Source organism: Mobula hypostoma, chromosome 29, assembly GCF_963921235.1.
Source record: "Mobula hypostoma chromosome 29, sMobHyp1.1, whole genome shotgun sequence".
Lineage (NCBI taxonomy): Eukaryota > Metazoa > Chordata > Chondrichthyes > Myliobatiformes > Myliobatidae > Mobula > Mobula hypostoma.
The window spans coordinates 24,824,742-25,072,563 of record NC_086125.1 but is presented as its reverse complement, the minus strand read 5'-3'; the positions used below and the strand labels follow the sequence as shown (position 1 = coordinate 25,072,563).

Genomic DNA, 247,822 nt, shown 5'->3' with positions numbered 1-247,822 from the left:
GCAAGGCATTAGCTGGTGGTTCAATGACTTCAACACAGCAATTTCTGGAGTATTATGTTAATTGCTAATGTGTTTACCCTTGAATCGTATAATATCAAAGCAAAAGTTCTACCTCCATTACAAAGGTGTTTGAATATTTTGAAGAATATTCGTTAAATTTATGGCTTGTGTAACACTTTTTTAACAAACTAAACTTTATTCATAGTAAAAATATTTACAGGAATAAACTGTTCAATGCCTCTTCATTTTGTACCTTCATAGTCACTGCTTTTGTACTGTTTTATTACCGTGGATAAATGTGAGGTTAACCACTTTGGTGGTAAGAACGGGAAGGCAGATTATTATCTAAATGGAGTCAAGTTAGGAAAAGGGGAAGCACAACAAGATCTAGGTGTTCTTGTACATCAGTCACTGAAAGCAAGCATGCAAGTACAGCAGGCAGTGAAGAAAGCTAATGGTGTGCTGGCCTTCATCACAAGGGGAATTGAGTGTGAGAGCAAACAGGTCCTTCTGCAGCTGTACAGGGCCCTGGTGAGACCACACCTGGAGTACTGTGTGCAGTTTTGGTCTCCAAATTTGAGGAAGGACATTCTTGCTATTGAGGGAGTGCAGCGTAGGTTCACAAGGTTAATTCCCGGGATGATGGGATTGTCATATGTCAAAAGATTGGAGCGACTGGGCTTGTATACTCTGGAATTTAGAAGGCTGAGAGGGGATCTTATTGAAACATATAAGATTATTAAGGGATTGGACACGCTGGAGGCAGGAAGCAGGAAGCACGTTCCTGCTGATGGGTGAGTCCAGAACCAGAGGCCACAGTCTAAGAATAAGGGGTAGACCATTTAGAACAGAGTTGAGGAAAAACTTTTTCACCCAGAGAGTGGTGGATATATGGAATGCTCTGCCCCAGAAGGCTGTGGAGGCCAAGTCTCTGGATGCTTTCCAGAAAGAGATGAATAGAGCTCTTAAAGATAGCGGAATCAAAGGTTATGGGGATAAGGCAGGAACTGGATACTGATAGTGGACGATCAGCCATGATCACAGTGAATGGCGGTGCTGGCTCGAAGGGTCGAATGGCCTACTCCTGCACCTATTGTCTATTGTCTATTGTCAATTGTCTATTACATTCAAATACATCGATAGCACAGCTGCCTCTCATGTGGCACTCTTGGGTGGTACACAACTACAACAATTATGTTTATGTGACACTTGATACCAATGAACATTACAAAAATTACAATTGATCACAGAGTATCGATCCTCCTATTCCCCAAGTCTGTCCCGCAACCAACCATCTTGCCTATCCCATCTAAGAGCACACTGCCCACCCCCACACTCTCCCTTCGAATAAGAACTTTCAACCCCAAGTTGTATTTTCCACCTGTTAGTATGTTAAAGATCAAACCTGCATATTACTTTCTGAAGATTGCTGTCCTATTAGGCTCCTCCCTCTTTATTCAAAGAAGGTTAGATTAACCTGACCATATGCTCTCATCCAATAGGCTTTCAATATGTAATCTCATGTGCACAAGGCTATGGACTTCAGGGTTTATGTGGCTACATGCAAGTCATACAACATTTCCCAACCTTAAAACTATAAAAGAACTTGAACTTAAACCAAGGATTTTCTTAACCCTTTGCTTTCCTGTTGTTTATCCATCCTGCAGAACCTCCAGGGCAGCCTGCTGCATTTACTACTTAATCGGGTAAGGTCCTCACACCAACTTTACACACATCAGATGAAAAAATGTAATCATGCAGATGTATGTATTTTTAGTCACATTGACCAGTGCAATTGCAGTTATTAATGCAAACAACTGTGGGCAGCAAGGGCTCTACAATGGGTAATTAAAACTGCCCAATGCATCACCAGTCTGGCACCAGTCTACCCACCATCAAGGACATACATACAGAAAGGTGCCAGAAAAAAGGCCAATGATATTGTGAAGGTTCCCACTCTTGGCTCGTGGACTGTTTGTCCTTCGCCCATCGGGGAAGAGGCTACGCAGCATCCACGCCAGAACCGCTGGACTCAAAAACAATGACTTCTCCCAAGCCATCAGGCTGATCAACACCTCTACCCATTAACCCACTCCACCACCAGTACATCTGTATCTGCCACTCCTCTCCACAACCCCTCAGCACCTTTCACCCCCTATGTGCTACCATTTTATGTTTACACTCTACACCTCATAACTACACTGACAGTCGCTGTCCTACTGTGTTTTCATTTGCCCTGCTGCTACCTAGAAGAGTTCCTCTTTCCAAGAGTCACTTTGTCACTTTATTATTTCCTGACATTACGTTCAGATACTCCTGCACCAAGCATCACTTTAAGCACATACGATCACTCTATGTATATAAGCTAACCTTTTGTGTTTAGGACCATAATCAACATTTATTTATATATTTTGTTTTATAGGATTTCTTTCATATTTATATTTACTGTGTTTTTTATGTTGATCAGATCTGGAGTAACAATCATTATGTTCCCTTTTATACTCATGCACTGAAATAAACAATCTAGAATCTTGAATTTTGAAGCGATGCACCACTGTTTGTTTTGTGATAAACTTGAATCTTGTATATTGAATATTGAACTTTGGTTCGGTCTCACAACATCTTCTGTACAACATTGATTAACGTGGTTGGAGAATCAGGGTTGAAGGTTGGTCTGTTCCTGATTCTAAGTCTACACAGATCTGTCTACTTTCCCTGTATTGGTTGGATCTGCCAATCAGGGTGCCTGAAACCTAAGCAAAAACAGGTAGGGTTAGGCAGTATCAATATTCAGAAAGGTTATTCGAAGATTCTCTGCATTATTTGTTGTCTTTAGTAACGCTGCCAGCAAGCTTTTGACATTGTTTAACCTTGAACTAGTTCAAGGGCACAAAATTCGAAATCCATTTGTGAAGTGGGGAGGGAGTGGTAGTGAGGAGGGCAAAGTCTGCAGTTAGCCGCACATAAAAGGGCATTTGAGCTTTGCCCTTACAAACAAACACTGTCAGGGCCACGGGAAAAATGAAACGGAATCTGGTGACAGAGCAAGAGACATATCCACAGCATAAACACTGAAGGTTTATCCTCAGCTTGTAGAGACTGGTGTACAGATTTACAGGGGGATGGGTGGGTGTGCCATTAGCTGGTTCAAAGAAAAGAGAAATTGTCCTTTTGTTATTTATAGTTAGTTACAGGCTAACTATTTCCAGGATTTTATATTTACATTTCAGATTCCCAATAGTGCTTTTGATCAAGTATGTTATTTATTTAATTGTTTTGCATAGCTAGCCACCAACTTGCTTTCAGCTCTCTGCATCTTCCTCCCTGTATAGAATTTCATGGAAAAAATAAATTCTTTACATTCCTCAGCAAAACAAGGGCTTCTGGTATGAGCTGCTGGGGTTTGTAATGTGGGCGTTTCAGAGTGATTCACTCCATCAGGCCACTCTTCTTAGCCCAACCCACTTTTCAAGATTTGCGCTTTTTGTAACGTCAAAGCCATTGAGATTCTGCTGATCTGATTCAGGAGGGAGTGGCTTTGTCTTACATCATTACTTAAGCCTCAACAGCGATGGTTAGGTTATCAAGTGTCTCAAGGATCTTAGCATTTTAAAATCGTTCATTTATGTTTTAACATTTATGTCTACAACCTGTAACAACCAATTCCTTTGCACCATGACTTTAGTATTTTCATATTAGTCCTGTTGTAAATTGCATAAGGTTTGATCAGAAGCACTCCAGCAACTGTATTATGAATGAATGGAATTTGGGGTGCATTTGTGAGTAACTTAACATCCACATTCAGTCACAAGCTGCTTAGGAGTTAATCATAAACAATCATCAGGTTTATCTAGTTTTTAACTTCAAGGTTTCTTGCTCTCTCAAGGATGAGAGTGAATCTTTGTACTTTATATTGAAATCATTTAGGTGCCTGCATATTTCATCATCTGGTGTGGGACATTCTGGCTGTTTGTCAACCCCTGTTTAATAATGGTAATATGTTTACATCCATGCTGACCAATCCATCTGAAGACAATTCAAAACTCATCATGGGGATATTTCTGATCACAATTTTACACTACCAGACGTCACAGCCTCATAATACACTTTAGAGCAAAGATCAGGAGGAAATTATTTATCCAGAGAGAAGTGAATCTGTGGAAGTCATTGTCTTAGACAGCTATAGAAGCCAAGTCATTGGGTATATTTAGAGCAGAGGTTGATAGGTTCTTGATTAGTAAAGGTGTTAAAGGTACAGGGAGAAGGCAGGAGAATGGGATTGAAGGGGATAGAATTGCAAATCAGACTCAATGGGCTGAATGGCCAGGTTCTGCTCCTATGTCTTATCTCTAACAAAATAAAATACCCTAACAAAATACTAATAATACTAGTCCAAATGTAAGGGTAAGTAGCACTAATGTGGGGTGGCAAGGTAGCGTAGCAGTTAGTGCGTCACTTTTCAGTGTCAGCGATCATCCATCAGGATTCAATTCCTGTCACTATCTGTAATGAGTTTTGTACGTTCTCCCTGTGACTGAATGGGTTTCCTCCAGGTGCTCCAGTTTCCTCCCACATGCTCAAGATGTATATGTTAGTAAAGGTTAGTAAAATGTGGGCATGCTATGTGGGCACTGGAAGCATGGCACCACGTGGGCTGCCCCCAGCTCAATCCTCGCTGATTTGACTTGAGACAAAACGATGTATTATACAGTACTTTATGCTTCAATGTTTGGAAGTACATGTGACAAAGCTAACCTTTATCTTTCCCATAGGTAGATTGTAAGAAATGTCATGGAGAGGAGAGAGAATTTGAAACGGTTACAATAACATCTCTTTTTCAACACCCTTAATGTGCCCAAAGACCCTTCGAACAAAAATCAACTTTCAATGTCCTTAGAATAAGTTGGTCAATAAGGCAGGGTTGTAAGGAGCATCTTAAAGGAGACAGGAAATGGGAAAATCCATTAGGGTTTACAGAGAGAACTTCAAACATTGAAATGGTGCATCATCCTGGGAGCCACACAAGTGGCAATGGTTTTAAAAATTAAGTTAATTCTATTGCATTTATTGAACATAACTGTTTATTATATTGTATACATATATTTTATAACCAATAAAGTTTATATTTTTAAGTAAAGTAAATTTATGGAGAGAACTTCACAATTTAAAGCCATGGCAGTAGAAGACATGGTCACCAATGATGGAGCAAGTAAACATGGGGATGAACAAGAAGATAGAAACAGAGAAATATTAATATCTCAGAAGATGCCAGGACTAAACATAAAGATCTTAAAGGTCAGCTTACAGTGAAATGTGTCATTTTGCATCAACAACCAATACAGTCTGAGATGTGCTGGGGGCAGCCCACAAGTGTCACCATACTTTCCTAGGCAACATGAAGCTTTATAAGGTATTAATCAGACAACACTTGAAGTATTGTGAGCAGTTTTGGACTCCTTATCTAAGAAATGGTGTGCTGGCATTGGGGAGGGTCCAGAGTTAGTTCATGAGAATGATTCTGAGAATGAAAGAGTTCATGTATGACGAGTGTTTGATGGCTCTGAGCCTATGCTCACTGGAGTTTAGAAAAATGAGGGGAGATTGCATCGAAACTATTGAATATTGAAAGGCCGAGATAGAGTGGATGTGCAGAGAACGTTTCCTATAGTGGGGGAGTCTCGGACCAAAGGGCACAGACTCATAATGGAGGGACATTAAGTTAGCGGATGACACCAAGATATGTGGAGGAATAGGAAGTGTTGAAGAAACAGAAAGGTTGTAGAGAGACTTGGTCAGTTTAGGAGAGTGGGCAAAGAAATGGCAGATGAGATACAATGTTGAGAAATGTACGGTTGTACATTTTGGAAGAAGAAATAATCGGACAGATTATTATTTAGATAGGGAGAAAATTCAAAAATCGGAAGAGCAAAGGGACTTAGGGGTCCTCGTGCAGGATACCCTAAAGATTAACCACCAGGTTGGATCGGCAGTACGAAAAGCGAATGCTATGTTGGCATTCATTTCAAGAGGAACAGTGTATGAGTAAGGAGGTGTTGATGAGGCTCTATGGGGCACTGGTGAGACCTCATTTGGGATACTGTGTGCAGTTTTGGGTCCCCTATCTTAGAAGGGATGTACTGATGTTGGAGAGAGTTCAGAGAAGATTTACGAGGATGATTCCTGGAATGCAGGGGCTAACATATGAGGAGCGTTTGTTGGCTCTTGGACTGTCGTCATCAGAATATAGAAGAATGAGAGGGGATCTCATAGAAACATTTCGAATGTTGAAAGGGTTGGACAGAGTAGATGTGGAAAGGCTGCTTATGATTATGATGATTATGAAGACGCAGTCCTCTTTTATTGTCATTTAGTAATGCATGTGTTAAGAAATGATACAATGTTTCCCTTAGTGGGTGAGTCCAAGACAAGAGGCCACAGTCTTAGAAATAGAGGGTGCCCATTTAAAACAGAGATGAGGAGAAATTTTTTTAGCCAGAGGGTCATGGATTTATGGAACTCATTGCCACATACAGCTGTGGAGGCCCGATCATTGGGAGTGTTTGAGGAGGAGATTGATAGGTATCTAATTAGTCAGGGTATCAAGAGATATGGGGAAAAAGCCGGAAATTGGAACTAGATGGGAGAACAGTTTAGCTCATGGTGGAGTGGCGGAGCAGACTTGATGGGCCAAATGGCCTACTTCTGCTCCTTTGTCTTGTGATCTTGTGACGTCCTTTTAGAACAGATAGGAGGAATTTATTTAGCCAGAGTGCAGTAAATCTGTGGAATTCATTGGCACAGACAGCTTTAGAGGCCAAGTCATTGCATATATTCAAAACAAAGATTGATAAGTCCTTGATTAGTAAGGGTGTCAAAGATTAATGGGAGAAAGCAGGGAAACGGAGTTGAGAATGATAATAAATCAGCAATGATGGAATGGTTTATGGTCTTATGGTCTAACACAGCATGCCCAAGGTTGACTAACTCTAACTTGTATGACTTTGGAATGTGGGGTGAAGCTGGAACACCCAGAGGAAACCCACACATCACAGGGAGAACGTGCAAACTCTATCTCATTGACAGTGGCGGGAAATGAACTTCCGATCACAGGCACTGCAAAGCACTACGCTAACAGCTATATTACCATGGAGAGAAGGAAGAATAAGGATAAGAATTTCACGATGCAGACATTTCTGAGCCAAGGGCTGAGGTACGTCAATGACTGCGAAGCGATTGGGATGGTAGGATTAGAAAATAGAACATAGAACAGTACAGCATGGTACAGGCCCTTTGGCCCAAGATATTGTGCTGAATTTTTAACCTCGACAATTAATCTAACTCTTCCCTCCCACATGGCCCTCAATTTTTTCTTTCATCCATGTGCCTATCCAAAATGTTCCTAATGCATCTGCCTCTACCACCATCCCTGGCAGCACGTTCCACACACCTACCATTCTCTGTGTAAAAAACCCTACCCCTGACATCCCCCCCCAATACTTTATCCAATTACCTTAAAATTATGCCTTCTCATATTAGCCATTTCCACACTGGGAAAAAGGTGGTGGCTATCCACTCTATGATTCTTATCATCTTGTACACCTCTATCCAGTCAAAATGAAAAGTCCTAACTTGCTCAACCTATCCTCATAAGACACGCTCTCTAAACCAGGCACAATCCTGGCCAATCTCCTCTGCACCCTCCCTAAAGCTTCCACACCCTTCCTATAATGAGGTGACTGGAACTGAACACAATACTGCAAGTATGATCTAATTGTGTGGCTATTGCATGCTAGTGGTAGCTATTAGCCAGTTGTGGGGAACTGTTGTGTAGGGATGGTGTTGTAGGAGATGTTGTGGCTGTACTAAAACCAGGGATATTCAACCATAGTCCAATATTAAACCTTGCAGATATTTGATAGACCTTGAAGGCCCAAGAAGTGAGGCACTCATTAAACTGTCCATAGCCATGCCCTGTGTGGTCTCAGCCCCAAGAAGTTGCCTGACCTGTTGAGTTCCTCCAACAAAAGGGATTTGGGAGTTCTCGTACAGGATTCCCTAAAGGGTAATTTGCAGGTTGAATCAGTGGTGAGGAGGGCAAATGCATTGTTAGCATTTGTTTCAAGAGGATTAGAATATAAAAACAAGGATGTAAGGCAGAGGCAATATAAGGCACTGATGAGGCCTCACTTGGGAGTATTGTGAGCAGTTTTGGGCACCTTATTTAAGAAAGGATGTGCTGACATTGGAGAGAGTTCAGAGGAGGTTCACGAAAATGGTTCCAGGAATGACAAGGTCATCATATGAGCAGCAGTTGGAGGCTCTGAGCCTAGACTCGCTTGAATTTGGAAGAATGAGTGGGGGATCTCACTGAAACTCATTGAATGTTGAAAGGCCTAGATAGAGTGGATGTGAAGGGGATGTTTCCTTTGGAGGGGGAGTCTAGGAGTAGAGGGCACAGCCTCAAAATAGAGGGACGTCCATTTTGAACAGAGGTGAGGAGGAATTTCTTTAGCCAGACTGTGGCAAATCTGCGGAATTTGTTGCCACAGGCAATTAAGGCAGAAGTTGATAAGTTCTTGATTAACCAGAACATGAAAGGTTACGGGGAGCAGGAAGGAGAATGGGGTTGAGAGGGGAATGGCAGTGCAGATTTGAGGGGCCAAATGGCCTAGTTCTGCTCCTATATCTTACGGTCTAACATCTTGTGTGTGTTTCTCACAATTATTCCTGACCCTGCATTTACAGTCATAGCGCAGAAACAGGCCTTTCAGCCCAACGTATTTGTACTAACCAACAAGTACCTATCGAAACTAATTCCTTTTAATAGCACTTAGCTCATTGTCTTTATTGCATTAACAATTGAAGTGCATTTTGTTTTTTTTTTAGCAGAGTTAAAAGCTTAACTTACATTGAAATTCTGGTCTGAAATGAGCCGGAAGAGTGATGAAGCGCTGTGGTTCTTCGTTACATGCTGACTTTACGTAATCAACAATTACAGACATTTACTGTAATTCCTTTGCCAACAACAGGAGAGGATCTGACCTCCCCTCATATCCTGCCTGGCATTCAGTGTGAGGGCTCTGGGGAAAAGGAAATTCAGGGGAAAGGGCCGGTATTCGCACTTGGGAGTCAAAAATACTTGGCACTGCTCAATTCCTTGCCATCCCACACCTCCAACACATTTTTAAAAGAACACTTTACAGCAGGCTATAAGAACTCAGAAAAAAGATCGGGAGGGAACTATCATTCTTCCTCTTCCTTGGCAGATGTTTTTGTCTGTATTACAGCAACATTTCAAAGGTGGTGACCACAGATGGAACTAAAATTTCAGGAGAGACTGTGAATTCCCACCTGCTGTTCTTCATCAAGAGACAGCAGGTATTACGGCTCAATGTATCTCTCTCGCCTACTGTGGCAAGGTATGGCAGAACTTGCTGTATTGTTTGAAACTTGATAACTTGCTAATTAAATCATCGCATCCTGCTTTTAACAAAAATCTATTTATATGAATGTTTGAGAGCTTCAGACATCACCAGGCATCGAACGCCAACAAATCATTTCTGAATCATTGTTTTTTTTAATCTGAGTGAAAGTACAAAAGAACGGCAGGAAGCCAATAATTTCTTGCGCTTTTTTTTTACTGCCTTAACTGCACAGTAAGGTAACATCAAGTTGCCTTAAAAACATGAAACAGCTGTCAATCAATGACTGGGGTGGCAATGGCTAATGCGAGGGGACATATTTTAAGATGATTGGAGATAAGTATATGTTAGGTAGTTTTAGTTTTTTAAACGGAGAGGTGAGTGCATGGAACATACTTCTGGGGGAGGTGAGAGAGGGAGATGTATTAGGGACATTTAAGAGACTATTAGATATGCACATGGATAAAATAAAAAGGAAGGGAAGGGTTAGATTGATCTTGGAGTAGGTTAAAAATTTGGCACAACATCATGGGCTAGTACTGTGCTGTACTGTTCTATGTAATATCATGGGCCAAATGGCCGGACTAGTGCTATATGTTGTATGTTCTACAAAATGGAAAGATGTATTGCAGTTCCTCCCTCTGCTCCTCTTAACAGGACCATATGAAATAAGAACAGCAGGGCAGGCTATTTGGTTGTTCCAGCCTATTCTGTTCCACTTATCCCCTCAGTGCACTCTGACCCTCATGCACTGCTCTTCATCACGGGTGTTCAGGTCAATTATGTTCAATTTTTACAATATTTTGCAACTCCCAGACTTCTCCAAGTTCTCTGGAAGAGGGAAAAAAAGCTGACTTTGTAAAAAGCAATTAACAGTGAAGAGAAGGGAATCATATGGAGAACGATTCCTACATGAAGTAGTGAGGGGATGGAGCAGAGGTGTCCAGCCCATTACAATCTCTTCGAACAAGTTATCTAGTTTATCCTTCACTCAAGTCAAGTCATTTTTTATTGTCATTTCAACCATAACTGCTGGTACAGAACATAGTAAAAATGAGACAACGTTTTCCAGCTCCTACACCTTCCCCATTGCCCTCTTATTTAGTTTCCCCAATCAAGCTTTTACTCAATTCACTTCTGAATTTTATTCTTGATTTCATTAGCAGTGGTGACTCATGTTCTAATTCTCTTACCACTGGTAGGAATTCTTCATTGCTTACGTTTCCCATAAGTATTATGAAGCAAGATTATACTCAAAAGTCTACTGGAAGATACTGGTACTGTAGAGCACCGTCAGGAGGCAAACTGTAAAGGTGTAAAGCTGAGGAAATGGATTTATTGTTTTTTAAAAATATTTATTTGAGATACAGTGCAGAACAGGCCCTTCCAGCCCAACAAGCTGCACCACCCAGCAACACCCCCCCCCATTTAACCCCAGCCTAATCACAGGACCATTTACAATGACCAATTTAACCTACCGTCCCTTATGTCCTTGGAGAGTGGGAGGAAACTGCGTCACAAGAAGGATGTACAAACTCCTTACATACTGTGCTGTAAGTGTGTAGGACTCTGATTATATGACTATTCCTCCTCACAAACCTACAACAGTAGTCAGCATAATTTTAGAATTGGTGAATCACCCATTTAAGGCAGATGAGGAGGAAAAAGATTATGAATCTCTGGAATTTTTCTATCATAGAGAGCTTCAGGAGGATGAATCACAGAATATATTCATTGCTAAGGTGCATGGATTTACAGACATACAGGCCTGATAAGTGCTCTGGGGAGCTGAGGCCAAAATCAGATCAGTCTTAATCTTTTTCAAAAGCAGAACAAGTTTGAAGAATTGGCAGCCAACATGTGAGGGATGGAGGTTTTCATATAAATTTCAATTATGCATAATTTAATCCTTTCACACATCGATGGTTCTCTTGAGGATGCCAAACATGGACCAGTTGGGCTAAGGGCTTGTTTCTGTGCTGTGTGACTGTATCTATGACTCTATCTATTTCCATGCTTAGGCCAATGCTGTCCAAAGCCTAGTACCGCCATTGCCATAGCAACACATATTAGCTGACTTCATTTCATCTGATGCAGACAAACAAATCTGTTTTGAAAACAATTTCTCAGGAAGATCAAAGCAGAGATCATCTTTGAGAACAGCCCTGCCGGGAAATGCCCAGACAAGTTTTTATTCTGTTGTGGACACAGCTAATAATTACCAGAGGTCTATGAATGTGTTAGAATCTACACTCAGTGACTACTTTATTAGGTATACCTGTACCCCAACTCGTTAGTGCAAATAACTAAACAACCAATCATTTGACAGTAAGTCAATCTATAAAATCATGCAGGCATGGTCAAGAAGTTAATTTGTTTTTCAGACCAAACATCAGAATGGGGAGGAAATGTGATCTAAGAGACTTTGACCGTGGAATGATTTTTAGTGCCATATGGGGTGGTTTGAGTATGTTATTAACTGCTGATCACCTGGAGATTACAGAGAATGGTACGAGAAACAAAGAAAATCCAGTGAGTGGCAGCTCTGTGGGTGAAAACACCTTGTTAATGAGAGATATCAGGAGGATGGCCAGACTGGATCAAGCTGACAGGAAGGCAACAGTAACTCAGATAACTACGTGTTACAACACTGGTGTGCAGAGGAGCATTTCTGAACAAAACATGGAACCCTGAAGTAAATGAGCTACAATGGTAGAAGAGCACACCGGGTTCCACTCTTGTACCCAGTAAAGTGGCCACTGAGTGTAATAATGAGATATGAGATTTCAGCTGAAACTGAATTTTGGATAATATTCAGAGTACAAATGTTTTTAGCAGTTTGATCTCACCCATATCCATGACCCCACAGCAATGATTGTGTGGCTAGGCACAGCTCAAACACTATTGCTGTTGACACATCTATAGTTGGCAGAATCTCAGATGTTGATGAGGAAGCGTGAGGAGTGAGAATGATCGGCTGGTTGAGCAGTGATGTAACAACCTTGTACTCAATGTCAGTAACACCAAAGAAATGATTGTGGATTTCAAGAAGGGGAAGTCAGGAGAAAATATACCAGTCCACATCAACTGGTCAGCAGTGGAAAGGGCGAGCAGTTTTAATTTCCTGGGAGTCACCATCTATGAAGATCTACCCAGGGCAAAATATTTTGATGCGGTTACAAAAAATGGCACATCAATGACTATATTTCATTTGGAGTTTCATTATGTCACCAAAGACTCTAGCAAATTTCTATAAACGCAAACACGAGGAAATCTACAGATGCTGGAATTTCAAGCACACACATAAAAGTTGCTGGTGAACGCAGCAGGCCAGGCAGCATCTATAGGAAGAGGTACAGTCGATGTTTCGGCCGAGACCCTTCGTCAGGACACAGTGTCCAGATGAAGGGTCTCAGCCTGAAACATCGACTGTACCTCTTCCTAGAGATGCTGCCTGGCCTGCTGTGTTCACCAGCAACTTTTAAGCAAATTTCTATAGCTGTACTATGGAGAGCATTCTGACTGGTTGCATCACAATCTGGTATGGAGGCTCCAATGCACAGGACTGGAAAAAGCTGCAGAGGGTTGTAAACTCAACCAGCTCCATCATAACCACTAGCCTCCCCACCGTCAAATACATCCTCAAAAGGGGGCGCATCCATCATCAAGAACCCGCCCTGTCCAGGACATGCCCTCTTCTCATTACTACCATTGGGGAGGAGGTACAGGAGCCTGAAGACACATACACACTGTTTTATAACCAGCTTCCTCCCCTTCGCCATCAGATTCCTGAGCGGTCCATAAACACTACCTCACTACTTTGTCCTCTCTTTGCACCACTTATTTTATCTTTTTGAAAATATTACTTATCCTAAGTTATAGGTTTAGAAGGATATTAGCCAAAAGTGAGCAAATGGAAGTCAAGGCATAAGTTAGATGGACAGGGGAAGATAATTCATCAGATCTTGATGAAGAGCCTTCGCCCAAAATGTCGACTGTTTATTCCTCTCCATAGACGCTGCCTGAGCTCCTCCAGTATTTTGTGTTAAAGTACTGTTAATTAAAATCATATAATAATGCAATACAAAACAGAACCAAGCCCTTCAACCCATCATGTCTGTACTATCAAGTGCCTGTCTAAACTAAGATACACAGCTTTAAGTTTGTGGGTTTCTATCTCAAGGATCCGTCCTGGACCCAACCCATTGATGCATCATGAAGAGGGCTCACCAGCTGCTCTACTACATTAGGTACTTGAGGAAATTTGGCACGTCACCAGAGTCTAGCCAATTTGTATAGATATACAACTGAGAGCATTCTGACTGGTTGTATCACAGCCTGGCGTGGAGGAATTGCAAGAGACTGTAGAGGGTTGTAGACTCAGCTAATTCCATGATGGGCACAACGCTCCCCACCATCGAGGACATCTTCAAGAGGCAATGACCTAAAAAGACAGCATCGATCTTTATGGACCTTCACCATCTGGGGCATGCCTTCTTCTTGTTACTTCCAACAGGGAGAAAATTCAGGAGCCTGAAGACCCACACTCAGTGATTGAGAAACAGCTTCCAACCCCCCCGTAACATGATTGCTCCATGATCCCACGAACACTACATTAATATTCCTTTTCTGCACTGCTTTGTAATTTATAGTAATTTTATGTCTTTGAACAGTACTGCTGCCACAGAATTTCACATCATCTAAGTCAGTGATAATAAACCTGATTCTGATTCTCAGTGCTTTTTATCAGGCACATCTGAAAACAGTTCAATAGCCTTTGTGGAAGGCAAGTTGTCAAAAGTCCATCAAAAATGCCCAGGCCTATCCTGGGGTTGGAGGCCATTCTGTGCGTGCTTGAGGAGATGGGTGGATGAGAGGATGGGAAAGGGGTTTGTTCTGCTGTTGTCTTGTTTTAGTTCTCCTGCTTTTGTTGTTCTGCTGAACATTATGGGAATGCTATGTTGGTGTTGGAATGTGTGGCGACACTTGGCAACTGCCCCCCAGAAAATCCTCGAGTGTGTTGGTTGTTAATGCAAATGAGACATTTCGCTGTATGTTTCAATGTGTGTTCAATAAGTATTGGTGCGTGACCAAGTGGTTTAGGCGTTCGTCTAGTGATCTGAAGGTCACTAGTTCGAGCCTTGGCTGAGGCAGTGTGTGTGTCCTTGAGCAAGGCACTGAACCACACATTGCTCTGCGATGACACCGGTGCCAAGCTGTATAGGTCTTAATGCCTTTCCCTTTGACAACATCGGTGGCGTGGAGAAGGGAGACCTGCAGCATAGGCAACTGCTGGTCTTCCATACAACCTTTCTGCGCCGTGGAAACCTTCCAAGGCGCAATCCATAGTCTCATGAGACTAACGGATGCCTAAAAAAAATGTGATAAATAAATCTAGAACTGAATCAAAATATCCCATGGTTGGGGCCACAGGTTCTGATGCCCAAGGCCTGTTCCCAGCATAGATCACAATCTGCATCGATGGATGTGCTTCTTACACTTGGAGTATTGTGAACAGTTTTGGACCCCCCTTATCTAAGAAAGAATGTGTTGGCGTTGGAGAGGACCCAGAGGTGGTTCACAGGAATGATAGGCTTAACATACAAGGAGCATTTGATGGCTCCGGGCCTGTACTCACAGGGGTTTAGAAGAATGGTGGGGGCAGGGGGCAAAATCGACCATTGAAAGGCCTAGATAGAATGGACATGGAGAGGATGTATCCTATAGTGGGGAGTGTCGGACCAGAAGGCACCGCCTCAGAATACAAGGATGTCCCTTTAAAACAGAGATGAAGAATTTTTTTAGCCAAAGGATAATGAATCTGTGGAATTTATAGGCCCAGACAGCTGTGGAGGCCAAGTCATTGGGTATATTTAAAGCGGAGGTTGATAGGTTCCTGATTAGTAAGGGCATCAAAGGTTACAGGGAGAATGGGGCTGAGAGGGAAAATAAATCAGCCATGATAGCATGGTGGAGCAGGCTCAATGGGCTGAATGGCCTATTTCTGCTTCTATATCTTATGGAATGTGGCCCCTTCAAGTAAAAAAAAAGGTTAGTCTGAGCAGGCGAATGCCATGTGCAGTGTTTCTGGTCAGTGAGTACCACAGACAAACTAGTCCATAATTGGAACATGAGATAGTCCTCTCTTCACTTATGCTGAAATTATCTCCTTCTTTACAGAGCTCCACTGGGCTCCTTCATCGTTCCAGTTTCTGGAGTGAAGTTTGCAGCCTATCCAGTCTTTGGTATTTATAACCTTCTCGTTTGAGTATCATCCTTGTCAACTCTCTTTACATCTTCTACCTGTCTGTATAATCTTGTTGTAACATCACAAAGAACACTGTGTAAGCAATCCAAGTGAGAACATATGGCCATATAGTGAATAAACTCAGCTATTTTAGATTAGCATCAGCCGCAAATAGGAGCTGGAGACACGCTGCCTGCATGTACTGGCGAATAAAATATTTTTAAAGTGTGTTAGCTATTGTAATTCAGGAATAACAGTAGCCTATTTGCACACAGCAAAATCCCAGAACAGATGGTGCATGATAGTGCTGTGTGTTTTCCACAATACTTTGGTTTTATTTCTGAACATAGAAAATGGCAGCGTCCTGGAACAGAGACCCAGTGTTACAGGTACTTAGTTCCTTAAAAGACGGTGACACAGGTAAATAGATTAGATTTATTTTCACATGTACATTTAAACGTACAGAGAAAATGACCAACACAGTCCAGCCCAAGGATGTGCTGGGGGCAGCCTGCAAGTGTTGCCATGCTTTCAGTGCCATGGACATGACTTACTAACCCTAAGCCATATGTCTATAAAGTGTGAGAGGAAACTGGAGCACTTGGAGGAAACCCAAGCCGTCAATGGGAGAATGGACAAACTTCTTACAGACATCAGTGGGAATTGAACCCCAATCATCTAATTGCTGGTGCTGTGAAGCATTTTGCTGATATGCCCCACGCTGCCCTCGGTAGAGTGGTGAAGAAGGCACCCGCCACACTTGCTTTTGCCGTCAGGACACTGAGTACAGGAGTTGGTTGTTGCAATTGTGCAAGATGCTGGTGAGACCAAACTTGGAGTACTGGGTGCACTTCTAGTTGCCCTGGCTATGGAAAAGATATCTTTAAGCTGAAAAGGGTGAAGGAAAGACTCACAAGAATGTTAGCAGGGGGAGGGGAGTGCTAGAGCAACAAGGAGTGGTTGGGTAGGCCAAAACATTTTTTTCCTGGAGAGCAGGAGGTTGAGGGGTGACCTTACAGAGATATAGACAATAAAATCATGAGGGACATGGATCCATCTAGTCTATGCTGACCAGATCTGCCTAGTCCCACCTATCTGCACCTGGATCATATTCCTCCAAACCAATCCCATCCATGTACTTATCCATGCTAAACTTTGATGTACAATCCTCATCCTTGAATTACAGTTCCTCCATGGTTTCCTCTTCTCCATGTCACAGTAGTACAATATTATTACAGCACCAACGACCCAGATTCAACTCTGCTGCTGCCTATAAGGAGTTTGTATGTTCTCTCCCTGACTGCATGGGTTTCCTCCGGGTCCCTTCCACATTGCAAAGACATATGGGTTAGTAGAGTAATTAGTCACAATTGGAGAGTGCAGGGTCATTGGGCCAAAGGGTCTGATACCGTGCAGTATCTCCGAATAAAAAACTTCCAAACCTTGCACCCTCCAGAATATTTGTGCACTTCCAGTTCTGGTCTCTCGTATATCACTGATTTTAGTTGCTCCATTATTAAAAGCTATACTTCAGGTGACATAATCTTGCCTCTAATTTTTGGTCCTTAAGGACAAAACTCTTTTAAACAGAGTTCTGTTTAATGACTTTCGAAGCCAACAGATGTGCAGAATCAGAAGAAAATGGAAAGAGAGGCAGCAACAACCAAAGCCCGATCTGCTGTCTGGAACTACCTGTCCTGAATGCGGATGAACTTTCAAAGCCAAGATTGGACTCATAAGCCACTTGAGAGCCCATAAGTAGATCTACAGAACGAAGACCATCATCCTCGACCTCGAGGGATAGCCACCACCACGACGTTTAATGACTAATACTGGGGGGCTTAATTTTAAGGTGATTCAAGGAAACTACAAGGGGAATGTCAAAGGTAAGATCTTTTCAGAGTGGTGGGTGCGTGGAATGCCCTGTTGTAGAGGCAAGATCATAAGGGGCAGTTAAGAAACTCTTAGATAGGCACATGCATGAAAGAAAATTTGAGGTTTATGTGAGAGGGAAGGGTTAGGTTGATCTTAGACTAGGTTAAAAGGTTGGCCCAACATTGTGGGCTGAAGGGCCTGTACTGTGCCATTCAAAATTTCAAAAAATGTTAATGTTCTAACATTTTTGGCCAACTGCCCTAATGACTCAATGTTAATCTTTGCTTTTATCACTCCAGTGAAGTGCATTGGGATATTGTACTAAATCAAAATGGGTTGTAATACTGAAGGACATTCTGCATGCATGTACACGCACACACACATGCACATTCACACATAGACTCACACACACACACACACATTCACACGTGCACTCACACACACAATATATAAATCAGACACAGTCAAGTATTTATTTTATTGTAGTCCAGTGATAATGACCGTACAGAATCCCCTTAGAGTCTGCGGAGATGGGTGGTTTTGACCTGTTTTAAGTACAGTACAGTAATGGGAATGAATTCCTACACACATGCTTACACAAGTCACAGTACAATGAGGCAAGGACTGCATGTGACTGACTGCGTTCGCACGGAGAGAGGAAACAAAATAGAACGTCTAGAAAAATCAAGTATTCCCAAATTCATGAGTTTTTGTTCTTTTCCTGGACAGACTTTTCCACGTTGCCATTCCTTGTGCACCAATCGGAAATGTGTCCACTCTGAGTTAGTGTCAAGGTCCCCCAATTCAACCCCATTTGGTTAATTTAATTAATATAACAATTAACCAGATGGCTTATATATTACACAGTGCGGGGAGTCTCAGAGGGAAGTAAAAAGGAAGGAAGAGGAAAGATTTAGATGGCTGGAATTAGCAGCTGTGTCTTGATTTATCATTATTTGCACAATGAATGCTGACTTGGAAAAGACTGTGCCATTAATGCCATTGGGAGCATGACCAGCTTCAACACAGCGAGACACTAAGTTGATAAACCTACATGCCTTCTCTTCTGCTGCTATAAATATGCAAGATTACATCGTATACTAAGAACGTACACTACACTGCTAGCTGGACACAGGTACCAGAACATCGCACAGTCACTTTCAGAGGGATGGACAAGCCCCAGTGTAGATCCCAACACGGAATGTTATCCTGAGATTAATCTTCATCTGTACCGGTTCCTGACCGTTCCTAAAAATGAAGATAGAGTAAGAAAATAAATACAATTCTGAGACAATCCTGGTCACCTCCAGCCTTCGTTGCTTTGGGAAACCCTGCTACATTTTGAAATGGGGGCAACATGTTGATAAGCGATGTTGGTCGGTGTGTGATTGCCCATTCTTTACATGTGGGCCTGGAGGAGCATCAGCAGGCGGGCTCCTGGACCACAGCTCACACGGTGCCTGTTTGGACCAACTGGCAGGACTCTTGTCTCTGAGTCAGAGAAGTCCTGCTCTGGAGCATATAGCTGTCAGTGCTGTAATGATACGAGTACCTTTTTTGATTTATTTAGAGACACAGCATGGAACCAGACCCTTCTAGCCGAACGTGCCCGCAACACCCTACTAACCAGAGCACTTTTGATTTTATTTCCAAACACTGAACACAAAAAATGGTGGGGCTAACCCATACATCTTGACAATATGGGAGGAAAGCAGAGCACCCAGAAGAAACCCACGTGGTCTCAGAGAGAACGTACAAATTCCTAACAGACAGTGAATTGAACCCCAATCACTTGCACTGTAATAGCATTACGCTACCATGCTTACTGGATGAAATGTTAAATTGAGACCTAAACAGTTAAAACTCCTGTGGTTCTACCTCAAAGAACAGAAGGGTCATCTCTGTGCCTTTGCCAAAATTTCCCTCCCAGCCAACATCAATGTGATAGAACATCTGATAATTATTTCTGGTATACAAGCGTTTTGCCCTTACTAAGTCTGTTATTGCAGATCGCAGCACATTTTGTATAAAAGCTTACGAAAACGTGTTAACTATAGCCGGTGAGTTAAGTGACAGGTAATTACAAAGCTACAACCTTTAATACATGAGGCCAACATGGAGGAGGTTACTGGCCGCCCAATACTGGAGTTCCCGTATTAAACTCAACTTGGAATAAGGGAAACTCTGCAATAACGGGCTCAGGTACTGGGTCCCACCTCATCCACTTCCTCCTCCGTGTCATCATCGCTTACAATGGGTTTGGACTTGGAGGTGCGGCTGGAGCGTTTCCGCCCTTTCACTCGGTCCTGACTCTTGTCCTTCCGGCCCAGCTTAATCTTCACTTTCACTGATCGAGCTGCACGTGGCAAGGAGAAACAGGGAGAGGGAGGAGCGAGAGAGAAAGAAATGAAGTCACCACGGATTTACCTCATCATTGGCAGGATACATATGCACTGATCGGAGTTATCAGATGTAGTGACTGCCCAGAGGCCGTTTGGAGGGGTGTGTCTGTGCGTGTCGAGACTGGGAACGCGTGTGTGTGCGTGTCGAGGCTGGGTGCGCGCGCGCGTGTGTATGTGTGTGTCGAGAGTGTGAGAGTGTGAGTGTGTTCATTCTTAATCTATAACTTAGCTCTGTACCTTTGATCCCAGTGAGCTTTCTTGATACCCCAGTTCCCCAAGCTGTTCATTTGCCAGAATACCTTCCTTCAGCTGGTGTGTGTTCTCTCAACTGGAGACTGTCACCCTGACACTGGATCGATTCAGTTCCAATTTCCCTGCAAAGTGAGAGCAGTTGGGGCTATGTAGTGCGGAGAAATTTGTCAGGATATTCTTTCAGTTTTTGGTTCCGTGAACCTATCTCCAGCTGAGAGGGCACCAGACCCCATGGTCCAATTCGCTATCTCTGCTTCGTCTTTCCGCTCACTTCGCCACGCTATTTCACCTCAAGTCATTCTCAGCTGAAGGGCTTTGTCTGGATGTGGAGGTGCTACTGTGCAAGGAAATGGGGCCAGAAGATCTGATCAAAAGCTCCTGAGACAAAGAGGAGCTTGGTCAGGCCACATTTGGAGTATTATGAGCAGATTTGGGCCCCTTTATCTGGCAATGGCGAGGGTCCAGAGAAGGTTTACAAGAATGATCCTGGGAATGAAAGGGTTAATGTATGAGGAGTGTTTGATGGCTCTGGGCCTGTACTCATTGGAATTTAGAAGAATGATAACATCTCATGCAACCTATTGAATATAGAAAGGCCTAGTGGATGCTTCTAATAGTAGGGGAGTCTAGGACCAGAGGGCGCAGCGTCAGAATACAAGGACGTCCCTTTAGAATAAAGATGTGGAGGAATTTATTTAGCCAGAGGATGGCAAATCTGTGGAATTCATTGCCGAAGACAGACATGGAGGCCAAGTCATTGGCTATATTTAAAGGGGAGGCTGATAGATTCTTGAATAGTAATGGCATCAAAGGTTACGGGGAGAAGGCAGTAGAATGGGATTAAGAAGGATAATAAATCAGCCATGATCAAATGGAAGGAACAGACTTGATAGGCCTAATGGCCTAATTCTGCTCTTATGTCATATGATCTAATGGCAGCCAAACACATTCCAAGTCTTACATTCTGACTCCGACCCCTCTTCTTCCTCCTCCTCTCCTTCCTCGCTGTCATCCTCACTGTCCTCTTCCTTTTCGATCTTCTGCCGTACGCTGGTAAAAACGGATTGGAGCACAATGGAATCTTCATAGATCTACAAGGGACAGGAAGTGGACATTATCAGCAGTGGGATAACTAACAAGAGTCAATTATTCAGTAGCATACAATATAGGGTAGAAATATAGAATGTAGATAGGAAAGCTTTACAGAGATTTGGGCTAAAATCTGACAAATGGGAAGAGCTCAGGTAGACAACTTGGTCAGCATGTTTAAGTATGGGCAAAGGGCCTGTTTCCTTGCTGTATAAATTTACACTCAGTTCCCACTTTATTAGGTACACCTGCTTGTTAATACAAGTATCTAATCACTCAATCAGGTGGCAGCAACTCAGTGCATAAAAGCATGCAGACATGGTCAAGAGGTTCAGTTGTTGTTCAGACCAAACATCAGAATGGGGAAGAAATGTGAATCAAGTGACTTTGACCTTTGACCATGAAACCATGGGGTGGTTTGAGTATTTCAGAAACTGCTGATCTCCTGGGATTTTCACGCACAACCATTCTCTATAGAATGATTCTCAGAGAAACAAAAAACATACAACCAGCATCAGTTCTGTGGGCGATAATGCCTCATTTATGAGAGAGGTCAGAGGAGAATGGCCAGACTGTTTCAAGCCTACAGGAAGGCAGCGGTAACTCAAACAACCATGTATTACAACAGTGGTGTGCAGACTAAACGCAAAGCACGTTGAAGCTTGAAGTGGATGGGCTGCAGCAGCAGAAGATCATGGATATATATACTCAGTGGCCACTTTAATAGTTACAGGAGGTACCTAATAAAGTGGCCACTAAGTGTAGTTCACACAAAATGCTGGAGGAACTCAGCAGGCCAGGCAGCATCTATGGAAAAGAGATCTGATCTCTTCGGGCCTAGACCCTTCATCTGGACCGGAAAGGAAGGGGGGGATAAGAAGGTGGGGAGGGGGAGGAGGACAAGATAGAAGATGATAGGTGAACTCAGGTGCGCATGCAAGGTGACCATTGAGTGTAAGTCCATGGTAGTTGTAGCCCATCCACTTGAAGGTTCAACGTGTTGTGTGTTGTTTGAGTCCATATGCCTGAGATGCTGCTGAAAGCAAAATTTTCATTATACATGAATCTCACTGTACTTGTGCACATGACAATAAAGTCAGCTTGATTTGAGTAGAGGATCTCTATAGAACTTTGCTTTGCATGCCATCACATCAGTGCACTGAGGTAGTACAAGGGAACGGAATATAGAACAAAGTGCTATTGTTACAGAGAACGTGCAGTGCAGGGAGACAAAAAGGTGCAAAGTCATGAGGAGGTAGATTGTGAGGTCAATACAAAGAGGTCATGTGTGTGCACGCTGGTCCTCTGCCAGAGCAACTCCCTAGTTCAACCAACCAGCCCTTTCGCTCCACATGGCTCCACATTTTTTTCCATCATATATTTATCCAATTTCCTCTTAAAGACCACCATGTAGCCTGCCTTCACCTTATTCACATGCAATACATTGCAGGTTCCAACCACATACTTTGTCAGAAATCCTTCCTCCCGTCCCTCTTCCTCTTTATATTGTACCTTGTGTTCTCCAATCTGTAAGAAACTATCACAGATTCCCTAATCTCTCCTTTTATCTGCAGCCCCTTATCTCAGGATACTTTTTCATAATTCTTTTCAAGATGTTCTCCATTGCCTTCACAATCTTCCCAAAATGAGAGAACAGAATCAAGCTCAATACTCCACCGAACACTGGATTAGTGCCCCATGAAGTTCAGTTTGACTTCACTGCATTTACACTCTAGAACTCCACTGACTAAGTCCAAACCTATGAATGTCTTGTTGACCACTTTTTCAATCTGAAAGTCAAGTAAGTTTTTTGAAAGTGAAAAAATAAATCTGTAAACCCTGGAAAAAGAGCAGGCAGGTGCTGAAAATATTCAGTAGGCCAGTCAGTGTCTGTGGAGGGAAATGATTCAGGTCAATAACAGGAGTTCTGGAGTTACAGAGTACTAGGATTATTCTGGCAATGGGAGGTTTTTAAAAAAGCTTTGATTAGGAGGTTTAAGGAGAAAGTTGGGCGAATTTGTACAAGACTTGTGAAGGTGGTGAACAACAGCACATCATTGACAAGGACATTACTGGGACTAGAAGCCTTGAGTTATAAACAGGGACTGGAAAATTTGAGACTCTTTATCCCGAAGCGTAGGAGGCTGAGATGTGATCTTATAGAGGCTTATGAAATCATAAGATAAGGTCACAATCTTTTTTCAGTGGTCACAGTCTCCAAGGGTAGAGGAGTCTAAAACTAGAGATTATAGCTTTAAGGTGAAAAGGTGAAAACTTAGAGACCTCAGCGACAGCTTTGTCAGGCAGAAGATGGTCAGTATATGGAATGAGCTGCCAGGGGAAGCTATAGGGGAAGGTATAATTACAACATTTTAAAGGCATTTACACAGGTTTGTATGAAGGTTTAAAGCAGGGGTTCCCAACATTTTTTATGCCATGGACCCCCATCATTAACTGAGGGGTCCGTGGACCCCATGTTGGGAACCTCTGGTTTAAAGGGATATGAGCCAACTGCAGGCAGATGGGACAAGCTCAGCTAGCATGGCTGAGTAGGGCTGAAGGGCCTCATTCCACACTGTATAAATCTATGTTCACATGGATTAAGTAGTTTTATTTTAATTCACTGCCTGATACCATTTAGATATAATTTACGTTTTGTGTTGTCTGAACCGACATGCCTGGGATGCTGTTGCAAGCAAGTTTTTCTTTGTACTGCAGCTCACCGTACTTGTGCATGCGGCAATAAACCGAACGTGATCCTGGGGAAGCAGGCTAGGATGCAGAATGGGGCAAAACAAGTTCAAATCACTGAACAACCTGTTTATAAACTGGATTAAAGAAACTAAACTAGAAAATTCCTGCAAGTGATTGGTAAGTCGCAGCTGCAGTACTGTTTCCAATTTTTGCAATCACACTTTTGGAAAGATTTCAAGGCTGTGGAGATACTGGAGTAGTTCTTGATAGGAGGTCAGTACAGATTAAAACCTGAATTGATCCAAGCTCTAGTATGACCAATTATTCTGCTACCCAGCCTAATCAGAGCTATGAATGTGCCTCCATTCAGCCCAGTAGCCACAGTGCTGGGTTGACATGCAGGTATCTTGCCATTTGAATCCTCAGCCCATTTTAAGCATGATGCAATACATTATTGACACATCATGGGCAAATCGCTCCCCACCAACGGGAGTATTGACAGGAGATGTTGCCTCAGGAAGGCAACATCCATCATCAAGATCCCTACCACCTGGGCCATGGCCTCTTCTCACGTCTACCATCAGACAAGAGGTACAGAAGGCTGAAGTCCCACGCCACCAGCTTGAAGAATAGCCACTTCCCTTCAACCAACTGGCAAAACCCTAATCACTACAGCTTAGCAGCACAATGACCACTCAGCACTAAAATGGAATTTACTTTTGTCTGCTCTAATGTGTTTTTTCTTTTAAACATTGTGTTTATGCTTTTCTTGTGAATGTTCTTTATGTGGTGCTATGTGCCTGTGATGTTGCTGCAGGTAAGTTTTCATTGCACCTGTGTGTACATGGACTTGTGCAGATGAGTTAAAAAATACACGTTAACTGTCCTGTGCTATCACCAGTGGGATCATCAGTTGATCTGCCACCTGTCTTCAGGAGAGTCGGCCGCTTATGATCAAGACTCCCTCGAGGTGGTGGGCCAGCAGTGCTAAAGCACCACCTCCCACTGGTGAGCTTAAAAACTTGGCATCTGCCTCTATCAGAGTTGTTGGCCACTTCCATCCAACAGATAGTCTGCTCTTCAGGTGTCTATGCAACTACTGAAGGGTTTGCAAGATATGTATACACTGTCTGACTATCTGCCCCTCTGGACATACTTGGTCCACACCCATGCTGATCCTTTCTCTGCTGCCTCAGCTACAGCCCTGCTGGTTGACTTGATCTCTCTTCTAGCGAAGCCAATGTCACGCAGCCACTTCTGGAAAGTGAACGCAATAAACCCACGGCAGCCTACTTCGAATGGATAGCATGAGACCTTCCACCCTGTCTGTGCACTCCAATCTTAATTCTGCATACTTGGTTAACTTGTGCTCATGGGCTTCATCAACGTTGTCTTCCCAGGGCACTGTGAGTTCACCAATAACCACTTCTCTACTGGTGTCAGACCATACGATTATATCTGGATGCAATGTTGTGAAAGCTATTTGCTCCGGGAAACTGCCTTTCCCGTCCAGGTCGGCCTTGACACACCAATCATTGGCTGAAGAAAGTATGCTTGATCGTGAGCCTGTGCTGTACACCCTTGACTTGGAGCCTTCTTTCACAAATGATATGCGATGTTCTGTGCAGCATGGGGCATGAGATAAGTTGTGCTGCAGTACTCTCTGCTCAACCGCTTCTGTTACAACTTTGAGAACGTTGTTATGTCTCCAAGTGTACATGCCGTTGGAAAGATTGACTCTGCATGCACTCAAGATATGTTGAAGTGTTCCCTTCTTGCCACAAGCAGCACACCTGTCTGTCTTATCTTCATACCAGGTGCTGAGGTGGGCAGGTGTTGGGAGCAGATCGTACACTGCTCTGCATAAAAAAGAAATGCAGAGCGGTTCCATCTGCCACAGAACATTCCAAGATAGGTGTCGTTGTTCAACACTTTCCCACCGGGTCCAAGCCCCTTGTTTGGCCAGGCCAGCTGTTTTAGTTAACCTCTTCTCCTCTTCTACCTCTCTTATTTCTTGTGTAAATAATAAATTTGACTTTGGCTTTGATGAGTTTGTTCATTTATAAAAAGCCAGTGGCTACCAACCCGGCTTGGACCGATCCATCCTGAAGATCGGAAGTTATTTTCAAAGCCAGGCTGATTTGAATATGATGCACACAGTATTATGCTCCCAGGAGGGGCGTGGAGTAGAGAAGGTTAAGGAGTGATTAGATGTGTTTAAAATTATGAGGGGGTTTGATAGGATGGGAGGAGGGGAACTGTTGCAGGGGGTTCATTCACCAGAATTTGAAGGAATCTGGTAGCAAAGCCACTGGAGATGAGAAGCCCATTACCACACAGTGAGTTGTCACGATCTGAATTCAATGTCTGTAAGAGATGATGAAGTAAATTTTATAGGAAAATTTGATATGTAAATAAAAGGGAAATGTATGTAAGGCGATCGGTAAAGAGGCGGAAGTAAAATTAATTCGCAGAATTCATAGAATCCATGAACACTACCTCACTTTTTGTACTACTTTTTATTTTATATTTCTTCGTGTAACATAATAATCTTGTATGTATTTTACCATAATGCTGCTGCAAAACAACAAATTTCATGAATAATTTAGTGATAATAAACCTGCTTCTGAGCTGGAAAGGTAAAAGAGAGGGGAAGGGCTTGGAGAGTTACAGGCCGAACATGGGCAGCAGGGAGGATGATGTAGTCAGCATGGAACAGTGGGGCCAAAGGGCCTGTATCATGGCTGTAATACTCTGTGATGGTACAGGCACAATGGGCCAAATCACCTTTCTGTAGCCTTCTCTGTTACCTACCAGTGAACCCTCCAGGTTGTACGTCTGTGCGTTCTGACACAGCAGCATCACATCTCTTTCCAGGTCATTGAGGCTGCGATACTTGTGGTTACGGATCCGCTCCTACTGAGAGAAAGGCGGCAGTCAGTTCATTCTCAGCCTGTTCTGCAAATCTCAACCACCCTTCCAGAAAAGTGCGGTGACTCGCCGTCACCCCACGCTGTAAGCACCATATGGTTTTATCAGCTAGGTGAGGCTCACTGGCTCTGAAGTGCATAGGGCTACTCAGCATCAGCAAAGTGTCCCGACTGTGCTCTAAGGAAGGAAGAGCAGCCCGGGCCAGTGCTTTTCCACATCTCATCGCCCAAGCATCAAGGAAGACGCAATGTAGCAGGAGATGACTCTTTAGCTTGGGCCATGGACAGCTGTGGGACAACAAGTGCCCAGTATGCAGTACAGGGAAAGGAAAATCTGATCCTATAAGTGGGTTGGAGATCAGAGATTAGCTTTATTTCTCACACGTATATATCGAAACATACAGTGAAATGCACCGTTTGCGTCAATGACCAACACAGTCCGAGGAGGTGCTGGGGGCAGGTGTTGCCGTGCTACCGGCACCAACATAGCATGCCCACAATTCACTAACCTGTAGGTCTTTGGAATGGGGGAGGGAACTGGAGTACGTAGAGAAAATCCATACAAACTCCTTACAGGTAGTGGTGATACTGAATCTAAGTCACTGGCACTGTGAAGCATTACACTAGCATGAAACATACCACGTGGGGGTTGCACATTTATGAAATATACCAATTGGTATTGTGTCAAATATCATGAGCCTTGGGATATTCTATTGGACTGTCCCATAGATGAATAGATTGGGGCATGGCTTATTTGCCTGAAGCATATACCAATGGGCAGGAGCATGTACTGCACTGGATTGCATGCATTCGACATATACCATTAGCGTGAGGTTGGGTACAAATTTCATGAACTGGACAGAGACTAATTCTGTGTCACTTCACAAGTAGCAGTGCCAGACACTCCAGCACCTGACAGTTTTGGAAACGCCGGCAGGTGTGGCACATTCAGAGGCTGAGGTGGCTGGCCAAAACCTTAAGGCTTTGCACACATTCAGAAAGACAGGCTTGAGCTAGCCCGGCGTGTACCTTGATTTTTCGGAAGTCAACAGGCTTGCGGATGAGCTCGTAATACTCAGGAAGCTCCTTGCGAGATGGAAGTTGGATAAAAACTTCACTGAGCTGTCGGCCAGTACTACTTTAAAAAAGAATAGAGAAGTGTCAATTAATAGCTACTTGCTACACAGAAGGAGAAGAGAGATAAAAAGATCTGGTGTCTGCTGGCTCTGCATTAATTATAATGGCTGAGCAGTGCAATCCCACCCACAGTACAACAAATGGAAGGAGTCTGTAGCAGTAGGAATCAGACCGACTTTGCTGTCTACACTAACTACTGGTGACAGTGAACACTGAATTCATCTTTAACAGGATACAGCGGAGCCGAGAATCATTAAATACTATACCATAAAAAAGAGGCCTTTAAGTCCATCTAGCTGTGCTAGCTCTTTGCCCTTGAAACCCGTCTTCTCCATTTTTGAGTATTTATCCATTTTGCTTTTAAAACTTGCCACCAGATCTACATGTCCACCATTAGGCACATTTACAAGGAGCGCTGCCACAAGAAAGCAGCACCCATCATTAACTCCGACCATACAGGCCATGCTGTCGTCCTGTTACTATATTCCGGAAGGAGGTACAGGAGCTTTAGGTCCCACGCCACCAGGTTCAGGAACATTTAGCACCCTCAACCATCAGGCTCTTGAACCAGCTTGGATAACTTCACTCACCACAATGCTGAACTCATTCCACAATCCGTCAGCTCATTTACAAGGTCTCTTCAAATCACATCCTCAGTGTTATTTATTTACTTATTTTATTTGCACTGATTGTCTTCTTTAGCACATTGGTTGCTTGTCAGTCTTTGTACCTATTCCAAGATCAACCTAATGCTTCCCTCCTGCATAGCCCTCCATTTTTCTATCATTCACATGCCTACCTAAGACTCTCTTAAATGTCTGTAATGTACCTGCCTCTAGCCATAATTTTCTCCAATCACCTTAAAATTATGTCCCCTCATATTAGCTATTAGCACCCTGGGAAAAAAGTCTCTGTTTGTCCATTTGAATTATGCCTCTTATCATCTTGTACACCTCTATCAAATCATCTCTCATCCTCCTTTGCTCCAAAGAGAAAAGTCTTCCTCATAAGACTCAACCCTTCCTCATAAGACATACTCTCTAGCCCAGGTAGCATCCAGGTTAATCTCCTCTGCATCCTCTCTAAAGCTTCCACATCCTTCCTGTAATGTATGAAATGGTACAATTACAAAGTGCTGTGTAGGTAAGCAATAAGGAGTAAGGTTACAACAAAGTAGATTGTGAGGTCCATCTTATCATCTTAGGGAGTCATTCAATAGTCTTATAACAACGACAATGGGGTAGAAGCTGTGCTTGAGCCTGGGTGAACGTGTTTTCAGATTTTTGTATCTTTTTGCTTCATGGGAGAGGGGAGAAGAGAGAATGTCCGGATGGCCGGGTGGGGTAGAGAGATGGAGTTACCTCTTCCCTCCCGATCCCTGTCCTGTGGTCCCTGTGATTCCAGCTGGGAGTGACAGTCGCACCAACTGTGATTCCAGGCACAGTGGAGCAGCTGGTAGAGCCGCTGCCTCACAAAATCAGCTCCGCCAGGTTCAGTACTGACACTGGGTGCTGTCCACGGGGGGTCTGCACGTTCTTCCAGCGACCTCATGGTTCCCACTGCCCCAAGTGCTCCAGCTTTCCAGTAAGAGAACCGGCTGCTTTAAATTGCCCTACGGTGTATGTGAGTGTCAAAATCTGAATGGAATTACAGGAATGTTGGTAGAATATAATGGTATATTATCATAGTCACAGATTCAGTGGGTCAAGGGGCCTGTTTCCATCCTCTTATGACACTACAGAAATTTTCTTGATCAAACGTTCTCCTAGACAAGTACCTGGACATTGCACTAATGTTATGTTGTGTTTACTGTGTCCTATAAGTCATGTATAATTTATGTTAATTTAACTTTATGTCAATTTATATTTAATTATGTATACATTGATAATAAATGTAATTTGAACGAACTCTGTAATGTCTGTGATATACAGTACTGCTGCAAAAAGCCAGTTTTCATGGTGTTTGTACCCTGCGGATGCCCACGACAATGAACTGGAACTTGAACGTGAGAGATTTATAAGGTTATTGCCAGGACTTGAGGACCTGAGTTTTATGGAAAGGTTAAGTAGACCAGGTCTTTATTCCCTACAGTGGAGTGGAGAATGACCGAGATTTGATAGAGATATACAAAATTTGATTTTTTTGTGGAAATGGGACTTGCTTTCGGTGTCTCACTACCAGCCGCTTTTCAACATGCCAAGGACCAGGCCAGGAAGACTAGCACACCTTCAGGGTGCCAGATTTTCGAGGCTCTGAAGGCAGGTGGACTCGAGGCTGATGTCACCGTCTGGTGCATCATGGAAGATGGAAGATTGTAAGTAGCGCGCTGGCTGCTGGCTGTGTGCCCAGACACCCGAGTTCTTTGGGCACAGTGCTTGGAAAAAGCGATGCAACAGACTTTAACACCATAAATTGGTGAGTTGTTTTGTTATGTCTCCCCTCTCACTGTGAAAAGGGGACACTTCTTTTTCCCTTATTCGGGAGAGAGAGCCTGTGGTATGTCGAATTACTGGGTGAATGAGTAGTCTTTGGGGTACTGTAAGTCTGTGTCTTTATTGATGCTTTGCTGCATGCTTGAGTGCTCGGTGGGGGGTGCCGATGCTTTTTTGCTGGTGGGGGAGGGGAGTTGTTGCTTTGCTGCTGATTGTGTATGGGAGGGGGGAGCTGGGTCTTTGGGGTTCTAACATTTAACTGTCATTCATTCTTTGGGGCAATCCTCTGTTTTTGTTGATGTTTGCGAAGAAGAAGAATTTCAGGATGTATATTGTATACATTTCTCTGACATTAAATGTACCTATTGAATTGTGAGGGGTACAGATAGGGTAAATACAAGCAGGTTTCTTTCCTCTGAGGTTGGGTGAGACTAGAACTAGAGGTCATGAGTTAAGGGTGAAGGGTGAAATGTTTTAAGGGGAACCTGGGGAGGGGATCTTCTTCAATCAGAGAGTGGCGAGAGTGTGAAATGAGCTGCCTGCGAAAGTGATGGATTTGGGTTTGATTTCAGCATTTAAAGAGAGACGGATAGGTACATGGATGGAAGGAGTATTGAGAGCTATGGTTCAGGTGCAGGTCAATGGGACTAGGCAGATTAATAGATTGGCATAGACTAGATGGGCCAAAGGGCCTGTTTCTGTGTTATAGCGTTCTATGTTTCTGTAAGATCTAGTGTGATTAAAAGGGAATGCTTGGTGTTCTCCAGAGAGCTGGATAGACACTCCCAATGGCGTAGAAACAACATCTTCCACCGACTAGCTTAACATGGGCCAGTCAGCTACTGATCTTCTTGTCAAACCTCAGTGAAAGCAATACTAATCCTCTCACCAACCAACCACGTGATTATCCTAACTGACTCCATCTACAAGTTCGCAGGTGACACCATTGTGATGGTTAATCTCAAATAATGACGAGTCAGAATACGGGAAAGGGATAGAGACCTTAGTGACACAGAGTCATAACAACAACCTTTCCCTCAATCTCAGCAAAACAAAAGAGCTGGTCGTTGACTTCCGGAAGGGGAGTGGTGCACCTGTTCCTGTCCACATTAAACACATTGTGGTTTGAGAGGGTTGAGAGTTTTAACTTCCTAGGTGTGGACATCATCAATATCCCGTTATGATCCAACCACGTTAATGTCATGGCTATGAAATCTCATCAATGTCTCTACTTCCCCAGAAGGCTAAAGAAATTTGGCATGCCCCTGTTCTTGGTGCACCATAGAAAGCATTCAGTCTGGATGTAAAACGGCCTGGTATGGCAACTGCCCTACCCAAGGCTGCAGAGAGTTGTGGGCACAGCTCAGCACATCACAGGAACCAGCATCCTCGCTATGGGCTCTCTCTAAACTGCTCACTGCCTCAGAAAAGCAGACAGCCCCAGCCCCTGGATCTTCTCTCTTATCCCCTCTCCTTTCAGGCAGAAGATACAGAACCCTAAAGCACCAGCCACAAGAACAGTCTCTATCTCACTGCTATCAGACTCTTGAATGGAACTCTTATACAATCAGATGGACTCTTGGTCTCATAATCTACCTTGATATGATCTTGCACTTTATCGTTTCCCTGCACTGTCCTCTTAAGCTTTTACACTTTATTCTGCAGTGTTATTGTTTTACCGTATTCGACCTCAATGCACTATGTAATGATTTGGTCTGTTTAAAGAGTATTCAGGAGAAGCTTTGCACTGTATCTTGGCACATGTGACAAGCCATTTAACCAATAAACCCCATGTCTCAATCACCAACTCCCTGGAGGCTCTCTGCGTAATCACCCACCCGTCTGTCCCCAACTTTCTGTGATCCTGCCACTACCAAGCCCCGGTTCTCTGCAGTATTGGAATCGGAATTAGTCACACGTACCAAACTACAGTGAAAAGCTTGTCTGGCATATTGCTCACGCAGATGAACTCATTACACATGGCAGTAGGTACGGTACAGCAAGAGCAGCATTGTCGTGTAGCGGCCATGTAGCGTAACACTGTACAGCACCAGCAGCTGCAGCTCAATCCCCGCCAGTGTCTGCTTCGGAGTCTGTATGTTCTCCCGTGATTACATCACTTTCTTTCAGGTGCTCCAGTTCCCTCCCACGTCCCAAAGACATAGGTGGGTTAGGGTTAGTAAGTTGTGGGCATGTTATGTTGGCGCTGGAAGCATGGCAGCCTGCCCCCAGCACATCCTTGGACTGTGTTGGTCATTGCTGCAAACAACACATTTGACTGTATGTTTCGATGTTACGATGTACATGTGACGAATAAAGTTAACCTTTAAAGGCAGTACAAGGTAAAACAACAACAATGCAGCGTGAAGTGTCACAGTTACAGAGACAGTGCAGTGCGGTAGACAATAATAAGGTAAATAGTGAGGTCAGTGGCTTATCTTATTGTACTAGGGAACCATTCAATATTCTTATAATAGTCTGCCCGATGGGAGAGGGCAGATGAGAAAATGTCCAGGGTGGGTTAGGCCTTTGATTATGCTGAGGCAGTAGGTGGAAAGAGTCCATGGAGGGTAAGCAGGTATCTGAGATCTTCTGAGCTGTGTCCACAAAGCTCTGCGATTTCTTGTGGTCTTGGGCACAGCAGTTGCCATACCAAGCCATCCAGACAAGATGCTTTCTACAGTTCATTGATAAAAATTGGTGAGGGTCAAAGGGGACGGCCAAATTTCTTTAGCCTCCTGAGGGAGTAGAGGCATTGATGAGCTTTCTTGGACGTGACACCATCGTGGTTGGACCAGGACAGGCCATTGGTAATGTTTACACCAGAAACTTGAAGCTTTCAATCTTCTGAACCTTAACACAGTTGCTGCAGACAGAGGTGCACGCACCACCCCTATTGCTCAAGTCAATGACCAGCTCTGAGGGAAAAATTGTTGTCATGATACCATGTCACTAAGCTTTCTTGCTGTGTTCTAGCTAATTGTTATTGAGTAACGGAACCAACCCCTGGCTCTACCATTGCCAACCACCCACTGCTGACCTCTGCCTCCATTCCATCACCTGCTGCCCGATGGCCCCAGGACTCCCCGTCACCAACCTGTCCTTGTACTTGATGACGGCGTCCACAGCCTTCTTCATCTTTTTGGTGAGGTTTGGTGGGTTTGGTGACAGTTTCTCGGCCGGCGGCCGGCCCCGCTTCTTCTTCTTCTTCTCGTCGTCGTCCTTGTCCCGGCTGCTGCGTGTGCTGGTGGTCGCCATGACCACCGGAGGGTCCACGTCCCGCTTTCGCTTGCGGGCTTTTTTCTGGCGCACCTCCTCTTCGATCTCCTCCAGATTGCCCTCTTCTATGGCCTGTTGGGAGAGAAAAAGACCACAATGAAACCCATCCTCTGTTGGACCTTATTCAGCCAGTGGAGGCAACAACAAGAGAGAGAGTGCCTGAATTGTGTGTGTGTTCGTGTCTGTTACTTTCTGTGCCTTTCTGGATGTGTCTGTCTTTCATGTGTGTGTGTGTGTGTGTGTGTGTGTGTGCATGTGTCTCTTTGACATTCTACATGCCTGTCTGACATGGGTTTTTGAATATGTATGTGACTTTGTTCTCTATTTGTGTGTGTGTGCCTTTCTTGGATGTGCCTGTGTCTGTCACTTTGTTCTGTGTATCCTTATGTCTGTGTCTTTGACCTTCACTGTGTCTTTCTTTTGTGTGTGTGTGTATTCCTATCTCTCCATCCATGTTGCTCTGTCGTTGTAGTATCAAACCCACAGGTACAGTTGACACCTCACAGTCTGACTCAGCTGGTTTCTCTCGGTATGGCAATATCCTCACCCCATGCAGGCTTTCCCTGGGGTGGGGTGCATGCTTGGCCTGTGATGTACGTGTGTACATGGGCCTGATGATCAGGCTGCATTCCCACGCACTCACACTCCTACCTTGAGCCACTGTTTCTCGGTCAAAGAGTCGCTGTAGTCCACCTCCTTGCGCTGCCGCGATCCCCGCCCAAACATCTTCTCCTCCTCCTCCTCGCACGTCAGCCGCTCCACCTCGGCATCGTCTTTCAAGATCCAGTTTGGAAGTTCGTCTTCCTCCATCAGCCGCGGCTTTCGCTTCGGGTTCCTGGCTTCTTCCCGGCGACGGTCAAGGTCCATCCGCTGAGGGGGACAGAGAACGAGAGGGAGAGTGAGTGTGCGAGAGAGAGAGAAGGGGGGAGAGAGGAAGAGAGAGAGGGGGAGGGGAGAGAGGGGGAGGGGGGAGAGAGAGAGAGAGAGAAAGAGAATGAATGGCAGCACATACCATCATAGAAATGGGACACAGAACTACTCGCGATACTCCATATGCAGTCTGACCAATGTCTTATAAAACCTCAGCATTACATCTTTTTAAAGCAGAGACAAAGAATTGGCAATGGGGAATTGGTTTACTATTGTCACATGTACCGAGGTACAGTGCAAAGCTTTTCTTGCATACTGATCCCATAGAACAGATCCATAACAGAGTGCATTGAAATACAGCAAGGTAGAACAATATAATGGATTCCGGTTACTTGGTCCATTGATTAATCGGGGCTGCCACTTATTTGGAGTAACTCTTAAAGAACAGAAACTAGAACACGAGGAAATCAGCAGATGCTGGAATTTCAAGCAGAACAGAAACTAATTGAGAAGATAGCTGGAACTCCCTTTGTTTATTTGGGACATTATGCTGCTTGGGACAGGAGACCGCTGACGAACAGTTTCTAACCAGTGTCAGTTATGTGAGCTTGTGTGGCCATTACACACTACACTGTGCTTAGAGTGAACAGTTTAAAAATAGCATCAGTTGCGTGTGTGTTTGCGATAAAAAGCAGAGATTTTTGTCACTAATAGTTTCTGATAAATAAGCAGTCAGACAATTTAAAATTGTTTTGGTTATGGCTGTTTCAAGCATTCAGTCTTGGAAATACCAGAAACGGCCAAAGGTGAAAATGAAAATGAAACGATTTCACTATTTCAACAAGTTATGAACTACTAAGAATTTGAAGATATCAGCAGTCATCTTGAATGTTACATTGAAGATGAAGATTTGGAGGATGCAATTGTCGAAAGCATTGGTTGAAGGCAGTCCGTTATCTGCACTAGGCATTTGTGCTAATTTTGTTCAATTACAATCGAAAGAACGTGGTAGTGTGTTGGTTGTCTGTTGTATCCGACAACGAGAGTGAACCCTGTGCAGGAGAGTTTTTACAGTGGAAAAGCCATTGCACTGGAACAGTTCCATTCTCTTAGTCTCAGAAGTTTAGTTCCATTGGTACGAGTAGTCGTCACAAACTGGGGAATTTCTTGGTTGCAGTGGATAACCATGATCTCTTCTGTGCCTTATCATGCTCTTCACTCTACAGGAAGCGTTGCAGAACCGCCTTCTTGGCTGTTGGATCTCACTATTGATCTCATCTGCCAAGTCTGCTGGAGCCGGCTTCACGGGCTGGGACGGGCATTGCCCTATCTCACCGGGGCACGAGGCTCACCGGCTACCTTCACCTCCCCGCCTGTCGAAGTGGTGTATCTGGGGGTGGTCGCTGTCGCATGCAAGCAGCTACTTGGAGCCACAGGTGAGAGCTGAGTGTACAGTGGGGACCGAAGGTGAGTGAGCTGCCCCAGAAAGGACATGACAATCTCCTTCACCGGAGATGCTAGCCCACCCTGGACACCCCTTACACAGCGTCGTACACTGGATGAATTCCTCCATCGATAACCATTAGTAACTATTACACAGTTTTACAGTACTGTAGTAGCTGTTTGGTAGTGTTCTAATCTATTCTGTATTTGTAGTGTTCTAATTTATCCTGTATTCATTTAAATACATGACTTGTTACTCAGTTAAAGGGAAGTTTGTCATTTTTAATACCATTCTAACTATTTCCATGAAACCTTGGCTAATTGGGGTAGTTGCTAAACTGGGTCAGAATGTTTTGGTCCCAATGTGTCCCAATTAACTGGAATCCACTTTCATAGAAACCAGAATAAAGTGTACAGCTACAAAGAAACTACAGCTCAAGTAAGCAACTAGATGCAAGGTACTAGGGAACTATTTAATGGTCTATAACAGTAGGGTAGAAGCTGCCCTTGTGCCTGCTAAGAAGATCTGTGAGGATGCATTTTTAAGTTCAAGATGTGGCTGGCTCCATCCAGATTCAGACATGTAGCACGGGAGTTGTATTATCATGCAGTATCTCTAATAACAGCCCCTCAAGGTCAACAAGCCTGCACTGCCCAATAACACCTATGTGACCTCGTATGTCTTTGGAATGTGGGAGGAAACCCGAGCACCCAGAGGAAACCCACGCGGCCACACGGAGAATATACAGACTCCTTACAGACAGTAACCTGTTTCGCTGTCACTGTAATAGTGTCACGCTAGCGTGAGATAGTGAAGAGGAGACCATGGGTGGGGGGGGGTGGATTTGAATTTAAGGATAGGGATTTTATATCAAAGCTTTACATGGATGGTGTACGATAAATGGAAAAAAATCAAAGGGGAGTTATAGATAAGATTAGCTTTATTTGTCAAATGTACATTGAAACATACAGTGAATTGCGCCACTCATGTCAAATCAAATGAGTGAGGATCGCGGTCGTTGCAAGTGTCGACATGCTTCAGGCGCCAACATAGCATGCCCACAACTCACTAACCCTAACCTGTGCACCTTGGAATGTGGAAGGAAGTTGAAGCACCCAGATGAAACCCACGCAGCCACGAGCGAGAATATATAAACTGCTCACAGACGGTGGCGGGAATTGAACCCCGACCTTCCAATTGTTGCTGCTGTACAGTGATGCTTCTGTGCTGCCCCTAATAAGGCATAAGGCTTCATAACCAATGGAAATTAGCACTGTTTCAGTAGAGAGGAGGGGAAAAGGAGACCAGCAGAAAAGATTAGGAGCCCCAACCCCTCCTTGGTGTGTACCCAACAGTTCTCACCATGAAGAGATCAAATTCCTCTTCGTGTCTGGCTATCATCTGGTTCACCGTCTCATCATCAGGAACCTCGTCTTCCTCCTGCAAGAAAACAGATTCAAGGTGAAAAGCTGGACGACAGCGGGAGGGCTGAGGGCAGAGACACACAGCACCCGGCCTCGCCACAATTGAAATGCTGAGCTCTGCAGCTTTCCCCGCTCTTTAAGAGGTGGTGAGGTATTTTTCGTACTGTACTTGAGGGTGCCCAAGTCGTGAGCTCAAAGCCCTGGACCGCACTGTGACTTCCCAGACCAGGACTGGCCGCTGATGGGAGGCTCATTGAGCGAGGAATGAGCCCGTTCCAGACTTGCTAGGCGAGGACTGGAACTGTCCATCTACAAGTGTCCACAGCACAGCCTTTCGGGGTGGAGTGTACTTGGACACAGAAAAGGAAATCAGGCTACATTTACAACCGCCTCGGCACATTACTAACTACATCCACTATGCGTTTCTTTTGTTGCTATAAATTGGTAATTACGGCAGTAACCAGGTTATCAGAACAGCTTGGCAGGTCACAGGATGGTTTCAAGTGCCTTGTGCCTATTTCCTGGGCAGCAGAGGCTGTGGCATTAGCTAGTGTCTCATCACGGGTACAAAGACAACACGATTAGAATCAGAATTAGGTTTGTTATCACCGATATATGTTGTGAAATGTGTTGTTTTGTGGCGTCAGTACAGTGCAAGACATAGAAAATTACTATAAAATAAAAAATAAATAAGTAAATAGTGCAAATGATGAATAACAAGGTAGGGTTCATGGACTGTTCAGAAAGCTGATGATGGAGGGGAAGAAGCTGTTTTTGATTCATTGAGTTTGGGTTTCCAGGCTTTCCGATGGTGGTGATGTGAAGAGGGCACGTCCCAAATGGTGAGAGTCATGAACCTGGGGCCCAATCTCTCAACCATCTGGTCAATGAGGTGCCTGCATTTACCCACCTGTCTTTCCAACGCTTCAAAAATGTTAAAGGTTCGAAGTATATTTATTACCAAAGTATGTAGTTTAGGTCAGCATACTTAAGATTCATTTTCTTGTAGGCATTTACAGTAGAATAAAGAAATACAATATAATTTATGAAGAACTATGCTGTCCTAGAGAGACTCTAACCTGGACCACACACAGGAAACTGAAGATTGAAACAAAATAAAGATAAACTGCCACTCCCTACAGAGTGATCATTCAGACGTGGAAAACAGCAGCAAGGAACCATGCAGAATAGATGTTTGGTAAACTGCAGCCACGACCCTGACAAGAAACTGAAATCACAAGGCACTCATCGCACTCTAGGCTGGTTTCCAGCTCTCATTTCCAGCCAGACCTTGCATTAAACCCACAGTCCAAAGATGTACTGGGTGGGTTAATTGGTCATTGTCAATTAGCTCATGATTAGGTTAGAGTGAACCCGGGGTTGTCAGTTGCTGCTGGGGTGGTGCCATTAGTAACTATTCCGCACAGTACTTCTCAACAAAAGATAAATAGAAGTCAGCTTTGCCAACAACACAGTGATCACTAGATTGATACTGTCAACAATTTTTGGGAACGTGCTTAACGTTACAGGGAGATCCTCACATGGAGGCTCCAGCTAATACTTCACCAAGCAACCTTTTTACATACTGTTTATTAGGATTCTTCAGTACACGAGTGTGAAGGAGAATGAAATGATTGTTACTCCAGGCCTAATGCAGCTTAAAAATACAATAAGCATAACAATATAATAAATATAAACATAAAAGCAATCCTATATAACACCATGTACAAGTAACTGTTTGAGTACGGCTGCAGAGACATAAGATTAGCTTATATGCATAAAGTGACTGCGTGTAGTGCACGTAAAGCAGACATCCCACCTCTCCCGGAAGTTCCGGGAGTCTCCCGCATATTAATAGTGGCTCCCTGATGCCTGCAAATTATATACAATATCACGGAAATCAATTTTTTTGAGAGCGAGAGCGTGCCATGGCAGAACGTTCCAAAAAAATATAAAACGTATGTCACCCCAGACTAGCCTAAAGTGTACCCCTACCTAATAGGGGTCAAAATAATGACAGTGTTGCTCGCTGCACTGTTTGCAACAGTGACTTTTCTATTGCCCATGATGGGTTAAGACTGTAAAAGACATGTTGAGGTGAGTTTAACAGGTGTCATTCGTTCATTAGCATAGTTAACGTTATTTAAACTAGCCGGCTAGCTGCTAAGGAGCTACTCTATTGCAGACATCCCACCTCTCCCGGAAGTTCCGGGAGTCTCCCGCAAATTGATGGTGCTACCTCCCTGAAATGAGTTTTTGCAGGGTGGGATATCTGCATAAAGTGACATGAGGTACAGGAGTATCATGAAGAGAGCATGGCCTGGATGGTGTGGGCCTTCATAATGGATGCCACTTTCTTGTGTTTCTTTACATCCCTGTGATCATGTAAGCAGTGGAACATATGGCATTCTGTCGCAGAAGTGAGAGGAATCTTATTAACAAGGAATCAAAGAAACAAAACCATTGCTGTATTAAGCAACACACACACACAAAAAATGCTGGAGGAACGCAGCAAGTCAGGCAGCATCTATGGAGGGGAATGAACAGCTGACATTTTGGGTCGAGAACCTTCATTAGGACTGTATTGGTTTTTTTTGTAAGCTCTGCTGTTTTTCCTGTTGAGGTGCAGATGGGGGCTGGATAAAGAGGGTCAGCCCAGGGCCCTCCAGCTCACAGAGGCTGAGACTGGAGTTGGTGGGGGGTAGTTAGCTCTGCCCCTGATGGAATCATTGGCCGAGATGATGAATCCCAGTCTTGAAAGTTCTCAGTACAACTCAGTAGAGATGAAGAATACAACAGCATAGTACAGGCCCTTTGGCCCACGACATTCCACTGACCTTTTAACCCACTCCAAATAACGCGGTTATTCCCAACGGGGCTGCTTACATGTCCTAAAGGGGACAATAGGGGAAATAGAAGTCGTTGGGGGGCATTAAAGATTCTGGGGGGCACGGGGGTGGTAAGCTGCACCCTAACTTGAGGCACAAGACCTGACTGACCGTCAGTGGAGCAGGCCCTTCCAAAAGAAAGGACGAGGCACTGGAACACAGGAAGAACCGAGCACTCGTCATCACAACGTGTCTGAAACTCGGCAAGCTCATGTGACCTTATCAACCAGACAGACATTATTGGAGACGCATAAATTAGCAACAAGGGTGCAACAGATAATGAGTGGTCAAGAATGCCGAAGGTCCAGCACTTCACTCACTGATTACACCAGAAGGTCGTGGCTGGAGCCCGTTGTCCAGAGCCAGACTTTGGATGGGGAACTTTCTTTCTCACTCACTTTAAAAACCCCGGCTTCACTACAAAATGTATTACACTACCGTCTAATGTGTCGAGAGAACGATAAAGTGGGTTTAACATCCAATAATCCAGCAAGTCCGCTAGTCTGGCACTGAAGTCCCAAGGCTGCGGGATTATTGGAGTTTTCCGCACTGGGATCATTGCTTAGATGGAACACCAGATATCAGAATGGGAATGGCAATTGGAATTAAAATGGTATAATGACCTGACTTGGTCCAACCAAGCAGAGTTCACTTCCAAGAAGGCCCACCAGCACCTTTACTTCCTGAGAAAACTAAAATTTGGCCTGTCCCCTAAAACCCTCACTAATTTTTATAGATGCACCGTAGAAAGCATTCTTCTAGGGTGCATCACAACCTGGTATGGAAGTTGTCCTGTCCTAGACGAAAGAAGCTACAGAAGATCGTGAACACGGCACAGCACATCACACAAACCAATCTTCCGTCCTTGGACTCACTTTACACCACGCGCTGTCGGAGCAGTGCTGCCAGGATAATCAAGGACACGGCCCACCCAGCCAGCACACTTTTCGTCCCTCTTCCCTCTGGGAGAAGGCTCAGGAGCTTGAAGACTTGTACGGCCAGATTTGGGAACAGCTTCTTTCCAACTGTGATAAGACTGCTGAACGGATCCTGACCCGGATCTGGGCTGTACCCTCCAAATATCCGGACCTGCCTCTCGGTTTTTTTTGCACGACCTTACCTTCCATTTTTCTATTTTCTATTCATGATTTATAATTTAAATTTTTAATATTTACTATCGATTTGTAATCCAGGGAGCGGGAAGTGCAGAATCGAATATCACTGTGATGATTGTACATTCTAGTATCAATTGTTTGGCGACAATAAAGTATAAAGTACTGGGAAATCTTGCTTGTTGCAGACAGAGTGAAGGCACTCAACAAAGCTGTCCCCCAATCAATGCCAGATCTCAGTGATGTAGAGGAGCCCTCACCAGGAACACTGGACAGCAATGTAGGGGAGGATGCATCGGGAGCACGGGATACAGACGACCCTGACAGACTCACAGATGAAGTTCTGCCTCACCTTAAGTGGTGGTGCGCGAGGGAGGAGGTGAATGGCCAGGTGTAGCACTTCTTCCGCTTGCAGGGGTGAGTGCCAGGAGGGAGGGATGAATGGACAGCGCTATCTCTGCAGAAGGCAGAGAGTGGAATGAGGAGGTAAAGATCTGTTTGGTGGTAGAATCCCATTGGAGGTGGCGGAAGTTGTTTTTGGTGTTAGGATCCCATTGGCTTCTCTCCAGGCCTGATGAAGGTCTCAGCACGAAACATTGATTCTTTATTCCTGTCAACAGATGCTGCCTGACCTGGTGAGTTCCTCCAGCATTTTGAGAGTGTTACTATTTAACAGTGCCATTGCAGTAGCATTTGGTTTAAAAAGAAACATCCAGTAATGTTTCTAACTGCTCTTGATAGAGATCCTCCAGGTCAGAAGCACGTTCACACCATCATACCCGAATGTCTCCCTTCTATTTAGCCATAACCTTGTGAAAACAAGTTCCCTTTGGAAAGTTACTTCAAAGCCTCTTCCAACACATTCTCCAACTGTGCATTCCAGATCACAACAAGTACCTGCTTAGAAACATCTCCATCTCACCCTCCCTCAAGCCCTCTGTAGTGTGACTATGGGAAGGTTGGCAGGCGTGGGACGTGTAGAATCCCCACAGTTCCCCCAACTTGGATCCAAAAATAGATGTAAAATTGGCAGTAAATATGTCCTCGTCTATGACAGCAGGCTCCTGGGTCTTTCAGCTAGCGTGTGTAAAACACCTCTTGGCAAAATATCACATCCACAGCGAGTGCTAACATTATTCCTGCTCTTTAATGATGTGATTTGGGCTCCAAAGGGTTTAAAGGCATATAGTCAAAGATGTACAAATTGAGGAATGCTCTGTCACAGTCCGATGATGAGATGAAGGATATACACAGGTCAGACTACAAACTAGTCTACTTACAGCACGTCCTTCCAATAGTCTTTTCTGTGCTTTAAGTTTCTATGTTGCTCTTAAACACTGTGCTATAATATTTTGTCACTAGAGCACCTCATTAAGTCAATAGCAGCCTGAATGATTCGTTCAGACAATGTATTTCATCTGGATGAACCGTACAAAATGCTGGAGGAACTCAGCAGGTCAGGCAGCATCTATGGAGAGGAATAAACATACAATGCTTCAAGGCCAAGTAGCTTAGTGATTAGCGCGATGCTATTACAGCTCGGGGCGTCGGAGTCTGAGCTAACTGTGAGGAATTTGTGTGTTCTCCCTGTTCTCTGGCTGCTGCAGTTTACTGCTACAGTCCAACAATGTATTGGTCATTGTAAATTATCCTGTGACTAGGTTGGGGTTAAACAGATGGGTGGCTGGGTGATGTGGCTCATTAGGCTGGAAGGGCCTGTTCTGTGCCATATCTTTAAATAGATAAACAAATAGATTCATAAGTAAACCAGTGCCTGATGAAGGGTCTCAGCCTGAAACGCTCACTGTTTATTCCCTTCTTTGGTGCTGCCTGATTTACTGAGTTCCTCTAGCACTTCGTGTGTGTTGCCTTCGATTTCCAGCACCTGCAGAACCTTGTGTTTCCGCCGGTTTTTACTGAGCTGACACACTAAGGTTCCTGATGCACAGAGCTGACACGCTAAGGTTCCTGATGCACAGAGCTGACACGCTAAGGTTCCTGATGCACACAAATCAGGCGAAACTACCAGGCCCCAAATCTGTCAAGCAACCCAAATCTTTTAAAGTTCCTCCCCCGACGACGCCGTCTTGCAGCTGCGCAGCTGTTCCCATGTCACCCATTCCCAGCTCCTCTCGGACCGCGCTGGTGTGCCCTAGAGCGTGGGGGCAGGTGGCATCGATCACTCACACACCATACGGAGCACTCGTACCATTGTATAGATTATTTGCATGAAGATCTGAACGATGTATGGAAAATTCACGTGTCATATAGAGTACTCCCTCCAAGTGGACCACAACTTTGTCATGCCTCAGAGGCTTCAATGACCCAGAGAGCTAAGCTAGCTTTGGCTCTTGGTAGGGTCACTCACACCAAACAGATCAAAGGGTAGAAGCAGAACTAAGAGTGGTAGACCGGTCTTCCACATTTGGGGGTTCAGCTCAGAGCTAACAACCCTGACCGGTAAAACAAAACTGCTACAGAAACAGCAATGAAGAATCCTTCTACATCTGTGTGCAATGATATTCCTGGGACTTGCAGGACTGACAGTAGTGAAAACTGAGAGGAAGCTACTGACATGATGAAGGAAGCCCTGAACACCAACACAGATTGAGGACCTTCAATGCCAGCAGCGTAATGGGCACTCCCCCCATGGAATACTTACGCAATATATAGAGTATCATGTGTTGTATGGAATATCGGCATATCTGCACAATATTCCCTTAGAGGCCACTATTAGGTACAGAAGGTACAGAACACAACGCATTTCTTTGTTATTTTCACACTTTTACAAAATATTCACATACATTTCTCCGATATGTATAATATTTGTCTGATACTCAGAACATCCTTATCCAAATACCATGAAATATGAGATAACTGCATTTTGCATGACAGTTTTGCAATATAAGACATCAATTTGCATTTCTATAAAATACTTAATGATGCAAGATGTCCTAAACATCTTCATGGAGTGTTACCCAAACAAAAACTGCTGCCAAGTTACATGAAGATCGGATGACCATGGATGTTTTAAGGAGCATTTTAAAAAGATGAGATGAGGTTTAGGAAGGTCATTGCAGGACCCAGGCAGCTGTAGAAACGGCTGTCAATGCTAACAATGACTAAATGAAGCAAAAGGAGACGGAAATGAGAGGAATGTAGACATCTTCAGATCTGCGAGGGAAGTTCAGTGCAGGCAGTGACTTGAACACAAAGGTGGAAGGTTGAGGTTCTGCTTAACAGAGAGCGGGTTGAAGTCAGCAAGCACAGGGGTGATGGAGAACTGGATTTGTTAGGACTTAGGACACGGGCAACAGGTTTACAGACAATAGAGAGAGGAAAGCGAGCCAGGAAATAGCCTGGCATGTTTAGATTTTCATTGGAATATTTGGCACGTTGTTTGAAATATTGCCAAAAACATGAAACATCTGCATGAAATGCACTGTATTTGAACTTTGTATGGTTGCTCACATTGCACAGAAAAGTTGCACTTTCATCTGTTTTAAACACAGATCCATCAGTTACTCAGGCTACACACAGTACTCACTTCATCCTGCTCCTCATGTTCCAGAATGGCCTGGAGGAAGGCTCGCCTCTCGTGGCTCGACGACTTCTGGTCGAACATGCCAGCCTGGATGACCTTCTGGTCAACGTTCAGCTTGTACTTGGCTGCCGCGAGGATCTTCTCCTCCACGCTGTTCACGGTGCAGAGCCGCAGAACGCGCACTTCATTCTGCTGCCCGATTCGGTGAGCGCGATCCTGAGCTTGTAAATCCTGAAATGAATCCAAGTCACGGCCAGGTTAGAGTGGCAGGATTTCCCCCTGCTTTCCGCCCCTGTGGAATGTTAAATCTTGGGGCAAGGGTGGTGAACCTCTGCTTGCCCAAGATGGCGCACACAAACATTTTGGTGGCACGCGGCATATAGCGCCAACCGCGATTCCTTAAAGGCCATCCATAATAAAAAGATACATTATAATCTTTCCGCCAAATGAATTGTTACAACCCAAGAGGTGTAAGGTGTTTTCATAGCCCATAATTAGGGGTGGCATGTTTGCAAAGCGCAACACTATTACAATGTCATTGATCTGGGTTAAATTCCGCCACTGTCTGTAAGGAGTTAGTATGTTCTCCCCATGGCTGTGTGGGTTTCCTCCAGCTCCCCCCACATTCAAAAGGTGTATGGGTTAGGGTTAGCGAGTTATGGGCGTGCTACGTAGGCGCCGGAAGCATGGCGGCACTTGCAGGCTGTCGCTCTGATTTGACGCAAACGATGCATTTCACAGTTTGATTTGGTGTACGTGGGACAAATAAGCTAATCTGTTTTATCTTCAAGAGGGTGTATGAGAATTAACAGGGATAAGCAATTTACTGCAGGGAAAGTCTATCAGCAGACAACCAGTATTTATCAGCAGTTAATGAACAACTAGCAACAGGCAGATTAGTTATGTTAATTACTTCCACCTGTTTTCAGAAAGGGACATTAAGCCGTATACAGATAGTGCAGTGTGGGAGGCCAGTGGAGAACTTCCTGTTAGTATTAGTAATTACTGGGCCTCTAAGCCTCCCTCTGCAATTGGATCCTCGACTTCCTAACCAGAAGAACGCAAGCTGTGTGGATTGGTGATAACATATCTTCCTCGCTGACGATCAACACTGGCGCACCTCAGGGGTGTGTGCTTAGCCCACTGCTCTACTCTCTGTATACACATGACTGTGTGGCTAGGCATAGCTCAAATACCATTTATAAATCTGCTGACGACACAACCATTGTTGGTAGAATCTCAGGTGGTGACGAGAGGGCATACAGGAGTGAGATATGCCAACTAGTGGACTGGTGCCATAACAACAACCTGGCAGTTAACGTCAGTAAAACGAAAGAGCTGATTGTGGACTTGAGGAAGGGTAAGATGAAGGAACACATATCAATCCTCATAGAAGGATCAGAAGTGGAGAGAGTGAGAAGCTTCAAGTTCCTGGGTGTCAAGATCTCTGAGGATCTAACCTGGTCCCAACACAATGATGTAGTCATAAAGAAGGCAAGACAGCAGCTATACTTTATTAGGAGTTTGAAGAGATTTGGCATGGCAACAAATACACTCAAAAACTTCTATAGTTGTACTGTGGAGAGTATTCAGACAGGCTGCATCACTGTTTGGTATGGAGGGGCTACTGCACAGGATCGAAAGAAGCTGCAGAAGGTTGTAAATCTAGTCAGCTCCATCTCGGGCACTAGCCTACAAAGTATCCAGGACATCTTTAGGGAGTGGTGTCTCAGAAAGGCAGCGTCCATTATTAAGGACCTCCAGCACCCAGGTCATGCCCTTTTCTCACTGTTACCATCAGGTAGGAGGTACAGAAGCCTGAAGGCACACACTCAGTGATTCAGGAACAGCTTATTCCCTTCTGCCATCCAATTCCTAAACGGACATTGAAGCTTTGGACATTACCTCACTTTTTTTTAATATATATTTCTGTTTTTGCACGTTAAAAAAAATCTATTCAATATACGTAATTCATTTACGTTTATTTATTATGTTTTATTTTATTTATTATTATTTTTTTTTCTCTCTGCTAGATTATGTATTGCATTGAACTGCTACTGCTAGATTAACAAATTTCACATCACATGCCGGTGATAATAAACTTGATTCTGATTCTGAATGGAGCCTGGGGAAGAGAGAGACTGTGATTCCCTGTGTTTTGTAACCTTGGCCCTCCTCCACTGCGGCTGCTACAGGGGGAACAGGTCGGACCATAACCCCCTGCATCATCAATGTTCCAGGCCGCAGGAGGACATGCTGAGGGACACACTGAGGCTCAGTGCGGCTAATGTGAAGCCTTTGAGTGAAGGACCCCAGTGTGGGCTTCTTCTCCTACTGTACCGCGGGGCCGAGTCAGGTGGGGAAGCTCGGCAAACAACGAAGAGTGGATCACACCCAGGGCCCCATGAGTGACAACAGTGCTAGGTAAAAAATGTTAACACACTGAGCGTATTAACTAAAAGAGTTTTGCACCTGTGTTTGATCTTTGGGATTTGTTATTGTGAATAAGATTTCATTTTCAAATAAAAAGCAGGGATAAAGGCACTTGCTGTGGTTATCATCCAGAACCGGGAACACACTTGAGGGTTCAAAGACTACCTTCACCTGTCCAGATTGAGAAGTCTCAGAAGTGTTGACTGTCCCTGCGGTATCTCTGATTTCTTCTAGCATTTTGCTTCAGGCACAAGGCAGTCTGTCCTGCTGAAGGGTCTTGGTCTGAAACGTTGACTGTACTCCTTTCCATAGATATGCTGCCTGGCCTGTGAGTTCCTCCAACATTTTGTGTGCGTTGCTTATCTTGATGGTTTTCAATGACAGAGTTAATTCTTGCTCTAATTACTCTCATTCTGCTTTGTCCAACCTCCCTCCTCAAATAATCTTCCAAGCTTATCACATCCTACCACCCCCATCATCTCCTGTCCCTTCTCTTCACGTAACAATCTCAAAAACTGAGTATCTTCAAAGGTCTCCAAAGCCTTGATCCTCCCTTCTCCAGCCTGGCTTCCTAATTCACAGCCCACTCTTTCTCCATAATCTTCAGCAATGCCTTTAAAACATGACCTCCATAACTCTGCTCATTGAAAGTCTCCTCCAGGCCTCCTGACCATGAGTGTGTGAGGGGCTTCTTTTGCTGCTGTTGTTTTAGTCCTGATGAAGGGTCTCGGCCCAAAACGTCGACCGTACCTCTTCGTAGAGATGCTGCCTGGCCTGCTGCGTTCACCAGCAACTTTGATGTGTGTAGCCTGAATTTCCAGCATCTGCAGAACTCCTCGTGTTTTTGTTACTGTTGTTGCGTTGTTCTGCCAAGCACGGTGGGCACGCTCTGCTGGTGTAAGAGTGTGTGGCAACACTTGCGGGAGCCCCCAGCACTTTCCTAGGTTGTAACGGTTGTTAATGCAAACAACACGTTTCACAGTACGTTTCAATGTACATGCGATAAATGCACCTGAATCTAAGCCGAACCTACCTCCCGTCTGTGTGTGTACAGCAGTAACGTGGTGCCACGACAGGTTCCAGTTTCCTGCTGTTACAGGACCACTCCACAATCACTCACTCACATGAGGGAAGTCTAACTTTTGCCCTACCAGCCGCTAATAAAGGAAGAATGTTTCAATTACGCTCAGTACCCACTTTATTAGGTGTGCCTGCTCGATAATGCAAATATCTAATCAGCCAATCATATGGCAGCAATGCAATGCATAAAAGCATGCAGACATGGTCAAGAGGTTCTGTTGTTGTCCAGAAAACATTAGAACGGGAAAGAAATAAGTGACTTTGACCGTGGAATGATTGTTGTTGATTTGAATATCTTAGAAACTGCTGATCTCCTGGGAGTTTCATGCACAACTGTCTGTAGAATTTACAGAGAACGATGCAAAACTGAAAAAAAAAAACATATAGTGAGCAGCAGTTCTGTGGGCAAAAACACCTTGTAAATGAGAGTGTCAGAGGAGAATGGCCAGACTGGTTCAAGCTGACAGGAAGGTGACAGTAACTCAAATAACCACGTGTTACAACAGTGGTGTGCAGAAGAGCATCTCTAAATGCACAGTACATTGAACCTTGAAGCGGATGAGCCCACACCAAATTCCACTCCTGTGGCCACGTTATTAGGTACAAGAGCTACCTAATAAAGTGTCTCCTGCGTGTAGAGGTCCACCTTATTGTTCCGTCACTAGATCTGGGGAGGGCATGGGCCGGTTAGTTCCTGCAGTCAGTAATTACAGAATCTGACAGCTGTGGAGGTGTCGCTGTGAAACACTCCGAGAACAATCACTTCCAACTGCAGACCTGTCACCTGTGGAGATTTGGTTTCACCATCGCACTTGAACAGAAACAAAAAAATCGCGGCAGGTAGGGATTGCAATTTTTTTTCTGATGCCCTTGGAAAGAAGTTGACTGGATTAAATGGTGCAGTGAGAAGGCTGCTGACAACCCAGCCTTGTGTCCACCCTGCCCCAACATGTCAACTAAACACTCGAGGCACTGCTCATCACTCTATTACTGAGCTTTCTCAGTTAACTCCACACCTCGCCTAACCTATGTATTTACCCCCTAACATCTCTTTCTTGCTAACTGCATGGTGTGGTAGCCTGGTGGTCTGTCCAATGCTCGGCAGCACCAGTGATCCAAGTTCAATACTGCCACTGTCTGTAAGGAGTTTGTACACACTCCCCATTTCCAAGTGGGCTGCCTCCAGGTGCTCCAGTTTCCGAAAGATGTACGGGGCAGGGTTAGTGAGTTGTGGGCACGCTATGTTGGTGCTGGAAGCATGGTGACACTTGCCGGCTGCCCCCAGCACAATCCTCAGTCAGTATGAGTGCATTTCACTCTAACTTTCAATCTACACGTGGCAAATTAGCACCACTTAACATCACACAGGGTTCAGGAAAGTGCTGGAAGGAGAGGTTGGATAAACTTGAGTTGTTTTCTCTGGAGCTGAGGGGAAATCAGATTGAAGTTTTTTAAATTCTAAGGGAGACAGCCAATGTCTCTGTTCCCAAGGTTGGAATGTCTAATACTTGAAGGCATGCATCTAAGGTGAGAAGGGAAAGTACAAAAGGGATGTGCGGCTGAAGAATTTTTACACAGGGTGTCCGGAATGTACTGCCATGGGTTGTTCCAAACTACGTCAACCTATTCCAAAATCAGTCTAATCCTTCTCTTCTAACCAGCCCATAGCCCTCTATCTTCATCCATGTGCCGATCTAAGAGTGTCCTACAAGTCCCTAATGTATCACCCCTGGCAGTACCTTCCTCTGACTTTCCTCCACTCCTTTTAAAGAATCTCATCTGGTATTGGCCATTGCCACCCTGGTTAAAAGATCAAGTTTAAGTTTATTGTCATCTGACTGTACATATATATAACCAAACAAATAACATTTCTCTGAACCACAATACAAGTATTACACACAGAACATAAAACAAATTATTACCACAAATAAGTTAATAAAATACAAAATGAATTTGAATTGCATTGCAGCACAGGCACATAGTAAACAGCTTGTGGGCCTAGTGAAGAGGCCAAGGTGGTGGCAGGGTATTCATTAGTCTCACAGCCTGAGGGAAGAAGCTGTTACCCAGTCTGGCAGTGCTGGTCCTAATGCTCCTGTCCCTCCTTCCAAATGGTAGTGGGTCAAAGAGATTGTGGGATGAGTGGTAGAGGAACCTCAACAAAGCTTGGGCCCTTCATCTACAACGCCCCCAGTAAATGTCACAAATAGCATGGAGGGACACCCTGGTGCCTCTAAGTGGTTCTTACTATCCTCTGTAGGGTTCTGTCGTCTGATGCTTTGTGGTGCGGTAGCTACATAAAGAACCAGCCGACAGGACACTCTCGATGGTGCCCATGTAGAAAGTTGTTAGAATGGGGACAGGGAGCCGAGCATGGCCTCAAGCTCCTCAGTAAGTGTAGACACCACTGTGTCTTCCTGACTACTGAGGAGGCGTTGAGGGTCCAAGTTAAATTATCTGTTAAGAGCACACCAAGGAGCATTGGGCTCTTCATTCTCTCCATGGCAGAGTCATGGATGTACAATGAAGAGTGGTTGACCTGCCCCTTCTTGAAGTCCACAATCACCTCTTTTGTCTTGGCCACGTTGATACTCAGGTTGTTGTCCTTGCACTGTCTGACAAGCCTCTTGACCTCTTCTCTACATGCCAGTTCATTATTGTTGCCGATGAGGCCAACCACCATTGTATCATTAGCAAACTTGATGATATGGCTTGAGCTGAACCTGGCAATGCAGTCGTGAGTCAGTAGCATAAACAGCAGTGGGCTGAGCACACAGCCCGGGGGTGGGGGGGCGGGGAGGGGGGCACTAGTGGTGGAGCTTGAGTTGTTGATTCCAACTCTGACTGACTGGCGTCTTCCCACCGGGAAGTCCAAGATCCCATTGCAGAGAGGAGTGTTGAGTCCCAACGAGAACAGTTCCCCCACCAGCCTCTGAGGGATGACTACATTAAATGCCGAGCTGAAGACAATGAACAATATCATAGCGTACGGGGCACCATTTTCTAGGTGGGACAGGAATTTAAAATTGGCAAAAGATATTGGCTGTCTAACCAGGACAGATACGAACGAGGAATTTAAGAGGCTCTCAGATAGGCATGTGAACGTGCAGAGTACGGAGTATATGGACAATGTGCAAGCAGAAGGAAATGAGGTGTCATCAGCTTAACGGGCCAAAGGGCATGTTCCTGCGCCTTGCGTTCTACAACTGGATAGGGAACGGGCTCATGGTGTTCCTCTTGCTCTCGACTGGCCCCCTCGGGTTTTGATAGCCAGCTCTCTCCACAGAGGGAAGGGACACACAATAGATTCCTGAACAGCTCACCTGGTGTGGGTTCCAGTCACTGTCGAAGATGACCACGGTGTCTGCTGCCTGGAGGTTCAAGCCCAGGCCTCCAGCCCGTGTGCTGAGCAGGAAGATGAAGTAATGGGAGTTGGGTTCATTGAACGTCTTCAGAAGCATGCCGCGGTCCTCGGACTTGGTGGTCCCTGGAATAGGGAGAACAGTCGGTTAGACAGTGCGGGGGGGGGGGGGGAGGCACTGGATGACTGAATCCTAGCCTTCCACCATCTCGTACAGTTATAGGGAGAACAGTCGGTTAGACAGTGCGGGGGGGGGCGGGGGGAGTCACTGGATGACTGAATCCTAGCCTTCCACCATCTCGTACAGTTCAAAGCTCACAGTAAATCTGTTACCAAATTACATATGTGTCACGATATACTACTGAGATTCAATTTCTTGTAGGCATTTACAATAGGACAAAGAAATACAAAAGAATCAATGAAAAACGACACACAAGCACTTACAGACAACCAGTGTTCAAAAGAAAACAATCTGTGCAAGTAAAAAAAAGGGGCAAATAATAAATAAATAAATACTGAAAATATGAGTTGTACAGTCCTTGAAAGTGGGTCTTTTGCTGTGGAACCAGTTCAGTGTTGAGGTGACTGAAGTTATCCACGGAGTCTGGTGGTTGAAGGGTAAAATAATCCCAACTTACAGGGCTGCAGTGGAGCCTCATGGCTGAGCAATTTGCCTCTGGAACTTCATGGTAAAGCCCCACCTTCCACCTGACCCAGTGAGGTGACTTGCGTATGTTACCAAAGAACAAGCTACTGGAGGGAATCAGTGGGTCAGGCAGCATCTGTGGAGGCAGAGGGATAATTGGCATTTCAGGTCAAGACACACTAGTCTAATAAATACCCTGATGAAGGACCCCCACCCAAGATGCAGACCATCCATCTGCCTCCATAGCTGCTGATCTCCTGCAGCGGCTTTTTTTTTTAAAGCTCCAGATTCTAGTATCTGCAGTCACCAGGTTATGTTACCTAACCAGATTCAGAGTATGTCAGTCCAAACCCCACCTTGACAGGTTGAGAGTTTGAGCCCTGTATGAATACAAATGAGCTTAAAAGTGACCGTGCAGAAAGCCCATCTGTTCACCCTTGGAGCTTCCAATGCACAGGATCACAAAGGGCTGCGCCAGTTCCACCACAATCCTCCCACCATTGAGAATATCTTCGAAAGGACTTGCCTCAAGAAGGTGGCATCCATCGCCAAGGAATCTCACCATCTGAGACTTACTCTCGTCACATTACTGCCATCAGGGGGGAGCTGTAGCAGGCTGAAGACCACACTTAACATTTTAGGAGCAGTTTCCTCCCCTCTGCTATCAGGTATCTGAATGGTCAATTTTGCACTATTTATTGATTGATTGTAACCCATAGTATTTTTTATGTCTTGTACTGTACTACAGCCACAAACGAACAAGTTTCACAATATATGTCTATAAGACAATAAAACACAGGAGCAGAATTAGGCCACTTGCCCCGTTGATTCTGCTCTCTCATTCCATCATGACTGATTTATTATCCCTCTCAGCCCCATTCCTCCGTCTTTTCTCTATAACACTTGACACCCTGACTGACCAAGAACCTATTAACCTCCACGTTAAACATATCCAATGACCAGGCCTCCACAGCCATCCATGGCGATGAACTCCACAGATTCTGACTAAAGAACTTCCTTCTCATCTCTGTTCTAGATGGACGTCCCTCTATTCTGTGCCCTCTAGTCCTAGACTCACCCACTAAAGGAAACATCCTCTCCACATCCATTCTATCTAGACCTTTTGAAATTCAAAAGGTTTGGATATTTGATAGATTCTCCCTCATTCTCTCAAACTCCAGCAAGCACAGGTCCAGGGCCATCAACGCACCTTACATTACTGCGAACCTCCTCTGGACTCTCTCCAATCCCAGCATATCTTTTCTGAGATAAAGGACCCAAAACTGCTCACAAAGTCCATTTCGGTCTGACCAATTCCCTGTTTAGAAAATAGTCTATGCTTTTGTTCCTTCTACCAAAGTGCATGATCACACACTTCCATACAACATATTCCACTTACTTGCCCATTCTCCCAATCTGTCCAAGTCCTTCTACAGACTCCTCACTTATTGTGATCATTGCTTTCTAAGGGTTCTTTTACCTTAAGCACCCTAATCAAATGTTTTTCATTACACAATAACCAATCCGGAATTGCCTGTCCCCAGTGGGCTCAACAACAAGCTGTTCTAAAGAGTTACCTTGTAGGCATTCTACAAATTCCCTCTCTTGGGATCCAGCACCTGATTTTCCCAATCTACCTGCATATAGAAATCCCCCATGACTATCGTTACGTTCTCCTTATTGCATGCATACTCTTTTTCCCATTAAAATTTATATCCCACATCTGGCTACTGTTTGGGAGCCTGTATATAACTCCCATCTGGGTCTATTTACCCTTGTAGTTTTTTTAAGTCTACCCATAAGAAATCCACATTTTCTGATCCTATGTCACCTCTTTCTAAGGATTTGATTTCATTTTTTACCAAAGGAAGCCACACCCTCTGCCTACCAGCCTGTCCTTTCAATACAATGTGTATCCTTCCATGTTAAGCTCCCAACTATGATCTCCTTTCAGCCACGACTCAGAGATGCCCACAACGTCACACCTGCCAAACTCTAACTGCCTTACAAGATCATCTACCTTAATTGATATACATATGCATTCAAATATAACACCTTCAGTCCTATACTCATTACCCTTTTCGATTCTTCCCCCCATGATACACATCAACTCATCCCAGTGACCGCAATTTTGCCATATATCATCTGCCTGTCCTTCCTCACACTCTCACTACACATTGCATCAACTTGTATACCAACTGCCCCATCACTTTGGTTCCCATCCTCCATCCAATCTTATTTTAAGTCCTCCCCAGCAGCTCTAGCAAACCTGCCCACAAGGATATTGGACCACCTTGGGTTCAGGTGTAACATGTCCTTTTTGTACAGGTCATACCTCCCCCAGAAGAGATCCCAATGATCCAGAAATCTGAAACCCTGCCCCTGCACCACTTCCTTAGCCACTCATTTATCTATACTATGATCCTATTCCTGCTCTGACCATCACTCGGTAATTAGAACTAATTTTAATTTCGTTTCTCTCTCAGAACCAGCAGGGATGGGAAGTCCACCTAAGATTTGTCCACAAAGTTTCGATTTCAAAAATGATCTTGTGGTGGTGAGGGCCACAAAAAGGCAGATGGCTCCACCTAGTGGTAGGTTAATTGTATGACAGGCCTAGAGGAAAATCTAATACAAGACAGAAAACTATCTGTTCATACAGTCGTGTTTTAAAGGACCATCCATCCCCACCTCAGTTCCTACATCATCTCAAGGCTCCTCCAGCTGCCCAGCTGAATAACCTGCCCAGATTCACAGAGGGTGGTGAAACTCTGGAATTCTTTACCACAGAAGGTGAACCCGAATCCTACAAGAAGTCCATGTATGACCTATGGAAGGCCATTGTGAGAGTGGAAAGACATTCCATGTGAAGGAAGAGACAATCAGATGCATGACTCTTTGGCCAGGTTTTCCGGCCATTACTTCCTGGAAGGTGAAACCTAACGGCAGTGATGTTTTACTCCCCAATGAGCTTAAAGCCTTTTATTCTTTTATTATTATGTTTACCTCATTATTCTTTGCAGTATTTATTTTGCTGATTACAGTAAATTTATGTATTTCCACTGTACTGTTTATTATCAAATAACAAATTTGATATAGATCTGATATTCTGATTCTGGAGTCTAGATCACTGGAAGCATCTAAAGAGGAAGCAGATCAGAGAATTGAGAGCAGTAGAGATCTGAGTGGAGGAGGTAAAGGGTTGAGTAAGATGGAATCTGATACGAGAGGACATTGGGCTCTTTACAGAGGCATTGGGATCCTGAAGGAACGCACGTGCACTGGCACAAAGATCCTTGATGGGTAAGAAAGACCATGCTGTCACAGAGTGAGGGTATTCTATTGGTCTGGCCCCACCCTATCTGTCCCTAATGGGGCAATTATCACCTCAGGATTCTAGCACTGTACTTCTATATATGGTCCATTGTCCTCTCCGATCAGATTCCATCTAGTTCAGCCCTTAGCCTCTTCCACCTTTCACCTCCCAACTTTTCCCATCATTCCCACTTCTTCCCCTCTCCCAACTATCTGCCATCCCCTCTCACCTGTATTCACTAATCATCCTTCCCCGTTCCCCATTTTATTCTGGCTTCTGCCCCACTCCTTTCCAGTCCTATTGAAAGGTTTCAGCCTGAAATCCCTTTTTCCCTTCCATAGATGCTGCCTAACCTTCTGAGTTCCTCCAGCATTTTGTGTGTGTGGCTCTAGATCTCCAGCATTTGCAGAATCCTTTGTGCCTCGTAAGGCTGCTTACCCAGCTGAGCATCACCCATGCATCAATTTGACCTCAGGCCACTGCTCCCATGATCTGAGATGAGGTGGGGGGGGGGGGGTAGTTCTGAGTGAATGGAATTCCACCCATTCCTGTTCCTGGAAGCATAGCCAGGAATTTTTCAGCTCCAAACCTTTTCTAGAGACTGTAGATACTGGAATATGGAAAAAGAAGCAATCTGCTGGATGAAGATAGAAACTCAAGCTGCATCTGTTGGGGGAGTATTGACATTTTGGGTCAAAATCCCACAGCAGTCCGGCACCCAGCTCCCACAGATGCTGCTCGATATCCCATGTCCCTCCAACAGATTGTTTGCTGCTCTTAACTTTTTCTAATTGTATTTTTGCAATAATATCCTGTTTTGAAAAAATGATTTTCAGTAGTCTAATTTATGCATAATTTATACTGTATTGTCTGTATCTCTATGCCTGTGATGCCATTGCAAGCAAGTTCTTCATTGTACCTGTACCTCACCGTACCTATGCACAACAATAACCTTGACTTCATGTTACTACCATCAGGGAGAAGGTACCAGGAGTCTGAAGACACACACACAACATTTTAGGAACAGCTTTTTCCTCCACTGCCATTAGATTTCTGAATGGTCCATAAACCGATTAACACTACCTCAATATTTGTCTTTTGCATTATTTACTTATTTTTATAACTTATAGAAATGCGTCTAAATTTTGCACTGTACTGCTGTCATAAAACAATAAATTTCAGGAAATACCTCAGTTATTAGATACACTTGCTCGTTAATGCAAATATCTAATCAGCCAATCATGTGGCAGCAACTTGGTCTAGAGGTTCAGTTGTTGCTCAGACCAAACATCAGAATGACTTTAACAGTGGAATGATTGCTGGTGCCAGACGGGGTGGTTTGAGTATCTCAGAAACTGCTGATCTCCTGGGATTTTCATACACGACAGTCTCCAGAGTTTAGTCATAGTCATAGCCATACTTTATTAATCCCGGGGGAAACTGGTTTTCATTACAGTTGCTCCATAAATAATAAATAGTAATAGAACCCTAAATAGTTAAATAGTAATATGTAAATTATGCCAGTAAATTATGAAATAAGTCCAGGACCAGCCTATTGGCTCAGGGTGTCTGACTCTCCAAGGGAGGAGTTGTAAAGTTTGATGGCCACAGGCAGGAATGACTTCCTATGACGCTCTGTGATGCATCTCGGTGGAATGAGTCTCTGGCTGAATGTACTCCTGTGCCCACCCAGTACATTATGTAGTGGATGGGAGACATTGACCAAGATGGCATGCAACTTGGACAGCATCCTCTTTTCAGACACCACCGTCAGAGAGTCCAGTTCCATCCCCACAACATCACTGGCCTTATGAATGAGTTTGTTGGTTCTGTTGGTGTCTGCCACCCTCAGCCTGCTGCCCCAGCACACAACAGCAAACATGATCGCACTGGCCACCACAGACTCGTAGAACATCCTCAGCATCAGCCGGCAGATGTTAAAGGACCTCAATCTCCTCAGAAAATAGAGACGGCTCTAACCCTTCTTGTAGACAGCCTCAGTGTTCTTTGACCAGTCCAGTTTATTGTCAATTCGCATCCCCATATATTTGTAATCCTCCACCATGTCCACACTGACCCCCTGGATGGAAACAGGGGTCACCGGTACCTTAGCTCTCCTCAGGTCTACCACCAGCTCCTTAGTCTTTTTCACATTAAGCTGCAGATAATTCTGCTCACACCATGTGACAAAGTTTCCTACCATAGCCCTGTACTCAGCCTCATCTCCCTTGCTGATGCATCCAACTATGGCAGAGTCATCCGAAGTAATACAGATAATACAAATAATTACAGATAATAGTACGAGAAACAAAAAAAAAAATCTATTGAGTAACAGTTCTGCGGGTGAAAACAACTTGTTAAGGACAGAAGTCAGGAGAATGGCCAGACAGTAATGTACAGAGGAGCATCCCTGAATGCACAACACATCAAACCTCGAAGTGGATGGCTACAGCAGCAGAAGACCACGGATGTCCACTCAGTGGCCTTCATTAGGTACAGGAGGTACCCAGTAAAGTGGCCACTGAGCGTATGCTAGTGATAATAAATCTGATTCTCATTCTGGTTTTGGCTTTACCACAGGAAACTCCCTCTGGTGTTCATTGGAGAAAGCAGCAAAGATGGGATAAATACTGCCTCTATCCCTTAACATTCACTTCAGACCAGATAATCATCACGATCACAAAAGTTAAGTGGAGTTTATTGCCATCTGCGATCGAGAATCTCTGGAGACGAAGGCCCCAAATCCTCGGCTTTGCGTATCGCCTGTTGCCGGGGCTGGGGTCAAAGCACTCGGCAGAGATGGTGCTCGGTGCTCGGTGTCGGAGACCTGGTCGGAGGCTCGGACTTTTCGGACGGACTTGGAGTCGGACCGTGGTCGGATGCTTCCGGGATGCTGCATCGGCAAGTTGGCGGCGCTGGAGGTTTACCGTCTGCGTGAGATGATGGGGCTTTCGAGAGACTTTGACACTTTTACTGTGCCATGGTCTGTTCTTATCAAATTACGGTATTGCTTTGCACTGTTGTAACTATATGTTATCATTGTGTGGTTTTTGTTAGTTTTTTAAGTTGGTTTATCATGTGTTTTTCATGATATAATTCTGGAAAAACATTTTTATCATTTCTCAATGCATGCGTTACTAAATGACAATAAAAGGGGACTGTGTGTCCTCATAACCATCATCAAGTACATGTACGCACAATCTTACTTACAGCATCATCACAGGCACACCACATTAGAAGCACAATGTTCCCAAGCAAATAAATATAAACACATCTTTATTAGAAAGAACACAATTAGAACATAACAAAAATACAAGAGGTTCTGCAGATGATGGTAATCTTGTGTAGAACAAAGATATACAGTTGCATCAATGAGAAACTACGCACAAAGACTAACAAGCAACCAATGTGCTGAAGAAGACAAACTGTGCAAATATCAAAAAATGTCCAAATAACAAATAAGTAAAAAAAACAGAGAACATGTGCCGTAGAACCAGGCCAACATATACTACCCTGCGATTCATTTTCTTGCAGTATGTGTTGACATACACTCAGTGGCCACGTTATTAGATACAGGAGTGGGGTCCGCCGTGGTCTTCTGCTGCTATGGCCCACCCCCTTCAATGTTTGACACGTTGTATATTCGGAGACGCTCCATTGCACAATGCTGGTGTAACATGTGGTTATTTCTGTCACCTTGAACCAGACTGGCTATTCTCCTCTAATCTCTCATTAACTAGGTGTTTTTGCCCACAGATCTGCCACTCACTGGATTTTTTTTTTTGTTTTTCACATAACTCTCTGTAAACTCTAGAGACCGTTGTTTGTGAAAATCCCAGGAGATCAGCAGTTTCTGAGGTACTCAAACCATCCCAACTGGCACCAAGAATCATTCCTTGGTCAAAGTCATTTAGATCACATTTCTTCCCCATTCTGATGTTTGAACAACAACTGACCCTTTTGACCGTGTCACATGATTGGCTATTTGCATAACAAACAGGTGAGCAGGTGTACTTATTAAAGTGGCCATCGAGTGTAATCTAAATTTATAATTAATTTATATTAATTAATTTATAATTTATTTACTTTCTTTCTTTTCAAATCTTTTTATTGTTATATACAGAAAAAATAACGAGTACATTGAAGTAACAACACTTACAATGTCTCAAAAAAGACATTATCTTAAAGATTAAAAAAAAAATTTGTGATAACAAAAAAAACCTACTAAGCAGAAAAGTGAGAAAAAAAAGAGAACCCATTAGGTGTACAACCCCGGAGTCATGCGTCATACAAAAAGCTTCTAAAAATAAACCCATGCTGATATGTCTATCCATGGCCTCCTCTACTGTAAAGATGAAGCCACACTCAGGTTGGAGGAACAACACATTATATTCCGTCTGGGTAGCCTCCAACCTGATGGCATGAACATTGACTTCTCTAACTTCCGCTAATGCCCCACCTCCCCCTCGTACCCCATCTGTTATTTATTTATACACACACATTCTTTCTCTCTCTCCTTTTTCTCCCTCTGTCCCTCAGACTATACCCCTTGCCCATCCTCTGGGTTTCCCCCCCCCTTGTCTTTCTCCCCGGACCTCCTGTCCCATGATCCTCTCATATCCCCTTTGCCAATCACCTGTCCAGCTCTTGGCTCCATCCCTCTCCCTCCTGTCTTCTCCTATTATTTTGGATCTCCCCCTCCCCCTCCCACTTTCAAATCTCTTACTAACTCTTCCTTCAGTTAGTCCTGACGAAGGGTCTCGGCCAGAAACGTCGACTGTACCTCTTCCTAGAGATGCTACCTGGCCTGCTGCATTCACCAGCAACTTTGATGTGTGTTGCATCAATTTATTTACTTATATGATAAATTTATTATAATTTATAAGTTTACTTTGGACTTTGACAGTCAGGCTTGTCGATTTCAAACAAACCAGCTCATCCATGGGACAATTGTCCCAATGGAGAAAATAATTCAGCTGTTTAATCAGCACCAAAATTGATCCTACCAGTAGTGTTCCTCTTCAATGGAAAGCTGCCACTTTAGAGGTTTGAGGAGTTTCATGTGATCAGAGGCAGAAGGGGAGCTTAGTTTGGGATGGGAAGAGGTAAAAAAAAAATACCGGCACTCACCATCCAGCCGGAGGTACTTGAAGCTGCGGTATGCAAAGTAGTCTTCCATGATGGTCATCAGTGAAGTCATTTGGCAGAAGAGTAGTACCCTGTGGTTGGTTGCCCGCAACTTGGGGAGAATTCTGTCCAGCAGTTCAAACTTCCCTGAGGCTCGGTATAAATCGGCTCTGTCAGAGAAGAATGAGATCCCCACTCAGTACCAGGCTGGCGATCATGTCGACCCAACACAACGTTACTTCCAAAAGCATTACTACATGCTCCTTAAATAAACACAGAACATACTGAAAACACTCTACAGGTCAGGCAGCATCTATGAAATGTGTTATATTGGAATCCACACAGTATACAGAACAAGGTAGATGATCTTGTAGTGGAGTTAGAGATTGGCAGTGTGATATTGCAGACTTCACTGAGATGTGGCTGAAAGAAGATCATAGTTGAGAGCTTAACATCCAAGGAGACACATTGTATTGAAAGGACAGGCTCTGTTGGTAAAAAATGAAATCAAATCCTTAGAAAGAGATGACATAAGATCAGAAGATGTAGAATCCGTATGGGTAGAGTTAAGAAATTGCAAGGGTAAAAAGATGCTGAGGGGAGTTATATACAGGTCTCCAACAGTAGCCAGATGTAGGATATAAGTTTCAATGGGAAATAGTGAAGGCATGGAATAAGGGCAATATAACAATAGTGATGGGGGATTTTAATATGCAGATTTTAATAATCAGGTTGGTGCTGCATCCCAAAAACAGGAATGTGTACAATGCCTATGAGATGGCTTTTAAGAGCAGCTTGTAGTTGAGTCCATTAGGGGAAAGTTATTTCCGAAATCATTGCTGTGTAATAAACCAGACTTAATTAGGGAGCTTACAGCAAAGAAACCCTTGGGAGATAGCTATCATAATATGATAGAATTCACTCTGCACTTTGAGAGGGAGAAGATAAAGCTAGATGTATCATTATTACAGTGGAGTGAAGGGAGTTACGGAGGCACAAGAGAGGATCTGGCCAAAGTTGATTGGAAGGGAACACTAGCAGGGATGATGGAGGAACAGCAATGGCTGAAGATCTGGGATCAATTCAGAAGGTGCAAGATAAGTACATCCCAAAGATCAATAAATATTCCAAAGGCAGGCTGAGGCAACTGTGCTAACAAGTGAAATCAAAGGCAGCATAAACACAAAATGCAAAAACTAGTGAGAAGTTGGAACATTGGGAAGCTTTTAAAAATCAACAGCAAGCAACTGGAAAAGGAGGGAAAAGATGAAATATGTAGGTAAGCTGGCCCGAAGATATCAAAGAGTATACCAAAAGTTTTTTTCAGATTTATATCAGAATCAGATTTAATATCATCGGCATATGCTGGGAAATTTGTTAACTTAGCGGCAGCAGTATAAAGCAATACACTATAATAGAGTAAAAAAACCTGTGATTTACAGTAAGTATATATTATATAGTTTAATAACTAGCACAAAAAATAGGAAATAAAAAAGAGGTGAAGTACAGTTCATGGATTGAATGTCCATTTAGGAATCAGATGGCAGAGGGGAAGAAGCTGTTCCTGAATCACTGAGTGTGTGCCTTCAGGCTTCTGTACCTCCTACCTGATGATAACAGTGAGAAAAGGGCATGCCCTGGGTGCCGGAGGTCCTTAATAATGGACACTGCCTTTCTGAGACACCGCCCTTGAAGATGTCCAGTGCCCACTAATTGTACAACTCTGCAGCTTAACTTTGATCCTGTGCAGTGGCACCCCCCTCCCCCCATACCAGACGGTGATGCAGCAGTTAGAATGCTCTGCACAGTACATCTGGAAAAAACTTGCGGGTGTTTTTGCTGACAAACCAAATCTCCTCAAACTCCAAATGAAATATAGCTACTGTCTTGCCTTCTTTATAGGAGCATCGATATGTTGGAACCAGGATAGGTCCTCAGAGATCTTGACACCCAGGAACTTGAAACTGCTCACTCCCTCCACTTCTGACCCCTCTATGAGGATTGGTATGTGTTCCCTCATCTTACCCTTTCTGAAGTCCACAGATGTCATAAAGAAAAGAGAGGCAAGAGTGTATATTGGACCACCAGAAAATGACACTGGAGAGGTAATAATGGTGGAGAAAGAAACGGCAGATGAACTTAAAAAGTATTTTGCATTAGTCTTCACTGTAGGAGACTTAGCAGCATGCCAGGAATTTGAGTGTGTCAGGGAGCAGAAGTGAATGTAATTGCTAATTACTAAGGAGAAGGTGTTTGGAAAGCTGAAAGCTCTGAAGGTAGATAAGTCACCTGGATCAGATGGTCTACACCCTAGTTTTCTGAAAGAGGTAGCTGAAGAAACTGAGGAGGCATTAGTAATGATCTTTCCAGAATCACTGGATTCTGGAATGGTTCCAGAGGAGTGAAAAACTACAAATATCGCTCCACTCTTTAAGGAGGGAGGGAGGCAGAAGAAAGGAATTTCTAGGCCAGTTAGCCTGAATTCAGTGGTTGGGAAGACGTTGGAGTCCATTATTAAAGATGAAGTTTTGAGGTACTTGGAGACGCACGATAAAGTAGGCGAAAGTCAGCATGGTTTCCGCATTTGTTGGAATTTTCTGACGAAATAACAGGCAGGATAGATGAATGAGAGCCAGTGCTTGTTGTTTATTTGGCTTTTGTCAAGGTGCTGCATATGAGGCTGCTTAATAAGAGCTCATGGTATTACAGGAAGGATACTAGCATAGACAGAAGATTAGCTTACTGACAGGAGGCAAAGAGTTAGAATAAAGGGGCCTACTCTGGTCAGCTGCTAGTATTCTGCAGGGTTCCGCAACGAATTGGATAACGGATTGATAGCTTTGCGGCCAAGTTTGCAGAAGATACAAAGATGGGTGGGAGGGCAAGTAGTGTTGAGGAAGCAGGGAGTCTGCAGAAGGATTTGGACAGGTTGGAAAAATGGGCAAAGAAGTGGCAGATGGAATATAGTGTAAGGAGGTGTATGGTCATGCACTTTAACAGAAAGGATGCTGCATACACTGTTTCTAAATGATGAAACATTTCAATGATCAGAAGCGTAAAGGGACTTGGGAGTCTGTGCAGGATTCCCTAAAGATTAACTTGCACTTTGAGATGGTGGTAAGGAAGGCAAATGTTAGCATTCATTTTGAGTGAATAGGATTAGAATAAAAAAGCAAGATGTGATGCTGAGGCTTTATAAGGCATTGGTTAGACCACACTTGGAGCAGTTTTGCTCTCCTTATCTAAGAAAAGATGTGCTGGCATTGGAGAGGGTCTAGAAGAGGTTCACGAGAATTATTCTGGGAATGAAAGAGTTAACATGTGAGGAGCATTTGATGGCTCTGGGCCTGTATTCTCTAGAGTTTAAAAGAATAGGGGAGGGGGATTTCATTGAAACCTATTAATACTGAAAGGCCTAAACAGAGTGGATATGGAGGGGATGTTGCCTATAGTGGATAAGTCTAAGGACCAGAAGGCACAGCTTCAGAATAGAGGGACGTTCATTTAGGATGGATGAGAAGAAATTTCTTTTGTCAGAGGGTGGTGAATTTGTGGAATTCATTGCCACGATAGCTATGGAGGCCAAGGCAATGAGTATATTTAAAGCAGAGGTTGATAGGTTCTTGGTTAATCCGGGTGTCAAAGTTTACAGGGAGAAGGCAGAAGAATAGGGTGGAGAGGGGTATAAACCAGTTGGTGGAGTAGACTTGATGGGCTGACTGGCCTAATTCAGGTCGGGTGTCTTATGGAAAGAGAAGTCTATGACTCCTTGACAAACATTCTGAGCATTTTGTCTTGGACCTGAAGTATTTAACTCTGTTTCTCTCTCCATACACGTGCTTTGTATTTCCATCATCCAGGGCGGCAGGGTCGCATTGCGGTTAACACAATGCTTTACAGGGGCAGCTGTAAGATCGGGGTTCAAATCCTGTCACTGCCCGTAAAGAGTTTATGTTCTCACTGTGACCACATGGGTTTCCTCCCAATGCTCCGGTGTCTTCCCACATTCCAAAGACGAATGAGGTAGCGTTAGTTAGTTGTGGGCTTGCTATGTTGTTGCCAGAAGTGTGGCAACACTTGCAAACTGCCCCCAGCACAATCCTCGCTGATTTGATTTGACTCATCTCACTGTCTGTGACATGTACACATCTTAATGTACATGTGATAACTAAAGCTAATCTTTATCTTCATTTTCTGGTTTGATTTTGGATTTCAGTACCTACAATTTTGTTCTGGTAATATAACAGAGAAGCTATCCTTAACTTCTGTCGTGAGATTTGTTGTTTGGGCAACAGTACAGTGCAAATTCATTAAATTATTATAAATTACAAAAATAAATAATACAGAAAAAGGAATAATGTTGTACATGGACAACTCAGGGAAAGAAGCTGCTCCTAAATAATTGATCGCAAACAACAGGAATTCTGCAGATGCTGGAAATTCAAGCAACATACATCAAAGTTGCTGGTGAACGCAGCAGGCCAAGCAGCATCTATAGGAAGAGGCGCAGTCGACGTTTCAGGCCGAGACGAAGGGTCTCGGCCTGAAACGTCGACTGCGCCTCTTCCTATAGATGCTGCTTGGCCTGCTGCGTTCACCAGCAACTTTGATGTATGTTGCCTAAATAATTGATTGTGGGTCTTCAGGCTTCTGTACCTCCTCCTCAATGGTGGTAGTGAAAAATCTGCTCTTACGCACTTAATATCATTAGTTGTCTCAAGGTACATCGCAGGAGTGTTATCAGTCCCCTAATGCAGAGCCTCGACCTGAAATATTGACTATTTCTTTATTCCCACAGATGCTGCTCGACCTGCTGAGTTCCTCCAGCAGTCTTTTTGTACCACCCGGTTAGATTCCGGGCTTCCTTCACCTAAATCCTAAACCAGCATCGATATCCAGGCTCCCCAGCTCTGAGCCATTATTTTCCAGGACTGTCAAGACATGGAAATCTCCCTGCTGTCTGCCATACTGATCCGCCAGAGGTCTCCTGCTTCCCTGTAACTGCAAAGGAAGTTTGTCTTTTGATGCTCGCTTTATAGGGCGAGATTCTGTGCGGCACTCAAAGAGCCACGGGGACACCCCAATTCTGATCACAGTCGTACAGCACAGAAACAGGTCCTTTGCCCCACTGAATCCATGCTGACCATCAGCTACCCATTCCACTAATCCCATTATTTCATTCGCCCCTCATATCAGTCATTCCAATAAATCCTTAGGGAAAACCTCAGATCAGATGCATCATCACAGATTGAGTGTTTGAATCTGTCTTTAATTAGGTCCTGCTAACAGTCTCACGCACACTCAGTCAGAAGATCAGCTGCGATCATTTCTCGAGCTTCATTCATGAAACTTCATCTTACACACTCAGTAGTTGAAATTCAACACAGGCAAGTGAGATTCTAAGTCTGGTCTGGGGAGACATGGTTTACCCAATTCACTGAACACTAAGTCACTCATTTCAAATGGTGACACATGTGGAGACTGGTCTGACTTACCCTTGTACAATGCCTCCAGTAAATCCCAAGTGTTCTGAGAAAGATTCCTGATCAAAAAGACAAAGCGTCAAGAAATGAAAGGAAAAGGACACAGATAATCACGGGAATATTCTGAATTCCCAGAGAATTCCCAGCAGCTATTTAACCAACATCACATTTAGCCAATTACACAGTGATTTCTATCACCTAATGCATGCTCTTTATTTAAATGGCCAATCACAATAGAACATTTCTGGATTCCAGATGAGAGGATCATACATTGCAACAGGGCATTCTAACTACTAGACCTATGCTGACCCTTTTGTAAAGTGAGACACAAGAGACAGCAGATGCTGGAAAGCTGGAGCAACAAACACAAAATGCTGGAGGAACTCAGTGGGTCAGGCAGCATCTGTGGAGGGAAATGGACAGTCAATGTTTTGGGTCGAGAACCAGTTCTGATGAAGGGTCTTGACCCAAAACATCCTATTTATTCTTTGAGCTGTTTGCAGATGAACAGTAGATGAAATTAGGACTCAACACAACCTTAAACTTGTCTCATAAAGGTTAAGCAAGCTAGGGCTTTTCTCTTCAGAGTGAAGGAGGATGAAAGCTGACTTGATAGAGGTGCATAAGATGATAAGATGCATAGACAGAGTGGTCAGTCCAGAGACTTTTTCCCAGGGTGGAAATGGCTAATGCGAAAGGGCATAATTTTAAGGTGATAGGAGGAAAGTACAAGGGGTATGTTAGAGGTTGGTCTTTTACACAGAGAGGGGTGAGTGTGTGGAACATGTTGTCAGGGGTGGTGGTAGAGGCAGAGACATTAGGGACATGTAAGGTCTTAGATAGGCACATGGATGATTGAAAACACAAAATAATCTGCAGATGCTGTGATCAAAGTAACACTTTCAGTACACTGGATGAACTCAGCAGGTCGGGCAGCATCAGTCAGAAACGATGAGTCGACGTTTTGGGCCGGAACCTTTCGTCAGGACTGAAGAATGAAAGATGGGGAAGGATTTGAAGAATGCTTGTAGCTTCAGTTGAAAGACCAGTAATTTGAAAGACAAATGGGTGGGGGAGGGGAAGCATTGACGTCATAGCCCTGAAAACAATGGGTGGTAGAAGAAGGAGGCAGAACTATGAGGGAGGTGATGTGAAATAGGGATAGAGAAAGGGAGGGGGAGGGAATTACCGGAAGTTGGAGAATTCTAAGTTCATACCAAGGGGCTGGAGACTACCTAGACAGTGTATGAGGTGTTGCTCCTCCAACCTGAATTTAGCCTCATCATGGCAGTAGAGGAGGCCATGGATGGACATATCTGAATGGGAATGGGAAGCAGGGTTGAAGTGGGTGATTGAAAAGTTAAGGGCTATGTAGGAGGGAAGGGTTAGCTAGATCGTGGAGTAGATTAAAAGGTCGGTATAACATCATGGGCTGAAGGGAGTGTACTCTGTAGTACAGGAAGAAAAAATGGAGGGCAATGTGGGAGGGAAGCATTAGACGGATCTTGGAGCAGGTAAACAGGTCCACATAAAATTATAGGCCGAAGGGACTGTACTGTGCTGTTCTGTGCTATGTTTTATGGGCAGATGCACAAGCATGTAATCACACACACACACACACACACACACACACACAATCACACACACACACACACAATCACATGCACACACACACACACACACAAACACACACACACGATCACGCACACACACACACAATCACATACACACACACACGCACACACACAATATCTCACACACACACACACACACACACACACACGCACACAGAGTCAGCTAAGCAATCCACAACAATGCACATGTACAATATGTGCACATGTTACCATATACGTACATAAATCAACAAACATGTTCACCTACAAAATTAAACAGACGCAAGTTATAACACACACACACACACCTTTCAGCAAGCGATCAAGAATTGGAAATCCAGTTCTTGTTCCTTAAGCTTGGGGATCGCAGCTTCTCACATCTACCTCTGTAACCACTCACCCCTATCCTTCTGCCTCTCATGGCTCACCTGACTTTGAGAGAAATGTACACTTAAACAGAGCCTGTACAGCGAGAGTACTCAGGTAGGGTGGGGGAGCTTTACAAAGGTGTGGATCAGACTCCATTTGGAATACTGTGAGCAATTTTGGGCCCCGTAGCTAAGGAAAGATCTGCTGGCCCTCGTGGGCCCACAGGGGATTCACAAAAATGATACCGGGTGTGAAAGACTTAACGTACGATGAGTGTTTGATGTTTCTGGGCCTGTACTTGATGAAGTTCATAAGGGTGAGAGGAAACTACTTAATACTGAAAGGCTGAGATAGAGTGGATGTGGAGAGGACATTTCCATAGGAGAGTCTAGGATCTGAGAGCACAGCGTTAGAATAGAAGGATGTTCTTTTTGAACTGAGATGAGGAAGAGGGTGGTAAATCGATTGCGACAGACAGCTTTGAAGGCCAAGTCGTTGGGTGTACTTAAGACAGAAATTGAAAGGCTCTTGATTGATAAGGGAGTTAAGGGTTATGAGGAGGTGGGAGAATGGAATTGAGAAAAATACGTTAAATGATGGCAAAGCAGACTTAAAGGCCTAATTCTGTTGCTATATCTCATGGTTTAAGGAGCAGATGCACTTCACCTTGGTCAACCGCTCTCCCACCTCTCCCATTGTCCAGTGACTCTGGCCCTGTGCCATGTCACCTACCTCAATGTGCTGGAACATGTACGGGTGGTTACAAATCTTCCTCAGCTGCATGATGGTGTTCATCAAAGTCTTCGTGCCACCTTTGCCCTGCAGAGAAGATGCCAAAAAATCTCACAATTAAGTGGCAGAACCTGACCTCAGTGTAACAGAGAGAGAGGTCAAAGGAAAGGTATTCCCATTGAAGGCTGTGTAATCTGCCTGCTTAAAAGGCCAGAATCTTTGTCCTCCAAAAGTTAAAGTCTGCAAACAATATTATTTTTCCTTCACCTTTACTACACCTATGTGGGAAAGCCTCATATAATTTTGTAAACAAACAAACAGCCATTCAGCCCATTTAGTGTACTCGCTGCAACAATGGTCTCCTAATCCCATTCCGAATCTTCTCGCATCTTTCTTATTCCATTTACCCTCAGGCTCTTACACAGTTCAGTTATCTCTGTGTTTCTTGCCCTCCATTGGTTCCTAGTTGCCTCATGCTCCTGTTCTAAGATTTTATTCTCTTTCAAATTCTCCTAAGACTTCTTCACGCTCTACCTTTCCAACCTCCTTCAGTCTTACAAACCTGTGAGAAGGGTTAAATTCCAGCCTCTTGTGAAGCCATGATTATTCACATTACCATTGGCAGCCTTGCCTTCTGCTGCCGAGACCCCCAAGTTCCTGAATTCCATCCCCAAATCCCTCTGGCATCCTCCCCCATCTTCTCCTTTAAGTTTGTCATAAAATCCACCCCCTTCAATCGAGCATCCATTCAAATGCCCTCTAATGCTGTCAAACTAGTGCACGGATGCAAGAAAAATGGAGGGTCATGGGCTGTGTAGGAGGGAAGGGTTTGATCGATCGAGGAGTAGGTTAAAAGGATGGTACGACAACATGGGCTCTGCTGTTCAACAGATCATAGTACAGTACAGGCGTAAGACATAGGAGCAGAATTAGGCCATTCAGCCCATTGTGTCTGCTCCATGGCCTTTCAGCCCATAATGTTCTGCCAACCTTTTAACCAACTCCAAGATAATCTAACGTTTCCCTTCCATATAGTCCTCCATTTTCTATCGTCCATGTCGTCTATAAACTATACATGCTAACATTTTATGGGGTATTTTTCCACACGTTGCTACTGATGGTCAATGATATTATCTTTGTTTCTAATGTCATTCCACAGTTCCTTCCCTCTCTCTCCTAAATCTCTGACTCTTACATCCCGTTGGAATCCTTCAACAGTGGGATGAAGCCTGCTTCCTTTCTCTCAAGCCTAATGCAAGGGAATTTCACACCTCTCTACCATTAAAGGCCAACCAAGCTTGCAAAGCCACATCAAGCTGGGGTAAACCTTCACCAGTTGGAAGTGAACCAACAGGAATCTGAGAGACATTACCAAACAAGTGGGCAGGCCAGGCTGGGAGATAAATGAACTGTAACCATGCGGAAGAGTAATCACAACTAGCCACCACAAGCCTCTGCTCCTGTGAAGGAGACAGTGTCAGTAGTCAACTGGAGGGCTCCCAGACCTTCTTGTCCTTCTCTGAGCCATCGGTCAGCAGCACTCCTTTTGCCTGCATGTGACGGTACAGCACCCTCTGCAGAGCTGACATGTCGCACTTAATGACGTATTCCACCTGTGAGGGGACAAAGCAGCACCTTAACTGTGGGGTGTCAACATGCACCGAAGACCCTCATCCTCCCACCTCCCAATCCCTCCAATGGGAATTGTGCCTTTGGTCAGCTGAGGTCTGGAAGTGAGTATACCCACACAGTACGAGGGTAGGCACAACACCACACCCACAAGACAATGATAAATCATAGAATAGTACAGCACAGTACAGGCCCTTCAGCCCACAATGTTGTGCCGACCTTCAAACCCTGCCTCCCATATAACCCCCCACCTTAAATTCCTCCATATACCTGTCTAGTAGTCTCTTAAATTTCACTAGTGTATCTGCCTCCACCACTGACTCAGGCAGTGCATTCCATGCACCAACCACTCTCTGAGTAAAAAAACCTTCCTCTAATATCCCCCTTGAACTTCCCAGCCCTTACCTTAAAGCCATGTCCTCTTGTATTGAGCAGTGGTGCCCTGGGGAAGAGGCGCTGGCTATCCACTCTATCTATTCCTCTTAATATCTTGTACACCTCTATCATGTCTCCTCTCATCCTCCTTCTCTCCAAAGAGTAAAGCCCTAGCTCCCTTAATCTCTGATCATAATCCATACTCTTTAAACCAGGCAGCATCCTGGTAAATCTCCTCTGTACCCTTTCCAATGCTTCCACATCCTTCCTATAGTGAGGCGACCAGAACTGGACACAGTACTCCAAGAGTGGCCTAACCAGAGTTTTATAGAGCTGCATCATTAGATCGCGACTCTAAAACTCTATCCCTCGACTTATGAAAGCTAACACCCCATAAGCTTTCTTAACTACCCTATCTACCTGTGAGGCAACTTTCAGGGATCTGTGGACATGTACCCCCCGAACCCTCCGCTCCTCCACACTACCAAGTATCCTGCCATTTACTTTCTACTCTGCCTTGGAGTTTGTCCTTCCAAAGTGTACCACCTCACACTTCTCCGGGTTGAACTCCATCTGCCACTTCTCAGCCCACTTCTGCTGAAGACACAGAAGGCTGGATCATAGAATTGCAGACCACAGAAAGAGACCCTTTGGCCCATCCAACCAGGACTAGCAAATTTCTATAGCTGTACCATGGAGAGCATTCTGAGTGGTTGCATCAACATCTGGTATGAAGGCACCATTGCACAGGATTGGAAAAAGCTGCAGAGGGGGCTGTAAATTCAGTCAGCTCCATCATAGACACAAGCCCTCCCATCATCGAGTACACCTTCAAAAGGCAATGCCTCAAAAAAACAGCATCCATTGTTAGGGACCTTCATTGCCCAGTACACGTCCTCCTCTCATTACTACCACCAGGGAGAAGGTATAGCAGCCTGAAGACACACTCAACATTTTAGGAACAGCTTCTTCCCCTCCGCCATCAGATTTCTGAACAGTTCATGAACCTGTGAACACCAGCTCATTATTTCTTTTGCTTTGCACTATTTATTTATTTTTTGTAATTTACGGTCATGTTATGTCTTTTCGTTGTTCTGCTGTGGCACATCAACAAATTTCCTGCCATCTAAGTCACTTATAATAAATGTAACTCTGTCTCAGATTGTTCTATCAAGCACCTACCTTCACTAATCCCTATGCTTCAGGGTTGGGGTCCAATTGCTCACGAGCTAGTCTATTCTCTCAGTGTGGATGAGCGGAGAGTGGAAATGACCCAGTGACACTGCTTTGCAGAGAAGAGGGTCCTTCCTGGCCTCCTGGCCAACATTTCTCTCACAACTAACAGGATTATCTGATCTTGCAGCCTGCATGATTCAGATTCAGGTTAACTTCTTGTCACACAAAGAAATGAAATGAGATGCAATGAAAGTCCTTGCTCACGTGAAGCTGAGTAAACAGAGTACACGGTAATAATACATACAATAAATACCCCTATTATATCTAATTTTTTTTCAACCCTCGGTTATGGACCAAGCCTTTTTGATATGGAAAACGAAAGGTATAACATGTTTTTGTGACTTATTTCTGGATAACTGTTTCATGTCTTTTGAACAGTTATCTAAGAAATTTGATTTGCCTAGATCCCATTTTTTTAGATATTTACAAATAAGAAATTTTTAAAATACTATGTTGCCTACCTTTCCGATCTCATACCCTACCGATATCATCGATAAAATTTTGGTTTAAATCCTCTTCAGAAGGGATGAATAGCATCTACCTATGATATAATTATGAAATGACAGCCAGGTATATCTGATAAAATTAAAAATGAATGGGAAAGGGAACTTCAACTTTGCCTACCTATAGAGAAATGGGATAAAATTTTTCAATTAGTCAGTACTTCCTCTATATATGCTAAACATACATTAATACAATTTAAAGTGCATAGAGCCCATATGTCTAAAGTTAAATTAGCCCGTTTTTATTCCCATATAAACCCTATTTGTGACAGATGTCACTCTGAGGTGGCTTCTTTAACTAATATGTTTTGGTCCTGTCCTCTCTTGGAAAAATATTGGCAAGATATTTTTGATATTATCTCAACAGTTTTATGTTTTGATTTACAACCCTATCCTATTACAGCAATTTTTGGATTGCCAGTGGTAGAACATAGATCTTTGTCTTCTTCGGCCTGTCATTTGATTGCATTTGTTACTTTAATGGCCAGAAGATCTATTTTATTGAACTGGAAGGAGACCAATCCTCCTACTACATTCCAATGGTTTTCCCAAACTATATTATGTTTAAATTTAGAAAAAATTAGAAGTGATATTTTTGCTCCTTCGGTTAAATTTGAAGAAACTTGGAAACCATTCATTCAACATTTCCATATGATGTAATTTGACTTTTCCGAATCCTTCTTATTAACTTAAAATATATGAATAGAGGAGTGGGGTTACGACATTACTGAACGTGTTCGGTTTAAGATATTGGTCCAGCCCTGTTTTGTTCCGTTTGCTTTTTTGGGTTTAGTATTTAGTTCTTCATTTTCCTTTTTTTGGCGGGGGGGGGGTTTCTTTGTATTTTTTTTCTTTTTATTTCTTTTTTTCTTTATGATTAACTACATCATGAATTTGGAAGTCTATTACACCTGTGTTATCTGAAATCTTTTTTGTATATGTTTATTAATAATAAGATTATTCCAATCTCTTTGTATCAACATTGTTATTTTGTTTATAATTTTGGAAAATTAATAAAAGATTTAACAAGAAAGAAAGAAAGAATAAATACAGTGATGAGCTCAAAGCAACAGAACAGTGCAATCTTTGGCAGTGCAAAAGGAAATGCCAAATTGACATAACAGAAGAAGTAGGATTAAGGGTTCAAGATGGCGGCGGGGGATGTAAAGGAGGTGACTGGTTTACAAGTCTGACAGCAATGGGAAGAAGCTGTTCTTGGGTCTGGTTGTCTGACTAGCCTAATTAGCTGATTAACTTTATTGTCACATGTACATTGAAACGTACAGTGAAATGCATTACTTGTGTCGAATCAAATCAGCGAGGACTGTGCTGGGGGTTATGTTTTGATGTTATCCAAGGAGTATTGGCCATTAGTGGTGAGGAGCTCTCTGCAAGGGTTGTGTGGTAATATTCTTCAGGTCAGACCAGCTGTACTGTCGATGTGAGGCTCAGCTACTGTGCCTGTGGTGCACAGCTTAAATTACTGGGCCAATAAGCCAGGAACTGAAACTAACAATCTAGACTTTTGAGTTTAAATCCCATCATAACTGCTGGGGAGTTTCAATTCAGTTAATGATCTAGAATGTGAAAAGAAGTGACGATTGCTGTCAACACACGTCTATAGGACAGAAAATCTGTCATCTTTACTTAGCCTGGCCCATAAGAGATTCCAGACCTACCAATGTGGTGGCGTTTTTCCCCTCTCTTCACTGTCTTGTATAATTTGTGTATGATTTATATTCTGTGTGTAATCTGTAACCTATATGCCTGTGGCTCTTGTAGGCTCCTAAACCAAGACTAATCACTACCTCAAACAGCAACACCACGACTACTTGGCAGTACAATGGATTTCTTCTTGTTCTCATTTGTTCTTTTTTGTAAGAAATTGCTGTGGTGTTGCAATAAAAAAACCTTGCACTCAGCATTAGTAAGACCATAGATTTATTTGTAGGCTTCAGAAAGGGTGAACAATTTCAAGTTCCTGGGCGCCAACATCTCTGAGGATGTATCCTGGGCCTAATATATCGATGCAAATACAAGTAAGACACGACATATGTAATTTACTAAAATAATGTTTTTCTTATGTAACACAATGTACTGCTGCAACATAACAACAAATTTCATGACACGTGCTAGTGATGTTGAACCTGATTCTGAAATGGTCTATAATTTATGTGTTTCTAATGAATATTGTCACATGCCTTTATGCTGCTGCAAGTAAGCTTTTCATTGACAATGAACTCATCTTTGATTGATTGTGTGAAGTTGCTGCAGGAAGTTTTTCCAGAGTACCTGACCCTTCCATGCTTGCAGGTGACAATATACTTGACCAGATTCTTAAATGCTGTCTGGGTAGCATAGTGGTTACTGTAATGCCCAACTACACTAGTGATCGCAACCAGGGTTCAATTCCCGCCACTGTCTGTAAGGAGTTTGTACGTTCTCCCTGTGACCATGCTCCAGTTCCCTCCCACATTCCAAAGTCGTATGGGTTAAGGTTAACGAATTGTGGGCGCACTATGTTGGCACCGGAAAGATGGTGACACTCGCGGGCTGCCCCCAGCACAGTCATCCGACTGTGACGCAAGCCAAGCATTCCAATGTATGTTTCGATATACATATGACAACTAGAGCTATTCTTTCATCTTGGAAATGGACCAGCAAGTGGTCAGTTCAAGGACAACTGGAGGTGGGCAATAAATGTGTGGTATGTCAACGATGTTCACACCTTGAAATAATAATAAGTAAATGAAAATTTGACAGTTGTTTGAAACCCCCAAGATATGTGAGTCTACTTGCCCTTTCCTTTCACCCCAAACCCAATGTAATCACCATTGATCTTTAACCCACGTGTCCACTTCAAACCACCAGAAGAATTCCGTACCTTCTCAGGAAGCTGAGCTTCCACTTCCTTTTTCAATCGCCGTAACAGAAAGGGGCGGAGGACCTTGTGCAAGCGTCGGATGATCAGAATGGTTTCCTCCTCGTTCAAATCCACCTGTTTGGGATGTTAGACACAATGGAGGCAGATTGATTCGGTATTTGGCAAGGGAGGCACATCTCCCTCCCCATTCAAAAGCTTGCATTTACAGAGGGCCTTTCCCAATCTCAGGACATTTCAATTGGCCAATGGATGTGGTCACTGTGCAAAAGCAAGAACATAACGCCTCACTATAGGAAGGGTGTGGAAGCATTGGAAAGGGTATAGAGGAGATTTACCAGGATGCTGCCTGGTTTAGAGAGTATGCATTATGATCAGAGATTAAGGGAGCTAGGGCTTTGCTCTTTGGAGAGAAGGAGGAAGAGAGGAGACATGATAGAGGTATACAAAATATTAAGAGGAATAGATAGAGTGGACAGCCAGTGCCTCTTCCACAGGGCACCACTGCTCAATACAAGAGGACATGGCTTTAAGGTAAGGGGTGGGAAGTTCAAGGGGGATATTAGAGGAAGGTTTTTTACTCAGAGAGTGGTTGGTGCGTGGAATGCACTGCCTGAGTCAGTGGTGGAGGCAGATACACTAGTGAAATTTGAGAGACTACTAGACAGGTATATGGAGAAATTTAAGGTGGGGAGTTATATGGGAGGCAGGGTTTAAGGGTCAGCACAACATAGTGAGCCGAGGGGCCTGTACTGTGCTGTACTATTCTATGTTCTATAAAACATTACAGCACTGTACAAGCCCTTCGGCTCACAATGCTGTGCTGACCTTTTAAGCTACTCCAAAGTCAACCTAACCTTTCCCTCCCACATAACCCTCCACTTTTCCTTCATCAATTCCCTATCTAATAGTCTACTAAATGTCACTGATGTATCTGCCTCTACCACCACTCTGGGAGAACGCTCACACATCCACCACCACTCTCCGTGTAGTAACATTTCCCTGCCAATACTTTCTTCCAATCACCTTAAAATTATGCCTCCTTGTATTTACCATTTCCACCCTGGGCTGCCCACTCTATCAATGCCTGTTAGTATCTTGTACATCTCTATCTCCTCACCCCCTTCACTCCAAGTTCACTCAATCTTTCCTCATGAGTACAGTGAAAGCCAATTTGTGCATAGCATCTCGCAATGTGATGAAAGCCAAATAATCTGCTCTGGTGATGTTGGCAGGAAACGTTGACTGATGGATGAATATTGGTCTGCACACTGGAGACAGTATGTCAGCGCTATAAATGCATGGTTCTCTCCTATCAGCCTCAGCCCCACTCTCCCCAACAGTGCAGCCATCCCTCTGTAACTGAAAGGTCAACTGAGGTTTACGGGATCCAAAGTACCCAATGCAGGCGTTAAAAGCCATACTGCTGTGGACAGGACATGAGAGTCGTACTTACTCCTCCAGCACCTGACAACCCAGCCACCAGCTGACAATGAGAAGATGCACTCTATTCCGAAGCAAAGTCGGGAAGGAACCAGCAATGCCTAAGTGCCCTCCCTCATAAATGGAATTGCATTCCATAGCCCCCCTTTTGGGCTGGAACCCTTCATTAGGACTGGAATGGAAGGGCTGAAGTCAGAAAAAGAAAGTGCGGGAGAGATAAGGAGTACCAGCTGGCGGGTGATAGGTGAGGCCAGGTAGGTGGGTGGGGGAGGGGATGAAGTGAGAAGCTAGAAGGTGATAGGTGGAAGAGGTAAAGGGCTGAAGAAGAAGGAGAGTAGACCATAGGAGAAAGGTAAGGAGAGGCACCAGTAGGAGGCAACAGGCAGGTGAAAAGAAGAGAAGGGGTAATAGGGGAGCTAGAATGGTGGATGGGAAAAGAAGGAAGGAGAAGGAGGAGGAAATATTAGAAGTTAGAGAAATCAATGTAAAGGAAACAATTAAGTGGAGGAAATCAGAAGGTCAGGCAGCATTTATAGAAGGAAAGTGAAAACTGATGTTTTGAGTCAAGAGCCTTCACCTGGACTGTCTCAACTGGAAACATCACCTATCCATTTCCCTCCATAGATGCTGGCTGACCCACTGAGTTTCTCCAGTTCTTTACTTTTTTGGTCCAGAACCAGCATCTGAAGTCTCCTGTATCTCCTGAAGATTTGGAAGAAGAGCCAGTTGGCTGACCACTCCTGCCCCACAATACAACAACTTAATCCGCTCCAGTGCCAGTCCAGTTCCCTTCTCTAAGCACCCAGGCAGCACCCTAGTGTACACATTAGCACAACGCTATTACAGAGCCAGTGACCAGGGATTCAATTCCACCGCTGTCTGTAAGGAGTTTCTACATTGTTCCTGTGACTGCATGGCTTTCCTCTGGGTGCTCCAGTTTCCTTCCACATTCCAAAGACGTATGGATTAGTAGGTTAATTGATAACATGGGCGTAACTGGATGGTGTGACTTTGTGAGGCCAGAAGGGCCTGTATCTCGAAATAAAATAAAATAGAGCAGCGACTGCTTCCTTTTCCACCAACCCCACAAGCAGTGAGTTCTAGTTAATCAGTTCTATCATGCTCCCTTGTATCTGTTGTCTAGAAATGGCCCTTGAGCCACCCACTCAGGGCAATAGCTTTGTCTTTTCCCTCTCTTCTAAACATGAACTTGTCTACCTCCACCAAACTTTCCCCTATACTCCAAGGAGAACAACCCCAGCTTCTTCATTCCAATTCTGGAGCTGAAATCCTTGGCAATGCTTCAGTAGATCTCTTCTGGCCCACTCTAGGATCCTCACATCCTTCCTGAAGAGTGATGGCCAAAAATGCATGAAGGTTTGGTCGGGTGACACAAACCCCGTGCTCAGGCCACCTCCAACCATCCCTCATGGACGTACCTTCTCCCCCGTCATGGCAAAGGGAGCATTGAACCACTGCTCAAATGTGTTGCAGCTTTTGAAAATGGTAGGCAGCAGGAAGTTGAGGAGCGCCCACAGCTCGGGCAGCTTGTTCTGCAGCGGGGTGCCAGTCAGCAGGAGGCGACGTGGAGCCACGTAGTGTGTGTTCAGCACCTGTGTCAGCTTACAGTGATGGTTTTTCATCCGATGACCCTCGTCTACGATCATGTACTTCCAACGGATCTGACAGGAGAAACATGCTGTTAGGGATCCTCCTATTAACCGTATACTTCCCCTTACATTTCACCTCCCAAAGTGCAACACTTTCACATTTGTCCAGGTATTTCCCTCCAGCTGCTATTTCTCTGCCTATATCTAGTCTATATTCTACTATTCTGTTGGGTACTGGATGGGAAGCACAACGGTTTGGGTAATGGATGGGGTGAGCAGTGGGCTGGACAATGGATGGGGTGGGGCAATTGATTTGGTTACAATGGGGAGTGCAGTGGTTTGGGTAATGGATGAAGAAGGACAGTGGGATGGGTACAATGGGGCAGTGGGCTTTGTAAAATGGGGAGGGACAGTGGGTTGGGTGATGGATGGGGAGGGACAATGGGTTGGGTGATGGATGGGGAGGGACAGTGGGTTAGGTAATGGATGGGGAGGGACAGTGGGTTGGGTGATGGATGGGGAGGGACAATGGGTTGGGTGATGGATGGGGAGGGACAATGGGTTGGGTGATGGATGGGGAGGACAATGGGTTGGGTAATGGATGGGGAGGACAATGGGTTGGGTAATGGATGGGGAGGGACAATAGGTTGGCTAATGCATGGGCTGGGAAATTGATTGGATAATGGATTTGGAAAAGAGTAAGGCACCAGAGGCCATAGCTCAAACATTTACAGGTGAACTGGAGAGAGGTAGGGTGTACGAAGATGAACACTGACGAGTGGTTGCAGACGGGTCATATTCTGCATGGAGGTTGGTCACCAGTGGTGAGCCTCAGGGATCTGTTCTGGGACCCCTACTCTTCGTGATTTTTATAAATGACCTGGATGAACAAGTGGAGGGATGGGTTAGTAAATTTGCTGATGATACAAAGGTTGGAGGTGTTGTGGATAGTGTGGAGGGCTGTCAGAGGTTACAGTGGAAGATTGATAGGATCAGAAACTGGGCTGAGAAGTGGCAGATGGAGTTCAACCCAGATAAGTGTGAGGTGGTTCATTTTGGTAGGTCAAATATGATGGCAGAATATAGTATTAATGGTAAGACTCTTGGTAGTGTGGAGGATCAGAGGGATCTTGGGGTCCGAGTCCATAGGACACTCAAAGCTGCTGCACAGGTTGACTCTGTGGTTAAGAAAGCAAATGGTGCATTGGCCTTCATCAACCATGGGTTTGAGTTTAAGAGCCGAGAGGTAATGTTGCAGCTCTATAGGACCCAGGTCAGACCCCACTTGGAGTACTGTGCTCAGTTCTGGTTGCCTCACTATAGGAAGGATGTGGAAACCACAGAAAGGGTGCAGAGGAGATTTACAATGATGTTACCTGGTTTGGAGGGCATGCCTTACGAAAATAGGTTGAGTGAACTCAGCCTTTTCTCCTTGGAGCGATGGAGGATGAGAGGTGACCTGATAGAGGTCTATAAGATGATGAGAGGCATTGATCGTGTGGATAGTCAGAGGCTTTTTCCCAGGGCTGAAATGGCTAGCACAAGAGGGCACAGGTTTAAGGTGCTTGGAAGTAGGTACAGAGGAGATGTCAGGGGTAAGTTTTTTATGCAGAAAGTGGTGAGTGGGTGGAATGGGCTGCTGGCGATGGTGGTGGAGGTGGATACGATAGGGTCTTTTATGAGACTCCTGGACAGGTACATGGAGCTCAGTAAAATAGAGGGCTATGGGTGACCCTAGGGAATTTCTAAGGTCAGGACATGCTCGGCACAGCTTTGTGGACTGAAGGGCCTGTATTATGCTGTAGGTTTTCCACGTTTCTTTGATACCTCAGCACAAATTGGCAGGAGGAGAAGGTGAATACTGGAAATCTTTGTAGGGAGTGAGGAAACTTTTACCTTGGCAAGAACATGCTTGTCCTTGATTATATATTCATAGGTGGTGAGCAAGACATTGAACTTCCCACTTCTGAGGAGTGGAACAAAGGCCCTTCGAGCCGCGGGAGAGCCCTGTGTGGGGGAGGAACAAGAAAGACATCATCTCTGCAGCTCCAGTAATAACCAGTCTGGTTCCAAATGCCTGCACACAGAGTCACAGCTGAACTAGAGGTTACCTTGTAAGAGATGCGTGATACAGACGGAGCCCACTTATCGAACTCATAAGCCCAATTTGAGAGCGTCCTGCAAACATAATCAAGGTCATGATTGGAGTTTTGCATCGCTGTAAAGAACACGTCGCTTCCTGATTGTGCAGCGTGATGGGTTGTGATTACAGAGCAGGAAACACACCTCAGAGGTCAGGTTAGACTGTGCTGATAAAACATGAACGGCCGACATTAGGTCTACCCACGGCTAGAGAGTAAATTGCAATCACTTCCATGATTTCTGACTCATTTTTCCACATTCACTATATAAAGAAATAAAATGTTTCTCTGCTGCTTGTCCCTGGGCCTACGGTGCTTCTCCTTTGCCTTTGAGTCCGTTCCCGCTGCGACAGACCTTACGGATGCAGCAAGATCCCACTGACAGCAAATGAGAGAAATGACCATCTGTTGGCGGGAAGGATGAAGGAGGAACGGAGACACAAGAGGCTGCAGATGCTAGGATCTGGAGCAACACACAAATTCCTCCAGCATCTCGTGTGTTGAGGAAGGAATGTTGACCAAGGAGGATCTCTGGGTCATTACAACATCAGCGGCAATGGATTCTGTGGTTTTGGTTAAACATGTTCTAATAGGTTAAAAGGTTAACACACTCTCCAATTTAATAACCTTTATAGTGAGCTGATTGTAGAGAAAATGTAAACGAGCCTGGTTATCAGGAAATGAAATGGTTCGGAGCAATCCCATAGAATTTACTCTGCATTTTTTTTTTAACCCCAAGAACATATCTGGCTCCGGTCTGTGGAAAACCATGGAATGCTTTGGATAAACCACGTTTTTAATCAGAAGGATGGGAATCATTGCTTTAACGGGGAGTTGTCGAGGTTCTGCAGGATTCTGGTCAACTTTCCTCCCTCAGATCTCCAGGACATAGAGAGGTGAGCAGAGATCTCCTTACGAGAGAGGTACTATGATGAGGAATGGTCCATTGATGCGCTTGTGTTCCATGAGGTATGTGATGAGGGCGATGGTCTGGATGGTCTTCCCCAGGCCCATTTCATCGGCGAGGATCCCGTTCAGGTTGTTGTTGTAGAGCGACACCAGCCACTCCAGACCTTTGACCTGCGTAGCATTCAAGGAGTTACACAGAACGATAATTGTTGATTGGTTTATTATTGTCGCATGTAACCGAGGCACAGTGAAGAACACGCCACCCATACAGAACGTCACAACGTCAGTACATCGAGCTAGTAGAAGGAAAAAGCAATAACACAACAGTGGTCAATGGAGTAGCAGTCCATTCAGCCCAATTGGTCTGTGATGGTGCTTAACACTACCTCAGCAATGGGACGCTATGGAACATGCCTTACACTAAGCTCTTTTTTTGCTCTCTTTTCGTTTATTTTTTTTATAACTTATGCATAAATTAAATTCTGTGTGTCACTCTCTGTAGCTACATTGCTGTGATGCTGCTGCAAGCAGGTTTTTCATTGTAACTCTACGTCACTAATTCTTCTTGGAATCTACATTCCTTGGCCAAATCCCAAATGGTTGTCTGCAGCAGGAGTCTCAGTGATGGGGAGCTAAGGGGGGGCCCACCCACTATGATGCAGTGCATGGGGTGGAAACTAGACATCTCACAGTAAGTTAGTGACAAAAGAGTCATGGAGCCATAGAGGTCTGCAGCCCAGAAACAAGCCCTTCGGCCCATCTAGTACGTGCCGAACTATTATTCTGCCTAGTTCCATTGACCTGCCCTTGGACCATAGCCCTCCATCCATGTACCTATCTAAATTTCTCTTAAATGTTGAAATTGAATCCACATCCAACACTTTTGCTGCAGCTCGTTCCACACGCTCACCACCCTCTGAGTGAAGAAGTTCCTTGTCATGTTTTCCTTAAACATTTCACCTTTCACTCGTAGTCCGTGACCTCTAGTTCTAGTCTCACTCAACCTCAGTGGAAAAAGCCTCTCTTCATTTTCTCATAATTTTGTATAGCCAAGTCAAATCTCCCCTCATTCTCCCCTGCCCTCGGGAATAAACTCCTAACGTATTCAACCCTTCCCTATAACTCAGGACCTCAAGTCCCGGCAACATCCTTGTAAGTTTTTTCTGTGTACCTTCAATCTTGTTGATATCTCTCCTAGGCAACCAGAACTGCACACAATACGCCAAATAAGACCTCACCAATGCCTCATCCAACTTCAACGTAACACCCCATCTCCTGTACACATTACTTTGATTTATGAAGCCAACGTGCCTTCATGAAGCGAAGAGCAGAACCCAGCCGACGCTCCTTTACCTGATACTGTTTCAGTAAACCGTTCACAAGCAGGGTGGACTGAATATCCACCCTCTCAGTCACCGCGTGAGCGACTGAGTAATAGGACTGCAGACCGTGCATGCTGGACAACGGCGCACTGTACTCGTCATCCACGTCCTGCTTGGCATTCCTGCAAGGTGCGATTGGAAGAAGATTAGCCTTGCCTGTCAGCTGTACATTGAAGCATCGAAACATACAGTGGAATGCGTCATTTGCATCAGCAGCCAACACAGTCTGAAGATGTGCTGGGGGTATCTGCAAGTGTCACCACAACTCTTACTAACCCTAACCCGTATGTCTTTGGAATTCGGGAGGAAGCCAGAGCACTCAGAGAAAACCCATGTGGTCATGGGGAGAATGTACAAACTCCTTCCAGACAATTGAACCCCGATTGATTTTACAGCTAGCGTTGAACAGCACTGTGCCAACCTCTATGCTACCGAACTGGCCCGTCACTGTCACAACTCTCCATCTGGTAAAGGAATACTCTCCGGACTGATGATTAGATTTTGTCATCCTCTCTATTCCCCAGAGCAGATCCCACACATTCTGCACCACAGAACAGTTCCCTTCCTCTCAGCCAAAGAAAGCATTATGCTTCATACAGATCTTTATCTCAGTTTGGTTCCAGGACACCACCCCCATTCTGTTCCAGAATCATTTCCCCCATAACGCACTAGAACACTTCTGCTCTAGAACAGCGTGCCCCTATTCTGCCCAGGCTGCTGCACATCTAGCTCCAGATAAGCTTCCTTGCATCATTTCCTGAACATCACAATCTTCCCATAATCTTGGTCCACACTGACGTCCCCCTCGTGTTAGGTCCTTCTGCTCCAGAAGATTCTGCTTATATCCTGCTCCAGAACCCCCACCCTGCACATCATGTTCTAAACAACCCCCCATTCCACTTTGGAAAACCCATTCTTGTACTGCTCTAGAACAGCTCACCTGTTCTGCTCCAATAAATTGCCCACCCATTCACCTCCAGTCAGCTGACACACATTACGCTCCAGAACGTCAGCTGTAATGCTGTTTTAGAGTATATTCCCAACCATTCTGTCCCATACCAGTTGGTTCCCCTTTGTGACCGTGCCAATTCCACTCACAGTGCTCCATCCCAGTCCATACTGTAGCTCCTAATGCTCTACTTACTCTATGATCTGCCTGGCGTCCAGCTCAGACACCTCTTCGCTGTCTGGATCCTGAATTTTCTTCTTCTCCTCGGGGGCAGTAGGTGGTGCTGATGTGGCCGCCTGCTCCTCCTCTTCCTCTTCCTGAACAAGAAACACAGCCACCAATAGATCAGGTACCTGTCCACCATTTTGACCACTTTGCACTAAAATGGACTTTTCTTTTTGCTCTGATTGTGTTCCTTCTTTTAAAAAAATGTTTAGTTTACGTTTTGGTGCTTAATTACACGGCAGCTTAAAAATATCAACACTATTTTTTTAAGTTAGTGATGTCAAAAAGCTGGAGGGAAGATCTGGCCTTGTGAAAACTGGATCAAATGGGTACAACTGCCATTATCAACAAAGAAGAGAAAATCTGCAGGTGCTGGAAATCCAAGCAACGTACACAAAATGCTAGAGGAACTCGGCAGGCCAGGCAGCATCTACGGAAAAGTTAACAGCTGACATTTCGGGCCGAGACCCCCTCAGCTGGACCGGAGGAAAAAAACCACGGGCATTATAATGCTTCCTATAGTCTATGTGCACTGGTCCACTAGGTGTGTGTTATAACGAGGGCTCCTGCTCAATAGGCTTTAGATCATGTGTCTCTTTCTTCTCTGAACTTACCTCTTCCTCTTCCTCAGAGCCAGTGTCTTCACTGTCAGAGCGTGGGGCCACCTCATACCTGCTCGGAAGAAATAAAGAGAAATAATAACAGGTGCAGAAATGAGCTGGGAAAGAGGGGTCAGACAAGGAAGCAGTCCCCTCGGCCACTTGGCCCATGCCAAACAAAATCCCCATCTGAGCTAGTCACATTTGGCCCATATCCCTCTAAAACTTCCCCGTCGAAGTACCTGCCTCAACCACTTACTCGGGCAGACCATTCCATGTACGGACCACACTTTGGGTGAAAATGTTGCCCCTCAGGTTCTGATTAAATCTCTCTACTTGATTCCACAACCCTGGGAAACCCATATAAGATCAACCTTCACTTTCCTAAGCTCCAATGAAAGAAAGTCCCAGCCTTTATCCATAACTCAGTCCCTCGATCCCAGCAACATCCTTGTAAATTTCCTCTGCGCTCTTTGGCAGCTCAGTGGCATCTTTCCTATCACAGGGTGTCCAGAACTAAACACAGTGCTACAGATGTGAGCTTACCAATGTCCCAGCTTCTGTACTCGGTGCCCTGACTGAAGGCCAGTGTGGCCAAAGACTTCGTCACCAGCCTGTCCACCTGCGAGCCACTTTCAGGAAACCAGGTCCCTGTACTCCTCGGTGCCTCTGTTCTATCACCATGTACAGCATTGTAACTGCTGGTATGGAGGGGCCACTGTACAGGCTTGGAAAAGGGTTACAAGCTCAGCCAGCTCCATCGTGGGCACGAGCCTCCCCAGCATCGAGGGGATCTTCATATCGAGGGTATGGAGGGTATTTTGAGATGTTGCCTCAAAAAGGTGGCCTCCATCATTGAGGACCCCCAGCACAAAGGACATGCCCTCTTCTCACTGCTACCATCAGGGAGGATGTACAGGAACCCGAAGACACACGCTCAGTGTTTCAGGAACAGCTTCATCCCTCCATCGTCGGATTTCTGAGCAGACAATGACCCAACCCATCAACACTAACCCATTATATTTTTGATCTAACTGCTCAGGAAATGATCATAATTTATAATTTAAAAAAAAATATTGCACTGTACTGCCGCCACAAAACAAGTTTCACAACATATATTAAATCTGATTGTGATTGTGATTCTACACTGCCCGGGGGGCCTGCTGTGATCTTGCGTACTCACCCAGGGTTCATTTCCAACCAGGCGTCCAGCTGTCCGGCCTTCGGTGCCTCGGCTCCTGACAACATTCGGCCACTCTCCACGTGAATCACCTTCACCGGCAGGTCACTCATCTGGCTTGTCTCATCCAGCAGCTGAGGGCGAGGGACATTTCCCAGTGAGTCAAGCTCGCCGTTTTGCTTCTCCCCCACACCAAGCCCATTGATCCACTCGCCCACCTCAATCCTTCACCCAATTCCTTCTCTCCCTTCCCTACTCACCATGGAGGGAGCACAGTGAGGATTCACCAGAATGGCTGCAGGGAAGGCAGGCTTGTTGTAAGACTGCATGGGCTAGCACTGTTATTTTTAGAGTTAAGTTTGACATCTCATTGAAGTTTAAAATGGTTTGATGGGCTGGAGACAGGGAGATGGTTTAAGAACAAATAAGGGTGGGCCATTTTGGACTGAGATAAGGAGAAACTTCTGCAGTTACTTCCCCCAAGCTCTCAAGCAGATCAACACCTCAACCCGTTAACCCACGCCACCACCTCCCGCCACTACCTACATATCACCCACTGTCATTTAATGTACATACAATCACTCTATGTATAGAATACTTATTTGTACATTGTGTTTTATAGAAATGCTGTTAGATTTTATTTTCTTGACCCTTGAAATCCGACCAAAGTAAAGGTGCTGAACCTTTGGAACACTTTCACATTGGAAGATGGTGGGAGAGCTCGGTATCTGTGTTCACTCAACACCGAGATCAACAGATTTTTTGATGTTACATGGATAAGGGGATAATGCAGGAAAGTGTCACAAAGGTAAGCCAGCCTTGATCTTGATGGATGACAGACTTAGCTCGAAGGGGCCAAATAATCTACTCCTCTCCCTGTTTCTTACATTCCTACATCTCAGAGGAGGAGAATGCTCCTGCTTCTGAGCCTGCCTGTCATTAATTAAAGATAGATAAAGATTAAAGATTAGCTTTATATGTCACATGTACATTGAAACATACTGTGAAATGCAACAGTTGCATCAAATCAAATCATCAAGGATTGAGCTGGGCAGTCTGCAAGTGTTGGCATGCTTCTGGTGCCAACACACTAACCCTAACCCATGAGTCGTTGGGATGAGGGAGGAAACCAGATCAGATCACAGCCTTTATCATAAGAACGTGCTCTTCAGCCCAGAACCGTTTGAAGAACAGATACTTTGGTGAAAGCCTTGTCCACAACATAAGACATCTTGGTCGCAGTCGAAGGTCTAGTCTTCTTACTCAAGGAAAGACACACTGACTTTGGAGTTGGTGCTGAGGAGGTTTACCAAGTTGATTCCAGAGATGAGAGGTTTAATCTATGAGGAGAGTTTGTTGCTGACATCACAAACCCAAATCACTCACCTCACCATCAGGACCGACAGCCGAACCCAAGCCATCCACGTTTTCCTGCTTCTGTAAGTAAAAAGGGTAAAGGTTACGGGAGAAGGCAGGAGAATGAGGTTGAGAAGGATAATAAATCAGCCATGATGGAAAGGCAGACCAGAGTCGATGGGCCGAAGGGCCTGCCTCTGCTGTTATGCCTTATGGTCTTAAAACTACTTCCAGAGGAGGTGAGCCCAAGGCACCTGTACCACTCCACAGATTTGACCAGAAGGCTTACCCTTATCTACAGTATGAGGCATAGGTAGTGTGAGCAGTTAGTCCTATCCCCAGGGCAGGGGAGTCCAAAGCTAGAGAGCTTGGATTTAGGGTGAAAGGGAAACAACTTAAAAGGAACCTGAGGGGCAACTTTTACACACAGAGGGTGGTGAGTATGGGAAAGAGCTATCAGAAAAGACAGGTACAATAGTCTCATGTAAGAAGAGGGTGATAGCTGGTAATTGGGATTCATTGGATGGGCACCATGGTCAGCATGGACTGATTGGGCTGAAAGGCCTGTATCCATGCTGTATTGCTCTCCTATTACTCTCTATTACTCTCAAAGCATCGAGCCAGTATTAAAGGAATGCACGCTCTCTTTTGGGTTTGATGTTGAACGAGACATGGGCCCAAGCTCTCTGGTAGATGTCAAATTAAATCCAAAAATCAAATCAAATCAAGTTTAATTATCATTCAGACCTTACATGGATACCGTCAAATGAGACAGAATTTTTCTGGGGCCAAGGTGCATAACATACATTCAAAATAGTGAGTGAGAAAAAAAAAACTCACATCATTACGCGAGAAAACACATGTAGATTCCACGTCCCTGAGCAGCATGCACATTGATGGTACAGCTCCCGGCAATCCAGCCCGTCAGACACCGGAGGGCACATTGATGGTACAGCTCCCGGCAATCCAGCCCGTCAGACACCGGAGGGCACATTGATGGCGGAGGCCAGCTCCCAGCAATCCAGCCCGTCAGACACCGGAGGGCACATTGATGGCGGAGGCCAGCTCCCAGCCGAGCACAGACTCCATACTACAACGCCTCCAGCTTCGTCTCACCTGGACTGCAGCAGCAGGCGAGCCCGCATGAGGCCTGGTTCTCGTTACATCCAAGGCCACACTGCTGCCTCACCACCAAACAAGGGAAATAGCCCTGCGCCATCTCACATTATGAATGTCCAACAGGGTCTTGTAATTGCAAGAGAAACGTCCAAGACAGTAACTCACAGTTAGACCACATGCTGCTTTCACGCACCAACTCCGATGTCTTTGAGTAGAAGGCAGCAGCACGGTCTGCACACATGTCAACTCCTCAGAACCTTCTCCGACCTGACCACCGGCTTCTCCTTCTCCGACTGAGCACTGGCTTCACCTTCTCCCGGCTCGTCCACCAGCCTCTCCTTCTCCTAGCCGCCTGTCGGCTTCTCCTACTCCTGGACGAGCACCGGCTTACCTTCTCCGACCCAACCACCGGCTTCTCCTTCTCAGACTCGACTGCCAGCTTCTCACCTTGCGTCCCGTCCACCGGCTTCTTATTCTCCGTCCCGTCCGCCGGCTTCTCATCCTCCGTCCCGTCCGCCGGCTTCTCATCCTCCGTCCCGTCCACCGGCTTCTCTTGGCCGTCCAGCGGCTTTTCCTTCTCTGAATCGTCTGCCTGCTGGCCAGCAGCTCTGACCAATGAACAGATCACTGATGCGGTAGACCTCCTGTACCAGTTGTTCTTGGAGTTCAGTATAGTCTTACGATCATAAAAAAACAAATTTTAAAAAGGAAAGTGCACCTTTGGCTGGCCCCCGAGAGGCTGCTGTGTTCAAATCTGGAAGATGTGGGAGATGGCACTACATTGAGGAATAAAGGAATTAGCCTCAGTCCCTTTTAACTAAAGCTTAAAACCCAAACATTTGCTCAATATCTTATGACTGTTGGGTATGATCTTCAAACTGTTCGTTGTATTTCATATATTGCACAGGTAACTATGATTGCCTGGGAGGTGCTTTGGGGCAACCGGTACTTGTGTAAGGAGCATCAGTTCCGAGCTGACGGAACGCACAGGAGCCGTCCACCTCCCCCAGCCCCACTCACGCCAAGGCTCTCGTCTCACCGACCTTCTTCTTCTTTTTCTTCTTCTTCTCCTTCGCTGCCTGTGCTGCTTTGTGCTGTCGGACCAGTTCCGTCAGATTGGCCACGTACTCGTCCGTCTGCTGCAGCAGGTAGGCTAGCCGCCGGTCCTTCTTCTGGTCGATCAGCTTGCGGTAGCCTTCCTCATCCTCTGCCTGTGGAGTGAGGGGGCGAGAGAAGCAGATAGATAGAGGCGGGGGGGGGAGAGAGAGAGAGGGAGGGAGGGAGAGGAGGAGGGAGAGAGGGAGAAAAGAGAGAAATACGGAGGAGAAAAGACCAAAAGGGGAAGAGACAGTGAGAAAGATGACACACACAAAGAGAGAGAGAGAGAGGCAGCAAGGAGAAGAGATAGGGATAGTGTGAGACATAAGGGAGATGTAAAAACCCAGCATAGATATCTTAATAGACAGTCAACGCTAACATAGGTAACATTGGTATCGCAAAAATCGCTCATACATCCATTCCCACATCTATTCTGTCTTACACCTGTACGAAGCTGGATTGTGTGCAGTATTTGATTCACCCCTGGCAGCTGAACAGATTAACACCCCAGGAGGCCAAAGGGGTCATTTCCCTTGACCACAGCTGGTACCCACAGAGGAAGTGTTTGGAGGGGGTGCTAGTGGGATGGGAGGTGCAGGTTGCAACTCACCATGAGCCTTCTCATTCTCTCCTTCTCGATCCGTTCATTCTCCTTCTTCTGCTCGCGCTCGGTGTTGGCGTGGTAGGTAGCCACAGCTTTGGTTAGCTTCTGCATCTTCCCCGTGACCGATCGGTGATATTCCTTGAAGTCCTTTGCATGCTGTAAGATACTGTTGAGGTATTCCTGGGTGCAAGAATGGGCAGATGGGAGGGTGGGGGGGGGGGTCAGTGCATCATTTTGTCATTGGGAATGAGTTGCAAACATAAAAGCAGAACAGTGAGAAAGTATGAACTCCATCAATACTCCATCACATTCCTACAATTCACATTGGATTGGATCGAGAATACCATGCTCTAAAGTTACCTTGTATCAACCAACTTCATGTCACAGTTTGCTGTGGGTGTTCCCTGTGGCATTCACAAATAACAATTCAGGTCAAGTCTGAACTACTGTAATTAGATGTTACAAAAACATCTACAGTCGCATTGTTAAGGACTTGTCCAATTTCTGTTCCATTTTCCTCAGTTCCCAGTGTCTTGTAACCTGTCTCCATAACCCCTTGCACCTCAAACAATCCTCTGAGATTTCAAACTCAAGAGATTCTGCAGATGCTGGCAAATCCAGAGGAACACACATCAAGTGTTGGAGGAACTCTGCAGGTCAGACATTATCTATGGAAGGGAATAAACAGTCAATATTTTGGGCCAAGACCCTTCATCAGAACTGGAAAGGAAAGGAGAGGTGCTTTTTCTCTTCCCTTTCTCCTATGGACCACTCTCCTCTCCTATCAGGTTCCATCTTCAGCCCTTTATCTTTTCTACCTATCACCTCCCAGCTTCTCACTTCATATCCCTCTCCTCCACCTACCCACCCACCTTTTCCCTTAATGGCCTCGCCTGTCACCTGCCAGCTTAAACTCCTAACCCTATCCCCACCTCCTTATTCTGGCTTCTTTACCCTCTCTTTACTTTTCAGTCCTGATGAAGGGTTTCAGACCAGAATATCGACCTTCTATTCCCTTCCACAGATGCTGACTGACCTGCTGAGTTCCTCCAGCCTTCTGTTTGTTGCTCTGAGATCTCTACGCCCCGTAACCTCTTGAACAGCCCTGAATTTTTCCACCACTGTCTGTGGCGTCTTCAGCTTGTGTCCACACTCTGAAGCTTCCTGGAACCTCTGTTTTCCCTCACAACTTTTAAGATTCTTCTTGAATTCCGAAGGCTACATGATGAAATGAAGCGTTTGGAATGTTAACTCTCCCAGTTGTCACAGATGCTGCCTGACTTGCTAAGGTTCTCTAGCACTTTCTCTTTTACATCCATTTCCTTGGCTGCTTGTCTTCACCTGTTCTTGCGAGACTTGGTGTGGAGCGTTTTACAGCATTCCTACAGAGATCCACTGGATGTTCACAGCGTTCTCCCATACGGCAGTTGTTAGGGTAATGTAATTTACAAATCGCTGCCAAGAAACTGAATAAAAATTCACTTTTAGGGAACGTATGTAAGAAAAAAAATAACAGAATGTGAAGGAAACAGCAAACATTGTCAAGGATTCTGTCAGCCTTGATGGAATGGCAGGGCAGATTCGGCGGGCTGAATGGGTTAATTCTGCTTCTATATCGTATGATCTTATGCTTTATGGAAAATCACAATATGGATGATTATCTATGACTGCTTTTTCCTAAAACTCCCTTCTGGAAAGTGCTATAGAGCTATTAAAACAAAACCTTCATGCCATCTTAAAAATTTCCTCTCCCAGGCAGTTAATCTGATCAACCATTCTAGTTAAACTCTCCACACCCCCCCATTACCCCCACCACTGCACTGTGCTGAACTGTAAATACTTTAAACCGCTTTTTATAATACTGTTTACACTGTATGTACATGCTGGTTTTTATTCCTTATCCATACTTTAACCCCAAACTTTATTTTTATATCATACTTTATTCTTTATATTTTTTGAATGTTGTTTTTTTAAATTGCGTGTCGTGCCCTCACCAACACACCACAGCAAAATCCTGATACATGTAAATGTCGTAGTTCCATTCCGTGCCTCGTGGCGCATCGGCCAGCAACCTTGCCTTTTCTTCAGCATTTACCTGGTTTTTACGAGGCCAAGTTGCTAGCTTGACACTCAACCCAGCGCGGATGGAAAACATGCAAGGAGCCGGCCAGATTCGAACCCAGGACCACTCGCCTCGAAACCTAAGGCTGATGCTGCTACATCACCCACCAGCTACATACGTGGCACATAAAGTTGATCCTTGATTTAAAAGCAACCCTTCTGTAACACAAGGTGCCCTGTACGATGTTGAAGGTGCTGTATAAATACTGTGCAGACACCAGAGACTGAAGATGTTGGAACCTGGAGCAAGACTCAAGATGCTGGAGGAACTCAGCAGGGCAGGCAGCATCTGTGGAGGGAAGAGACAGTCGCTCTCCTGGATCGGGACCCTTCGCGCAGGACTGTGCGTTGATGTGTTGAGTTCCGGGGGTCACATTCACCTGGTGTTTCTGTCTCCGCTTCCGCTCTTGCTCGATCTTCTGCTGCTTCTCCAGTTTCTCAGTAATCCGGGCCTCGCGGAGCGACTGCCGCTTGCTGCGCTTGTAGGCTTTGGCATTCAGCGCCGTCTCTAGAGCCGTGTCCCTCCTCATGCACACAACCACCTCCTGTCGGAGCTGAGGAGCAAACAGAGAGGTAGCTCATCAAAAGCAGTCTGAATGATTAAGGTGACATCACCCAGCCCTATACCTGAGTGAGACCAGGAAACATCTTAAACAATATTCTTTCCTCATGTTTGTCATGGTAATGGAAGGGTGAAGGTTGCAACCCAAATGGATCGGGGTAATCACTGGTCCTAATATCCCACTGGCTGCTGGGTATAATCACTGCCCCAGTGGTTGATGCTCATGGAGAGATGCAACACAAAATCATGCTCTGGACATTTTTAACTGATGATTAGGCTGCACTGCCCAACAGAACCTGTGGGCGGCGCTGCTGAGTGAAGGATACGTTGAACCATAAGCTCAGTGTCAACACCATCTGTAACATGAAGGTACTGCAACTAGTGATTTGACTGAACCAAGGTGCAGCTCTTAGGAAATTCTTAATCCTAGCTCACATGACTAATCTATGGAAGATTGTGCACTGATCACCCAGCACGAAGGTGGAATGTGAGAGGAAACTGGGAGGCGAACTTATGGAAGTGTATAAAATCATGAGGGACACAGACAGGGTGAATGCACACAGACTTTTTCTCCAGAGTTGGGGAATCAAGAACCAGAGGCCATAGGTTTAAGGTGAGAGGAGTAAAGCCCAATTTCTACTTCTGCGTCAAATGTATGCTGTAGGTACCATGTACCCTACGCCGTAGGGTGATGCGCACCTCCCCAAAAAAGTAACTCGTCCGTTGCGGCGATGCAGACCGCAACGACTGTGATTGGTCTGCTTGGTAGCATCGCATTTCCTCCTACGCATTTCCGGTTGCTTTTCTCCGCCATGTCTGTACATCGATGCGAAATAAATGGCTGGAGACGATGAACCAAATTGTCAAATCTACCTGCTGACATCCAAAAATAATTGAAATGCATTTCCTCGTCCATGTCTGTCACGAAGAAACTCAACACAGTGGCACAGGAACCCCACCGCCAACTAGCGTTTTGGCGGTGAATTGCAGAGCGATGCAGACACAACTACACATGCTCGCTACGGCGTAGGGCTATGCAAAAGTATAAATCAGGCCTACAGCGTAGCCCTTACGCACAAGTATAAATCAGCCTTAAAGTTTAACAGGGACTTGAAGGGCAACTGTTTTTACACAGAGAATGGTATTTACGTGGATTGATTTGCCAGAGGAAATGATTGAGGCTGGTACAATAGACCACTGGAGATGTACATGGATGGGAAAGGTTTAGAAGGTTATGGGCCAAACAATAGCAAATATTGCTAGTTTAGGTGGGCACCTTGGTCATTATAGACCAGTTGGGCTGAAGGGCCTGTTTCCATTCTGTATGACTCTGTTAGTGGTGTCCACAATCAATTAATTAGAATAAAGAAAGAAAATTCTGGAAATATTCAGCAATTGGTAAATGTGCAGGTGATTGGAGGAAAGTATAGAGGAGATGACAGAGGTAGGTTTTAACACAGAGTAGTGGGTGCCCTGCTGGGAGTGTTGTTAGGGTCAGATACACCAGGGATATTTAAGAGTCTTTGAACGACACACGGATGAAAGAAGAGTGGAGGGCCATGTAGGAAGGAAGGGTTAGATTGATCTCAGAGTAGGTTAAAAGGTCGGCATAACACCGTGGGCCTGTACGGTGCTGTAGTGTCCTGTGTTCTAAAAAGATGAGTAAACAGGGGAAGAGGACACAGTAAACGGAACCGATGGTGATAAAGACATTATTTACACCTCAGGTTATTCTGTTTCTGGAATGTTCTGGCTGATTCCTAGAACACTACAGCACATTATAGGCCGTTTGGCCCACGATGTTGTCCTGACCTTTGGTTTAGTAGGGCGGTGCAGTGTTGTGACGAGCAGTGCTGGTGCCTCATAGTGCCAGTAGCCTGTTTTCAGTCCTGACCTCAGCTGCTGTGGGCCTCTGTGACTGCGTGGGTTTCCCTCAGTGCTCAGGTTCCCTCCCACAAGCTAAAAACATGCTGGTAGGTTCATGGCCGCAGTAAGTAGCCCCTGGTGTATAGGAGTGAGTGGCAGAACATTCATGGGATGGCAAGAGTCAATGTGAATGCAGGGAGAATCAACAGGTCTAGTGTCGTCATGGATATGGAGACCCAAGGGCTGGCCTCTGTACTCTTTGACTATGAATCTATGAATCATCAAGGACTTTCAGAAGGAAATAGGTAACACTGAAAACTGTGGGAGGGCGGGATGTGGGTAAAGTGCAGGGGAATGGGGATAATTAGCCACTGCAAACATGAGGAAATCTGCAGATGCTGGAAATTCAAGCAACACACACAAAAAATGCTGGTGAACGCAGCAGGCCAGGCAGCATCTATGGGAAGAGGCCCTAACGAAGGGTCTCGGCCCGAAACGTCGACTGTACCTCTTCCTATAGATGCTGCCTGGCCTGCTGCGTTCCCCAGAATTTTGTGTGTGTGATAATTAGCCACTGTGTCAATGAGGTAGTTTACCAGCACAATGAACGGAATGGCCTCTAGATGAAAGGTCTGGTCCTGCGGCTTCACGTAGTGTAGTGGTTAGCGCAGATCTTTACAGTACCGGTACTTACTAATAGGGGTTCAATTCCAGTTGTCAGGAGTTCGTATGTTCTACACGTCACCGTATGGGTTTCCTCCTTGTGCTCCAGTTTCCTCCCACATTCCAAAAACATACAGGTTAGGGTTAGTGAGTTGTGGGCATGCTATGTTGGCGCTGGACTGCAGGGTGCCCGGGACAATCATCGCTCACTATGCAGGACATGCCTTCTTCTCATTACTACCTTCAGGGAGGAGTAACAGAAGCCTGAAGGCCCACGTTCATTGTTTTAGGAGCAGCTTCTTCCCTTCTGCCATCAGATTTCTGAACGGCCTGTGAACACACACTACCTCACTATTCCTCTTCTGCAGTATGTATTTAATTTTTGTAACTATAGTAAACTTTAAAGTCTTACACCGAACTGCTGCCACAAAATAACAAATTTCAGAATCAGAATCAAGTTTAATATTACTGGCATACGTCAAGAATTTTGGTTTTTTTGGTGCATACAAGAAATATATATATAAAATAAGTTAATAGAGCTAAAAGAAAGCAAAAATGGTGATAACTGAAAACATATGTCAGTGATAATGAATCTGATTCTGATTCTAAGATGCATTTATGGTTTCAGTGAATGATGGAATAGGTTCATGGGTTCTGTTCCTTTGTTCTCACAGAGTGTGTATGCTCGTCCGCAGAGCATAAAAAAAGGGGAACATTGTTCTGAGGGAGAGAGAGAGAACAACAGCAGGGATGGAGACTGAGCTCGCGTCTTGTGCAGGAAGAGAAAGCTATGAACAGAAACTTTGTGTGTGTGCGTGCAGCAGCAAGCCCGTTGTCATGGCAGTGCTGTTGGGCATGTCTGTGAGTAGCAGGGCAGGGTTCAGCCCACAGCAGGGAGCTGATAGCACGGCCTCTAAAGGCAGCCCAGTCACAGCATTCTGCTTTCAGATTGCACGCGGTTGCATTTATTAACCTTGTCACTTGTAGCCAGCGGAGGCCACGCTGTCGGGGCAGAGCCAAGATGTAAAAGCAGAACTTCCCACTCCAAATACAAACCTGCCTCTGGAAATTAAGGAGTCGCAGAGCCTTCAACTCAATGGTTGCTTTGGTGCGGAGGTCTCCGGCCAGTGAGCCGGGGAGGTTTTCCAGTTCCTGGATCCGATGGGAAATTCGTGCTTGTAACCTGCCGACATAATTGAATGTTAGTGGTGTGAGCCGCGACCAAAGGGTATAAGATATAGGAGCAGAATCAGGTCATTCAGCCCATCGAGTCTCTTCACTCATGACCAGTGTTGTTCTCCCCAACCTCCTCTAGCTGAAAGCCCTGGGAGGCAGCAGCTTGGTCAGGACTTGTCACGGGCACAGCACAGAATTCAGAACACTTATAAACACAAGAGATTCTGCAGATGCTGGAAATCCAGAGAAATACACACAAAATGCTGGGGGAACTCAGCAGGTCAGGGAGCATCCATGAGGAGGTAAAAAACAGTTGACGATTTGGGCTGAGACCGTTGTCCTGATGAACGCTCTCAGCCGGAAACTGCCACTGTTTATTCCTCTCTATTGTTGCTGCCTGACCCCGCTGAGTTCCTCCAGTATTTTGTGTATGTTCCTCAGAACATTTAATTGTACTTTCTGAAGTGTGTCTTAATGGGAGGGCAAAACAGATGGCAGGCGACGACGCTGAGGCCAGCGTCGGTAAACCACGGTGGTGGAGCTGGCCTGAAGCTCCTATTTCCTTGAGTCTTCTTTCACTTGCTGCATTAAAGAGCTGAAAAAGGTCCACGAAAGCTGACATACTGATCAGATTTCTTCATCTTCTTCAGTCCTTTGCCTTTTCTACCCATTACCTTCCAGCTCCTCACCATCCTCTCTCCCCCTCACCTGGCTTCACCTATCACCTTCTAGCTTGTACTCCTTCCCCTCCTCCACCTCCACCTCTTTAATCTGGCTTCTGCCACCTTCGCTTCCAGTCCTGATGAAGGGTCTCAGCCCAAAATGTCCACCGTTTACGCTTTTCCATAAATGCTGCCTGACGTGCTGAGTTCCTCCTGCTCTTCGTGTTTTGCCTCCTGTAACACACCTGTTCATAGATCATCACAGGAACAGCAGACATCCCACCCTGCAAAAACTCCTTTCAGGGAGGTAGCACCATCAATTTGCGGGAGACTCCCGGAACTTCCGGGAGAGGTGGGATGTCTGCAATAGAGTAGCTCCTGAGCAGCTAGCCAGCTAGTTTAAATAACGTTAGCTATACTAATGAACGAATGACACCTGTTAAACTCACCTCAACATGTCTTTTACAGTCTTAACCCACCATGGGCAATAGAAAAGTCACTGTTGCAAACAGCGCAGCGAGCAACACTGTCATTATTTTGACCCCTATTAGGCAGGGGTACACTTTAGGATAGTCTGGGGTGACATACGTTTTATATTTTCTTTTTTTGGAACACTGCCATGGCGTGCTCTCGCGCTCTCTCTCTCTCTCTCTCTTTGTCTCTCATGGTCTCGCTAGCGCTCTCTCACTCTCTCTCTTGCTCTTTCTCTCTCGCTCACACGCTTGCTCTCTCGCTCGCTCTCAAAAAATTGATTTCCGTGATATTGCATATAATTTGCGGGCATCAGGGAGCCACTATTAATATGCGGGAGACTCCCGGAAGTTGCGGGAGAGGTGGGATGTCTGGAACAGAGACAAGTACTTTAATGCACCTAGTTCCTCCAGCGTTTTGTTTTCTTGTGCTTATGGTATACAGGTGTACTGCAGCATTATACCACTGGCAGCAGATGGAGCACTTGGGGCAAAGAGGACAGCCACACACCCTACTCCCCTCCATACTCAACAACATCTAAAGAAAACTTAACATCTTACTAGTCGTCACGAGAGCCTTATTCGTTAAATGTGATCTTTCGCAATACCCTAAAACACTGACATCACATTTAATTTTGATTCTTCTCCAATAACCTGGTCTATGAGGAACTGGGAGAGCTTCAGATGATTGCTCGGAATAGATTAGGGAGTTAAATTAGATTTGATTAAGAGGGTTAAGGTAAAGGAACCCTTAGGAGACAGTGAACATAAGATAGAATTCACCCTGCAGTATGAGAGGGAGAAGCTGAAGTCAGATATATCAGTGTTATAGTGGAGTAAGGAGAATTACAGAGGCTTGAGAGAGAAGCTGGCCAAAGTTGCTTGGAAGGGGACTCTATCAGGAATAACGAAAGAACTGCAATGGGTAGAGTTTCTGGGGTCACTTTGGAAGTCACAGGATAGATACATGCCAAAGATGAAGAAGTATTCTACAGGGAGTATGAGGCAACAAGAGAAGTTAAAGACAGCATAAAAGCAAAAGACAGGGCATATAATTTAGCAAGAAATAGTGGAAAGTTAGAGGATTGGGAGGCTTTCAAAAACCAAAAGAAGGCAGCTAAAAGAGCCATAAGGGGAGAAAAGATGAAATATGAAGGTAGGCCAGCCAATAATATAAAAGAGGGTACCAAAAGCTTTTCAGAAATATAAAGAGTAAAAGAGAGGCAAGAGTGGCTATCTGGAAAAAGATGCTGGAGAGGTAGTAATGAGGGATAAAGAAATGGCAGGTGAACTTAATAAACATTTTGTTGTCAATCTTCACTGTGGATGGCAATAGCAGTATGCCAGAAATTCGAGAGTGTCAGGGGGCAGACGTGAGTGTAGTTGCTATCACTAAGGGGAAACTGCTTGGGAAGCTGAAAGGTCGGAAGGTAGTTAAGTCACTTGGACCAGATGTACTATATCCCAGGGCTCTGAAAGAGATAGCTGAAGAGATGATGGAGGCATTAGTAATGATTTTTCAATAATCACTAGGTTCTGTAATAGTTCCAGAGGACTGGAAAATTGCAAATATCACTCCACTCCCTGAAGAAGGAAGGGAGGTATAAGAAAGAAAATTATAGGTCAGTTAGCCTGATTTCAGTGGTTGGAAGTATGCAAGGATGAAGTTTTGGGATACTTGGAGGCACATGATAAAAGTAGGCCATGGTTTCCTTAAGGGGAAATCTGGCCTGACAAATTGGTTGGAATTCTTTTGAGTAAATAACAGGCAGCTCAGACAAAGGAGAAACAGTGGATATTGTTTACTTGGATCTTCAGACCTTTGACAAGGTGCTACACATGAGACTGCTTAACAAATTAAGAGCCCGTGGGATGACAGGAAAAGATGCTAGCACGGATAGAAAATTGGCTGACTGGCAGGAGGCGAAGAGTGGGAATAAAAAGGGCCTATTCTGGTTGGATGTCGGTATCTAGTGGTGTTCCGCAGGGGTCAGTATTCGGACCGCTGCTTTGCATGTCATATTTCAATTTGGATGATGGAATTCATAGCTTTGTGGCCAAGTTTGCAGACAACTTAAAGATAGGTGAAGGGGCAGGTAGTGTTGAGGAAACAGTAAGTCTGCAGAAGGACATAGACAGATTGGGTGAATGGGCAAAAAAGAGGCAGATAGAATATGGTGTAGGGAAGTGTATAGTCATGCACTTTGGTAGAAAGGATAAAGGCTTGGACTATGTTCTAAATGGGGAAAATTCAAAAATCAGAGGTGCCCTTATGTAGGATTTCCTAAAGGTTACCTTGCAGGTTGAGTAAGGAAGGCAAATGCAATGTTAGCATTCATTTCGAGAGGATTAGAATATAGGAGCGAGGATGTAAGGCTGAGGCCTTATGAGGCATTGGTCAGACCACACTTGGAATGTTGTGAACAGTTTTGGGCCCCTTATCTAATAAAAGATGTGCTGATATTGGAAAGGGTCTAGAGGTGGTTCGCGAGAATGATTCTGTGAATGAAAGAGTTAACATGTGAAGAACATTTAATGGCTCTCGTCCTGTACTCACTGGAATTTAGAAGAACTGGTGGGGGGGGGGGGTCTCATTGAAGCCTACTGGATTCTGAGAGGCCTAGACAGAGCGGGTGTGAAGAGGATGTTCCGATAGTGGGTGAGTCTAGGACCAGAGGGCACAATCTCAGAAAACAGGGACACCCATTTAGAACAGAGATGAAGAGGAATTTCTTAGCCAGAGGAAGGTGAATCTGTGGAATTTATCACCATGGACGGCTGTGGAGACCAAGATATTGAGAATATTTAAAGAGGAGGCTGGTGGGTTCTTGATTAGTCAGGGCATCAAAGGTTACAGGAAGAAGGCAGAAGAATGGGTTTGGGAGGGACAATGAATCAGCCATGATGAAATGGTACAGCAGACTCAATAGGTCTCGAGGTACAATTCTGCTCCTATGTCTTATGGTCTCGGCCTGAAACGTCGACTGTCTATACCCCTCCATAGATGCTGCCCGACCTGCTGAGTTCCTCCAGCATTTTGTGTGTGGTGTTCAGAAAGTAGACTTTGTTAAAGTGAAGAATGGGAAGAGAATTTCAGAGGTTGGTTCCTGGAGATGAAAGCACGGGTGTAGAAAATAAAATGGGTGGTGGTGGACAAGAGACTAAAGCTGACTTCCCGCTGACTCTTCACCACTGCCTGGGGAAATCAGCTAACTTAATCAAAGACACAACCCTCCCCATTCAGTTAGACATAGAACATAGAACAGTACAGCACACGAACAGGCCCTTTGGCCCAAGATGCTGTGCCAAACTAATACCCAATCCCTTTCGCCTGCACACGGTCCACATCCCCTGAACACTCAGGATCCTCTTAAGCATCTCTATTGCATGTAGCTTCGTCACCATCTCTGCCAGCACATTCCAGGCACCACCACTCTCTATGAAAAGAAATTGCTCCACACGTCTCCATTGAACTCTCCCCCTCATACCATAAATACATGCCTGCTAGTGTTATACTTTTCAACCCTGGGAAGAAGATACCAGCTGTCCACCCTATGCCTCTCATAATTTTATGAACCTGGATCAGGTCTCTCTTCAGCTCATACCGCTTCAGGGAAAATAAGCCAAATTTGTCAAGGCACTTGGAAAGGTGCCGAGGTGCTTGGAAGTAGGTACAAGGGGGATGTCCTGAGGTAAATTTTTCACACAGAGAGTGGTGGGTGCAATGGAATGCACTGCTAGCGACGATGGTCGAGGCAGATACATAGATAGATACATGGAGATCGGAAAAACAGTGGGCTATGCAGTAGGGAAATTCTAGGCAGTTTCTGGAGAAGGCTACATGGTCGGCATAACATTGTGGGCCAAAGGGCCTGCAGTGTGCCGTAGATGTCTATGCTCTATGTTAAACGCTTATCAAACGTCCGGCGGATGGAATGCACAGCCCACACAGGTGCTCCTTACCGGTACTCGCGTTCCTGCAGCAGTTCGACTGGGTCCAGCCCTCGTGGCTTCTGAATAGGCGTGATCCGGTTCTGCTTCTGATGGTGTGGCACCATGGGGGGCGGCTGAGCCGGTTGCCCCGGCGACTGCGTCTGGGGTGGCATCACCGGCGAGGCGGCGGGCGGCACGGCAGGCGGAGCGGGGGAGGGTCGGCCGGTGGGCTGAGGTGGGGCAAGCTTCTGAGGGGCAGTGGTTGGAGCGGTGGCATTGGCCATCGGAGCTGGAAAACAAAGATCAGTGTGAAGATCGTGAGGATTCTACCGTCAACCAACACTGCACCGTCCGGTGTCAGTTCCAGCCTGTAACCGTTCACCACCCGCTGATGCTCCAAAATCCTTCTACCGAGCATGGTCTGCATCGAGAGTCAAAGGTCCTCCGCAGCTTGGCTCATGCACGGCCCCTAAATATGACCAAGCATCTGGGAGATCAGCAGTGTGCACTTATTGGCTATTGCAATATCGGCTGGGTGGGAACACACAATTTGCACCTGTATTTCCAACACGAACACCATTCAGGATAAGAGCAGTTCTCAGGAACAGAACCCAGCCCTGACCTGGGGAAGAACCTGCACATAATGTAAGTATTTCCCTTAACATTACTTTCAACTTTTGTGCTTTCCCTAGGTACTTCACCATCAACGCAGAACTTTGGTCCTCATTGTCATGAGGGGGAATTGTGAGGTCAAGAGTGGGGCACTACGATTACATAATGCTTACATAATGAATTCAAATCCCGATGCTGTCTGTAAGGAGTTTGCACGTTTTCCCCGTGACCATGTGGGTTTCCTCCGGGTGCTCTGGTTTCCTCCTACATTCTAAAGATTTACGGGTTAGTAAGTTGTGGGCCTGCTATGTTGGTGCTGGGAGTACGTTGACACTTATGGGCTGCCCCAAGCACACCCTCGGACTGTATTGGCCATTGATGCAAATGATGCATTTCACTGTCTGGTTCGATGTACATGTGACAGATAAAGCTAATCTGATGTGGTATTACTGCAATTTGGGATGTGTGACAGTTAAGTTGAGCCCAGTGCACTCTTGCAAGAAGCGGTATGATATTGAACAAATAGCTCTTGATATCCACTTGATCTATGCCTCTTAGCACCTTGTACACCTTCATCAAATCACCTCTCAACCTCCTCCACTCCAAAGCTCATTCAACCCATCCTCAGAAAATCGCTGTAATCCGGGGAGTGTCTTGGTAAACCTTCCTGCACCTGCACCATTAACTTTGCATTCCTCTTTCCTTTCAAAGGACCCACCCATTGCCTGAGAACTATGAGAACTGAGAACTAATAGTTCAATGTGCTATTCCAGGAGGGCAGTTAAGACTCTACCACCAGCTACATATAGGCCAGGCTAGAAGAGATTAGATTTCCCTTGCTAAAGGGCATCAATAAACCAAGCAGGTTTTTAATGTCAATCTGAAATTTTATCTTTAGATTCATAGAGTCTCGCAACAAGGGAACAGGCCCTTCAGCCCAATTTGTCTATGCTGACCAAGGTGCCCATCGAAGTGCTACTTGTTCGTGTTTGCCTCATGAGTGGGCAAAGAAATGGCAGATGAGATACAACATTGATAAATGTACGGTTGTACATTTTGGAAGAAGAAATAATCGGGCAGATTATTATTTAGATGGGGAGAAAATTCAAAAATCGGAAGTGCAAAGGGACTTGGGGGTCCTCGTGCAGGATACCCTAAAGGTTAACCACCAGGTTGGATCGGCAGTAAGGAAAGTGAATGCTATGTTGGCATTCATTTCAGAGGAATAGTGTATAAGAGTAAGGAGGTGTTGATGAGGCTCTATGGGGCACTGGTGAGACCTCATTTGGAATACTGTGTGCAGTTTTGGGCCCCCTATCTTAGAAAGGATGTACTGATGTTGGAGAGAGTTCAGAGAAGATTTACGAGGATGATTCCTGGAATGCAGGGGCTAACATATGACGAGCATTTGTTGGCTCTTGGACTGTATTCATTAGAATATAGAAGAATGAGAGGGGATCTCATAGAAACATTTCGAATGTTGAAAGGGTTGGACAGAGTAGATGTGGAAAGGTCGTTTCCCTTGGTGGGTGAGTCCAGGACAAGAGGCCATAGTCTTAGAATTAGAGGATACCCAGTTAAAACAGAGATGAGGAGAAATTTTTTTAGCCAGAGGGTCGTGGATTTGTGGAATTCGTTGCCACATACGGCTGTGGAGGCCCGATCATTGAGGGTGTTTAAGGAGGAGATATTGACAGGTATCTAATTAGTCAGGGTATCAAGGGATATGGGGAAAAAGCCGGAAATTGGAACTAGATGGGTGAATAGTTTAGCTCATGGGGGAGCTGCGGAACAGACTTGATGGGCCGAATAGCCTACTTCTGCTCCTTTGTCTTGTGATCTTGTGATGACCCACTATTCTACATTTCTCACTGTTATTAAGTTCCAGAATTAAGTAATTGAATTTAACTTTTCTAGCCACAGTGATGGCACTTGATCTTATGTCTCTAGTCCCAGGCATCACAGCTGATTCTTTCACTGCAGGAAACCGATTTTCTTTAGCTATACAATCAAATCCTCCTGAACTCATCGGATCAGACCACCATTCAACCTTCAGTGCCATGAATAGGTAAGCCAGCTTTATTTAATTAAAGGATGTTCATGAGATTGATCCTGGAAACAAAAGAGTTAATATATGAGGAGCATTTGATGGCTCTGGGCCTATATTCAATGGAGTTTAGAAGAATGAGGAGGTATCTCATTGAAACCCTTTCAATATTGAAAGGCCTAGATAGAGTGGACGTGGAGAGGACATTTCCAATAATAGGGTAGACTTGGACCAAGGGCACAGCCTCAGAATACAAGGACATCCCTATAGAATTAAGATGAGGAGGAATTTCTTTAGCCAAAGGCTGGTAAATCTGTGGAATTCATTACCCCAGGTGGCTATGGAGGCCAAGTCATTGGGTATATTTGAAGTGGAGTGAATAGGTTCTTGATTAGACCATAAGACAAAGGCTGTGAGACGTGGGAGCAGAATTAGGCCATTCAGTTCACTGAACCTGCTCCACATGAGATTAGTAAGGAGTCAATGATCACGGTGAGGAGGCATGAGGTGGATAATAGAGCAGCCTCAATCAACTGGCGGAGTAAACTCAATGGGCTGAAAGGCCTAATTCTGCTTCTGTGTCTGCTGGTCTCATTGTCTAATGGGCTTGAGAGGGATAATAATCAGCCATGATCGAATGGCAAAGCTAATTCTGCTCCGATATCTTATGGCTTTGTAACTCAACTCTATGTAAATGCTCCTGCAACTTCTCCACCTTGTTGCCACATTAAACTTCTTCCACCTTATGAGGTTGAAATCAAACCCATTGCACTTTCTGCTCGTTCCTCAGGAAGAGGACAGCAGAGTGACACAGCCAGTAGACCTCCGCCTCATAGCACCAGAGACCCGGGATCAACCTCAGGTGCTGTCTGTGTGGAGTTTGCACGTTCTCCTCTGGGTGCTTCAGTTTCCTGCCACTTCTCAAACATATGGGTTGAGATTAGCTTTACATGTCCCAAGTATATCAAAACATACTGCAAGACGTAAACTTTGTGTCAAATCTATTCAACAAAATTGTGTTGGGGGGCAGCCTGCAAGTGTCACTATGCTCCCAGTGCCAACATAGCATGCCCACAACTCACTAACCTTGACTGGCACGTCTTTGGAATGTGGGAAGAAACTGGAGCACACAGCCGTGGGGAGAACGTACAAATTCTCACAGACAGTGGCAGCAATTAAACCCCAGATCTTACAGATGCCGCTGTAGCTTAGTTGGCTAATTGGCCTCTGTATATTGTCCCTAGTGCATGGCTCAGTGGCAGAATCTGGGGAGAATACGAAAATGTACGATTAATGTAAATAGGTGGTTGATGGTCAGCATATTCTGGGTGGGTGTTTCTGTGCTTTATGAATCTATCCCTGCATCTAAAACCTAAATCTCCTCTGAGTCCTTCTTCCCAACATTCCCCAGAATACAAGCTTGGGGAATCTCGTGCTTACTGACCTATGACTTTTACGCTCTGGAAGGTCCTGCCCTGTGATCCTTGACATTTTTGCTGGTTTGACTGATTGCCCCAAGGGCCTTACCTTCTGGCCAGGGTTTGGATGGGCCACCAGGAGGCTGGCATTGCATTCCCTGATTGACTACGGCAGATCCAGGAGGCATCATGTTGGATCCTCCCATGCCTATAACAAAGAGGCAAGGAGGAAAGAAGATAGCAGAAGGTGGTCATCATCAAAATGAGTGTAATTGAATAAAGATAACAAATAAACAACAGGAAGTTCAAATGGGTGACCAAGATCTAGGGATAGCTCCTGGCAGGATATGCAAATTGTTCTCCTTCTCCAATGGGTGCAGTTAGTACCATGATGCCAATGAATCACACTCCTATTGGCTGTCAAGAAATTGGCGCTCCTCCTAATCTCCATCCCTGTACAGACAGGCATTTGGGGCTTCCTTGTGACCGCAGAGGAACAGAGACCGGAGGGAAAGTTAATGCTGTAGTGAAACCAGAAGGGGTTCGCCGACCAACTCGTGTTCTAGTGCTTACTATACCAATGCAGTGGTGGTCTAATATGCCAGTGCTCCAAGGGGCAAGGTGCTCATACCCACTGCTGTACCTAGTATCCATTGCTTCAACCCCGTTGTCCCAGCACTGAATAATCCTAATCAATGGCTATGTGTTACAAACGATGTCTAGCCTTTCGAGAAGCAAAAACAAGGTATGAAAGGGGTAGTCTAGCAGCTTAGACTCAGAGCTCTCAGATTTGTGCAGTTATATTTCAGCAGTCATAGTCTTATGGAGGCAGAAGGTACTAAGCCTTAAGACAAGGACTATTATTAGGATGGGAAACAGTTTCTTCCCCCAGGCTGTGAGGTTACTGAACTCCCTGCCAGCACCCAGGACTCATTATGTATGAAGTGCCAGTAGCATTATACTGTTTACTTTTTAACCTGTGTCATAAATGCACCTGATGGTAAATGTCAATCCTCTGGAATATAGTTTATTATTTGTTAAGTTATTTGTGGTAATATTACTTTATGTGTTGTGTGTGTGTTATATGTGTGTCGGTGGGAGGAGAAGATGGCAGCACGCCACGCGTGCGCAGCTCTCCGGTGAAAAATGATATCGTATCTGTTAAATAGGGGCCGTGGACAATTCTGATTTGATGGAGAATGGACGTGAAAACATCTGGAGAAATTTCCGAAACGCCCGTCCGCTGCTGTGGTTACTGTGTGTTCGGGAATCTTTCGGAGGGTAGGCCTCAAAATCCCCGGCCTTGCCTGCTTTTGGCGACCGAGAAGGAGGTCAAATTGTTCGGCAGTACTCAGTACTTGGTGTCGGAGAGCTGATCAGAGCTCGAAGTTTTCGGATGACTCAGAGTCGGATTGTGGTCGGCTTGGCAGGGAGAGTTTTTCTTCCTTCTCCCGTCTGCGTGAAATGTGGGACATTTGAGAAACTTTGAACTTTACTGTGCTCACGGACTTTCTTCATCAAGTTATGGTATTGTTACACTGTTTGTATCTATATGTATAATTATGTGGTTTTGTCAGTTTTTTCAGTCTTGGTTTGTCCTGTGTTTTGTGATATCAAACCGGAGGAAATATTGTAACATTTCTTAATGCATGCATTACTAAATGACAATAAAAGGGGACTACGTGTCTTCATAATCTAATATGTAGTGTGTTGGTCCAGAGGAACATTGTTTTGTTTGGAGATATGCTGTACATTTATACGAGTGAATGACAATAAACTTGAACTTGAACTGCAAGGGGTGAAGAGGAATGCTTGACTGCATAGTATAGAAGGCTATTGGTTCCATTGCTTTGTGGTCAGCACTTTGAAAGAGCTCTCCCACTTGTTCTAGTCTAGGTACCTTTTATTCTCACACTACAGCTCAGTGGAAGGTCCTCCTGGCCCACTGAGCCCGTGCTCCCCACTTAAATCCACGTGACCAGTTAACTGGTAGGTCTTTGGAATGTGGGAGGAAACCAGAGCACCCAGAGGAAATTCACACGGTCACAGGAAGAACGTACAAATTCCTTCCAGGCAATGGCGGGAATTGAACCCGTGTCGATCGTGCTGTAATAGTGTTGTGCTAACTACGATGCAACTGTGCCAGCCAACATTACCTAGTCCTTATGCTATGATTGCATTTACTTCCCTTTTAGGCACCACATTCCACATCAAAACAGCTAACTATGTAAAACATACTCAGTGGCAACCCTATTAATGACGCCGGTACACCCACTTGTCAGTGCAAAAAATCTAATCAGCCAATCATATGGCAGCAACTCAATGCATAAAAGCATGCAGACATGGTCAAGAAGTTCAGCTGTTGTTCAGAACAAACATCAGAATGGAGGAGAAATGTGATCTAAGTGCCTTTGACCATGGCATGATTGTTGGTGTCAGGCAGGGTGATTTGGAGTATCTGAGAAACTGCTGATCTGCTGGGGTTTTCACATACAACAGTCGCTAGAGTATACAGAGGATGGTGCAGGAAACAAAAAGCATCCAGTGAGCAGCAGTTCTCTGGATGAAAATGTCTTGTTAATGAGAGGGAGCAGAGGAAAATGGCCAGACTGATTCAAGCTGACAGGAATAACCATGCATTACAACAGTGGTGTGCAGAAGAGCATCTCTGAATGCACAACACATTGAACCTTAAGGTGGATGGGCTACAGTAGCAGGCAACCATGAATATATACTCATGAAATACCCAATAAAATGACCACTGAGTGTATATTCTCCACAGCTCCCTCTGGTTCCTCAGCCAATTATCCTAAGTCTCTACCCTCCAGGTGCTGACCTTCCTGCCAGTTTAGACAGTTTCTCCTTCCTTACTATATCAAAACCCTTCATTATTTTGTACTGCTGCACCTCTATTCATGGGCCCGGTTAGATTTGTGGCAATCCTAATGGTAAGGGATTTTTAAGACATATGTTACATATGTATGGCATGTAGCGCCAAATATTGTAGATCATTAAATACTTGCGCTGAAGTGCAGCGCTGGTGAGTTGCTAAGACAGGAACACATTTGTCATGCTATACGATCGTAGGCAGCAGGCTGCCTGCTTCTAGCTGGAGCTTAGCCAGCATACCAATGTCAACAGTCATCGACAGCGCGACCCGCCAAGAGATAAAAGAGTCGGGTACCGAGTGGCCTGTTGTAGTTTCCTGGTGTTGGGACCGACGCTGCTCCGGTGGCGGGGGTAGATGGTGGGGGCAGCGATGACATCTGCTGCTGCTGCTGCATTCCAGGCGGGGGTCTCTTCCCCTGGACAGCTAGCTGGAGGTGGTCCGGAATGGGCTGTCCTCTCGCCAGCATCTTGTACGCCATGATCTGTGCCCGCAGCTGGTGCAGCTGCCCCTGGTTGAAAGGCGAGGGTCCTCGGCTTTGCTGTCCCACAGTCTGGGGCTCCCCACCGTCCATGGGAAGGCCGCCTGGCCCAGCGGGCATGGGTGGCCCTGAAGGGGGGCCGTTAGCGGGCACAGGGCTCGGGGCATGCTCTGGACCTCCCAGCGGAGAAGGGTACCCTGAAATGAAAGATGCGTGGCAGGTTACATCTATACCTTCTCCTCCTTAAACAGCAACCATTTACGTTTACTTCACTATTGTTTAACGAACTGAAGCATTTCAGGGGACGTGTTGTCAAACAACACAAGGAGCTGTCAGGAGATGAGTGATCGATCGTTTGGTCAAACAGGTAGCTCTAAACAAAAGACCTGGAGGTTCTTGGTGACATCCTGAAGGAATTATAGACTCAGCCAGCTCTATCAGGGGCTACTGTCCAAGGCAGCCTCAAGAGGCAGTGCCTTAAGAAGGTGGCGTCCATCACCAAGGAGGACCCTCTCCATCTTGGACATGCCCTCGTCGTAATTATCAGGGAGGAAGTACAGCGGCCTGAAAACCCAAACTCAACGATTCAGGAACAGCTTCTTCCCCCCCACCTGAACAATCCACAAACCCATGAATGCTACCTCGATATTCCTCTTATATACTAGTTATTTCTGTAACTTCTAGTCACTTTTATGTCACCCCCTTACTGTTCCAACAAAAAACAAACAGCACTTCATGTAAGTGAGTGATGATAAATCTGATTCTGAGATTAAGATCCAGGCAGATAGAGTTAAGTACTGGTGCCGAAATCAACTGGCTATATCGAAGAGGACAGGAGGATCATTGGGGATTAGTAAGTTACACAGGGAGAGTAGATGGAGGTATGTGGGATACATACTTGTGGGGTGAAAATTTCAAAAGGTGTCAGATTGGCTAACTCCGAACGCTGGAGACACAATACACTGCAGATGCTGGATTCTGGAGTAGCAATCTGCTGCAGGAACTCAGTGTGTCGAGTAGCATCTGTGGGGGGGGAGGGATTGTCGATGTTTTGAGTTGAGACCCTGGAACGTCAATGATTCCTCTCCCCAACAAAGATGCTGCTTAATCTGCCAGTTTTCTCCAAACAATTCCATTGTTTGCTGAATGCAGCACCATGGTGGGGATGTGGAACTTGGAACAGGTTAATTAAAGGGGATTGGAGCTCTCGGCACAGGAAACAAACACTATTGAATCAGGTGGAGTCCAATGCCAACAGTGGCCTCCGCAAGAGCCCGGGGACGTTAAACTGATGGAGTGAAGTCAAAGCCCAGAAGGTGAGAGAGAACAGGATAGTAATTACTAGAGAAATGATGTGCTGCTTTAAATATGAAGCAAATGAGGACTGCACAGAAGCAAATGCTGTACCTTGAGAATGCTGGTCCATTGGACTGGGCGGTGGCCCCATGCCACTGTGTCCGCTTGACCTCATGCCCATGCTTTTCATCTGACCGTAGCGTGGGTCATCGGGCAGCACCTTCTCATGCATTGATTCCATAGCCTGCGAAGAAACGAGACGTTGGAGGCAGCGACCCTTCAACTAGCAGGGAACTGTAGTTGCACAGTTTCTATTATCCATTAATGTCACAGCCTTCTGGTGCTGCGTGGAGCTGGGCTCCCAAGGAAACAGATGCAACAGGACCGAGGAGGCTGGTGGGGTGGGGGAGGAGAGTAAGGAAAGCTTTAATGCTGTTAACCCAGCGAACCCAAATCCGAGCCGTGGCAGGAGCCTCGGGGGTCTCTGTTGTGCAAGCCGACAGTAGGAACAACAGAAATGCGTGCACGTGAGAGGCACGGAAACCAGGCGAGAAGGAGCTACCGGCAGGCTTCCTACTGAAGCAGCCTTTCCTTCACCCTGCAGACACTGATTAGCGCAATGAAATCTGCTTACCACACGTGTTGCAGCTAAAATGTCAAAGTCACCCTCTCAGCCAACAGTGACATCGAGCTACAGAGCGATGAGGAAAAGAACAGAGCCTGAACTTAACTGTTTAACATCGATAAACAAAAAGAAATGCTCGAAGTAACTGAGGAGTCAGGCCAAACAAATAAACTCGCATAAGAAGAGAAGGAACAAAGAGAGAGCTACGGTATATAAATACATTAGAAGATCGGTAGCAGATATGGGTAGTACATAGAGCAAATGATACAACAGGACTTTAGCATAATGTGTTTCAAAGTGTAAGTGAGGGGTGTGGTACATCGGGGTGTTATACCAAAGAGTGCTGTTCATCACGGTGTCACATTAAAAAAAAGCATAGCTAAGGTACTTTACTAAGAGGTTTCATAGATTACATACAGAGACAATATTTGTAAGTAAGGATGCAGCAAAAGTTTGTGCTTTACATATGCAAAGTGACATGGTGCCACACTGTGGATTATACGGGTCAAAAATAGCAAGTCAGGGGTTATAAAGCAGAGGAATTCACAGAGAGGATACAGGGATAAAAATGTGGAATAATTTTAGCTCACACAAAGAGGTAGTAAGTACCATTTTATCTGCCAGCAGCTATCTCTGGTACACTATAATGTCCCATACCTGAGATATTTATGCAGAATGCTGCATACAATTCCAAAAGAGACAATAGACAATAGGTGCAGGAGTAGGCCATTCAGCCCTTCGAGCCAGCACCGCCATTCACTGTGATCATGGCTGATCATTCACAATCAGTATCTAGTTCCTGCCTTATCCCCACAACCTTTGATTCCGCTATCTTTAAGAGCTCTATCCATCTCTTTCTTGAAAGCATCCGGAGACTTGGCCTCCACAGCCTTCTGGGGCAGAGCATTCCATATATCCACCGCTCTCTGGGTGAAAAATGGCCTCAACTCCGTTCTAAATGGCCTACCCCTTATTCTTAAACATATATAAAATGAAACATATTTAATTCTTAGAATCTTGAAATGAAATATATTTGATTTATAGAATCTTGCAGGTATGAAAGAAGCATTTGTCCCATCGTATGTGAACCAGTGTTTAGGAAGAGCTAACAAATTAGTCATATTCTGTCCAGTCTCATATTCCCTGAACTGTTTTCCTTTTTAGAATTCATTCAACTTCCTTTGCAAAGTTCCCCTCAGGTCTGCTTATGCTGAACTTTCAGTCAGTACATTCCAAATCAGAACATTAAAAAAAAACAATATCCATCTGTGTGTTCTTTTTTAACCATTAGGGCCCCATTACTTCTGGAACCTGATTGGCAACGAGAAAAAAAGGGGGTCATGAAATCTATCATAGTCTTCAAAGCTTTTTCCACTCAACATAAGTGGATGGAAACCCACATTGAATCCACGTTAAGGAAATTTCGGGCACTGGTGCACACATGAAGGGAGCACACCTTATTACTGTTGAGGCTTTATAAGGCACTGGTGAGACCCCGCCAGGAGTACTGTGAGCAGTTTTGGGCCCCTTACCTAAGAAAGGATGTGCTGACATTAGAGAGGGTTCAGAGGAGGTGTATGAGAATGATTCTGGGAATAAAAGGGTTACTACATGAGGACCGATTAATGATTCTGGGCTGTGAAGGCCAAGTTGTTGGGTATATTTAAGGGAGAGGTTGACAGATTCTTGATTAATCAGGGTATGAAGGGTTTCAGGGAAAAGGCAGGAAACTGAAGCTGACAGGGAAATGGATCAGTCATGATAAAATGGCAAGAGCAGACTCGATGGGCCAAATGGCCTAACTCTGCTCTAATGGCCTTATGGTCTTACTGCTTTTTGAATAAATATATGGAAAGGAAGCTTCTCACATCATTCCCCCACCCACTTCTCCTTCACCTGATCTCCCCTATCACCTGCCAGGTTTTAGTCCTTTCCCTCCCATTTCTTATTCTGGCTTCTTTCCCCATCCTTTCCGGTACTGACAAAGGTCTCGGCCTGGTGAAGGGTCTTAGCCTGACATATCAACTGTCTATTTCAGTACATAGATGCTGCCTGACCTGCTGAGCTCCTCTAGCATTTTGTGAGTGTTACTCATGAGTATTCTTTTTACGCTTCTAAACACCTTCAGATTATTTCTCAAATACTCTTCACACTTCTGCCACAAAGATTAAAGATTATCGGGTAAACTTCTGCCTGGTTACCTTATGAAGTTGGTGTATGCTCTCTGTTGGGTATCCTCCAGGTGCCTGAGGATTCATGGAATGCCCTGTGGATGGGGGCCCCGGACTTGGTCCCATCATGCTGTGTGCCGATCCAGGTGAGGGACCAGGACTGGGGCCCAGCATTGACCCAGGTGAGGGTCCAGGTCCTGGGGAGGGGCCCGGCCGAGGTGTGCCTCCCATTGGAGGGTCTGGAGTTGACATCTTCCAGCAGCGCTCTTTGACAAATCGCCACCTGCCTTCAAAGAGAAAGATACGCATTACTCACAGCATCCCATCAACCATACTGTGACGCGCAGTATCAGAGTGTCACAGACACAGCGTAACATAGTCACATGGAAACAGACTCTTTGGCCTAACCTATCCATGCCATCCAAGGCAGTCCCTTTTAAAAGTTTAAAGTTCAACATAAATTTATTATCACCATATACAACCCAAAGATTCATTTTCTTGTGAGCATACTCAATAATCCAACAACCACAATAGAATCAATGAAAGACTGTACCAACAGGGTAGACAACCAAAAGGCAACCAACTGTGCAGATACAAAAAGAAATAAAATAATAATAAGTAATAATAATAAATAAATAAGTAATAAATATCGAGAACATGAGATGAAGGCTCCTTGAGAGTGAGCCCATAGGTTGTGGGAACAGGTCAGTGATCAGCGAAGTGAAGATGAGTGGATTTATCCCCTCAGTTCAGGAGCCTGATGGTTGAGGGTAATAACAGTTCCTGACACTGGTGGTGTGAGTCCTGGGGCTCCTGCACCTTCTTCCTGATGGCAGCAGTGAAAAGAAAGCAAGTACTGCGTGGTGGCAGCCCCTGATGATGGATGCTGCTTTCTTGCGACAATGCTCTGTGTAGATGTGCTAAATGGTGGTGAGGATTTTACCAGTGATGGGCTGCATCCACTACTTATTGTGCAAGTTTCCATTCAAGGGCATTGGTGTTTTCATAATAGGCTGTGATTCAGCCAGTCAATATACTTTCCACCACACATCTAATAAATTGGCCAAAGTTATAGATGTCATGCTGAATCTTCGTAAACTCCTAAGAAAATAGAGGTGCTGCTGCGCTTTCTTCTTAATTGTACTTAAGTGCTGAGATCAGGACAGTCCTCCGAAATGATAGCACTGAGGAATTTAAAGCTGCTGACCCTCTCCACCTCTGATCCCCCAATGTGGACTGGCTCATAGATCTCTGGTTTCCTTCTCCTGAAGTTAATAATCAGCTCCTTGGTCTTGCTGACATTGAGTAAGAGGATGCTGTGGCACCACTCAAATTAGATTTTCAGTCTCCCTCCAATATGCTGATTCATCAGCACCTTTGATTTGGCCTACAACAAAGGTGTCATTAGCAAACTTAAATATGGCATTGGAGCTGTGCTTTGCCATACAGTCTTAAGAGTACAATGAGTAGAGCAGGGGGCTAAGCACACTACCTCGTGGTGCACCTGTGCTGATGGAGATTGTGGAGGAGATGGTGTTGCCAATCTGAACAGACGCGGGTCTGCATGTGAGGAAATTGAGGATTCAATTGCACAAGGAGGTATGAGGCCAAGGTCTTGAAGCCTATTGTTTAGTTTTGAGGGGACGATAGCATTGACTGCCGAGCTGTAGTTGATAAGGAGCATCTTTGCTGTCCAGATGTTCCAAAGCTGAGTGAAGATCTAAAGAAATGGCATCTGCTGTGGACCTGTTGTGCCAGTAGCCAAATGGAGTGGATCCAAGTCGCTTCTCAGGCAGGAGTTGATATGTATCCTCACCAACCTCTCAAAACACTTCATCACTGTGGATGTAAGTGCTACAGCATTTGGCCTGAAACCTCTCAACCTTTCCGAAGCATGTACTGATCCAACTGCACTTTAAGTGTTGTTAATGTACCTGTCTCAACCTCTGGCGGCTCATTCCACATACAGACCATTCTCTGTGTAACAAAGTTGCCCCTCAAGTCTTTATTAAACCTCTCCCCTCTCACCATAAACCAATGTCCTCTAGTTCTTAATTCCCTACATGCGGGAAAAAGACAGTGCATTCACCCAATCTATGCCCCTCATAATTTTATACACATCTTTCGGTCTCCTATGCTCTAAGGAGTAGAGTGTAGGAGACTGAGAGGTAGGACGGTCCAACCTCTCCCTATAACTCTGTCCTGAGAGTCCAGAGAACATCTTGTAAATCTGATCTGCACTCCTTCCAGTTCAATAGCATAGTTCCTACAGCAGGGTGACCAAAGCCGAACACCATACTCCAAGTGCAGCCTCGCCAGCATCTTTAATTATTTGGAGATACAGCACGGTAACAGGCAACACACACACCCACTTACACTCCTGCGAACAATTTGCCTGCTAACCTGAGGGTCATGGAATGTGGGAGGCAAACAGGGAAGAAACCCATGCTGTCACAGGGGGAATGTACAAACAGCGGCAGAATTGAACCCAGGTTGCTGGTACTGTAATAGAGTTACACTAACCGCTCCACTGCCATGCCTCCCCATGTCTTGTACAAATCCACCATAACGTCCCAACTCCTATACTCAGTGTCCTTACTGACGAAGGGCAGTGTGCCTTTTGCCTTCTTCAGTGTTCAAATACTGTGAATTAACAGTAATCAACACAGTTCTTACTCAGAGTAACAAATCCAGGAGATTTGCAGCGACACATAAAATCAGGAGGGATTTAGACAAAGTAAATAAAGAAAATTGCTTTCTGTGTCTCAGAGTTCAATAAAAAGAGCTCATAGGTTTTAGATACACTCAGTGGCCATTTTATTAGGTACAGGAGTGGAACCTGGTGTAGTCTTCTGCTGCTGTAGCCCATTCGCTTGTGTTGTGTTCAGAAATGCTCTTCTGCACACCACTGTTGTAATGCCTGGTTATTTGAGCTACTGTCACCTTCCTGCCAGTCTGGCTGCTCTCCTCTGTTCCCTCCCATTAACAAGGTGTTTTCACCCACAGAACAGCCACTCACTGATGTTGTTTGTTTATCGCACTAGTTCTCTGTAACCCCTAGAGACTGTCATACGTGAAAATCCAAGGAGATTAGCCATTTCTGAAAAATACTCGAACCACCTCATTTGACACCAACAATCAATCCATGGTCAAAGTCACCTAGATCACATTTCTTCCCCATTCCCCATTTGGCTCGAAGGGCCGAATGGCCTACTCCTGCACCTATTTTCTATGTTTCTATGTTTCTGATGTTTGGTTTGAACAACTGAACCTGTTGACCATGTCTCCATAGCTTCATGCATTGACTTACTGCCATATGATAGGCCGATTAGATATTTGCATTAAAGAGCAGGTGGAGCTAATAAAAGTGGCCACTGAGTGTACCTGTAAGTAAAAAAATTAAATGAGAGATCTCTTTTTAAGCAAAACATTAAGGTCTGGAATCCACTGGCCCATGGGATTATGCGTATAATGTTGGTAAAAGTGAGGTCATCCACTTTGGAAGGGAAAATAGAAGATTAGCTTCAGATGGCACAATAGTGTAGTGATTAGTCTAACGTTATTACAGCACCATTGACCTGGGTTCATTTCTGCAGCTGTGTGTAAGGAGTTTTGACGTTTTCTCTGTGCCTGATAGACTTCCTCTGTGCGTTCCAGTTTTCTCCCACATTCCAAAGACATAAGGGTTAGTAGGTTAATTGGTCACATTGAGTGGTGTGGTCTCGTTGCGCTGGAGGACCCCGTTACCATGCTTGTATATCCAGCACTCCAGAAATATTCATGACTCTGGCCAAGTTGTTCTGTGCAATTACCACACTGGCATCTACGCAGATGTTTTTAAAAACTGCCTAAGTGTGTTCCATTCACTAATTCAATCTGTTCGAACAGAATTCTTTCAATCCTCAGCAGCAGATGGACATTGCCAGTACCTTCGAGCCACACTTCCTCACCGACGCCCAAGTTATGCTTTGCCTGGACGACTCAACTCTAAAAGCCGAAACAAAGATCTGAGCAGGATTCCAGACGTGAGGTGGGACCAACTGCTCTTGACATCCAAACAGGAACTGACAAATATGGCCTCAAGAATTGGAATTGAAATTGGTTTATTATTGTCACATGTACCAAGATACAGTGAAAAGCTTGTCTTGTATACTGTTCAGACAGATCAAATCATTACACAGTGCACAAAAGCTACGTAGATAACTTCACTCACCTCAACTCAGTTCTGATTCCATAACCTACAGACTCATTTTCAGGGATTCCACAACTCATGGTCTCAATATTATTTATTTTTTTATCTGCTCAGTTTGTCTTCCTGTGCACACTGGTTGTTTGCAGGTCTTTGTTTATGTATAGTTTTCATAAATTCTGTCGTATTTATTTATTTTCATGTAGATGCCTGCCAGAAAATGAATCTCAAGGTAGCTTCTGATGACATACATGTACTTCGATAATCAATTTACTTTGACTTTGACTTTGATTAAAGCCTGTGTTGCATACAGTTCACAGACATCAAATCATTACACAGTGCCTTGGAAAGGGTACAGTGATTTGTGATGGTGCTGGGTTTGCTGACTGCAAAGTTAACTGTAAGGCCTAATCAATACAAATAGCTAGGGGTACCCTCACTAAAGGGACATTGTACTGTAACTACCCAATCTTCGAAGGCTGATTCCCTCCCCTGTTTATCATCCTGGTGAGTTTAGCTGCCAATATCCACTATTTAAGAGGTGGATCCCACCCTCTTTATCAAGGAGGAGAGACTTACAGCTAATGATACGGTTTAAACACAGATCATTTGTTTTCAGTGATACACATTTAAATCCAAACAACATTCTCAAACACATTTAAAACTCACAGATGATTTCTATCTTATAAAAGACTTCCAAAATTCAAACCACTTCTAAAACACAAAGGAATTCAAAAACACAGGTACAATTCCGATAAGCTAAAAAGACAAAAGTTTGAAGTACATTTATTATTAAAGTATGTACTCTATATACCACCTAGAGATTTGTCTCCTTACAGGTCACTTGTGTGACTTCACCCTCATGATAGTTTTTCAGATACCTCTTAACACAATTATTCTAAAAGCTTCTGGAGAAAGATACCCAGGTACTCACAATTAATGCTGTGAAGCTGGCTTCTTCAGTACACGTACCTTTAAACTTATTAATAGATCAGCTACTTATTATGCTAAGTGATTTTCTCCATCTGGTCTGCAAACTTACTTGAACTAAACAACTTGGGCAGTGTTGTCTATTTTAAAACAAGCCAAATTAAACAACCAATTGTTTTATACTGCACCTCTTCAGCAATTAGACCAAGTGTGCTGTCTTTTAAGTTCCAAACAATTACTGCTTGCCATTTACAATAAGAACTGAGAACTGGCTCCTGTTTATGACAAGCAGCTAAAGAAAGAATACTGGTTGGAAGTTTAACTTATTCAAAAACAACAGTTTGATCTTTAGCAGCTCATAGCTGCTGCATTTAGAAAGCTGAGCTTAGCAAAATGACATGTCCCCGGTCCAAAGAGAGCGAATATGCATCACAGATTATAATAGATGTAGTCAGTTGATCTATAAAGATCCACTTGTAATGAGTCACCATGCTCTGGTGCCATTTTGCATCAATTTTCTGATCTTTTTTGTTTCCATATATTGTTCAATATGCATCACCAATCTGTGTTTTGTGCCTTAAAAATTATTGCTTCTGAAGCAAGAGCTACCTCCAAAAAATATAAGTTTGGCCCAGATTGATCAGTGGAGTGAGTCTATTAGAACTTCAATGAAAATGGGAGATGGCCTTAGTTAAACTGAAGTCAAGATCCTGGAGATGGAAGAATGAAGGCCTGGAGACCTGTCTCTGTATGTGGGTAGGTGACAGGGTGGGACAGGGCTTATTTTGTTGCCTGTTGTGTTCTGTGTCATTCTGCCGAACATGGTGGGCAAGCTATGTCAATGCCAAATGGCTGGTGACACTTGCAGGCTGCCCCCCAGCATATCCTTAGGTTGTGTTGGTTGTGCACGCAAGCAACATATTTCACAGTATGTTTCCATATACACGTGATTAATAAATGAATCTGAATGTGTTAACCATCCCATCCCTAGGAAGTCTGTGTGGATGTTCCTTCATGTATTGCCCAAGACAAAACTGTCTTCAGCTGCTTCATTAAAGACCTTCCTTACTCAACGAAGTCAGAAGCAGGAATGCCTACTGTCAATCACACAACGTGCAATTTCATTTGCAATCACAGAGGATCAACATAAGAAACAGAAGGGGTGGGCACTTGGTCCTCTTGCCTGCTCTGCCATACGAAAGATCAAAACTGATCTTTTACCTCAGTGCTACACCTCTGCATTCACTTCTTTAGTCAGCAAGTAATATTCAAAATTTAGTTATACAGCCCTTTGGCCCAGCTCATCAATGCTGACCAAGGTGCTGACCAGAGCTAGTCCCATCTGCTTGAGGTTGGGCTGTATCCCTCTAAATCCTTTCTACCTACGTACCTCTCCCAAATGTCCAACTGATTTCTGTCTTAAATATGTGTACAGTGGATAACTGAGGCACATCGGGACCAGTACATCTTGGCCCAATTAAGTGGCTGCCTCAATTAGCTGAAAGTTTCTTGGAAATAGTTACAAGGCATAACAAAGACAAACTACCATTTAACTGAGTAACAAACTATGCATTTAAATGGAATACAGAACAAATTAGAACACTACCAATACTACTACAATATTATAAAACTGTGTATTAGTTCCTAATAGTAATCGACAGAACAATTAATTGCTGCTGTGTTCTTTTGATTGACTGTAAATGAACAAAATCAGCACAGATACCTAGTGCAGATAATTGCCTTCCTGCATTAAGTCAAAATAAAAAAAAACAAAAATGATCAAAAATCACTGCTTTTTGAATCAGTGTCCATCAGCCCAAATGAATAACTTAACACAAGTAGGTGTAACTGACACTATTCAAAAACTGCTCGCTCTGTAATGTCTAAAGGCTGTTTCGGACATCTCTAAGCCTGAATGCTGAAACCACACTGAGCAAAATAGCTCTGAATTGTCTTACTGCATATTTCTCACCAATGACAAAAATCACTGTTTTTTGAACACGAATACATGCACCTGACGCTATAAAAACTGTTTGCTCTAAGCACGGTGTAGTGCCTGACGGCCACACAAGTGCACATGACTGACACTAGTTAGAAACTGTTCTGCAACAGTCTCCTGTTCCCAATTAGTGACCAGATAAACAAAGGGAAACCCAGCAATTTTCTCAGTTAGTTTTTGATCTTGAAGAAATGTCCCAAATAAGCAGCTGTCCTGATTAACTGAAGACACAATTAACCAGAATCATCTATATTCCGGGAGTGAGCCTCCAGAACCATCTTCGCTACCCTCGTGGAGAAGAAATATCTTCTTGTCACAGTCCTGAATGGCCTGTTCCTCATTTTGACTCTGTGAACCCTAGTTTTCGACAACCTGGCAATGTAAAAATCAACCTCGTGTCCACCTCTCTAGTCCTGTAAGAATTTTCCCATTTAAATGAGATCTCCTCTCAGTCTAATAAACTCTAGATAGTATAGGCCCAATCTATTCTCCAGGGATGAATCTCAGGTATTGGTTTGGTGAGCTATTGCTTATTCTCTGTGTCGCAAGCATATCCTTCCACAAGTGGTGAGAATACACCTGTACATAATGTTCTGAAAGCAATCTTCCCCATGGCCCGGTGCAATAATAGTAAGATGCCTTTGACACGTACACTCAAATCCTCTTGTAATAAAGGCCAACATATCACTTCCCCTCCTAAATATTTTTTTTACCTGCATGTTGACCTTCAGTGATTTATGTACAAGGACATCCAGCTCTCTCTGAATATCAACATTACTCAATCATTATTTTAAAAGAACTAATCCACTTGTCTACTTACGACAACAGTTTTCCACATTATAATTCACCCAGCGCGTCCTCCCTCCTTGCAGAAAGCAGTGGGAGTCAAACCCCAGTTGGTGTTTACTGCAGAGCAACCGCACTAACTGCTCCACTACCACGCTGCCCTCAACAACAACAGATGCAGAATAAAGTGTTACATTTACAGAAAAAGTGCCGTGCGGGTAAACAATAAGGTGCAAGGTCAAAACGAGGGAGATTGTGAAGTCAAGAATTCATCTTATATCGTACTAGTCTTCTAACAGTTGGGTAGAGGCTGTGCCTGAGCCCCGGGGTACGTGCTTGTGGATCTTCTGCCAAAGGGAGACAGGAGTCTTTGATTATGTTGGCTACTTTTCTGAGGCAGTGAGAAGTGTAACTTTCGCAACGCGCACAAAATGCTGGAGGAGCTCAGCAGGCCAGGCAGCATTTATGGAAAAAAAGTACAGTTTACATTTTGGTGAAACCCTTCAGCAGGATCACATCTGCAGATTCTCTTTTGTTTGAGAAGAATAACTTCCCCGTTTGACTTAGCCTGGCTATATCTCTCTGAAGCTTCTCTATATCCTCTGTATCACACTCAATCTCCTCATCCGAGTCCAAATCTAAAGATTAGATTAGATCTTTATTGTCATTGCTGAGGACAATGATATTGCAGTGCTAACCACTCAGTGCAAAACAGCATGTTGGCAATTCAATTACTAAAACGACAACGACTACATTTAAAATAACATCTGAGTTATTTAGAATGACATCTAAGTTACAACTGCATTAAAAACAAACAACTCTAAAATTTTAAAAAAATGGCTGCCCCATTCAAACGTTGCACATGCCCATCTATTGCAGATTGTCCATATTGTTTATGGACTATGGGAGGGTGGGGGTGGGTTGTTCAGTTGCACAGAGCCCTGGGACAAAAGCTGTTTTACAGTCTGGATGTCCATACAGAGATGTTCCTATATCTCCTGTCCCCACAGGAGATTGAACAGGTGATTACTGGGACGGGATCAGTCGAACATGACTTTGTGAGGTTGCTGTAGACATTGTGAGTTGTGTATCTTGCAGCTGTGTGCAGAATTATGTTCTCTGCAGCCCTGACCACTCGTTGAAGTGCTTTTTGGTTGATCTAGTTGAGTGTGCTCTCAATTACATAGTTACCATCAGCTTTTGGGGCAGATTTGCTCTCTAAAAAATTCCCTAAGATAGTATAGGCACGGCTGAGCCTTACCTACTATCAAAAAGATGTTGGTGGTCCAAGAGGGCTCCTCTGTGTTGTTCACTCCCAAGGAGTTAAAGCTGGAGATCTTTTCCAGTGCTACACCATTTATGAGTAGTGAAGCTTGTTCATTCTTTCTTCATTTCCTGAAATTGATAATCGTTTCTTACTTATTGCACCATTCAGACAGTTTCTGCGCCTCCTCTGTATGTTGCTTTGATGTTATTTGTAATTAATCCAATCACCGTGGTGTCATCTACAAGATTGCTGATGGAGTTGGTGGCATAGGCAGGGGCAGAGTCACAGGTGAAAAGAGTGTAAAGGAGAGGCTCAGTATACATCCCTGGGTGCACTGGTGTTCAGGGTCAGGGACGTTAATGAATGCTTGCCCAGCCTGGCTTCCTGGGTGTGATTGGTGAGAAATTTCAGAATTCATTTGCAAATTGTTGCATTGAGTCCCAGATTGCATAGTTTACCAATCAGCATCTGGGGTGTATGGTGCTGCCGGCAGAACTGTAGGCGATAAAAAGCAAAACGACCCGAGAATCAAATCGGAAATCTGACTGGAGCCCTGGATGTACGAATCTTTGCAAGTCTGCTGGGGTAGCCAAAGGCCCAAAGACCGTGTATCAGCGTCCGAATCCAGGTCCAATAGGGGCTGAAGACTGAAGAATACAGAGTGTCACGGGGTTAGAAGACCACGTGTGCGTTGTGGGTGGGAGGGAGGAATGGGATTTGTACAGCTGGCGTTTTGTTGCTTGTTGTGTTCTGTTTTGTTCTGCTGAGCAATGTGGGAGTGCTATGTTGGCAGCAAAATGTGCGGCAACACTTGCACATCCTTAATAATGGATAATGTTGGTTGTTGATCCAAACAATGCATTTCACTATACGCTTTGAAGTACACGTGATAAGTAAGCTTGAATCTTGAGTCCTTGGGAGCCCAGTACTGATCATTGCGGTACCCAGCTAAAAATGAATCGTGCTTTCCTGCTCTCTGTTTTCCATCTATTAACCAATCTATTTCCTTCATTTAATTTGCTCTAATATCTTTTAATGTGGCATCTTGTCAAAGTTTTCTGAATGTCCAATTGCTTCACATCAAAGGTTTTCCAAGTTGCAACCTCAAAGCAGTCCAACAGATTTGTCAAATGTGACTTCTGTAGCATTTCGGAGGGAGACTGGAAACCTGGTTGAGTGGTACCACAACAACAACCTCTCTGTCAACATCAGCCGAACCAAAGAGCTGATTATTGACTGCAGAAGGAAGAAACTAGAGATCAACGACCCAGTTCTCATTAGGGGATCGGAGGTGGAGAGGGTTAGTAACTTTAAATTCCTTGGCGCTATCATTTCAGAGAATCTGTCCTGGAACCAGCAGGTAAATATCATTACAAAGGAGGCATAGCAGTGCCTCTTCTTTCCTAGAAGTTTGCAAGGATTCACCATGGCATCTAAAACTTTGTGACAAACTTCTATAGATGCACAATGGAGAGTATCCTGTCTGGTTGCATCACGGATGGTATGGAAACACAAATGGAAAAGCCTACAAAAAGTGGTGAATACCACCCGGTCCATCACAGGAAAAGGCCTCCCTACCACTGAGCACATCTACATGGAGCGCTATCACAGAAAAACAGCGTCTATCAACAAGCAGACACGAGGAAATCTGCAGATGCTGGAAATTCAAGCAACACACACAAAAAATACTGGTGAACGCAACAGGCCAGGCAGCATCTATAGGAAGAGGTACAGTCGACGTTTCAGGCCGGGACCCTTCATCAGGACTAACTGAAAGAAGAGATAGTAAGAGATTTGAAAGTGGGAGGGGGAGGGAGAGATCCGAAATGACAGGAGGGGAGAGGTGGATCTAAGAGCTGGAAAGTTGATTGGCAAAAGGGATACCAGGCTGGAGAAGGGAGAGGATCATGGGACGGGAAGCCTGAGGAGAAAGAGAAGGGGGGAGGGGAGCCTGGAGGGTGGAGAGCAGGCAAGGAGTTATAGTGAGAGGGACAGAGGGAGAAAAAAGAGAGAGAAAAAAGGGGGGGGAATAAAAAATATATTAAAAAAATATTAAATAAACAAATAAGGGATGGGGTGTGAAGGGGAGGTGGGGCATTAATGGAAGTTAGAGAAGTCAATATTCATGCCATCAGGTTGAAGGCTACCCAGACGGAATATACGGTGTTGTTCCTCCAACCTGAGTGTGGTTTCATCTTTACAGTAGAGGAGGCCGTGGATAGACATATCAGAATGGGACGTGGAATTAAAATGTGTGGCCACTGGGAGATCTTGCTTTCTCTGGCGGACAGAGCATAGGTGGTCAACGAAACGGTCTCCCAGCCTGCACCGGGTCTCGCCAATATATAGCAGGCCGCACCGGGAGCACCGGATGCAGTATATCACCCCAGCCGACTCACAGGTGAAGTGTCGCCTCACCTGGAAGGACTGTCTGGGGCCCTGAATGGTGGTAAGAGAGGAAGTGTAAGGGCATGTGTAGCACTTGTTCTGCTTACAAGGATAAGTGCCGGGATGGAGATTGGTGGGAAGGGATGGGGGGGACGAATGGACAAGGGAGTCGCATAGGGAGCAATCCCTGTGGAAAGCAGAGAAGAGGAGAGGGAAAGATGTTCTTGGTGGTGGGATCCCGTTGGAGGTGGCGGAAGTTACGGAGAATTATATGTTGGACCCGGAAGCTGGTGGGGTGGTAGGTTAGGACAAGGGGAACCCTATCCCTAGTGGGGTGGCGTCAGGGTCCACAACCAATAGACTCATTTTCAAGGACTCTACAATAGTATTCAGTATTTATTCACTTATTTTTGTATTTGCACAGATTGTCTTCTTTTGCACACTGGTTGTTTTTGTGTTTAGTTTTATTCCTTGATTCTATTTTATGTTTTACTTCTTTGTTCTGCTGTGAATGCCTCCAACAGAGTGAATCTCAAGGTAATATATAGTGATGTATAAGTATTTACTTTGAACTTTGAACAATCATAAGTCAATGTTGCCTCTGCCCAACCCTTTACAACTTTTTTTTATGATGGATTGTAGCAATGACCTTAATCCTGATATTGGGCTAACTGCTTTGTTGTTTCAGTTCTGATTCCCGACTTTTAGAAATACTCAGGTTACCTTGCTACCTTCTAACCTGTAGGAACTGTTCCAGGTCCCATGGAATTTTACAGTGCATCCACTATCTCCATGGTACCTTGTTCAAACTCTGTTATAGGTCACCAAGACTTGGGTGAGAATTGCAAGTCTTGGGTGAGAATTGGTTTTCAATCCCATTAATCAATTTCTTTGTTAATGCTATTTCTTCCAGTTCCTCAAGCTCTTTAGTCCTGTTTTCCAGTAGGTTTCTGTGTCTTCTTCCAAATTACAGTGGCATGCAAAAGTTTGGGCACCTCAAGAGATTTGAGCTCTCAGATAACTTTTACCAAGGTCTCAGACCTTAATTAGCTTGTTAGGGCTATGGCTTGTTCACAGTCATGATTAGGAAAGGTCAGGTGATACAAATTTCAAAGCTTTATAAATACCCTGACTCCTCCAACCTTGTCCCAACAATCAGCAGCCATGGGCTCCTCTAAGTAACTGCCTAGCACTCTGAAAATTAAAATACACAAAGTAGGAGAAGGCTATAAGAAGATAGCAAAGCGTTTTCAGGTAGCCGTTTCCTCAGTTCGTAATGTAATTAAGAAATGGCAGTTAACAGGAACGGTGGAGGTCAAGCTGAGGTCTGGAAGACCAAGAAAACTTTCCGAGAGAACTGCTTGTAGGTTGCTAGAAAGGCAAATCAAAACCCCTGTTTGACTGCAAAAGACCTTTAGGAAGATTTAGCAGACTCTGGAGTGGTGGTGCACTGTTCTACTGTGCAGCGACACCTGCACAAATATGACCTTCATGGAAGAGTCATCAGAAGAAAATCTTTCCTGCGTCCTCACCACAAAATTCAGCATCAGAAGTTTGCAAAGGAACATCTAAACAAGCCTGATGCATTTTGGAAACAAGTCCTGTGGACTGATGAAGTTAAAATAGAACTTTTTGGCTGCAATGAGCAAAGGTATGTTTGGAGAAAAAAGGGAGCAGAATTTCATGAAAAGAACACCTCTCCAACTGTTAAGCACGAGGGTGGATCGATCATGCTTTGGGCTTGTGTTGCAGCCAGTGGCACGGGGAACATTTCACTGGTAGAGGGAAGAATGAATTCAATTAAATACCAGCAAATTCTGGAAGCAAACATCACACCGTCTGCAAAAAAGCTGAAGATGAAGAGAGGATGGCTTCTACAACAGGATAATGATCCTAAACACACCTCAAAATCCACAATGGGCTACCTCAAGAGGCGCAAGCTGAAGGTTTTGCCATGGCCCTCACAGTCCCCTGATCTAAACATCATCGAGAATCTGTGGATAGACCTCGAAAGAGCATTGCGTGCAAGACGGCCCAAGAATCTCACAGAACTGGAAGCCTTTTGCAAGGAAGAACGGATGAAAATCCCCCAAACAAGAATTGAAAGACCCTTAGCTGGCTTCAAGCCCTTTTCCTTTTTTGTTATTTTGAAACTGTAAAAGACGGAAATAAAAAAAGCTATCTTGCTTAAAATATTAAAGAAATATGTTTATGCCTTTTGGAAATCAGGTCATCTTTTACTTGCTTAGCTATTCACAGTAACAGAAATTTTGACCGGGGTGCCCAAACTTTTGCATGTCACTGTATTTGTTTAATTCCCCTATAGTTTCCTTATTTTCCGACACTGGCTTTGTGGAGAAGCCAGAAAGTGGTAGTAGATGGTTGCCTCTCTGACTGGATGTCTGTAACTAGTGAAGTACCACAGGGATCAGTGCTGGGTCCATTGCTGTTTGTCATCTTTATCAACAATCGGGATGATAATGTGGTTAAGTGCATCAACAAATTTGCAGATGACACCAAGACTGGGGGTGTAGTGGATAGGGAGGAAGACTACCATGGCTTGCAGCAGGACCTCAACCAGCTGGAAAAATGGGCTGAAAACTGGCAGATGAAATTTAATGCAGAGAAGTGCAAGGTGTTGCAGTTCAGTAGGACCAACCAGGTAGGTTTTACACAGTGAATGGTGGGGCCCGGAGGAGTGCTGTAGAACAAAGGGATCTGGGAATACAGGTCCATAATTCATTGAATGTGGTGTAACAGGTAGAAAGGGTCATAAAGAAAGCTTATAGCACATTGGCCTTCATAAATATTTAAGGGCTGCACTCAGAGTATTGAGTACAGGAGATGGGATGTTATTCTGAAGTTGCTTAAAATGCTGGTGAGGCCTAATTTGGAATATTGTGTGTTGTTTTGGTCACCTACCTACAGGAAAGATGTAAATAAGGTTGAAAGAGTACAGAGAAGATTCACAAAGATGTTGCCAGGTCTGGAGGACCTAAGGTATAAGAGAAGATTGAATAGGTTAGGACTTTATTTTGGGAACGTCAAAGATTAAGAGGAGGTTTGATAAAGGTATACAAAATTATGAGGGGTATAGATATGGTAAATGCAAGCAGACTTTTTCCACTGAGGTTGGGTGGGACTACAACTAGAGGCCATGGATTAAGTGTGAAAGGTAAAACATTTAAGGGGAACACGAGGGGAAACTTTTCACTCATCAGGTCGCGTGACTGTGGAACAAGCTGACAGTGCAAGTGGTACATGCCAGCTCGATTTCAACATTTAAGAGAAGTTTGGATAGGTACAAGGTTGCTAGCGGTATGGAGGGCTATAATTCCAGTGCAGGTCAATGGGAATAGGCAGTTTAAATGGTTCAGCACAGAATAGATAGGCCAAAGGGCCTATTTCTGTGCTGTGCTTTTCTATGACTCTATGACATTTTCCGACTCACGATTGTTTGCCCAGATTCTGCACCAACTCCATCTACAGGTTCAAAGATGACGCCACCATAGTGGGCTGAATCTCAATTAGTAATGAGTTGGAGCACAGCAAGGAGACACGGAGCTAATGGCACGGTGTCATGATGAAAATATTTTCATCGAGGTCAGCATAACAGCTTGTCACTGACTTCAGGAAAGGAGGTGTTCAGGTTGTGAGGTTTGAGAGCTCAAGTTCCTGGGTGTGACTATCTTGACCACAATCAAGAAAGCTCACCAGTGCCTCCACTTCCTCAGGAGACCAAAGAAATCTGGCATGTTCCCATCAACTCTTACCAATTTTTATCGATGCATCATAGAAAGCTTACCTTCTGGATGCATAACGGCTTGGTATAGCAACTGCTCTGCCCGTGACGGCAACAAAAACCCCAGAGAGTTGTGGACAGAGCTCAGTACATCATGGAAAACAGACTCCCCTCCGTGAACTCTGTCTACCCTTCTCACTGCTTTGGTAAAGGAGTGAGCATAATCAAAGACCCATCCACCCCGGACATTCTCTCTCTCCCCATCAGGCAGAAGATCCAAAAGCTAGAAAGCACACACCAGCAGGATCAAGGACAGCTTCCATCCCGCTGTTATAAGACATATACGGACTGAACATCGCAGAAGATGGACCCTTGACCTCGCAATCTATCTCACCATGGCCTTTCAACTTACTGCCTGCCAGACACTGCACTTTCTCTGTAATTGTACATTCTGCATTCTGTTGTATTGGCTTTCCCCTGTACTACCTCAATTCACTGTGTAATGAAATGATCTGTCTTGATAGCATGCAGAACAAAGGTTTTCACTGTACCTCCGTACCTGTGACAATATTAAATCAATTTATCAATTTATAATTCCTCCTATCTATCTGAAAGGGATGTATGTTAACTTCTGGATGTTTCTACATCCACAGAATTTCTTTTGTTTTTTTTTACCGGTTTCTACTCTCCACTTGTGTTTTCCTTATCAAGTTCTTAGTTTCTCTTTACGGACCCGGCTGGTGGCGTAGTGGCATCAGCGTCGGATTTCGGGACGAAAGGTCCCCAGTTCGAATCCAGCCGGCTCCCCTGTACGCTCTCCATCCATACTGGGTTACGAGCTGGTGCTCTCTTTGGAAACTCACCCGGCAGAAGGCACTGCTGTAACTTGCCTCGTACGCGGTTCCCCACTACGTCAGAGAGGCGTGGAGGGAAATTGTCCGCTAACTGGGAGAAACTCCGGATGCAACGGACCTTTCCCTTAGTTTCTCTTTGTGGAATTCTGAACTTCTCCCAATCCTAGAGATTAGAGTAATATTGGAGGTCCACCAAGCTCATTTCTGGAATGAAAGGGCTGCCCTATCAAAAGAGTTGGGTTCTGACTCCACTTACAAGTTTGCAGATGATACGTCCTGCAGTGCGCTGAACCTCAAACAAGACAGAGCACAGGAAGGAGATAGATAACTTAGTAGCATGGTGTCATGACAACAACCTTTTCCTCAATGTCAGCATAAGAGCTTGTCACCAAATTCAGGAAGAGGGATGGTGCACATGCTCATTTTTAGAAGAATAAGGAGTTATCTTATTCTAAAATGCTAAGGAGATTGGCACTGGTATTATTTGTTATTGTCACAGATACCAAGATCCAGTGATAGCCTGTCTTGCATACTGTTTATAGTGCATTGAGGTACAATAAGGTTAAAAAAAAGAACAATGCAGAATAAAATGTAAACACAACTAAAAAAGTTGCGGTGCAGGTAAACAATTAAATGCAAGATCACAATGAGGTAGACTGTAAGGCCAAGAATCCATCTTACCGTACAAAAGGTCTGTTCAAGATTCTGATAACAGCGGGGTAGAAGCTGTCCTCGACCCTGGTGCTACGTGCTTTCAGGCTTTTGTATCTTCTGCCCAATGGAAGAGGGGAAAACAGAGATACAGTGTAGATGTTCAGAGAATTTCACTTGTGTTAGAGTTGAAAATAAGAGGGCATTTACAAAATGAGGGTCTGTTCATTTAAAACTGAGGTGCATAAAATCGTCTCTCAAAGGTAGTAAATCTTTGGAATTCTCTGCCCCGAGAGCGGTGGAGGCCATATCATTAGATACGCTTAAAGAGGACACTGTTAAATATTTGAAAGACCAAGGAACTGAAGATTGTAGGGAACTGACAGAAAAGAGGTGTTGAGCCAGCAAAGATCGGCCAGGATTATATTGCGAACAAGAGAAAATCTGCAGATACAGTACTGGAAATCCAAGCAACACACACAAAACGCTGGGGGAACTCAACAGGCCAGGCAGCATCAATGGGAAAGATTACAGTCGACGTTTCGGGCCGAGACCCTTCGGCAGGACTGGAGAAAAAAAAGCTGAGGAGTAGAATTAAAAGGTGGGAGGAGGGGAGAGAAACACAAGGCGATCGGTGAAATCTGAAAGGGGAGGGATCAAGTAAAGAGCTGGGAAGTTGATTGGTGAAAGAGGTACAGGGCCGTAGAAGGGGGAGTCTGATAGAAGAGGACAGAAGGCCATGGGAGAAAAGGAACACCAGAGGGAGGCAATGGGCGGGCAAGGAGATAAGGTGAGAGAGGGAAAAAGGGATAGGGAATGGTGAAGGAGATGGGGGGACGCATTACCAGAAGTTCATGATATTGATGGAATTGATGTTCATGCCATCAGGCTGGAGGCTACCCAGAAATAGTATAAGGTGTTGTTCCTCCAACCTATGTGTGGCCTCATCACGACAGATCGGAATGGGAAAGAGAACTGGAATTAAAATGGGCAGCCACTGGGAGATCCCGCTTTTTTTTGGCAGACAGAGTAAAGATATAGGTGCTCAGTGAGGCAGTCTCCCAATCTACTTTGGGTTTCACTGATACACAGGAGGCCACAACGGGAACACCGGACACAGTATATGACTCCAACAGACTCACGGGTGAAGTGTTGCCCCACCTGAAAAGACTGTTTGGGGCCCTGAATGGTAGTGAGGGGGGAGGTGTAGCAATTGTTATTGAATGGTGGGGCAGACTTGAGGGGCCTACCCCTGCTCCTATTTTCATGTATCCTATGTTGTTTTATTTTTAAGAGTATTGTAGAACATTTCCTTTGATTTTGTATTATCTTTACATTCACTTATCAGCAATGACTGGAGTACTTTTCCTGTTGTAATTTTTGTGCCTTAAAAGGGATTTATTGACATACCTGTTAATGCAGTTTCCCAGTCTGTCACAGCCACTGGTACCTCACATCTTCGTAGTATGCTTTGTTTAGTTTTAAGACCCTGGTTTCAGATTGAATGAAACTTTGTTCAATTCTGATATAAGATTATTATGATCTCTAAAGGGCCCTTAACGACCAGAATATTAACTAACCCTATCTTTATGCACAGTATAGTAGCTGGCTCTCTTGTTGACTCTTTAACATGCTGATCTAGAAATCTGTCTCTTACATAGCATGTAGCATGTGGGTTATTTGAGTGACTGTTACCTTCCAGTCAGCTTGAACCATTCTCCTCTAACCTCTCTCAAAAACAAGGCATTTTCACCAAACAGAACTGCCACTCACTGGATGTTTCGTTTTTCACCATTCTCTGTAAATTATTGTTGTGCATGAAAATCCCAGGAGATCAGCAGTTTCTGAGATACTCAAACCACCCATCTGGCACCAACAATCATTTCACAGTTGAAGTCACTTACGTCATATTTCTTCCCTGTTCTGATGATTAGTCTGAACAACAACTGAACCTCTTAACCAATCTGAGGAAAGACATCTTTGCCATAGAGGGAGTACAAAGAAGGTTCACCAGATTGATTCCTGGGATGGCAGGTCTTTCATATGAAGAAAGACTGGATGAACTGGGCTTGTACTCGTTGGAATTTAGAAGATTGAGGGGGGATCTGATTGAAACGTATAAGATCCTAAAGGGATTGGACAGGCTAGATGCAGGAAGATTGTTCCCGATGTTGGGGAGGTCTAGAACGAGGGGTCACAGTTTGAGGATAGAGGGGAAGCCTTTTAGGACCGAGGTTAGGAAAAACTTCTTCACACAGAGAGTGGTGAATCTGTGGAATTCTCTGCCACAGCAAACTGTTGAGGCCAGTTCATTAGCTATGTTTAAAAGGAAGTTAGATATGGCCCTTGTGGCTACAGGGGTCAGGGGGTATGGAGGGAAGGCTGGGTTCTGAGTTGGATGATCAGCCATGATCATAATAAATGGCGGTGCAGGCTCGAAGGGCCGAATGGCCTACTCCTGCACCTATTTTCTATGTTTCTATGTTTCTATGTTTGCATGCTTTTATGCATTGAGTTGCTGCAAAGTGACAACCACATTCTAAAATTAATTAGTCGATCAATCAATCAATTAAGACTAGGACCTAAATTAATAAAGTACAATTTATTGTTATGCTGCAGTTTGTGAGACATCGCAGTGTGAAAATTGGCTGCTGAGTTCCATACACTAAAACACTGCCCACACAGATTCACACACGCGTTGACTTTGGGATTTCGTTCAGGTGTGAAAGTTGACACACAAATTCAAACTCTTCTGAGACCTGATCTGAGGAGTGGCTGTTGTGAGATCACACACTGAATATTATCTGCAGCTGGCTGCTCTACAGCTTCATGTCATTCATGGCCTTTCAGGAACATAGGAACCTAGTGTTAGTAAGACAGAGAAACAGGGATAGGCTCGCAACCTTCAAACCTGCTCACCAAGATCAGAGCGGATCTTCACTAACTTTACTCAACAAACTGGACACGACCTATGGACTTAATTTTTAACACTCTACAACTCCTGTCCTCAGTTTGCTTGCTTGATTTTTCTATTTATTTATCTGTCTATCTATCTGTTTGTTTATTTATTCATCTCTATTATTTATCTATTTATTTTGAGGGTGTACAGGGTATCCATGGAGGGATAGCACCACTGGTGAAGGGGCTTACTGTGTCCATCTTGGGGCAGCACACTCACCTTTGGTTCCCACTGGACATTCAGCCCTCACCTACGGTTCCAAGTAACTGTTTGCATTCGACAGCGGCCGCAGCCCGGTACACCACTGCGACAGTCAGGATAAAGCAGGTGAGGGTAGCTGGCAGCCTCACTCCTGGTGGGATAGGGTCATGCTTGTCCTAGCATGCGAAGTTACATCAAGAAGACTGAGCAATGAGATCTGCAGTGAGATCCAGCAGCCAGGAAGGCGGTACTGCAACGCACCTTGGAGAGCAAAGGCATAGAAGACACCCTGGTCATCCACTGCAGCCAATGAAGACCCCAGTTTGTGACGCTTGTTCATACCACTGATGTGGAATTCTGATGTCGGGAGAATGGACCTTCTCTAGTGCAATGGCTTTTCCATTTTAAAAACTATCCTGCATGGGTTTCCTGTCATCGTCGGACATGATGGACAACCACTATTATTATTATCATTATTTTTTAATTTGCACGTTTCGGCTTCTTTTGTGCATTGGCTGCTTGTCTGCTTTTGTGCGTAGTTTTTAATTGATTCTTTTGTATTCTTTGTTCTACTGTGAATGCCTGCAAGAAAACGAATCTCTGGGTACTCCCTGGTGACAAAGATGCACTTTGATGATAAGGATACTTCATACTTTGAACTTTAATCTTTGTTTCAGCTTCAGCTCCTCCTTCCTGCCTGATTCCCACAACCCTTTTTGGCCCGATAATCTGAAAATCTATAACACTGCCTTGACTGTCCGCTGTCAGATCATGTCTTCCATAAATATGTCACAGACTGGATGGTCTAACAGCCACAAATACCTTTTCAGTGCTAGGGCGAAGCAGGAAGGGAATGCACTCTGATGTGGACCTAAATGCACATTCTATTCTCTTGTTATTTTTGTCCTGTTAGCAGAATAATGCTGTTTCATTTGGCTGTATTCATGGGTATTCATGTATGGGTAAGTGACCATTAAATTTGAACTTGAACCTCATAGTTGAATGGCCACTGTTCCAAATAGCAAATGACCAATCAATTAAGACATCAGAGTGAGCAATCAAACGCCCATGGTGGTATAACAACAGGAGAGCTGTACGTGAGTGCACATCCTCCCTCGTCTCATTCACTATAAAATAAACAACAAAAAACTTGGATTTATATAACATCGTTAAAGCAGCAATGCATTCTAGGAATGTAATCAGACAGAAAGCCTGGAGAGGTAGTGAACTGGATTAGTCATTGGCTTCGAGGGAGAAGCCAGGGAGTTGTAGTGGATGGTTGCCTCTCTAGCTGGAGGCCCGTGACTGGTGGAGTGCCGCAGGGATCGGTGCTGAGTCCATTGTTGTTTGTCATCTGTGTCAATGATCTCGATGATAAGGTGGTAAACTGGATCAGTAAATTGGGGGACGTGGTGGGCAGCGAGGAAGGCTAGCAGAGCAGGATCAAGACCTGCTGGAAAAATGGGCTGAAAAATGGCAGATGGAATTTAATGCAGACAAGTGCGAGGTGTTGCACTTCACAAGGACAAACCAGGGTGGGACTTACACGGTGAGTGGTAGAGCACTGAGGAGTGCGGTAGATCAGAGCGATCTGGGGTTAGAGATCCATCGTTCTTCGAAAGTGACATCACAGCTAGAACCCACACCCTCTGCTTTACCTCCCCCCACCCACCAACTCTCCGCTTTCCGAAGGGATCGTTCCATCCCTGATTCCCTTGTCCATTTGGTGTTCCAGAGCTTTCGAGGTGGCCTCCTCTACATTAGTGAGACCAGATGTAAATTGGGGGACAGCTTTGTCAAGCACCTCCGCTCCATCTGCCGAAAGTGGAATTTCCCAATGGCCAACCATTTTTTAATTCCCATGCCCATTCTTCTTCCGGCATGTCAGTCCATGGCTCCTCCTTTGCCACAACGAGGCCACGCCCAGCATGGAGGAGCAACGCGTCATATTCAGTCTAGGTAGCCTCCAACCTGATGCCATGAACATCAATTTCTCCTCCCGGTAATTCTGTTTTCCCCTCCCCCTTCCCTCTTCTTCCATTCTCCATTCTGGCCTCACACCTCTTCTCCTCACCTTGGTGAGACCTAATTTGGAGCATTATTGTGCAGTTCTGGTCACCTACCTCCAGGAAAGATATCAATAAGACTGAAAGAGTGCAGAGAAAACTTACATGGATGTTGCCAGGACTTGAGAACCTTTGTTATAGGGAATTAGTTGAATGAGTAGGGACTTTATTCCCTAGAGCATAGGAGAATGAGGGGACATTTGATAGAGATATACAAAATTATGTGGGTCTAGATAGGGTAAAAAAACAAGCAGGCTTTTTCATTGAGGTTGGGTGAGACTAGAACTAGAGGTCATGAGTTAAGGGTGAAAGGTGAAATGTTTAAGGGGAACATGAAGGGGAACTTCTTCACACAGAGGTTGGAAAGATTGTGGAATGAGCTGCCAACAGAAGTGGTTCACGTTAGAGAAATTTGGATAGGTACATGGATGGGAGGGTTGTGGAGGGATATGGTAAGGGGTATGGTCCGGCAGATTAAGTTCGGCGAGGACTAGATGAGCCGAAGGGCTTGTTTCTATGCTGTAAGGTTCTATGATTCTATGAAGGAAGGAATGTTTTAAATGGTCAAATGAGATAGAAACTGCCTGTATTTGGAAGGTCTATCAACATTTTCTGCGATTTAAAATAATTTGATGGTACACCCAGTGGTTTATCCTCAACGCTATTGTGGAAAATTGGATCTAATTCTGTGACTGTTAGGAGAAGGTAGACGGGCTACTGGTTATACTCAGTGTACTGAAAGCAGGTTGTACATCCAGGGATTGTTACCTTGTTGTGGTGAAGCTTGTGACTTCCTGAGTTCCTGAGAGTGATGCCGGCTGGAGTTTAGCTCCTGGTAGGGTCACCCATGGTGGTACGGTTAAGGGGGACGTTCCAGACAAAGAGCGATCCAACCAGACCTCAACAGTGGAGTTGGCTGAAGATAACACATCACAACATCAGCGAATGCAAAGGAAGGCTGTGATTTTGCACTATTTGCCAGTGGACCCTGACCGTGATCTGCCACAGACTGAGTAGTGGCTGCCTGTGCATCACCGTCCCTGTGTTTAACAAAGTCATACACAGACATCCTCCGTTAAGGGAATACACCCTGACATCCTGGATTAAGTTCCGCGGTGATCAGTCGGTGGTGGAGGGGGCAGGTTTGTGAGGTCTGGAAGCCCCTAGCCATGAGCTGGCACATTGGGTAGTGGATGTTTGATTCAGTCGCTGAGCTCCTGGACTGAGGCAGAAGGAGCCCTTCGGCAGATGCACCCACAACCGAGCAATCCTGTTTAGGATCCACGCTGCACACCCCACTCGGGAAAGGGGCTGGAAAAGGCCTCCTAGAAATAGCCTGCCTCAACCTCCTGACGGGATTACTGCATCCAGAGGAATCACCTGAAACAAAAGGCCTTTGAAGCCTGGAGTTTGTGCACTCTGATAAGTGAGTGCAACCAGTGATTGACAAGAGAGGAAAACTGTGATCATCGCCAGAGAACTGAGGAGATGCTAGATTAACCCAGCCGCTCAGATGAAGGGCAACTGAGGGAGAGAAGGGTGGTTACACCCTCTTCGGGAAAGGGAGGCAGCTGACGAGCCCAGCATCCACGGTGCTGGGTTTGCAATAAAGAACCAGCCAGCCAGTCAACCCTTTGAACTGAACTTCCTGCAAGGGTCAGTGACGACAATCCATTTGGAGCTTGCCAACAATCAGACAGCAACTGTTGTGAGTGCTCATGCACCAACTCTGGACTCACATGAGTACGAAAAAGAGGTCTTCTACACTTGCCTAGATGTGACACCGCCGAACATCCCCAAGGAAGACATGATAATTCTCTTAGGGAACTTCAATGCCAGGGTTGGTCGGGACTTCAACCTTTGGAGGAATACCATAGGAAAGGAAGGCATTGGCAACATCAACTCAAGTGGAGTACTACTTATCATTTATGCTGATCACCACTCTCTTTCACCAGAAAAATAAATTCAAGGCATCTTGGCAGCACCCACGATCATAGTCTAAGCTGGAGAGTGCCATGATGTGAATATCACAAGGGCTATGATTGGGACAGATCATTGCCTGATCTGCCCCACCATATCCACTAGACTCATGAAAAAGAGGAAGGTTCATAAGGAGCAAACCAGGCCAAGACTAAATCTCAAGAGCCTGATTGACTCTGCCACCCAGCAGCATCTGCAGACCTCGTTTAGGGAAAACCTCCAACAGGGATATCTGGAGGATATCAAAGAACACTGGGATCTGCTTAAATCAACGATCCTCAATACCTGTAAAAACATCCCTGGGCTTAAGTCCAGATAACATCAGGATCGGTTTGAAGATAATGACATGGACATAGAACTTATCTCCAAGAAAAAGAAAGCCTTTTGTGCATCGCAGAATGACAACAGCAGCAAGGTCAAAAGAGAAGCGTACTCCAGAGCCAAGGTAAAAGTCCACTGCATGTGGAGGGAGCTAAAGAATTCTTGGTGGACTGAGAAAGTCCTGGAAATCCAGAGACTGGCAGACTCTGATGACACAAGAGACTTATTCAGTGCCTCCAAAGCAGTCCATGGTCCAAGTCACTTTGGATTAAACTCCCTACACTCAAAGGATGGGAAGAACTTCCTAAAGGATAGGAAGGATATCAATGACCAATGGAGACAGCACTTTCAAGAACTTCTTAACCACGACAGCACTGCTGAACCAGAAGTTACTAACCAAATCCTCTAGAAATCTGTGAGAGAACACATGGGGGAAACGTGCCAGTATGGAAGAGGTCCATATGCCACCAGGACCCTGAAAAACAACAAAGCCACTGTTTCTGATGGAATCCCTGCAGAGATCCTTGAGGAAAGTGGAACCTTGCACTCGCACCCCGGCACCACGTACACACCCTGCTCCTGATGGTCGGGGAAAAGGATCAACTACCCTCACAGCTCAGGGATGCACTGACAGTGACCATATTCAAGAAGGGAGTCAAGGCAGATTTTGGTAATTGCAGAGGCATCTCCCTCCTGTCAACAACATACAAAGTACTTGCGTGTATCCTTGTCAACTGACTCCTTCCACTATTTGAAGGAGTACTCTGTGAATCACAGTGTGGTTTCTGACCATCTAGAGGTAGTTCAGACATGATCTTCACAGCATTCCAGTTACAGGAAAAATGCCACAAACAAAGGCAACCCTTGTACTTGGCCTTCATAGATCTGACAAAAACATTTGATACAGTAGACTGCCAAGTTCTTTGGTGTATAATATCAAGACATGGCTGTCCTGACAACCACTTACAAATACTGAGGCTACTGCATTATGGCATATCAGCCACAGTACTCAGCAACAGTGGGGCTGAGTCAGAACCCCTCACTGTCAGTACAGGAGTCGTACAGGGCTGTATCATTGTGCCCAGTTTATTTGCCATCTTTATTGCTGCATCCTTCACATCGCCGGCCAGGACCTGTCACTTATGTACAAAATGGACAACAGGCTTTTCAACCTCAACCAGTTCACGGCCAAGAACAAAGTCATCATCGTCATTATGAAGCTTCAGTATGAGGATGACAGTGATATCAAGCTCACTTTGAAGAAGACATTCATCTCCGAGATGGATAGGTCATGTCATCTGAATGCCTAACTCACATCTCCCCAGACAGATCCTTTACTCCCATTTGAAGGAAAACCAGCATGCGCCTGGTGGGCAAACAAGATGCTTCAACGACAACATCAAAATCAGGCTGACAAAATTCAACATTACATCTAAAAACTGGGAAGGCATTGCACTCAACAGATGCACTCAAGGAGCAGACCTACATGACAGCAACTTCCACTGCGCCTGAGAGAACAGCCGTGAAAGGAGAGAATTAACAACCAAAAGACCCAACCCCTAACCACAGCCACCACTTACTAGTGTCCGCACTGCACCAGAATATGTAGATCCTGGATTGGCCCCTGCAGCCACCCGAGGACTGACGGACAGACATCTCCGTAGGAGAACATCTTACTCAACTCGTGACGGCACTGCTAAAAGCATTCAGTAATCGAGCATTGATCAGGGGAACAAGATGTGTGATAGGACCCCGGGTGGTAATGACTTATTGTGCTGGAATTCTACATCATGGGAAAGAATGGGAAGTGATTTGGTAGACTGGAATTTGGTGATTAGATAAAGTGTGTACTGGTGTGGAGATGGCTGCATACGTTCAGTTTACATCGGAACTGACACACAGTCTACCAGGGCAATATCACTTCAGGCAGCATTTGTTTCTAGTTGACAGTCCTTCTCCATGGGAGGGCAAGGCAAAAAAATCACGGGAAAGATTTCTTTCTCTTTCCCTGCCTCTCTCTCTGCCACTTTATCTCTCTTACTCTCTCCTCCTCTATCCCTCCCTTCCTCCCTCTCTATGACTCTCTCCCTCTTTCCCTCTCTATTTCTCACCCCCTCTCCATCTCTCTCCTTTCTCACTCTCCTCCCTCCCTATCATTCTCTCATTCTCTTCCCCTCTCTCTGTAATCTCTCTCCCATCTATTTTTCTCTTCCTCTCTCCGCAATTTCTTCTCCATCCTTCTCTTTACAGTATCTCTTTCCCCCTCTCTATATCTCTCCCTCACGTTGCCCCTCCCTCTCTCTCCTCTCCCACTGCATAACTGCCTCAATGTAGACCAAACCAATTCAAGTTTCCTCAATATAAAGACTAACTCTCAGAATGGCTGACAGGGCTGTAGAAGTGGGCACCGGTTTTGTGCAGGATGGGGGGAAAGAACAAAGATGCGGCTTCAATGTCACTGTCTATAGAAAGACAAAAACATTTTCATTCTCATTCCTGATCACACTCTCGTTAATTCTGTTAGAAACTGCTGATGCATGGCTACGGTACAAGAGTAATGATATAAGAATAGGAAGTGGTTATTTTGTTAATATACATGGTATTTCAGTTCTTGAATCCTAATTGCTACTTTTATTCAGATCTATTTGTGTCCTTTTTTCCCAAGTAAGAGGCTGGTGAAAGCAGGATTAGGTTAAGAAGTGATGCTTCTTAATGGTCTGTGTCTAGGCTCATAAACAATGAGCACCCATGGATCTTCACCCCATGGAGAGTTGGTCCTTTTGGAGAGGATGTAGCCCAAGGATTTTGATGCCTCTAAGGGTGAACTGTACTGCTGGGATACATTCTCAAGAGTAGAGGGTGAGCATGGATACTATCAGGAATCAGATGTGGCAGGAAGTGTGTGATCTGAGTGACAGTGATATAGTGAGCCACATCAAACTTCTCTCAATTAATTTTAGAGTCATAATGATATATAGCATTGGCCCTGACATCACATACAATGTGTGTGGAGTTTGCAAGTTCTTTGTGAGCGTAAGTTTAGAAGAATGGTTGGGGGATCTCATTGAAATCTATCTAATATTGAAAAGCCTAGGTACAGTAGACTTGGGGAGGATGTTTTCAACTATGGGGGAAAATAGGACATCCCATTAGAACAGAGATGAGGAGGAATTTCTTGGGCTAGAGGATGTTGAATCTGTGAAATTCATTGCCACAGATGGCTGTAGAGACCAAGTTACTGGGCATGTTTAAAGCAGAGGTTGATAGGTTCTTATTTGTAAGAGTGTCAAGGTTACAGGGAAAAGGCAGGAGAATAAGATTGAGAGGGAAAATAAATCAGCCATGATGGAATGGGTCAAGTGGCCTAATTCAGCTCCTGTATCTTAAAATATTGTATGATCTGACTGACCTTGATGTAGCAGGCCACATTATAGCTCCCTGGTAACTTTAGAGTCTTAGAGACACACAACCTGGAAACAGCCCCTTCATTTTCCTATCCAAGTCCACATTGACCATCAGGAACTCATTTACTCCAACACACCTATCCCATTTTTTTAGTCTCCCCACATTCTCATCAACATGAATGGGAAAAGTAGACAGTACATGGCAGGACCCTGAGGAGTACTGATGTATAGAGGGATCTTGGGGTGCAAGTTCATGGTTCCCTGAAAGTGGCAAAGCAGTTCGAAGTTCCAAGTAAATTTATTATCAAAGTACATATATGCCACTGTATACCACCATGAAATTCATTTTCTTGCAGGTATTCACAGTAGAATGAAGAAATAGAATAGAATCAATGAAAAATTACACACAAAGACTAAGAAACAGCCAATATGCAGAAGACAAACTGTGCAAATACAAAAAACAACAAATAATAATAACGAAGTAAGTAAATAAGTAATACAAAGAACTTGTATTGTAGAGCGCACCGGTTGTGCAATCAGTTCAGAGTTGAGGCGAGTGAAGTTATCCACACTGGTACAAGAGCCTGATGCTTGCTGGGTAATAACAGTTCCTGAACCTTGCAGTGTGGGACCTAAGGCTCCTGTACGCCTTTCCTGATGGCAGCAGTGAGAAGACAGCACGACCTAGATGGTGATGGTCCTTGACGATGGATGCTGCTTTCACAAGAAGGCAGGGTGGTAATGAGTGTAAGAGTCAGGAAGTCATGCTCCAGGCATGGAAATTTCCCAAAGCTGGGACCATCGTAGATTTTCTATCTCCGTGGGACATTTTGATCAGGTCAGTCAAAGTGGGAGCTTCCTACGGCAGGGATGTTTAGCAGCAGATACCAGGACAGGAAAGAAAGGGCAAGCAGAAACATAAACTTGAGGAGGAGGGCAACTCGAAATGGTGCAAAGATTTATCGGAGCTGTTTTTATTTAAGAGCTTACATTAACATACATATTTTATAAAGCCATCTACTTGCACCAGTAGTATACTAAACCAAGCTCACTGTATTGTTTCACTCTTAGTGAAAGAGAAACACATACTGAGTGAAGTGTGACTGTGGCTCAGTTAGTAGCACTGTTGTCTTAGATCTGAAGGTTCCAGGTTAAATTGGTAAATAGGTTTATAATTGTCACATAGAACATATAACAGTACAGCACAGCACAGGCCCACAATGTTGTGCTGAACTTTTAACCTACTCTAAGATCAATCTAACCCTTCCCTCCGACATAGTCCTCCATTTTTATTACATCCACTTGCATATATGAGAGTCTCTTAAATGGCCTTAATGTAAGTAAATTTACCTCCATCCCTGGCAGGGCGTCCCATGCACTCAGCCCTCTCTGTACTAAAACCCTACCTCTGACATCCTGCCTATACTTTCCACCAATTATCTTAAAATGATGCCCTCTGCTATCAGCCATTTCTGCCCTTGGAATGTGAGATACAGCGAACAAACTTGTCTTGTGCACTATTCATATAAATCAATTCATTATAACGGTTTATTGAGTTAGTACAGGATAAAACAACAACAGAATACAGAATAAAGGGTTGCAGTTACAGAGAAACTGCAGTCAGGCTGGCAATAAAATGCAAGGTCGAGAATGTGAGGTCAAGAGTCATTCCTTTTGTACTAGGAAAGCATTCAACAGTGGGGTGGAAGTTGTCATTGAACCTGGTGGTACATGCTTTCAGGTTTTGTATCTTCTCCCTGATGGGAGGAGAGATGAGAGAATGTCTAGGGTGGATGGGATCTTCGTTTACGTTTTACCGAGGCAGAAGGAAGTGCAAGGTGGAGGTTTCTGTGATATGCTGCACTGCGTCAGTAACTCTGCAATTTTTTGCAGCCATGGGTGGAGCAGTTGCCAATCTAAGCCGCAATGCATCTAAATAGGATGATGCATCAATAAAAATCCCACTTGAGGGTTGCGGGTTATAATCCATAGAAGAATCCTCTGTCATTGAATGAAAGTGGTCTTTGAGATGAGACATTAAACAGGACCCCTACCTGCCCCCTGACCCTACTGACTTTATTTAGAGAGGAAGGCCACAGCTCACTACCTCCATCAACTGTTACCAAAGGGGGTAAAAGCCTATTTGTGCAGCAAATTCCCAGCAAAGCCATCTTGTGGTACCATAAAATGATCATATGTAGCTACCAATGGCCAAGGCTGCAAGATACTGTAGAGAGTTGTGAATGCAGCCCAATCTATCATGCAAACCAGACTTCCCTCTAGTCCCTCTATTTCCCACTGGCTTGGGAAAGCAACCAAAATAATTATCCAGACATTCTCTCTTCTCCCCCTTCCCCGATGGCCAGAAGTTAACAAAAGCTTGTGAGTATGTATCACAAGGCTCAATAATAGCTCCTAGCCTGTTGTTAGCAGACTCGTTAAAGGTGAACTCTTGATCTCAAAATCTACCTCATTATAGTCCTTGCACTTTGTCTACCAGTACTACAATTTTTTGAAACTGTAAAGGCCAATTTATACTTTTGCGTCAAATCTACGCCGTAGGTACGGCATAGCCGCGTACCCTACGCCGTAGCCTGACGTGCACCTCCCCAAAAATATAACTATGCATCATGGCGACGCAGACCGCAACAACTGCATTGGTCCGCTTGGTAGCATCTCTTGGAGACAATGAACCAAATCGTTAAATCTACCTGCCGGCTTCCAAAAATATTTGAAATGCATTTCCTCGTCCGTGTCTCTAAGCACAGAAAATTCACCCTCCTTCTGCCTCAATCCGTTCAATGGTCGTACACACCATCTCCTCCAACGTCTTCTCTCTTTCCTGCGTTGCAGTAATTTCAATAAAAGTAACTCTTGTTCAACATTTATTAGCTCCAACTCCAACATGATGCGCTCAGTTTCAGTCGCCATTGTTTGGAGTACAGAAAGAAACTCAACACAGTGGCATAGAAACCCCACCGCCAACGAGCGTTTTGGTGGTGAATTGCAGAGCGACGCAGACGCACCAACGCACAAGTATAAACGCTCACAACGGCATAGGCTACGGCGTAGAGCCTACGCAGAAGTATAAACCAGCCTTAACTTTGCATTCTGCTCTGCGCCTACAGATGCACGATAGAGAGCACACTGACTGGATGTATCACCACTTGAAACAGTGACGCTACAGCACAGGACCAGAAAAATCTGCCGACGGTTGTAGACTCAGCCAGCTCCACCACAGGCAACAGCCTCCACACCATCGAGGGCACCTTCAAAAGACGATGCCTCCAGAATGCGGCATCCTCACCATCTGGGATGCATCCACTTCTTGTTACTACCATCAGAGAGGAGGTAGAGGGGCCCATAGACAGGAACAGCATCTTCCCCTCTGCCAACAGATTTCTAAACGGTGCATGAACACAACTTCACCATCCTTCTCTCCTTTTGCAATACTTACTTGATAATTTTATTATTGTAATTTATAATATATTTTATGTACAGCACTGTACTTCTGTACACAAGACAGCAAATTTCACGACATATGTCAGTGATGATAAACCTGATTCTGAATCCTTTTTACCATGTTGATGTACTTTTGTCTGGCATGATCTGTCAGGATGGCATGGAGACAAAAGCTTTTCACTGTATCTCACTCAGCATGTGACAGTAATGAACCGACGCCAACAAAAATGCTGTGTGATCTTTCAAGATACTTCATTGTACACAAGGTCCTTCCAAAATTCGTGGTCCCACATGCAAGTGAAGAAGAATGTGGCTCCCTCACCATGCTTGTAGGTACCCGAGGGAGGAAGAAATAGCAGTGGGAATTTTGAGGTTATACATGAGACTGGAAGGTTGCTCTGCATGACTGTAGGTTCCTTTACCGAGAGGTGAATCAGTTAGCTTCCTAATAACAATTCAATAGCTCTGAATAGAATCACAGCACCACCATGGAAAGTATCCGAGAAGTATCAGGAGATACATTCAAAGCTTTCATCCTCCCTCCCCTACCCACACACCTTGTCCCTCACATATCACCTTCCATCTTGTAATCCTTCCCCTCTTCCCCAGCTTCTTATTCTGGCTTCATCCTCCTTCCTTTCCAGCCCCGATAAAGAGTCTTTGCCCAAAACATCAACTATTTATTCCCCTCCATAGGTGCTGCCTCACCTGCTGAGTTCCTCCAGCATTTTGTGTGTGTTGCTCTACATTCCAAGCCTGCTTACGCAATTACAAACAGGAGCTGAATACAGAACGGCCATCTGCCCGCCTATCATAAAACATAGAATAGTACAGCACAGGGATAGGCCATTCAGGCCATTATCTCTGTACTAGCCATCTAACCAATACAAATTAATCTCATCTGCCTATAGGGAGAAGGCTAGAGAATGGGGTTGAGAGGGAAAATAAATCAGCCGTGATAGAATGGCGAAGCAAATTCAATGGGCTGAATGGCCTATTTCTTTTGGTCTTATTGTATTAAAATAGTCCATATCCCTCCAAGACCTGGCTGTTCATGTGCCTGCATAAATGCTCCTTATACAGGTGGCCCCCGTTTTCCGAACGTTCGCTTTATGACACCTCGCTGTTACGAAAGACCTACATTAGTTACCTGTTTCGCTAACAGAAGGTGTTTTCATCGTTACGAAAAAAGGCAGCGCGTGCCCAAACAGCCAAGCTCCTTCCCCCGAACTGCATTCTAGCCGGCATTGCTTAAACACGTGCTTTATCTCAATTTATTCTGTGTATCCGTTAGCAAGATGAGTTCTAAGGTATCGGAAAAGCCTAAAAGAGCTCATAAGGGTGTTACACTTAGCGTAAAACTAGACATAATTAAGCATTTCGATCGTGGTAAACGAAGTAAGGACATTGCCCACGTGTAGAACTTGCCTGCATCCACCATTTGCACTATTTATACGCAGAGAGAAAGAATTCTGAAAGCTGCCAACGTTACTGTTGGTTCTGCTCGTAGCAAAGTGGTTTCTCTTAGTCGGCATCCAATAATGGATAAAATGGAAAGTCTATTGCTTGAGTGGATTGATGGGTGTACAAAGCGCGGTGTTCCGTTAAGTTTTCTTATACTTAAGGAGAAATCAGTCAGTCTTTTTAATAAGTTGCAGGAAGCACTGGACGATGGTGATGAAAGTGTTGCGAAAGTGGAATTTAACGGTAGTCACGGGTGGTCTGATCGGATTCTGAGGCGAGGACAGCTTCCAATGACTCAGCCTAACACACCATCATCAGTGCGCTCGGCGCTGCCTTCCTGATTCCGGTAAGTGATACTACACTCTACATACATTATTTCTACTTTATATAGGCTGTGTACCTTCATGTGTTATTTGGGATGACTTGGCAGCTTCATAGCTTAAAGGTTACTGGAGAGAATGTTTCTGCTGAGAGTGCTTGCATGAGATTTTCGCTATGGAGAACAGTGTGGCAACGATTGTAGAAAAGTATTTCTACTTTATATAGGCTGTGTATTTACCATATCATTCCTGCTTTTACTATATGTTACTGTTATTTTAGGTTTTATGTGTTATTTGGCATGATTTGGGAGGTTATTTTTTGGGTCTGCGAACGCTCACGAATTTTTCCCATATAAATAAATGGTAATTGCTTCTTCACTTTAGATTAGATTAGATTATGAGGACACACAGTCCTCTTTTATTGTCATTTAGTAATGCATGCATTAAGAAATGATACAATATTCCTCCGGTGTGATATCACAAAAACACAGGACAGACCAAGACTGAAAAAACTAACAAAAACCACGTAATTATAACATATAGTTACAACAGTGCAACAATACCATAACTTGATGAAGAACAGTCCATGGCACAGTAAAAAAAAAGTTCAAAGTCTCTCAAATGTCCCACATCTCACGCAGACGGGAGAAGGAAGAAAACTCTCCCTGCCATGCCCGACCACAGTCCGACTCTGAGTCGTCCGAAAACTTCGAGCTTTGATCAGCCCTCCGACTCCGAGTACCGAGCACCATCTCTATCCAAACGATTTGACCTCAACCTCGGTCGCCAGCAGCAGGCAAAGCCGGGGATTTTGAGGCCTACCCTCCGGAAGATTCTCAATCGCGCAGTAACAGTGGCAGCCAACCGGTGTTTCAGAAATTTCGCCAGATGTTCCTCTGTGCTTTCACGTCTGTCTCCATCAAATAAGAATTGTCCACGGCCCCTATTTAACGGATACGATATCATTTTCACTGGACAGCTGAATGCGCGCGGCGCACTGCCATTTCCTCCCACCTCCGTTACGACATTCCAGCTTTTACAAACCGTTTCACAGGAAAGTGGGGGAAACCTGTACATTGCCATCGTATCTGCTTCTACCACCACCCTGGCAGTACAAGCCAAGCACTGACAGCTCTTTGTGTAAAAAAGTCTTGCTTTGCAACTTTACTCCTCTCACCTTAAATCTATGCTCTCTAGTATTTAGCCTTTCCACACTAGGGAAAAGTCTCTGACTATCTATGCTCCAGAGAAAACAATCAAAATTGTCCAACCTGTCCTGATAGACCAAGGTCTTTTGAGCCTCTACTATTCAGCTGTAGGACCTGTAGGACTCAGGACAGCTCTCTACAAACTAACTGGAGTCAGGGAATGATACAGCGTGGAAACAGGCCCAATGGCTCACCAAGTCTAAACTGACTATTAAGCATCCATTGAAATTAGATTAGATTAGACTAGCTCTACTTAACTCTATTTATCACATGTACTTCAAAACATCAAAAAATACAGTCAATGCACATCAAAGTTGCTGGTGAACGCAGCAGGCCAGGCAACATCTCTAGGAAGAGGTACAGTCGACGTTTCGGGCTGAGACCCTTCGTCAGGACTCTGACAAAAACTCAGACTCTGTAAAAAATACAGTGAAAGGTGTCGACTGTGTCAACAACCAACACAGACTGAGGATACGTTAGGGGCTTCCAGCACCAACATAGCATGCCCACAGTTTATTAACCCTAACCTGAGCTACATCCAAATAACCAATCCGACCATTTTATCCTCCTTACATTCCCCATCACCTCCCTCTAAGATTCTATCCCTCACCTAAATGATAGGGGCACCTTACAGTGGCCAATTAATCTATCAATCCACAATTGTTGGGATATGGCAGGAAAGCTGAGCATCCAGGGAATCCTATTCTGTCACAGAATGAACATGAACTACCTGAGATCAGGACTGAATCTGGATTAATGGAACTACTAGAGGAGAATTGTCCTAAAGGACTCATGTTCTGCAACCACCCTTCCACAAGACATCTCAAAACTTGTTTTAAACATGATATAAGAGATTGAGTAACAGAAGCAGGAGTGGGCCAATTCATGCTTACATCTCTATCAAATAAGATTAAGACAGAATTTTTCCCCTGCACTGACCCCATATCCCTTAATTCTCTCAATATCCAAAACACTATTAGTCTTTGTATTGAACAGTCTCAATGACTGAGCTTGTACAGCTTTCTCAAGTACAGAATTGTCATCTGGGTGAAGAGCTCTCAACTTATCCCGGTACCAAGTGGTTTACCCCTTATTCTGACACTGTGACCACTAGTTCTGGACTTCCAAGCTGGAGACACAAGAGACTGTAAATGATGGAAATGGAAGCAAAAAATTAACTATTTGAGGTCCTCTGTGGGCCAGGCAGCATCTGTGGAGGTGGTATGGACAATCGACATTTCCAGTCCAATTGAGCCTTCATCTGGACTCCACAGCAGGGTAGAGAAAATGAGACACGAGAGACTGCAGTCGCTGGAACCTGGAGCAATAACAAACAAGCAGCTGGGGGAAGGCAGCATCTGTGGAAGAAAATGGACAGTCAATATTACAGATTGAGAGCCTTTATCTGGAGTCATCAGTCTAGATCAGGGGTTCCCAACCGTTTTTATGCCATGGGCCCCTACCACTGACCAAGAGGTCTATGGACTCCAGGTTAGGAACCCCTGGTCTAGATGAAAGGTATTGACCCAGAATATTGACTGTCCATTTCAATCCACAGATGGTGCCTGACCTGCTGAGTTCCTCTTGTGTTTATTTTTGCTCCAGATTCCAGCATCTGCAGTCTCTTCTGCCTCCATTCCTCTATTCTGCCACAGAGTCCAGATGACCCGTAACATTGACTGTCCAATTCCCTTCACAAATGCTGCCTGCCCCATGAAGTTCCACCAGCATCTTGCGTGTTTTGCTTCCTCAGCTAGAGAACTCTATTGTGAGTCCTGATCCGAAACGTTGACTCTTTACTCCTTTCCATAGATGCTGCTTGACCTGCTGAGTTCCTTTTGTGTGTTATTCTGGATTTCCAGCATCTGCAGAATCTCTTATGACTGACCCCTTCCTTTGACATCCTGATCCTCCATTCTTGACATCACAGCTAGGGAAAATTTCAACTCAGCATCTACCCTGTTGTGTAAGATATTTTAATCTCTCAATGAGATAGTCACTGGATTCAGCACCCCCACCCCCCAGCCCCCAACAACTCCTCTGTAAAATTCCATTCAATTAGTAAGTTGTACAGCAGAAATGTCCTCTTCTGTATGCCCTTCTCTCAGGATATTCTTAGCTGTATTCCCGGCTGCAGATTACTAATTTCAAAAAGGGCACCGTGTCACATCTACTGCAGCAGATCGATTCAAAAGATAATTAAACCCTTTCTTCCCTCAGAAAAAAAAAACAAGTGCACTGCTGTGCAAACCATCGCTGGCGGGGAGTTAGTTAACCAGTTTTCTCTCTTCTTTTAAAACTAATTGTTTCACCAATCCAATCACACAGCAAACATCTCAGCTGTCACAGGAAGAGTGGGCTGAGTGTAGTTTAGCTAGTGTGGGCTGACCGAGCTTTGCACTTTCCCAACGGGGACTAAAAATAGTCAGATTACTTTACTGGCTGTGCCTTGTAACGAGCTGCCGTCAGGCGAGAGAATAAATGGGACCCAGAGAGGAGAGAATTTGCCTGTTAAGCACAAATTGGTGGCTGTTCGGATGGAAAATTTAATTAAATGAACCCCAGATTCCACACGACAACGATCACAGTACCAATCTCTATGGGATATTATGGTCACAGACTTCCAGTTAGGAAAACATCCTACCATCATGTCAACATTTGGATGCAATTAGCTGGCTGGATCCCATGTGCCTTAATCTTCTGAACTGGGCTTCCATGTGTGACCCTTACAAAAATCCATTTGGACAAAGCATGTAAATCTGCCTTTCTCAAACTTCTTAGCTACCTCATCAAAAAACTCAACCAAATTAGTGAGATAGGACTGACTGTTCCCGGTCTCAGGTGATGGCTACTTGCCTTATAAAAAGGAACATTAGCTATCCTTATGGGTACACTTGAAGTGGAGGTTCACAGGTTCTTGATTAGTAAGGACGTCAAAGGCTATGGAGGGAAGGCAGGAGACTGGGGGTTCAGAGGGAAAATACATCAACTATGATCAAATGGGCTGAATGGCCTAATTCTGCTCCTAAGTCTTATGGGTTTACTAGTTGGGCTCCTTGCTTTCTTCCAGCAGCTTCTTATTTTTATCCTGATAATTTTAAAATATCTTTACCCATCTTTGTTCCATTTCTATCCATACTCTCTAGCAGGGAGGTGAGGGAAAAGATCAAGCCCCAGTTCCTCAATGAAGGAAATCTGTTGAACAGGCTGGGTCACATTTACATCATTAAAGAAGACTTTAGCAGAAAAATCCAAGCTGACAGTGCAGTGGAGCATGAAGAACGTATTGTGGGAGATAGTATGCTTCAGCTAAGACCATAAGACATAGAAGCAGAATTAGGCCATTTGGCCCATCGTGTCTGCTCCACCTATCAATCAGGACTGATTGATTATCCCTTTCAACCCCAATCTCCCTGTAACCCTTATTAATAAGGAATCTATTAACCTCCACTTAGAGATGAGGAGGAATTTCTTTATGCAGAGGGTGGTGAATCTTTGGACTGCATCGCCACACAATGATTCTACCAAATCATTGGGTATATTTAGAGCAGAGGATGATACATTCTGGATTAGTAAGGGTGTCAAAGGTTGTGGAAAGGTGGCAGGAGAATGGGTTGAGGGGGGAAATAACCAGCCATGATCAAATTGTGGAGGAAACTCGACTTCTACGTCTTATTAACTTATATATACCAAATGACTTGACCTCCACAGCCATCTCTGAACATGACTTCCAAAGATTCACCACCATCTGGCTAAAATTAAACTAGATGATGAAAAAGATCTTAAGGCAATGATCAGAAGAGTAATCCTGGATACCCTGTGCCTTAGTTACACCTCAAGAATCTTCAGGTTATTTTGAATGGCTCTTTCTGGGAGCACATTCCCTAGCCAACAGCTCTGGAGTATAATATACAGCTGGTCTGGAGTCACAAAAGGCACAAGAAGAAATGGAAGTTCCTTTTTGCAACCACTGGATTACAGCCAAATGAACGTGAATTTATCAGGTTTGGGCTCAGCAAAAGATGGGATAAGACGTATACATCTTCTGTGTTTCATTCTTTATTTTGAAAGTTGATAGGTATTTAAGAAGGCGTATGATGTGTTGGCCTTTGTGAGTTGGGGGATTGAGTTCAAAAGTTGCAGTTCTCTAAAACTCTGATCGGACTACATTTGGAGCATTGTTACTGGTTGCCTCATTATAGGAAGGATGTAGAAGCTTTAGAGAGGGTGCAGAGGAGATATACCTTGATGTGATCATAGATAGAGAGCAGGTCTTGAGGACAGGTTCAGCAAAAGCTAGGACTTTTCTCTTTGGAGCAAAGAAGGATGAGGCGGCTTGATAGATGTGTATAAGATGATAAGAGGAAATGAGGCAATCAGTGCAGTCCCTGAAAAAGATGTTTGAAAGTGGTCTACCTGGCAAGACTTTGAAAACTCTGCAGTAACCACATTTGGAGTATTGTGAGCAGTTTTGGGACCATTACCTAAGAAAGGATTATGCTGGCAATGGAGAAGGTCCAGAGGAGATTTGCGAAAGTGATCCCAGGAATGAAAGGATTAATGTATGAGGAGCTCTGGGCCTGTATTCACTGGAGTTTAGAAGAATGGAGGGGGGGGGGTCTCATTGAAACCTATCGAATATTGAAAGAACTAGATAGAGTGGATGTGGAGAGGGTGTTTCCTATAGTGGGAGAGTCTAGGACCAGAAGGCTCAAAATACAAAGACATCTTTGTCCCCTTTAGAACAGAGATGAGGAGGGATTTCTTTAACCAGAGGTTGGTGAATCTGTGGAATTTATTGCCTTAGCCAAGTCATTGGGTGTTTTTAGAGCTTGATTAGTAAGGGTGCTAAAAATTACAGGGAGAAGACTGGAAAATGGAGTTGACAGGAAAAATAAATTAGCCATGATGAAATGGTGGAGCAGACTCAATGGCCCGAATGGCCTAATTCTGCTCCATTCTTATTGCCTTCGTCTAATATTCCAAAAAGTTGTACCCTAGCAGACTCCACCAAGAAACAAATTAGTTTGTAATTTACCCATATGTGGTTTATGTGATCTTGAACATAATATAGACGCTGAAATTGCCAGCGTAACTTCAGAACTTTGGCTGACTTACTGAGCCCATAAGAGTTTTGAGAGATGCTTCTGGGAAACAGTGTTTCAACAAAAGCCCGCCTTTCCAAGCAAACAGAAAAGAAGAAGATAGAAGGATGGAGCTAGAGCTGTTGGGGAAGGTCTAAACTAATTTGGCAAAGGAATGGGAACTGGAGTGATAGGGCTGAGGATGGGGTAGTTGGTATACAAGTCAATACAGTGTGCAGTGAGACCGTGAGGAAGGGCAGGCAAATGGTATATGGCAAAATTGCAATCACTGGGATGCAACATGGGGGCAAAATCAAAAAGGTAGGTGATCTTGTAGCACAGTTAAGAGATTGGCAGGAATGATGTTATGGGAACCTCAGAGTCGCGGCTGGAAGAAGGTCATGGTTGGCAGCTTAACATCCAAGGATAGACATTGTGTCACAAGGGCAGGCAGGCTGGCAGAGGGGTTGGGGTGGCTCTGTTGTTAAAAAAATGAAACCAAATCCTTCAAAAGAGATGACAGAGGACCAAAAGATGTAGAATCCTTGTGAGTGGAGTTAAGAAACTGCAAGGGTAAAAACATCCTTATGGGAGTTATGTACAGGCTCCAAGAAGACCACAACCATGTCATGGTCTGGAGGTTTTCATGCCTCAATGACCTGGAGAGCTATGTTAGCTGGAGTCAGGGTCTTATACTTTGGTTCTTAGTCAGGTCACCCATGCCTAAGAATTCAAAGGGTGGAGGCCAGACCAAGAGTGGTCCACCGGTCTGTTGTGTATTTACTATTTCAGTAATATTGTAAATATATTGTTTGATTAAGCATTCTTTGTTGTTTACATAAAGCATTGCAGGTTATCTGTAAAAGTATCTAAATGTCATTACGCCACAACATACACGTGCGCCTCGCTTAAAGTAAAAATCAAGTTAGACTCGCAGTCTGGACTCTCTGTGTTTTCCATCCAATTAGTTTTATGTTTTGAAGTTACAAAACATAATACAGCCCTCCAGGTTCGGAGGTTCAATTCAGGGCTAACAACCCTAACTGATCAAACAGAACTGTTACGGAAACAGCAATGAACAACCCTTCTACATCTATGTGCGAGTTTTCCTGAGTCTCTACCAGGGACTTGCATGGCTGACAGTAGAGAAAACCAAGAGGAAGCTACTAGCACAATGAAGGAAGCCCTGAACACTGCCAAGATCAAGACCAAAATTGCTTACTGGAATGTATGAACTGGCAGGCTCGCACAAATGACTGCAGAAATGCATTGTTACAGCCTACATATACCGGGTGTCAGTGAAAGCAGATGGACAGGATGTGGCAGACTAAAGGCACAATAGTATCATTGAAGAAAAGTGCATTTTCTACAAACAGCTACAATTGGAGGTAGACATAACACCATCCCATGACATAATCGTCATCAAGCACCAAAGTTACTTCACGAGGTTCATGGGCACACGTGGATGTGGAATGATGAATAACAATGGTGAAAGACTAATGGAATTCTATGCCCGAAACAATCTAGTCATAGGAGGGTTGCTCTTCCCACACCATGAAATCCATAAACCCACCCAATGGACATGACCAGAACCAGATTGACCATTTGATGATCTAAGACACCAGTGTGAGATCTGCTTTCACCATTCAGCTTAAGAACAGACTTCAGGCCTTGCAAGACCTTGACAAGGACGTGTCAGTAAACAAGATCAACACAGTATGGAATCAGATTGCCTCAGTCTTCAAGGAGAACAGCAAGGCTTATATAGGATAAAAAGATGAAAAGAAGAGCAAAGAATAGATACAGCAGGAACATGGACAGCCTTAGAAGGATGGAAAGTTAAGAGGAAAGTGCCAGATGCGAAGTCAACTTGACTTAAGGTGAAACTTCAATTAGCATACACTGAAGCTAACAAGAAGGTGAAGAGACTTGTCAGAAAGGATTAAGAAAGTCTACATGAAGACCTTGCAGTGCAGGCCAAAGAAGCAGTCAACTGAGGTCACCAGGGAAATACGTACAAGATTTCAAAATTGGTATGCGGAAAGTTCCAGACCAGATCCAGTGGTCCAGTAGGAGATACGAACGGTCTACTTTTGACAACTGAGAAAGTGCAAGAAGCACAATGGACAGAGTATTTCTGAGAATTACTGAATAGACCACCACCAAAGGGAGAACTTGACATACACAAAAGGCAGCAGAAGACCTCGACATCAACACAGATCCACGCAAGAAAGCAGAGATTGTTGCTGCGATTAAATCATTAAAGCACAGCAAAGCTCCAGGACATGACAAATTGAATACCGAACTCGTCAAAGCTGAACCAAGAGTTTCAGCAGGCATCCTGCAACCATTGTTGACTGTAATCTGGGAACGGGGACAAATACCCAAGAACTGGACGAAAGGAGCTGTTGTTAGGACCCCCGAGAAAGGAGCACTAAGTGATTGCAACAACAGCTGTACATCACACTTCTGTCAGCGCCCAGCAAGAATCTCGCCAAAGTCATTGTCCAATGGATCACAGATGCTGTTGGTGTGTGCTTGAGGAAGGAGCAAACTGTCTTCAGGAAGAGCAGAGGCTAGGTCAACCAGATCTTCATACTGTGTAACGTGATAGAACAGCGCACAGTAACAGAGACCACTGTATGTAAACTTCATAGACTTTGAAAAGGTTTTTGATCCACAGGAAGTGCATCTAGCGAATTCTCAGATCATATGGGGTCCCTCCTAAAATTCTCCAGCTCCTCTAGAGTTCCTATGCTAACCTCACCTGTACAGTTGGGGGCAGCAACTTGAGCTTTGAAGTCAAGGCAGGAGTCAGGCAAAGCTGTGTGATGTCGGCAACATTGTTTAACCTGAGGCAAACAATGAAAGATAAGTAGAAAGGCATTAGATGGACTCAGTTCTTCGCTTTGGAAGACCTTGACTTTGCAGATGACCTCGCGGGAAGAGAAGATGGCGGCACGCCTGAGCACGCGCAGCCCTCCGGTGAAAAATGATATCGTATCTGTTAAATAGGGGCTGTGGACAATTCTGATTTGATGGAGAATGGACGTGAAAGCACAGAGGAACATCTGGAGAAATTTCTGAAACGCTCGTTCGCTGCTGTCGTTACTGCATGGTCGGGAATCTTTTGGAGGGTAGGCCTCAAAATCCCTGGCCTTGCCTGCTTTTGGCGACCGAGAAGGCGGTCGAATCGTTCAGATAGAGATGGCGCTCAGTACTTGGCGTCGGAGAGCTGATCGGAGGCTCGAAGTTTTCAGATGACTCAGAGTCGGACTGGTCGGCATGGCAGGGAGAGTTTTTCTTTCCTCTCCCATCTGCGTGAGACGTGGGACATTTGAGAGACTTTGAACTTTACTGTGCTCATGGACTTCTTCATCAAGTTATGGTATTGTTACACTGTTTGTGACTATATGTATAATTATGTGGTTTTGTCAGTTTTTTCAATCTTGGTTTGTCCTGTGTTTTGTGATATCACACCGGAGGAAATAATGTATCATTTCTTAATACATGCATTACTAAATGACAAGAGGACTACGTGTCTTCATAATCTAAATTACTATCATATACATGCCAGCACAAGCAAGAGAAAACTCAATGCCTGTGTACCTTTGGTGGACAAGTTGAACTCAGAGTCAATCAGAGAAAAAGTGACACCATGATCCTCAGTGTAGAGTCTCCTCCTTGTGTCAAGGCAACTAACCCAGCACTAGAAGATTCACCCAACTGGGCAGCATCATTCAACTGGCTGGTGGGAGTAAGGGCGACATCCAGAGCAGACTCAGCAAAGCTAGAAATGTCTTCAGATCAAAGTATGGGGATCATCCAAGTACAATGTCCAAACCAAAGTGATGCTCTGTCAGAGTTGTGTTCTGTCCACGCTCTTGTATGAGTCAGAATAATGGCTCATGACAGAGCTTGATCTTTCCAAGCTGTTATCATTTCATACCATGAGCCTCCGAAAGATCCACAGTATCTTATGGCCAAGAAAGATATCCAACCATGCCCTACTCCTTCAGTGTCATCAGGAGGACATGGTCACAATCATTATGAGAAAGTGTTGGAGATGGCTTGAGCATGAGATGAGAAGAGAGGCCAACTCCATCAAGATGGCACTTCACTGGAACCCTGAAGGGCAAAGGAAACGTGGGAAACAGAAGATGTAGAAATAAATACCCTGAATCACATGAGAAGATGGCCAAGGACAGAGAGATGGAGGACCATCGTTGCTGCCCTAAATGCCAGCAGCATAACAGGCAGTAAGTAAGTAAGGGTAAAAAGATCCTAATGGGAGTTTTATACAGGCCTCCAAACAGTAGCCCGGATGTGGGAATTAAACGACAATGGGAGATAGAAAAAGCACATAAAAGGGACAATATTACGATAGAAATGGGGGATTTCTATATGCAGGTAGAGTGGGGACATCAGGTTGGTGCTGGATCCCATGACAGGGAATTTGTGGAGTGCCTATGAGATGGCTTTTTAGAGCAGGGTTTTTTAGGGTTGAGCCCACAGGGGGAAAGGCAGTTCTGGATTGGTTGTTGGGTAATGAACCAGATTTGATAAGGGAGCTTAAGGTAAAGGAACCCTTAGGAAACAATGATCACAATCTGATAAAATTCACCTTGGAGTTTGAGAGGGAGAAGATAAAATCAGACTAGACAGTGTTATAATGGAGTAAAGGAAATTACAGAGATATGAGAAAGGAGCTGGCCAAAGTTGATTGGAAGGAGACACTATCAAGTATAATGGCAGATCAGCAATGGGTAGAGTTTCTGGGGGCAATTCAGAAGGTGCAGGAAAGATTCATCCCAAGATGAGGAAATATTCTAATGGGAGGATGAGGCAACTATGGCTGACAAAGGAAGCCAAAAACAACATAAAAGGAAATTAAAGGGCACACAATATAGCAAAAATTAGTGGGAAGTTAGAGAACTGGGAAATTTTTAAAAAAAATAATAGAAGCCAACTCTAAAAAAACATAAGAAGAGAAAAGCTAGCCAATAATATAAAATAAAATACCAAAAGTGATTTTTTTTCAGATATACAGCATAAAGAGTAAAAAAAGAAGTGAGTGGATATCGAACCACTGATAAATGTCACAGGAGAGGTAGTAATGGGGGAAAAAGAAATGTTGGATGAACTTAATAGTATTTTATGTCAGTCTTCACCGTGGAGGACATTAGCAGAATGCCAGAAATTTGAGTGTGAGGGGGCTGAAGTGAGTGCTATTACTAAGGGGAAAGTGCTGAAGGGTCTGAGGGTAGATAAGTTACCCCAGGGTTTTGAAAGAGGTAGCTTAAGAGATTGTGGAGGCATTAGTAATGATCTTCCAAGAATTACTAGATTCCAGAATGGTTCCTGAGGACTGGAAAATTGCACATGTCACTCCACTCTTTAAGAAGGGAGGGAGGCGGAAGGGAAATTATAGGCCACTTAGCCTGACTTCAGCAGCTGAGAAGATGTTGGAATCCATTATTAAGGATGAGGTTTCAGGGTACTTGGAGGCACATGACAAAAGAGGCTAAAGTCAGCATGGTCTCCTTAAAGGGAAATCTTGCCTGACAAATGTATTGGAATTCTTTGAGGAAATAACAAGCAGCTAGACAAGGGAGAGTCAGTGGATGTTGCTTATTTAAATTTTCACAAGACCTTTGACAAGGCACTGCATATGAGGCTGCCTTAACAAGCGAAGAGCACGTGGTATTGCAGGAAAGATACTAATATAGTTAGGGGATTGGCGACTGGCAGGAGGCAAAGAATAAGAGTAAATGGGGTCACAAACAACAGGAATTCTGCAGATGCTGGAAATTCAAGCAACACACATCAAAGTTGCTGGTGAACGCAGCAGGCCAGGCAGCATCTCTAGGAAGAGGTACAGTCGACGTTTCAGGCCGAGACCCTTCGTCAGGACTAACTGAAGGAAGAGTGAGTAAGGGATTTGAAAGTTGGAGGGGGAGGGGGAGATCCAAAATGATAGGAGAAGACAGGAGGGGGAGGGATGGAGCCAAGAGCTGGACAGGTGATAGGCAAAAGGGATACGAGAGGATCATGGGACAGGAGGTCCGGGAAGAAAGACAAGGGGGGGGACCCAGAGGATGGGCAAGGGGTATATTCAGAGGGACAGAGGGAGAAAAAGGAGAGTGAGAGAAAGAACGTGTGTATAAAAATAAGTAACAGATGGGGTACGAGGGGGAGGTGGGGCATTAGCGGAAGTTAGAGAAATCGATGTTCATGCCATCAGGTTGGAGGTTACCCAGACGGAATATAAGGTGTTGTTCCTCCAACCTGAGTGTGGCTTCATCTTTACAGTAGAGGAGGCCGTGGATAGACATGTCAGAATGGGAATGGGATGTGGAGTTAAAATGTGTGGCCACTGGGAGATCCCGCTTTCTCTGGCAGACAGAGCGTAGGTGTTCAGCAAAGCGGTCTCCCAGTCTGCGTCGGGTCTCGCCAATATATAAAAGGCCACATCGGGAGCACTGGACGCAGTATATCACCCCAGCCGACTCACAGGTGAAATGTCGTCTCACCTGGAAGGACTGTTTGGGGCCCTGAATGGTGGTAAGGGAGGAAGTGTAAGGGCATGTGTAGCACTTGTTCCGCTTACACGGATAAGTGCCAGGAGGGAGATCAGTGGGGAGGGATGGGGGGGACAAATGGACAAGGGAGTCGTGTAGGGAGCAATCCCTGCGGAAAGCAGAGAGGGGGGGAGGGAAAGATGTGCTTAGTGGTGGGATCCCGTTGGAGGTGGTGGAAGTTACGGATAATAATATGTTGGACCCGGAGGCTGGTGGGGTGGTAGGTGAGGACCAGGGGAACCCTATTCCTAGTGGGGTGGCGGGAGGATGGAGTGAGAGCAAATGTACGTGAAATGGGGGAGATGCGTTTAAGAGCAGAGTAGATAGTGGAGGAAGGGAAACCCCTTTCTTTAAAAAAAGGAAAACATCTCCCTCGTCCTAGAATGAAAAGCCTCATCCTGAGAGCAGATGCGGCGGAGACGGAGGAATTGCGAGAAGGGGATGGCATTTTTGCAAGAGACAGGGTGAGAAGAGGAATAGTCCAGATAGCTGTGAGAGTCAGTAGGCTTATAGTAGACATCCATGGATAAGCTGTCTCCAGAGACAGAGACAGAAAGATCTAGAAAGGGGAGGGAGGTGTCGGAAATGGACCAGGTAAACTTGAGGGCAGGGTGGAAGTTGGAGGCAAAGTTAATAAAGTCAACGAGCTCTGCATGCGTGCAGGAAGCAGCGCCAATGCAGTCGTCGATGTAGCGAAGGAAAAGTGGGGGACAGGTACCAGAATAGGCACGGAACATAGATTGTTCCACAAAGCCAACAAAAAGGCAGGCATAGCTTGGACCCATACGGGTGCCCATAGCTACACCTTTAGTTTGGAGGAAGTGGGAGCAGCCAAAGGAGAAATTATTAAGAGTAAGGACTAATTCCGCTAGACGGAGCAGAGTGGTGGTAGAGGGGAACTGATTAGGTCTGGAATCCAAAAAGAAGCGTAGAGCTTTGAAACCTTCCTGATGGGGGATGGAAGTATATAGGGACTGGACATCCATGGTGAAAATAAAGCGGTGGGGGCCAGGGAACTTAAAATCATCGAAAAGTTTAAGAGCGTGAGAAGTGTCACGAACATAGGTCAGAAGGGATTGAACAAGGGGTGATAAAACCGTGTTGAGGTATGCAGAAACGAGTTCGGTCGGGCAGGAGCAAGCTGAGACAATAGGTCAGCCAGGACAGGCAGGTTTGTGGATCTTGGGTAGGAGGTAGAAACAGGAAGTGCGAGGTGTAGGAACTATAAGGTTGGTAACAGTGGATGGGAGATCCCCTGAGCGGATAAAGTGGGTGATGGTGTGGGAGACAATGACCTGGTGCTCCTTAGTGGGGTCACGATCGAGGGGTAAATAAGAGGAGGTATCCGCGAGTTGTCGCTGTGCCTCAAATGGGGTCTTTTCTTGTCGGATGCCGGTGCCGTAGGAGTTGGTAATGGGTCTGCCTCTTTTTACTTATCAGTGATTTGGATGATGGAATTGATGGCTTTGTGGCCAAGTTTACAGAGGATACAACGATAGGTAGGGGGCAGGTAGTGTTGAGGAAGCAGGGAATCTGCAGAAGGACTTGGACAGATTGGGAGAATGTACAAAAATGTGGCAGAAGGAATATAGTGTAGAGAAGTGCATGTCATGCACTTTGGTAGAAGGAATAAAGGGTTAGGGTTAAACTATTATTCTAATAGTCTACACCTTCATTATTACTTAGAGTAATTTCTAAATAGCAGAAATCAGAGGTGGTTAAGAGACTCGGCAGTCCTTGTTAATTTGCAGGTTGGGTCCGTGGTAAGGAAGGCAAAAGCAATGTTAGCATTCATTTCAGGAGGATTAGAATGTAAAAGCAAGGATGTAATGCTGAGGCTTTATAAAGGATTAGTCAGGCCGCACTTGGAGTATTGTGAACTGTTTTGGGCCCCTTAAATAAGAAAAGATGCGCTGGCATTTGAGAGAGTCCAGAGGAGGTTCGTGAGCATGATTCCAGAAATGAAAGGATGGATGCATTCATGAGGAACGTTTGATGGCTCTGGGCCTGTACTCACTGGGGTTTTAGGAGAATGAGCGGGGATAGCATTGAAACCTATCAAATATTGAAAGGCCTAGACAGAGTCGACAGGGAGAGTATGTTTCCATTAGTGAGAGAGACTAGGACAAAGGGCATAGTCTCAGAATATAAGCATGTTCCTTTAGAACAGAGATGAGGAGGATTTTCTTTATCTAGAGGATGGTGAAACTGAAGAATTCATTGCCATGGATGGCTGTGGAGGCCAAGTCGCTAAGTAATCTAAAGAGTAGGTCGATAGGTTCTTGATTGGTTAGGGCATCAAAGGTTACAGGGAGAAGGCAGGAGAATGGTTTTGTGAGGGGTAGTAAATCAGCCACGATGGAATGGCAGAGAAGATTCGATAGGCCAAATGGCCTACCCTGCTCCGATGTATTATGGTCTTATGGGAAGAAAGCAAAATTCCCACAATGATTGCTTCATTGCTCTGGGAAAGCTGGTAATGAGTGAGAATTAATAGGCAAAGGAGGGGAGTGGGTGACATCATAGCGTAGGCAGACATGACCAGACCACAATATTCTGACTCATGTGAACCTTCACAAGGGAATTCAACCATGTATTTCAGGCTACTTCAGATGATCCACTCCATCCTCATAATAAACAATCGGGCAGAATTTTCACTGGGAAAAGGTTGTCAGAGAACTGCTGGAAGCAGCGTTAGCACCACATTGTCAGTTTTCAAGTGGTTACAGCAACAAACTGAGACATGCCCCTCCTCCTCCCGGAAATCCTCCCCATGGCTCCCACCACTGGAGACGTATTTGTGAAGAGATATGTATTTAGAGTAACATTTGCTATGTGAAAAGGACAGGAACGTAGAGGTCTTGCACTAACTTCTCTAACATTAAATACTACAGTCTCTGATATTTTCAGAATTAACTAAAATGTGATGTCTGCATAGAAGACGGACTGGTGGCAATTTAAACAAAGAGAACCAACATATTTTGAGTAAAAAGATTCAAACTGTAACCAATAGGTGTGAAGTGTTGATTGAGGAGGGAATGTTGGCTGGGGCACTAAGGGAGCTTCTGAATAGCCTCATGTTTCACTCAACAGTCAGCGTGGCACAGTAGAGTAGCAGTAAGTGCAGCCGTTTTACAGCGCTGGCGATCGCCGATTGGCTTCCCGCCACTGCTCGTAACGAGCTTGTACAAACTAATCTCTCTTAATGCAATAGTCACAGAGACATGTAGCACAGATTCAAAGTACATTTATTTTTGAAGTATGTATGCAGTATACAGCCCTCAGATTCATCTTCTCACAGACACAAAACAAAGAAACACCACGGAACCTGTCCAAAGAAAGTGTCAAACACCAAGCGTGCAAAAAAAAACCAAATCGTGCAAACAGCAAAAGAAGAGCAAGAGGTACAAATATAACATCAAACCACAGAGTCACTGAAACAGTTCAGTTCAGTTCAATTTAGCATTGTGTCATTCACTGACTGCAGACCGCACAGCCTGTCCACCTAAACAAAATCACACAAAATAGCAATAAAACAAGGATAACATGAACTACAGAGTCTAATCCACAAACTGCATTGATTAAACCTTGTCCAAGACCCAAGACTCTTACAGGATTGAGCGAGAGGGGGACAGAGACTGCCCCTTCTGTGTGAACCATCACCCACCTACAAATCCCATTTCCCTTTCTCAGATTCTACCGCTCACACTGAGAGTAATTAACAGTGACTGACAGCACCCAAGCTCAGAACTGAACCCCCTTCCTTTCCAGTCCTGATGAAAGGTCTCAGACTGTTTATTCCCCTCCTTTGATGCTGCCTGATTTACTGAGCATCTCTATCAGCTGTGGCCTTGTTCCACTCACTAACATATATAGTGGTCAAATTCTGAACAGGAATCCAAAACCTTACCCTTATTATTTGTTTCACCATCGTGCTAACATAAGGAGAGATGCAGACTTTAACACAATGGGACAGGTGCACAAGTACATTGAACTCAACTCAGGTGTTATAAGTGGGGAGTTAACTCTCTGTAGCGTGGCAGAGTTATTTGCAATAGTGCCCTCAGCAATTAATTCAATATGGATCTCTGAACTAAATATGTTCAGATCCAAGTTCAGAGTTATTTATCAGATGTACATCGAAACGTACCATGAATTGTGTCGTTTGCATCAACAACCAACATGTGCAGGGACAGCCGACACATGTCACCACACATTCTGGCGCCAACATAGCATGCTCACAAGGACTTATTACGGCTTCATATCCTTGTACGGCTTCCCCAGACACAAACTGTTTGCCTGCAGGCCTGTTTGTCTCGGTTTCTCATCTCAACATCTGTCAGGTGTTAATTGTCATCTAGCTCGGAAAGGCGTGACCACGCTGAGAGAAAAGATCCTCAGCCCTCCTCATGCTCTGAACTTCCTGCATTTCAGAGACAAAGAACCACTTTCAAAGTGGAGTCACTGCTTTTAGGTGTACCTAGGATGACAAAGAAAACCACCTGATCTGCAGATTGCGGATGAAGATTTTCTGTTGCATGTCCAACACGCCACAGCAAATTCCTAACACGGTGGATTTTCGTTCATTGGGCCAAGGGTTAACTGGGGCAGCTGCTCATTTGGGACAACTCTTAAAGAACAAAAACTAATTGAGAAAATTGCCAGGATTCCCTTTGTTTATTTGGGGCTTAATTGGGACAGGAGAATGTTGCTGAACAGTTTCTAACTAGTGTCAGTCATGTGCACTTGTGTGGCCATTAGACATTACAACATGCTTAGAGTGAACAGTTCTTAAAAAGCATCAGTTGAGTGTGTCTGTGTTCAAAGAGTAGTGATTTGTACCAGTGATGAGAAATAAACATTAAGGCAATTTAGAACTGGAGAGCTCACTGTGGTTTCAAGCATTCAGACTTGGAGATTGCAGACACAGTCGGAAGTGAAAATGAAACAATCTCACTACTCCAACAAGTTAGGAACTATGAAAAATTTGAAGGTATCGTCTGCATTGAGTTTGTTCATGTATAGTCAATCAACAGAACACATCAGCATACTCCAGATGAATTCTTCCATCAATAACTATTAGCAACTAATATATGGTCCTATGGTACTGTAGTAGCATTGGTAGTGTTCTAATTTGTTCTGTATTTCATTTAAATATGTAATTTGTGACTCAATTTGTCTTTTTTTATACATTTTTAACTATTTCTATGAAGCTTTGGCTGATTGGAGCAGCCACTCAATTGAACCAAAATGTATTGGTCCTGATGTGTCCTTGTTAACTGGAATCCAATAAGCATGGAAATAAACAGAATTGCACAAAAGTCTTAAGTACCCAAAATTTTTAATATATTTTTTAGATGTTTATTTGTTGTTTTCTGCATTAGTGTATCAATAGAAAAGAGCAAACTTCAATTTTCCAAACATTCATTTACCAAAAAATTAAATGTTACAGAGAATTTTTTGTATTTTGTTAAAGAAAGTAACATATTAAGTAATAGACCACTTTTCAAATAAAAACGTGATTACTTTATAGATATATAACCCAGTGCATGATTAAACAAAGATTGACGAAGGGTCTCGGCCCGAAACATCGACTGTAACTCTTCCTAGAGATGCTGCCTGGCCTGCTGCGTTCACCAGCAACTTTGGTGTGTGTTGCTTGTAACAAATAGGTGTAGTGATTAATGACATAATGAATTGAATGAACTAAACTGATTAACTGAAACAGAAACGGGTGTAGAAGGAATCAAATTGGGTGAAGGACAACCAAACTAAAATATGAGGGTGCGGCAGATGTAACTGTTTATCCTTAGAATCACAAACAAGAAAAAATCTGCAGATGCTGGAAATCCGAGCAACATACACAAAATGCTGGAAGAACTCAGCAGGCCATGGAAAAAAAAGTATGGTCAACATTTTGGGCCTTCAAACCATGAATTCTTACACCATGGCAAGAGTGAGCATAGCAACGAGACACAAGGTGGTCATTCTGCATTAGCAGAGTCTCTCCCAAGCAAAAATTTTGCAGCAGACTGGAGTTTCAGGATGTGCTATCCATGCTCTTCTGAAGAAGCACAAGGAAATGGAAAGGGTTGAGGACTAGAAACGCAGTGGTCAACCACAGAAACTGATTGCAGCAGATGAGAGATACGTCAAAGTGACACCTCTTCTAAATCAGAAGTCCAGTGCTGCTATCGTCTCTGAACACACAGAAACCTCTAGAACCAAAGAACATCCCTCTACGGTCTGGCGAAGTGTTGTCTGAAGTGGTTTTCATGTAAGAGTTGCTGCCAAAAAGCCATTCCTCCTAGTGGAAACAAAGCCAAGAGACCTACCTACACACAAAAACACATGGACTAGAGTGCTGAACAATGGCAGCAAGTGCACTGGACTGACGAGTCAAAATTTGAAATTTTTGGCTCAAACAGGAGGCAGTTTGTCCATAGAGGAGTTGGAGAGTGCTACATGGATGAGTTTCTGCAGCCAGCAGAGAATAACAGCGAAGGTTCCCTGCAGGGTTGGGGCTACAGTTCCACACATGGAGTTGGTGATCTGGTCAGAATTAATGGAATCCTCAATGCTGAGAAATACAAGCAGATTCTCATCCATCATGCAATCCCATCAGGGAGGCGTCTGATCAGTCCCAGCTTCATTCTGCAGCAGGACAATGACCCCAAACACATGGCCAAGGTCATAACGAACTATCTTTAGTGAAGAGAACAAGGAATTCTGCAACGGAAGCTATGGCCTCCACAGAACCCTGATCTCAACATCTTCGAGGCTGTCTGGGATTACCTGGAGAGATAGAAGCAAGCGAGACAGCCAAAGTCTGCTAGTTCTCAGAGATGCTTGGAATAATTTACCAGCTGATTTTCTTAAAAAAAAACTGTGTGACAGTGTACCTAAGAGAATTGAAGCAGTTTTAAAGGCAAAAGGTGGTCACACCAAATATTGAAAACAAGAGAAAATCTTCAGATGCTGAAAAGCCAAGCAACACATACAAAATGCTGGAGGAACTCAGCAGGCCCGGCAGCATCTACGGAAAATAGTACAGTTGGCGTTTTGGGCCGAAACACCAAATATTGATTTGATTTAGTTTTTTACTATTTACTACTCTTTACAGCAATTCTTTGATATTTAGAAACATTACATTTCATTATTTTTGAAAGCATCTTTGCTTTAGAATATTTTTTACATGTGTTTAAGACTCTTGCACAGTAATGTATATGGTGAATAAAGTTGATTCTTGAAAAGACATCTCATATGAAAGACCTTAAACAGTACAGAATTCTTCACGAAGTATTATAGTGGCTTGCCAGGAAACTTCAGACAGAAGTAAACCAAATTAGCGGGCCTGTCCATTGCAGAAACCAGCCTTCCCTCCACGGAGACACAAGAGTGACTGCAGATGTTGTGTGTCACACACGTTAATGCTGGATATAAATGATGGAATTTAGCAGGTCAGCCAGCATCAAAGAAGGGGTTGCTCCATTGATGTTTTGGGCAAAGATCCTTCATCAAGACTGGAAAGGAAGAGAGCAAAATGTGAAATAAGAAGGTGGCAGAAAGTAGGAGTATAAGCTGGCAGGTGATAGGTGGGATCAAGTGAGGGGGAAGGGGGAAGGTGGAAGGGTGGGGGAGGAGCAATGAAGTAAGAATCTAGGAGGGGATAGGTGGAAGAGGTAAAGAGCTGAAGAAGAAGGCATCTGATAGGAGAGGAGAGTGGACCATTAAAAAAAAGCAAAGGAGGAGGTGAATCAGCATGAGGTGATGGGCAGGTGAGGAAAAGCACCGGGGTGAGAGAGGAACCAGAATGGGGAATGGAAAAAGACAGGAGGAAGTGGGGGGGGGAAATTACCGGAAATTAAAGAAAATGATATTCATGCTATCAGGTCAGAGACTACCCAGACATTAAATGAGGTGTTGCTCCTTGCTTCCCTGCATGGACACCGTCTACACTTTCCGCTGCCTCCGGAAAGCAGTCAACATAACAAAAGACCCCTCCCACCCCGGCCACTCTCTCTTCTCGCCTCTTTCGTCAGGCAGAAGATGCTAAAGCTTGAGAGCACATACCACCAAGCTCAGCGACAGTTTCATTCACACTGTCATGGGCCTCTTCCACAGAAAGATTAGCTGTTGATCAACAGTGTTAAGGAGCAGAAGTGAGCGTAATTGTTATTACTCGGGAGATGGTGCTTAGGAAGCTGAAAGGTCTGAAGGCAGATAAATCACCCGGACCAGATGGTCTACACCCAAGAGTTCTGAAAGAGGTAGCTGAAGAGACTGTGGAGGCATTAATAATTATTTTTCAAGAATCACTATATTCTGGAATGGTTCCAGAGAATTTGGAAACTTGCAAATGTCACTTCATTCTTTAAGAAAGGACAGAGACAGAAGAAAGGAAATTATAGGTCAGTTAGCCTGACTTCAGTTTTTGAGAAGGATGAGGTTTTGGGGTACTTGGAAGTGCATGATAAGGTAGACCAAAATCAGCATGGTTTCCTTAAGGGGAAATCTTGTCTTGTCAATCTATTGGAATTCTTTGAGGAAATAACAAACAGGATAGACAAAGGAGTGGCAGTGGATGTCTCTAACTTGGATTTTCAGAAGGCACATGAGACTGCTTAACAAGATGAGAGCCCATGGTATTTGAGTAAAGGTACTAGGACCAAAGGGCACAGCTTCAGAATAGAGATGTCCATTTAGAACAGAGATGAGGAGGAATTTCTTTAGCCAGAGTGTGGTGAATCTGTGTAATTCATTGCCAGAGATTGATGAGGAGGCCAAGACATTGATTATATTTAAAATTGAGATTGATAGAGGTTAGTCAGGACTTCAGAGGTCATGGGGAAAAAGCAAGAGAATGGGGGTGAGAGGGATAATAAATCAGACATGATGTAATGGTGGAGAAGACTTGATGGGCCAGATGGACTAATTCTGCTCCTATGTCTCATGGACTAAGGGCAGGAATTCTTCATGTTGAAACGTCATCTGTGAATAAACAAGAACTAGGACTGAACCCAACCCTAAAAAAAAATTCACGCAAACACGAGCAGAAAACTATGCTGCATCTGAATTTTCCTAATGGTTAAACGTGTGATGTATTTCCTGGGTTTGGTGCTTAGATTTTTTTATATGCAGAAAAAACATACACAAATATCTCCAGGACTTGAGGAACTGAGTTCCTTTAAGTGTTGACGAAGATTGAAACATTGAGGCGAATGCGGAGGAGGCGAAGTTGGCAATCACTCTTAACAGGTCGGGCCGGAGGTCAATCCCCACGGGAGGGTGCCTCGGGCTAAAGGTCACTCCCCACGGGAAGCTGCATCGAGCCAGAGGTCAGGAGGCCACTTCTCAGCCGATGATGGCCCCACGGAAGTTCTGAGTTTGAGCTGTTGATGACAGAGGATGTTTTCAAAGTTCCAAGACACATGTGATTATCGGTGTGGACTATAGTTTATATTAGTCTCCTTCAGTTTTTCTGTGTGTTCTTTTTGCTGCTGATTGGCAGGTGGGCAAAATGTTACTTTTTTGGGCGAGGGAGGGGTTGGGTGTTTGATGTTACTGTTGCTGTTTTTTTGTCCGTGGGAGAGGTTGGGAGTTAGGGGTTTGATGTTTTAGTGGACAGTATTGCGCCCCCCCCCCCCAGCGGCAGTGGGAGTTTCTATTGGGGGTGATGAGGACCGCTCAGTAGAAAAGGAGGGCAGCCGAGGGATTACAGGCTCAAATTAAGGAATGAATTAGTTACTATAAGCATTTTATCCTCAGAGCCTCATAATTGATTACAAAGATTACGTAATCACCTCATCTCTTAGACTTTGCTTCGAGCCATTTATAGTTGTTCAAAAGCAATGTATTTGACAAATCATGAGAAATCTGGACTGAAGAAATCATGCTATTTCCAGGCCTGGTCCGTACATTATTGTTGTTCACTACTGTAGTACAGTGTCAGCTAGTACAATTCCAATAGTCTACTCATGCAGTGACGCTACTCCTGTGAATTAGGGCATGGTGTTCAATGGGGTAAAATTCAGAATTTACCCTTTTGAATGGTCTTGACTGCATTTCTCTAGCCCACGGCCCAACTGAAATATCACTGCCCCACTTCATGTACCTTTAGGCAAAGAGTCAAGTTTTACCTGAGCTATGATCATGTCATAACTTTCCCTTTTATTGATCACAATGCTTGAGGTTGGACTTAAACAATAGGCGATTGACCGTGGTCGTTAATCCATAACAAAAATGGCAGAAGCAGACCAAAGAAAAATGAAGTGGAGACAGTACAGTGTGGAGTATCTGAAATATGGATTTATACCAGTACCAAGCAACCAACAGCAGCAGATGTGTTTGTTGTGAGAAAAGGTTTTTTTCAAATGAGGCAATGAAAGCATCCATGCTCTTTGAACATTCGAAGGGAATACACTCTGACAAAAGCAAACAAGAACTTAGCTCATCTTCACTTTGTGAAAACTTTTAGAAATGGAAAACACTTCGAAACATGTTTGCCAGCACTTCACAACAAAACAGTGACGGTCTGCATGCTTCATTCAACATTTCACTATTCATTGCTAAATCTGGAAAGCCCCATACAATTGGAGAACTTATTCTGCTAGCAGGACGAGCGGTTCTGAGTATGGTTTTGCATAAGTCATTAGAACAAATAATTAAAGTGATTCGGCTCAGTGACGAACAGATGAAATGTCTGAGAATGTGAAAGGCACAGTGTGCAACATACTTAGGACAACAGAATTTGCTCTGGAGTTGGGTAAGTCAACTTTGCCAGGCACTAAATCTTTGCTTCTTGGTTATGCTTGCTTAATAAAAGATGAAAGCATGGTTCAAGAGTTGTTATTTGCAAGGGTACTAAGAAACAGACACGAAGGGGGAGTCAATATTTTGGGATGTTGAACAATTTTTCAAAGAGCAGGGCACTCTGCTCACCAACTTTCTTGCTCGTGCAATAGATAGGGTACTATCAACGGCAGGACACAACCGTAGGGTTACCACTTTCTTGAAAAAAGCTTACTTATTTACCATTCGCTGTGTATTTCATAGACAACATCTTGTTGCAAAATACCTAAATGATCGGCTGCACAGATCATTAAATACTGTTATCACGACAGTAAATAAAATCAAGTCTCCTGCTCTCAATTCTTTACTATATTGAGAGCTTTGTACTGAGAACAATGAACAGTTTGAATGCTTGCAGTTGTACACAGAAGTCAGGTGACTTTCAAAAGCAAGCAGCCCGAGCCACTTTTCAGTGTTTTTTAAAACTGTGAAAAAAAATTATTTGAAGACTTGAATGCTTCATTCAGTAATCAACTCAAGAATATTAGGCATGCCATTGCTTATTTGTCAGAATTATTCACAAAGTTTAATTAAATTAATCTTCAAGTGCAAGGAAGTGATGTGAATCCTATCAGAGTGAAATCAGTTGTCTCCACATTTCTGTTCAAGTTATGTAAATGCAACATTGGCCATCATGAGTTGGAAGAGAAAGGAATACCAGATGACGATCTTCACGTATACTGTGCCTACTTGGGTGAGCTGCATAAAGGCGTCAGAGAGCTATCAGGATCCTCCCTCAATCCAAATTCCAGACTCGGTAGTCAATCCACTTCTAATGTGAAACTAGCAGGAAGGACAGAGGAAGAACTGATCTCACTACAAAATGGATTATTGTCTGCCCTCACTTAAAAAATCTTATCAAGAATTTTGGTTGCATTAAGAAATCTCTGAATGCCATTCTGCACTGTGGAAAAAGGTCAAGATGTTCTTTATTGCCAACATGATATTTAGTAGAGCGTAGTTTCAGTGCAGTTGCCCAACTTCTTTCAAAGCAACGAAACAGACTGCAAAATACTGAACATGGGGATCTGAGATTCCTTCTGATTGACACTCAGTCTGATGTTGAGGAGCTGATATCACTGCATAAAGCCCATCCATCTCATTGAAAGGTGAAAAAGCAATGAAGTACTGAATATTTGGACGACTAATGTACGCGCTAAAATTGTTGAAGATTGGTTTTACTGCAATTAAATAAATAATTTTATTTGTAGATTTAAATAGATTTAAATAACATTTGCAATCAGTTGTCACTGCTTTGAATTTGCAGTTCCTATTTTCTTTCACTGTGTATTGTAAATCAAAATTCTTTATAGTGTTTACGTAATGGCCAAAAATGGAGATGGTAACCCAGAAACATTTGGGAACCACAACTGCAGATGGTGTATCTTTGACAAAATACCATTTCTATCTGTCCACTTTTGCCTTTATCCCTTGGGACATCCTCAACCAGCAGAGGCAGTTCTCATCATAAATTAACAAAGGACACTCATACCACGTATAAAACTTCATTTAGGCCACACTTGGATGCAGTTCTGGCCACCCAAACATCACAGGGAGAAATAATTGAAGGGGGTTCGATAAACATTGGAAATTGGCTTATTATTGTCACACGCACCAAGGTATAACGAAAACCTTTTGTTTTCATGCCATCCATTCAGTTCATCTTGTTGAACAGTGCATTGAGGCAGTACAAAGTAAAAAAAATAACAATGCAGTGAAGAAGGCAGACAATTAAAGTTGTTGCTCCTCTCCACGCCTTGTGGCACATTGGGCGGCAACCTTTGCCATCTCCTTAGCATTTATGTTTTTTACGAGGCCACGTTGCTAGCTCAATGTTCAACCCAGCACGTGCAAGGAGCCGGCTAGATTTGAACATAGGACTAGCACCTCGAAGTCCGGTGTGGATGCCGCTACGCCGCAGGCCAGCAAGTAATAAAGTGCAATTCCATAGACATAGGAGCATAAATACATCATTCAGCCTAATCTGCTCCACTGATTTATTATTCCTGTCATCCCCATTCTCCTTCCTTCTCCCACAACGTTTGACACCCTTACTAATCAGAAACCTATCAACCTCCATTTTAAAAATACCCATTGACTTGGCCTCCACTACTGTCTGTGGCAATAAATTCCACAGATTCACTACCCTCTTGTTGAAGAAATTCCTCCTCATTTCTGTTTTGAAGGGACATTCTTCTATTCTGAGGCCATGCCCCCTGGTCTTGGACATTCCCATTATTTGAAACGTTCGCCCCAATTAGGTCTTTCAATATTCGGTAGTTTTTAATGAGATCTTCCCTCATTCTTTTAAACTCCAACGAGTCCAGGCCCAGAGCCAACAGCCAGTATAATCAAAGGCCTCTCCTACCCCACCCAGCCCAGTCATTCTCCCCCACCTCCCTGCAAATTGAGCAGAAGATACAAAAGCCTGAAAGCACATACCACCAGGCCCAAGGACAGCTTCTACTCCACTATCACAAGACCAAACCTCAATCTATTTTCCATGGTCAGCCACCATTCAGCTCTCAAGTTACTTCCTGTGTATCCATTAGAACGCTTTCACAGGACGTCCTGCAGGCTGCAGTGAGCCACAGATGGCCTGTGGTTTGTGAACCACTGGTTTATGAAGAAGGGTGGGAGGTGACTTGAGCAGAGCAGTAAAGCAGACAGACCACTGGCCTGCTTTTAAATTCTAAACACTTGGCAATTGTTAATTTAACTATATATTGTTGAATGCTCCAGCTACCAAATATCAACCAGCACCCCAATGCACTGATCAATCTAACAGCTTATGAGTTCAGCCTATTAGAAATACAGCAAGGCCTTTCTTCTTGAGATTCTTTTTACTATTAAGACAAAGCAGGCATGCTGTTGGAGGTTTACTACCAGCCAGCTCTCTCTAGGGGTAGAGCTCCCCAATGGTTAAACAAATTGGATACACTGTGCAAGTGGGATTTTGCCAGGGGCAGTTATATCATCCACCAGACCTTTCCTCACAGTCCTGCGTCTTTGCAAAATTATTAGTTTGTTCACATTATCCTTTATCATCATTAAAGACGATTTTGAAATATTAGCAGACTCTATTCCGGAAGAGACAGCTGTTGTGATGTACGTGGGGAATGCAAGTCTATCTCCACCCAAATAGGGCTCAAAACTTCATTTATTATTCCCACCACAACAGGATGGCTAATTATCCTCGCATCAAACTGAATGAGGTTCAATCAGCCTCAGCCTGGAAACAATGATCCAGTAACTCTTCATCACGGGGGGGGGGAGAGGGGGAGAGCGAAGGGGAGGAGGAGGGGGAGGGGGAGGAAGAAGGGGAGAGAGGGGGAGGGGGAGGGGAGGAAGAGGGGAGGAAGAGGGGAGGGGGAGGGGAGGGGAGGGGAGGAAGAGGGGAGGGGGAGAGATGGGAGGGGGAGAGAGGGGAGGGGGGGAGAGAGGGGAGGGGAGGGGAGGAAGAGGGGAGGGGAGGGGAGGGGGAGGGGAGGGGGAGGGGAGGAAGAGGGGAGGGGAGGAAGAGGGGAGGGGGAGGGGAGGGGAGGAAGAGGGGAAGGGAGGGGAGGGGAGGAAGAGGGGAGGGAGGGGAGAGAGGGGAGGGGGAGAGAGGGGAGGGGAGGGGAGAGAGGGGAGGGGAGGGGGAGGAAGAGGGGAGGGGAGGGGAGGGGGAGGAAGAGGGGAGAGGAGGGGGAGGAAGAGGGGAGAGAGGGGGGAGGGGAGGGGGAGAGAGAGAGGGGGGAGGGGGAAGGAAGGAGGGGAGGGGGAGAGACATGAACACAAAGAGAATAGGGGACACAAATACACACAGAATAGAAGAGCGAGATAAAGAGAATAAGAGAGAAAGAGAGAGAAAATAGGAGTGAGACACACAGAGAATAGGAGTTAGAGAGAGAGATTCACACACAAAATATGAGAGACAAACATACACAGAGAATAGGAGAGAGCATATGCACACACACAAAAAAGGAGAGACAGAGACAGACAGGGAGATAAGACAGAGACATGAACACAAAGAGAATAGGGGAACACACACACAGAATAGAAGAGAGAGATAAAGAGAATGAGAGTGAGAGAGAGAGAGAAAATAGGAGACACAGAGAGAATAGGAGTTAGAGAGAGAGATTCACACACGAAATATGAGAGAGACAAACACACACAGAGAATAGGAGAGAGCATATCCACACACACAAAAAAGAGAGAGAATGAGGCGAGCACACTCAGCGAATAAGAGAGAAACACACACAGCAAAAAGGAGAAACACAGAATAGGAGAGAGAGAGACAGACAGACATACTCACAGAAAATAAGAGACACACACACACAGAATAGGAGAGAGACACATACAGAAAATGGGGGGGAGAGAGAGACAGACAGACACAAAGAATAAAAGAGAGGGGCACACACATACAGAGAATAGGGGAGAGGGAGAGAATAGAGAGGGAGAGAAACACACACAGAGAATAGGAGACAGATACACACACACACTCGCAGAGACACACAATAGGAGAGAGAGAGACACACACATACAGAATCGGAGAGAGAGAAGAGGAGAAACATACACACTCACAGAGAATAGCAGGGAGAGAAAGGGGGGGACACACACACTTCCAGAGAATAGGAGAGAGAAAGACACACACTCACAGAGAATAGGAGGGAGCGAGAGGGAGAGACACACACTCACAGAGAATAGGAGGGAGCGAGAGGGAGAGACACACACTCACAGAGAATAGAAGAGAGAGAAACACACAGAATAGAGGACACAAACACTCACAGAGTAAGAGAGAGACGCAGCATAGGAAATAGGGAGGGGGAGAGAGGGTGGGATGGGGGTGAGAGGGGGAAGGGGGAGAGGGGGGAGAGACAGAGAGACACACACACAAACACAAACTCATAAAATACAAGAGAGAGACAGAATAAGAGAGAGGGAGGGGATAGGGAATAAGAGGGGGTTGGGAGACAGAAGGGATGTGCCACGCACGCACACACAGAATGAGATAGAGGGGAGAGAGTGAGAGAGCGACACACACACAAAGTGGGGGGGGGGAGACACACAGAATGGGGGAGAATAGGAGAGAAAGCAAGAGAGAAACACACAGAATTGGAGACACAGAGAGAGAGAGAGAGACTCACAGAGGAGAGACACATACACACACTCACACAAAATAAGAGAGAGGGAGACAGAAAAAGAAACATGCACAGAGAGAGACAAACATGGTAGAGAGGGTGGGGGTGGGGGTGGAGTCTGAGAGAGGGGTGAGACGGCGGGAGGGAAGACATACACACACAGGAGAGGGGGGAGGGAGGAGAGGTAGGGGATGGGGAAAGGGAAGGAGACGAGAGGGGAAAGGGAGGGGAGACACACACAGAATGGGAGGAGAGAGTGTGAGAGACAGAATAGAAGAGATTGAGAGTGACACACACACACACACACACAGGAGAGAGAAACAGAGAGAGATTCAGAGAATAGGAGACGCATAGAGAGACAGATGGGGAGGGAGAGAGAAAGAGAGAGACACTCACATAAAATACAAGAGACACACACAGAATGGGGAGGTGGGGGTTAAGAACAGGATGAGAGAGAGGGAGGGGAGGGGTGGGGGAAGGGGGTGAGAGAGTGGGGGGTTTGGGAGAGCACGTGGGGGGGGCGAGCAAGACACACACATATAGAGAATAGAAGAGTCTGAGAGACAGAATAGTCCACAATTTGTGTTCTCAATAGGTATTGCTTATTTATTTAATTAATTAATTTTATTTTGTTTTTGTATTTACACAGTTGTCTTTTGTATACTGGTTGTTTGTCCGTCCGTCGTGTTCAGTTTTTCATTTATTCTATTGCGTTTCTTTGAATTCACTATGAATGCCCGCAAGGAAAAGAATATTGGAGTTGGATATGGTGACATATGTATCTCAATAATAAATCTATTTCAAACTTTGATGAGAGAGTGAGAGAGAGAATAGGAGGGAGAGAAGGAGACACACACACACAGAAAATGGGAGAGGGAGAGGAAGGAATAAGAGACACACAGAATAGGAGGGAGAAAGAGAGAGAGAATAAGACAGAAAGGGAGCGAGAGAGAGAATAAGAGAGTGGGACAGAGTAGGAATGAAAAGGGGAGGCTGGAATGTCGGGAGAGAGGTCAGAGAAAGTATAGAAAGGTAGAAATCAAGGAAGCAGAGTGGGTTAGGGAGAGAAGAAAGGGGAAGATGGCATGAGATGGCTGGGTAGCAGTGACAGATTTCGGGAGTCAAAGCCATAAAAGCAGACAACACAGAAACAGGCCATTCAGCCTATCAAGTCATTGCTGATCATTAAAATACCTACTTATACCAATCCTAATTTAATCCCTTTTTATTCTCGCAAACACGAGGAAATCTGCAGATGCTGGAATTTCAAGCAACACACATCAAGGTTGCCTGTGAACGCAGCAGGCCAGGCAGCATCTCTAGGAAGAGGTACAGTCGACGTTTCAGGCCGAGACCCTTCGTCAGGACTAACTGAAGGAAGAGTTAGTAAGAGATTTGAAAGTGGGAGGGGGAGGGGGAGATCCAAAATGATAGGAGAAGACAGGAGGGGGAGGGATGGAGCCAAGAGCTGGACAGGTGATTGGCAAAGGGGATATGAGAGGATCATGGGACAGGAGGTCCGGGAAGAAAGACAAGGGGTGGGGACCCAGAGGATGGGCAAGGGGTATATTCAGAACTACAGAGAGAGAAAAAGGAGAGAGAGAGAAAAAGAATATGTGTATATAAATAAATAACAGATGGGGGCTTGAAAGCAAATCCTAAAGCCAACTGGAGTAAGTTGGCGGCGGAGACACATGCCAAGAAAGGATATATGGCAGAGGTATTCAGTTCGTCACCTTATATTCCGTCTGGGTAGCCTCCAACCTGATGGCATGAACATTGACTTCTCAAACTTCCGCTAATGCCCCACCTCCCCCTCGTACCCCATCCATTATTTATTTATGTACACATATTCTTTTTCTCACTCTCCTTTTTCTCCCTCTGTCCCTCTCACTATACCCCTTGCCCATCCTCTGGGCTTCCCCCTCCCCCTTTTCTTTCTCCCTGGGCCTCCTGTCCCATGATCCTCTCATATCCCTTTTGCCTATCACCTGTCCAGCTCTTGGCTCCATCCCTCCCCCTCCTGTCTTCTCCTATCATTTCGGATCTCCCCCTCCCCCTCCCACTTTCAAATCTCTTACTAACTCTTCCTTCAGTTAGTCCTGACGAAGGGTCTCGGCCTGAAACGTCGACCGTACCTCTTCCTAGAGATGCCGCTTGGCCCGTTGCGTTCACCAGCTACTTTGATGTGTGTTGCTTTTTATTCTCCCCACTTTTTCCTTCAATGCTTCAATTCCAGAAACTACCACTCAAATAGTGGGGCAACCTACAGCACCAACAATTACCCTACCAATACTCATGTTGTTGGAACGTGGGAGGAAATCGTGGAAAACCAGGTAATCAGAGGGAGAACAGGCAAGCTCCACACGGAGAGCATCCAAACACAAGATCAAATCCACGGCACTGGAGATGGGAGGTGGTCGTTCTACCAGTTGCAGCAACGTACCATCCCAAGAAGTGAACGGAGAGCTGATACAGAAGGAAGAATACGAAGGGACTGAGGGGGCAGAGAGAAAAGGAAGAGGGGATGAAAGTGAAAAGTGTAGAGGAAGAATTATGAGAGGGAGCAATTGGGAGAGAAAGAGGGAGGGTAGACAGTAGCAGCATCAAGGGAAGAAAGAGGAGGGGTTAGAGAATCCTACAGCACAGAAGCTGGCCCTTCAGCCCAACTTGTCCATGCCAACAAAGATACCCATCTAAGCTAATTCAGTTTGTCAACATTTGGCCCATATCTCTCTAGACCTTTCCTATCCATTTACCTGTTCAAATGTCTTTTAAATGCTATTAATGTACCTGCCTGAGCCACTTCTGGCTGCTCATCCCATATACTGACCACTGTCTGGATGAAAAAGTTGCCCCCTCAGGTTCCTATCAAGCCTTTCACCTCTCACTTAAAACCCACGTCCTCTAAATGTTGAATCCCCAACCTGAGAAAAAGACAGATCATTCACCCTGTCTCCAAATGATATTAAACACCTCTCCAAAGTTACTCCTTTACCCGAAGGAATAAAGTCCTCATCTGACCAACCTCTCCCTCTGTTGGTTTGATTTGGAGAGAAAGAGAGAAGGACGCAAACAGCGAGTGGCGAACTGGTAAGAAAAGTCATCAGAAAGAGCGAGAACAGTTGACAGAGGCATGGGAATAGACCAAAGAGAGGTCAAGGAAATGAGAAGAGGGTTGACATTGACACGTGTAGAGCTGGGCTGAGAAGTGACAGATGGATTTGAACCCAGAAAGTATGAAGTGATTCATTTGGTAGGTTGAATTTGATGGCAGAATGTAGGATTCTCAGCAGTGTGGAGGAAAAGAGGGATCTTGAGGTCCCTGTCCAAAGATCCTTCAAATTTGCTGCACAAGTTGATCGGATGGTTAAGAAGGCGTATGGTGAGTTGGCCTTCATTAACCAGGGGAGAGTTCAAGAGCCATGTTGCAACTCTAAAATATTCCTGGTTAGACCACACTTAGAGTATTGTGTTCATATCTGTGTGTCTCCTTATGCGAAGGACGCAGAGGCTTCAGAGAGGATGCAGGTGCATAGAACATGCTGCCAGGGCTGGGGGTAGATAGAGATACATTACAGACATTTAAGATACTCTTAAATAGACACATGGATTAGAAAAAAACAGAGGGCCATGTAGGAAGAAAGGGTTAAATTAATCTTAGTGTAGTTTATAAGACCATAAGACCCTAAGACATAGGAGCAGAACTAGGCCATTGGCCCATCCAGTCTGCTCCGCCATTCAATCATGGCTGATCCTTTTTTCCCCTCCTCAGCCCCACTTCCCGGCCTTCTCCCCGTAATCTCTGATGGCATGTCCAATCAAGAGCCTGTCAATCTCTAATTTAAATACACCCAATGACCTGGCATCCACACCTGCCCGTGATAACAAATTCCACAAATTCATAACCCTCTGGCTAAAGAAATTTCTCTGCATCTCTCTTTTAATAGATACCCCCCTATCCTGAGGCTGTGCCCTCTTGTCCTAGACTCCCCCACCACGGGAAACATCCTTTCCATATCTACTCTGTCTAAGCCTTTCAACATTCAAAAGGTTTCAATGAGACGCCTCCCATCCTTCAAAATTCCAGTGAGTACAGACCCAGAGCCATTAAAGGTTCCCTGTATGATAACCCCTTTATTCCTGGAATCATCCTCATGAATCTCTGCTGAACCTTCTCCAATGCCAGCACAACTTTTCCTAGATGAGGAGCCCAAAGCTGTTCACAATATTCCAGGTGAGGCCTCACCAGTGCCTTATAAAGCTTCAACGTCACATCCCTGCTCTTGTATTCTAAACTTCTTGAAATAAATGCTAACATTGCATTTGCCTTCCTCACCACTGACTCTTCCTGCAAGTTAACCTTTAGGGTGTTCTGCACAATGACTCCCAAGTCCCTTTGCAGATTTTTGGATTTCCTCCTTGTTTAGAAAATAGTCTGCACATTTATTTCTACTACCTAAGTGCATGACCATGCATTTTCCAACATTGTATTTCATTTGCCACTTTCTTGTTCATTCTCCTAATCGCCCGGTAGCACTCACATTTATGGTGATGAAATGCTTTGAGAGGTTAGTCATGACTACACTGAACTCCTGCCTCAGCAAGGACCTGGACCCATTGAAATTTGCCTATTGCCACAATAGATCAACGGCAGATGGAATCTCAATGGCTCTGCACACGGCTTTAGACCACCTGGACAACACAAACACCCATGTCGGGATGCTGTTCATCGACTATAGCTCAGCATTTAATACCATCATTCCCACAATCCTGATTGAGAAGTTGAAGAGCGTGGGCCTCTGTATCTCCCTCTGCAATTGGATCCTTGATTTCCTAACTGAAAGACCACAATCTGTGTGAATTGGTAATAACGTCTCCTCCTCACTGACGATCAACATCAGGGGTGTGTGCTTAACCACTGTTCTACTCTCTACACACATGACTGTGTGGCTAGGCATAACTCAAATACCATCTATAAATTTGCTGATGATACAACCATTGTTGGTAGAATCTCAGATGGAGATCTTAGATCTGAGATAACAGTGAGATATCCAACTAGTGGAGTGCTGTCGCAGCAACAACCTGGCACTCAATGTCAGTAAGACTAAAGAGCTGATTGTGGACTTCAGGAAGGGTAAGACAAAGGAACACATACCAATCCTCATAGAGGGATCAGAAGTGGAGAGAGTGAGCAGTTTCAAATTCCTGGGTGTCAAGATCTCTGAGGACCTAACCTAGTCCCAACATATCGATGCAGTTATAAAGAAGGCAAGACAGTGACTATACTTCACAAAAACACTCAAAAACTTTTATAGATGTACTGTGGAGAGCATTCTGACAGGCTGCATCACTGTCCAGTGTGTGTGGGGGGAAGCTACTGCGCAGAACCAAAAGAAGCTGCAGAGGGTTGTAAGTTTAGTCAGCTCCATCTTGGGTACTAGCCTACAAAGTACCCAGGACATCTTCAAGGAGCAGTGTCTCAGAAAGGCAGCGTCCATTAAGGACCTTCAGCACCCAGGGCATGCCCTTTTCTCACTGTCACCATCAGGTAGGAGGTACAGAAGCCTGAAGGCACACCCTCAGCAATTCAGGAACAGCTTCTTCCCCTCTGCCAACCGATTCCTAAATGGACATTGAACCTTTGAACACTACCTCACTTTCTTAATATATATTATTTCTGTTTTTGCACAATTTTTAATCTATTTAATATACATATACTGCAATCAATATTTTTATTTATTTATTTATTTTCTTCTCTATTATGTATTGCATTGAACTGCTGCTGCTAAGTTAACGAATTTCATGACACAAGCCGGTGATAATAAACCTGATTCTGATTCTAATCTGTCTAAGTCTTTCTGCAGCCTACCTGTGTGCTCAACACTACCCGCCCCTCCAATCTTCGTATCATCTGCAAACTTGGCAACAAAATAATCTATTCCATCATCTAAATCATTGATATACAGCATAAAAAGAATTGGTCTCAACACCGACCCCTGCGGAACACCACTAGTCACTGGCAGCCAACCAGAAAAGGATCCTTTTATCCCCACTCGCTGCCTCCTACCAATCAGCCAATACTCTAACCATGCCAGTAACTTTCCTGTAATATTATGGGCTCTTAACTTGGTAAACAGCTTCATGTGAGGCACCTTGTCAAAGGCCTTCTGCAAGTCCAAGTTACCAACATCCGCTGCATCTCCTTTATCTATCCTACTTGTAATCTCCGCAAAGAATTCCAACAGGTTTGTCAGGCAAGATTTTCCCTTAAGGAAACCATATTGATTTTGACCTATCTTGTCCTGTGTCACCAAGTACTCCATCACCTCATCCTTAACAATTGACTCCAACAGCTTCCCAGCCACTGAGGTTCAGGCTAACTGGTCTATAATTTCCTTTCTGCTGCCTTCCTCCTTTCTTAAAGCAATTTTCCAGTACTCTGGCACCATGCCAAAGTCCAAGGATTTTTGAAAGATGATTACTAATGCCTCCACAATCTCTACTGCTAGCTCTTTCAGAACCCTAGGGTGTAGTTCATCTGGTCCGGGTGACTTACGTACCCTTAGGTCTTTCAGCTTTTTGAGCACCTTCTCCCTTGTAACAGTAACTGCACTCGCTTCTCTTCCTTCACACCCTTCAACACCTGGCACACTGCTACTGTCTTCCACAGTGAAGACTGATGCAAAATACTCATTTAGTTCATCTGCCGTCTCCTTGTCTCCTGTTATTATTTGTCTGGCCGCATTTTCTACCAGTTCTATATGCACTCTCATCTCTCTTTTATTTTTTACATACTTGGAAAAGCTTTTACTATCCACTTTGATATTGTTTGCTAGCTTGCTTTCATTTTTCATGGTTTCCCTCTTAATGATTCTTTCAGTTGCTCTCTGTAGGTTTTTAAAAGCTTCCCAATCCTCTATCTTCTCGCTAATGTTTGCTTTGTTGTATGCCCTTTCTTTTGCTTTTGCAATAGCTTTGACTTCTCTTGTCAGCCACGGTTGTACTATTTTGCTATTTGAGTATTTCTTTGTTTTCGGAATACATCTATCATGTACCTTCCTCATTTTTACCCAAAACTCATGCCATTGCTGCTCTGCTGACATCCCTGCCAGCATCTTCTTCCAACTCCTCCCTCATACTACTGTAATTTCCTTTACTCCACTGAAATACTCCTACGTCAGACTTTACTCTCTCCCCATCAGATTTCAAGTTGAACTCAATCACACTGTGATCACTGTCTCCTAAGGGTTCTTTTACCTTAAGCTCCCTAATCGCCTATGGTTCATTAGATTACCCCCAATCCAGTATAGCTGATCCCCTAGTGGGCTCAATGACAAACTGCTCTAAAAAACCATCTCGTAGTCATTCAACAAACTCACTCTCGAGGTCCATTCCAAAACTGATTTTCCCAATCTCCCATGACTATCATAATATTGCCCTTTTGACGTGTCTTTTCTACTTCCCATTGGCATAACATTGTGGACCGAAGAGCCTGTTCTGTTCAATGTTTTATGTTTTGCTTGGTATATTGAGGAAGAAGAGGATGTGATGGGGGTTTGTTGGTAGAGAGTAGAGAGTGAAAAGAGGTGTGGGGGGAGAACAATAGGATGAAATGTGTGTGGGAGGGGGAGCATGGGATGAAATGAAGGGAAGTAGGGAACAGTGAGGTGGGGAAGAGGGAATGATGGAGACCAAGAAAAAGAGGTGGAGGAAGAGCAGATGAGGAAAGGAGGAATGAGGAGTGAAGTTAAAGGGGGGAAACAAGGAGTATGGGAGAAGATAGGTCAAATGGCCTAATTCTGCTCCAATGTCGTATTGTCTTATGGAAGAGATAAAGATAAACTTTACTTGTCACGTGTACATCGAAACATACAGTGTGCATCAAGTCAAATTGAAGATGCTTCTGGGGCCAACATAGCATGCCCACTACTCACTAACCTTAACCCATATGTCTTTGCAATGTGGGAAGAAACCAAAGCACCTGGAGGAAACCCAGGCAATCGTGGCAGAACACGCAATCTCCTTTCAACCAGTGGCGAGAAGCAAGCCTTGATCTTACAGCTAACCCTGTAACGCAAATGTGCTAACTGCTGTTACCGCGCTGTACCCATGTACCATTCTCCTCTCATTAACAAGGCATTTTCACCCGCAGAACTGCGGCTCACTGCATTTTTTTTTTGTTTTTCATACCATTCTCCATAAGCTCTGGAGACTGTTGTGTGCGAAAACCTCAGATCAGCTGTTTCTGAGATACTCAAACCACCTCATCTGGCACCAACAATCATTCCACAGTCAAAGCCACTTAGATCACATTTCTTGTCCATTCTGATGTTCGGACTGCACAACAACTAAACCTCTTGACCACGCTTGAATGTTTTATGCATTGAGTTGCTGCCACATGGCTGGCAGATTAGATATTTGCATTAATGAGCAGATATACAGATGAACCTAATGAAGTGGCCACAGAGTGTAAATGTAAACACTCAAATGTAAAATCCCACAGAACACAGTAAAATGCCACATTCCAGTGCAGAAGGCATGAGATTTCCACAAATCAGGGCACAACCTCCCTCTGCAGATGTCGGACCCACCCACCGCCCCCCTTCCAGAAAGGGTAAACAGAGAATTTACAGCAGAATACATCCTCACAGCTTTGAACCCCTGAGGGGTGGTGAAGGGAGTGTTGCTCTGAGAAGCAGGAAAGGGCTAAACAAAGGTCATCGCTTCTTCCTGTGGGCAGGGGAGGAGAATTGTATCCAAGCATTCCCTTTCTCTCCTAAATGATGTGCTGTGAGATGGGTCAGATCTAATGGAAAAGGATGATAATAACTACCAGGGCAGGGTGGGAGAGGGAAGGGAGAACTGTATGCACTCTAGTCCCTTTGAGAGTTACTAATAATTCAGAAAGTTCACTCCCTTGGAATCTCCTCCTCTAATTAATGGTCCATCAGCCAGCAAGATAAAATTCACGCTTCGAGGCTGGCTGATCTGAGAGGCAGACAGCTCTGAAGATTGACCTACCTGACCTCTGTACTGTGCTCTCCCCAGTGTATAACTGAGCTGCTCCTAACTGAGCCGACCACTGACGGAAAGAGAGAAAAAAGAAAGCTGGCAACAGCCTCCTTGGCTTTTTTAACCATTAGCTACAGAAGTAATCGCTTTGCAAAATCCCAGACTGGGCTTCACTTTCGGAACAACTGAACATGACATTAGCTGCCCGTGACTCAACTCTGGATTGTTGAAATGCTGCCTGGATGATTTAAGATCACTTTTAATACTGACTTCCCACAGCATCACAGCTGGTATTGCTGCTTGTCTGTGCCCTTAGTTTCAGTTTACAGATGCAGTAGCATAGCAGTTGGGGTAATGCTTTTTACAGCACCAGTGACCTGGGTTAATTCTCATCACTGTCTGGAAGGAGTTTGTGTTCTCCCCGCAACCGCGTCGGTTTCCTCCGAGTGCTCCGGTTTTCTTCCACATTCCAAACATGTACGGGTCAGTAGGTTAATTGTTCACATGGGTCTAATTGGGCTTGTTGGGCCAGAAGGGCCATACTGTGCCATATCTCTAAATAGATGAAAAATGTAGTGTTTTTTTAAAATAGAATCCATCTCTATTGAGGACTTCTGAGGGTGAATGGCACACTAGGAACAACCGAACCACAGCAGGGAGGACAGTGGTTGGAATGCAGAGCAGACTATCAAAGGACCCTGCAGTTCTGTAACAAAGAAGTGGGTCTTGGTTTTCATTAGTGAGCTTAAGCACCTCTCTGTTTGTTCCAACCCTCGCTTTGAATGTGCTTATCTTAAATCCCCAGCCTCTTCCTGCCCTGATCCAACACAGACTGGCGGTCCTTTGCTCCATCCGCCGCAAAAGGCAGGCGGCCACCCGTTTCAATTCGACTTCCCATTCTAATTTTGACATGTTAGGCCATGGCCTCCTATTCTCACAATGAGGGCAAACTCAGGGTGGAGAGGCACCTCTTGGGTAGCCTCCAAGCTGATGTCATCAACATCAATTTCTCCAACTTCCAGCAATTCTCTCCCCTCCTTCCTTGGCTCCTTTTTCCATTCCCCATTCAGGTTCCCCTCTTAAATACCCCTCACTTCCCTCGGGTTCCCCACCTCCTTCCTCTTCTTCCATGGTCCACTGTCCTCTCCTATCAGATTCATTTTTCTTCAGTCCTTTGCCTCTTCCACCTCTCCTCTCCCAGCTTCTTACTTCAGCCCCCCACCCACCCATCCTCCCCCTCACCCGGTCTCACCCATCACCCATCAGTTCTTTCCTTCCCCTCCCCCTCCCCCTTATTCTGGTTTCTGCTCCCTTTCATTCCAATCCTGATGACGGGTCTCAGCTAGAAATGTTGACTGTTTACACTGTTTATAGCTGCTGCCTGACCTGCTGAGTTCCTCCAGCATTTTGTGTGTTGCTCAGGATTTCTAGCATCTGCAGCATCTATTGGCTTATCATGTCCTGATGAAACATCTTCGAACATAAAATGTCATCTACATATTTCCTCCCTCCACAGATGCTATCTGACATGCGAGCACATCTGTGTCTTTAACATGAAATCTCAACTGGATGTTTCCTCCTACTACAGATGCTGAGCACATCCAGCTCCCCTGCTATTTTCAGCTTGTGAGAAGACTGCATGGACTCAATGGTGATCCTTTGCGGCAGGTTAAACAATCAACAATCATCTTTCACAGAAGGGATGTCTACACCCATCTAAAAAAGTTCACAACTCCTTAAAACAAAAATAACCCCACTCTCTTATCATTTCCATGGGGATGGGAGCAAATCCCAGCTGGAGTTACTGCACCCAATAGCATCCCACCAGGAGCACTTTGCAGCAAAGGCTTACCTTCCAATTCCCTCCCCCTCTCCTACATCCCGAAGTCAAGGACTGGGAGCAGGAAAAGTTGGGTGGGGGCAGGTACCGTACCATTTGGTGAGCCGAGCAATTAAAAACCTCTCACTGGTGGCAATGAGTATCAACTCAGATGAACGACAAGTGGTAAGCATTTTTCAACAACTTTAAGTATTTTGCAAGGTCAAAACCTCGGCAGCAACGCAGGTTTTTTTTTCTTGAGTGGAAGAAGGAATATAAATCCAAATGCTTTAAAATGGGGAATTGATTTAAGACTATTTTTTGATGCCTTGTTTCTAAACATCCCTTCACCGAAATACAACAAATACCAACATCACTAAAACCGTATCTGATAAACAAAACAGCCCTGACCTCCAAAGTAAGAGGAATATTTGTGAAAGATCGAAAGAAACCAATAAACAGCAACCTGTCATATCTCACGAGTCAATTTAGAGCGGACCACTGTGCTAGCATCACAGCAAAACTTCTAAACAACTATTTTTGTATTTTACACCAGGGAGCAGAAAATACAGAAGAAAACTATATGCCATGCACATGATTTTTGATATATAATTCACGTTCAAAAAAAAATCTTAGGCGAAATGTTAAATTATATTTTATCACAGGACAAGAGATATATAAAGATATCGCAATTACAGTTATTAAAATCAAAACTTTTTTCATCTTTTTAAATTGCAAAAAAATACATCTGTGTGCAGACAGCAGTGTGCAATGCTTTGTTCAGCAGCGACCGGGGCAGACAGCGCCGAAAGTCAGAACCACAGAATAATACAGCTGATGCGATCAGCACAATGCAGCCCGCGATCCGACCCTGCTAAACAATATATTTTGAATTAATCGCAATATAAACTAATTAATTTTAGTCCGAATGCGCCACCATATCGGACGGCGGGGCCTGCAGCGCACCCTCGGCTTCAGACAATGAGGTGAAGCCGGGCTGGCGGAGCGGGAGCCGGCGGGACCGGCGCTCCCCGACTCCGGCACCGGCCCCGGGTTCGGGCCGCCGCGCAACGCAGCAGTCGGGCAGCGCGAGCAAGAGCGACGCGGGCTTTACCTGGGTGAGGAGGCGCCGCTCGCGGTTTTAATGGAACAAAGAGCCGCCGGTAACTGGGAGAGGAGCGGGGACGGGGAGGGCAGGGCGCATGCGCGGCCCCGGGACTGCGGGAGTGGGGGAGGGGCGGGGAGTGAGGGGTAGAAGATAGTCGGGGTAGAGGGAGAATGGAGTGAGGGTAGGGGTAGAGAGTGAGGGACGGTAGGGGAGTGAGGAGTGTGGGAGAGGGATGGGTACGGGACAGTGGAGTGAGGGAGGAGAGAGTAGAGGGAGAATGGAGTGAGGGTAGGGGTAGAGAGTGAGGGACGGGTAGGGGAGAGTGGAGAGAGTCATGGATAGAGAGGGTGAGGGGTGGGAGAGGGACGGGTAGGAGAGTGGAGTGGGGGTGAGGGGTGGGAGAGGGATGGGTACGGGACAGTGGAGTGAGGGGGAGGAGAGAGTCAGGGTAGAGGAAGAATAGAGTGAGGATAGGGGTAGAGAGTGAGGGACGGGTAGAGCGGAGTGGAGTGAGGGGGAGGAGAGAGTCATGGATAGAGAGGGTGAGGGGTGGGAGAGGGATGAGTAGGAGAGTGGAGTGACGGTGAGGGGTGGAAGAGGGTTAGGTATGGGACAGGAATGAGGGGGAGGAGAGAGGGTAGAGGGAGAATGGAGTGAGGGTAGGGCTAGAGAGTGAGGGATGAGAGTCGGGGTAGTGAGTGAGGGGTGGGAAAGTGACGGGTAGGGGAGAGTGGAGTGAGGAAGAGAGAGAGTCATGGATAGAGAGGGTGAGGGCTGGGAGAGGGACGGGTAGGGGAGAGTGGAATGAGGGGGAGGAGAGAGTCATGGATAGAGAGGGTGAGGGTGGGAGAGGAATGGGTAGGGGAGAGTGGAGTGAGGGGGAGGAGAGAGTCGGGGATATAAGGTGAGGGGTGGGAGAGGGACGGGTAGGGGAGAGTGCACTGAGGGGGAGGAGAGAGTCCGGGATAAAGAGGGTGAGGTGTGGAAGAGTGATGGTTAGGGGAAAGTGGAGTGAGGGGGAGGGGTTGGGTGGAGTGGGGTAGAGATGGAGGATGAGAGTAGGCATGGATGAGGTGAGGGATTGCAGTTTTGGGTAGGTAATGTGAAGGTAGGGGTGCGGGATGTGCGAGTAGTGGTGGGTAATGAGATGATGAGAGTGGGGGATGTGGGTGAGGGGTTGGGGCTTTGGGCTTTGGGATGTGATGTGTGAGGGGTAAGGAGTTGGAGGGGGATGTGCAGGTAGTGCTAGGTGATGAGGGTAGGAGGTAGAAGTGGAGGTTGGTGTGGGTGATGATTGTGGCAGTGAAGGGGAGGGTAAAAGAGGGCAGGGTGAAGGGTTGCAGATTTGGGATGGGGTTGGATAATCAGAGTGGAGGTGTGGCTGGAGGAGTGGAGTGGGTGGAGTATAATGGTGGTTTGTGGGTTGTGGGTACGTGTTGGGCTTAGGGTGGCGGTTGAGGATTAGGAACTGGGGTGAGTGAGAATTGAGAGCAAAGATGGAGATGGGTGCAGAGGATGAGGTGAGGGTAGACGGGTGTAAGGATGAAGATTATGTGGTAGAGTGGGCTGAATGTTTGGGATGGGGAATGAGTGTGAGGGATGTGTGGAAATGTGAGGGTGGAGTTAGGGAGAGTGGAGGGTGAGGAGTAAGGGAGTGAAGGAGTGCAAAAGGAGAGGGGGAGGAGTGAGGTGTAAGTAGGGGAGGGGTGTGGGAGGTTGGATTATGGTGGGGTTAAGGAGGAGGAATGGGATGTAGAGATATGTGTGAGGGGAATGAGGGGCAGAGGGTCATGGTGAGGGGCAGGGAGAGAGTGAAGTGCGGTGAGGGATGGGTGAGAGGGTGAGGTGTGAGGGATAGATTTGAGGGGTAGGGGAAAGGGAGGTGTTGAGGATGAAGAGGAGTAGGGAGTGTGGGATGGTGTGGTGTATGTGTTATATGCTCTATGTGTTGCATATGACTGTTGGTACTGTGTTTTGCACATTAGCCCTGGAGTAACACTTTCATTTGGTGGTATTCATGTGCGGTTGAATCATAATTAAATTTGTGTGACTGAGGCGCTGGGGTTGATGGTGTTGAGGGAGAGTGGTTGTGGGAATGCAGTGTGAGGTGGGTACAGAAGAGGGAGAGGGGTGAGAACGTGTGTGCTGTATAATGGGTTTGGCATGGAGGGGAGTGTGACGGGTGTATGGAGACTGCGGATGCACAAGAAGGTTGGGGGAGTCTAGGGACAGTAGTGTGGGGAGGTGGGATGGAGTAGGATTTGGGATGAGTGGGCTCATTGGAGAGGAGTAGAATGGGTTGGGAGGAAGGCAGAGAAGGGAGAGAAAGATGAGGTGGGGATAGGTAGACAATGGGAGTGGTAAGAGGCATCTCATTGGTCATGGGAGGGGGAAAGGGGCAGAGGAGGGTTGATTACTGGTGTGTGGCATCTTAGAGTGGTAAAAGTATGAGGTTTTAGGGCTTTAGGAGATAGTTGGTGCAAAGGGTAACTTGGGGGAGGGGTTTACAGTTTTTGTGTCATTCTCTCCTGAAAATGAATTCACACTATGTAAAACATCAGTGTAGGTATTGGTCCTAACCTGTCCTATCTTTCTTTGATTCTATTGACTCCCAAAAGATAATTAGTTTTATTTTTGCAGCTAATCCCCCTTTAATTCTTCAGCTCCATTATGGAGGCAGAGAACAATACAGCATGGATACAGACTCTTTGGCCCAATTTCCTGTGTTTGGCCCATATCCCTCCCCTCAATGTACCTATATAAGTGCTTGTAACTGCCTAAACCACTTCTTCTGGCACTTGTTGCATAGTTTGCCACCCTCTTGTGACAAGGTTTATTTTAGTACTTATTGAGATACAGCATAGAATAGGCCCCTGTGGCCCCTTGAGCCATGCCACCCAGCAATCCTCAATTTCATCCTAGCCTAATCACAGGACAATTTACAATCACCGATTAACCTACAAACCAGAATGCTTTTGGCTTGTAGGAGGAAACCCACGCGGTCATAGGAGAATAGGCAAACTCCTTCCAGTTTGCAGTGGTGGGATTGAACTTGGGTTGCCTGTACTGTAAAGCGCTGTGTGAATCGCTGCACTACCATGCTGCCCTGTTACATCCACCTTATCTACGCCTCTCGTGATTTCAAACTTTTTAATATAAGGGTCCCCTTATTCTACTCTTCAAAGAATAAAGGCCCAGCCTGGTCATCCTCTCCCTATGGCTCAGGCCCTCTCGTCCTGGTAACACCCTTTCCAGTTTAACCACCTCTTTCCTGTAACACTAATGACTTGTAGAACTGCTACATAATGTCCCAACTACTATACTCAATGCCCTGACTGATGTAGGGCAGCGTGATAAGCACCTTTTTTGCCACCCTGACTACTTGTGATGCTGCGTTCAATGACCTATGTACTTGTACTCTCAAGTCCCTCTATTCCATTACACTCCCTAGTGGCCTACCATTATGGGCTGAATGAGAGCAAGTGGGGCTAGCAGGATGGATCCTTTGGTTGATAAGAACCAGATGGGCTGAAGGGCCTGTTTCCATGTTCTATTATTCTATGACTCCTAATTTCATGTCATCTGCAAAATTACTAGTTAAGCCTTGTGTAATTGTAACCATATCATTTGTATAAATAACAACACCGACCCCTGCGGCACACCACCAGTCACTGGATTCCATACTGAGAAGTAATTTTCAACCACCACTCTGGTTCCTAACATTGAGGCAATTTTGGAACTAGCCTTCCTGAGCAGTCTACCATGTGGGAACTTATTAAAGATCTTGCTGAAGTCCAAGTATCCACACCCCTACCCTCATCAACTTTTTTTAGGAAAACTCTAAAAGGTTTATTAAACACAACTTCCTGTACACAAAGTCAAGCTGGCTCCTCCACATGCTGGTAGATCCTGTCTCTCAGAATCCCCTCCAGTAACTTCCCCACTACTGATGTCAGGCTGACTGACCCGTAGTTCCATGGGTTGGCCTTGCTACCCTTTTTAAACAATGGAAGAACATTAGCTACCTTCCAGCCTTTAAGATGTTCACTACTGATTAACAATGAAGAAAATATCTCCATAAGGGCCTCCACAATTTCCTTTCTAGCTTCCCACATATTCTGACTAAGCACTGGTCAGGTGCTGGGGATTTATCCACTTAATGTGCTGTAAGACCTGGTGTGCCGTAATGTGCTACAAATACCTCCTCTCTGGTAGTATGAATGGCCTCCAAAACATCTCCACTTGTTACCCTTATCTCTTGAGCAACCATGATTTCCTCCTCAGTATACAATGAGGTGAAATTTGTTGAAAATCCCATTTATATTTGTTAAACATTTGTTATATCATCCTTTATAATTTTTCTCTCTTGTATTTATGAACCTTGCACTATCGAAGATGTAGTTTTCTTCTCATTGTCCTTTTTTTACTTTGTCATCCAGCAATCACTAGCATGTGCCGAAACGTTGAAGTTCTGCTGTTGCTTAAACACTTCCTTGCCTTCTAACATAGGATAAAGCAAGGGTAGCCCACTCTACATGATGTTGGTGATCATCGACCTCAATGTCACTTTCAGCTCCAATCCTTGATTTCTATAACATTGAAGTTACTCATTGACTGGCACCACAACACACACAGAAGACCAAAGAATTACCACCTTTTAGAGTGGAACTAAATGGCTTAACTCTTATTTAAAGACTCTTGCTTCTACAGTAGCTAGTGGAAACAACAACTCCACATCTACAATCTCTACTGCGCCTTATGTCACTGGTACTTAGGGCAACATTGAAGGTCCTCTATTTCTGGCAATGTTCAGGGCTTCCTTCATCGTGTCAGTAGCTCAGTTTTCAGTAAGTCCCGGAGGAGACTCAGAAATACGGTCACACTCATTTTTCATTGCTGTTTCCGTAACAGCTTTGTTTTACCATTCAGGGTTGTTAGCCCTGAGCTGAACCTTAAACCCAGAGATCTGGTGGACCACTCTAAATCTGGCTTCAACTCTTTTACCTGTTTGGCATGGGTAACCCCACCACGAGCCAAAACGTAAAGCCCTGATTCCTGCCAACATAGCTCTCCGAGTCATTGAGGCACCAAAACCTTTAAACACTACAAGTTTGTGGTCCTCTTGGAGGACATCTACCCTATCCAGAGGATTTTGTATGTTTCAATGAGATGACATTTAGTTTCTTATAAACTAATGAGCAGAGAGTTGGTCTGCTTAATGTCTCCTTGTACAACAAACATGTCATCTGAGGATTCATTCTGGTGAACCAATGCTGGGATTTTTTAATGTACGTGTATGCTTCCTTTGGTTGAGAGACCATGCCTGTACATGTACTTGGTCTCCATCCAGTTTTATGTTCCCCCTACAGATGCTGCTCGATCTACTGAGTTCCTCCAGCAGATTATTCATTGCTCTAGTTTTACCAAATCTCTTAAACTACCTTGATCATTACTTGTTCTTTCTGAGTTATTGCAAATCTGATTGCTGTTCCCCAAATCCACTTAAATACTCATGTCTCACTTTAATCCCCAGGACAGGATCCAGAATAGTTTTCTTTAGTTGGACTTAGAACTCCATGAACAAAAAACTGCGTATTTCAGAAATTCCTTCGGGAGAATTTTAAATTATGGCAGAGGTACGTGATAACTGGGATGTTGTCTGGTCCCAGAGACTATGCTGTATCCAGTAATTTCAGCGATTTATTGATAAAGCCCATCACAAGTAAATTGCTAGTGAGACCAGGAATATGAAGATTGTACAATTTAACATGTGGCTGAGGAGATGGTGCAAGAGGGCGGGCTTCAGATTTTTAGGGAGGGTAACACCTGTACAAAAGGGGCAGTTTGCACCTCAATTGGAGAGGGACTAATATCATTGTGGGAAGGTTTGCTGGTTTTGCACGGGGTGGGGGGGGGTTAAACTAGAGTTGCAGGGGGTTTGGGAACTAGAGTGGAGTGGGTGTGGAGAAAGGTGTTGTACATACCAAGACAGGAATTGAAAGGTTGAGCATGGTGTTTCAATGCAATGAGTATTGTAGGAAAGGCAGATGAGCTTAGAACATGGATCAGCATGTGGAATTATGATATTGTTGCCACTAGTGAGACTTGGTTGCAGGAAGGACAGGATGGGCAGTTCAGTGTTCTGGGGTTCCACTGATTTAGATGTCAGATGTGATAAAGGGTGGTGTTACTAGTCAGGGAAAATGTCGTGGTAGTGCTCAGGCAGGGCAGACTGGAGAGCTCATCTCCCAAGTCCAAATGGGTGGAACTGAGGAATGAGAAAGTGATGACCACATTAATGGAATTATATTATAGATCACCCAACATTCCACAATATTTAGAGGAGCAAATTTAGAAACATAGAAAATCTGCTGCACAATACAGGCCCTTCGGCCTACAATACTGTGCCGAATATGTACTTACTTTAGAAATTACCTAGGGTTTCCCATAGCCCCCTATTTCTCTAAGCTCCATGTACCTGTCCAAAAGTCTCTTAAAAGACCCTATCGTATCCGCTTCCACCACTGTCGCAGGCAGCCCATTCCACGCACTCACCACTTTCTGGGTAAAAACACTTACCCCTGACATCTCCTCTGTACTTGCTTCCAAGCACCTTAAAACTGTGCCCTCTTGTGTTTGCCATTTTAGTCTTGGGAAAAAGCCGCTGACTATCCACATGATCAATGCCTCTCATCATCTTATACACCTCTATCAGGTCAGTTCTCATTCTCTGCCGCTCCAAGGAGAAAATGCTGAGTTCACTCAACCTATTTTCATAAGGCATGCTCCCCAATCCAGGCAACATCCTTGTAAATCTCTTCTGCACCCTTTCTATAGTTTCCACATTTTTCCTGTAGCGAGATGACTAGAACTGAGCACAATACTCCAAGTGGGATCTCACCAGGGTCCTATATAGCAGTAACATTATCTCTCAGCTCTTGACCTCAATCCCACAGTTGATAAAGGCCAATGCACCATATGCCTTCTTAACCACAGAGTCAACCTGCGTGGCAGCTTTGAGTGTCCTATGGACTCTGACCCCAAGATCCCTCTGATCCTCCACACTGCCAAGAGTCTTGCCATTAATACTATATTCTGCCATCCTATTTGACCTACCAAAATGAACCTGGGTTGAACTCCATCTGCCACTTCTCAGCCCAATTTTGCATCCTATCAATGTCCTGCTGTAACCTCTGACAGCCCTCCACACTATCCACATCACCCGCAACCTTTGTGTCGGATTTGTAGACAGATCATAGACTGTTGCAAGAAACATAAGGTTAGGTGGATTTTTACCTTAAACATATTAGCTGGGACTCCCATACTGTATAAGGGCTGGTCAGGAAATGTGTGCGGGAAAGTTTCTTTAATCAGTACATAGAGGCACCAACTACAGAGAGTGCGATACGAGATCTATTTGGTAATGAGACAAGGCAGGAGACAGAAGATTGTGTAGGGGAACATTTTGCGTCTAGTGATCATAATGCTATTAGTTTCACGATAATTATGGAGAAGGATCGATCTGGTCCTTGGATTGATATTCCAAATTAGAGAAAGGTCAATTTTGATGATATCAGAAAGGATCTGACAAATGTGGATTGGAACAGGTTGTTTTCTGACAAAGGTGTACTTGGTAAGTGGGAGGCCTTCGAAGTGAAATTTTGAGAGTACAAAGTTTATATGTGCCTATCAGAATAAAAAGCAAGGATAGCAGGTTTATAGGAAATGAGAAAATCTGCAAATGCTGGTAATCCAACCAACACACACACAAAAGTGCTGGAAGACCTCAGCAGGCCAGGCAGCATCTATGGAAAAAAAGTACAGTTGATGTTTCGGGCTGAAACCCTTCGGCAGGTTTATAGACAACCTTGGTTTTCAAGAGATATTGACGACCTAGTTAAGGAAAAATAGAGGTATAGGTTGGAAGGAACAAGTGAGTACTTGAGTATAAGAAGTGGAAGAGAACACTTGAGGGAAATCAGGGCTAAACGATGGCATGAGGATGCTCTAGCAGATAAGGTGAAGGAAACTCCCAAGGCCTTCTACAGACATATTAAGAGCAAAAGGATAGAAAGGGACAAAATTGGTCCTCTGGAAATCAGAGCGACCACTAAGCATGGAGCCATAAGTGATGGGGGAGATCTTAAATGGATTTTTGCATCTGGAGATGGAGACGGATGCGGAGTCTATAGAAATGAGGCAAAACAGCACTGAGGTCATGGACTGTATACAAATTATAGAAGAGGTGTTTGCAGTATTATAGCAAATTAGGGTGAATAAATCCCCAGGGCCTGACAAGGTGTTCCCTCAGAGCCTGTCGCATAATTGCAGTGCTGGTTCTGTTCTTGTTTTTCATCTATATCAATGATCTGGATGATAATGAAAATGGATCAGCAAGTTTGTAGATGACACCAAGATTAGTAGTGTAGTGGACAGCAAGGGAGACTATCAAAGCCTGCACTGGGATCTGGAAAAAATAGTCTGAAAAATGGCCGATATAATTTAATGCAGACGAATATGAGGTGTTGCACTTTGGGAGGACAAATTAGGGTAGGACTTGAACGCTGAGAAGTAGGGCATTACAGAGTGTGGTAGAACAGAGGGATCTAGGAATACAGATCCATAATTCCTCGAAAGAGGCATCACAGGGTTGTAAAGAAAGCTTTTGGCACGTTGAGCTTCATAAGTCAATATATTGAGTACCGGAATTGTAATGTTATGTTGAAGATATTGGTGAGGCCTAATTTGGAGAATTGTGTGCAGTTTTGGTCACCTAACTCCAGGAAAGATGTAATTAAAATTGAAAGAATGCAGGGAAAATTTGCGAGGACTTGAGGACCCAAGTTATAGGGAAAGGCTGAATAGGTTAGGACTTTATTTCCTAGAGCATAGGAGAATGAGGGGAGATTAGAGGTATGCAAAATTATGAGAGGTATGAATAGGGTAAATGCAAGCAGACTTGTTTCACTGAGGTTGTGTGGGACTAGAGGTCATGGGTTAAGGGTGAAAGGTGAAATTCTTAAGAGGACACGGGGGAAACTTCTTCACTTGAAGGGTGGTGAGAGTGCAGATTGAGCTGCCAGCTGGGTGGTGGATGTGGGTTCGGTTTCAAAATATAGGAGAAATTTGGATAGATACGTGGATGGGAGAAATACGGAGGGTTATGGTCTGGATGCAAGTCGATGGGACTAGGCAGATTAATAATTTGGCATGGACTGGATGGGCCAAAGGGCCTGTTTCTGTACTGTAATGTTCTACGACTAAAAGCATTTCCCGCCATTGAGCACATCTACAAAGAATGCTGCCTTAAGAAAGCAGCATCCATCATCACCAGACCGTGTTGTTTTCTCACTGCTGCCATCGGGAAGGAGGTGTAGAAGCCTTCGGTTCCACACCACCAGTTTCAGAAACAGTTATTATCCTTCGAATATCAGACTCCTGAATCAGCGTGGATAACTTTACCACAGCTCTGAACTGATTCCACAACCTATCACCTCACTTTCAAGGACTCTACAACTCGTTCTCAGTATTAATTAGTATTGATTGATTTTTTTTGTTTATTTATTATTTTCATTTTTAGTTTGCACAGTTTGTCTTGCACGTTGGTTTTCAGTTCGCGTAGTTTTTCATTGATTCCATTGTATTTCTTCGTTCTACTGTGAATGCAAGAAAATGTGTATCAGTAGTATATGGTGATATGCAGTATGTACATTGATAATAAATTTACTTTGAACTTTATTCATGTGGTGTGAATCAGATCGACTAAACACTGGGTTGTGTGTGTGATTGTGAGAATTTCTGAAGGAAGCTGGGACAGGCGTTTTTTTTTTATCCCCAAGCTTTCTTCTGGCTGAAGATGGTCATGAATGCTTCAACCTTGCCTTGAGCACTCTCATGCTGGACCCTATATTTGTTTCAGTTATTCCTGGAGCTATCTCCTCAATTGACTGTTTAATTGTTCACCACCTTAAATGTGGTCCTGGATCTGATCTGTTTGCTTGCAAGACAGCCTTAGTCCATTACGTGCTGCTTTTGCTACTTATCGTGAGTGCAATTCTGTGCTACGGCTTCACCAATGGACACTGCTGCTGCTCCCAGTGTGCCTTTCCACAGCGCGGAACCGAAAATAATAGAATGGATACGCCTGTCTACAGTTAAACGACCAGCATTCTTCATTATCATCAATCAGGCAGCTAGCTCCGTCATTGGCACTTGGCACTAGCCTCCCACCATCAAGGGCATCTTCAAAAGGCAGCATCCATAATTAAGGACCCCCACCATTTGGGACGTGCCCTCTTTTCATGACTATCACCAGAATACAGTATACATACTCAATGTTTTAGGGACAGCTTCTTCCCCTCCACCATAACGTTTTCAAAATGACAATGAACCCATGGACAATACCTCACTGTTTTTGTTCTCTTTGTATGCTACTTATTTAATTTTTATATGTATTTCTTGTAATTAATAGAATATTTACTGCCACAAAACAAGTTTCATGACGTGTTGGTGATAATAAACTTGATTCTGATCGATATCTCTCGAGTGCTGTGCTGCTGGAGTTTGAGAAGCATCTCTCACCTGTATATATTCCATTAGTTCACTTACGTTATTGGTGTACTTCAATAGACTTTCTCCTGGTACTTGCTTTGATTCAAGAGTCTATTAAACTAATATAGATACTCCCAATATGTACAGTAGCTGAGTGTCTACATTTCTCTGGGAAAGATTATTTTGTAGATTTTTAGCACTCCTGAATTTGTTTCTTCTTGTCTCTATCTTAAATGACTGACCCTCATCCAGCCGTTCTCTACACGGTTAACTTCACCAAATAATTTTTCAAGAAATGTGCTCTCTTGAACTGAGAAAAACAGCAGCAACTCCCTTTTAATCAATCTATCCCTAAGGCCAGCCTATTTGTCAAGGAATCAATGTAGCAAATCTACATTGATTTCAGGTGGTGTTTCCTTTAAGTTAAGAAAGCTACACGATATTTCACTGTTTGCATTGGATGAGCAGGATCTTTCCTTGCATTTATGTTAATCTAATGTGCTGTGTTTCTGTTAGTGGGGCAATCTAAGCCGAAAAACTTCTCTGGATTATCTTTTTACTGGACACATCTAATATAAAAGTAAAGATGTAATGCTGAGGCTTTATAAGGCATTGGTCAGACTGCACTTGGAGTATTATGAGCAGTTTTGGATCCCTTATCTAAAAAGGATGTGCTGGTATTGAAAGGGCCCAGAGGAGGTTCATGAGAATTATCCTTGGAATGAAAGGGTTAATGTATGAGGAGTGTTTGATAGCTCAGGGCTTGTACTTGTGCAGTTTAGAAGAATAAGGGGGATCTAATGAAACCTAATGAATATTGGAAGGACTAGATAGAGTGGTTGTGGAGAGGATGTTTCTGTTAGTGAGAGAGTCTAGGACAGGGGACACAGTCTGGGTTACAGGGAGAAGATAGGAGAATGGGGTTGAGAGGAATAATAAATCAGCCATGATAGAATGGCAGCGTTCACTTGCTGGGCCTAGTCTTATGGTCTAATTCTAAATGTTTACATGATCACTGTGTGATTCACTGTTTCACTCTCTCCCTGCTTGCTCTTTGGGAATCCCTTGTCCTCTTGCACATGAGGCAAGTTTTAGTATTTTTAAGACCTGCTAGGGATGGTCAATAGAGTGATGTTATCCAGAAGTAGGACTAAAATATCCCAGCTTTCTGTTCAGCCCTTGGATTGAATATTTCACATATTGGGATATTTGGCATTGCAAAAATTAAAAAAAGTTGTTGCTGTTGACATGTTAACATTTGGGTGCAGATCTTTGGCCAGAGGGCAGGCTGGCACATACCATGTTATCAGACATTCCTATCAACTGTTGACACTATAATGTGTCCTTGTCACCTTTCTAAAGATGCTTTACACCTCTCATTGTATTTGATCTTCCTGCAGCAAGAGCTATCAATTTTCATTTCCTCTGTCAAAAATCATTATTTTAAGCATAATCCCGAAGCTTAGAAACAAACTTCAGTTTCTTTTCTCTGCTGCTAATCTCTTTCTCCCTTTTGTTTTGGAAAGTGACTCCCTCGGTCTAGAGTCTTCATGAGGAAAGCTTTACAAATCCAGCCTGTCAGAGCTTCTCCAGATCCTATGTTTCAGTCAGGTAATCAAGCCCCCTCTTGCTTCTGATCTCTAGCCTGTCCAACCTTAAAATAGCCCCAAATTGATAGAGTAACCTGTGACTTGCTTCCAATGCATTAAAATCCTTCCTTACACTTTGCAGGCTGCCCCCCAGAATCTCAGACTGTGTTGGTCATTGACATAATACAATGCATGTCACTGTGTTTTGATGTACATGTGACAAGTAAAACTAACCTTTATAATCTTTAACTTAGGAGACCCACAACGCACTATTCCAAATGTCTTACCAATGTCTTATATAACTGAAGCATATCCTCCCTACATTTGTATTTAATTTCTCTCAACTGTTACAGATAATTGTTTGCTGACTGCTTTCCTAATCACTTGCTGTCCTATATACAAGCCTTTGGTGAATCTCTCACCATTTAGAAATTGTCAGTTGTGGTGAACAAATGAAATGACTTGCTCGAGGAAGCGGTTGAGAATGAAGTAGTTGGTGCATCATCTCAGAAGCACTTGGGTGGCCACCTGGAAGAACAGGATATCGACTAAATGCAGGAAATTAGGATTAGTTGGGTGGCCACAATAACTGACATGGTCTGATTGGGTTGAAGGGCTTGTATCCCTGCTGATCCCATTACTCTGTGACTTTACCGATGTGCTAGAAAACAAATGTTTGGCATCTTGAAATCAAAATTTTTTTCAAAATCCCTTGCATAGCTCTTTTTACCATCAGTGTTATCACCACTGACTTTATCGAACTTTATCTGTTTTATCCAAACTGTCTGCAATTTCAGCTTCATTATTAGCTCTCAGGTGAGTTTCTGATCCCATTACCACAACTACCACCTTCCTCCACCTCATTTTTGCTGAAGCCGTTCTCCATGACAATGTCCACGTCCCAGCTCTACACTGCTCGCCTAGCCAATTCCCCATCCTTTCCTCATAGCCGTGTCTATTGCTTGTGTCCTTACTTCAAATGTCTCGTCTCTATATCCCATCTAAATTCTCACCCTCATTTCTAAATGCCTTAATGGGCTTTCTTTTTGTAACCTCCTCCCAGCTGACAATCCCACCTTCTCCTTTCTATCACTCTGGTCCAAGGCACATCCCTTCACTCTGTTGACAGCTGGTCCCAAATTGCTGGAATTTCCCCTAACTTGTCTCTTTTTTTTCTCATTTAAAAGCTTCCTTAAAGCTGATTAAACTTTGTCGCCTGTTTTAATAAGTTATTTGGCTGTGATATATTTTATTTGAGGTACTTTGTAACATTTACTACCTTCAGCAGCCAAACTCCGGGCAACAGCTTCGACAAGCTGGCTAAACCAGGTGAGGGTAGCCGACGGGTCTGAAACCCTCGGTGAGATAGGGAGTTGCCTTTCCCAGCATGTGAAGATAGACTCTGGCGGATTGAGCGGATGAGACCAATGGAAAGTGCAACCGTCAAGAAGGCGGTCTCTGCAAATGTCGTGGAACGTGTAGAGCAGGACAAGACACAGAAGACGTCCTGGTCATCCACTGCACCTAGTCCCATCTCCAGTGGTCCCGACTCTGTCTTGCCACTGGATCCAGATAGGAATTGGGAAGAGAGAGTGAGGCTGATGCTGCGCAACTCTCCCGCACTTAAATCCAAATCACGCGCTAGTCTTGACACCATCATAATGGTGTCGAGGTCCTCATCGACGTCGACGATGGACAAATACTGAACATTCAGGAAATTCTATGAATATTGTATTTTGTACAATCCCACTAAATGTCTTTTAATTTTCAATCCAGTTATATGTTCATTGCATGAATGATATTTTTCCACAGTGCAGTTCCTGGCTATTACGTACATAGAGCAGTTCAGTAGAATGGGCTCTTTGGCTCACAATGTCTCTGCAAACCATAATGCCAACTGCACATGTGGTCCATATCCCTCAGTTCCCTGCCTGTTCATGTACCTATCTAAATGTTTCTCAAAAACTGCTATTGCATCTACTTCCACACTCCCCAACGATGTCTTCTAGGCACCTACCGGTCTCTGTAAATAAAAAAAACCTGCCATGTAAATCTTTAAATTTTCTCCCTCTCATATTACAGCTATGCCCACAAATGTATGACATTTCCACTCTGGAGGGAATTAAGACTCTTAACTATTTACCCTATCTATGCCTGTCATAATTTTATAATAGCTCATCTCTCAGACTTCATTGCTCTGTCCAACCTTTCCTCATAGCTAATACTCTAATCCAGGCAGCATCCTGGTGATTCTCTTTTGTGCCTTCTTCAACAATTTTGTCACCTTTAATTTCAGCTTTCCATAGGTTGCTGAAAACCAGTGTTTTCTGCTTATTGATGAGAAGTTCTTTTTATTTTTCATTTGAGCCAAATTTCAATATATTTTGGATTTGGTGAGAAAATCATTTTGTACAAAGCCTGGTGTTAATCAGCTAATATCAATGGGTCAAATTCTGCTGGGTCAAACATTAGTGTGAATATTTTCCCGCAGCAGCCTGTTTTACACTCTGAATAATAACCCGGGTGATGGCAGTGGGACCTCTGTGATGTAGGATCAATAGTACATCATATTAATAAGTGAGATTGGGAGACTGAGAAATGAATAACTGAAAAGGAAATAATATTTTTCTTTGCCAGTAAATTAGTTTATTATTGTCACGTGTACTAAGTCACTGTGAGAAAAACTTAGTTTTTCATGGCATCCATGAAAATCATTTCAGCCCTCAGAGCCAGGATCAATTTTATTCACCATATACTCTTACATGTGTTAGGAAATTGCTGTGGTGTGTTGGCATGACGTAAGAAAAAAACAGCAACATTCAATAATTATAAACACGAGGTTCTGCAGATGATGGAAATCCGGACCAACACACACAAAATGCTGGAGGAACTCAGCAGGTCACGTAGCATCAGTGGAGGGGAATAAACAGTTGATGTTTTTGATGGGTCCTTTCCAGTCCTGATGAAGCGTCCTGGCCCGAAATATCAACAGTTTATTCCTCTTTATAGATGCTGCCTGACATGCTGAGTTCCTCCAACGTTTTGTGTAAACATTCAACAATCATACAGAATAAAGAATTCTATAAAAATAGTTAGAATTACAAATATGGAATAAATGTGCATAAATACCAGCATGTATTTGTAATGGTGGAGGATTACAAATACCTGGGGATATGAATTGACAATAAACTGGACTGGTCAAAGAACACTGAGGCTGTCTACGAGAAGGGTCAGAGCCGTCTCTATTTCCTGAGGAGACTGAGGTCCTTTAACATTTGTCGGACGATGCTGAGGATGCTATACGAGTCTGTGGTGGCCAGTGCGATCATGTTTGCTGTTGTGTGCTGGGGCAGCAGGCTGAGGGTAGCAGACACCAACAGAATCAACAAACTCATTCGTAAGGCCAGTGATGTTGTGGGGATGGAACTGGACTCTCTCACGGTGGTGTCTGAAAAGAGGATGCTGTCCAAGTTGCATGCCATCTTGGACAATATCTCCCATCCACTACGTAATGTACTGGATGGGCACAGGAGTACGTTCAGCCAGAGACTCATTCCACCGAGATGCAACACAGAGCATCATAGGAAGTCATTCCTGCCTGTGGCCATCAAACTTTACAACTCCTCCCTTGGAGGGTCAGACACCCTGAGTCAATAGGCTGGTCCTGGACTTATTTCCTGGCATAATTTACATATTTACATATTACTATTTAATTATTTATGGTTTTATTACTATTTAGTTACTTATGGTACAACTGTAACGAAAACCAATTTCCCCGGGGATCAATAGAGTGTGACTATGACTAAACAAGTTTATAAAAAGTGATTTTTTTTTTTAGTTTTTACAATACAGTGACGAGGTCATAGATAGAGGGAGTGGTACTAGAGGCAGCACAAGGAAAAGCAATAACAGAATGCAGAATAAAGTCACAGTTAAAGTACAGTGCAGGTAAACTAAAAAATGCAAACATAATGAGGTAGATCATGAGGTCAAGAGTCCACCTTACTGTACTAAGGGGCTGTTCAATAATAAATTAGAGTTAAACTGGTTACAGAATGTTAAAGAGAAAGGCATTTAGATATTGAATAAAAAGTGGGGAATGTGACAGTTTTTTAAAAGACATGGATCTTGAACAATTCGCTATCATTTAAACAGTTCCCCTGGCTTGAGAAATTGATTAATAGTGCAATAACAATTATCACATCATTAAAAAGGCTATTTGCTAATTATCTTGAATTAAATTTCTATGGTGAGTTTAATGGGCAATTAATGCACAAATCTGGGAAATAGGTCTATGACAAGATACGTGTAAGGCAGAGAGAAGCAGTGTAAATTGTCCAGTATTTGCACAAGGCAGCCATAACCTAATTGAATAGCAGAACAAATTTGAGGGGCCGAGTAGCCTACTCCAGTTCCTATTTCAGAGTTCAGATGAAGGCTGACTGTCTGTTTATCTCCATAGATGTTGCTTGACCTTTGCTCCAAATTCCAGCAGTTTCTGAGATCTCCTGGTCCTATTTTCTTGTGTTCAGAGATTGATATTTAACAATTTACTATTAAATCCCTTAATTTGCTTGCCAGTTTGCAAGTAAAATAAATATGGATTATTACTATCCTATAGATGTGGCCTTTTGTGGTCAAAGAAGATGGTCCATTGACTCTTCCTTCAGCAGTGATAAATAGCAATATGTTGGGGTGGAGAAACTGTAAATTTCCTTAAAAAGAAAGTTCATTTACATGTACACAGAAAAAGGCCTCTCAGCCCATCTAGCCCAACCCACCCAATCCCATCTACCCACATCTGGCTGACTAGTCCCTTTGACCCACATCTGGGCCCATCATATCCCTCCCTTTCTTAAATAGAACCTGCACCCGCCATTTCCACTGGCCACTTGTTCCATGTCCTCACCACCCTCTGACTGAAGAAGTTCCCTTCAGTCTTGCTTAAATATTTTACCTTTCACTTTAAACTTATGACCTCTAGTTCTAGTCTGTCCCACATGAAGGGGAAAAGCCTGTTCATACCCTCATAATTTAGTGTAAGTCTATAAGATATCCCCTCATTCTCCTACACTAAAGTCAACTTTTCCCTATAAGTCAGGTCCTCATGTCCCGGCAACATCCTTGTAAAATTTCTGTCTGCACTTTCAAGCTTATCTTTGCTCTAGGTAGCTGAGGACTGCACACAATACTTCAAAGCAGCCTCACTGACAATTTGTACAACTTCAACATCCCAATCTATCCAACCTTTCTAGATTATCAAGTCCCAGCAACATCCTTGGAAATTTTGGAATAGTTAATGAGTAGTTAAAATTTCATTTAAAAGTTAACAAGAAAAATTACATGATAGCCCATGTGGATTAACTAGTGGACCAAATGTATAGAAGGTTCTCTCTCAAGGATTATATATGGTTGATATAGGGAGAAATAAAAACATCCATAGTCACCAAATGGGAAGGAAGACTGCAACAGGGAGAGAGGTTGTAATGGTACAGCTATAACTGGGTCATGTTTAATTTAATACTGAATTGGAGTCAGCCCAACTCCTTTATGGTATATTTTATGTATTGTACTGTACTGCTGCTACAAAACAACACATTTCATGATGTACGTCAGTGATGATAAACCCAATTCTGATTATAAGATGTCCACATTTGACCTATATATCTAAACATTTCCTACCTGTGCACTTGTCTAATTGCCTTTTAAGTGGCATTGTTGTGCCCTTCTCATCCACTTCCCGTGGCAGCTCTTTCCATATGTGGACCACCTTTTGTGTGAAAATGTTACCCCCTCAATTTCTAATAAACCTCTTCCCTCTCATCTTTAGCCTATACCCTCTAGTTCTTGGTTCCCCTACCCTGTGTGTCTATTGTCCTCATGACTTTATACACCTTTGTGAGATCATCCCTCAGTCTCCTACACTCCAAAGAACAGAAGTTCTAGCCTTTCCAAACTCTCACTGTAACTCAATCACTCAAGTCCAGGCCATATCCCTGTCATTTATTTTTGTACTCTTTCTAGTTTAATAATAATATAGGGTGACTAAAGCAGAACACAATTCTCGGAGTGCAGTCTCACCAATATCTTGTACAACCTCATCATTACTCCCACTTCTATACTCAATGCCCTGACTGACGAAGGCCAGTATACCCAAAGCCTTCTTCACCACTGTCCATCTGTAATTCCACTTCCAGTGAAACATGTAGTTATACTCCAAGGTCCTTCTGTGTACAGCACCCTCCAGGACCCCACTGTTAATTGTGAAATTCCTACTTTGAGTTAACTTTCCAAAATGCAATACCCTGACTTAAACTCCATTTGCCATTCTACAGCCCAATAACTCAGCTGATCAAGACACCCCTGTAATTTTTGATAACTTAATTCCCCTATAGGCAGGGTTGATGCCATCTTTCATTTCCAGATTTTACTGCCTTCTTTAAGGCCCCAAAGTTGGTAATAATTTGGATTTTGCCAATTATATTTCATCTTTCATGAAATTCCCTTTTGTCATTTAATCCATCACACCTTCCATTCTATCATTTTTTCTAATTGTTTTTCTCCTCCCTTTCTCAGCTTCTAGTGAAATCTTTAGATATCAGAATCAGATTTATATATCATTGCCATAACATGGAACTTGCTGCTTTGTGGTAGTAGTACAGTGCAAAGACAAATGTCATAATGTGGTAATGCTGACAGGTTCATGAACAGTGTGGAAATCTGATGGTGTTGGGGGTGGGGGGCGCGGTAAAGAAACACTTCCCGAATCATTGAGCAGGGCTCTTTAGGCTCCTGTACCCCTCCCCTAATGGTGGTAACGAGAAGAGGCCATATCCCAAATGGTGAGAGTCCTTAGTGATAAATGCCACATTCTTGATGTGCTGCTTCTTGAAGGTGCCCTCGGTGATGGGGAGGGTTATACCCATCCGTAATGGAGCTGGTTGAGTCGACAATCCACTGCAGCCTCTTGTGATCCTGGTCATTGGAGCTTCCCTACCTGGCTGTAATGTCACCAGTCAGAATGCTCTCACTGTACATCTATAGAAGTTTGCAAGTCTTTGCTGACATATGAAATCTCCTTAAACCCCTAATGAAGTAGTGGCATTCTTCGTGATAAGACCATAAAACATAGAAACAGAGTTAGACAATTCGGTCCGTGGAGTCTGCACCACCAATCCATCATGGTTGATTTATTATCCCTCTCAACTGTAATCTCCCCTTTACCTTTGACACCCCTAATAACCAAGAACATACCAATCTCCACTTTAAATATACCCAACGACTTGGCCTCCTCAGTCGTCTGTGGTACCTTGTAGCAATGTGTTGCCCTGAGATGTTGACACTGTGTAGTTTTTTTGCTGCTCATCCTAACTATTTTCCAGTACAGAGAATATGAAATGTCAATTGGTCCTTACTCTGCAGAAACTACCACACGGGAAGCATATTGAAAAAGTGTGCAAGATGAACAAGGATTGAATTGTTTAGATATGCAAGGAAGATGAGAGAGAAATGTGCCATTCTTAACTCTCTCACTTCCCGGTCTAAACTACCTAAAACCACAAGGAAGCCTTAGCTTCATCTTTTAATCATTACAGAGGATCACAGCGAGGGAAAGTTGCTCATTAGGGATCTTTTATTTGGAAGCCTTGGTCTCCAGGAGATGCATTCTGTGATCAGGTTTCGAAATAGGACGTATATTCAAGTCCAGTCAGAATTAATTAAAAGGAAATGCAGTGCTGGAAATGTATGTGATCAGAGGTTTAGCAGAGTACATCTGACGACTGGGATAATCAATACTGTGCTTCCCTCATGCAGCATCTCCCCTCTCTGCTGATCCAAGGACATGAGGGGAATAATGAAGATGAATTCCAGTGTTTCATTAACCAACTGACACTCGCTTTGCAGTTTGCATACAGATCAGGTTCTGTCACTAACAGGGAAACCATTCGGTAAGGCAGCAACACAAGGGCGTGAAGCTGCATTTAAATCCCAGCAGTTTAATATTTTTTTGACTGAAAAATGCATTTTGTATGCTGAAAACCCTGGAAAAATGAAGCTATATTTTCTTCTGTTTTGATTTGAAGATTTTTCCAGTTTTGAATCCTGAATGTGTACCTTGCAGACCCAAGCTCTGCAAATTGAAGGTCTCTAACAAGTAGTTTCCCCTCCATGTGAATCTTGATGGAACTGAACCTTACGCAACCAGTCAGTGTAGGAGTGTCCATGTTTATTCAAGAAACAAATCATCTGATTGTGGTTGGTGGGATCATCCAAACCCAGCATTTCAAAATCATCAATGTGATACAGAGTAAACCTGCCGAATAATTCTCACTTGAAGGGACGTGGATTAATGGGAATTAATTAAAGGCAAGTTACACTTGGTTGCTATTCTATTGGGTACCTCTACACCTGCTCATTAATGCAAATATCTAAATAGCCAATCATGGGCATCAACTCAATGCATATGTAACACCCAGGGAAAGGTTTCACTGCTAATGTAATGATTGTTCTGTATCAGCAGTGTTTGGATTATGACTAGAGATAACGGGGGCTTTGGAGTATTCCGCTGTCCAATGAAGGGAGTGTTTTCTTGTGTGCGTGAGAGTTAGTTGTTTGAGGTCTTTTGTTTGGCAGAAGATGGAGAGAGAAGATATCAGAATGGAGAGGTCGTAGACAGCAGGACAGAGTGGACTTGGAATGGGGGCGGGAGTAGACGATGCTCAGAGGAAATCGATGGAGAATTAACCGACGGGAAAACCGTGAGCTCCAACGTGCACATTAGACTGTTTCATTAAAATGGGCCCTTCTTCTTTTTCTTTTCTTTACTAACCCTATAATCAAATTAAGAATTACAAAGCTCAATCGTTTAATTGCATATGGTGTATCATCTGATATTTCATGGTACTCATTTGTAACAGGGTAACACAGCACACAGCATCCACACAAACAAGATTTCACAAGGTTAGTGGGGCCAGAGATTGTCTTCCCCTAGACTAATGTCACTGGCCGAACCCGAGGGTTACACTTAAAAGAATGCTAATATGGACAAGAGGTTCGGCTGTTGTTCAGACCAAACACCAGAATGGGGAAGAAATGTGATCTAAGTGTCTTTGACCATGAAATGACTGTGGTACCAGATGAGTATCTCAAAAAAGTGCTGATCTGCTGGGATTTTCACATACAACAGTCTCTAGAGTTTACAGAGAATGCTGCGGAAAGCAAAACAAAAACATCCAGTTTTTGAGTGTCATGTCTATGGATGAAAACATCTTATGAATGAGAGAGGTCAGAGGAAAATGACCAGACTGGTTCAAGCTGACAGGAAAGCAACAGTAACATAAAAATAACCACTTTAAAACAATAGATGTCTTAGAACTAATCAGCACAGACTCAACGTCAACCCTGTACACTAGTCTATTAAATTCTCTCATTATCATTAACTCCCCAAAATCTACTCCTCACCAGTGAACAATTAACTTCCCACCCACACGTAATACTTCATTCTGCACTTTGTTAATGTTTTACCTTGTATTTCTTAGAGGACCTGCCCAGCATGTTAATGCAATTACATGAAAGCATGCCAGTGCCTCTAATTCTGTAGGAGTTTTCAAAGGTTCAGTATGACACCTAAAATGTTGAAAACTTCTATGGATGTGTGATGGAGAGTATATTGACTGTTGCAACATGGCCTGGTATGAAAACTATAATTGCCTTGAATGGAGAAGTAGTGAATATGGCCCGGTTCATCATGGGTAAAGCACACCCCACCATTCTGCACATCTACATGGAGTGCTGTCACGGGAAAGAAGCATCCACTGAACTGTTCCCACAACTGATGAAATCACTTTCAAGGACTCTTCACCTTATGTTCTTGATATTTATTGCTTATTTGTTTATTATTATTTAATTAAAAAATTTTTAATGTTTGTGTTTGAAGTTTGTTGTCTTTTGTACACTGGTTGCCCATCCTTTTGGTGAGTCTTTCATTGATCCTATTATGGTTATTGGATTTACTGAGTGAGCCCGCAGGAAAATGAATCTCAGGGTTGTATATGCTGACATGTATGTACTGTGATAATAAATTTACTTTTAACTACCACCAGGCAAGCTATGCAAGACAAGTCTTTCCTCTGTATCTTGGTATATGTGACAATAATAAACCAATTTACCAATGGTTCTGATTAAGGGTTTTGGCCCAAAACGTTATCTTCCTTCATAGATGCTGCCTGACCTACTGAATTTTCTTTTTTGTGTGTTGCCCAATTTACATCCTTGGGATGTAGGAGGACACAGGAGTATTTGGAGAACGTGTGCGCGCACACACACACACCATGCTATCTCCACACAGACAGCCCCAAAGTCAGCATCGAACCTTGGTCACTGGCACTGGGAAGCAGCAGTTCCACCATCTGGGGCTGCAGTGTTGTGTAGATATAGATTTTCATACAGGCATACAGAAGCTTAAGGTCCCACAACACCAGGTTCAAGAACAGCTACTTCCCTTCAATCATTTAGTTCTTGATCTTTGACCTCTAATGTGAAAAATAGGTCTGATAAACCTTCACAGAATGAAAATAAAATAAAAACTGCGGATGCTGGCGATCTGAAATAAAAACAGAAGCTAGAAGCACTCAGCACAGCAGGCAGCATCTGTGCAAAGAAAAACTGAGTTAGCATGTCAAGTCTTGATGGAGTTATGGCCATGCTATGTTGACGCCAGAAGCATGGTGACACCTGTGGGCTGCCCCCAGAACATCCTTGGACTGTATTGGTGGCTGACACATTTCACTGTATGTTTCAATGTTTTATTTTATTTAGAAATACAGCACGGTAACAGGCCCCTCTGACCCAACGAGCTTACCCATGTGACCAACTGACCTAGTAACCTGTATGCTTCTGGACTGTGGAAGGAAACCCATGTGGTCACGGGGAGAAAGTACAAACTCCTTACAGACAGTGGCAGGAACTGGAGTAGTAAGAGCATTGTGCTAACTGCCATGCTACATTGCCACCCTACATGTGCATGTGACTATAAGTATAGCTAATCTCTGACCTGAAACTCTCTCTTTCCACGGATGCTACGATTTGCAGAATCCTTCAAGTATTTTCTGTTTCTTAAAATTAAACCTTTCCAAGTTGCTGTATTTGGAAAAATGTAATAAAATACTCCTCTCTGGCTGACAGAGGGAATAAGGGTTTAATACCAGCGATAATCTCATCCATGTGGAGAAGTGGGAGAGGCTGGAATTTCCTCCTTGGATCAATGACTGTTAAGGGGAAATCTATGTTTCTCCCAATTTTCTAGCATGTTAAGCAGGTATTCAATTTAAAAACAGGAGAAATAAGGAGATTGAAAGTTAATTTGAAATGCAATCACCAAATGTTGAATGAGATCCCACAGAAACCTACAATTGGCAATTGCACATTCACTTGAAGAAAACTGTCCTGCCAAAGGTCACAGCCAGGCAGGAATGGAGATAACTGGGTAAGTTTCCTGTCAAACCTACTGCTGCAATTGAGTAAGATTCATTTTGTGTTCAAGTTATATGTAACTACTCCCTGCACTATGTTTCCGGAGATATTTTTCTCTTTATAAGTATATACTATGTTGAATAAATTGACTTTGTTGTCCAATAGACTATTTATTGAGCATTATGGCCCACCTTATCTCACCTCACCCCCATCTCAATAACTGTTAGTTATCTAAATTATCCAGATGCTTTGTGTATCCACTGTTCTCCCTCCTGGCACTTATCCTTGCAAGTGGAACTGGTGCCTCATCTGCCCCTACACCACTTCCCTCAGTGCATTCAGAGCCCTAAACAGTCCTTCCAGGTGAGGTGACACTTCACCTGTCAGTCTGTTGGCATCGTATACTGTGTCTGGTGCTCCCGGTGTGACCTCCTGTACATCGGTGAGACTGTACATAGATTGGGAGACCCCTTTGCCAAGCCTGCCAGAAGAAGCAGGATCTCCTAGTGGCCACCCATTTTAATTCCACTTCCCATTCCCATATTTCCTCTACTGTCGGAGGAACAACACCTTATATTCTGTCTAGGTAGCCTCCAACCTGATGGCATGAACATCGATTTCTCGAACTTCTGGTACTGTATCCCCTCCCATTTCCTTCAATATTCCCCATCCCTTTTTCCTCCTCTACCCATTGCCTCCATCTGGTGTTTCTCCCCCTTTTCTTTCTTCCATGGCCTTCTGTCCTCTCTTATTAGATTCCCTCTAGTCCAGTCCTGTTTATCTTTCACTAATTTACTTCCCAGCTCTTTACTTCACCCTCCCTCCACCTTTTAAATCTACTCATCTTTTTTTTCCCCTCCAGTCCTGCTGACAGGTCTCAGCCCCAAACATCGACTGTCGATGCTGCCTGGCCTGCTGAGTTTCTCCAGCATTTTGTGTATTTTGCTTGGATTTCCAGCACCTGCAGATTTTCTCGTTTTGTGTATCCTGTTCTTTATAAACAATCTTTCTGCAGACAGGAAATGTGACCCTCATTATGAGATTTTCTGCCAATACATTGCTTTTCCACTGAAATTTTATCACAATATACACTCTTAGCAGAGAGTGCTGATGATATGGTTATTAGGGGAACAGCACCTGATATTCCACCTTGGTTGTCTACAACAGCGGTCCGCAACCACCGGGCCGTAGAGCATGTGCTACCGGGCCATAAGGAAACGATATGAGTCAGCTGCACCTTTCCTCATTCCCTGTCACGCACTGTTGAACTTGAACATAGGGTTGCCAACTGTCCCGTATTTGCTGGGACATCCCGTATATTGGGCTAAATTGGTTTGTCCCATGCGGGACCACCCTTGTCCCGTATTTCCCCCGCGAAGGTAGAGCGTTCCTATGAAACCTTTCGTGCCGAAATGTCGTAAAGCGAAGAAGCAATTACCGTTTATTTATATGGGAAAAATTTGTGAGCGTTCCCAGATCCAAAAAATAACCTAACAAAATCTACCAAATAACACATAAAACCGAAAATAAATAACACTAACATATAGTAAAAGCAGGAATGATATGATAAATACACAGCCTATATAGAGATAATGTATGTACAGTATAGTCGGGAAGATGAAGGCAAAACCGATTTGTGGGAAGAAAAATCGGTACGTACGCGCATGCGCACGTCACGCACGCGCACACACATGCCCGCGCAAGGCTTCATGGTCATGGTAGTCTTTCCAGAGGTAAAGTGTCCCGGGATTTGACTGCTACTTTTGTCCCTTATTTGGGAGTGAGAAAGTTGGCAACCCTAACTGTAAAAGACATGTTGAGGTGAGCTTAACCCTACTTGAACACCCCCCCCCCCACCCCCGGTCGGCCGGTCGGCAAGAATATTGTCAATATTAAACCGGTCCGCGGTGCAAATTAAGTTGGGGACCCCTGGTCTACAACCTGACAGCATGTACGTTGAGCAACACGCACAAAAAGCTGGAGGAACTCAGTAAATCAGGGACCACTTATAGAGGAAATAAACAGTCGATGGCCCCTCCTGGCTAATGTTGTACCTATATTTAAAAAGGGAACAGAGGAAAATCCTGGGAACTATAACTAGTGAGTCTCACGTTAGTTGTCGGGAAATTGCTGGAGCAAATGCAAGGATACGGTAAACCCTGAACAGTGTTGCTGAGCAAAAGGATCTTGTGGTTCAAGTTCATAACTCCATGAGAGTGGCTACACAGGTCAAAAAGGTGGTTAAGAAGGCTTACGGAATGCTTGCTTTTACTAGTGGAGGTACTGAGTTCAAAAGTCAGGAGGTTATGTTGCAATTTTATAAAACTCTGGTTAGGCTACGTCGGGAGTATTACATATTGTTCTGGCGGCCCCATTATAGGAAGGATCTTGAGGCTTTGGAGAGGGTGCAGAAGAGGTTTACCAGGATGCTGTCAGGTTTAGAGGGCATGTGTTATCGTGAGAGGCTGGACAAACTTGGATTGTTTTCTTTGGAGTGGCAGAGACTGAGGGGAGATCTGATAGATTATGAGAGGCATAGATTGAGTAGACATTCTGTTCCCTCTCACCTCTTCTCACCTGCCTGTTACCTCCCTCTGGTTCCCCCCGCCTTTATTCCATGGTCCACTGTCTTGTCTGATCACATGCCCTCTTCTTCAGCTCTTTTGCCAAAGGGCATGCATTGAAGGTGAGGGGGGTAGATTCAAAGTGGATGTGAGGGGCAAGTATTTTGCTCAGAGTGGTGGATGCTTGGAACTCACTGCCTAGTATGGTGGTAGAGGCAAATACATCAGAGGCTTTTAAGAGACCTTTAGATAGGCACATGATAGGAAGATGGAGGGATATGGTCATTCTGTAGATAGAAGGGATTCATTTTTTGGGGTTTTTCATTTACTTTGTTAGCTGGTCTGGCTGAAGGGCCTGTTCTGTACTGTGTTGTGTTGTGTTCTATGTTGTTTCAGGCAGAGAACCTTTATCAGGACTGGAAAGGAAGGGGACAGAAACCAGAATACAAGCTGGCAGGTGATAGGTGGGTGGTTGAAGTAAGAAGTTGAGAGGTGATTGATGAAAGAGGTAAAGAGCGGAAGAAGGAGGAATCTATTAGTAGGCTGTAGACGAAAGGGAAGGAGGGGGACCAGAGGGAGGTGATGGGCAGGTGAGGAGAAAAGAGGGTTGAGGATAACTAGATGGGAATTGGACAAGGAGGGAAAGAGTGGGGGCGGGGGGAATCATTACTAGACATTAGAGAAATGATGTTCATGCCATCAAGTTGGAGCTACCCAGACAGATTGTGAGGTGCCACTCCTCCGACCTGAGTTTGGTCTCATTGTGACTATAGAGGATGCTGTGGACGGACGTGTGAGAATGAGAATGAAAAGTCAGATTGAAACGGATGGCTGCTGGGAAATCCTGCCTCTTGTGGTGGACAGAGCAAAGGTGCTTGATGAAACGGTTCCTGAGTCTGTGTCAGATCTCACTGATGGAGTGGAGGCCTCACTGGCAGCACTGGATATAGTAGATGTACCCAAATGACTCACTGGTGAAGTGTCACCTCACCTGAAGGACTGTTTGGTAGTGAGGAAGATGGTGTGGGACCAGGTATAGCACGTCATGCTTGCAGAGCTAAGTGCCAGGAGGGAGATCAGTGAGGGAGGATGACAGGATAAGGGAGTCACAAACAGAGTGGGGGTGGTGAGAAGGGAATGATGTGCTTAGTGGTTGGATCCCGTTGGAAATGGCAGAAGTTACTGAGAACGATCTGTTGAATATGGAGGCTTACCCTCCCTCCTCTCTCTTTTACCATTTCCCATCTGGTTACCCTCTCACCTATTCTCATCTGCCCATTACCTCCCTCTGGTTCCCCCCTTCCCTTTATTCCATGGTCCACTGTCCTCTCTGATCAAATGCCTTCTTCTTCAGCTCTTTACCTTTTCCACCCATCACCTCCCAGTTTCTACTCCACCCACCACCTTCTTCACCTGCCAGTCTGTACTTCTCCCACTCCCATACCTTCTTATTCTGGCTTCTGCCTTCCTCCTTTCCGGTCTCAGTCTGAAATGTCTACTGTTTCCATAGAAGCTGCCTGACTTGCCAAGTTCCTCCAGCATTTTGTGTGAGATGCTCTAGATTTTCAGCATCAGCCTGTGGTAATACTGCAAGAGAGTTTTTCCATCGTACTTGCGCACATGACAGTAAACTCAGAGGATCATCCTGTGGGTATGGACAGGTTTTCACCATTACTTAAAATCCCCACATGGTGGCGCCAGAGAGCTGCATTCAGGCAGCATGACCGCAGGGACCAGCCTTGCACCCAGCTCTAATTTGGGCTGCAGGGGATTGGTGCAAGGGAAACGCTACTCTCTGTTCATTCAAGTGCTTCAAAACCATTGTCTCATCACTTACAGGGCATACAGAACTGTACAACACAGGAACAGACCCTTTGGCCCTTAATTACATTAGGAATTAAAGACCTAACTAAACTAATCCTTGCTGCCTGCATAGAGTGCCCATTTTATTTCCTGCACATTCACGTACCTACCTGAACACCAGACCACCCCCCCCCACCTCACCTCCACTCCTGACAGCACATTCCAGGTACCCACAACGCTGTGTAAAAAAAACTTGCCCCACACATCTCCTTTGAACTTGACTCCTCTGGTATTAGACATTACAACTCTGGGGAAAAAAAGTTGCTCACTTGTCTGTTCTTTCTATTCCTCTTATAATTTTATAAACCTCTATCAGGTCTCCCCTCAGCCTTCAACGCTCCAAAAAAAAGAAAACTCCATTTTCTCCAATCTCTCCTAAAAGCACATGTCCTGTAATCAAGAAAGCACCCTGGAAAACCTCTTCTGTAACGAGGCAACTAGAAGTGAATGCAATACTCCAGATGCAGCCTCACTAGAATTTTATAATGCTGCAAATCGTGACTCTTGAACTCAGTTCCTTGACTAATAAAGGCTTTACGACCCTATCAACCAGTGTAGCAGGAATGTGGCCCACTGCCCTTCGCTGCTCAGCAAAGCATGAATGGTGAACTGTAATTGAAAAATCAGCCCCGAGTTACATAAGCACAAGAGATTCAAGAATACAGTTAGAGCAGTAGGGATGGCAGGCAGGATAGATGAATAATCCTGTTGTGGGACGTGAGAAGGCAGGGAGACCTCCAGCGTACCTGATGATTTCACCTGCAAGTACAGCTTCTAACACTGTGTTAAGGAGTTTGCTTTGTAACTAGATGAAAGCGGGATCAGTTGGAAGGCTGGAGGGTGATAGGACATATCGAGAGGTAGTTACACCCAAGGTGCAGGACACAGGAAACTGGGCGACAGGAGGGTGAACGGGTTAAGGGTGAAAGGTGAAATGTTTAAGGGGAACATGAGGCTTAACTTCTTCACTCAGAGGGTGGTGAGACTGCAGAACAAGCTGCCAGCGCAAGTGGTGGAAGCGATTTTGATTCCTACCTTTCAGAGAAGTTTGGATAGGTACATAGATGGGAGGGGCATAGAAGGTTAAGGTCAATAGTGTAAAAGGTTTGGCGTAGACTAGATGCAGCAAAGGCCCCGTTTCTTTCTTGTTTGTTTTCTGTGACTACACTCTATTCTGCGGATGCTGGAATCCTTGAGAAACATACACAAAACGTTGGAGGAACCGAGCAAGCTCCTTCCTATGGAGAGCAACATTTCAGGTTGAGACTCCTCATCAGAATTGGAAAAGAAACCAAAATAAGAAGGTGGGGGGGGGGGGAGAAGCTGGCACGTGATAGTTGAGACCAGGTGAGAGGGTGGGGGAGGATGAAGAGAGAAGCTGGGAAGGGATAGGTGGAAGAATTAAAGGCCTGAAGGAGGAGGAATCTAACAGGAGAGGACAGTGCACCATGGAAGAAAGGGAAGGTGGAGGGGCACCAGGTGAGGAGAAGGGGTGAAAGGGTAATCAGAATGGGGAATGGAAAAAGAGAGAAGGGGAGAGGGAGAGAAATTACTGCAAGTTGGAGCTACCTGACTTGATGAGTAACTCCAGCATTCGTGTGTTGCCCTGAGCTTCTATTCAGTTCTCACCCGTAACGGCCAAAGCCCCAGTCCCTCCCAGTGCCTTGCACATTATTACCAGGTTGACGTTCCAGTGCCTCAGGGTAACGCTGCAGTTTTGGCAGTGAGAGGATTCCTAATGTACATTAAACATACCTGGGATCACAGAAACTGCACAATTTAAAGAGAAACATGATTCTCTCTATCCAGTAATATACTGCGGCTTTTTACCTCCTTCAGTCTCTGCAGCTGAGAATGGCAAGTACTTGGCAACAGTGCTATGGGACAGCCCAGGGCTTTGAGGTGCAGAGAGAATCCAGACAAACTGAGAAATCTCAAAGCCAGAAGCTGCTGAGAAGAAATGGACTGTCAACGTTTCAGGTCAAAACCCTGTGTCAGGATGTCAGGATGGTGTGGCTCAAAACACCAACCATCCCAACATCCCTTTGCCTCCACCGATGCTGTTCAACCAGGGGAATGGGGGGGGGGGGAGGGTTGTTGTTCTAGCATCTGCAGTCCCTTGTTCTCCTAGGAGTCCCACAGGTGATCCTACTGAAGGGGGCACAGTGGACTGCAGGTGCTTGAGCCTGGAGCCACACAACACAGTGCTGGAGGAACACTGCAGGTCAGGCAGCATCTGTGGATATAAATGGACAGTTGACGTTTCAGGTCAAGACCCTTCATTTGGCATTGACTGTCCACTTACCTCTATAGATACTGCCTGACCTGCTCAGTTTCTCAAGCATTTTGTTTCTTACTATTCACAGTAAATGCTGCTGGGAGTTTCCCTTTGCATCTGTGTGGTGTCTATACCTAGGACCTTAGTACTGGATGCATTACACCTCGGTATGACAACTTCTCAGAAGATTGCAGAAGGCCATGGATACAGCTCAGCACATCATGAAAACCAGACTCTTCTCCAAGGGCTCCGTCCACACTTCCTGCTGCCTCAGAAAAACAGTTACTATGATCAAAGGCCCCACCCATCCCGGTCACTCTCTCTTCTCCCCCATTCAATCGGGCAGAAGATCCAAAAGCTTGGAAACACGCACCACCAGGGTCAAGGACAGCTTCAACCTGCTGTTATAAGACTCTTGAATGGGCCAATTGTACATTAAAGATGAATTACTGACCTCACAACCTACCTCGTCAGATTTTGAATCTTATTGCCTCCCTGCATTTTCTTTGTGACATTATATTCTGCATTGATATTGCATTTCATCTGTACGCATGCATGCAAATCTAAACTTTTCAGTGTTCCTCTGTAAATGTGACAATAATAAACCAATTCTATAATCACATATAGAGATTGACAAGGTTTTGAATTATAGTGCAAGAGTATGAAGAGAGAGTGGGGTCAAAACCAAGGTGGGTCAGCCAGCATCCTGATAAATGGCTTCTCCCTTGACGACCCTGCTGCACACACCAGAGACACCCACACAAATGATGCTTCAGGAAGGGATAAATAGAGGAGAGGGGTGACAGAATATGCAGAATTCAGGTCAATCACTTGTTCAACAGTCTTGAGTGGGGAGGTGTTAGGTAGTGTGCTTCATAATAGGTTCACACCACATTGCAACACAATCTCTTCATTACTGTTTATTTTGTAAATAATCTTACAGCAGTGTGCCTTCGAACTTTACCAACAAAGAGGGCCAGAGAGGTGAGGAAGTGGACTGCAGATCTTACGAGACATTTAGAAAGACACACGAATGGTCTGGGAACGGAGGGATACAGACCCCGTACAGTTTGGCACCACGGCCAGCAGAGTCCTGGTGGGCCAAAGGGCTGCCTCTGTGCTGTTCTATTCGAAGACACAAGTAGGTGTGTTGTTTCACGCTGTGGCCCACACGCAGCGCCCGTCAGCCGCTTCCTCTCTCCTGTATGTCCTCCTCCTGAAGAACAACAGGCTGGAACTTTAACTCAAACAGTCTCTCGTTCTCAGCTGAGTGAAGATTCTGAGAGGTGACCTTTTGGAGCTCAGGGGGCAAGTGGGCAAACTCGTCATCGTTGATGTCCCAGTCTTTCATCTTTGAGCCAAGTACCCACCACCTGCCAAGAAACCCAACATCTAAAACCCTGCTCGGGAAGTCTGACCAGCGTGGCACAAGGTACTTGCACTGTGCATCGTAGATGCTGGTGTCTGCATCATAAGGAGCTGCGTACATCAGGGAGAAGAGGACCAGGCTCTGGTGACGGAGACGGCCCTGGTTCTGCATTGTAATCAGCTTCTGGACGTGCTGATCTGCTCGACCACTCCGAACCCAGGGGGAGAGGAGCAGCAGTTGGTTCGACGACTCCATCAGCGCAGCTTGGAAGGATCTGTCTGTAGGGCTGTTGTAGGCGCAGGTGCCCGCTCCGGCCAGGAGCAGGCAGTAGAAGGCTGCTTTGCCCGGGTTATCCCTGGCTCCCACAACGAGCTCCTTACATGCCTCTCGGTAATCAATCAGTAGACTCTGCATCCACAAGCCTGCAGGGGAACGAAGTAAGGTTTGAAAACAATCAGCTTTGAGTGTTGTTCCAATTCATCACAGAATTGTTACAGCACAAGAGGAAGCCATTCAACCCAAGAATGCCTCAGCTGCTAGCACAGCAGTCCACTGAGTCACTCTCCACACATCCATCCAGAATAATTTTCTCTCAGGCACCCATCCAATTCCCTTTTGATTCTTTTTCCAGCACCCTAGACAGATTGTTTCAAACTCAAAACTCCCTTCTGGGGCTGGTTGTAGATCGACTGTCTCCATAGCACCAAGAACGTGGGTTCGATCCTGACCTCAGGCACTATCTGTGTAGAGTTTGCATGTTCTACCTGTGACTTCTACTTCAACAAGACTATTGGGCCGAGGTGAATTTCCCCTCGTGGGAAGTAAGGGGTTGATTTGATGGGAATGTGGGGATAGAACATTGTGGTTATGTCTGCTTTTTGCACTAAGATCCCATTTTTGCACATTATTTTTCCTCTCTTCTCTATCTTGCATTAGTTATACTCAGTGTGTTGTTTGAATGTCCGTGTTTGTGAAATTGCTACAATGTACCTGCATTGAACTTGTGCACGTCAATAAACTCGACTAAAATTGGGAATAAAATGGGATCTGTGTCTCACAGAGAAATTCTAAGGGTAGAAAGACCCTAATGGGAGTTATCTACAGGCCCCCAAACAGTAGTCTGGATGTAGGGTGTAAGTTGAATCAAGAGTTAAAATTGGCATGTCGCAAAGGTAATGCTAGTTGTTATGGGGGATTTCAACATGCAGGTAGACTGGAGGAATCAGGTTGGTGCTGGACCCCAAGAAAGGGAGTTTGTGGAGTCCCTCCGAGATGGATTCTTAGAACAGCTTGTACTGGAGCCTACCAGGGAGAACGCAATTCTAGATTCAGTGTTGTGCAATGAACCGGATTTGATCAGGGACCTCAAGATAAAGGAGCTATTAGGAGGTAGTGACCATAATATGATAAGTTTTAATCTACAAATTGAGAGGGAAAAGGGAAAATCGGAAGTGTCAGTATTACAGTTGAACAAAGGGAACTATGGTGCTATGAGGGAAGAGCTGGCCAAAGTTCAATGGAACAATACCCAAGCAGGGATGACAGTGGAACAACAATGGCAAGTGTTTCTGGGAATAATGCGGAAGGTGCAGGATCAGTTCGTTCCAAAGAGGAAGAAAGATCCTAAGGGGAGTAAGGGGAGGCCGTGGCTGACAAGGGAAGTAATGGACAGTATAAAAATAAAAGAGAAGTAGTATAACATAGCAAAGATGAGTGGGAAGCCGGAGGATTGGGAAACTTTTAAAGAGCAACAGAAGGCAATAAAAGGCAATACGCAGAGAAAAAATGAGGTACGAAGGTAAACTAGCCAAGAATATAAAGGAGGATAGTAAAAGCTTCTTTAGGTATGTGAAAAGGAAAAAAATAGTTAAGACTAAAATTGGGCCCTTGAAGACAGAAACGGGTGAATTTATTATGGGAAACAAGGAAATGGCAGACAAGTTGAACAGGTACTCTGGATCTGTCCTCACTAGGGAAGAGACAAACAATCTCCCAGATATAATAGTGGCCAAAGGACCTAGGGTAATGGATGAACTGAAGGAAATTTATATTAGACAGGAAATGGTGTCAGATAGACTGTTGGGTCTGAAGGCTGATAAGTCCCCGGGACCTGATGTTCTGCACCCCAGGGTACTTAAGGAGGTGGCTTTAGAAATCGTGGACGCATTGGTAATCATTTTCCAATGTTCTATAGATTCAGGATCAGTTCCTGTGGATTGGAGGGTAGCCAATGTTGTCCCTCTCTTCAAGAAGGGAGGAAGAGAGAAAACAGGGAATTATAGACCGGTTAGCCTGACGTCGGTGGTGGGGAAGATGCTGGAGTCAATTATAAAAAGTGAAATTACGGCACATCTGGATAGCAGTAACAGGATCGGTCCGAGTCAGCATGGATTTACGAAGGGGAAATCGTGCTTGACTAATATTCTGGAATTTTTTGAGGATGTAACTATGAAAATGGACAAGGGAGAGCCAGTGAATGTAGTGTACCTGGACTTTCAGAAAGCCTTTGATAAAGTCCCACATAGGAGATTCGTGGGCAAAATTAGGGCACATGGTATTGGGGGGACAGTACTGACATGGATTGAAAATTGGCTGGCTGACAGGAAACAAAGAGTAGCGATTAACGGGTCCCTTTCAGAATGGCAGGCGGTGACCAGTGGGGTACTGCAGGGCTTAGTGCTGGGACCACAGCTGTTTACAATTTATATTAATGATTTAGATGAGGGAATTAAAAGTAACATTAGCAAATTTGCCGATGACACAAAGCTGGGTGGCAGTGTGAAATGTGAGGAGGATGTTATGAGAATGCAGGGTGACTTGGACAGGCTGGGTGAGTGGGCAGATGCAGTTTAATGTGGATAAATGTGAGGTTATCCACTTTGGTGGTAAGAACGGGAAGGCAGATTATTATCTAAATGGAGTCAAGTTAGGAAAAGGGGAAGTACAATGAGATCTGGGTGTTCTTGTGCATCAGTCACTGAAAGCAAGCATACAGGTACAGCAGGCAGTGAAGAAAGCTAATGGCATGCTGGCCTTCATAACAAGGGGAATTGAGTATAAGAGGAAAGAGGTCCTTCTGCAGCTGTACAGAGCCCTGGTGAGACCACATCTGGAGTACTGTGTGCAATTTTGGTCTCCAAATTTGAGGAAGGGCATTCTTGCTATTGAGGGAGTGCAGCGTAGGTTCACAAGGTTAATTCCCAGGATGGTGGGACTGTCGTATGTCGAAAGATTGGAGCAACTGGGCTTGTATACTCCGGAATTCAGAAGGCTGAGAGGGGATCTTATTGAAACATATAAGATTATTTAGGGATTGGACACGCTGCAGGCAGGAAGCATGTTCCCGCTGATGGGTGAGTCCAGAACCAGAGGCCACAGTTTAAGAATAAGGGGTAGGCCATTTAGAACAGAGTTGAGGAAAAACTTTTTCACCCAGAGAGTGATGGATATATGGAATGCTCTGCCCCAGAAGGCTGTGGAGGCCAAGTCTCCGGATGCTTTCAAGAAAGAGATGGATAGAGCTCTTAAAGATAGTGGAATCAAAGGTTATGGGGATAAGGCAGGAACTGGATACTGATTGTGGATGATCAGCCATGATCACCGTGAATGGCGGTGCTGGCTCGAAGGGCTGAATGGCCTACTCCTGCACCTATTGTCTATTGTCTATTGTGTAGGATGGTGTCGATGGATTGTTGATAGTTACCATGGACGTGTGGAGCCAAATAGCCTGTTAAGCTTTTAAAAATCCTTTTTCTCAACCCTTCCTCCCACACCCCAGATACTCTGCTCTGCAATCAGTTCGTTTCCCCATGCCTTTTAACGTTTAAATTCATTGTCATGGGCATACATATGAAGAGTACAATTGCCATGAAAGTTTGCAGCAGCAGCACAGTCCATTACAGACATGACAAACAGGTCAACATAAACTTAAATTATTAATTATACATAACTTACACAAGAAACTAATCAACCACACTTGTGCAAGTTGAGAGAGGTGGTGGTGGGTGGGCTATGTGACTTTCAGCTCCCTCTGGAGACCACTCTATCCTCTCTACCCTCCTCCTAACCTCTCTCTCGGACTGATCTTCCTGGCCCTCATCTCTTTCCCATCGTCCCACTGGACCTCCTGCCCCCTAATGTCCCCATCTACCTGTTTTCCTTCCTTCCCCCATCAGATTCCATTTTCCGCAACCCTTCACTGCCTCCACCAATCACCTCCCAGCTTCTATTTCCAGTCTTCCCTCCCCTCTGCTGTTCACCCGTCTTCTTTTACTGCCTATCCCCTCCATCCTTCAGCCATATGAAGGGATCAACCCGAAACCTCAAATGGCCATTTCTGTCCACAGGTGCTTAGGTACGAGAAGACTTGGGAGTCCTAGTTCAGGATTGCCTCAAGGTTAGTTTACAGGTAAATAACATGTTACATTTCATTTCAAAAGTACTAAAATACAAAAGCAAAGATGTACTGCTGAGGCTTTACAGGCTTTGGTCAGACTTCATTTCTAATAGTGATGCGGCAGATTTTAACACCACAAATCTGAGTCTCCCCTCTTGCGGAGTGACACCTCCCTGTCCCTTTATTACGGAGAGAGAGAAAGGGGTGAGGGAGGGAGGATTGAGGAGGAGAATAGAAAAGGGGAGGGGGAGAGAGCCTGTGGTACGTCGAATTGTCGGGTGAACAAACAGTTTTGTTGTACTGCAGATCACAGTCTTTCTTGGGGGCTTTGCTAGTGCTTGCTTGGTGAGTGGAGGGTGCTGATGCTTTTTGCTGAAGTAAGTGGGGGGGGAGTAAGGTAAGCTTTGGGTTTCTAACTTTTTTTGAACTGTCACTTATTCTCTGTGACATTTCTCTTTTCGTGGATGGCTGCGAAAAACAAGAATTTCAGGTTGCATATTATATACATTCTCCGATATTAAATGAAACAATTGGAGTATTGATATTGTGGGTAATTTTGGGCACCATATCCAAGGAAAGCCATCCTGGCCCTGGAAAGAGTCCAGAGCAGATTCACAAGAATGATCCTAGGAATGAAAGGCTTAATCTCTGAGAAGCATTTAATTACTCTGAGCCAGTATTTGGTGGAGTTCGAAGGATTGGGGGCGGGGGGTAATCTCATTAAAACCTGTTACATACTGAAAAGCCTGGATACAGTTGGCATGGACAGGACATAACCATTAGTAGAAGAGCTTAAGATCCGAGGGCAGAGGCTAAGAATAAAGGGACATCCATTTGGAATTGAGATGAGCAGGAATTTCTTCAGCCAGAGAAGTTGAATCTGTGGAATTTGTTGCCATAGAGGGCCATGGTATCCGTCGTTCAGTGTATTTAAGGCAGAGATTGATAAATTCTTGACTGATAAGAGGTTTAAGGGTTATGGGGATAAAGTGGGAGAATGGGATGGAGAAAACAAAGATCAAGACATGATTGGATGACAGAGCAGACTGTGGGCTGGATGGTCTATTTCTAATAATCGTTACGGAGTGAGACACAAGATTCTGCAGATGCTGGGAGCAAAGAACACAGGCATAACAGTTCAGCAATGCTGTTATGTTGCTGCAATTTGTGGCAAGAGGTTCTCTCTTACTGGGCACTATACGACCAATTTAAACAAATCTCTTTTTCATCTGCATAATCCACATCCTTTACACAATTGAAGCCTTCACAGCTTCACACAGAAGAAAATGGAAGAACACAGTGAGCCATTCAGCATCTGTAGAGGCAGATGGATGGTCAAAGGAGCTTGAACAGTGGCCAGAGGTGAAAAGTAAAGGTGTCTTTATCCCAGGTTGAGGAGAGAACTTTAAAAATCAGCACTTTGTAGACGTTTTGTCAGAGCTATGACAGCAGCCAATCGGAGTTTGGGATTCGTCGGCAAGATCAAATAAAAATAGGGCAGGGGCAAGTGGAGTGGCCATTGTGTGAGTGGGGCAGTGTTAGAGTGGGGAGACTTTTGGCTTTGACAATAACAGGCATGGGCATCGGGAAGTACCTGGTGAGCTGTCTCGTGCTCATTCTTCATCAGTTAGGGCAATAAAAATGGCTCCAGGGGCTGTGTTGTATTCTTTGTGTAAGATGTGGGGATTTTGGGAGAGCTCTAACCTCCCGGATAACCACATCTGCATAAGGTGTGCTGAGCTACATCTCCTCATAGAATGTGTTAAAGAACTGAAGATGCAACAAGTGACCTTTGGCTCATAAGGGAAACTGAGGAGATGATAGATAGGCCCCCCTGAGTTGCAGGAGACAGGTGAATTGGTGACTGTCAGGAGAGGGAAGGGGAACAGGCAGTCAGTACAGAGTACTGTATCCCAGTGGTCATTCTGCCCCCCCGCCCCCCCCCCGACAGCAAGAATACAGTTTTTGATACTGTTGGGTGGGGAAACTACTGGTTGGGTGGGTGGAAGCCACAACAACTGGGTCTCTGACACTGTGGCTCAGAAAGGCAGAGCCAGAGGAGGAATGCAGTGGTGATAAGTGATTCCATAGTTAGAGGAGTGGGTAGGAGAGTCTGTGGATGCGATAGAGAAACCTACAAGGTGTGTTGCCTCCCGGGTGCCAGGGTCAGGAATGTCTCGGATTGTGTCCACAACATTCTAAAGGGGGGAGGATGAGTAGCCAGTGACATAGGAAGGAAAAGAGAGGAAATTCTAAAGAGAAAATTTTAGAAAGCTGGAAAACAGGACCTCCAGGATAACAATCCCTGGATTGCTATCTGTGCCACGCACCAGTGAGGGCAAGAGTAGGATAACTTGGAAGATTAATGCGTGGCTGAGGAACTGGTTCAGATGTTAGGATTTCAGATTTATGGATCATTGGGATCTCTCCCGGGGAAGGCATGACCTGAACAAAAGGGGCAGGCTACACACGAGCCTAAGGTGGACTAATATCCTTTCAGGCAGGTTTACTAGAGCTGCTGGGGAGGGTTTAAACTAATTTGGCAAGAAGATGGGAACGGGAGGTTTAAGGCTGAGGACAAACAGGGTAGTGTATAGTAAGGCTTTCAGGAAGAACAGGCAGATGATAGGGCAAAATTGCAGTCAGTGGGATGGGTTGCAGTGTAAAAGGGGGACAAAACTGAAAAGGGTAACAGACACAGGTCTGAAGATGGTATATTTGAATGCACACAGTATACAAAATAAGGTAGATGATCTGGTAGCAGAGTTGAGAGACTGGCAGGTCTGACATTGTGGGTATCACAGAGTCATTGCTGGGAGACAATTATAATTGGGAGCTTAATATCCAAGGATACACAAACTACCAAAAGGACAAGCAGGTAGGCAGAGGATTGGCTTGGCTGGTTAAAACAAAAATGAAGTCAAATCTTTCGAAAGAGGTGATGTAGGATTGGAAGATGTAGAATCTTTGTTGGTAGTTAAAAACTGCAAAGGCAACAAGACTCTGATGAGAGTTATTTACAAGCCTCCGAACAGTATCCAGAATGTGGTCTACAAATTACAGTGGGAGATAGAAACAGCATGTCAAAAAGGCAATGTTACATTAGTCACGGGGGATTTCAATATTCAGATAAATTGGGAAAATCTAGTTGATGCTTGATCCCAAGAGGAAATTTGAGGAAAGACTCTGAGATGGCTTTTTGGAGCTGGCTGTGATTGAGCCCACTAGGGGGCCAGCAATTGTGGATTGGGTGTTGTGTAATGAACCAGATACGATTAAGGAGCTTAAGGTAAAGGAACCCTTAGGAGACAGTGATCATAATGTGAAAGAACTACCCTGCAATTTGAGAAGAAGCTAAAAGTCAGATGTATCAGTATTATAGTGTAGTAAAGGGACACATGAGAGAGGAGCTGGTCAAAGTTGATTGTAAGGGGACACCAGCAGGGATGACAACAGAGCAGCAATGGCTGGAGTTTCAGGGAGCAATTCGGAAGGCACAGGATAGAAAGGCAGGATGGCGCATCCATGCAAACAAGGGAAGTCAAAGCCAATGTAAAAGCAAAAGAGAGGGCATATAATAGAGCAAATATTATTGGGAAATTAAGTTGATTGGGAAAATTTTAAAAACGAACAGAAGGCAATTTAAGAAACTATAGGGTTTTAAAAAAAAACATAAGATGAAATATGAAGGTAAGCTAGCAATATCAAAAATTATACCAAAAGTTTGTTTTCAGATATATAAAGAGTAAAAGAGATGAGAGCATATATTGGTCTGCTGAAAAATGAGCTAGTAATGGGGGTAAGGAAATGGCAGGTGAATTTCAATCTTCACTTTGGAAGACACCAGCAGTATGTTGGAAGTTCAAAAGTGTTCAGGGGCAGAAGTGAGTGCAGTTGCTTGGGAAACTGAAAGATCTGAGGGTAGATAAGATACCTCAACCTGATGGACTGCATCACAGGGTTCTAAAATAGACTTTGGAGGGAATAGTAACAACCTTTCAAGAATCCATAGATTCTGGCATGGTTCTGGAGGACTGAAAAATTACAGATATCACTCCACTCTTCAAGAAGGGAGGCAGAGAAAGGAAATTATAGGGTAGTTAGCCTGACCCCAGTGGTTGGGAAGATGTTAGAGTCAATTGTTAAGGACGTGGGTTTGGGGTGCTTGGGGACACTTGACAAAATAAACCAAAGTCAGCAGGGTTTCCTCAAAGGAAAATCTTGCTTGACAAATCTGTTGAAATTATTTGAGAAAATAACAAGCAGGATGGACAAAGGAGAATTGATGAATGTTGTGTACTTGGATTTTCAGAAGGCCTTTGACAAGGTGGCACATATGAGGCTGCTTAACAATTTCAAAGATCCCATGGTACTACAGTAAAGATACTGGCATGGATAGACCATTGGCTGATTAGCAGGAGCGAAAGAGTGGGAATAAAGGGATCCTTTTTGGATTGGCTGTCGGTGACTAGTGGTATTCCACAGGGGTCAGTGTTGGGACCGCTCCTTCTTATGTTGTATGTCAACAATTTGGATAATGAAATTGATGGCTTTGTGGCCAAGTTTGCCGATGATATGAAAATAGGTGGAGGGGCACAGTGTTGAGGAAGCAGAGAGCTGCTGAAGAACTTAGATTAGGAGAATGGGCAAAGAGGTGGCAGATGGAATATAGCTTTGGGAAATGGATCATCATGAACTTTGGTACAAGGGATAAAAGCATTAACTATTTTCTAAATAAATGGGGAGAAAATTAAAAAATCCCAGGTACAAAGGGATTTGGGAGTCCTCATGCAGGATTCCCTAAAGGTAAATTTTCAGGTTGAGTCGGTGGTGAGGAAGGCAAATATAATATTGGGTTCATTTCAAGGAGACTAGAACACAAAAACAAGGATGTAATGCGGAGGCTGCACAAGACACTCACTTGGTGTATTCTGAGCAGTTTTGGGCTTTTATTTAAGAAAGTATGTGCTGACATTGGAGAGGGTTCAGAGGAGGTTCATGAGAAAGATTCCGGAAATGAAATATGAAGGCTCTGGGCTGGTACTCACTGGAATTTAAAAGAATGGAGTGGGGGATGGAATCTCATTGAAACCTGTCGAATGTTTAAGGGGTGTTTTATAGAGTGAGTGTGAAGAGGATGGTTCCTTTATTGGGAGAGTCTAAGACTTGAGGGCACAGCCTCAACATAGAGAGATGTCAATTTAAAACAGAGATGAGAAGGAATTTCTTTACCCAGAAGGTGGTGAATCACTGAAATTTGTTGCCAAAGGCAGCTGTGGAGGCCTGGTCACTGGGTGCATTTAAGGCGAAAGTTGATAGGTTTTTGAATACTGAGGTTGTGAAAGACTATGTGGAAAAGGCAGGAGAATGGGGTTGGAAGAGAAATGGATCAGTCATGATTTGAATGGTGGAGAAGGCATCAATGGGCTGAATGGCCTAATTCTGCTCTTGTGTCTTATGAACATTTCAAATTGAGATTCTACATCAGGACATTGAACAGGTTTGGACCAAAAGCACTGACCATCCCTTTGCTTCCAGAGATGCTGCTCAACCCACTGACTTCCTCCAGCAGATTGCTTGTTGCTACAGATTTCAGCACCTGCAGCCTCATGTCTCCTCCCAACCTCCTTGGCTCCAGGGACAACAACAATAAACCCACAGCAATGCATGATCTAGTACAGCAATTCGAAACTGCAGAAAGTAGTGCACTCAGTGCAATACGTCACAGACATATCCTTCTCTACCATGGGCAGTATCTACAGGAGGCATGCCTCAAGAAGGGAACATTTGTGCATGCCATCTTATTGCACCTACCACTGGTAAGAAGGTACAGTCAGAAACCTGAAGTCTCACACCACCAGGTTCACAAACAGCTACTTCCTTTCACCCTTTCAGTTCTTGAACCATTAAATCCCTCATCACCAAAACAGTTTAGCAGCACTATGACTACTCCACCACCTTGCACCAAAGTGAACTTTTGATCTAGTTATTTTCTTGCAAAATTAGAATTTATTTAAATCTTACATCCATCCCACAACGCGAGGGAGTAAAAATCTTCGCGTTATGATTCCGTTGTGTAAAATTGTGTATAATTTATGTTTTTATTGTGAATGCTGTACTTTATATGTGCCGGTAACGTTGTTGCAAGTGTTTTTTACGGGGCTGTGCATATGATAATAAACTCATAACTACCCAACAATAATGAATGGGAGGGATATGGTCCAGGTGCAGGTAGATGGAACTAGTCCGAAAGACCTGTTTCTGTGCTGTAGTGCTTTGTGACAACCCCCGTCCTCAACCACACGACAGGCAGGCTGACCGGACGAACACAGCCGGAGAACGGGGTTCGGGGACGATTCCCGGTCACTTCACTGCAGACGACACCGCGGACCGAGCACCAGCTTCTCACCCGCTCTGGAGTCCCGGAGCCGCGCCCAAAGCCCGATTCGGCCACCAGCCGCCGCCGAGGAGAAGACACGCCGCCACACGGCCGCCATCTCCGGTTTGGCACCGCCCCGCGCTCCGGCCGGACGCTGATTCTCAGAGGAATGTTCCGTCCCTTCACTGGACACGGCAGTCAAACAGCGAGGGCATAAATACAAAAAAACTAAAGGCTGATTTCCCCTCACAGGCAGAGCTGCGCCTAAACCCTGCAGCCCCTTTCGCCGGCTTCAAAACGATTCCCTGCACAAATTTCGTTGTCTTCCTCCTGGTCGGACTGACTTACCCGCTACACTAACGAGTGCGCATGCGCATTAGGAAGGGACGGTGGTGTTCCGTGTTTCAGAGATATATATATATATGTATATGTTTCTGGTCAGATTCTGCTGATCACACACTTTCGGGACAAGGGGCAGATTCACCTGCACCTCCGCCGATCAGGTGCTGCTTTACAAGCAGGAGAAGATCTGCAGATGTAAGTCCAAAGCAACACATACAAAATATTGGATGAACTAAGGCTGGGCAGCATCCATGTCTTGGGCTGAGACCCTTCATCAGGTGCTCCTTCCTTGGCCTCCTTTATACGAGCAAGACCAATCCCAAACTGGGCAACTACTTAACATCCTTTCTCCGTGTTGCAAACCATTTCCACTTCACCGTATCGGTCCTTGGCCTCCCTCCATTGCTAAGATGAAGGCACGCTCGAACTGGGGAAACAGCACCTCAAATGCCACCTTCCCCGTTCCGAAGAACTCTACACCTTCAGAACTAAATTACTATCGCCCAATGGCACTGACGCCAATCACCATGAAGCGCTTTGAACGGTTGATAATGGGACATATCAAGAACTCAGCCACCTCCATCATGGACACTAGCAGCCCCAGCATCCTTGACACCTTCAAAAGACGCTATCCATTATTAAGGACACCATCACCCAGGGCATGCCCTTTTCCCGTTACTATCGTAAACGAAAAGGTTAATAACCTGAAGACACGAGCACATTGTTTCAGGAACAGCTTCTTCACCTCCGCCATCAGATTTCTGAATGGACAAGGAACCGCAATGTTTTTGCTCTTTATAGCAATGTACAGTTGCAAGAAAGTTTGTGAACCCTTTGCAATTACCTAGTTTTCTGCATTAATTGCACTCACGCTTGAGTGCTGGTAGCGGGTGTGCTTTATTTTTGCCGATGGCGGGAGGGGGAATGGTTGCTCGCTGCCGCTTACGCGCGGGAGGGAGGGAAGCTTGGCGGGGGGGGGGTACTTTGGGGTTCTAACATTTAACTGTCGTTCATTCTTGGGGCACGCTACTGTTTTCATGGATGGTTGCGAAGAAAAAGCATTTCAGGATGTATATTGTATACATTTCTCTGACATTAAATTGTACCTTTGAACCTAATTACTCATAAAATAGGGGCTGATATTTATCAAAGTCAAAATAGAAGACCACTGCAATCTGCCTAAACTAATAGCACACAAACAAGTGTACTTTTCATTTCTTTATTGAACACTTTAACCATCAGTCCAGGCTAGAAAATGTGAACCCTTGTATTTAATAACTATTAGTACCTTCTTTAGCAGAAAAAAAACCCTCCACCAAACGTTTCCTGTAGGCGCTGATCAGACTTGCACAAACGTGAGGACTTTAGACCATTCCACCATACAAAACTGTTTCAGTTCAATATGTCTGGGATATCTTGCATGAACAACTCTCTTCAGATCATACTACAGCATCTCATTGGTTTAAGGACTGGACTCTGACTTGGTCATTCCAAAAAAAAAAGCAGATTATTTTCTTCTTTTTAAGCCATACGTTGTTGATTTACTCGTGTTTCAGATCATTGTCTTGTTGCATCATCCAACATCTATTAAGTTTGAGGTGACGGACTGCCACCCTAACATTTTCCGGTAAAATGCCTTAATACAATTTTGAATTCATTTTTCCCTCAACAATTGCCAGTTAGGATGAGGTTTTGGTGTTGGCGTGCAGTGACCTTTTCCCTCCAAGCAGTGTGCGTTTCTGCCAAAAAAGTTCAATTTTTATCTCAGCCCAGAAGTGTTGTGGGGCATCCAGGTGCAATTTTTTTTTGGGGAGAGCAGTCCTTCCAAGAATATCATTCTTGGTCAGTGTCGACACATGAACAGACTTTAACAAGTTCTAGAGATTTCTGCAGGTCTTTTTCACCTCTTTCAACAATACATGGCATGCTCTTGGTGTGATCTTCACGGGATGCTTACGCCTGGGGACAGTAGCAACAGTACCAAATTTCCTCCATTTGTAGACAATTTCTCTTACTGCAAACTGATTTTGTAGCCTTTCCCAGCTTCATGCATCTCTACAATCCTTCTAAGATCCCTGAAAATTGTTTTGATTGAGACACCGTACACATAAACTGATCTTCCTTGAGAAGAGCAAGATCTGTCAGCAACCTGACTGTGTGTCTTTTAAAAAAATAGGGTAGGGCAACTCTACAATCCACGCCTCCAATATTTTCTCAGTGATTGGAACACTAGCTGTTGTAGAAGACATTACCACAGAGGTTCAGATACTTTTTTTTAAAACCTAGACTGATTGTTTAAATGGTATACCCAGTATTGACAAGTACAATTGTCCATGTTATTACTTTAGGCAGATTGTATTAGATAGATACTTTATTTATCCCAAAGGAAATTGCAATGGTACAAGTTTACTGATATACAATATTAGAAGATAGGAATAAATAAAAAATGAGTTACTTTAAACAGCCTAACAGGAGGGGGTCATCACTTTCCCAGCTATAGGTTGACTCATTATAGAGCCAGCCTAATGGGCCTAATGGCCGAGGGCAAGAATGACCTCGTATAGCACTCCTTGGAGCAGCGTAGTTGTCTTAGTCTCCTCTGTTCAGACAAGGCGGCATGCGGAGGGTGAGAAATGTCCAGAATTGATAGGATTTTCCATAGGGTCCTTTGTTCTACCACAGCCTCCAGCGTGTCCAGTTTGACTCCTATAACGGAGTTAGCCTTTCTAATCAGTTTATTGAGCCTGTTGGCATCGCCTGTGTTAATGCCACTGCCCCAGCCCAGCACCGCATAGCATATTATACTGGCGACAACAGACTGGTGGAACATGTGAAGGAGAGGCCTGCATACTCCTCCGGAAGTATCGGCGACTCTGGCCCTTCTTGTACACAACCTGTGTTGGTGCTCCACTCGTCTGTTGTCCAGATGAACCTCCAGGTACTTGTAGGTCCTCACCATCAATAGTAACAGGGAGCAGTGCGGGCTTAGTCTTTCTAAAGTGTGATCACATTTTATGAGTAATTAATGTAGAAAACTGTTATTGCAAAAGGTTCACAAACTTTTTCTTGCAACTGTACATTTCCACAAAATAATGAATTTCACATTAGTGATATTAAACCCAATTCTGATCAACTCCATTCCTGCCACATTGGATACCAATTTGCTTATTGACAGAACTGGTGCATTTCAGGTGCCCTGCACCTGGCCCTGACACACCGAGAAAACAAGGACACTTGTCAAAATGCTGACTTGTCCTGACGAAGGGTCTCGGCCTGAAACGTCGACTGCACCTCTTCCTATAGATGCTGCTTGGCCTGCTGCGTTCACCAGCAACTTTGATGTATGACACTTGTCAAAATGCTGTTTCTCAATTTTAGTTTAGCATTCAACACTACTGTCTCACAGAGCTTGGCCCTACTCCTCGGTCTAAATACATCAATGTTGGACTTCCTAACCAACAAAATCTCAGATAGTGAGGAGGCACAACTGCTCCTCCCTCCCCATCATCCTCAATATGGGTGCCCCCCAGGACAGTATGCTAACCCATTGCCGTACACACGGTCAAACACCTGAACAATCACACCAAGTTCACCGATGACATGACAGTGGTGGGGCTCATCACCAACAATGACAGTGCTTATGGAGGGGTGGTGGAGAGCTCGAGCCCTGGTACCAGGTAAATAACCTCTTCCTCAATGTCAACAAGACACAGGAGATAGAAAACCACAGAAAAACTACAGCACAGAAACAGGCCTTTTGGCCCTTCTTGGCTGTGCCAAACTATTTCCTGCCTAGTCCCACCGACCTGCTCACGGACCATATCCCTCCATACACCTCCCATCCATGTATCTGTCCAATTTACTCTTAAATGTTAAAAAAGAACCCGCATTTACCACCTCGTCTGGCAGCTCATTCCATACTCCCACCACTCTGTGTGAAGAAGCCCCCCCCCATGTTCCCTTTAAACTCCCCCCCCCGCACCCTTAACCCATGTCCTCTGTTTTTTTTCTCCCCTAGCCTCAGTGGAAAAAGCCTGCTTGCATTCACTCTATCTATACCCATCATAATTTTATATACCTCTATCAAATCTCCCCTCATTCTTCTACGCTCCAGGGAATAAAGTCCTAACCTATTCAACCTTTCTCTGTAACTGAGTTTCTCAAGTCCCGGCAACATCCTTGTAAACCTTCTCTGCACTCTTTCAACCTTATTAATATCCTTCCTGTAATTTGGTGACCAAAACTGAACACAATACTCCAGATTCGGCCTCACCAATGCCTTATACAACCTCATCATAACACTCCAACTCTTATACTCAGTACTTCGATTAATAAAGGCCAATGTACCAAAAGCTCTCTTTACGACCCTATCTACCTGTGACGCCACTTTTAGGGAATTTTGTATCTGTATTCCCAGATCCCTCTGTTCCACTGCACTCCTCAGTGCCTTACCATTAACTCCTATAGTTATCAGCTTCAGAACACATATCCCCTTTACTTCAGGAAGCAATTTCAAACACTCAGGGGTGCTCACCACACAGATCCTCTCACAGTCCCAGAGCACGTTCTACACATTCAAGTTGGTACACGTCTACTTTCTGAGGAAGTTAGACTTTGCGAATCCATACTCACGTCATTCTAGTACAGAGTATCCAAACAATCTGCATCACTGCACTGCAGTGGGCAGGAAGATTCTACAACGGGTAGTCAAAACTGCCCAACTCATCACTAGCACCTGCCCCCCCCACCTCATCAAGGAAATGACAGAAAAGGACCAGTAACATCATGAAGAATCCCACCCCCTCTGCTCATGGACTGTTGTCCAACTTTCATTGGCAGCTACAGAGCATCCACACCAGGATCACCAGACTCAATTATTTTCTCCAAGCAGCAAGGGCGATCATCACCACCACCCAGCAGAAACCTTATGAACAACCTAGTATCACTTTATTGACATGCAATGTATAAGCTATTTTATGTATTTATATTTATTATTGAGCTCCATCTTTTTTGTGCTGCATCAGATCCAGAGTAACAATTATTTTGTTCTCCTTACACTCATATACAGGAAATGACATTAAACAATCTTGACACTTAGTTGAGTACAATCCATACTGAAGTCCTCTCGATCCTCTTTCCAGACACCTCTGCAGCCCTGTCACCAAGATTCTTTCTCCTCCACATCTGGTTCCTAGCTACCCATCTCCAACATAGGACTGGCAACCCTATCCCATCCTGCATCTCCCCATCAATGACTCCTCACCTTGATCCACATAACTCTAGCCTCAACCCTTCTCTTCACCTCCCCCCTCCACTCTGTCCTGATTCAGCATCTCAACATGAAAAGCCAACTGACACTTCATATGACCTGCTCAGTACCTTTTGTTGCTCCAGATTCCAGCATCTGCAGTCTCGCTCCACAAATTTTGCCCAAAATGACATAGTTGTATAATCAGAAAATTATGAAGGTATTACAATGGACCAGGTAATAATATTTCTCCCACATGGGACATATCCCAAAGGTGGCAACACTCATTTGATTCTATAGAGCTGTTTGAGAAGGGTTGGGGACAGGAGGCTTCACAACCACTCATGGTCCATGCCTCCCAGCTGCTTGTTTTACCATCCAAGTCAATGAATTAAAATCCCAAGTATAGGGAACTTGCCAAGTGCCCACTGGAGTCATCTGCCTCTGCTGAACTGTGACTGATAAACTGAACATGCAACGAAGTTCAGTATCATCCATTTCTCAAAGATCTAACCAAAAGAACCAGAGCACATTTTAAATGCCATTTCCATAGTTGTCTCGAAATCACCATGATGAAGGTTGTCATGTTTTGCACAGTAGTGGATAGCAGCATATAGTAAAGACGCGATTCTACAGATGCTGGAAATCCTGAGCGACACACACTGAAGGAACTCAGCAGGTCAGGCAGCATCTACGGAAATGAATAAACAGTCCACATTTTTAGCCAAGGGTCTTGACATTTTGTGTGGATAGCAGTGTAATGCTTTACAGCATCACCAATTAGCTTCAATTCCCAATGCTGTCTTTGAACATTCTCCCCATGACTGCATGAGTTTCCACTGGGTGCTCCAGTATTTAATGACGAATGGGTTATGGTGCAAGTTGTGGGCATGCTATATTGGTGTTGGCAACACTTATGGGCTGCCCCCAGCACGTTCTCTGACCGTGTTGGCCGATGCATTTCACTACATGTTTCAATGTGTTGATGTACCTGTGACAAATAAAGCTTATCTTTCATAAATAGCAAATCATGAACAAAGTGGTAATTCAATAACAACTGAAGACACCTCATCCAAGAATACTCACCTAACCGGAGTTGGCAGGAGAGGCAAACCAAATAAAGGTCACTAACAACGTATGTAATATTAGTGTTTTATTTGATAATTCATGTATTACAGGATTATGATTTTCTGACAGTCTATCAATCTCATGTCGCTGTAATAAAATCTACACACAACACAGATGAACAAAGATCTATCCATTCTACATAAACATTTCTAGATTACGCTAAGACACTAAACTACAAAATGGTAAAATCCTCTAGCAAGGGTTGGATCAGGATAGCTGTAAATGGGTTAACTAGAATATAGTTCAGGGTCAACATTGACCCTCATTTGTAAAGTAAGAGATTTTAAGAACAGATGGAGAAACATTCATCCTGATGTTTTGTACCAGTCATGCAGGGAAAACATTTACAAGGTCATTCTCACTTCTCTGTTCATCAGATGAGTGACGACCCACAAGATATTTGTTCACACCTCATGTACCTGCAACCCCAGTACAAAGACTACTAAAAATAAAAAAGACCACTTACACGAGAATAATCCCAAACTTTCAAATGGGATCCTCATTAGTAACTCTGAACTGTTCCATTCCAGTTTCACCAGTTACACTCTGCTGCCTGCCCATCTAATCGTGGATCAATTATCCTTGCTGTCAGCCACTCGTGATAATTTATCACATTAAACCTTACCCATTCTATTATTTTTAATCCTTTTTACTGTAGAAATATTCTACAAAAGCTGCCTAATTGAGGAGAATGAGGCTAAAGTTGAAGTCATTGCCTGCTCTATAATACTCAATTAGGGATCACACTGACATAGGAATACTGGTGCAAGAGTGCGCACTCTTTGTAAAATACTGGCTGCACACGTTGCACCAATATTCAGCAAATATCGGTCACTCCAATAAACCTGGTAACACCCGGCAAGTGTTCTTTCAGCTGCGCACAGTCAACTCATTTGTGCCCACAGAGCCCAGGGGTTTCACAACAAATGAAGGGCTCCAATCACAAGCATTGGACAGCTTTCTGAATCCATGTTATGTGCCAATATACCTTCCAGGTACGTCTGAACAGAAACTTACTTTCTCCCTCTTGGTGGCAGCATTAAAAGCTGAAAACACAGCCAAGTAAATACACTTAGCCCATCACAAGCAACACTGCAATACTGTTTGATGTTTAAGCCAAGCAAACATGATGGACAAATAAAGGTTTGTGGTGGAGTAGAAATATTCAGCATTGTGTATTCTAAAGCCATCTACCTGTACACAATCATCCTAGGCCACAAGGTCAAATGGGGGATTTAACCAAAAGCAAAATCCCAGGATAAAGCTGCAAATAATTTCATGGCGAAGTGTGGTGGCAACTTAAACATCACACACCATAAAAACTAGAGCCACTGGTTTCCCATCAGATTCATAGGCACATACACTCCTATACTCGTGTTCATAACTACAATTCTGGCCACTTTGGGCTGGAGATGTGCCAACGTGCACAAGCAGCAAGTCAATGATACTCAATGATTTTACTGGATGGTACTTGAAGATTCATTAGCCAAATGCCATTTTTTCCCTCACATGATTCAGTAACTGTGTGGAGTGACATCAGGAATGCGAACATTCTGTATTAAAAACTAAAATCCTCATCAGTAGCTGATGTCTTAGGGCATGACAGAAAAGTCACACGGCTCAGATTCTGTCTGGACTGAAAGGCATGGGAGAAGTGGGTAAGAAGTCTTACATGCAAGTGTACACAATGAACGGTATTTTCAGATAATACCAAATTATAAACTACTTCTCCACCATTCCTCCCCTGCCCCCCACAACCAAAGGGAAAACTAGACTGGTGTAAGTAAGAGTTAGGGATGGCAAAGGAGGCAGGTTAGATGGGGGCTGAAACTAAAGTGAGCAGTGTTGGGCAAACAGCTAATATTACAGCAGCAAATTAACACGTCTGATTGTAATTTAAATTGAGACAGTAGGTAGTGGTGCTGCGGGCTCAGCTCTGGGGAACCAGGTTTGATCTTTAACTCAGATTGTTCTTTCTGTGACCAAATGGGTTCCCCCTCAGGTGTTTTAGTTTCCTGTCAAAGACTCTCTGGTGGTAAACTGGTGATTGAAAGTTGTCCCTATCATTGGTATGTGCAGAAAAATCAGAGAGAGTTGACATCCACGCAAGAGGGAATAGGAAAATGGACCAACACCATTTTTATGCTGCTTTGATTTAACATAACAGGGACTCAGCAAAAACTACTTTTATTTACTTATGTTTGGCGACCATTTCCAGAAGTAATTGTGCCAAGCTTGTTGTGATTAAAAGGACAGGAGGGAGATGGTTACAGAGAGGGGTTCATCACCAGTTCAAATGACCTTCCGTGACAACCTTCAAAATAAATTACTCCATGCCAGTCTCAGAATCAAATGGGAATTTGTGGGAATGCACAGCTAGATGAAAACAAGAGACCCAGGTCTCTCCAGATTCCAAATAGTTAACACCCTATTCCAAAAACTGAAGTAGTTGAAGAACACACAATAATCTGGGGTTATTGTACAATACAGGGAACTTGGTTCTACTTCTAAATTCTCCCCAAATGCCCAAATTCCCCAAAGATTATTGTAACAGTGCAAGAAGCCCAGAATTTTCAAGCATTAGATGCACATTTGGTGGTTACCTGGGGCCCCATTAACAAGATTTCTGTGCATGTCCAATTACGTGTTGAATATAAACTGATCTACCAACACAGTTTACAAGTTACTTTACCCAAGTAACATTTAATCATTCACCCTTGTAAACAATCAGGTCACCTGAAGAGTGAAGCTGGAATCTCAAAAAGCTTCTTTCACAAGCTGCAGATGCCTGCTATAAACAGGCCTGAAATTGCCATGTGATACAAATGAATTCACTTTGTGATGCATTTGTGAAGGGCTCTTGGTTAAACATCTATCAGATTCATACCAGAAATGCAGGTGAAGGAGCACCTACCAGTTCACTTCAATTCTTGCATCATACAAAATAGGTGATGAGATTTTATTGCAGAGGTTAAGTTTCTCTAACATACACACACACATCACTAAGGTGTAACTGACCCGTTCATACCAATTCTACCCTGATCCTCAACATTTCACGTCACTATATATCAAATAGGAAACCAATGTATACAGCAACGTTGCTGACTTGCACAGGGATACAAGTACTTCTTCCTATCCATCCCAATCGTTCCAAGGTTTGTCCTGCTGATGTACTCTGCATAACTGCATTAAATGGAGACATGAAAAACGAAGGCAGCCAAACTGAGCCAGGGCACAAGATTTTGGAAAGGAGCCAGGTCGGTTTAAATAGTCTCCTCTATGCATACAAAATGCCTTGTATGACAAGACATCTAGAGAATTTACACAGTCTACAGAATTTAAATAAATTCTTTCTATCAGAGATTGCTGCCAGCAATTGTACAACTATTTCAATAGAAATATGGATATTGCTGCAAGTAATCAGAAAATGCATTAAAGCAGCGTCATTTCATCTACATCTGATAGAAAAGTGAAGTTTCATTCCCGTCAATCTTAAGATTTGGAAGTTAATTATCAGAGTTTGTGCAAGTAAAATTAATTTATCTGGAGTGTGGAGTACAAAATCCTGTACCCTAACTGTGGTATCCCACTGCTAGAGAATACTTAAAACCCAAATTAGCAGCATCTCTTCACAGGTGTAGGGAAACAAATTCTAATGTATATACCCACACAAATTTCTGCAAGAGCTGCCAGACCCGTTTCAAGGCCTATATGGCACCAATAGCACTAGCACTGGTACAGGTCACCCAACCTACTATTTATGTAGTTCCAACCTAAGAATAAATCAAGATACAAATAGCACTGAGAAATAGCTGGAAAGAGCCAGGCAAGGACACGGCACAGGACCCCATTCACTCTTCAATATAAAAGTCTGCATGCAAAGCAATAGGAATCACATTCATGTTGGATTCAGTGAAGAGATGGCTTCTTCATAGTCTGTCCTGGCACTGTTGAGCACCAGATTTGCTGCTACACAGGTATCTGCGGCTCCACATGGCACAGTGGTGTGACAAGACTTGCATTGCTGCTTTTCTTTTGAGGTGATCCTGCAGAATTGTCAAAATGAAAAGAAACAGGGCAGGCAGACAAAAGCAAACAAGACAGGTATCAAGGACTGGAGAATTTTTATATATTTAAAAAAATATTTTTATATATATAAAAATTCCTCATCCTTTACTACAGCTAACACCAGATCTGCAAAACAGTCCTTCACAGAGCAAGCTTAAAGCTTCTCACTCGTAATACACTTCAAAAGGACCTAGGAAAACATTGCTACCAGTCTGTTGGTACTTAAACATAAAACAAACCAAAAAAATTAAATGAAACCATTTGTAAATACCAAATACATTTATAATATGCAATCTGTTTATACCCAAAGTCTTTATTTGTAATCGCTAAAATTTCCAACTGATAATCGATGTCAATTTGAAATTGCCAAGTGATTTATTTTGGGGGTGATGGAGGGAGAACAAGGTTGAGGCATATCAGGGAAGGGAAACCTCCCATCAGCAGCTGGCTCCATCACACTGTCGTATCTGCAGCGGAAGGTATGCTATTATTTGTCTGCAAGGATTTCTAGAAGACAAACTAGTGAGGAAATCTACTGACTACAGACCAATCGCAAGATCAGACAGCAATCATTTCACCCTCCCTTTTTTGCGTATATAAAACTTTACAAGTCTGGTATCAAAGAATCTGCATTTTATCTCCATGGTAAAAACCAAAAAAAACCCCAACCCACCCCTCTCACACACCCACTCCCTCAGCTCAGGCTTAGCTAAATCTATTGACAATGAATTTGGAAAATTCATAGACTTGTTTTGTGGAGGGAACTTAATCTGGATTTGGTTTTTATTCCTCTTGAAAGTATCAGTTCTAAAAGGTCAGATGTGGTGTCATGAACTCTTAGCTGCCATAGTGCATTGTGTTGGTGCTCATGGACATCGGAGACGCCATGGAGATGGCAGGACCACCCATGGTGAATTGACTGTTGATTGAATAATGGCTGCTGCTGGCAATAACTCCACCCTGTCCACCGCTTGAAGACCCTAAGAAAACAGAACAGAATAACAAATAGCCATAAACGACAAGTTGTTTCCCCAGATAAAAATCGCAAACTATTTTTTAAAAAAGGTAACTGAATTTGTTAATACTAACAACCTTCCCTACTTTCAGAACCCATTTCTACAGTAGCTCCAGGTAGCTAACTGGTTCCTTCTGTTGTAAAGCTGCAGGATTCCCGAGCTAATGAACCCAGTGTGGATTGTCTGTCACTCATTCTGTGAGTGGGTCAAGCAAATTCCCAACTAAATAGATCATCCCCGCTTGACTCCTGATTGAGCCGGGCTGGAAGACTGTCACAGACAGAAGACCAAGAGTTCTTGTAGTTCAGGGAAGAAAGGAGAAGGGATGGTAATGAGAGTGAAAAAGCAAACTTAAATCTTCTCCACATTCAGCTACCATTCATTCTAATATAACTTTGCTCCCATACAAGTGATGCAAAGCACGCCTCATCAGTAAAACTACATTTAATGTAGCCTGGAGGATGGGGGAGGGGGGGGAGAAGGAAGGGGCAACAGCCTCGTTTCTCTATCTGTCCTGACAAGCTGTCACTGGCCAAGGATCAATTCCTTCAGCAGACTGAGGAGTGCCCACAGGTTGGTTAATTATGGGAAACTGTGAAGACAGCATTTATTAGCACTTACTTCATTCTTAATTATGCCATGTATGCAATCCCATAGTTCATAGTAGTTACAGTTTCCACCCCCATCCTCCTCACAGCCACCATAATAGCCAAGCCTCTTTAATTTTAAAGAAAAATCATAACTTATGACTGAAATATACTACGTGCAATAAAAAAATGTCTTAGCAAGTTAGTTACAGGAAGCAGCAGCATATAGAAAACCTTATAAAGGTTATAACTGGTCAACTAAAAAAGTTGAAGCTACCCAATCAGACACAGTGGGAATGTCCATATAAATTAATAAAATAACTTTCAAACTTTGAGGTGCTGATTTTGCCTGAGGAGAGCTCACTGTAATTTTAGTACAGGGTTTAGAAACTTACTAATCAGATAATAAACTTTAGATACGAAAGCAACACTTCCTAGGACTCAACTCAATTCTTGTGCATTCACTCTATGGGAAGAGTGCATAAGCCAAAGAAACGGAAAATCAGTCATATCTTGCTACTCTTTTCTCCCAAGAATCCCTCTAAGAAATAAAAGGAAATGTATTCTGGGACACGTTAATGAATACACAATTCATTTCACAATTTAATTTAGCTGGGAAATCAAGTCCCGTTGGCAGTGGTACTCAAAGGGTTAACACAATATGTGATTTCAATGACCAAGCTGATAGAATGATCCTCTTCCAGCTGTGTTAAGTTAATCCATTTTAACCCAAACAGATATGCCAAATACAGTTTGGGCCAAGCTTTGCCATTCCAAAATATTTTGAAGATAAAAGAATAAACCAAGAACATGGGGCTTAAAAGAGTGCCAATTTCATTATGTTTCAATGACCTATGACAAAGCTCATCTTTAAAGACCTGATCTAACCTTCACTTCCCTGGAAGAATCACCATAGGTTATGTTGAGGTGAGGGGAAAGTTGGCATATCTGTTAACAGCATATTAAAATCTAAACTTTAATCTATATTCTGATGATGGTGGAGGATTGCTACACCAGCCACTCAAGCACTAAAAGGTGATGAGGCCCCACATTTTGCTTCTGCATCTACTTTCCGTTAAGATGCATGAACACACAGTAATGTGCTTCAAATAAGTGAATAATTTTGCCAGACAATTCAGGGCAATGCAATTTTTGAGTTCAGAATCAATGCTGTTTCAGAAACTCTAGGTACATGTGTGTAGTGATTCACCCAAATGCAGGCCCTTGTAGACAGTTAAAGTCACAGTCTTGTGCTTTACAATCATCCTACAGACTACAGAGCGGTTACAGGCTCTGTCAATCCACTCCTGGTGTATCTGGTGCAGTTTGGGGTGGGAAGAGAACACTAACTCATCCTTAATACTGGGGAGGGGGAAGAGGAAGAGGAAAGCAGGATATCACATTACTTGAAAGTTTTAAGTCAATCTTATTGCTCAGCTAGTTCCCCTGATGGAAAACTTCTGATGTTCCAAGTTGTTTTGCATGTAATAGACCCTTCTCCTACTCCTCTGCCCAAATACAAAAATGGCAAGCAATGCTACACAATTGTCTTTTGTCTAAAACCCTTTCTCCTCCCCCTCCCAACCCCACATTAAGATGAATTCTCTAAACCAAAAACAAAGATTTGTGCATTAAAGACCCTTGTCATCTTGTTTATAAATATTAAAATTAGTAGCCATAATAGACTACTGCTTGGATGATTATAAATTTTGGACACACCCATTCTGTCGCTATTGGAAGCACAAGCTTTTACAATAGCGACACATACCCCAGTCATGATCTATGGGAAGACACAGGGCCTTTAATCAACACTTCATAATTACCAGCATGCTATGAACCTTACTGACAGAAATCCGGCTCCAGGCACTTGTAGCAGCCTGCTGCCAATGGAAATCCTAAAGGGAAGGGAGCCTGGAAAATGATGAGCCAAGTGGAGAACAAAACAATCCCATCAAAGTCATAAACAGCCAACCTTACAGCCAAGGTTCCAACTCAAGGTCACTCTTTTCCTCATTGGGAAATCCAATATTGTACCAATAAAGTTTTAAAAAATTATTAAAGCAACTGTACAGACTTTTCAGGCATTTCCAGGTCACTGACATACATTTAAAAGGAAAAGTTAACCGACATTTATCAGAACAATTAAGTGGGTTCATTATTAAAAAGGATCAACCAATTCAGATAATATGGCATATAGTACAACATTTACACATCTGAGGATTCCCCATGAGGACTGGAACCATAGCTGTACGCTGGAGAGCTGGTCTGCATATAGGGGGGGTAGGTGGTGGGGAAGGGTGGGACGGACTTGGGGGATGGGGTGGGGAAGAGAGGAGGAAGAGGGATGGGGAAGGAAGGGAGGAGGAGGGAGGGGTGGATGGGTTGAGGGGACAGACAGGGAAGGGAGGGAGGGAGGACAGATGTGGTGGGGGGAGGGAGAGGGAGGGACGGATGTGGTGGGGGGAGGGAGAGGGAGGGATGTGGGGGGGGAGAGGGAGGGACGGATGTGGGGGGGGAGAGGGAGGGACGGATGTGGGGGGGGAGAGGGAGGGACGGATGTGGGGGGGGAGAGGGAGGGACGGATGTGGGGGGGGAGAGGGAGGGACGGATGTGGGGGGGGAGGGAGAGGGAGGGACGGATGTGGGGGGGAAAGAGAGGGAGGGACGGATGTGGGGGGGAGGGAGAGGGAGGGACGGATGTGGGGGGGGAGGGAGAGGGAGGGACGGATGTGGGGGGAGAGGGAGGGACGGATGTGGGGGGGGAGGGAGAGGGAGGGACGGATGTGGGGGGGTGGGAGAGGGAGGGACGGATGTGGGGGGGTGGGAGAGGGAGGGACGGATGTGGGGGGGAGGGAGAGGGAGGACAGATGTGGTGGGGGGAGGGAGAGGGAGGGACGGATGTGGGGGGGGAGGGAGAGGGAGGGACGGATGTGGGGAGGGGAGGGAGAGGGAGGGACGGATGTGGGGGGGGGAGGGAGAGGGAGGGACGGATGTGGGGGGGAGGGAGAGGGAGGGACGGATGTGGGGGGGAGGGAGAGGGAGGGACGGATGTGGGGGGGAGGGAGAGGGAGGGACGGATGTGGGGGGGGAGGGAGAGGGAGGGACGGATGTGGGGGGGGAGGGAGAGGGAGGGACGGATGTGGGGGGAGGGAGAGAGAGGGATGGATGTGGGGGGAGGGAGGGACGAGGTAGAGAAGGGAGGGAGGGACGAGGTAGAGAAGGGAGGGAGGGACGAGGTAGAGAAGGGAGGGAGGGACGAGGTAGAGAAGGGAGGGAGGGACGAGGTAGAGAAGGGGGGAGGGGTGATTGAGGGGAGGGTGAGGAAATAAAAAAGGAAAAAATGATACAAAAAAAAAACCGGATTGATTCGACTTGCACAGGGAGATCAACTCAAATTTCAGAGAGAAAGACAAAGTGAAATGCTGGAATTACACAATGGAACTATCAGCCGCTCCAAAGAGAAAGCTGAGCTACCATCTGGCTTGAAGAATAAACACCAGAAAAAACAACTCATCTCACCCCTTTCCAGTGGCTGATAGGACTCCTGTGAATTTGTAATACTTGTGGATTATGATAAACTTACATGTTAAAGGTCACTAAAGTATTAAAAAGGAGTAACATGACTGTCAAGCAATCAGAATAAATACCCAGGTTTCAATCAGTATTATTGACAAAGACCTGGGGAATGTGGTCTGACCAGGAGAAATGTACAGGGACTCCATCAGAGGCAGATAATTATTTTCTTTTAAAAAAAAGGAGGAATGTATAGGGATGTATAGGGCCCCAAAGTGGCAGATCCACAATTTTTAAACTTGTGCTTTATTGAGTAGCAGAACGGACTAAAAGACAGAGTGAGCTGCCACAACAAGCCTCAGGATCAAACTATGTAGCGAGGCAGAATGCATGACCACAGCCTTGGTGCACTTAGCCTCTGTTCGAAAGGTTACGTCAACATGAACACTAGCCTGGAGCCCTCCCTCCCAAGCAGTGTACAGCTGCACACGCATTTTTGACTGTAACCTTCATCTTTAAAATGATTAATTCAAAGGATGAACTATAAGAGGTCTAGCACCTCAATTTGTAGCAATGGGAAGCTGAGGGTGTCGGCATGCAAAAGTAATTCTTTTTTAAAAACAGTTGCTGTGTGGCAGGGATTAACGTGGACACTAAAAATTGAAGTACATTAAATGTGACAGGTTTGTACTGTGCATTTAACCTTTTAACAACTGAAAGTTCAGTTCTTTCCCCGTGCACAGTGGACCTTTCCAAGCAGACCAGCCAACACTTTATTGCATATCAGGCTCATAGGTACAGACTGCCAATTCCAGAAGGAACTGGATTGGCTACAGGTTGCTATGGGTGCCTGGAGCCAAGCAGTTGTGTTTCCATTGGCAAGTTTCATTCGACCGGTCAAGCCTCAGAGGGGTTCAGGGCCATGTCTTTACCCTGTATAAATCCTGTGCTCATAATGGATCCCAGTCTTGAGTGAGTGTGATTCACTATCCCAGTGTTGGCTGTGAAGAGAGGAGGAGAGAAACCTTCCAGTAAAATAAGACAAAGGGAGGGAAAAGCACTATATAAAAGCATAAAGCTCATTCCTCAATAATGCATCACTAAGTTCAATAATGTATGGTGCTAGTGCTGTGTTCACCCAAAATGCCCACAGCAGCCGGACGAAAACAGATTGCTGACATCATGCGTAGCTCATCAATAAAAGGAATGCTTCAACCAGGTTTTTTCAAAGAGGAATAAAATGCCCTGGAGTTGACAGACAGAATGAGAAGGCACATCAATTAATCTGCATCTGGATCGTTATTTCATTTTATTGCAACTTTCTAGAATTGCACTTGTGGATGCATTTTGAACTCTTGCACATCAGACGAAGTGCAAAGAATCACAACTTCACTGTCATTTCTAAATTAGCATGGGGAGGTTTCACCTCTCCTCTCACTAATGCCAGTTCATTCTGGGGCAGAATTTAACACGGGCTAAGGACTTGTCAGAAACGTATCCAAGTGATGTTTCTTCATGCGGGCCGAGGGATTAAATATCAGCCGATTTGATAAGGGAGAAGATCATGAGAAAGTTTTATCCCAGTGCCACCAAACTGACACACTCTTCAGTGGATCACTGGGCAACACCTAGGAAAGAACAACTTTGATGTTGCCTTCCCAATCTCAAAGATGCTAAAGGACAACTGTATTGTCCCTACTGGAATCACAACTAACATAACACTTAGAATTTGTACTACTTACCCATATGCAATCAAATAGTTATGTCATTTTTCCTTACATAAACATTTTATCTGATATAGCTTGACCCAAATAGAGCTCGTCTACTGACTTATTTGAAGATGATTGGAAATAAACAGCCAGTTTTTGACAGAAATCACCCAAGACCAGAACTGTAACCCAGTTTTGTTGATGATCCAGAAAACAGGCAGGGTCAGGGGTTTTGGGGAATGAGAAGATTGCATTAAAGGAAAGAGAAAAGTTTACATAAATTTATGACAAAAAAAGTAATCTTTAGTTTAGCAGATTGTCATCCCAATGGAAACAAAAGAAAAATGTTGCACCTCTCTAAAGAGGCTTCAGCAATCCCCTTGCAAGAATGTTTGTTTACTAAAGGCTAGAGACTCTAATATTACTGTGTGCACAGACATCACAGGTAATAATGCTGTCACTAGAAACCTGAGCTACTCTGGAGGGGGAAAACAAAAACAAAAACAAAAAAAAAATCCAATTGAATATTTAAAAAAAAATTACACCAAT

The 247,822-nt window shown here is 44.3% G+C and overlaps 3 protein-coding genes across 11 annotated transcripts in view; all 3 read right to left on the bottom strand.

Annotated features, from left to right (window-relative positions):
- Window positions 1-17,548: 17,548 nt before the first annotated feature.
- On the bottom strand, window positions 17,549-187,298 carry LOC134339258 (transcription activator BRG1). Of its 6 annotated transcripts, none has more exons than XM_063035613.1 (36): window positions 187,209-187,298; window positions 136,231-136,378; window positions 130,267-130,356; window positions 113,461-113,717; window positions 110,746-110,878; window positions 109,155-109,535; window positions 106,080-106,178; window positions 101,924-102,182; window positions 96,709-96,835; window positions 92,942-93,115; window positions 90,447-90,620; window positions 89,782-89,949; window positions 87,650-87,700; window positions 86,267-86,397; window positions 85,099-85,156; window positions 84,455-84,576; window positions 83,282-83,432; window positions 81,936-82,099; window positions 80,990-81,056; window positions 80,775-80,885; window positions 78,708-78,950; window positions 75,829-75,942; window positions 70,707-70,814; window positions 69,202-69,288; window positions 66,500-66,546; window positions 61,008-61,174; window positions 51,878-52,041; window positions 45,045-45,272; window positions 37,436-37,513; window positions 34,411-34,629; window positions 33,578-33,831; window positions 27,941-28,049; window positions 26,796-26,897; window positions 21,160-21,289; window positions 19,761-19,900; window positions 17,549-18,792 (listed from the first exon to the last, which is right to left on the bottom strand). In XM_063035613.1, exons 4-36 carry the CDS (start codon window positions 113,680-113,682, stop codon window positions 18,760-18,762), a joined length of 4,815 nt encoding a protein of 1,604 aa, XP_062891683.1. In that variant the 5' UTR covers window positions 113,683-113,717; window positions 130,267-130,356; window positions 136,231-136,378; window positions 187,209-187,298; the 3' UTR covers window positions 17,549-18,759. The 6 variants fall into 6 exon arrangements, with proteins under 6 accessions (XP_062891683.1, XP_062891689.1, XP_062891688.1 ...); XM_063035619.1 differs by having other exon boundaries at window positions 19,797-19,900; XM_063035618.1 differs by having other exon boundaries at window positions 27,941-28,046.
- Window positions 187,299-218,292: 30,994 nt separating this feature from the next.
- On the bottom strand, window positions 218,293-229,994 carry timm29 (translocase of inner mitochondrial membrane 29). 2 transcript variants are annotated; one of them, XM_063035688.1, is made up of 2 exons: window positions 229,477-229,636; window positions 218,293-219,310 (listed from the first exon to the last, which is right to left on the bottom strand). In XM_063035688.1, exon 2 carries the CDS (start codon window positions 219,300-219,302, stop codon window positions 218,703-218,705), a length of 600 nt encoding a protein of 199 aa, XP_062891758.1. In that variant the 5' UTR covers window positions 219,303-219,310; window positions 229,477-229,636; the 3' UTR covers window positions 218,293-218,702. The 2 variants fall into 2 exon arrangements, with proteins under 2 accessions (XP_062891758.1, XP_062891757.1); XM_063035687.1 differs by lacking the exon at window positions 229,477-229,636 and adding an exon at window positions 229,694-229,994 and having other exon boundaries at window positions 218,299-219,310.
- A 6,409-nt stretch (window positions 229,995-236,403) lies between these two features.
- Window positions 236,404-247,822, bottom strand: part of carm1 (coactivator-associated arginine methyltransferase 1) — an 83,378-nt gene continuing 71,959 nt past the window's right edge. For 2 of the 3 annotated variants that reach the window (XM_063035927.1, XM_063035928.1), the window contains 2 exons: window positions 246,497-246,565; window positions 236,404-241,429 (listed from right to left, as the gene is read on the bottom strand). In XM_063035927.1, the coding sequence (XP_062891997.1) occupies window positions 241,287-241,429; window positions 246,497-246,565 (212 nt within the window). In that variant the 3' untranslated portion in view covers window positions 236,404-241,286. The remainder of the gene's footprint in view (window positions 241,430-246,496; window positions 246,566-247,822) is intronic. The other variant, XM_063035929.1, reaches the window with a different exon arrangement.

Bases quoted from the DNA above. Each gene is read 5' to 3' on its own strand.
- LOC134339258 (XM_063035613.1), bottom strand. From the start codon at position 113,682: ATGTCAACTCCAGACCCTCCAATGGGAGGCACACCTCGGCCGGGCCCC. The intron at 109,536-110,745 runs GTACAGCATTTG...CTTTCATTTCAG, and splicing joins AATGGACCAGCATTCTCAAG to GGTACCCTTCTCCGCTGGGA. The intron at 87,701-89,781 runs GTCGGTGAGACG...TTTTACTTACAG, and splicing joins AGAAGAAAAAGAAGAAGAAG to AAGCAGGAAAACGTGGATGG.
- timm29 (XM_063035687.1), bottom strand. From the start codon at position 229,781: ATGGCGGCCGTGTGGCGGCGTGTCTTCTCCTCGGCGGCGGCTGGTGGC. The intron at 219,311-229,693 runs GTGAGAAGCTGG...GTTCCCCTGCAG, and splicing joins GCTCCGGGACTCCAGAGCGG to GCTTGTGGATGCAGAGTCTA.